The sequence below is a fragment of the Equus quagga genome, chromosome 8 (genome assembly GCF_021613505.1).
Source record: "Equus quagga isolate Etosha38 chromosome 8, UCLA_HA_Equagga_1.0, whole genome shotgun sequence".
Lineage (NCBI taxonomy): Eukaryota > Metazoa > Chordata > Mammalia > Perissodactyla > Equidae > Equus > Equus quagga.
Genome location: NC_060274.1, coordinates 66,247,840 through 66,536,197, shown reverse-complemented (window position 1 = coordinate 66,536,197; position 288,358 = coordinate 66,247,840). Strand labels below are relative to the sequence as shown.

Below are 288,358 nucleotides of genomic sequence, written 5' to 3'. Positions count from 1 at the left end.
ATAATAATAATAATATAGCAGCAATAAGGGTTTTTCTTTTTTACAATTAAACTATAAAGTATGGCTGGAATCTTCAAGAATGCATCTTCAAGGATGCATTTGCTTAATAATTCTTCCAACAAAGTTACAGGCACCATCAAGTCCAGCCACAAAGACCAATTTAAAGTTAGTCATATGTGAGACATTGAAGGCCCACAGGCTGATGTAGAAGGAGTAATTCTGCCCTCCGTCTTGGTAGAGATGGAGAATTCTGCATGTTTCTGTGCATTGACAGTGTATATGCACGTGTGCAATTTGCTTTCTCTGGCCAGGACACAAAAGGGAGCAATTCACTTAAAAGTATAAATTTCTTGATCTGGATTTTGTTCAAAATGCTGGAGCTAAAGAGTATTTTATTTGGATGTTACTTCAATCCCTTACAGCATAAAACCTCTTCAGTACAGATCTTTCACCTACTGTAACCACATTTGTGTCAAATTGAAAATATTGATAAGCACTATTTGAAAATAAGTGATGCAATAAATAAAATGTCCTCTTTTGTTTAGCTGTTAGCACAGTTTTAGGATGCGGTGCCTTCTTGACCATGTATTGGGTAGAAAATGATATTTCTGCTTTTCATATCACTCAGAAAAGAGTTGGTATTATTCAGGTTCTTTGTTTCCTCAATCACGTTATTTAACATTTATTGACATATAGCTCTTTCCTCTTTTATCTTAGGTGTATATAATTTTATCAGCTTTGTAGGAAAAGCAGATACCCTTAGGGTCTGAACTGGTATTTGAGGAGATAAGTTCACTTTTAGCTATACCTAATAACATTACAATATTGTTTAGAAAGAGATAGCAGGCTATGTCTTATAAATTTTAATATACTCTTTCTGTCATCAAATAACAACTGAATTATACTACCGATAAGCCACAGAACTTATATCAAACTGTGGATGATGGATGTCTAATTACTCTATTTTTGCCAGCTAGGAGAACAGAAAAACATTACATGATGGCCAGCGTTTCAGTGACTTTAGGAACCTATATGCATTAGCACCTCTTCACATATTGCTCAGAGAACATTCTCTCCAATGATTTCAGAGGGAGAACAAAAGGGAATGGAAAGGAGAATTGACTAAATATTTGTGAAATTGGGCAGTGGAACCTTTCTAAGCCTCAGTTTCCTCCCTGGTAAAATAAAGAAGATAATTCCTTCCTCACAGGGTGGTTGTGATATTAAATAGGATGATGTAGTTAGATGAAAGCAGTTTGTAAAGCACTATGTTGGTTATTATTATTGCATAAATATGAGCATTGAGCACATTAGGAAAGATCTCATTAAATTTGATGCTTTAGCACTCAGAGTAGCCATTAACTGGAGAGGTAAAGAGGGGACAGGATGAACACTGTTGATCCTGTCATCACAAAATCCACTCCCAGAATTTCTTGGTTTGCAGTGGGATTCACGCTCATAGTAAAGGAACTCCCCCTCTGGCAAAGGTGTCTGATGTGGCTGATGTCCAGTTTAATATCAATAAATGTGGGATTATTTACCACATCCTCTTGAGAGAGTTCAGGAAAGCTTTTCCAACTGGGAATCGAGATGGGCAGTAAACTATGATTTAAACAGCTAACGGGCGTGCATTAACTAAATACAACACAAGGAAAGCTGGCAGGATGAAATACAGATCAACTCTTCCTGTCTCTACGTACACACCCAAGTCCTAGTAACACAGTATTTCCAGCACCCCAAGTAAGGGAATTAAAGATAAGGGACCTGATGACTCCAGTGTCCTGGGGGTAGGAGATACCTGGTGGCTGAAGAGATCTGCTCTGTTTTCTGTAAGCAGAGTCTTCTGCCATCATCTTCTTATTTTGCAGCAACAGAGGGGATTTTCCTGAGCAGTGTGAGTGACAAAGAAATGAGGAAAATTATTGAGAAACTGATGGGCGTTCATCGAAGAGCAACAAATATGATTTAGAAGCCCAAAGGGAAGATGAAAGAGACAAGTCTCCCAGCATGACCACCGGTTCTGACTAACAGGGACCAGTTCACTGGCCGCAAGTACTTGAAGGGTGTAAACAGCAGGGACAGAGAGAAATTATCTAGTGTGGTCCAATGGGACAGCAGGAGGAGTGATGGAAATGAAAGCCAAAACAAGGATGATTTAGGCAGCAGAGCAAATCTCATGCCCTAATGGAGAGACCTATTATAATAGACTGTGCTGCCCCATTCCCCGGGAGGGGTGGTAGCCCCATCACTTGCGCCATTTACAATTGGAAAAGGCACTAAAAAGTAGATCAGCATATTGGAGAGGGAAAAACCACCACATGCCCTCAGAGAATCACTGGGATGACTTAATAGGTCTTTTCCATCTCAAATTACTGCAATGTGGCTTGTGTGCATGGGGACCTGAGTTGCTAGAAAAATTTTCCATCATCTGGGCTTCTTTTCTGTTACTACAGGGCCTCAGCGAAGAAAAGATAATAGGTAACGGAGAGCAGTTTCTGCATTATAAATAGAAGCCTACAGTGTACTGATGCTTTAGTATGAAGGCAGAGCTGACTAGGTTAAGTTTCACATTGTGATGTCAGTGTAAGTAAATACATACACATACTCACTGAGGCCCAAAACAACACACATATATTGATTGAGACCTAAGACAAAGGGAAAGGAGCTTTGCCACATTTGGATGGTGGCTGCATAAAAGAAAGTTCAAGTAGTTTATTCTCTAATCTAGGAAAATAAGTGTCCAAATACTTAAATTCTATCTTAAAGAAAAAGAATAAATTATTTGGCCTTTAAAAGCTATTAAGAAGCATCTACTGTGTAGGAACTTTAGGACCCACATTTTGAACGTGTTTGTACTGAATTTCTGTCAACAGCTGCAGTTGTATTAGCAAGTGATACATTCTGAAACTCTTGGTGGCCCAGAAAGTCACATATGGGCATGAGGCAGTGCCAACCTGGGGACACAACGGAAAGGAATGGGCACAACTTGGTCAGGTGGAAACCGGGGCAGGCAGAGAATGGCCGCTGTTACTGTGATTGCTAGAAGGAGCACAGCTGTGACACAGAAGCAGGGGGACAAAAATGGTAAGAGGGTGACAGGAGGGAGAGGCAGTGAGAATGCAAAAGAATCTGGGAGGGGGGGAAACCCACAGATGTCAGTTCTTCGCAGGTGGAGGATACCACGGTTCCTGATAAAAATATTGTATGTGGTTGGGCGTAAGTTAAACTTGGCGTTCTGGAACACTGAAGTTTGCTACAAACAAATTCAGGGTTTGACTTACACCCGACAGATATAGGTCAACCCTCATCCTGCTGCTCTCAGCAGCTGTAGCCAATGGGAGACAGAGCTGCCCAGCACGCCAGTTTAAGCTGCTGCTAATAGATGGAAATCAACCTAACCCCATTTCCTGCCTCTCTGCTGTCCTCACTTGTCTGTTCATGGCCAATTTAGGCACAGGCTGAGCTGCTGGCTTGCTGTAACTGCTGGGAGACGGATGGGGTAGAATCTGTTGCTGGCATCTTCCCTTGTCATCTAGGTGAAAGATCTGTTTGTAAGCCTTGAAAAGGAGGACTGTGTAAAGGACAATACTCCCTCATTAGCCTGGGGGCTACCCAAATTGATGGAGAGATTTTACTGATCTTCCACTTGAATGAAACTTTAGAGATGTTTACACAGAGGGAAATCCATGACACAGGCCTGTTTCAGGAAGGATACAGCAACGATTCAATGACTTGTCCAAGGTCACTTAGAGTGGTGATGGTAGAGGCAGAAAGAGAATTAAGGGAGTGGTCTGAGAAAAACTGGGGCAAATTATCAAATTAAATCTGAAGAAAGAAACTCATCACTGAATAAAACTGATTTAATTAACATCCTGACATTGGGTTAAATATCTGTTGGAAAACCTAGGTCAGTAACACACATTCCTTTATTTGAGGTGTTCAGACTCAACTTAAACATGAATTTGGATGTTTTCCTATGCTTCTATTTTTAAAAAGGTCCAACCTATTTTCCTTAATGAAAGTGACGTTAAATCAAGCTAAGTCTGGTCATGTGGGCTCAACTGTTTACTCACTAGGACCAGTAGGCAAGGGCCTATGGAGTTGAATTAAACGTTGAATTAGAAGAACAAGCTTTACACTAAATGTTCGGTTACAACTACGTGTTTTTCTGCAGGATTTTATACCTGATCTCTTTTTTTTTTTCTAGATTCCAGACCAGTCTGGCTAAACTAGAACTCCAGAAGCAAAGAATTCCATAATTAAAATCTTTGATTCAGATTGATTGCTATTTTCTTTTCATCACCTTAAGAGAGCAAATGAATCCCTGAAACTACTTTTCCCACTACTTAAGCTTCCAGAGGACATTCCCGACTAAAAGTTGTCCATGTTCTGAAATAACAGGTTATTTTATATTCTTTGTGTTTAAACAAATGAAATTAGGCTTGTTAAATAACATTTGAAAAATATTTAAAGGCAAATAAAAATCACTCATATCCTTACCAGCCAGTAACAACCTCATGAACATTTTTGTGTGTTTCCTTATTTGTACGCACACGTATACTTTCCAAAATTTGTTATTTTTTAAAAGTTTTTCATATATTGCCAAATTGCCCTCCAGAAAGGTTAAATCAATTTATAATCCATTTTCAATGAGTAATAAAATTTTTTAAAAAGCAACCAACCTTTAAATTTGAAAATTGAACATGATGCCTCGCTTTATTTTATGTCTTTTATGACTTTATTTTCTCGTATCTTTCTCACTCCTAAGGTTGACCATTTCTCCCTTATGGTTGTGGCCAATATTAGTGGACATTGTATTTGGCTCCTCAATACCAGTGTGGTTTCTGGAACTGACCTCCGCATCAGGAATGGGTACTGATTAACATAAACCAAGCACGGTAATCCAATCTCTCTTGCTGATGAATGGTTCAAAATCAGAACATGGCATTCCTCTGACAGCAGGTTTGAGCCAGGTGGTCCTAGATTGACTCAATAAGGCTGAAGAAAAGGACTTGTCTTTCATTGCTACAAAAGAGGTTCTATCTCCCTTCTGACGGAAATGAACAAGAGAGCATGTTGCCTGCAGTAGTTGCTGGGTACCACCTGATGATCCTAAGAGAAGCCCTCCTTGTCCTTCTGGTTACCTGAGATAACACATTTCCTTATTGTTTAGGTCAGTTTGATTTAGAGTTTCGACTTTTACAGGGACAAGTTCTCATAACTCTTTCTGTTCTATGGGATTTGGGGAGGTTTTTGTTTGTTTTTGTTGATTCCTGTTGGTTATTATTAATATACTTATTGTTGATGTGGCAGGAGCTCTACTGAGGATATAATCTTACTTGTCTTTATATTATGAATATGTCTCCAAGTTTATCACTTATCATCTACTCTTTTCTCTTGTTTAATATAGAGATTATAATTAAATTATTAAATCCGTCAGTGTGTTTCTTTGTGACTTATTCCATTGCTTTTACTTTTATTTATTCATTCATTAAAGAATGTGTGTATGTATGAACTACAAGGTGCCAGGCACTATGAGTGGCAATAAGACTATATACATGAGCCAATAAAGGCACAGTCCCTGTCCTCATGGAGTTTATGTCATAGTAGGGGATTGAAAATGGGTTAGACATTAACTAAAAAGCCACACAAATGAGTGTGAGCTGTTAATGGATAGATCCTACAAAAGGAAGGACACAATATATGAGACCTTTAATAGGAGAATTAGATCTAGTTAGAGAAGTCAGAGGAAGCTTCCCTGGGGAAGTGGTGATTGAGCTATGAATAATAAAGAGGAGTTGGGTAGCTGGTAAGAGGATTACAGGCAGTGGAAGTAGCAGATGCAAAGGTCCTGCTCAGGGGCAAGCACAGGAAATATGAAGGACTGAAAGAATGTAAGTATAGCCCACATCCTGAGAGGGGCCTGGTATGAGATAAAGGTGAAAAAGTCAGAGGGTAGGCAGTGGGGGATGCTGACCAGGCAGGGCCAAGAAGTCCTTGTTAAGGAGTTGTGCCTCCTCCTGAAGATTTATGGGAAATCATTGAAGATATCATCTTTGATAATCACATTACCTTTACCTCCCATATCCAATCCAACCAAGTCCTATTAATTTTGCTTTCTAAATATCTCTTCCATCTATCCAGTTCAAGTCAACCCTTCCTTAGCTCATTCTATCAGCACTTCTGCCTGGACTAATGGAATAGCTTCCTCAGTGATCTATTTGCATCTACCGTTGCCACACTCTAATCCGTTCCTATATGGTTATGAAAACATAGACCTGACCTTGGTGCCATTTGATGACATAGAAAACACTGAAAGAAGACCAGTTTGGTTTTTTGTTAGTTTGGTTTTTGAGAGGAGAGGGTGTGGAGTGGGCCCTTCAGGAGTTCACTTTTGGACCCATTTGAGTTTGAAATACCCTTGGGATTTCCTGGAGAAGAAGCCAAGTAGGAGGTGAATATTAGGAAGATATCTTCTGCTTGTCCATCTAGAGCCACTGTCTACCCCTCTCTATTCTTTGTGTCCAGAGAGACTGACCTGTGTGGAATGCACCAAGATTCCATGTATCCCAGCACCTGGTGTCCACGTTCTCTGGCTTCTTGTTGGGTTCAGCCAATGGGAGGTCAGGCAGAAGACTGAAGGAAGAGAGTGAAGGCTGAATATTGATTCCATATTATCTACATCCTGCATTCTCTCTTCCCCTTCCTCTCCTGCCCACTTCCCCACCTCTTCCTCTTTCCATCCCACCTGCTTCAAACCCTCCTCCTTTGCCTCCTCCTTCTCCTGCCCTTCTTTCTCCCACTTCTTCCTCTTTTCTCTCTCTCTCATCCAGGAATCATTTCCATCTCCTTGCTTCTTTAGGCCTAGGTGGTAATAGCTCCCTGAGATACTGTGCCATTATCCTCTGTTGCTTTCCCCAACCTTTTGTAAATAATCTTTTTTTTTTCATGAGGAAGATTGTCTCTGAGCTAACATCTGTGCCAATCTTCCTCTATCTTTTATATGTGGGATGCTGCCATAGCATGGCCTGATAAGCAGTATGTAGCTCCACGCCCAGGATCTGAACCCACAAACCTTGGGCCACTGAAGCAGAATGCGTGAACTTAACTACTACCCCACCAGGCTGGCCCCTGTAAATGATCTCTTAACTAAAATCTTCTTAATTACCATCTTGAGTGTGCCGTCTGTTTCTTTCAGGGACCCTGACTAATACTGATAAGTAAGAAATGGCTGGGCTAGAGTTAAATTTGAGTCACCTGAGTAGAGGTGGTAATTGGAGCCATGGGTATGAATGTGAATACCTCGGGAGAAAATGTAGACAAGGAGTGGCCCTGAGGAACTCAAACACATAATGGCCTCCAGAGGAGGATAATCCTGCAAAGGAATTGAAGAAGTGGTAGCCAAAGTGGTAGGAGAAAAATCAGGGCAATGATTGTCACGGAAGCCAAAGGAAGCAAAAGGAAGAAAAAGAGGGTTGGTAGTCAAGACTATCAATTTGTCCTGCAAAGTCAGGATTTAGTGACTTACATTATTGTGAATCTGTTACATATTTTCTGTGTTCCCTTCTTTATAATGCTTTAAATTTTTTACATGATTAATGTAAATTACACCTAGAATTTATTTTAGATAAACACATCAAATTTATTTTAGAATACCTTTTAAGGTGAAAAATTAACTACCCTTCCTTAGCCATTATTCCAACATCATTTATTAAACAGTTCATCACTTTCTCAATTACTGTTATTTCCTTCATCATACATTGTTTTTAAAAGTACAAAGAAACGTTTGAGCACTTTCTGTTAGATGTTTAAGAGCTTCCTATTTGGCTGTATCAGAGTGGTTCAGCAGTTGTCGCTTCATCATTTTAGTATCGATAAGAACAAATCTAACCTATTAATTCTTAATTTTCAGAATTCTATTATCAATAGCCCCACTTATTCTTTAAAAAACTTCATTGAGATTTTGTTTAGAATTGTTTTAATCTTGTAAATTAAATTGGGAAGAATTTAAATTGTTATTATATTTAGTCTTTTAGCCAGAAACTAGATAGATGGATAGATCTATGTTTCTGGGGGAAAAAATAAGAGAAATCAAGAAGGAAAAAAATTCATATGTAATCCTAATAGCTAATGCCCAAATCCCAACACTGTTAGCTTTTTGGTGTACTGACTAAACACTTTTTATATTCTTATGTATGTGTGCTTTTAGTTTCTGATACAAATGGGATACCATATTGTTCTGAAACTTCTTTTACCTACTATACAAGGAACATCTTCTCATATCAGTATATGCACTTCTAACTCATGATCCTTCATTGATGCTAACTATTTTGTTGTATAAATGTACCTTAATTTATTTAACCAGACTCTTATGGGGGACCTTTGCTGTTTCCAACTTTCCAGCCTGAAATCACACTATGATAAACCTCTTTTACCTCCTCAATTCCAAGGAGCCTTGAAATTTTATTTTTATGAAATATTGAACATATACAAAAGAACATACATAAAATAAATGTTTAAGGAAAAAATAAAGTATCAATACACTTGTGTACCCACTGTCCTATTTAAGACATAAGCATTTAAGCTCCTATGGGCACCTCTCCAATCCCATCCTTTCTTCCTCATCATTCTCTTTGTTTTATTTCTATTTTACCACATATACATATATGCCTGAACATATATAACATGTAATTTTGTGTGTTTTTGAACTTCATATAATTGGAGTTTTACTATATGGATCTTTCTGTGCCTTGCTTTTTCCACTCAGTAATATGTTCCTGAGATCCATCCACGTTGTTACAGCTGACTACAGTTTATACATTTTTATTGCTGTATAGTATTCAATTATATGAACATACCATAATTTTTAATCCATTGTATGTTGGTAAATATTTTGGTTATTTCCAGTCTTTGCTGTTACAAATATGCTACCATGAACATCCTTGTACCTATCTCCTAGTATGTGTGTATAAGTTTCTCTAGGTCAAACATCAGAGAGTGGAATTGCAGGGTCAAAGGGCACGCCTATTTTTAACCTAACAGATACTGCTAAATTATCTTCCAAAATGGTTGAAATAACTCCCACCAGCAGTGTATAAGAATTCAGTGGCTCCACATCTCTAATTCTTGATATTTCACATTTAAAAATTTTTGTCAGACTGAGATTGAAATAATATGCATTGTGGCTTTAATTTGCATTTCTCTGATTACAAATAAAGTTGAGCATATTTTCATATGTTAATTTACCATTTGTTCTCTCTTCAGTGATGTACCCATTCAAATGTTTTTCCCATTTAAAATAGGTTGTATTTTTTCTTATTGGCTCATAGTTTTTATGTAGTCTGGATACTAACCCTTTGTCACATGGGTAGAGCAAACCCTCTCCCAGTTTATGTCTCATCTTTTCACTCGTTATAGTATCTCTTGATGAATAGAAGTTCTTAGTTTTAATGTAGTTGACTTTAATAATATTTTCCTTTAATGTCTGTGCTTTTCTGAAAATCTAAGAATTTTCCAAAATTCTTCCATTCTTTTAATTGAAAAGGGCATTCTCTTATATTGTCTTCAAAAGGTTTTAAAGCTCTACCTAATAGTGAGTCTTTCATCACCTAGAGTTGACTTTTGGCATGTGGGATGAGGTAGAGGTTCAGATTCATTTTTCTATATGAATAACCAGTTGTCTCAGCATCATTTATTTAAAGCCAATACTTTCTCAACTGATTTTTAATATCAGCTCTGATACACTGGAGTATCAACTTGCCGAGTTCCACTATCAATGCCCACTCATCTAAACAAACACCTTGTTGGGATTTTAAATATAGTAAAATAAGTCTATGGATCAATTTGAAAAGGAGTGACAACGTTATAACATTGAATCTTCCTATTCATGAACATAGTATCTCTTCCTATTTATTTGTTTCCTTTAATTTCTCTCAATAATTTTATGATTTTCTATATACAGGTCTTACTCATATTTTGTTACATTTATTCCTAGGTATTTAATATTTTTTCTAGTATTGTAAATGACATCTGTTTTTCTATTACATGTTCTAATTGTTGCTGATATATAGAAATGCTTTTTTGTTGTTGTTGGTTTTGCTGGGAAAGATTCACCCTGAGCTAACATCTGTTGCCAATCTTCCTCTCTTTTTTTTTTGCCTCCCAAAAGTCCCAGTACATAGTTGTATATTCTAGTTGTAAGTCCTTCTGTGTGAGCCACCACCACAGCATGGCTACTGACAGACCAGTGTTGTGCTTCCATGCCCAGGAACTGAACCCAGGCCACTGAAATGAAACACGTTGAACTTTAACCACTAGGCCATCAGGGCTGGCTCTAGAAATGCAATTTAAAAATATTGGCATTGTAAGTAGCAATTTTACTAAAAAAATCTTAATTCTAATTTATGTATAGATTCTTTTGTATTTTCTATGTAAAAAATCTTATCTCCTGCAAATGATGACTCACTAGTTTCCATGTCTCTAATCATTGTAAATTGCATATAAATTTTCTACCATCTGATACTTCCAATACCTGACTAAAGATTTGTGGGCAATAGTCAGTAGCTTGTTATTTTTGTTGGGTCTCACTCATGGTGGTTTTTTTCTATGTAAAAAATCTTATCTCCTGCAAATGAAGACTCACTAGTTTCCATGTCTCTAATCATTGTAAATTGTATATAAATTTTCTACCATCTGATACTTCCAATACCTGACTAAAGTTTTTGTGGTCAATAGTCAGTAGCTTGTTATTTTTGTTGGGTCTCACTCATGGTGGTTTTCTTTTTTAATTGTTGAATTATATTTCTATGGGAATTCTTTGAAGCCTAGATTGAAGAGAGTTCATTTAAAAAGGATTTGCATTTGTTTCTGCCAGGTGCCCATGGGTACTACTGAAGGAGGGCCACTTTAAACTAAATTCTCAGCTTGAAGGTTTTCCAGACCATTCAGGTAGTGCAACTCAGGCAGCCAAACTCATACATAAGGGCCAGCTTGTACTTAGAAACTTTCAGGGAAGATTTTTCTTCCCCTTTACCCAGTGCCAAATTTTAAGTTAAGCAAATGTCCTTGTTGTCTGCTGTGGGGGCAGTTTTATTTCTAGTATACCCTTTCAAGCTTTATGTAGGATGTTGTTTTTTAGACTGCTCTTTTTGGGCTGGACCAGGACTTTGTCACCTATTATCCATGTTTTCCAAGGCTGTGAACACTGGAACTCAAGATCCCCTGATTTGTCAAAAGTCCTCAGTGAAAGACCAGCATCAGTGCCTGGGTCATCTCACTAGGGCCTTGCTTTGAATTCAATTTGGCCAAACTTTATTACCAGTTCATTGATGCATTTAACAACATATTTCTATATTTTATTCATCATTTTAAGTTGTTTTCAATGGAAAGGTTGCTAAAGGTATCTAGTTTGCCAATAATCTTCCATCTACCCCTCTTCAGCTACACCTTCTTATACCCTATATCTTTTCATTTCCAATATCTGTTTCACCTCCTAAATCTCAGTTTCAAATGTCTTCTCTATGGCCATCATCTCCTGTCTTTGAGTGCCTCTGATTTATCAGTCCTATTTTAACAATTCTTCAGTTATGTTAGGACCCCAATCCGATCACCCCCAAATGTTCACTGTCCATTTTCTCAGGTTCATCCTCATCCAGATGAAAGTCTATGCCAGGTCTTTGTGTTGCAAAATACAATATAAATAGTGCCTTCCAGAGTTATGCCATGCTATGGTACTGGTTTTGTGTTCCACCATCATAATCACTCCCTTACACACACCCTCTATGTCCTTGCTTCTTTCCTCCTCTAACATCTGATCTGGCAACAGTTATTGATTAAACCCACATCTATCTGCCTACTCTGTACCTAGTTCTGGAGGAAAACAAGCAACTATGCTGACTGGTTTCCTTCTAAATTTATGTGGCTTTGGCATGCTCAGCAATCCTACTCTTTCTCTATTCAGTTCACTCTACCACCCTTCAAAGTAACTTCTCTCTGCAAACTCCCAGCCTTCCCTGACCCCAGCCCTGTTTCTCAGTTGATGGCTTCCCTTCTTATTTCATTGGAATGAAATGGAATCTAACACTGGAGAGGCTCATCTGCCCACCAAACTTCCCGCATTTGTGATATAGTCTCAGCTTTTCTCTTGTGACTTTGGATGAACTATCCATGTTCATATCTAAGGCCATTCTGTCCACTTGTGCAGAGGATCCTGCCCCTTTTTCTCCATCAAACCATCTCCATCAATGATTCTCTGTCATTATACTTCTCTTCCTGCTCTAAGAATGGGCACATGCCATCAGATTTTTTTTTTTCCTGAACAAAACAGGAAACCTCTTCTTCTGTGAAGATGAAGCTGATATACCTTTTCATATTCCTCCAGCTAAGTAAAACTAAAACCCTTGGACATTACATGTAAGAGAAACATAAGAAGACTGAAAGGTGGAGAGGAAGGCAGACCAGCTAGTGACTTTGGGACCTGAGGAATGTCTTAGTGGTTAGTTCCCTATGTTGTTTGTTTGTTTGTTTGCCTCATATATCCCAGGCTTGGAGCTGAAGAAGCTGGCAACCCACAAACACCAACAGGCGCAGACAAAAAAAGCCCCAACAAAAGCTTGCTCTATTTAGCCAAAGAACCAGCAAAGAGCCTCCTCATCTGCCCACCAAAAGCCTAGCAAAATAGAAAACTTTTAGAATTCTCTAAACTGCTCTACTCCAGCCAAAAGCCACAGAAAAAAACTGTGGCCCCACTCCCAACCATGCCAGCAAAGCCCTAGTGTGAAGCCTAGACTTCAACCCTCTGCTAGGCTGCACCAAGGCACCCCCAACACACTTGCCAAGGTGGCGTCAGAGAAGGATAAGTAGGGAGCTGGAATTTTCATCCCCACCAGGCAGTAATGATGCACACTCCCCTCCATCCCCGCTCCACAGAACCAGTGGAGACCACATGGGGAGCCAAGACTTCTACTCCCACCTAGCAGGAACAAGGCCCCCTTCTTCTCTCTAATGGGGTGCTGTCAGAGGAGGCCTAGTGGAGCTTCAGGGCTTTCACCACCACCCAGCAGTAATGAGGCCACGTGTGGAGCAGTAATGAGGCCTCCCCTCCCAGCCAGGAAGGTATCAGTGGACACCTTGTGCTCCTACCCAGCAGTAATGAGGAGCATGGACTTTGCCTGCCTAGGTCAGGCGAAGTTATAGCCCCAATGCCTGGAATATTGCTTGGCATATTATAGGGGCTAATTGCATGATCTTGCTCAAATCATTCATCCCTTCTGTGTCTCAATTTGCTCTGTAAAATGAGAATGAAAATAATACCATCTATCTATAGGTTGTTGTGAGGATCAAATGAGTTGATACATGTAGAGCTCCTAGAATAGTGCCTGATGCATGAAGTCAGCCATTGCTGCTGCTGCTGCTGCTGTTGTCATATTCTCTCCTTACTGATTTATATGCCTGTTAAATATAACTTTAGCCATATTCCATGAGTTTTGATTTGTAGTGTTTTCATTATTCTTATTTTCTAAATATTCTGTAATTGTAATCATATTTCCCCTTATGCCCAAGAGATGTATAGAAGAGTATTTTTAAATTTCCAAGTGGGTGGGAAATTTTTGTTTAAATGTTTGTTCCTAATTTGTAGTTTTATTGTTCTGTGGTCAGAGAATATGTCTGTGCACTTTGTGCTTTAGGAGATTTATTGATGTTTTCTTTGTAGTCCAGCACATGATCTATTTTTAAAAAATAACCTCTTCAATTAAAATAATTTTTCCCCTTTCTCTCATTGTGAAGTCTTTTATGCTAGGGATACAGCCTAGAAACATACTTTCCAATACACCAAACTAGACAGTTAAATGAAATAAAAGCTTCAATCATGTTGAGTTAAAATGCTTTATTTCTGTTCAATTTGCAATAAGCACAGATTGCAAAGTTCCCCAGAGGGAAAGGAACGGGAGCGGGTACAGTCAGCCTTCAGGTGTGATTTGTTAGCTGTTCGGCTGCCTCTTTCCTCCCTCCAGTTTTCTTCTTGCAAAGAATGCTTTTAATTCTAATTGCAGCAGATTTCAATTTCCAAATGTAGCCACAGCAATGTTTCTGACCCCATATACTGTTCCAGAACCTTGCCACTTCCCATCAAGAGGTGAAGTCCATTCCCTTCCCCTTGAACTGGCGTAGAACTTTATGACTGCCTCCACAAAAAAAGAATGGGGTGGAAGTCACATTGCATGACTTCCAAGCTGGGTTATAAATGGCAATATGGCCTGTGTCTGGCTCTCTCTCGTGATGCCCACCCTTGGAAGCCAGCCACCATGTTGTGAGGTAGCTTAGGCTACATGGAGAGGCTACTTATAGGTGTTGTGGCCCACAGCCCCAATTGGGGTCCCAGCGATAGTCACCATCAATCAGCAGCCATGTGAGTGAGTCTTCAGATGACCCCAGTCCCAAGCCATCCCCACAGTGCCCTATCTGAATCTGTGACTCACAGATGCAATGAGCATCAGAAATGGTTGTTTTACAACCTGGAGTTATAGGGTAATTTGATACTCAGTTATTATAACCAGATCACTAAGGATGGAGTGACCCCAACTAATCAGAAAATTCCATATAGAAGAGGATATTATAATCAGAAAAGCAATAGTCTAGGACCTGGTAGACCTGGCTGTATGCCGGATTAGCTCACAACTGGCCTTGGGTCCTTGAACAAATCATATAACCTTTCTGAGTCATAATATTTGGACTATTTAGTCCTCTTCAAGTTCTACCATTAATTAATGTTTTGACATAGAAAATTTAGTATTATGAAAGCTCTCATATTGGATATATTCTGTCTCTCTCCTTGGGATATTGCATATCTACATTTGATCAATGATATTCTTGACTTTACAGCTAATTCTCACAGAGCAACCTTATTTTCCTCATTTCCAAACTATTGGAAATAATTTTCCAAAGTATTGACAGAATAGGATCATTTTTTGTCAACCCAGTTTTTGGATAAAATAAATTAGTAAGCTGGCTAGGCATTTGCTGCAGAACAGAGGGCTCCCCAGTCTCAGTTCACAGTAATATATTAACCACTGCTTTGATTCCCGACTTTTATACTGTTCTGTGATCTCTGCCTACTATTCTGGGTGTTCTTTGTTAGTTACCAGGTGACATGCTGCCAGAATATGCTTACCGAGATTTTACTGTCTCTGTCTAGATTCAGCAGTTTGAGAATGTTAAATATGCCTTGCAGAGCTAAATCTGCTATGGGCTAGAGAAGGCTGGTTTCTCATCAGTTGTAATTCTCTGGAAGTTGCATTGTTGAGAGAAGTCATCTATTATTCCACACGCTACATTCCAGAAGAAGCTAAAGCAAGTGTTTAATGCATGCTTTCCAACACACAATACTCCACGGTCCCTAGAGTGTGATGACTTGGGACAGCTGCCCCGAGTCAATATTCAGGGGACCCAGCCATGCTGGCAGCTTGTCAGTGACTCAAGGAGCACCAGCTGGGGCCCGTAACGTGATTGTACCACCCTCACAGAGAAACACTCTTAACTCTCCTCCCTTTCCTGGGCTCACCAGAATCACTGACTATTCCCTTTGTATCCTAACGCTTCCATACTCTCTGATATGAATTGTAAGCTCCCTGAGAAGCAGTTGTTTCCTACATCTGTTTATGACAGTTGATTTTGTTATTATAATGATGTGACTTCATTAAATATTATATAAATAGATGAAATACGAAGACAAAGGAAAGAGCTGTTTCTATGAAAACAAGTTGAAAGCTTCATAAAGTGTGAATGTTATGGCTGCAACAGATTGTGGGAAAAAATCTAGAAGGATTCTGGGCTCAGATCGCTTCCCATGTATAAGTTTTCACTCTCCTCTAAAGAGTGAAATCTCAGTTAATACGTTATAGGTGTGCTTTCTTCAAGAGCAATGCCTTGTGCTCAGAGACCTTGCCCCTATGTCAAAAGATTGGTTAATTGATATCTACTTATTTGTTTTCAATTAAACAAAATGTTTGTAGAAAACATCCTTTTGTGATTTGTTGCTTTAACCTACTTTTTAACAGACCAGCTCCTAGTTCTGCTCCTGAGGGATAAGTTGGCTTGGACTATACATAAATTCAGCTCATCTCTGCTTTCTGTTTCATCACAACAAATAAAGAATGGTTGAGACTGCCCTTCCCCGCTGCCAAACTGCTGCTTCGTGACTTTGCTTTCACACCAAGGATACTCCTTAGCTGTAGCCAGATCTGCCCAACCCATTCTCCCTCACTTCCCAGATTAATTTTAGGGGAATGTGATTCATTGCAGCCTCCATAAACCTCACTGGGGTGGTTCCGTATAAGTTCATTTATCCAGGGAATCCTCTGCCATCTACCCAAATCTAAAAAAGAGCCCCTACCCCTTGCCCCAGAGGATTCTCTAGTACAGCACTTGGTTCCTTTCCTTCCTTGCTTCAGCCAATAGTTATTGGGCACCTACCATGTGGCAGGCTCAGCACCAGGTGGTAGGTATGTAGTAGTGAATAAAATGTGTTTATTTATATTGTCAGCAACAGATATATATTATCAGCAGAAGAGCAACAGCTCAGTCTTTTTGTCCTTTTTGTTGATAAATTGGTAAACTAACTAGGGAGAATTCCATAGCACTTTTGACTTAGGAAACTTTTGGTTGGTTTATGTATTTATGTATGCATTTATATTTGTATGAATTTATTTGGGTTCCTGTGGAAATTAAATGGCCTAGGGCATGTAATACTTTAGCTTAATCCAGGGGCTGGCAAACTTTTACTACAAGGGTTTTGTGGGCCAGAAGGTCTTTGTCACAACTACTAAATTAAGCTGTCGTAGCATAAAAACAGTCATAGACAATACATAAATGAACGGGAGTGGCTGTGTTTCAATACATTTTTATTTACAAAAACAGGAAGGAGCCTTAGTCTGCTGACACCTGGAATCTATCAAAATACCTTCCTGCCTCCCCCACTAGCAATTAAACTTGCTCAAGTCTCTCCCCGAAAAAAATCAAAGAAGTCACACATCACTGCAAAAAGTTGTCTTGGAGTCACCATCTCTTATTTCCCCATCTCTCATTTACCTTCATTGCTAGACAATCCGATCTCTGCTCAACACCCACTGAAACTGCCTTTATCAAGGTCACCAACAATCTCCATGTTGCTAAATCCCTTAGAGACTCCAGTCCTTTCTTTCTTAATCTCTCCATGGCTTTCAACACAGCCAACCACTCCCTTCTCCTGGAAATACTCTCCACCCTTAGCTTCTGAAGGCTCACACAGTTGGTCTTCCTTGTACAGCAGTAGCCACTCCTCAGTCATCAAATACTCCTCTCCTCTTCACCAACTCTAAGTGTTGGAGTTGCTCAGGGCTCCATCCTGGGTTCTATTGCTTCTCTCTCTACTCTCTCCCCGGGTGACCTCATTCATTCTGTAGCTTTAAACGACAGCTTTATGTTGAAAACTCCCATATTTATTTCTTGAGCCCAAATTGTCCCCCAGTTCCTTCCTCACATATCCAATTGCCCACTTGACATTTCAGTTCTCTCAGATGTCTTAAACGTAAAGTGCTGAATAAATATAATTGAATAAATAAATGAGTTTACCTGGTTGCCCAAGCAGAAACCAGAGCCTAATCACTAACTCCTCCTTGTTGCTCACCTTATGCATCACTCAAATGTAAGCCTTCCCTTTCCTAATCATCTCCCCAATCTTCCCCTGGCTCTCTAAACCTAATTCCCTGGCTGGGACAGCTATGTCTGTTGCTAAAATATTGAAATACTTCCACACTGGTTGTAAAGAGCTGCTGGCCTAAGCCCCAGTCATGTTGGCCCCCTGTTCTGGGATCCACATGCCCATCAGCCTGGCCCAGCAGAGAGAGGCCTGCAGACCCTACTTAGTGATGAGGCTAGCATCCATCCTGATGAGTTACTATTCTTGCCAAACTGTTAAATATTTTAATAATCTCTGCCTAATACCACTGTTACTAAGATATCCTGGCACCAGGAAATTATCTCTCACCCAGATTACTGTAAAAGCCATCCAACTGAACTCCCTACCTCCTACCTCATTCATCTCCAGACTCCACACAACAGCCAGAATGACTTGTCTAAATGCAAGTTGATTGCATCTCTCCCCTGCTTAAGGCCTTTAAACGTGGATAACCATCAAGATAAAACGCCACCTCCCTAATAAGGTTCACTAGGCCCTTCATGATCTGACCTCTTCTCAATCTTCAAATCTCACCTCCTCAGAGATGTCCCCTCTGATCCCATCCAAGGTTGGTTCTTCCTGTTACTCTCTCCCAGCACCCTGTTTGTTTTCTTCATTGTATCAATCACAATTCGACATTATTACGTTGATTAGTTTTTATCTGTTTCCCCTACTAAACTATAAACTCCGTAAGGACAGATGCCACATCTAGCTTACACACTGAGAGATCCCTTGCCCCGGAATTTTTGATAAGTGAATAAATCTGGCCCCCTGAATTCCTTCTAGATTCATCTTTTGCCACTTTCTCCCTTGTAATCTATGGTTAGCTGTATGCAGTCAACAGATATTCAATAATTATTTCATAAAGAACTGTTCTCAGTTCCCTAAACATTCCATGTAAAGTACTACCCTTGCCTGGAATACTTTTGTCTGCACCCTTGTGCTCTTTCACCTGGCGAACTCCTGCTTCCCTTCCAGGTATCAACACTGTCATGACACCCTCCAGGACGCCTTGCCTGTTTATTCCTCCATGACAGAACTCTTGATAGTATAATTTAAATATCTGTTTCCTTTTCTGTTTCCCCCACTGGATGGTAAGCCCCAGGACTTAGGATGGTAGGCAAGGACTGTGTTGGTCATTTTTCATAGCTGTATCCAAAGCACCTTGCTCAGGGGCCTGGCACTCGGTAGCTAATATTTCGCAGACCAATTCAGAGTTAAGGCGGACACCCCAACATCCTGAGAGGGAGGCAGTGAGTTTATATCCAGTAGGGTGGCATGATACTATTTCCCAGTGGATTATCTTCCAAAAAAGGTGTTTTTGGGTTTTTTTCCTCAGAATAATTTCCCTTAGCAATGTGCTTCAGTGACGTGCAGCGACTTCACCTGCAACTCATTGTTTGTCTTTTTGGGCAGAAACTGGTTCATAGTGGGAAGTACAAAATGTAGATTACTGAAAAGATCTATAGTGAGACTGGGTTTTGTAATGTCCTAAGAGAACATAAGAAGATAGCAGTTTCCCTTCCTAGAAATAAATTTTTTTTTTTAATATTCATCCTGAATTCATGTAATTCAGTTAAAAAAAGAACCTCTTTCCTCTACTTGTTAATGGCGGTTTTATGGTTTCCTTCTGTGGGGCACATAAATACATTATAACATAAACAAGCCAATGGTGTAATGAATCATTGCAGTCTTATTGTGCTTATGTTTTTACTACAAATCTTGGGGAAAAAAGCTATTCACGCTCTGCATTTTTAAATTATGTTAATGTGATTAGTTGTTATGATCCTACTTACTCTTCATGATGGATGCAAGATGTTTAGGCCTCTGACAGTACTTGTAAGGGGCCTGATTAGTACTTGAGACCCAATCAAGAAGCTGTCAATGAAGTTGAAATAACACATTAAAAAGTTATGTATGACAGAGGAGTTGATCAGTGCTTATATAAGACTGCATAAACTAATAAAATAAGTGTAAATTGTATTAATGTACATTTTTATTTTTCCATGAAAATTTTAGCTGCTACCATAATCTTTGAATGTATTTTGCCAGGAGATGTCCCGGCCACTGTTTTTGCAATAGAAGTGTGAAAATGACAGAGTGAGCTGTTCTATTATTGTTAAATATGAAATTCACACACATCCACATGAGTAAACAGGTGTTTTCAAAGCTCAGACTTCAAAATAGTCCGTCCACCCATTCTTGCATTTTGATGTTGTAATCAAGCAAAATGAAAAACAGAACAGACACATTTTGGTTGATTATTATCCTGCCAAATCTGATTGTTCCTTTTATTGTCTTACACAAATACCATGCTCAGAGGGAGAAGTGGGGAGCAGGGAGAAAAATATGGATGTGTCTGAAGAGAGTGAAAGGATGGTTTTAGAATTTTAAATGAGTCCAATAAATTGAAGAATTGCTTAACAATCTCAGAAATAAAAGTCAGAAATAGATGCCGTTTAATACACTTTACATGCAGTTTTTAAAAAAATTTGTTTAAAGGAATCTTATGAAGAATCACAAATATATAAAACATAATATTTTTAGTAAACATTTCATCAGTTCAAATTTATTACATTTATTCAAATTTAATGAAAAAACAAGGCTGTTTTGACGAACACCAAAAATTAAAATTAGGGGCTTAGATGACAATTATCATCTCATGTGAGCCTCAGCAGCCAGTTTATTCTGTGATTTCTTATTGGTTGCATAGTATTGAGATTTTCTTGATTACAGAGATAGACTTTTGGAAATAGTAAAATATAGTTTTTAAACAAGTTGCCTTGTCATCTCAGGATACGATTCCATTTATAAGTAGCAAGAGAGAGCGTCACTTGTGCTGAGGCCTGTACCAAGAGAGTTAACCTGGTGAGACAAGCAAGCATGGTGTTGGTCTGCACTGTAATAGCATTTGCTATGTGACACACTTGAATGTGCCCGTTTTTAAAAATATAGTTCTGTAATAGTTAAAAATTAAGGAAAATTCAATAGAATGTTTTCTGGCCCTTTGAGTCTCCTCAGGGACACAGTAGGGTGTGGCAGAGTGAGGACACTTCTTGCTGATTCTGAGTTGCAGTCTCCTCCACTATACAAGGAGGATTTTAACAACAGATTTGCCAACCTTCCCTGCCCATCATGTCACCCTGCCACAGGTATTCCTTTCGTAGTGTTCTCTATTTCAGTTAATAGTATCACCATCTGAGGAGCTGGGGACCCTTCCATTTTTCCCTCTTCCGCACTCCTAACATTTAATAGCTCATGAATATCTATTCATGCCATCTCCAAAATATCTATGGAATCCATCCTTTCATCTCCCCTCTGTCTCTCTTGCAATGGCCTCCTGACTACTACCTGCAGACTGGAGCCTTACGCTACTCCTCACAGCCAGAGTTTCCCTTCTGAGACACACGTTAGATCAGGTCATTCCCATGTTTTAAAGCTGGAAATGCTCTCTTTCACTTACCTAGTTAAGGCCAAACTCCTCAGCACAGTGCAGGAGGCCCATCACGGTCTGACCCCACCATCATTCAACCTCATCAGCTGCCTCCCCCAACTATGCACCTTGAACCCTTCACGCTGCATGCACCTTATTCTTTGCATCTGTTTTCTTGGTGCCTGGAGAATTCTTACTCATCCTTCAAGATCCAATTCAAAAGTTATCCTCTTTCCTGTTTCTTGATTTCTCCAGGCAAAGCAAGTTGTAGCTCTTCAGCTTCCTTTGTACTACATATCCTTGTAGTATTTGCTCCATTTTTTTACTGAGATCATCTGCTTGTGTGTCTCGCTTTTCTTCAAAATACCGTGAACTCTTCATGAGCAGGGATTATCCATCTTTTTATCCCAAGCACCTACCATCATACTTGCTATGTGCCTGAAACATGGGAACCCCTCAGTGCATATTTTTGAACTTTTCCTTACAGCATTTCCTGGGAGTTTGTTCCTGATTCTTACAGTGATACACTGACAGACACCACAATGGCAACCTGGAGACAGCACACAGCTAATTGTTGGGGGTTTTCCTCCTCTTCAGTCTCTCCATGCCACTGGGTACCTAAATCCTTTATCTTCCTCCAAATGCATTAACATATGTTTCGGAATTGAATTTCAAAGCATCTCTTCCCTATGGTGTTTTCTTTCCCAAATTTATTTATCCTATCCCCTCCCAGGTTACACGATACTTCCCTGCTGTTTAGAATCTCAGAATCAGACAGAACTAATTTCTCCTCCTGGTTTTAGAAGGTCAGATTTTGGGGAAAGTGCTCACTTATCCTGCTCCAAATACCCTTGGTAGAGACTCCCTTTCATTTTGTGTCCCATTATATTTTATAATCTTTCCCAAGAGAGCTCATGTGCAAGATATCAGTGATTTGAAAACCTTGTGTCCTCTGCCCCGATATTCTTTGAACCCTGAAGATGCTGAAGTGAAGTTGGGATCTTAATTGTTTTTGTGTATTCATGTGTACATGCTACCTCTATTGGATTCTTTTCCTTACTCATTTTTATAATTCAATAAAAATCCATCCCATGATATCACTACTTCCTACAAACTCAGCTGTTTATTATTCCTGATCACTTGGATATTTTACAGATTTTATCATCTTTTTTTGCTTCATGATTTTACTTGAAGAGAATTTAATAACACTTACTAAGATGGTTATTCTTCCTCATCCACTCAACCGTTCCCACCCCTTTGCAAGGCATAACATTTCCTATTTCCAATCCTCCCCGGGTTTGGAAAAAAAATAGCTTGGCAATGGTTCACTAAGAATTGTAATTTAATCCTTTGGAATAACAGGCTTTTCATCTGTGCTCCCTGCAATGATCCGACGATCTGCCACACAATCAGTTCCTTAGAAAAGAACAACGCTACTCCAAAGAAAAGAAAGTACTGGCAACACGGCAAAGAATATGAGGCCTTTTATAAAATTTGTAAATATAAATTAACCTTGAGAGTAAATGGCATCAAAATATGAAGCATTGCTACTTTTCAAAAAAGGAATTCAGACATTTTTGGCAGCAAATGCAAATGAACCTGAGTGACTGTCTGTGTTTTTGATCTGGACTGTGTAAACACAGGCTCATAACTAGGTAGTTTTGTGTTTATATTGGTGGAGTCTTGAAAGTTATGCTTACAGATCCAGGAACAATGCAACATTCAATAAAGAGCAAACGCAACCTTAATTCTTACTTCTTATGCCCCTTGACCTGAGGAGTGTTTGTCTAAGTTGTTTGGTGTCCCTGTATTTTATGGAGCAGCTTACTGTAAAAAACTGTACAGATGCAGTCCTATATGTCTATAACGATACACTTATATTTGTTTAAATGGGATTGGTCTGTTATGAAATGTCCTTCTTTTGAGACAATTATAGGCCATCAACAATCTACGTAGTAATTTATCACCTCATTTTCAGTCATTATCACTGTTAGCCAACCATGTGTTCCACAGCCTTAACATCACAGAGAGTTCACTCGGATTAGTTAGGTGTTTTAAGATTCATTATCATCACCATTATTACTACAAGTCACACCATTTATTTAGCACCAACAATCTGCTGAAGGAAGCAAGTTGGCACAATCTAAAGTGGATCAGAAACAGGCCCTATGCATAAACGGCGCAGGGACTTAAGCTGCAGGCAAGGATGAGTGAGGGAAGATGACCGGTAGGCTCTGAGGAAAGGGTATGGGGTTATATATTTTCATACCCAGAATGCAATCTCCTGGAAGGAGAAATACTTTGCAAAAATCCTTTTATTTCTCCCAATGGCCTGATCAATAGAAAGCAAAGAGAGCTCACCAGAAGACATAGTTAAGATGAAAGAATTTGGACCAACTGCCTGTGTTTATGGCACAAAATTATTTTTTTCTGCAAAGCCCATTGGGACTAGAACATCCTCCAGTCTGTCAGAGCCTGAAGTTGGTATATGAGTTCTCTTGTCTCAGGGTCCCCAACTCTACCAGCACAGGCTACTTAGTGACATCCTGAGAAGCGATCCACCTGGCTAGCTGAAGTGAGGTTGGCAGTCTGAATTTAGCCAAGAGAATACTGCGTAATATAAATGGATGCATTTGCTTCTGATCTAATGATTACTGCAAGCAACTTAAGGCTCTACTATGCCTTATTTAGGGTGTAAATGACACCAACTATAATACTCTTTTTTTTCTTTCTATAATATGTAAACATTAAAAGTTCAGTGACCCTAAATGTGATTATAAAATTTGACTTGGAAACTAAGTTGAAACAAAAAGCAGAGAAGGATTTTTTTTATCTTCATAGTGTTGGCCTAGGCTTTGAACAAAGCTTAAGAATTTTCTAAAGGAGTCATTTGGAGAAAATGTTTGTGTTCCTTCTTTATATTTTTATTTAATGATTTTGAAAATTTGGAGTAAAACAATAATTCATATCAATAAAAGTTTATTTTATATTTACTGGGAAACAATAAGTTCAAAAGCATTTTATATTTGATGATTAGTGCAATCTGAATTATTAATGAAATTCTTAGCTTGCATGAAAATCACACATTTTTCTTTATATGAGATGTGATGTAATTTTTGACATTTTAAAAGAGCTATAGGATAAACTATTATTGGGAATCTGTTTTGCACACAGAATAAATATTTGACCTTATATATCCTTAAGACTTCTAGATACAGTAATACTGAATTAGGCTAAAGACGCTCCATATTTTAAGAAGTCCAGATTTTCTATAATGTCTAAAGGTTTATAGTCCCTTTATTTTACTCCAGTTAGCATCTGTGCACATAAGTGTAACTGTGGAAGGAAGAAAACTTTTTTCCACCTGAGTTTCAGTGTGGATTTCTCAGGGTGAGACCAGGACATTTTTATAGAAAATGGCTGCAGAAGAAAAAAATAATCTTAAGAAGACATAAAGTCCAAGAATTCTTAAGTATCTGGGAAGATTTTAAAAGTAAATATAAAAGAAATTTGGTGGGCTTTTTCAGAAAGCAAAGTGAGCCAATATATTTCATTACTTATTTAGGGTTTTAGAAAAATTTTTTCTACAAACCTCACCAGCTAAAAAAACCCTTCCCACAATGACTAGTGCCATTTGTGAGGTTGCTATGGGCAGGAAAAAGACTCGTTCAGAAGACTGGAAAAACAAATAAAGTATAAATATTGTGGTTCTTCATTATCTTTATGAAAAACTGATTTTTTCAGACCTTGGACCTGGGGGGTAATTTACACGGCCAATTATGAGAGCTCTCTCTCACAGAAAGATTGTGCACCTGCATTTGGTGAAACAGAAAGAAAAACTGTTTTGTTGAGTAATGTACCATATGCAGATTGGGGAATCAAAGGAACACAACAACTGGCATGCAAAGAAGATTTTACAGATTCTTAGGGAGCACCAGTCTGGGGGCATTCAGAACTCTACCAGGCTGGCAAAAGTGCAGTGTGAAACTTGGATAACCTTAACTGAGTATGAATGAAAATGGCTTCTGGAGAAACAGATAAATGTTATGACCCCAGTCCAGAATTCATTGGCATTGATAACTGGGTACCCAGCAAAGTAGGAAGAGCCATTATACAAATTCATTAATTAATCCTCTTTACATTCCTACCATCAACTTAAAACATGTGTCTAATCTGCACTCTCCTTAATTTATTTCAATCTTTATTGCTGGAAAAAGGTAGCCTGGCTGAATTTCATAAAGACATGTCAGTGGCACACTGTTTATGTCTCCAGGGCAGGGTGGGCACATCTTCAGTCAACATTTATATTAAATGACAGTCGTGCTTGAAGACTCAGTCCTTACTTGAGCAAAGAAGTTATTATTCATAAAAAATATGAAAGGTACTGCTAATAGGACCTTAGAGGCAGTATTGTCAATGGAAAGAGCTCAGGACCGTTTGTAGCTTCAACTTGCTCATCTGTTAAATGAGGATAAAAACACTTGCCCTGCCCATGTCACATTTGTTGTGAACATCAAAGCCATAATAGGTGAAAGCACTTTGTAACAAATAAGATGACATATATAGTGCAAGGTATTATTATTAATTAATGAATTTGCTAATATGATTCTTAATTTATAGATACCAGAGAAGTCCCCATTCTGGAAAGAGATTAATGCAATTATAATTATTTGACCCTTATATTTATTTTGATTAGTAATCACATATGTCTCTTATTTAGGCAAGAAAGCTGATGAATTTCCTTTTTGAGTCACCTTTCTGCCTATATTCAAGTCTGCTTTTTCTGTGTTTGCAAAACTCACTGAACTCAGCCAAGACATCAACAGGGAAGTCCTACTGTTGATTAAAATGGGCTATTTTGGAACTTATGTCCTAAATCTAATCACCAAAGGCAAGACAAAACAAAACAAAGTAAACCAAGGTCCCATTGCATGCAATCCCAGAACCCTGAGCTGCTCTCATTCTTGGCCCACTGACCAAAAAACTACCATTTTAGGCAAAAATTACCCAGACCACTGCTCTTGTATGTAAGCTTTATAATAACACATTCATAATATACCAGGAAGCATCACAAAAAATAGCCAAGATTTAATTGTGCTCACAGGGCACAATTTATTGCTGCAGTTTTTATTTTTCTCTTTTTAGAAAATTCACAGTTGGGCATCTGGAAATTCCTAGAAGCCCTTGGCCATGCAAGTAGGCTTTGAGTTGTAGAGGTGGATAAGCCCTGGAATGGAACTTCCTTGACTCAAATTTTACTTGCTTATCATTTGATAACAAATTTTTCTTGCCTTTTTTTCCTACAGACTTTGTCATTTCCTTTGAAGGGGGAGAAGGCCTAGTCATTGAATTTATGTTTTTCAAAGAATTGGTAGCCTTTTTAATAATAAATCTGCGTTATAATAATGACCACGTACAACACTCTCTCTCTTCACCTCTCTGGAAGTGGCCCCTAGACTTGAAGTCTGGGGAGTCCCTGGCCCCTTTTCCTTGTTGCCTTCAGATAACTAGGCTTTCTTTGTAAGCTTAAGGCAAAGCTCTAGCTGGGCCAATCTGAGGCCATTTTTGTTTTTATTTATAAAATAAGAGCCTCTGAGTGGAGGATCTCAAAGCCCCTTTAGCTCTGAAACACTCATGGCTTGTCAAGCAACACCTCTAAAGATGATCCAATTTATTCAATGCATGAGCCTGATAAACACACAGAACTTAGCACCCATTTCCAATATCTATTATGAAAACACTTCCCACCTCCTTTATTGAGTTTTCATTTATATTTCTACAACTGACAACCATCTAACAACAACAAAAAGCCACAACTAAAACAACATTTTTGCAAAAGACCATTCATTTCCATCTTATTGGAATCACTTGCCTACTCCATGGGAATAAATATGGAATATTTCACTGTGAACAACTACATTTTAAATGATAAACTTTTGCTGAGATGATCACTGGAATGCCTACTGGTATCAGAACAGCAGTACTAATTATTAGCTAACCACTTTAGATGGCTAATATCTAATCTAAGCTCTGTCATTAACTGGCCAAGTGGCCTAGAATAAACTTCAGTTTCCTTATCTGTAAAGTGGGAATTGGGCCATTGACCCAGCTCTTGAAAAGCACTTGTAATCACTCCTAGTCTCAGAGGGCAAATGACCACCTGGGACCATCTGAGACTCTTTGGGAGATGCATTTACTCTTTGGGGCCATTAAGAGAACCATTTAGTACTGTAGCAATGATTTACTAATGTTGCCCCAGTGGCCCCAAAGAGTAAATGCACTTTCCATATACCTCCTGCTTTCTCTGTGTAAATCAACTAATCTATCAGATGACGCCTTTGACAAGTCAATTTGCTTGACACAGGTGGACATTTTACTCCCAGACAGTACTTGCCTCTTCTTGGCTCATAAAAGAACCAGAGCCAAACCCCAATAGGCATCTATACAGCACTCTAAATCACTGAGTACTTTGGGATTATTTATGAAACAGAGTTGTTAACTGCCATAACCTCCCAGTGCCACTCTTGTATTCTCTGATCTTTAGAAGAACAATGCTGAATGGTGGTACTGGAGTTACTTGATAGTCTTGATTTTAAATGTTTTATTAATAATAGCTATAGGGTATGAACATCTATCCACCCACATGTCTTTCTCTCCTTCCATTTGGATTCAAAGAATGGGACTTTCAAGAAGGTGAATCCTACTATGTTCTGGGTCCCCTCCTAGCTGTTGTCTCCTCAAGTAGCAATTTGAGCAAATAATGATGCAAGTCTCTCTTGCATCATTAAACTTTGTTTTTTTTTGCTTTTCTCTTCCAAACTGTATGAAAAGTTCTACTCTTAAATAAATCATACCATCCCTGGACTTTATGCCCTCCTTTGCCTCTCTCCCTCTCTTTCCTTTCTTTCCTAGATATGCTTGTGAAAGAGAAGTCCATACTTACTGTCTTCACTTCATCACTCACTTACTCCATAACCCACTGTAGCCTTCTCTGACTGCCAGTTATCATTGATAAGAGCCTAGGTCCTCTGGGTTTTCAAGAAGCTATACAATGTCTCAGATCTATAGAAAAATTGATTGGCTTAAATACAAAAAGAGAACTAAAAAATTTTAAGTAGTACTAATTTCAAAAGGAAAAAGTTTTAATCCCCTAAATTTTTTTATGATATAAATTTAATGTGGAATTTGGTACATTTTAATGTTTGCTATAATATGGGGTGGGATCTCAAAAATCAGCATGTTCAATGTCTAGGAAAGTTTTAGATGACCCTGTTCAGAAATATCCTAATTGCCAAATCCAATGGGCCATTTTCAGTCCTTATTAAAAAATGACATTATTTGATAATGTTGACCATATCCTCCTTTATCAAATTACCTTTGTTTCTGTGATAGCGACATCTTATATTTTAACTGATCTTTTTGATCACTTCTGCTTAGTCTCCAGAATTCCATCTTGGTTGTCTTCTCACTTTATATATTTTCCTTGGCAATCACATCAAAACCCAGGTTCCTATGCTCATCTGTATTCTGAACTCCATTACCATCCTTCCTGGCACGTCAACTTCAACTGCTGTCATCTTTTGACCTTGAAAGTCTGCTTTTCCTCCCATGTTCCTATCTGAGTAAATGGTACACTATTCATTAAACTGCTCAATCCAGTAATCTGGGAGACATCTTACACCTTTCTTTCTCTCACATCTTATATCACCAGTTAATTCAATTCCTATGTTCTCATAAATCTGTCTACTTCTCTCCATATTTTAAAAACATTCTCGTTCTGTCACTCTGTGCTTAATCTCTTCAGTGGTTCCCACTAATTTGGGACAAAGCCCAAAATCTTACCATGACTCCTAAGATACTCCATGAGCTGGCCTCAGCCTGCCTCCCCAGCCTCAGTTCCAGCCACTCTTCTCTCCCCACTCCTCTCAATACAAAAGCTGTAGCCAGACTGGTTTTCTTCTTACTTTGCTCTCACAGTGGTCTCTTCCCTTTTCACAAGGTTTTCCTCATCGTGGAACATCTTTCTACCCACTCTTTCCCTAGACAGGCCTTCCTTGAATCTCCAGATCATGTCAGCCGTCCCCATACCCACCACCATTACACTCTTACTACACTCTGGGCCTCACCTTCTGTAGCTCTCCAACTCACTTTGTTCAATGCCTATTTCCCCCAATAATAAGAGTGCCTAATATTTATTGAGTATTTCCTATGTACAAGGCAGTTTTATATACATTATCTCATTTTAATCATCACAAGAACTATGAGGTAGGTTCTACTATTATTCTCGTTTTACAGATTAGGATACTGAAGCACTGAGAAATTGAAGACCACATAGCTAGTGAAGGGTAAATTAAAACTGGAACCTAGGCAGTCTGCATCCAGAGTATCCATGAGTATCCATGATTAATATTGCTTCAGTGAAGCAGTAAGCTCCACAAGGGCAGGAGACATATCTTGTACCTCCAGAGCCTAACACAGGATTGGCACATAGTAGGGCCAACTAGGAATTGCTGAAATAATTAATACAGCCCAAATTCCTAAGCTGGTATACAGGGTCCTCCATAATCTTACCCTGACCTACCTCTCCAGCCTTTTTTCCCAGCAGGCCTGTCCCCTCTTCCCCATGGTTTATCTTCTACCCATATAAGCAGTTCCCTGAACAGGGCATAGTGGTTCACACCTCTGCCTTTTGTATGTTCATTAACTCACTTGCTCATTCATCTATCCATTCACTCTCTCATCATTCATTCATTTACTGAATACCTACTCAAGGCCAGGGAGAGGGAAAAGTCCTATGATACATGATTGCTATAGGAACACAAAAGAGGGATCTCCAAATAAGACTGAGGAGACAAGAATGTCTCCTGCGAGAGGTAACACTAGAATTTGACTTTTCATTTCCCTGGAATGTGCCCATCTGTATGGTAAGCCCCTTTCATCTTTCCAGGCTCTGCTCAATTGTCTCTTCCAGTGCTTTCTCCATGGTAGAACTTGCAGAGGTCCTGTACCACGTGTCTTCAGATCATGACCTCCCCTGTCAGACAGTGAGATCCTCTTACTCTCTGTGTATCAGTCTCAACACAGGGGGTTCCTGGCACAGAGATACTCATTAAAGCACTGATGAATGAACAAACAGAATGATCGTCCTTTTGGTGAAAACACTCCAATTTATTATACAACTCTGTGCCCTTACCTGAAAACACGGAATTTGGGTTGATTTACAGAATAGACATATTTGTTCACTTAAAGAATAGACATATTTGTTCACTTAAAGAATAGACATATTTTTCTTAACATACAAATAAGAGAGATTGGGGCACCAATGACACCTGGCATCATTGTATCATTTTATTTTAGACACAGATATATAAATTACATAAAAACACTTATATAAACACACACACACTCTCACCCACATGCTTTTGTCAATTTGGTGAATCTAATGACTTAAGAAAATAAGAATTCACACCATCAGGCATGTTTTCCTGAGAGCTCTGGACACTGTGGAGAATATTACATGACAGGATGTTAGAATGTTTTCTGAAAGACAAGATGATCCTAACGATTCTCTCATCAATGAGAAAAGACTTTTTCATTATTAGAAACAGGCCCTAAAGGGTAGGCTGCTAATGTGTTTTGTACACATGTGAAAAAAATGATGCCATTTATACATTTTGGACTAACATCAAAGCACACTTCCGTCACACTGTTCTTGGGTTTGTCATATGGAGGGATCTTTGAAAATTGCAATGAGATGCAAACTTACCCCATGTCCTCTACTCTAAATACATGAAGGATGGCTTTGACTCTCTGGGGACCAAGGCTCTTATGGTTGCTGCTGAGGACGACGCGTGGCATTCTGCAATCCCGTGTCTGTTTTGAGTGTGTAACCCTGAGCTGCCTCTTTCTCATTCTTGGGGTAAGTTTTCTCACCTGCCAAATGAGTAGGTTGGACTAGAGCAGGAGGCGCAAACTTTTTCGGTAAAGGATGAGGTATCAAATATTTTAGGCTTTGGATCCCATGGTCTGTGTTACAACTACTTAACTCTGTCATTGTAGTGTGAGGGCAGCCATTTAAATGTGTAAACAAACAGGCACGCTTGCTTTCCAATAAAATTTTATTTACAAAAACAGGCAGTGGGCCAGATTTGGCCAGTGGGTCATAGTTGCAGACACCTGGACTAAATGAATTCTAGGATCCCTTTAAGCTTTCTTCTGCCATGATATTCAGTTTAAATCATCCTGTGGGAGTTCAGAATTGGGGGACAGCTGGAAAAAAAGAGGAGCACACTTTAAAGAATCATTGGCTGGATGAGATTACTATATTTGACTTATCTTTTCACTTAGAATCTTTTAACTTTGTAGCATAATGCCCCCATTATATTTAGCAATTAGAGTGCCATCACAAAGTAAAATGTAAAACCATTATTCCTTGAAAAGAGAAAAGGCTTGTGGTATGAAATGATGCATGCAAGGAGTGTGGGTGATAATTTACTCATATAATCATTTCTATTTCAGTTCTATGGCAAGTATTTCTGGAGATGGCTCACAAGGCAAGGAGATCTTTAAGATGTGCACACCATAATTAACCTTTTTATATACTCTGATAGAAATATCAGTAGTCTTTTCTCTGTTAGCAGTTTTAATTTTACTTATGGCCTATGGAATGAGTTGAATTAAAGAATGATGATTATAAGGAAAAAAACCTTTCTACCTTGGGTTTAAAACAAAACATGCATATTCTTTCTGTTATTTTTATTTCATGGTTAAGTTCTAGACAATGAACACCTCTATCTTTTTTTTCTCCCTGGCACAGGAGATTAGACAATGAACTGGCTGCTATTTCTGTAAGATACAGATCAGTGATTCTCTCTTTTGTTTTTGAGGAAGATTAGCCCTGAGCTAACATCTGCTGCCAATCCTCCTCTTTTTGCTGAGGAAGATTGGCCTTGAACTAACATCTGTGCCCATCTTCCTCTATTTTATATGTGGGACACCTGCCACAGCATGGCTTGACAAGCTGTGCCTAGGTCCGCACCCAGGATCTGAACGAGTGAACTCCGGGTCACCGGGGCAGAACATGCAAATTTAACTACTGCACCACCAGGCTGGCCCTGCCCCTGATCAGGGGTTCTTGAAGTGTGGTCTCTGAACCAGCAGCATCAGTATCAGCATCACCTGGGAACTTGTTAGAAATGCAAATCCTTCAGCCCTACCCCAGACCTACTGAATGAGAACTCTGGGAGTGGGACCTAGCACTCTGTGTTTTAACAAGCTCTCCAGGTGATTCTGATGCCTGATAAAGTTTAAAAACCACTGGTATAGAGTATTACTTTCTAGAAACACAAGTTAAGGAGAAGACCCAACCTCAGGCAAAGAGCAGAATGACTTCAGAGTTTGCACATTCAGAAGGTGCCAGAATAAAGGCAACAAGCTTCTTGCTGTATATTATAAGAATAAAAAGTGCCAAGAAAGACAAACAATAGGGAGGAAGAGAGACATAAAACCTTGGTGAGTAGGAGGAACTAGAAAACCCCAGACGTTCCATTTACAGCTGTGGTTCAGCTCATAGACATCACCACCACCTCCAGTCTCAAAGTCATTCATTCAACAACCCTCACCAGGATTGATGGATGAAGACTGTGCTAGGTGATGGGGACACGGAAATGAAGAAGATATTCTCCCTGTCTGTCAAGAGTTCAAAGTCTTGGAGTGAAAAAAGAAAAGAAATATCTCCTTTGAGAAGTTACGAGGACCTAATAGTCAAAGTCGAGGGGAGAAGCTGGATGGCAGGAGTGACAGTAGAGAGAGGATGAAGAGAACAAACATAAAAGAGGAGAAATGGGAGGATAAAGAGAGTGAGCATTAAACAATTTTATTTGTATTGAACATTTAGGAATGTGTCCTTTTAATTTCTCCAATTACTCAATGGCAAGCTCTGCTCCGATTGGAGATACAGATCCCCGACTATTCTTCACTCCCTCACTGCTCCACTGAACAGAACCATAGAACTGCAACCAATAGCCTCTTTTTCCCTTATGATGCTTACAGTTGGCAAAAAGCAAAAGCAACAGAGAGACATAAACCATTAAGCTGTGTATGGGTCAGAGACAACATATTTGTATATTAACATGACCTGACCACTTTTCTAGTTCTGTGGCATAGCATTAATCTTAGAGCCTCAGCTTAAAATCATCTTTGGGTCCACAAGGAGAGTGTTATAGATGAAACCATGTTATTAAAAACTGACATCAAATCAAACATCATAGGGCTTTTAGGGTTTTGATGATTTCTAGAAGTTACCTTGTCAGACTCAAATGTTTTAAAGAATGATTTTATCATTTTAGTGAAATATGTATGTCCAAATATTGTTTAAAAAAATTTCAAGCAATACAAAAAGGTACAAAGAAAGAAGTAATTACCCAAAGTAAAGATTACTAATATTTGGTAAACAGAATGCATAAATACAAGTAGAAGGATAGGATAATTAGAAATGGTTTCAGAAAGGGGGATCATATGGTGCATGCTATTTTTTAAAAAAAGTTTTTATTTTGGGATAATTTTAGATTTACAGAAATGTTGCAAAGATAGTACGGAGTATTCTCATATACCCCTCACCCAGCTTTCTCTACTGTTAACATCTTACATTACCGTGGTACTTTTAACACAACTATGAAAAAAACATTGGTACATTACTATTAACTAAATTCAAGACCTTTGAGATTCACCAGTTTTCCACTAAGGTGCTCTTTCTGTTCCAAGGTCCACACTGCATTTAGTTGTTAGGTATTGTATTAGGATCCTCCAGAGAAGCAGAACCAATAGGATGTATATATATATATATATATATATATATAAAGAGATGTATTTTAAGAAATTGGCTCACATGATTTTGGAGGTTAAAATGCCTCAAGATTTGCAGTCAGCAAGCTGGAGACCCAGGGGAGCTGATGTATAGGTCCACTCTGAAGGCCAGCAGGCTGGTGACCCTGGAAGAGTGGATGTTTCAGTTCAAATCCAAAGACGGGGAAAAAAAGCAATGTCCCAGCTCAAAGCAGTCAGGCAAGAGGAGTTCCTCCTTACTTAGCCTTTTTGTTCTATTCATGTCTTCAATTGATTGGGTGAGGCCCACCCACATTAGGGAGGGCAATCTGCCTTACTCAGTCTACCCATTCAAGTGTCAATTTCATCCAAAAACACCCTCACAGACACACCCAGAATAATGTTTGACCAAAAGTCTGGGCACCTTGTGGCCCAGTCAATTGACACACAAAATTAACCACACGTACTATTTTTAATTTAATATAACATCCTTGTCAGATCATTTCATAAGTGACATCCTTCACTTAAAATGCTCACAGTAAGCACACAGCTCTCTCCATGCCCCTGCATTTCTGTCTCCATTGGTTCAGCTGGATATTTCCATGAGTCAACTGTGTTTGAACCCAAACTTTTAAAATCATGTAACTTAATTAAATTTTATGAAAAATGATGTAATACCAATGCAAAAAGAATGAATTCCATAAAGACTAGGTTGAGTATGTTAGGACGACTGGATAGATGTAAGGTAATTCAAAATTTGCTTTCAAATTAGGTGTGAGCATGACTCTGGTAACATATTGAGAGGTAGAAGGGGATCTGGGAGGATTCTGCACTCAGATTCTTTCCCAAGTATCTTTCAGTTCTTGTTTCACTTTAAAGAAACTGAAATGGAAATCCTGGAGAGTGCATTATTGGTGTAATTCATGCAAAAAAGATGGCCAGGGGGAATTCCAATCAGGGGACCACTCTCAAAGAAAAGATCTTGGGCCCAAATCAAAAGATTGGCAAATGACTATAAATAGGGTTTATATTAAAACATGCAGTTGGGGAAGATGAAAAAGTTCTGGAGATGGAAAGTGGTGATAGTTGCACAACAATATGAATATATTAATGTCACAGGACTGTACACTTAAAAATGGTTAACATAAATTTTATATTATCTGTATTTTATCACAATACAAAAATAAAATATGCAAAGTAAGTATGTATATTTTTTCAGATCCTTGTTTCAACAATTATTTTTTGTTAACTTACAAATGGTTGCATTAGATAAGAGGGCTTATTCTGTATTAAATTTATTTTTATTTTAATTTAATAGAAGAAAGGGACACCAACATGAAATTGAGTGAATTTCAGGTAAATGATCCTTTTTGTGATTTTAAATCAAGACATTTTGATTCTCTAACATTGCTCTAAATTTAAGAGAAAAAAATACTAAGAAAAACTTTAAGAGGTTAGACCAATGTTTCTCAATCCAAGGCAGTGCCAAGTTCTTAGGGTGCATTTAGAAATCCATGGACATGGTTTTACAGGTCACAGTAACTGAGGTGATCCTGGCATCAGTGCCTGGGCTCCAGAGATGCCAAACATCTTATAATGCACAAGACAGTCCTCACCTCCAAGACATGGCCACCCCACATGTCAATAATTCCCCCAGTGACAAACATTGAGGTAGAGTGAATATATTTGTTAAATTTTGTTTCAATTTTGCATAGTATCTATTGACTTCCTTATGGAATTCGAGAAAACAGATACCATTTCACTTTCTTCCACCTCTCTCCTTCTAACCCCATTTTTGCTTAGTTATATTATTATTTACAATGCTTGGGTTTATAATATTTATATTCTGTCCTGAAACCATAATTCAAATAGTTGTTTACTCTTGATTCTATTTTCAATGATTTGGTGCTCACCACACCTTCTCCTTCTCCATGGCTTCTCATTTCTGCACTCTTGACTTTGATTCATCTACTTGGTTGCCTAGATTTTGTCATACGATAGTTTTTAATTAATTAATTTTTTATTCCAAGAAAAGCTCATGGATTTTGATTTCTTCTTTCATGTTTGTCTGTGCATTTATCCTAGGAGGATAATTTGATTGGGTTCAAAATTTTCAAGTCATGCTTCTTTTCTTCAGAACTCTGTAGACATTGTTTCACTGTCTTTGGTTTTGAGGGTGGTGTGGGGAAAGGCACGTTTCTTTTATTACCTTTTTAATATAATATTTGATTCATTTAAATTATTAAATATAAAATATATAAATTATAAATAAAATCAAAACTTTTAAATAATCGCTCAAAAACTAAAAGAATCACCAATACCGTTGCATCTACCTATGAGTTCCTCCCTTGTCCATTTCCCTCTTTCCCTTCTGAGGGAGCAACTGCCTAACATTTATCTTTCCTTTGCAATATTCCAAATAGTTTTATCATGTATGTGTATGTCCATAAATAATATTTTATTCAGCTTGTTTTTGAGTTATGTAAAAATGATATCATACTATGTATAATCTTTTGGAACTCTTTTTTTCACAACTTAACATTTTTAAAGATCCATCCCTGTTGTTTTGTGTTACCACAGAGCACTCATTTTTAATGGCATTATTGATATATAATTTACATACCATAAAGTTCGTCATTTAGAGTACATATTTCAACAGCTTTCAGCACATTGACAGAGTTGTGCTTCCCTTACCACTTTCTAATTCTAGAGTATTCTTATCACCCCTAAAAGAAACTTTGTACCCATTAGCAGTCACTCCCAATCCCCTCCTCCCCTGATTCTTCATATCCTAATTGTGTCACCATCACTCATCTGCAATCCCACCTCTGTTACAGATCAAGTTTCTATACATATTTGGGTCTATTCTCTGTTCCATTCTGTTTCTCTCTATTTGTCAATTTTGCTAACTTTCTGCCCAAATTACACTGGCTTAATTCTTACAGCTTTATAGAAAGTCTTCATACTCAGCACAGTTTGCCACACTCAGTTCTTTAGGAGTCTCAGTTATTCTTAGCATTTTGCTCTTTTATACAGATTTTAGAATTAGCTTGCCCATTCCATGAAGAATCCTGCTGGGATTTTAAATCTATACATCAGCAGCTGCCCCGTGGCTGAGTGGTTAAGTCCGCGCACTCTGCTTCAGCAGCCCAGGGTCTTGCTGGTACGGATCCTGGGTGCCGACATGGCACCGCCCATCAGGCCATGCTGAGGTGGCACCTACACAGCACAGTGTGAAGGACCACAACTACAATATACAGCTATGTACTCGGGGGCTTCGGGGAGAAGAAGAAAAATAAATAAAATTGGCAACAGATGTTAGCTCAGGTGCCAATCTAAAAAAATACAAAAATAATAAATCTATATGTCAATTTGAGAGAATATATATCTTTACAAAGTATTGCTATCCATAAACATGGCGCATCTTTTCATTTATTTAGGTCTTTAATGACTTCAATCAAGTTTTATTATTTTCTTTATACAAAGCTTGTATACCTTTTGTTAGATTTATTCCCAGATACCTTATGTTTTTGTTGCAGTTATAAATTGTTCCTTTTTAATATTATATTTTAAAAATGCTTATGATCATTGTTTAGAAAGGCTACTGATTTTTGTATATTGGCCTTAGAGCCAGCCACTTGCTAAACTCTCTAAATATTACTAATAAGTTTTTTCTTGATTGTTTGTGGTTTTCTATGTATATAATCATAGTATCTGCAACTAATGATGGGTTTTTTCCTTTCTAGTCTTTATGCCTTTATTTGCTTTTCCTATCTTATTGTCTGGCTAGAGCCTCCAGCTTTAACGGTGATCAAAATGTGATAGTGGGCAAACTTGTCCTATTTCTGATTTCAAATGGATGCTTTTAACTTTTCATCATCAAGAATGGTGTTTACTAAGCCTTTGGTAGATACCTTCATTCATGTAAAGAAAATTCCCTTCTACTCAAAGTTTTCTAAGACTTTTTATGTTGAATCGATGGTTAACTTTGTCCAATGCTTTTTCTGCTTTTGTTGAGATTATATGTAGGTTTTTCCTTTTAATCTATTAGGGTGGATCACAATTCTAGATTTTCTAATGTTAAACTATTCCAGCATTCCTAGGATAAACCCCACTAGGTCACGATAAAAGAAAAAACCCACTGGATTTGGTAATATTTTGTTTAGGTTCTTGAGTAATATTTGGTAATATTTTGTTATTAAGTGAGGTTGACCTATAATTTTTATTCTCAAATTGCACTTGTCTCTTTTTGGTGCCCAAGTTACGCAGGATGATTTAGGGATTATTTCTCATTTTTCTATTTGCTGCATAAATCTGTAAAAGACAGAAATTAACTGTTGAATGTTTAGTAATTTCACCTATAAAATTCCATGGGCCTAGTCTTTCCTTGTAAGAGGATTTTAAACTATTGATCCAATTGCTTTCATAGGTTTAGGACTAGTCAAGGTTTTTAATTATTAAGTCAGCCTTGGTAAGTTATATTTTTTCTAAGAATTATTTCATTTTATCTAGGTTTTCAAATTTATTGGCATAAAATTGCTCACGGTATTTTCTTTTTAACTGTGCAGTATCTATATTTACATCCCCTTTTAGTCCTTATATTATGTGTACTCTTTTTTTTCAATCTTGCCAAAGGATTTGTCTATTTTATTAGTCTTTTCAAAAAGCTGACTTTTATCTTTATTGATCTTTCTATTGTAGTTTTGTTTTCGGTTTCACGGAATTCTGCTCTCATTTTCTTTTTTTTTCCTTTTATTTTCTTTGAGTTTATTCTCTTGTTCTTTTCTAAATACTTAAGATGGGTGCTTAGATCATTTTCAGACTTCTTTCTTTTCTACTGTAAGCATTATGGGTGCCAGATTACCCTAAGAATATTAGTTTTGAAGTTATATTTTCATTATGATTTAGCTCTAAGTATTTAAAACTTCATTATGATTTTTTAATTGTAAATGAACGGTTAAGTGTCCTATTTGCAATGATATGAGGACTTTAGAAATATCTTTTTGCTATTGATTTCTATATTGATTAAATTGTCATCAGAGCATACTATCTTTCTAAGGAGTAAACTTTAGATTCAAAGTTCCCTTAGTATGAGTCATTTGATGATACGCTCTCAGTTTTCGTTTAACTAAAAATGTCTTTATGTCACTCTAAGGTTTGATAGTTAATAGCTATTTCTTCTCAACACTGAATATATTATTCCATTGCCTTCTGTTTTCTATTATTACTGTTGAGCAGTCTGCTGTCCATGAAATGATCATTTCTTTGTGATGTCTTTCCTCTCCGGCTGCTTTAAAAACTTTGTCTTTGTTCTACAGTCACTAATATGTGACATCTAGGCATTAATTTTCTTTTTATTTATCCTGCTTGGGAATATTGTGTTTTTTGAAATTGTGGATTAGTAGATTCACCATTTCCAGAAATTTCTCAGCTATTCATTCCTTGATTAGCTTTATTCTCTCCTTTTGTGGCTCTGATTTGACATATGTTAGACCTTCTCATTTTATCCTAAATATTTTAAATTAGTTCCATATTTTCCAGTCCTTTTTGTTTCTGGATTGTATTCTGGTTAATTTATTCATTTCTATTTTCAAGTTCATTAATTCGCTTTTAGATGTGGCTAACCTACTTTTTAACATGTCTTATTTTTTCTTTCAACATTTACATATTTTATATTTAGATGTTCCATTTAGTTATTTTCCAGAACTGCCTGATCATTCCTGATAGTTTTCTGTTGCTTGCTCATTCTTTTGATTGTATACTTTATTTCTTTAAGTACTTCATAAGCAGCTCTTCTGTATCTGACAGTTCTAGCATAGATGGCTTATCTCCTGGTGTACTTGCTTGTCTTTGATTGTGAACTAATATTTGCCTGGCTATAAATTGTGGGAATCTGATGTGCTATATCATAGGATGCTTTCGTATGGAGATTTGGTTTGTTTCTCCTAGGGGCTGGGAAGACTACCAGTCTGCGGCCACTTTAGTTCTCTTTGAGAGTCCTGGCTTAATGCAGAAGCTCAGGTTCAGTTCCCCTTTCTTGCTGTTGACTATTAGGTTCAGTATTCAAATTGCAATTTATAGAATCCTACTGGCATTTTCCCTCAATATAACACAGTTTCCTTCCTTTGCTCTTGCTCAGCACATTTGTCTGCTTGCTGCCAAACTCCAATATTGACTCATCTTGTTCCTTTTTATTTGGGGAGTGGGAGAGAGGAGGATTGGGCTTAGAGATTATTTTACCCACTTCCAGGGAGTCCAGCAACAAACCAAAATGTTTCATTTAGGATCTAATTGGTTTCCAGCAGAGAAGATCTTGTATGCCATTACTGCTGGAAGTGGAAGTTCTATTCTTAATCTGTGAAGTTCAATAAATAAAACACATGTGCTGACCCTTCTGTCTCAGTTTTCACAGCACAAGATGCCCTATTATGATTTACAGGGTCAAGTATCTATAATTATTTTTGTATTTTCAATTTACAAATGAAGAAACTGGGGCCCCAAAAGGCTAAATGACTTACCCAATTTGTGATAAAAAGGGGACTAGAAACTATGTTTTCTGTCCAATCCAGTAGTCTTTTCAATAAATCCTTCTAATACTCTTTAGGCCTGATTTAAAAGACATGTTAAATTACACTTCTAATTGTTTATATTATAACAAAGTCTATAATTTTATTTTTATGTCTATGCATACCCAGTCTACATACATGTCTATAATCACATATGTACATAAATAAATCCAAGCCTATATAGAAACTATTATAAAGGCAATTTAATATATAGACAGGCATGACTATGAGGAAGATACGTTGGGAGTGCTAAAGGGAACTACAGAATCCTAACCTTGACTTTCTCTAATAAGCATAGCCTTTAAGATCAAAATAATTGTACACATAAAATATTTGTTTTTACTTACGCACAACAGCGAATAATTTCTGGTAAAGATTATAATAACTTGGATTAGCTATGTTAATCTACATTATACTACGTCTCAAGCAGCCTTTTAAATAATTTCTCCATTGAGTTAACTCATCGGTTAAAATAATAAATTACGTGAATACACCAATGACGAGAAAAAGTGGGATTCCTTGTGAGTAGTGCTCATCAACAGTCCTTGGGAAATCTGTCAACATAAACAGTCATGAGCATAGCACAAAATTAATAATATAGTCCAGGGAGAACAAGGGGGAAAACTAGAGGCAATCATAAAGGAGTCATTTCAATTTAGGGAAGCCTGCTATCAGAGAACCCAAGAGGAAAGGGTTAGCAACACACTCTCGCTCGGATATACCAGCATTCCAACAAAGTTATGAATAGCTGCTAGAAGCATACTTGGGATTTCTCGAATCCTATCTGACAGTTTCTATTTTATTAGTTTTGTTTAGGAGAAGTATTTTTAAAGTTAAAATAATTGAGTTAATGTCCTAAACTTCATTTTAGACATTTTGAGGGTTGGCAGTGGACAGATGTTTCTTAAAGTTCCTTTTAGATGAGTTAGCCATGTAAATGATTATATATCCCCCCTTTTCTGTGTGTGAGGAAGACTGGCCGTGAGTTAATATCTGTTGCTAATCTTCCTCTTTTTGCTTGAGGAAGATTGTCACTGAGCTAATGTCTGTGCCAATTTTCCTCTATTTTGTGTGGGATGCCACCACAGCATGGCTTGATGAGTGGTGCTAGGTCTGTGCCTGGGATCCAAACCCGCAAGCCCCGGGTCGCCAAAGTGGAGTGTGTGAACTTAACCACTACACCTCAAGGCTGGTCCCTATATCCATTTTTAAAAGTTTTCATAGATTTTTTCCCCAGGGGCATTTTAGTATCTCTCATTTTTATTTCCACCTTAACATTGCAAGGGAAGATAATGTACTTGTCTTTTTCTCCTTTGACTTTCTCTCCTATTCAGATTTTGATTTTCCATCCCTCTTACCCCAACTTCCACTTCGGAAACCTCAGGCATGTAGCTCCACTTATCAAAAGCAGGTATTGTTCTAGTCAAATGTGACAGTAGTTTGAATATAGTTATGCTGAGGTGTTTTCTTTTGGAGGAACTGTGAACCTTTAAAAAATTTGTAGTGTTAAGATTGTTCACAGCATGGTCCACATCTGCTGTTACTCTTGAAAAACACTAGCAGATGAAGGTCTTTATGAATTTTATGGGTGAGACTCAAGGTGTGGAGCTTGGAGTGGCAGAGCCTGTATCACCCCTTAAATGGTAGGAGACACTAGGATAAGTCAGTTTGGAGGGAAGGAGACATGGAAGAAGGTGGCTTCGACACGCCAAGTCCGTAACTGGCATTCCCAGAGTCAACTTCCAATTTTTCAGTAAATGATTATTCATTTACTGGATTGCTCAGGACCTTCGTTTCTTCAACTTCTACCTTTTATATACTAACATGGAACATTCCAGAAGATGAATTTAAATTATTTATATTACACAGAATTTCAAATCTGCTCTAATGTTTAAGAATGAAATTACTGATAGATTTCATTGCCCTGAAATTTCCAACAAAGCCATCCCCTAGAGGACTGGGCTCTGTTTCTGGGTGTGAATGGGTATTCCACCACAGTTAATGCCCCTGGAGGGCTGTAAAATGAGATATCACCAACTTAAACATCCTTTGCACTCTCAGTTTCCTTGTGTTACTATTATTTTCTAATAGTAATGACAGTTTCACTTGTTAAAGAAATCAGCCAATTCTGAGTGACTAAACAATGGGAGAAGTTAGTATCTAACAACACAATAGATTGTTTCTAATTGCTTGAAGAGATGTCCTTCTGAAGTCTCTTGACACAGCATCAGAAGTTAGGGCAGCAAGAGAGGCTTGTTATACCTGGAGCCCAGTGGGAAGCAGCAGGCGACAGTTGGCATTTTCTCAAGAGAGCCAGTTTACTCATTATTTTAGTGTTTGTGCTAGTGAACACCTTCAAAGCAAAAATTAATTTCCCTTTTGGATTACTTAGGATATTATTTTTAATGTTGAACTTTTCCACATCATCCTTGGCTACACTTTTTTCCCAGAATGATTGAGTTAAAAAAAAAAAAATCATGTGGTTGTTTCTAACAGCATATAAAAATAGATTTTGAGAGATTTTGTGATTTCCCATGATTTCCTTGTAGACATTCTTAATGACGATCTTTCTTTAAAGGAAAAAAAAGTGAAATAAAAGCGTTTAGTGTTATGTATTAAAATGAAAGTTAAGTGTTTTATTGGAAGGAGGGGGTAAAGATTTCCTCAAAACATTCACAGGATGAAAACCCATCTACTTCTGTCTAAAATATTCCAAACTATTAAAACTTAAAGCTTGCTAATTAGGAATAAGCTTCAGAATATTAAGATTACTCTGGACCTGCCTGAAGTCCTGCCTGTCTATTTCACATCTGGTCTGTTAGGGAATGGCAGAGACAAAAGGCCTTTCTTAATCTATCCAGCTGCTCTCCCTCCTGCCAGAACATCTCTGGGCTGTGCCTGGAGTAGGAAAGGCAAGCCAGAGGAGTGTGAAATCAGCCACAGCTCCTTCCACTTCCTGTTTCACTACGCGCCTTTCCCATCAAGACCTCCAGTTCCGAGTGGAGGTGGAGTGAGCTGGAGGAGCTTCTGATGCCTGTCCAGGTCCCCTCTGCCAACTCAGCACATGCTCCTCTCCGGAGGAGCACGTTCCAAGCTACATACACTCAGTGTCACTGCCTCAGCACTAAACTTTTAGGTGACTTTCCAAGCAGGCAACGTTTTGGGGAATTTTGCTGTCACTTCCTTAGGAAGGGCTTATATTAGGATAGGTTTTTTATATCTTTAAGGATCTGTGTTTAAGATAAGCTTAATAAGTTATTCAACAACTCTGGTATATAAAATGCACTATAAACACGACAGGAAAGGATAAAAAAAACCCTCATATTTTGACTTTAATACTATGGAATGTTGTGCATGAGTGAGTTTTTTTTTTTTTTTGAAGGATTTAGAGGAAAAAGATTAATCTTAAAATAAGGCAGACTGAAGCCAGAGCAGATAGAAGGAAGTTGTGGGGATTTGAGAAGTGGCAGCGAAATTCCTTTCTGACTACATTTAGTGGTATCACCTTTTTTTGGACTTTTTGTATATTTTAGGTTAGATGAGAAAGTAGCAACTTAGGAAAGCAAACGGATCTTTATTCTTGGAATGGCAAATAAGCTTTTTCTTCCTTTTAAATTGAGAACAAGCAGGCAAAGATCATTATGACTAGAGAGACATGTAAGGCTTTCCAGAAACTTCCTCAAAGAGCTTCAGATGGACAAGCCCCGGAAGGCTCTATATTTAAGGTGGGATCTACTTAAGCCCAGGGAAATACTGAGTGTGGATTACAGTGACTGAGAGTGGCTAAATGTTAGTGAGGTACTTAACCGTGCCTAGATACACGTATTTTTTAGCCTGAGCTCTATATACGCCTTTTTTAATGTGTGTTTAAAATGTAGAGTGTAGGTTTTATTACGTGACTTTTAATTAAACAGAATGTTTGTTTATGTTTGTACTTATGTGCTACAATAAAGTTCTACTTTCTAAGGAGGAAATGATTGCTCTTTGGCTTGGTTGATACCATGCCTATAGGAAGTTCTAACCAGAATGATACCACCCAGGCACTGGCATCCACCAGGTAGAACTCAAACTGCATGATGTGCCAAATGATATAAGACATGAGAATAAAATAGACACTTTAAGGTACACTTATTATTGTATTCATTTAGGAGACATTTCCTGAGTGTCTCTATTCATTCTACTGGATCCCAAAGGCCAATGGCAGAGATGTGAGGATTCCTTACCATAGCCAAGAAACCAAAAGGGATGGATAAATCTAGGCAAAGAGTTTCATCCCAGGGTCTAAAGAAACCTGCCTCAAATCCCATGGAATTTCAGTTTGGGGCGGTATATTTTTCTTCTTCAGTATAAATCATCTCCAACCCCACCTTGCCTTAGAATAAAAGGGATAAGGTAGAAAGAAAAAAAAAATGAACCAGAAATTCCAGATTAAAAGAAACCCTTGAACACAATCATGCAAAAGCCAGGAAACCAAAAATTAATGTTTTCCCATAAAGGATGGAGGATGACTAGTCGGGCTATTAAATGGGAACTAGAGTGCAAAGAAAGGGCCAGAAGGAGGATTTATCGTTGTTGGGAGAGCCTTAGCCTAGTGCTTCACGGCTTTTGTGCTTTCAACTTTATAGTCAGACAATTCCATTCCTGCAGTTAAAAAAATTTTAAAAAGCTGATATCTGATAAAATTAATACCACAAAGGGATGGGAGAAGAAGTTAGGTGTATTTGAAGGAAAATGATGTTTCAGAAGAGATGAATATACATATTCGATTATGTTTTTGAGATGATGGCTAAAAGGTAGTAAGATTTCCAAGTCAAATAGTTGGACCAACAACAATTTCAAGTCAAATGCTTGGAGGATTTGTACCAGCCACCTCTAAGCAAGAAGGGGTTCTTTAAAGAATCTGGGACAGTGTCTGAGAAGACCAAAACCAATGCTTAGCTATGAACATTTTGTAAGATTATCCTCTGACTCTTCACTTGTTGGAGGTAATAACAGTTCCCTAGGCCAAAATTTAGTCTAGAATATGTATCTGTCTAGCAAATGAAGTCATTGTTAGTAGTTATGGTGATTTTAAACTAGTACAGTCAGTATGAAAGTGACTGCTATATTCCATGAGCCATTTGCTTTACAGCCAGATGAAGTCATAAATATAAAATAAAGCTATGGATTATTTTCTTGTGTCTCTTCAATGTTAATATCTCACATATATTTTAACAGCTTGGAAAAAGTGTCAAAAATATAGAGTTCAGAAAGAATTACATATCCCCTCTCTCTCAACCCCAATCTACAGCTTTAGTAACTCAAAGAAGAAATCCTAACTAAATAGTAAAGTTATTTCCAGGTAAGAGATTTAAAAAAATGGGAACAACAGTTACTTTCAAAAGTCACCTAGTTTCCATCTCTACCTGATCCATTATAAAAAGCAGGTATTCCCTGAAAACTTTATTATCCAAAATCAACAGACAACTGAATTGTGTATCCAGGAGTTTAGCTAGTTCTTCATACAGACCACCTACTTCAGATACCCAGACAACAATGGGCAACCACCTTCCTAAGGTCATCAGTCAGCATCACATTGTTAAGGTACATTTTAAATTGATATTTCGGAAAATAAAAAAACAAACAATTGTTATTTTTCAAGTGTTAACTATGAGTTAAGCACTAAGGAAAGGGTTTTAAATAAATAAGAAAGATCCTATGGCCAATGGATCAAATGTAAACTCTGTGAGGGTAGGGACTGTGCCTTCTTCTGCCTTGCATAGAATAGATATAAATGAATGAATGGATTTGATCTCCACCAACAATCTCATGAAGAGAAAAAGGTACCATCTTAGTACTTTGTTAAAGGAGGATGTTGATAAATGGATGTTGTGATTTGCCAAGAGTGGTGGACAGGGAGAAGTATCAGAGAGACAGGGTCAAGCGTTGCCTCTCTCCTAGACAGACCTTAGGCATCTTGGCTTTGTGAGTGACAAGAACCATCGTTTGGTTCAGAACATGTACAGTGAATCCCAGCCTACTCTCCTGAGCCAACCACTGAGTGAAGAGCAACCTCTTAGCTCACTTTAATTTGAGCCAGTACACTCTCATACCACTATCTGTTTTTTGTATCAGAAAAAAATTGCTTTGCTAAATATTATGTACGGACAGTATTGCTAGTAGTTGCCACATGTTGGCCACTTAGTATGCGTTAGGCTCTCTGCTAAGCAGTTGACGTGTAATACCTCCTTTAATTTTCATCTCTACACTATGAAGTAAACATTATGCCCATTTCAAAGAAGAAAATAGAGGCTCACTTAGGTTATATAACTTGTTCAAAGTCAAGGAATCAACCTAGATCTATTGAATTTTATGGCTTTTAAACATGTTTGCCTCACTATATTTACTTATTATTCTATTATGTAAGTAATCAGCAGATGATCCAAAGACATTTTAATACTGTGAGTGTATTTCTAGACACTTTTATTTCTTAAAGAAAACATTGGAGAGATGCCTCTTTGAATAATGACATGAAGAAGAGGGGGGAAATTCACTTGTTGGAAAGGCATATTCCAATGAAACTAATGTGATGATAAAAAAAGACAGCTATAAAAATTTATTATACTCATGAATAGAGAGACATGAAAGTGAATTAATTGGGATGACTAGAGACTGAAACAATAGCTAAAGGGATGCACCTAATGAAAATGCCCAGCAGGACTCCTAAAATTCACTCACCATTCACATTCTAGAGATCCCACATCATCTCACTGTAGGTAACAGCATTTCTCATCTTTTCTGAAACATACTCCTTGCTCCACCTAGTTCCTTAGGCTGCAGCAGTGTTTCTCAACCTTTTTGAAATTCTTATTCTCCCTCAAAGAGAAAAAAATTAAATACTCCCTTATACAGAAATTAAATACTGAGATAAGATCTGTTGAGTAGGGCTGAGTATTAGAGGGCCACAAACCATTTAATACCTAAGACACTTTCGCTTTCCCAAGAATCAATTTGCCCTGTTGAGAATGTTGGGTTATAGCTACTTGATCCCTGCTCCCCCATTATATAACCACTATTACTTCTTTTTTTTTTTTTTTTTAAGGAAGATTAGCCCTGAGCTAACTACTGCCACTCCTCCTCTTTTTGCTGAGGAAGCCTGGCCCTGAGCTAACATCCGTGCCCATCTTCCTTTACTTTATATGTGGGACACCTACCACAGCATGGCGTGCCAAGTGGTGCCATGTCCGCACCTGGGTTCCGAATCGGCGAACCCCAGGCCGCTGAGAAGCAGAACGTGTGAACTTAACTGCTGCACCACCGGGTCAGCCCCCGACTATTACTTCTAAGCTGTAAAGGGATATGACTAAATAACAAGTGCTCAGGAAAAGCATGTGGATAGTCAACATAGCATTTCGTGGGTGTCTCATTAACTATGTCTGTGGCAAGTTAGTTCAGTTGATCCAGAGCTCCTGTTAACAACAAGGCCGTTTGTTCGACTACATAGGCTGGTGAGAAGAACGGCTAAGAGGAGAAGCTCTAAAGCCAAGTGTCCTCGGTTCAAACCTCAGCTCCACTACTTCTCAGCAATGACACTCTTGCCACTCATCTAACCCTGTGGTTCTCAACTGGGGCAATTTTGTGCCCCTTGCTCCATTTGGCAATGTCTAGAGACATTTTTGATTGTCACAATTAGGGGGTTGGAGACTACTGGCATCTAGTGGGTTGAAGCCAGGGATGCTGTGAAATATCCTACAATGCACAAGATAGCCCCTCTCAACAAAGAATTATCCAGTCTAAATGTTAACTGCCAGATTGAAAAACTCTGATTTAAGCTTTCTGTTCCCATTTTTGTCATTGTGCCAGATAGTGTTCATTCCTTAACAGACATTTCCACTCCATCTCTTTGTTGCCTCCACTCTGGAGGCTGAGAAAGCTAAATACTCATTTTGCCAGCCTCCCTTGCCTTGCAGCTAGGGATAGCCCTGAGGCACAGTCTGCCCAGTAAGATATAGGTAGCAATTTATTAGGGGCATGAGGAAAGCTCCTGTTTTATCCTGATACAAGAAAAAGATTAGACTGATATCATCCCCTTCTTCTCTTCTTCCTGCCTTGAACACAGAAGCCATATGTAGAGTTGCAGCAGCCATCTAGTTATCATAAGGGAAAGCCAGGAGATTCAAAGAGAGGGTGGCCTAGATATTGTTGAGACCATGAACCAACGCCATTATCACCCGCCTATGCTTTTTATTATGTTAGAATATATAACTCTAAGAATATATACTTGTTTAAACATTCCTGATATATTCAAATTTCAAATTAGGTTAATAATAGGGTTTTCCCACTATTTTTTTATGATGATAAAATATATATAACATAAAATTTGCCATTTTAACCATTTTTAAGTGTATAATGCAGTGGCTTCAATTACATTCACAATGTTGTGCAACCATTACTACTATTTCCAAAATTTTTCATCACCCAAACAGAAACTCTGTACTCATTAAACAATAACCACCATCCCCCTGCCCCATCGAAGTCCCTGGTAACTTTTAATCTGCTTGCTATCTCTATGAATTTGACTATTATAGCTATTTCATACAAGTGGAATAATACAATATTTGTCCTTTTGTGTCTGGCTTATTTCACTTAGTATAATGTTTTCAAGGTTCATCTATGTTGTAGCATATATCAGAACTTCATTCCTTTTTATGGCTGAATAATATTCCATTGTATGTATATTCCTAATTTTATTTATCCATTCATCTGTTGACGGATGTTTGAGTTTCCACCTTTTGCCATAATAGGGTTTCAAAAGGTAAAATAAAATAATATACGTAAAGCACTTAGAACAGTGCTTGGTACCTAAGAAGAATTCAGCAAATGTAACCTAAAATTATTACTATCATTAGATACCATCCCACCACATTCACCCTGCGAACTGTCCTTTGTTCCAAGGAGGAATGTAGTAGTATGTGGGTGCACTGACATAAAACTATGATCAGGACCTACAATACAATTCGAAGCAAACAATGCTCTCATGGTGACCATCTGCAGGTATGATGGACAACACCCCATTTTCATTTATCCATCCATCCATCCGTTCATGCATCTGTTCAGAATTTATTAAGCACCTCTTATGGGAGAAATATTATGCTTCAAACCTAAGCTGAAGTGACACATAACTAAATTGTTGAAAATGACAAAGAAGAAAAGGAGGTGTTTAATAAACATTTCTGGTGACGATGAAATAATTCAACAATCAATCATGAGCTTCAAAAATTTCTCTAGGACTGTACTGTGTCATTTCTCCAAAGTTATCAATGAACCAGGCACCTGCCTTATGAAGTCCTCATCTTGCTAGGCACTTTTTAAACTCATTCATAAATATTGTTGACTTTCATCCTTTGCACCTAATGTTTCAGTCCCAAAGGTACAAAACAAAAGCTCCCTGTAGGGACTGTCATGGCTGGTACCAGGAAGAGTACTATTTTCTAAGTGAGAAAAACAAACTTGTACCTCCGAGAAGCAGGGATAGGCAGAGAGTAGACGTTAAAGGTCTGTCCACAGCAGGCCAACTTTTGAGCAGTGGGAGATAGATTCTTGGGAGAGGATCTGGTATGGGGTGGGTGGATATACTGAAGAACACATTAAAACAGGGAGTAGGAAAGAAGTTAGGAGGAGGAAAGGGTAACAAACCTCTGAGGACAGTGGTGATAGCAAATCTTACTTTGACATTGAAAATCTCTTAGACGAGGGTGGATGGTCAATCACTTAAGATCAACAACTGGAATAATGTTTGGAAGTCAGGTATACATGGAGCACCTTCTGTATAAATTTTATAATAAAATATATTTATATTTACAATATAAAATAGTTATCGGCTTGCCCTAATGTATCTTACAATTTATTTAGAGAGTCAAGATTCACCACAAATACCTTCAGAAAACAAGTGGAAGAAACAGTGAGAAAATCAGAATACCATAGGGGTTCTGACATGGTACCTGAGTAGGCAGTAAGAAGGTTGGCCTGACCGGGCCCCCATGGGAAGCAAGGTTCATAGTGAGAGTGGTGCCAAAAAATATAGGGCACTAAGTAGCTCCTTCTTTTCAGGCTGTCACAAGAGAAGATGGCTTCATTTCTACGTGCTGTAGATTCTCATTCTGTTTCACCGCTCCCACCCTTGCCCTTTCTTTTCATATCTTGTTGTGTTTCATATCACACATTCTAGACAAGGTGAATATATATTAATTTTTCAAAAAAAATAAACTAACTCCCAATAAATTTTCTTGGGTTCCTCCACATAACCACCACAGGCCCTCCCAGTCACCTCTTTACATGATTTTTGTTTCAATTGGCTTACTTACCGGGTATTTCATAATGATCAAACCTGTCTTTGGCAGTCAACCTGATACTGTTACTGCTACCTGCTATTTTATATCCTGGAAAGACAAGTGGTGAGAATAGAGCCCTTGTCTTTTGTTTACGTTTTGCCAAGTGCCAGGTACATTTCTGGCACTTTGTACTTAACAAGCATAACAAAGCATGCCCAGGCTGAAGGATATCACATCTGCTGTCCTCTAGCACAACAAAGGCAGCAAGCCCAGTGGTCTCCGAACTGTAGGGTAGGGAAAGATTACACTGGGAAATGAGGCTCTTATCACAACCTACAAGAAAAAAGAAATAGTGCCTGAAGTGTATCTCCAGGAACACTACAAAAGCCTGAATGGAAATAATCTACACCCAGGAGACAACTGCTTTCCTTAACATGGGTTTTATTCCTACAATCACTCTCTGAGAGGTGTACATTGCCAAGTGTAGACACTAAGAGTCACTTAAAATTACTAGGGTGGTAAACCTAAGAAGACGAGAGATAGTTTCAGCAGATAGTGTTTCAATTAGGGGCGTGGGGGGAGAAACTACTGACCTTTGATACTCATTTAACATAATGTTTTAATCAAGAATAAGAAGGTAATAAAGATTAAGAACTTTTTGAATTTAGGTCTGGAGACTATTTTTTGGTGAAAAGCTCATCTAATGAAAAATTTTATTACTTCTTGATGTTATAAGTATTTGCAAGTTGTTATTTAGACAACAGAAAAGCAGAATTTTGTTAACCAATGTAACAGGGATTTTTTCTTTTTATAGGCTAAATGAAAGTTTTAAGAGCTCGGCTACTATTGTTTTCCTCATTTGTTGAAAATGATGTTTATCTGCATCTTTGCATCTAGGGGGAAGAGTACCATGAAAATGTGAAACTAGCGGTTGTGATAATGCATGTGGTGACCACATTTGTTAGAAATTCAATTGACTGATACTGTACAAAATCATGTATAATCAATTACAGAAATTAAAAAGTTGAATTCATGCATTAAACCGGCTACCAAATGAATGAGCCAGTTAAAAAACATTTTAGAACCTGCTGCGATTGCATGAAAAATCAACATTGATAGTCTTCTTTCCTCACATAATTATTTGTTTTTCCTCAAAAATAAAATGAGCTTATCCTTCAAGAGTCCACCACTACCAAAAAGGTTAATATTTCTAAATCCTTCAGTAAGGTTAGGTTACATAAAAACAAAATGCCACAGTCCACTATAACGTCAGGCATTCAATTTTTATGGTATATATTTAAATCTATACAAATCCATGATTTAAAAAGAGCCATATAATTTAATTAGCATTAATCAATGCTGATTTAATAGAAGGCAGAAAAAACTTCCCTCTATGTGTACATTAAGGAAGACCAAAAAATAAAACCCAAGTTACAATAGGTAGATTCATAGTCACTAATACGAATACAATAAAATATTTTTATTGTATTGGTACTGATACAGCTAACCAAACAAAGGTACATTTCTACTTTCAAAAAACTTAAGCAGCTAAATTATTTTGGATACAAAATAAGTTCGGGAGCATTAAGGAAATGTCGCATATTCTAGTATGAACATCTAAAAGGTTGCCGAAAGGCTTCCAACACACACTCAAGGGCAAATTCTAATGTAGATGGGATAAGAACCACGTACATTTCCTTGAAAAAATGGTGATTCAATCATTTGCCATTCAACAAACTTTTCCTGAGCACACACTATGTATCAGGCATCGTGTTAAGCATGGAAGTATATGTTAGGATCTACTCACAGAGTTATGAAGTAAACAAGTAAACAGTTACAATACTGTGGGTCAAGAGCCTTGGAAGAGAAGAGCACAGGACAGTATAAGAACATAGAAGGACATTCAGTCTGGCTTAGGAGGAATAAGGAAAGGCTTCCCAGAGGAGGTGATAAGTGAAACCTCGTAAAAGAATTTAGCCACAGATTGGGTCCCTTGAGATTGCCGGAATGAATGCAGCTTCTGTAGTGTGCATAATACTTTTTAAAATGTCTCTTCTTCCATTTATAGTGTGTGTTTTGCAAGGACGGGTTCATTTTTTAGCCCATTTTGTGAGCTCCATGGTGCTTTTTTCTGGTGTTTTATGCAAATTGACTACTAATGACTACTGAGGACAATATGAATATATTGTTGCTGCATAAGTGTAATGTGCTGAGGTTTTGCGCTTAAAAGAGGTGTTGAGATGCTTTAGTTGTCAATGTTCACGAAAAGCCTCTTCTCTACTAGTCAAACTGCTTTAGGAAGCCCCGCCGGTGGTTTTATATCTGCAGAGCATTGAGGCTGCGCTGACTTGGGAGAGGATTGAAATTGCTTCATATTGTGGTCCTAAATTTTATGTTCACTCTACTCCCTAAAGTATACCTTAATAAATATTTTACAAACAAAAAACCCCAAACAACAAAACAAACAAGAAAAGAAAAAGAAGATGAAGGGAAGGTCAGGGCATTTCAGACAAAAAGAACAGAAGGTAAGAATGGTGAGAGAAGGTATGGCATGTTCAACAGTGCAGGGCAGTGCTCATTAGGGCAAGAACACAGAGGACGTGAGTGGGAATATCATGCGGTGAGGCTAGAGAGCCAGGGGGGACCCCTTTTGCCCTACAGTGCATCAGTTCTCCAGAAGATACCAGAGAGCTATTGAAGGATTTAACCTGTTTTTTAGCAAGTTCCTTCTGGCTCTAGTGTAGAGGATGGATGGATGGGGGTGGTGCTAAACTGGATGCAGGGAAATCAGGAGAAATGATAAAGGACTGGATTGAAGTAGGAGCAGTAGGTATGGAGAAGAGAATACATGTTTGAGAAACAAATCTTTAAGATATATAATTAACAAAAGTTTATCATCAGTTGAGTATGGAGGAGAGTAAGAAGGAAGAATGGATAGACTCCTAGATTTCCTGTGTAAGTAATCTAGGGCCTCAAATGATATGGTCAGTACTTCGAAACGTGGAGGGAAGGATGGCTGTCAGGAAGATATCAGCAAAAGAGGGCCTGCTTTCTCCTTACGTCTAATATCAGTTCATGGAGGGATGCTGATTGGACCAGGCCAGGTTGTGTGTCTGTCTCTTGGGGTGCAGGAATGATACCAAGTATGATATTTCCCATCAGAACCACATAAAGTCAAGAAGGAATTCCCCAAAGTAAAAGGGAGCAGAAGGCAGAGGGTGAGAAAGAACGTGGAATAAATAAAAGCCACAGCTACCATGGTCTGCTCTAGAAGCTGAGATTAAGTGTCAAGAGAGATGTCTGAGAGCAAATTCTGGATATGGGTATGGAACTTGAGAGAGTTCTGGGCTAAAGATAGATTTGGATGTGAACAGTGGCAGAGAGGCATGAATATGCCTGTGCAGGGAGAATACAGAAAGGGACCAGAAGAGAGCCAAAGATGGAATTCTGGGGAACACCAACATTTTAGGGATGGGGTGAGGAAAAGAAGTCCCCAATGGTCTAAGATGGAATGGTCACAGAGAAGGAAGGAAAACCAAAAAAAGCAGTGTCACAGCAATGAAGGGTGAAAAAAATTTCAGGAGAGTGGAATTAATCAATAGTGAAAATTGCCTCAAAGAAATAAATATAAGGCATTTGGCAGATTGGAGGCGGTTCTTGTATGAACCAGTTCAGTGGAGGTTCTAACCAGGGATGGGAAATCAGATTACAGAAGTTTGATGAGTGAATAGAAAGTAAGGAAGTGGAGACACAAATATAGACCACTCTCTCAAGAAGCTTGACTCTAAAGAGAAAGAAAACAAGTTTATAGCTGGAGTTGGAAGGGAAAGATCTAAAAAGATGTTTATATAACAAGGGAAGAGAATGGGTTGAGTAGGAGATGTAAGACAGAGAAACAGAAGAAAGGTGCACTACTATCCTAGAAAAATGTCCTTTACTAAAACAAAATCATTTAAAATACCCAAATGTGCTTAAAGAAAAGCATATGAAAAAGGAAAACATTTTTCAAGGACAGGTCAGATACGATTAATAAATTCTCAGACAAAAACATACGCAAACATAACCAGGAACACGAGGGAAACTTGGCAGCTAGATAAAACCTCAAATGAGTTAATCCACAGCACGAAAATATACTGTATTGTCTAGAATCAGTTCTTACTCATCCTGAGGACATACGTAGTCATTATGGGTAGGGGAAAACACAACCTGAAAAACATGGAGAACACCCAAAACAGACAAGAGGCACAATTTGTAGAGGCCTTGGTAAACTAAGTATTATTTTCAGCTGCATAAACACAGCATGACAATTTGGGGAACTTACTGGGGCCTGAGAAACTACAGATGTTTTGAAATTCTGTTCCTTTACTTTTGGGAAGTCTCATTTATAGATAATTTAATGATTTATTTCATTGGTTTACTCATTTAACAAACCCTGATTGAGGATTTATTAAGTGCTAAGCATAAGTCTGATAGAACATTAACACGAGAGCACAGATCATTAAGGAAAATGGGTTGGTAGCTATACTTTGAAAAAGCATTTTCAATTTACTTATTGTCTTTGTGATAGAAAATACAAAGTAAAACCTATCAAAAATCTTCTTGGCTGGTGGAATATATATAGAGGATACAGTGAAAAAAACATTGTAGGGCACATTAGCTTTAAAAGGTGGAGAAACATAGGCCTAAGGATTCAAGCATTTCTTCTTAGAAGAGATTCAATAAGAAGATGAAATCTGAAGATTCCTCCCTCCTCCATTAAATTCAATTCCTAATTTCAGGCTATGAAGTAGGCAAAACAAGGAGGAAGTGTGTATTTAATTACAGATATACAGACATATATTTTTAAAAATGCTATTGACTATTGGTTCTTCATAGCTCTTAGCAGCAGTGAAATCTTCATTTCTACTGCTGCCCATATCTTTATGGTTAGGAACCTCAAATATCTACCTGAAGTAGAAACTTTTAGATTTGCCTCATAAACAGGAGCTAAGTCTCCTGCAAGGGGAAGAGGAGAGCTTCATGTTATTGTGTAAGCTGGGTTAACTGATGGTTACAGCTGCTATAGTGTGAGATAGAAAACTAAATACAGTCTGTTCCAGGCTCAAAAATATATATTGATAAACGCAAATTCCTGTGCAGATCCAAAACAAGGATGAGTAGGGAGTCTACGGGGAGAGAATGAGTATTTAGGCTTCATCTTAGACCAACTGTCTGTCTGCTTGTCAGCATCTAGTTCTTTTTGGTCCTGAGAAGGCCTATTTAAACGACTAAGCTAACAATGCCACACACAGCATGTGAGTATCCAGCGTACCCTGTAGGTGTAAGAACTCGGCTTTGTTTTGCCCTTGTTCTTGAACAAAAGCTGCTTCTTTGTTAGCCTCCCAAATGTTCCTTGCCATTATGCAGAAATACATTAATTTTGAAACAAAATAAATTATGTACCTCTTGAAAAAAAAAAGAAAAACCATACACATAAACACATTCACACAATGAAACTGACATTACCCTGTTCCTTCTTCCATGTGTCTCAGAGTTATAGCCAACACCTGTGGCCACACGAGGGGCAGACTTGGCAGCTGCAGAACCCAGATGTCAGACACTGGATTGTACATCCCTGGCAGCAGTCCTAAGTGGGAGGCTGTCTCCTTAACTGACCTCTGAAATGGTCTATTGTCTGACCTCCCTCTCTGGCCTGGCTAGCAACTAACAAGCTGTCTGTGGGGCTGGTTCAGAGTTAGCCTTCTGATGCGTTGTTCTGGATGCAATTATCCTTTGCCTTACCTTTGATTGTAAGGAATTTATTTCCTTTGTAGGGGTGAAAATTGGGACTGGGCAAATTCTTGACAAAGAACTATATTCAGGTTTCTTCCAAGGACAAAAGATGCTTTTTGCTTTGATTGATTTTTAATTCCCAACTGAAACTGGATGAGATCAACTTTATGTTTTAGCACACAGTGAGTTTTGGTTAATCAGAAGTAAAAATAAGGTTTCTTGGGCACCTCCCCCCTCCAAAAGAAGACTGAGTTTCCTCATACTGCCTCTTAAAACTACTTCTTCAAGGTTGAAAATGTAACATTTCTTTCTTTAGAAACTTACGGTGCTACAACTTTGTTTTTGCTATTACTAAAAAAGTCTCATCTATTGTAGAGATGAGCACTTTGTATCATGAGTTATCTTGGTTTTTTAAAGAGGAAAATGATTACACTATAACGTGGCCTCTATACGACTTGCGGAAGAATGACACCATGTGTTAAGTGCAACCGTTATGGGAATAAGGGAGGAAAAGGCCAAGTATCTAAGAGGGCTCCATGTACAATGCAACACTCATGCCCTACAGGGAAGGTCTGCTGTACAAACTGCATGTATAGTCCCGGCAAATTAAGGAGAGATACATCTGATATTTATAGCAAGATGAATTCTAAGGAAATTATAGAATATATTATCATATCCAACATCAAATGGTATTCATCTGCACCATGTGGGATGTTCCAAATTTCCTTTATTAACTTTTATAAAAATGTAAATATGTCTCTTGGCCACCACTGATTTAGATTTGGGAAAGAAAAGATTGAATATTCATGAGTCTCAGTATAAATAAGTAAATACTAAATAAGTAAATTAAGAGAGACATATCTCTCATATGCAAGAATTTCAAATAATTTATGTGGCTACTCATCCCTCAAGGAAGTGGAGCTTAATTCCCTACCCCTTGAGTGTGGGCTATGCTTCATGATTTAATTGCAAAGAGTAGAGTATAAAAAAGGGGTCGGAGAGGGCTGGCCCCGTGGCCGAGTGGTTAAGTTTGCGCGCTCCGCTGCAGGCGGCCCAGTGTTTCGTTGGTTCGAATCCTGGGCGCGGACATGGCACTGCTCATCAGACCACGCTGAGGCAGCGTCCCACATGCCACAACTAGAAGAACCCACAACGAAGAATACACAACTATGTACCGGGGGGCGTTGGGGAGAAAAATGAAAAAGTAAAAAAAAATCTTAAAAAAAAAAAATAAATAAATAAAAAGGGGTCGGAGAAGAGTTACTTAGAGCGGATGAACCTAGAGAACACTACCTTGGCCAGGTGATAAAGGTTAGCACCAGCAGTAATGTCATCTTGATAGCATGTACCCTTGATATGAAATGATCTCATCGAAGGGCACTTCACCTTTGCAATCTTCCAAAAACCCATAACGCTAGTCAAACTATGTGAAAACATTAGATGAACTCCAACTGAGGGACACTCTACAAAATATCTGACCAGTACTCCACAAAACTGTTATGTCATCAAAAACAAGAAAAGTCTGAGAAACTGTCACAGCCAAAAGGGACCTAAGGAGACAATGGTGACCGAATGTAATGTGTTCTACTGGCTGGGATGCTGGAAGAGAAAAAGGACATTAGGGGAAAACTGTGAAATCTGAATAGAGGGAGACTTTAGTAAATAGTAATGTAACAATGTTGGCTCCTTAATTGTACCAAGTGTAGTATAGTAATGTAAGATGTTAAGAATAGGGGAAACTGGGTGAGAGGTGTCTAAGAACTCTGCACTCTTTTCATAACTTTTCTATAAATCTAAAACTTCTAAAATAAAAAATTTATTTAAATTTTTAAAAAGATGATTAACATATGGCTATACTGACTGTAACAGAGTTGCTATGCATCAATCAATACGTCTCTTTCTTTCTCTTTTCCACCTATACCTATCCAACAAACCAGAGGGCATGAAGAGTCATTTTCCTCACACATACTCTTTCACACACTTTATCTTTCAGGCAATGCAGTATGAATGGAGTCAGACATATTCTGAGAGTTTTAGATTTTCCAATAATATTTAGGTCATGCCCTTAGTAATATGACACAAATGCTCAAAAGATAATGTCCACAACCCATATTTCTCAACAGCTTTAAAAGATGTAACATCCTTCAACCAACTATCCAACACACATATATTTCATGTGAATGTTATAAATGACATGATTAATAAGACAATGTATTAATCTCTGAAAGTAACATATTCTTTGCTAGATTACTGAGGGCAGGTTCACTTATTGATCAATTGTTATCATGAGGAGTAAGGTAAGGTCTGATGTACCACTGTTTTAGAACATGGATGAGGTTATTCTTTGCTACTCCATATCTGTCCCTTAGAATAATAGAAAAAAGGTCTCTGGGAATTTTAGAAGAGATTTCTTTCATAATGTTTTCAATTTATCATTTTACTTTGAGAAAGGGGAAAAAAGCGGTGTCAATGAATGTTCTCTTAAAAAAACACTTGTGGGTTTCTAGAATTGTTAACAAGAAATGTGCTTTTGTTAACATTTAATGGTATAATTTTAAAAGTTCAGTTAATCAAAATAAAATTAACCATAATAATAAATTGGTCAGAATTGCCTCTCTAATTCTGTTTTTAGGAAAGGATACAAATGCCATTAAAGAAAACTGAGAAGGAGCCAGCCCGGTGGCATAGTGGTTAAGTTGGCACACTCTGCTTCAGCGGCCTGGGGTTGGCAGGTTCAGATCCTGGTTGCAGACCTATGCACCATTCATCAAGCCACGCTGTGGTGGCATCCCACATACAAAAAAATAGAGGAAGATTGGCACAGATGTTAGCTCAGTGACAATCTTCCTCAAGCAAAAAGAAGAAGATCAGCCCTGAGCTAACATCTGTTGCCAATCTTCTTCACACACACAAAAAGAAAGCTGAAAAAGAATACATGCAACTTCCTGAATATATTTTAGGGTTAAGATTCAGTGAAATCACTTAGACATCCTGTACCTACAGTACCTCGCAATGATAACTTAGGTTAAGGAAAGGGATTATGATGCTTGATAGAGAAAAAAGGTGTTTCTTATGGAATTCTTAACTAAGGAATTGCAGAAGAGTCAACCAACATATTTTAGGAATATTTTTCATAATGAGGTATTTAATATGGAAAAAAAGGGGTGGGAGGGATCTACAATAAGTACAGGTAGCTGTGTTTTACATTACTCTTTACAAAGTTCAGTTAATACACATTTTGTATTTCATTAGACTATTGTGTGCGTGTTTGTGTGGTTAGTAATGAGAATTATAAGAGCTCCCTTTCCCAGAACACCTATGGTGTGTCAAGTTTTATGCTGCCAGGCATTTGACATATACCATCTAAAACCCAACACAGCCCTACAGGTCACATACAATTACTATTTGACAAGCCAGGGAACTAAGGACACCAGAAGTTAGGGGACTGACTCAAAGTCTCAGTTTGTAAGTGAGGAAGCCATTACGAACTCTTTCGGGCTGCCTTAATGACTGTACACTTTCCCAGCAAAGCATACAGCTTTGTTATAATTTATAGTATAATTATTAACACTGTTAAAGTAAATGCTTATTTATTACTTACTAGGTGACTTAAAGCATTTAACCTTTCTATGCTTCACGTTTCTCTTGGGTAAAATGGAGTTGGCTGGTTGATTTCTAATGTTACTTCCGGTTTTAAAATAGCAACATTGATTTTTATACAGGATAAGAAAATTAAAACAGCCATTTTCATAATATTTTTGTTAAAAATAGGTCATTAACACTGGCCCTTACTAAATTTTGTGATGATAGGGATCTATCCAGAGATGTTCATGTGATACCCCCAAATCTCTCCAGTCCTATTAAGCCAGGATTAGTGATCTTACCATTTTTCAATTTTATTCCTCAAAACTTACCTATAAGAGGAAATTTCATACTTTTCTCTGCACTACACAAACTGTTTGCATGCAGGTATGAATAATGAAAAGAAAACCATTTTTCTGGATCTAAAAATAATCAAAATATCAGTTTATTTTAATTCACACTTATTTAAATATAATAATTTTTTGTTGACAAATTAAAACACATATGCATATTTATAACATGTTAGACATAAATATAAATGAAATGTATGAGTATTTTAGAAAAATTTAACACACAAATTGATGAAATGTTTACATTTAGCTTTAAGGTACATTAACACGGATATTGAAAAGGATGTGCTTTTACAAAAACTGCTATAAAACGTTCACATTTGCATTAGTAATAAGTCACATTTCCTAGACTGATGTTCTGTGAAAACTATGTAAAGATCTAATTGACTCATTCACCTCATATGGTGACATTGTTTGTAAGTGAAACATATTTTTGTCAATAGAAATGTTCATTTAACTTTTAAGTAATATATCATTTTTATCAAGACCACGCTACATTTATTAATACAACATGCATAACATTAAAACTTGAATAGTTCAGGTATCTTTATGCACAGTATTTAGTTTTGCTATGGTACTCTATCTTTGAAAAATATACTTAAAATTTGGCACAGAATTAATAAATTGTATTGCTCCTAATCAAAACAAGTGTGATTTAAATTTTCCATGGCATAGTCAGTACTGTATCACAATTTACCTTCCCTTTACAGTTTATTGACCAGTGGCAGTCCTTTTCTCTTTTAGTTGAAATAAATAATGGCTATTCAAGAACTAAAGGCTCTATCTAGTTGTTCTGCCCACACTTTAATTGGAAATGAGTTGATTTCAGTTTTTCTAGAAGTAAAACATTTCCATCTGCATTGTGGCCAACAACTTTCTAAATAAGGGTGTTATCAGCAATAATATTTATCATCGGGTGATTGTTTTTAGGAGGCAGAGAGGTTGAAAGGAAATGCCGATCTCTTCATAAATGGGGAACATAGCAAATGCCAAGTGAGGCAGAAGCAGGGAAAGTTCTTCGGAAAGCTGGTGAGAGAGCGCACTCTGAAGCAGCAACGAGGCAGAAAACAAAGGCAGAACACAGGACTCGCTGAAGGTGGAAAGGACTACCACGGGTTTACAGAAACCGAAATTTATCACTCAAAAGAAACAGCGTCCAGAGCAGTGATGGCATTCTTGTATCAGCAAACTACCACTGCTTTTTAGGAAAAATTTAAAATGTCCACATCAATCTCTCAATCAAGACAGGAGAAGTTAAGCTAACAGGCAAATTTTTTTCTGAATTCATTCATAAACACTGTGGAAGAAGAAAAGGAATAACATTAATTCGAGCTTCCTCCAAACTAGAGAAGAGAATTCACACTCCCTCTGAGCGTAGACTTCAGAGTTGTGGTAACTAAGAAAAATGCCACAGTTCTTTTTCACAGTTCTTCTAAGATACCTCTGAGGTGTTATATTTTGAGAGATCGGTTGACGGAATCAACTCCTTTCATAAAATCTTGATAGCCTAACTTTTATATTTATTATTTGGAGGAAAGGAAGTAGAACTTAAGTTCAGTTTTTATACAAATATACTTTATTCTAAAAAATAGAGCAATGAACATAATATTATTTTCTTTGCTTTATGATCCTTGCTTTTCTGAGGGTTTTTAAACAGCGAAATGGCAAGGAACATCAAACAAGTTAAACAGGCAAACATTTGTTTTAAAGCTGTTAAGGTGCAAACAGACTTACAATTAGGAATCACAGAGCACTGAATTTTCAAGAGTGAAATCATACCAAAACCGTGATAAGTTTTCGCTGACATCATAGGAGAGTAAGTGGTCTGGAAGGTCACTGATGGTGCCCTGCACAGCCAGCACGTGCGGGGCCAAGGTGAAGGGTACGTCGCTCAGAAGCTCAGCCATTAATGAGTTGTTTTCCAGAGTCTGGCCTGCCTTATTTTCCATCTCGGGGCCTGCTACAGTCACACTGGATGAGTTTTCTTTGCCGGTCTAAAAATACATATATATTTAAGTCATTTAGCCCTTATGGACTTTGAAGTTTAGTAATGGTAAATGTGGCATTATTATATCAAAATGATTGAGAAATGTGGAATACATTAATATTCCCAGATTAGAATGCAACTGTTTACTTTGAGAAATACCTCCACTTAAAATGAAGCCTAAACCCTACTCTTACTCAGATTGACGACCCACGGCCCCCTCAGATACAAACGGGCCTTCTTACTAGTGCCCCAGCCCAGATACTATCTACAAAGCCTGTCTCTGCTTTTCCAAATCTGACATAAGCTTTCAGGCTCTAGAGAATTCCCAGCTTCCCTGTGAAGTCTTATATCAACATAGTCCGAAGTGACCTTGCCCACTTCAGAACAATTATGGGGCAAATTGCCTAGGATATTATTTGGTATTTCTTAAATGTGTCCTTGCTAGTTGCTGTTTCGTATGCACGTCTTCTCCCCAACTAGAATCTAGGGTCCTCGAGGGCAAGCAATCCATTTGACATATCCTTGTATTCTCCACTTTGCACACTTTACTGCTTTACCCTAATATGTATTTGAGAATTTACCACTAATGTGTGCCCTAAGTAGTGAGTGAGTGCCTGACTTTCACTGGAACTAACATGTTACGTAAGTTATTCAGATAAGAAGAATTGATATATCTTGTTCAATTTCTTTAAAATTGGTACATCTTGGATACAGTAGTTTACCAAATAGACATGTACTAGGGTGTTCGTAACAGCACTCTATGCAAGCCCAAAACTGGAGACTACCTAAATATGCATCAATAGCAGACTGGATAATAAACAGAAGTATTTACAGCAATGAGAACAAATGACCTGCCACTACAAGTGGCTGAAACCTACCTCAAACCAGCGTAGGCAAAAATTTACTCCCGCCCTCGACCTGGTCTCGTGCAGAATAAAACCCGGAGTCTTTACAGAGGCCTACAAGGCCCTTCACACTCTGGCCCCCGGTACCTCTCTGCCCTTATCCCCAGCGAGTCTGTCCTGGCTCACTCCTTGCCGGTCCCACTGCCTCCATGCTGCTGCTGGGGCGCACCCAGCCTGCTTCGACCTTTGCTTTTCATTCCCTCTGCCCAGGAGGTTCTTCTCCCGGATATACACAGGGCTGCTTCCCTCACCTCCTTCCAAGTTTGGCTTTCATGTCACCTTCTACGCAAGGCCTTCCCTGACCGCCTTATTTAAACCGTATCCTGCCCCTCACCTCCTCCACTCCAGCACAGCCTGTCTCCCTCTCCTGCTTTTTTCCTTTCCACAGCCCTTAGGTTATATAATTTATTCTGATTATCACCCCTTGGAAGCTTAAGGAGTTTTTGTCTCTCATGTTCACTGCTGTATCTCAAATGCCCAGATCAGTGTCTAGTGCTCGGTAAATATTTGTCAAATGGATGAAAGCAGACATGACTTTTGCCTAATGGTTATAAATGCTGATAAATTCTTTAAGTCTAGAGGAGAATGATTTTCTGTGTAAAAAGTAACAATTTTGTAAAACTTTTTATTGAGGTGTAAAATACAGAAAAACGGTACACTGTAAGTGTACAGCTTGCTAAATTTTAACCAACTAAACACCTGTGAGCCACCATCACCCAGATCAAGAAACAGAAATGAGCAGCTTCCGCAGCCCTCCTGGTGCCTCCTTCAGTCACGATCAGCCCCCTGAGCCCTCAGTCACCATCCCGACTTCTAACAGCATAGATTAGTTTTACCTATTTTTGTATTTTAAATGAAGATAATCATACATTATGCACTCTTTTGTTTCTGGCTTCTTTCACTCAACATTATATGTATGAGATTCATCCACATTGCTGCATGTGGGATTAAAAAAATTTTTGAAGAACATATTGTCGCAGAGGAGATACATTCTGACTGTCTTACAAGAACCACTTTGGTTGCTGTGCTGACAGCAGACAGCGGGGAGAAGGGTGGCCAGGGAAGGAAGCAGGAAGACGCCTGGGAAGGAGAGGTGATGGTGAGGTGGATTTGGGTTAGGGTTATGATAGTAAAAGTGAGACAAAATGGTTGGATTTGGGGATAGACTTTAAGGATAAAACCAATAGGATTTGCTGATGGAAAGGATGGTGGGGTATGAGAGCAAGAGCAGAGTGAAGAATGAAGCCAAAGTTTTTAGACTGAGCAGTAAGTATGGAGTCTCCACCTCCAGGGATGGAAAAGAGTGTTGGGGAAGCCAGCTTGGACAGGAAGATCAAGAATTCAGTTTTGGACGTTCCAGGTGCCTAAGAGACATCCAAGTGTAGGCAGGGGGATATAATTTGAGTCTGGAGCTGGGTGAGATCTGGTGGAGAAAATCTCCTTAGAGTGTGTTTGAAAGAGGATGGGGGTAGGAGGGGCGGCCCTGTTGCCCAGTGGTTAAGTGCGCATGCTCTGCTTCGGCGGCCCAAGGTTTTGCTGGTTTGGATCCCGTGCACGGACATGGCACTGCTCATCAGGCCATGCTGAGGTGGCATCTCACAAAGCACAACTAGAAGGATCTACAACTAGAATATACAACCATGTACTGGGGGCTTTGGGAAGAAGAAGAAAAGAAAAAAAATTGGCAGGAGATGTTACCTCAGGCGCCAATCTTTAAAAAAAAAAAAAAAAAGAGGATGGGGGAAAGAAAGTGAAGACAAATGAGAACAAACAATTTTTTGTACATATTATGCTGGAAATGGGAAAAGAGATATGGGTGAGTAGCTGGAAAGAGATGTGGGGTCAAGGGAGGTTTCTCTTGATTTTTCTTTTTGTTTTTTAAGTCGGGAGAAATAATGGTAGTTTATATGCTAATGTGAAGAAGCTCTGAAGAAAGGAGAACTTCGTGGAGATTCTCTAGAGAAAGAACTGCTCTCCTCACAAAGCATCCCCCAACATCTAGAACAGAGGCCAGCAGGAAATATTTGTTTAGTGAATGACTTCAAATTAATGAAGTTTCCGAACACATCCCTGCCAAGAGCTGTCTTTAACTTCACTTGAAAATAACACACCAGAGTACTTTCTTAGGACTGCAGCTAGAACAAGTGTAACCACACCCTGTTATGACAAAGCTTATTAGAAAGGCCCATGTATGCAATGGACAGAACCTGCCTCCTGAAACCTGATTGTGACTTAAATACCGAGTGTCCCTGGTCTGACGAGAGCACTGGGATCAGTGAGTACTGATGCCACAATTCCAGCCTCGGTAAAACGCATCACTAGACACAAGTTTCCTCAAGATTACGGATGCACCAGGGCCCTGGTTACCATGGAGCAGCTTGGCAGAGTGTTTAAGAGCTCAGATTCCAGAGCCCGACTGCTTGGGTGCAAATGCAAGGTCTCCTGCTTATATAATAAGCAAATGGCCTTGGGCAAGTTATTTAACTTCTCTGTGCCTCAGTTTCCTTAGCTGTATTATGAAGTCAATAATAGTACCTATGTCATAGGATTGTTATGAGGGTTAGATGAACCAATGTTCCTAAGCAGGAAGAATAATGCTTAGCACATGTTAAAATAAGTGAATAAATAAAAACTTTAGGAATGTCACATCCCACTTGGCTTTAGATAAAGTTGAGGATCCATCGTTTGTTTTTGACATTCACTGGTGATTCAAATAATCTTACCTTCCCCTCTCCTCTGATATCTTGCCTTCTCTCTTAATCTCATGTGCAAATGTTCCCTAGCTCTGTTAGTCTCATCTCATACTTGAACTTTCTTCTCTTTCTTTCTTGTGCACAGAATGTTCTCCAGCTTCAATAGCCAAATCATCTCCTTTCTTAAACAAAAGCATTCTTGAAATCTCACCTTCTCCACAAAGAGGACCTGTAGCACTTTGCTTCCCAAATACACAACTTCTAAGGTTTAACTCTCTGGCAGCAACATTTATTCCTTTGTTCATGCTTTTATTAATCCTCTTTTCTTTCCTTCACAAATCATTCTTATCTGTCAGAGCGTAATTCCTCAAGGACAAGACTATCTAGGATAATAAAGGAATTGAGTCATGTGGTTTCTGGTTCAAGTTCTCCTGATAAAACTACCATATAATCTGAAGGGGGCTGCTTCATCCACCTGGGCCTCAGTTCTTTGTTCTGTGAAATGAGTGGTGAGGGACAAAAGATGATGATGATGAAGACAACGACTGGCATAGATTGAACACTCACTTTGTGCCAGGCTTCATCTAAACTGTTTAAGTGTTTTCACTCATTTAAGTCTGACAACAGCTCTGTGGGAGGTGTTCTATTATTAGTCCCATGTTAAAAACAAGAGGACACTGAGGCACAGAAAGATTATGGAAGTTGTCCCGGGTCACACAGCTAGTCTGTGGTAAAACTGAGAATCGAACCCAGTGCTCTTTGACGCTCTGCATTCTAAGATCCTGCCCACTTCAGACATGCTTTGGATAGATTGGCTGGCTGAATGAACAAGGGCCTTGAAAATTTAGGGGACAGTATTAGAAAAAAAATGACAGTTACTAACATAGCATATCCTGGCTTAACTTAGAAGGAAAAAAAGATTCTATCTTTTACCTGTAGGAAGAAAAGACTGAGAAAATCATTAAGGTGACAGATCTGAGACTGAAGAAGGGATGGAAAAGCAACCGTGGTTTAAGAGATATTTATCCCTGGGAATGAATCGACCCAGTAGTGTGGATAAACCATGGGGAAAATCCGATGGACAGTGAAACAAGATTGTCTGAGTTGATCATTATCGAAACAGAGCGATAGGAAGGTAATGGGCATGCGCTATAGTGGCCTTTCTACCTTTGTATATGTTTGAAAATTTTCCATAGTAAGAAGTTTCCAAAAATTAAATTAACTTTAAAAATACCATGGACAAAATGTTCCACCAAATGCCTCCTAGAAGGATCTGAATTTCAGCTGTGCTGTACGTATGACTCCAGCATCTATCTCTTAACAGTTGGCTAGAGTGCAACATTACAGTCTCCAAGGAGGCTGCCTGCCCTCTTGGCAGCAGGGTGAGTGCCATGATGCAGCTGCTGTTGGCATGCTGAGAGCTGGAAGGGGAGGAATTATAAGGCAAAACAAGAGTAAGTCACAAAGAAAATGTGAGTCAAAATTCAAGGACCCCACACCCACCAACCCCGATCAGTAAGTCTCTAGCTTGGCAGCCAGTGGCAGCAGAGGTGGGGGCTGAGCGCTGAAACAGGTGCACGAGTTCCCCTGCAAAAAAGCAGCTCCTCTCTCAGACACAAAGCCTTTCAATTTTTCATTTGCATAATAAAATGGGTCTTTAAAGGGAAGAATGAGTATGTTAACCACAATGGAGCAAAAAGAAAAGAATCAATTAACCTTATGGTTAATAGCCAGATTTTTAAAAATTACTTCAAATATTATATTCATAAAGCATATTCATTATTTTTGTGATTAATCCTGTTCACAGAAATGCTGCTATGATAATGCTCTTGAGTATAAGTTCCTTCATATAATCTAACTTTCATACTTGTTTTCACATTAGCGTTTGCCCTTACATGGTTTAAATATGAATATACCATGTCAGAATGGTTTTTTAAATCTTAGGGAGAAAATAAATTTCCCTATCTTTATCATTACAACAAACGAAGTTAACAATTATGTTGTCGTGTTTGTATAAAACTTATTTCTTGTTCATCAGTTAACCTGTTCAAAAATGGATAGGCCAAGTTTACCTTGGGTTCCTCACATTCCATTATCTTTATTTCAAATAATTCTAAGAGGTTTATAGGCATTATTCCTCCCTTTCTTGCAGAGAGGCTGTAAAGACTCATGAGGTTCAATCTGTAAAATCTTCTCAGAGCTTAGGAAAAAATACACTCCAAGAACACAAGGCACAGAACATTTTTTAGTAAAAGCTTAGAAAAATGAAGTCACTTTCCTAGAGCAACAGAAGGTTAGTGGCATCCTTGTGAACCTCTCTTGAGCGTTTGAAAGCAAGGAAATGCAGGTTTAAGAACAGATAACTATATTTTCCTAGCACAAAAGCCCCAGTAACCACCATGAAATCTATTACGGGGTGCCAACTTTGCAAACCCGCTAACAATTGGAGACTTCATCTTCTTAGCCATACCTGACTAAAGTATGAATGTTTTGTTAATATGAACATCACCTATATTTGGCATCTTTTAAAACCTGCTTTTTTCTGCAACTGGTGCCTCAGATAAGTAGAGACAAAATAGTGTCGTATAAAAGCAAAATATTGAAGCATTAAAATTTAGAAACCAGCCTTAACCAAACAGTAAGAGAACCTATTAAAAGAACATGAAACCAGGTATAAAACACCCATCTAACACATTCAATTTACATGCAAAGAAGGTAGCTATCTCACGCATATTTCTAGGGAACAGAGTTATAGTAAGGAGAGGTAATAGCAAGCTCAGGCTGTCTGTGCCTTTAAATTCTAATGTCTATAAATAAAAGACATGTTCCTTTGAACAATAGCCTGAACAGGCAACACTGTCACTTTATCTCCCCAGATAACTATCCATTCTATTCTGGCTTCAGCTGCTATCCGCTTGCATTACATCAGCATCTTGATGGGGGTGGGGTGGGGGGCAAATCCGAGCCAGAAGCATCAGCGGACAAGAGGTTAGGAGAAGGTGATCCAAGTAATGGCACCGTTAAGGCAGTACTCAACTTCTTATTTTTTTCTAAGAAGCTAGCTGTTAATAAATGTCTGGCTAGCTGATAAAAGCCCAAGGATTGGTCTCTTACACCTACGTAAGTCCTAAGCAATAGTCTCCTTTCACTCGGGAGAAATTTTATTGTGAAGGTAGAGACTGTTTCCTATTTTTCTGCATATCCCCACTACCCAGAACAATAGTACCAGAGCACAGAACAAGTGCTCATTAAATATTTTTGAACAGCACTGAATCTGGTCCCATGGTTTCTCAGATACTCTAGGCACCCCACACTTGATTTTTTAAATTGAGGGGTTAAGCCAAAGAAACAAACAAAAGCCCAGAACACTTTACCACTGATACAGATAAACAGGTGTAAGAAAGCTGAATTTACTGAAAACCTATGTGTTCCATGTGACCTGGGCTCCTGGTTCAAGGAAACTCTATATTTGAATAGAAACTAAGAAGCTACCTTAGAAAATAGATATTTTCTTTACTCCCTTTCCTTTCTGATCTCTGACATCATTTACATTTTGGCTCATGGTTTTTTTTTCGGTATTTCTTCCCTTTTCTCTTTTCCTTTTTCCCTCAGTACTTCCACCTGCTTGTGCTCCCTGCTTCTCCCATCTTTCTTTAAAAAAGAAAAAAAGTTCTCCTGACTTCCTCTTTTCAGAACTCCAGCTAAATGCATACAAGTGAAGAAGGGGAAGTGAGCCGGCTGTCACTTGCTTCTGTCATCTGTTCCATGTATTCTTGGAAAAGTGGCTTGACTAAAGCCGGAAAATCTTCTGTACTAGCCAACTAGATGAGGGGGGATGGGGAGTGGAAAGAGGAAAGAGAAGCATTTTAGGAAAGGAACCGGCAAGAAACAGTGTGTTCAATGTGGGGATCCTGTTTAATGCTGGTTTTGAAAATACAAAAGGCTGTTCCAGTGATTTTTTAAAAAGTTATTTTAAAAGTCAGTTTATAGAAATTCATGATCTTTAACCTTAAGCAGTCCAGACATCTCATATTTTCCCAGCAGGCCTTCCTCCCTCATTCTCTCTGGCACATATTTCATCCTTTCTCTTCTGTCGCCCTGCATCACCACCTTCCTCCCCACTGTCAGCAGGGGGGCTAGCCTCCTACTTAACAGAGAAATAGGAAGCATCAGGTGAGGATCTCCTCTACCTGCTGCACCCAAAAAACTTATCTGCATTTGCACCCATTTGTGCTTCCCTCCTGCCGCAATGAGCAAGTTCCCCTCCTGCTACCCGAAGTTAGTCCCTCCCCTGGTGCTCCGCATCCATCCTGTCCCGACTTTTCAAGGACACGGCTTCATCAATTTAAAGGTGTCTCCTGACTGCTAATCTTTCATATAATCAATTCACCATTTACCGAGAATTCTCCTCCATCTATATCGCCCATTGGCATCTCACCCACTGAGCTCTCACACTGTCTACTTTTTTTCAGAGCCAGGCCGACAGCACTGTTGATACTCGCTATCTGCTTCACTCTTCGCCCACTGCAATCTGCCTTCTAGCTCTGCCCCTCTACTACACTGCTTCCTCCAAGGTTACTAATAATCACTCTTTTGCTAAACTCAGATGTTTTGAAGTGCTAATCTTATATGACCTCTTTGTTGCACTTAAGACTGGTGACTCTCTGAGTTTTTATTTTTTGGCTTCTGTGTCACTTACTTTGCCTTCTATTTGTCTATTCTTTTGTCTATTTCTGAAATGATGGTGGTATTCTCCAGGGTCTCATTTCTGTTCCTTTATTTCTCTTAGTCTCAACGCACTTCCCTGGATGAGCTTCTCCACATCCATGGTGCCTACCGCCCTACTCCTCCACTCCCGAAAAGTAGATAAGAATGGAGATATGTGCATGCATCGACACACACACAATGTCGAACCCAGATTTCTTTCTAGAGCTCTTAACCCAGATGTTCAAATCCTATTACGTATTTTCTTTTGGATATTCATTAGGGATTTTAAACTCAACATGTTCTAAACCTAGCTTTATTTCCTTTCCCAACTCTACCACAAACTTAATGCTCTCCTAATATTTGCTGTATCGGTGAAGGTTGCTAAGATGGTTGCCTAATACAGAAACCTAAATTATCTTTGACCTCTCTCACCCTCTCACTTCCTCCATCTAGTAACTGACCGAGTCCTGCTGATTTTGATGTTTCTAATGTCTCCTCAAGTTTATCCATTTCTCTTCAAGTTCGCCATCACTCTCCTAATGCAGGCCGTATGCCCCTACGCAACATTCTCCCTATCACTGGTGATAGCTAAACCATATGTTCTTCCTTGCTCAAAATTCCTTGATGCCTTTGGAGAACAGAACAAACTCCTTATCGTAGCACATAAGGTATGACTGGCCTTGCTTACCCCTCCAATTTCTTTTATTACCATTCCCTCAACTCCATCCACACCAAGCTATTTGCTATTATCCAAACATGCTAGCCTCTCTAGCTCTGAGCCTTGGCTCATTCAATTACTTTTGCCTAAATTAGGATATCTTTCTCTCTTCTTCGACTCTCTTTATCTTGCCTTTAGGATGCACATCAGGACTCTTTTAGAAAGATTTCCCCAAGCAACTCCTCAAACCTGGGTCAAGTGGCTGTCTGTGTATTGCCATAATAGCCTGTGTATGCCTCTCTCACAGCATAGATCATACTGGAAAGAATTCTGTGTCACCCTCCTAAAACTATGGGCAGCTCAAAGCCAGGGACGATAGCTTTCAGCTCCATTTCCCTAGCAATCCCAGCAATGCCTGGCTGATAATAGGTGATCAACACATGTGTACCGAATGACTAAATAATTTAAATTTCTTCATAAATTTTATATTCAAATTTATTCAGAATAAGCTAGGCATTATTATGTTGATCCTAAATTTCTGCATTTTTTTTTTGTTTCCTAACAAGATTTTACCAACTGTTTTTCACATTATCACCAACATGGTGAACTATGGATGGTATTAAATACAGATAGAACTTAAAAGTAGTTTGAGACCCCAGCTACATCTATTTCCTCAAGAATGGGAGGGGTTGCTCTTGACTTGCCAAATGAACAACTTCACAAATATGTCTCCCAATGGAAGTTCAATGAGGTCCTGCTCAAATGTAGATGAAACTGGGAAATATTTTTACCATACACCCACCCTCCTGTCATGGAGAGAGAGGAAGAAGCTAACCTTATCTACTCCAAATTCCCCTTAATCAACTGTCTGTTCAGACTGCTACTACAAACTGCCATAGACTGAGTGGCTTATAAACAACAGTAATTTATTTCTCACGGTTTTGGAGGCTGGCAAGTCCAAGATCAAGGCGCCAGCAAACTCAGTGTCTGGTGAGGGGCTGCTTCCTGGTTTATAGACTGCCTTGTTTTGGCTATAACATCACATGGCAGGCCCAGGATCACTCTGGGGCCTCTTTTTAAGGGCACTAATCCCTTCCATGTGGGCTCCCCTCCATGACCTAACCACCTCCCAAAAGCCCACCTCCAAATACCCTCACAGTGGGGAGTAGGTTTCAACATATGAATTTTGGGGAGACACGTTCCCCTGAGAGCATCAACCTGCCTTTCACAGCTCTTCTCTCCCAGGAACCAGTATTTCTCCATAACTCCATATGTGGTCCAGTCTCAAGGAGCTGCAGTGTAGCCTATGCTTGGGAGCAGGGCTATGGGGGACAGCCCAGAAACAAGGTGGGAGGACTAGGTAAGCACTGGAAGGGGAGGAAAGCCTCCGAGATCAATAGGAGGGTAGGAGAGGGAATGGGTAGATAAATTCTATTTAACTTCTGTCCAGCTCTCTTAAAGAGAAAAGCCTCTTTCTTACTTCTCTGGTTTCCATAAAAAGGGATTTTTCTCTAAGTACCTTGGCCTTCTGCCCCCCCGCTATTCCTCCCCAAGAAGGTAGACTGAGTGACCTGGTTGGTCGATGACAGCCATAGGTCCATGTTTCTAGATGGAAGGAGCTAAACCATCCAAGGTCCTGAGGCCTGGGGAGAGTCTCTTTCTCCTTCTCTCTCTACTTGGACCAAGGGAGACAAACAGCCAGAGTCAGAGTGTCTGCTGTGCTGACTTAAACTTTCCCACAGGTCTAGACACAGGTGGCCTTACTGGTCTCACTGGGAGTGTGGAAGTCCTTTTACTGGTCTCACTGGGAGTGTGGAAGTCCTTTTTAGCTACTACACTAAGCTGCCTGCTCCAACCTAGGCTGTATTAGTCAAAAGCGAATCATCTTGTTTCTCTGTTTGCTGGCTCTTTGGTCTTATTGCTCCATTGGCCCAGGATGCAGGTGAGGAAAAGGGATGCCCTTTATTACAACATTAAAACCCAGCCAATTTCTACTTCCCAAAGCAATAACATTTACACCGAAAAACAGAGGCATATTAACCACACCAAAACAAACAAACAAAAACAACAAAGTCATGCAGATATTAAACGACCTGGAAATTAAAAATATAATAAACTAATGGTTTTTAAAATGTACATGCCCTACAGTACTCCATGAAACAACTTACTGGTATGATTTTAATGGTTTCGTAATTAATTTTAATCTGTGGGATCAGAAAAGTTCTAATCAAAATCTTGGAAAAATGACAACATTTGTTTAGTGCTTTACGCAGTTTTCGAAGTGATTTCACATACACTATTTCATTTGAGCCTCACAACCCCCTAAATTTGATAGGGAAACCATTGTTTCTATTCTCACCTTCTGAGGCTTAAAGTTTAGTGACTATCTAAGATCACACCACTAAGAACTGGCAGAGACTTGTACTCTGGGTCTCCTGACTTAGAATCCAGTGCTCCCCTCTGATGTAAAGGCCAACATCAAGGGAAATAATTTTAAAGCTTACTTTTCTGGTTGTATTTTTTTTAAAGGACTTAAGTTTAGCAATTTCCCTATGGACAAGTGTTGTCTGAGGTAGAAGATGAAGGTCCAAAAATGCAGACTATGCCACTATAGAAACAGGGTTTAAAGTTCCGCTTCAACTCAGCATCCTATCTCCAGGTTAGACGTGCCAAGCTCGATACAGTATGTAACAGCTCAGAAAACCACAGCATCTGATCACAGCCGTGGTTACACAACGGCTTAGGCTTTTGTGCATGAATTCTTCAAGCTTATTATGTATACCACAGGTCTGAAGAATTTGATATCCCTTATTAGTCACACTGGATTCTACTTAACTTCCCATTTATATAGCTTTATTGATGTTAAATATCTATTCAACTTATTCAGAATGCAATGCAACACAATCATATTTTTTCCAGATAATTTCAAAGGAAAACAATGAAAAGTGATCTTGCACATCTCCTCAGCACACTGAATATTAATTTCATTCAAATGAATGATTTTCATTTTGTAAAACAATAAAGTACTTCAACCGTCTGTATATACAATAAGAAAGGAAATGGAATACTTTCTATTTTTAAAGCTGGTAAGAAAATATAAATACATTATACTCATTTGTTTTTACATAATTAGATAGACATCACTTATACGATATTGATTAAATGGAAATAAATAGCATAAGATACTAGTGGGAAATACAAAAAGAAAGTAAATCTAAAAATACTAAGTTGTAGCTACATGCTGTTTTTTTTGGCATGTGCTTTGATGGAATGAACATTTGACAAATTCATAACCTAAGTATAATATATATTTTTAAGAACAAATATTTAGATATTATTATAAACAATAAAAATGTAATTATTTCATGTTAAGGTGGTTGTTTGAAGACAGAAAGCTAATCTGTTTTGCTGCTCTTAATTGATACTGAAAAGTTTATATTGTCATTGTTTCCACTATTATTATGCAAAAACATAAATATAGAATTTTCAGTATGTAGTTAGAATTGTCATCTCCAGAGGCAGAATTCAAAGACAATTATCGGTAGGACCTCATGTTCACCCTACATAAAAACATGTTTCTAATCTCAGGAAACAAATAATTCCTTAAGAAATGAGAAAATATTGGATAAGAAAAGCCTTATTTTCTTTGTAATTTGAATTTGATGTGTGGAATAGTCCACACTTAAAAATACCATACTTGGTGAATATCATACACAGATGAAAGTGAAAGGAAATGCATCACACCACACTGAGCACAGAAATTATGAAGGTGGGCCAATTAAATTCCACCCAGAGGGCCTATGAGTGATGCTGTGACCCACACTTGCTGCACCTAACCCAGAACTCCACTAGAAAAACACCATTTGGCAAACTGAAGAGGTGGGCAGAAAGCTGTGTCACTCGACCTTGGCTCTCATTTGCAAAAAGGTTGTACTTCAAAATAGAAGATGAGGTTGGAAAAGTAAATACAGCTGTGTTTTCTCCACCCCAGTGTGAGAATGAAGGGGCTGTTCGGAATGGCGAGAGGCAGAGTCTCTTCTTGGTGCGCACTCAGAGCCCAAAAAGAGAGTGCTATGATTTCATTTTATGGCTAACTCAGGATATTTTTTTATTGTGGTAAAATATACACAACATAAAATTTCTCATCCTAACCATTTTTAAGTGTATAGTTCAGTGGCATTAAGTCCATTCACAATGTTGTGCAGCTATCACCACCATCCATCTCTAGAATTTTTTCATCATCCCAATTAGAAACTCTGTACACATTAAACAACTCTATTCCTCCCTTCCCCCAGCCCCTGGTAACCTCTATCTTTATACTTTCTATCAATTTGCCTGTTCTAGGTACCTCATATCAATGCAATCATACAATGTTTGTCCTTCAGTGTCTGGCTTATTTCACTTGGCATAATGTTTTCAGGGACCATATATGTTGTATCATCTATCAGAATTTCATTCCTTTTTAAGGCTGAATAATAAAATATTCTGTTGTATGTATATAGCATATTTTGTTAATCCATTCATCTGTTGGTAGACATTTGAGTTGTTTCCACCATTTGGCTATTGTAGGACAATATTTTAAAGCTGGAGTAAAATCAACTAGATCGAAAACCTAGGAAATAATTCCAAAGGGATTGTCAGGATTCAATAAGTATAGGAATACAGGATACTTAGGTATGTGGAAGCAAGTTGGCAAAAGCTTGCAGGAAACAAACTATGGTTCCTGCTTATTTTGTGTTATCAATTTGTTTAGGTACAATAAATTTGTACACTTTTATAATCACACATTGCTTGGCTTTAAAAATCATAATTAAAGTAAGGCTTGCCAATTGAATATTTTATGAATTAAAATCTGAGTATAATTGATGGCATTTCAGTCCTGCTTGAAACAGCTCCATAATCTCTCAGACCTTCCATGCACAATGTAACGCTCCACTGTAATTCTTTTGTGTGTAATCGTAAGGGCGCAATTACCTGCTCTTGGGAGAAGTCTACCCAACAAAATAGAGAGTAAACAATGCTAAGAAATGATTAAAAATGAGAAGTCACAATCATATCCAAAAAAATCATGAGAGGAAAATTTAAAATTCACATATCTTAATAAATTTTTAAAATTTTATTTAATTAAAAAATTTAAACGTCTCAATAGAGTAACAAACTTTATGTACATGCCCTTGGAATTGCTCAAAGGAAAAGACACAGTGAGGTTTAAAAATGCTTTCAGATTAACAACAGAAGTTGACTAATGTATAATCAATTCTCAGAGTTACCCTTTTTCAAGATTTCTAAGTTTTTAGGGAGAAGGAAGGTAATCATCAGAATATATACTGTTACTTGTACATCAAGTTGAAAATTAATCTGCAAGACTTAGTAGAAAGAGCACTAAATCCAAGTTCCAATGACTCCTGCCTCTAGCTTATGATGCGACGTTAAGCAAATCATTTAACCTTTCTGTTTTCAATGAACTCCTCTGAAATATGAGATGATTGGACCTGATGATCCAGCTTTAAAGTTCTCTGATTCCAAGTAGACTCAGACTCCAATATTCTGCACTAGTAAAAATTCTTAAGGAAATAACACCAATCAATATAAATAATAACTGTAGAAAGAAAGTATCGACTGATGGGTGTATATCCTGAGAAGAAACTCATAGCTCAGAAGGTACTCCAAACGTTATGAAAAGGATTCCTATCTTGGAAGAATACTTAACTTCACACTGCTCTTGATAACAAACAAACAATTAGGAGTCAAATAAAAATACAGAAATGTGCCAATGTTCTAACAAGTTATGGCCTAAAAACCACAGATATAATTATTAAGAACTCAATGTATTTTCTCAGGTCAATGACTCCACAATAGAGATGAAATCCTACATATTTGCTACAAATATATATAGGAAAATTATTATAATAATAGTATTATGATCAGAGTAACAAATTAAATTAACCATTAAACATTAAAATTATCTTGAATATCAGTGATTGAAAAAAGCAAATTTAGTCATAGGAGCTGAACTCTGGTAAAGAACAGTACTTCGGAGCACTTTCAAGTTGTGGAGTTTCTATTATGAGAAATGTCTCTAGGAAATCTGGACAGTTGTGTTCTTCAAGATTTTTTGTTTTAATTCTATAAATGGCAAGATGACACACAGAATTTTCCTGGAGTTCGTGGCAAAATCTGGTAGAGAAAAGGGGATTAAGAAAGATGTAGGTGTATGAAAGAAAGCAATTCAGTGGAGGGGGGAATGACTGGTTGTCAGAAGTGAAAGCGCAGAATCCATCTGCTAACGGACAGAAACAGAAGGTGGGACGTGACAGCGAAGAGCTTCACAGAGTTCCTTTGTGGCCGCCAGGTGACTTCACCATGGGTTGGCCTGGTTTTCACGATGGCAGAACCAGGGAACAGCAAGGTCTCTCAAAGGGTGGGAGGAAGAAGGAACACTACACTCTCTAGGACCCAGCCGATTGCTTGGTGGTTCTTGGTGAGCTGAGCGCTAGTTTTCAAAGGTCTGATATTTCACCTTAGTTTCTAAGTAGTCCATTTTCCGAACCTAGTACGGATTTTCCTTTAGCCTTCTAGAAATAATTGCTATGGCTTCAACTGCCAAAGTGGCCTAAAAATAAACACCTGTAATTTCCGAAAGGGTTCTTAAATGTATGGAATCTATACTCAGAGTGCAACAGAATGTCTGCTTTCTCTCCCATGCCTTCTTTACACGTGAGTTGATAATGGGAATTCTCTGAAGAAACTAAATAACTTAGGGTCTACCTCAAGAGGGTGGAAATAAGGGTTTAGATAATGAGCTCTGATATATACTAATAAGTAAATTATATTAATCATTACTGATTCTAATTTTATTAAATACCTATGTTTGCTACCACAGATATCAGTTCACATTTAATGAGCACTTATTTACCAGTCACTGTTCTAACCTATGTTATCTCATTTAATTTCTCCTGTATAATATAGGTACTATTTTCATCTCTACTTATCAGATGGGGAGTACTGAAACACAGAGAATTCAGTCTAACTCTGGAATTGCACTTTTAGCCACTATTCTATGCTGCCTCTAAATCTGACACAGTCTAAAGAAACTTCACTTCATGCCTAGTAATGTGGTATAATCGTTTCTAAAGAGCAAAAGTATCTTCTTCAGAAAGGGTTGTAGAATACTTTTCTAGTGACACTACTTTCTTTTTATTTCAAAACAAAACAAGCAAACAAAAGCACATGGACTGTGGAAGACACTGATTTTGGGGGGAAAAAAGGGAAAAAACATGAGGTGTCGTATTTTGTGTCATTTTTATATCCAGCTGCACATGCTAATTCTATGTGGATCTTAGAAACCCTGAAATTACAGACTGTTCAGACTATTTTAATCCCTAAAAACACTGTTGTGATGTCTGAATAATATATTTTTTTTAAATAACCTTTTTACCTTAGCCAAATATATTCCAGTTAAACTTAAGAACTTCAAGCAACCACATACTGCCCTTTGTTCAATGAAGATGACTTTTCCTGAGACAAGCCCTCTGTGGCCAACCGTCCAGTGACAGGGACCGACTGCATTCAACTGTCCACATTCTCTAGGCTATGGCACTTGGTGAGCAAGGGCAATAAGGTGCCAGGTGACTGGAACCTGGGCTGCAACCTGTTCTCAGAAAACAGAGAGGATACTTTGCCTTTAACAGGCTCTGGGTCTACTTAACATGATTCTTGAACCAACTATGCTAAGAGATTATATCACAGGCAAGAAAAGAGAATGAGAACATTTCCGGGTCTCAATATAGTTGCAAACTTCTGGGTGGAGCCTTAAATGTAGGAAAAAAGGGGAAGTACATCATCACTATTTATGCCCAAAGGAGCAGAAATAAAAGTGGTGCTTTCATGCTCAAAGTGTACAGCTGATTTTTAAAAAGCCCGTGAGTGTATTTTATTTCCTATTTATTTAATTGCTTTGAACTAAAACCTAAACAAAAATTGATTAAAGTGATGTAGCTCAAAATAGAAACTTCATGGTGATTGCTTCAGAAGATATAAAAATTATCAGGATCATCAACTAGAAAAAGTAAAGCAAATCACAAGTTTAAAAATAATTTTAAAATTCTGCGTAGACAATCACTGAGAGGAAAACAAAAATATTTTCACTTGCACAAAAATTTACCCAATTGATGCTATTCCTTCAGTTTTCTATTTTGCAACTCAAAAAGCTAATTTGTTTTTGAAAAGATATTTGTACAGACAATATGCTTTTTTGTAGCATGAGCTTTGTACTGTCCCCTAGTATAGTTTACATGAGTTTAAGGAAAATCAATTAACGTAATACAACACATCAATAAATAAAAAATAAAAGCCACATTATCATCTCAATAGTCTCAGAAAAAAAACACTTGAAAAAATTCAATACTCTTTCATGATGAAAATACTCTTAACAAATTAGGAATTGAAGGGAACTTCCTCAACCTGATAAAGGATATCTACAGAAAAACCAAGGTAACATTGGTGAAAGACTAGACACTTTCCCTCTAAGACTGGGAACAAGATAAGGATGTCCACTTTTGCTCCATTTATTCAACATGTTACTAGAGGTTCTAGCCAGGGCAATGAGGTGATCAATCAATCAATAATAAATCAAAAAAAAAATAAATAAAAAATAGCATCGATTGGCAACAAAGAAGTAAAGCTATCTCTATGTGAGGATGACATGATCATGTATATAGAAAAATCTAAGAAATACATCAAAATACTATTAGAACTAATAAGTTCAGCAAGCTGCAGGATACAAGATCTATTGTATTTCTACACACTTGCAATAAATAACCCAAAAATGAAACTAAGAAAATAAGTCCACTTACAATAGCATCAAAAAGAATAAAATATTTAGGAATAAATTTAACAAAAAAGTATAAAACTTATACTCTGAAAATCTAAGTAAATGGAAAAAATCCCATGTTCATGAATCAGAAGATGGTATTATTAAGATGGCAACACTTTGCAAATTCTTCTATAGAATCAATGCAATCCCTATCAGAATCCCAGGTGATTTCTTTGTAGAAATTGACAAGCTGCTCCTAAAATTCATATGGAATTGCCAGGCACTCAGAATTGTCAAAACAATCTTGAAAAAGATGAACAACATTGGAGGACTCACACGTTCTGATTTCAAAACTTACTACAAAGCAACAGTAATCAAGACACTGTGGTACTGGCATAAGGGTAGACATATTATTCAATGGAATACAACTGAAAGTCCAGAAATAAACCTATGTGTCTAGGATCAACTGATTTTTGACAAGAGTGCCAAGACCATTCAATGAGGAAAGAACAGTCTTTTCAACAAATGGTTCCGGGACAACTTGATAGTCACATACCAAAGGAAACTAGATCCTTATATCACATCATATAATGAACTCGAAATGTACCAAAGTCCTATAAGAGCTAAACCATAAAACTCTGAGAAGAAAACACAGGGGTAAATCTGTATGGCCTCAAATTTGGCAGTGGATTCTTAGATATGACACCAAAGCATAAGCAACAATGACAAAAAATAGATTAGACCTCATCAAAATTACAAATTTGTATGCTGCAAAGGACACTATAAAGAAAGTGAAAAGGCAGTCTGCAAAATGGGAGAAAATATTTGCAAATCATATAGCTGATAAGGGACTTGCATCTAGAATATATAAAAAACTATTATAACTCAATAATAAAAAGACAACTCATTTAAAGAATAGTCAAAGGATTTAAATAGACATTCCTCCAAAGCAGGCATGCAAATGGACAATAAGCACATAGAAAGATGCTTGACATCATCACTCATGAAGGAAATGCAAGTCAAAACCATGAGATACCCACAAGGAGCTACTTCACACCCATTAGGATGGCTATAATAAAAAAGTCAGAAAATAACAACTGCTGGCTAGGAGGCAGAGAAATTGGAACCGTCACACACTGCTGCTGGGAATGTAAAATGGTGCAGCCCCTTTGGAAAACAGCCTGGCAGTTTCTCAAATGGTTAAACCGAGTTATTGTAAGACTCAGCAATTCTACTGCTAGGTATGTACTCAAAAGAATTAAAAACAAGCTTTCAAAAAAAGTACTTGAATATAAATTTTTATAGCAGCATTATTCACAATAACCACAAGGTAGAAACAACCCACATGTCCATCAACTGATGAATGGGTAAACAGAATGTGGTATATTCACACAATGGAATATTATTTAGCAAGTAGAGGAATAAAAAGGAATGAAGTACTGATACATGCTTCAACGTGGATGGCCCTTGAAAACATTACACTAAGTGAAAGAAGCCAGTCACAAAAGACTATATCATATGATTCTACTTATATGAAATATTCAGCATAGGCAAATCTATTGAGACAAAAAGTAGGTTCGTGGTGAAAATTTCACCTTTACTTTTAACAGAAAAAAGCTACATCTTCAAATAAAAAGAATACATATTGGTCGTAGTTAGTGTTTATTATTTTCTAAAACACTTAATCAGACTCATAAAAGAAACATTTTCATTCTTTTGCCGACATATTTTTGAATATCATAAATCCATATTCATTTTTAAATTTCATTTAACCTAAAATATTTACATAAACTTGAAAGAAATATTGTAGAGTCTACTACATATAATGTACCTAAAAAGCACTAACACACCTTTGTAAGGCCCCTCCTACCCTGTAATTATTAGTGGCCCAATTCCTTCTCTTCATTTTACTGTCAGCTTCATTCTAGTAATAAGTATCCTCAGATTCATGAACTAATTGAAGGAAAAAAATCAAGCTCTTCCATCTCATTGAGATGCCCTTCCAAAAAGATTTACTTTTCACATCTAATAATTTAAAAAATTTTAATATATTTATGTTGTTTTGATTGATTATATACTACTAATAATTAAAATAATAATGCTGAAGAAATTTTCTAACATTTGGCCTTATCGTCATAGTAAATATATTTTTTTAAAAAAATTAATTTATATCAATATTTTTTGTTGCCAAGAAATATGGTATGGTGATCCATAAAAGACTTTCCAGATAAAGGATAAAATTCTTTGAGGGAAGTGGATGGAAATCTGCGTTCAGGTAGAAAAAGAAATGATGTAAAATTTCTGATTGTTAGCTTGTTCATGTATTTTTTTAATGATGTCATGTATCAAATTGCTATGGGATCTCAATTTCATTGGATATATTTGAAAGAATGATATAATAGTTTTATGTTTAAATATCAATATTTATAATACATGGGAAATTCAGTCTTTTGCAACTATTAAAGTTATAATAGAAAATTTTTATGACATCTTAAAAATGTGTATGGGGGTACATTGTTGTTAAGACTCCTTTAAAGAATAACTGCTCTAGGGCTGGCCCCATGGCCAAGTGGTTAAGTTCGCACGCTCTGCTTTGGCGGCCCAAGGTTTTGCCAATTCAGATCCTAGGGACATGGCACCGCTCATCAAGCCATGCTGAGGCAGTGTCCCACATAGCACAAGTGGAAGGACCTGCAACTAGAATATACAACTATGTACTGGGGGGCGTTGGGGAGAAGAAGACAGCAAAAAAAAAGAGAAGAAGAAGATTGGCAACAGATGTTAGCTCAGGTGCCAATCTTTAAAAAAAAAAAAAACTGTTATAGAGTATATATACAGAATTATCTTCACCTTTGCTAGATATTGCCAGATTGCTCTCTAGAGTAGTTGTATAGACTTATTACTGGGTGTGAGGGTTTTCTTTTGCCCACACCACAACTAAAGGCTTTTTCATCTTTCCCAGTCCGAATGTGAAAAAGGTATCATATTTCAATTTGCCTTTGCTCCCCACTTCTATCTAACACTCCTTGCTTCACTCTAAGCACATCCTCCTAACTCTTTAAGTCTTATCTTCAATACCACTTCCTCAGAGAGGCCTGCTCTGTCCATCCCATCTTAAAGTAGATTCCCCATCCACTTGTTCTCTATCTCACTCCATAGGTTATCTCCTTCACTCTACTTATCATGGCCTGACATAGTTTTATCTGTCTGCCTATTTTTATTTTAGATTAGTTTTTGGTCTGTGTCTCCTCCTAAAATGTAAGTTCCATGAGGCAGAGTTCCTGTCCAGTCAATTCTATGAGTATTCTATGAGCAGTACGTAGTGGAACACCTGGCACACAGTAGACACTCAACAAGTGCAACTGCATGAATGAATGTTGCAGTGTTGAGCAATGAAGTTACTCAACAGTGTTGAGCTGTTATCCTTTACCCTTCCTTCAGAAGACCCCTCATAATCCACTGAGACCATAGTCCCTGGTTGGTGGCCTTCCTCTTGGCCACATTCCTTAATTTTATTCTGGATGAACTTATATGTGCACACCCCCACAAATGCTTTTGCAGTGAATTGTGTTGAAATGTAGAAAAGATAATATAAACACACTGGTTGAGGGCTCCCAAACTATGCGATCTTGGAAAAGTTACCTTATGTTACCTTAGTTACTTAATCTTCATATGCCTCAGTTTCCTCACCTGTAAAGTGGGAGTAAGTAAACCTACTTAGAACATCATTGTGATGACTGAAGGAGATAACACTGGTAAAGCTCCTTAATACACTTCCTGGAACACGGTAAGTACTCAGTAAACCTTAGTTATTATTCCTTGACAACTATCATGAAATTTGAAAAAGTCAGTTAAGTCTACCACATGCAGTATTAGCCTAAATTTCAGCATAAGGGAAATACTTTATTCTAAGAAATCCAAGTAACATAAAAAATATAATCATAACTTAAATAACAGGCAGGCTAACATCATTGTAAGAATTTGGCATACAGTTTTTCAAAGAACAAGAGAAATTATTTTATTATCCTTGCAAATTGAGAAAGTAGTTTAAATAAAGCTGGCAGTAAAACATAACAGAATTGCCAGAGTATATATAGCTTTTTAAAAAAATCTCCTTCAGAAATACTGATAATTGACCTAATAATTCTAAAAGCAGGCTTGACTTTCTAGTTGTCTTTTCCATTAAGCGTGATGACTAAATAAGAAAAGAGCCAATTACAATTTTTATAATGATTTCCTGGTTTCCAAACCCAAGTGGTATGGATCAAGGCAGCATTCCAGTCAAGATTTCATAACTTCTTTTTCTTCCTTTAACAATGCTCAGAGAAATAACTTCTTCTAACAAACATTTCAGTAACAGTAAGCTTTATTCAGCATATCCTCTGTTGTCATTTCTGAGACCACCAGAAGTGTCATTTGACCCTATCTTCCTTGGTGGAAGTACCACATTTGGTAGTGAGCATAATTTTAACCAAACTGTGAACATTTTGGACACCAGACCAACTGTTGGTGTAGGAACTGGAGACTTCCTGCAGTGAAACCACACATTTGTGTAATTTCAACCCAATTACCAAATTCACTGGAATGCATTAAAGTTGCTAAAATGTGTTCTCTTTTTGAAAACTGTAATTGTATGTCATTTTACTTTGAGACAGCAAACTGAAACACTGATTGCCCATAAAGTGTATTTTGATACATTTAGTGGCATAACAGATTCTATTAAATTCAGTTAAAGTTACTGTAGATAAATAACTGACACAGAAACTAGTCAAGCTGAAAGAGGCTTCAATAATTTAGTCAATTAATAATAAGTGTTAAAAATTATAATTAAAAAAATGATATGCCAGATAGTATATCATGGGTTCAAAAACTTTTAAGAATTCCTCTCCTCATTTAGTAATAAGTTAAAAAATTCCTCATTGGCTTAATTCATATTGGCTCAAACATATCAAAAGATGACTGTCAACTAAAAACATTTTAAGAATTTTCTAACTACATGTAAACAAACCAAATCACTTTAAGAAATTTGGCCAAACGGGTATAAATAATGACCTTCATTTCTGCAGTTAAAAAATATGCATTGTATGGGGCTGGCCCCGTGGCCGAGTGGTTAAGTTCGCGCCCTCTGCTGCAGGCGGCCCAGTGTTTCGTTGGTTCGAATCCTGGGCGCGGACATGGCACTGCTCATCAAACCACGCTGAGGCAGCGTCCCACATGCCACAACTAGAAGGACCTACAATGAAGAATATACAACTATGTACCGGGGGGCTTTGGGGAGGAAAAAGGAAAAAAAATAAAATCTTTAAAAAAAAAAATATGCATTGTAATTATAAGAATGGCTAAGGCAGTATGATACAGAGGAAAGAAATGAATTAGGAACCAGAAGGTCAACTGCATTCATCTATTCAAAAAAATATTTGAGTTCCTATAGGAACTCAATGTCTGCCATAATGCTTGGCACCAGACAGAGTGGGGAATAAATAGTCATGGTGCTGCTTTGGTGGAGATCATAGTACAGAGGGGAAATTGGGCAAAGCACAAGGAATCCAACTGTGGGGAGTGTTATAAGGAAGGAACAGCAGGCAATGAGAAGAAACGGGATGGGTGGTGGGCATGAAGGGGAGCGAGATAATGAATTTTGACTGTGCATGTGATCAAATATATATTTTTTAAGTGAAAAACCTCTAAAGTAAACTTATGTGACTCAATTGCCATAGTTAAGGTTAAAATATTTGAAATCTGGAAATAATTATTAATTGCAAATTATTTGTTTCAATACTCTAACTCTCAATACATGTCAAGTTTTAAAATTCAATTCAGTGTTATAATAGCATCTGGTATAGTTACCAAACCATAACTAAAGATTATCAAAATTTCACCATGATTTTGAAAAGCCAATTGGGAAAAAAACAACCACCTACTATTTGGATGGGCTGGGGTTTTTTTGAGAATAGACCATTAAAATAGACAAGTAATGACCACTGAGATAGGAGAGAAATTGGCATGTCTAGTGCCTTTTTTCTTATTGAGATATAATTGACATATTGGTTCAAAGTATATAACGTAATGATTCAATATTTGAATATTGTGAAATGATCACCACAATGTCTAGTTATCATCCATCACCACACATATTTGCAGAAAACTTTATTTTTCTTGTGATAAGAACTTTTAAGATTTATTCTCTTAGCAACTTTCTAATATACAATCAAGTATTATTAACTATAGTCACCAAGCTGTACATTACATCACATGGACTTATTTATTTTATAATGGAAAGTTTGTAACTTTCGACCACCTTCACCTATTTCTCCCACCACCCACCCCAGCCTCTGGCAACCCCAATCTGTTCTCTGTATCTGTGAGTTCAGTTTGTTTTTTTTTTTCGTAGATTCCACATATAAGTGAGATCATACAGTATTTATCTTTCTCTGTCTGACTTATTGCACTTAGCATAATGTCCTCAAGGTTCATCCATGTTGTCACAAATGGCAAGGTTTCCTTCTTTTTTTATGGGTGAATTATCTATATAACATTTTCTTTAACCATTCATCCATCAATAGACACTTAAATTGTTTCCATGTCTTAACTATTATAAATAATGCTGCAATGAACATGGGGGTGCATATATCTTTTCAAGCTAGTGTTTCATTTTCTTCAGATAAATACTGGAAAGTGGAATTGCTAGATCTCATGGTAGTTCTACATTTAATTTTGTGAGGAACCTCCATACTGTTTTCCACAGTGGCTGCCCCAATTTACATTTCCATCAACAGTGCAAAAGGGTTCCCTTTTCTCCACATTTTCACTAACACTTAACTCTTTTCCTTTTGCTAATAGCCATTCTAACAGGTGTGAGGTGATATCTCATTGTGGTTTTGATTTGCATTTCCCTGATGATTAGTGATGCTGAGCACCTTTTCATGGTCTCTGTTGGCCATCTGTATGTTTTCTTTGGAAAAATGTCTATTCAAATCTTCTGCCCATTTTTAAATCAGATTGTTTGTTTTCTGCTATTGAGTTGCATGAGTTCTTTATATATTTTAGATATTAACCCTTTATCAGATATATGGTTTGCAAATATTTTCTCCCATTCAATAGGTTGCCTTTTCATTTTGTTAATGGTTTCCTTTGCTGGGCAGCAGCTTTTTAGTTTGATGTAGTCCCACTTGTTTATTTTTGCTTTTGTGTCTGTGCTTTTGGTGCCAAATCTAAAAAACTGCCAAGACCAATGTCAAGGAGCTTACAGCCTATGTTTTCTCCTAGGAGTTTCATGGTTTCAGGTCTTACGTTCAAGTTTTTAACCCATTTTGAGTTGATTTTTGTGTATAGTATAAGACAAGTGTCCAGTTTCTTTCTTTTGCACATAACTGTCTATTTTTCCCAACACTATTTATTGAAGAGACTGTCCTTTCCCCATTTGTATATTTTTGGCTCCTTTGTCATAAATTAATTGACCATATATGCATGGGTTTATTTCCGAGCTCTCTATTCTGTTCCATTGGTTTATGTGTATTTTTATAGCAATAACGCTATTTTGATTATTTATTATAGTTTTGTAATATTGTTTGAAATCAGGGGATGTGATGCCTCCGGCTTTGTTCTTCTTTCTCAGGATTGCTTTGGCTATTCAGGGTCTTTTGTGGTTCCATATGAATTTTAGGATTGTTTTTTCTATTTCTGTGAAAAATGCCATTGGAATTTTGATAGAGACTGCATTGAATCTATAGATTTCTTTGGGTACTATCGACATTTTAACAATGTTAATGCTTCTAGAGATTGCTTTGGGTATTGTGGACATTTTAACAACATTAGTGCTTCCAATCCATAAGCACAGACTATCTTTCTATTTATTTGTGTCTTCTTCACTGTCTTCATCAATGTCTTATAGTTTTCAGTGTACAGGTCTTTCACTTACTTGGTTAAATTTATTTCTGGTATTTTATTCTTTTTGACGCAATTGGAAAAAAACAAGTACCATTTGGATGAGCTTTTTAACATAGTCTCATCTGTTCATGTTTTATTTCATAAATGTGATATTTTATGGATATTATATTTGTAATGAGAATATCTCCAGCTATGTGTTGTAAAGATTGTGATATCTCTCAGATAATAATTATGAATTTTTATATATTTATAGAAAAAATAAGATGTCTTTATAACCAGATTTGACCAAGAACTCTTACTTCAGTGGTGGAGGATTTCTGGGAAGCCAGGGAGGAGCTAAAAATATTTTAAAAATAAGAACAAACACTTGCTCGTTTATCTTTTACTTGGATTTAGATAAATTTGATCCTATGGGATTCTATGGAATATTATGCCATATATATATGCTTTACATACATGTCATCCAAATCTGTACAACCACCCTACAGGTAAGTGGTAGCATGTATGTCCTAATGTATGGACGAAGAAAGTGAGGCACAGAGACATTAAATAACTGGTCCAAGGTCACAGTCTGTACACTGTAGAACACCATACTATATTGCTCTTAAAAACTGAACTCAGGATGACTTTTCTACACATGAGCAATTTGTTAGCTCAAATAAAGGCTGTTCGCACAATACTAACACAGAGAGTATTAAAGCTTAGCAAGAGAAAATAACTAGTTGCCTAGCAGTTTACCAAGGAAATATACAGCCTGGAGGTCTCACTCTTACCAGCATTATTCCCCAGTTAGATGCTAACATGATAGTGTTAACCCTAGAGCAAACCCATAAGGACTTGAAATTTATGACGTATCTGTATTATAAGAGTGCAATGAGATTGAAAACTCTAGTATGGTATTTACTGGATCTATTTAAAAAGTATTTCCACTGCCTTATATGTTCTGTTTGCAAGGTCATAAGGAAAACTACCTCCATTTTAAGAAAAGCTAATAACTGAAATTTCAAATTTATAAAACAAAGTAAAAGGAAGTTTTACTTGCACTATAGGAAGAGTCTTTGCTCTAACTAAAGGGTTCTGTGAAGAATTCTGAAGGACAGACATTTCCTCTTACAATTAAAGTATTAGAGTCACAAAAAGCTGGTATCACTGAGAAGGGCAATAGTCTTAAGATTTGCGTGGAACTTCTAGTCTCAAGCTTTACTACTATGCTAAGATGCTTGTGACTTAAAGCAGGGTCCTTCATTTCTCTGAATTCTATTTGGTTTTGGATTAGAGGATCTTTAACCCCATAGATCAGCCCTGTTAAACAGAAATTAACGAGAGCCACATATATAATTTAAATTTTTCTGCTAGCCACAGTAAAAAAGGAAATGGAAACAGCTGAAATTATTTTTAACAATACAGTATATTTAAATATACATATATATATATATTTTTTTTATTATTTTTTTTTTTTGAGGAAGATCAACCCTGAGCTAACATCTGCTGCCAATCCTCCTCTTTTCACTGAGGAAGACCGGCCCTGAGCTAACATCCATGCCCATTTTCTTCTACTTTATATGTGGGACGCCTGCCACAGCATGGCTTGCCAAGCGCTGCCATATCCACACCCGGGATCCCAACCGGCGAACACCAGGCTGCCGAAGGAACATGTGCACTTAACTGCTGCATCACCGGGCTGGCTCCTTAACAATATATTTTATCTAATATATTTTAAACATATTTTATTAAATATAAATATAAATAAATATTTATTTAAATATATTTAAAATGTCAGTTCAACAAACAATATAAAAAAATTATTAATGAGATATTTTAAATTCCTTTTTTCAGACTATGCCTTGGAAATCCACTGTATATTTTATACCTACAGCACATTTCAACTCAGACTGGCCACATTTCGAGTGCTCAGTAGCCACGTGTAGACAGTGGCTACCGTATGGGACAGTGCAGTTCTAGAAGTCTATTCTCCAACAATTTATGTAGAATGTTTCAGGAGCATTCCATTATTAAAAGTGAGGCACACTAGCAGAAATTAGGCTTAATAAAAGTAGCTGTCCACACAGTGTGGTTTATTTAATGGCAACACTATGAAGGTCCCCAACTACAGAGGCCTGAAAATCCACCTTTGATGGACATTCCTGTGTAGTAAACAAAAACCACCCATGTTTTTCACCGTTTTAAAATATAAATCATAGAAAGATAACAGATTGACAAATTAAGCTCTTAGTGCAAACTGAAATCTTTTTAGAAGCATATGGAATTGCTTCTAAATTAAAAGTAAAAAAGAAGTAAATTAAAGGGTCCTTAACACTTGATGTGAATGTGTTTGAATTTATATATTAGTTGGATCACTAGCATCTTACATGACTTTGGGGGAGTAGGGATCAGAAACCTGGGAAGGGTAGATACCTAAGAAAAAATTTACCTACTTACAATTCAGCCTTGCATTCTTATGATTTAACTTTAATGAGAACTTACAGTCTGAACTAAAATGGAAAAAAAGATAAAAGGAAAAAAAATCCACATAATCACATGCTAGGTGAAGTCACACCCAAAGAAGGGCTGTCATTTTGACGGGAATGTCAATTAATGACAGCTGTGAGAGAGTGATGTTGGAGAAGGAATTAACACCAGAAGTCAGTCTTGCAAGAGGCTCTTGGCTCCTCTAAGAAGAGGTATTAACAAAACATTAAAAATAACTAACAGAGAAGCATAGGTAGGCAAGCTATATTAAAACAACCAGGTCCTAAATGAGAGTTGAAATTCAAACCTTGAACTGCACCTTGAGAGGAGACATGGTAGATTATGGCATGGAGCTTGTTGAAGGCAAAAATCTGGACTGTGTGTAATTTGTGCCCTCTTGTCAACCAGTTCCCACTCTGAGATTCAGACGAAGGTTCTGGGTGATCCTATCTGCAGGTGACCACATAATGGACACCTGGGAAGGCCGTGCCAGCCTCTTATTAAGAGGAAGGAAGAGAGGGAACGAGATTGGTCACCAAAGCACCTTCAGCCACGCATTTTCATTCAGTCGGGTGGAGGAAGGCTATGAATTTAGGATAAGTATTCATGTCTTACATGAAAGCGTTCATTCCTTCCCACTGGCAAGCTGGAAAGGACCACTTTGTCATAAACCAAGAATTAGTCATCTCATTCAGTTTACTCTTATAAGCAAACCTCAATTTTAAACTTGCAAAATTTTGTGTGTGTGTGTGTGTGTGTGTGTGTGTGTGTGTTAGGGGGAAACCCCCTGTTGGTTTTTGAGGTTTGGGGGAGGCGGGGTTTTGGGGGGTTACAGAATTGACATTACTGGGTCCGGGGAATGTTAGCTGTTCAAATAATGTCAATTCAGGAAATTGTGGAAGTGAGATTGTAACCCAGGTCAGTCTGGCTCCAAAGCCAGAACTTTTTTCCTAGGTGGAAAGGATTTTATCTGAGAATCACAAGGTGGCAAGGAACCCTCATTGCAGAAAATACAGCCACTTTTTATGAAGTCCTCCTTTCTTTAGGCTCTTAAGGTATCTGCAGCCTACTAGGCCCATATTTATGAACAGGTTTGAATTCAATCCAAATATAACGCTCAATAGAATGTTACATAATATTAAATACCACAAGTATAGCAGTTTACTTGATCCCTTCATTTATTTTCTATGTGTAAGAATAAGAACAGTATTCTTCATTGCCAATCCATGCAGAGATGGGTTAAAAGAAACAGAGATTTACATACAGCTCTAGAAGAAAAGTACTCTAAGTTCAGAAGATCTTTGATTTTAAAATAAGGTTTACCATTCCTCACAGAAGAATCTGCTGCTCTTTAGCAATCATTTGAGTTCTAGAACTACCCAATGAGCAATTAATTGGGCCAAGAAAGAGGTTCATTTTGGTAGTGAATCTCAAGAATAGACAGGTGGGCCCTGACAGGGACACCTGCATGCCAAAGCAACTGACCTTCTACACACTTTGCAGCCAAGTGCTCAACTTTAAAAGTCGGGGCTTAAAATGGCATCTTGTGTTTTTCTTTCTTAAAGTGGCAAGGAGACTTTATTTAGTGTCTGCAAAGTGGATTCATTAAACAGATTTTTAAATGTGTGCATCCAGACTGCTGTCTGAAGAGCTGACTGTATGGGATGGGCCATCTTAAACAGAACCATATTTAAGAAATGGTGAGATTCTTCACCCAACAGATGATGGCCCACGGCATCCCCTTTCATGGTCACAGGACAGACTGTATTGGGTTTTCGTAACTTCCTTTATCCCCCACAGACTGAGAGCTCTGGGAGGGCGTGGACCATGTCTATTTTGTTCATAATTGTATTCTCTCTCCATCCTTCAGAACCATGCCTGGCATAGAACAGGTGCTTAGGAAGTATTTGCTGAAAGGGGAAAAAAGAATTTTCTCAGGAGAGGCTAAAAGAAACAATAGACCTCCAGTGACCAAGATTTCTGAAGAATATGTATTGAGTAAGAGATGTACTCTTTATTTTTTCCCTAGGATAGTAACAGTTTTCCTCAGATAATGAACTTTCTTCTCAGTGGAATATTCACACAATAGCCATCCAAAAAATAAAAAGGCAACTTGATTTGCCTTGCTATATTTTTTTTTTTAATTTTTTTTTTTTTCCTTTTTCTCCCCAAAGCCCCCCGGTACATAGTTGTGTATTCTTCGTTGTGGGTTCTTCTAGTTGTGGCATGTGGGACGCTGCCTCAGCGCGGTCTGACGAGCAGTGCCATGTCCGCGCCCAGGATTCGAACCAACGAAACACTGGGCCGCCTGCAGCGGAGCACGCGAACTTAACCACTTGGCCACGGGGCCAGCCCCAAGCCTTGCTATATTTTACTCAACAGCATCATGGAAATGCCCACAGGTTATCAGAAAATATAGCACTATTTTTCTTTTAGACCTCAATAAATCATTCTAAGTTTTTGATGGATGACAATAAAAAGTTTTAAATGTCCTAAGTTCTTATGCTCATATTGGTGATGGCAAATCAGGTTTTAAACCTGTCTAGGTCTTGGTTATGCTTATCAAAATAAGTTAAAGGTCACCTTTTAGATCGGAAATATAGCAATGACAACACAAGAAAACGAATGACAATGACAACAAAGAGCATTACATGTAGCAGTTTCTAATTTACAAAGTATTTCCACATCCATAACCTCATTCGTTTTTAATAACACCCCCGTGAAGAAGGCAGAGAGAGAGTTACCCTCATTTTACAGAGGCAGGTCTGGAGCTCACAGAGCGAAGTCACTCAGGGTTACACAATTAGGAAATGAATAGTTGGGGATTGCGTGTGTGAAATGGGGAGAGAAGCACAGCTGAAGGAATTTAAAAGATGACTGGTTTATAAAACATAACCTTTCGTTTACTTTATTGTCCTTGCTTACCTAACACACCCAACAGAGAGACTGCACAGAGATTACGTTCTTTACCGTAAGGTGTCATTATCTAGCCTTGTCATCATTATTTTTGTTTTATACAGGGCCATGGAGAAAAGTGTGCCTTCCTGTATAAGATGGTAGGTTTTTAAATTAGCTCTTTTATTCATTTGTAATACAAGCTGACAAGAACTATTATAGAGGACAGAGAGGATTGGGAATAAAACATAAGAGGTTACGTTTCTTTATAGCAAACTAAAATCTGGTGGATATAAAGGGAGAAATGTATTTCATTCTCTTAAGACTAGAATAGAATCTGGAATGTTCCAAATGGTAATATTTCCCAATTCTTTCTTTGATAGTATCTTTTCTAAGATGTTTGTCTGCCAGCCTTCCCAGTGATCCAGAGAATCTACATGAAAACATGCTTTTGTATGCAATAACACAAAAATAAGATTATGTTACATTGTCAGTTTCTACCTCGTAGAATTCCTTGCATTCTTTAGTGAGACCACATCTTGAAGAGTCACTAAACTACCTAGAAATACACATTAGCTTTAAACAGTACTGTTACCCTGATTAATAACACTCTTCCTTTGTGGGGGAGGGAGCAAGAGTAAAAGAGGCTCACAAAGTAACTTGAAAACATAAAATATTAGAGTCTTATATGTTTAATGTCTGTCTCCTTTCTCCATTCCCACTCTGGTGACAGGAACGCTGAAACACTACTAACAGCCTTTTAGGTTCTTATTAATGGGGAAATGCTCATCAGTTGTCTTAGCCTTTAGGTTTGTTGAGAGAAAATAAGGTCTATTAGGAGACTGTTTGGCTCCCAAGGGCAAGGAGTTGCATCCAACTCTTGCAGGCTTCTGATGCCTACAGACTGCAAAATCAGGCCATGATAGGATGGAGCGCCTCCTTGCTTTAGTATTACTCTGGAAGGTTAGTTAAGAATACTCACAATTTTGGTGACCCGGGTTTGTGGGTTCAGATCCCGGGCAAGGACCTATACCACTCACCAAGCCCTGTCATGGTGGTGACCCATGTACAAAATAGAGGAAGACTAGTGCAGATGTCAGCTCAGGGCTAATCTTCCTCACCAAAAAAAAAAAAAAAAGAAAGAAAGAAAAGAAAAATACTGCCAATGTCTAGGGGTTTTCTCCCCCAAACTCTATTAGGAACCCTCCCTGATGATCATCTACAATTGGTGGTTTTTAACCTTTGGTAAGGACATGTTGAAAATTTAATAAAAGATCTGACTCTTCCCAGGATAATGCTGCTGCTGTTGCCACTATTAGTAATAATAATGATGATAATACAAAACTAGTAGCAGTTATTGTTTATTGAGTGCACATACTATATGCAATGACTTGAGCTAAGTGCCCTTCAAGGAGACACTGATCCTGATTCATCCCTCCTTCCTCTCATACTCCCCCAGTTCACCATGCTTTCCTCCACCCTGTCTCCTATGATCATTCTTGGCAATGCCAACATTCATGTAGATTATGGTTCTCAACCCTGAATGCACATTATAATCATATGGGGAGCTCTTAAAAAATAGCAATTCCCCAGAAACCACACACAGAGATCCCGATTTAATTAGTCTGGAGTAGGGCCTGGGCATCAATATTCTTTGAAACCTCCTCAGATTTTGTGCAGCCAGAGTTGAAAACCATGAATATACACTCCATCCTTTCAGTTCCACGCCCTCCAAAATCTTCTTTGTTCAACCCACAACAGCCATGTGCTTCCCTGGTCATCTTAGACCTTAGGTTAATAATAAAACTACTAACCCCAGAGCTCTACTTCCTGCTTTGCGCATGTTGACTACCATCTCCTAACAATCTACTTCACCCCCTAGAAGCTGCACTCTGGCAGTTCAGTGACCCCACAAAGAGGGCCAATCCACTTTTTGTTGTCCAGGTCACCATCATGTCTTTTCCTTCTTTGTCCAACTTTGATTCTGTATTTCATCACTGTAATTATTTCACTGCATACACCTTTAATTCCATTGCCTTCTTGTTTCTACCTGGTTTTCATCTATCTGGTAAAATCCCAACCCCAGTTAAACCCAATTTTATACCAACTGCAAACCCGAATGCACTTGAGCAGCCGGACGTGAGTTGGAGGAAAGCACAGAATCATGTTGACTAGTTTCATTTTAAATTTATGGCTAAAAATCTCTAGAGATCATCTTCACTTCCTTTCAACAAATCTACCAACCTACCTGCAACTGTGCCATATACTCTTCCCCACCCCTCATTAAGTTGGATGAACTCTCTCTGGGGTCAAACCATTTGTACGCCGCAACACTTCTCAAGAACTTTGTCCTTGAAACTACTCCTTCGTTCTCATTATAACTTTTCATCTATTTACTACATCACTCCTATTAGTATCCAACATGATGTAACATCTCCTATTTAAAAAAAAAGCTTTTTATTCCTATCTCCCTCGTCCTAATGCTTCATTGCTCTGTTCTCCTGTATAGTAAAATGCCGCAAAAAAGTGTCCATCCTTGCTGTATATTTTATTTCATTTCTTAAACAATGAGGAGATAATATATTAAAATATGTGTAAGACATAAAGAATATAACATAACAAGCACCACTCAAGTATTTCACCACTCAGTTTTGGAAGAGAACATCACTAGGAACTCTCAAGTTTACTTTGTGTCCTCCCACAACATATTCCTTTCCCTCCCTCACTAGGAAGTAAATGCTATCCTTTTTGTTTGCAAAACATCCATCTCCCCATTTCCACCACCTCTTGGCAACCACCAATCTACTCTTTGTTTTTATGAGTTCAGTTTTTTTAGATTCCACATGTAAGTGAGATCATACAGTATTTGTCTTTCTCTGTCTGACTTATTTCACTTAGTGTAATAGCCTCAAGGTTCATCCATGTTGTTGCATATGGCAGCATTTCCTTCTTTTTTTATCGCTGAATAATATTTTATTCTGTGTGTGTATGTGTGTGTATACATATATATATGTCACATTTTCTTTATCCATTCCTCCATTCCTCTGTCAGTAGACAATGGGTTTTTTCCATATCTTAGCCATTGTAAATAATGCTGCAATGAACATGGAGGTGCAGATATCTCTTCAGATACTGATTTCATTTCCTTTAGATAAATACCCAGAAGTGGGATTGCTGGATCACAAGGCAGTTCTTTTTTAAAATTTTTGAGGAACCTCCATACTGTTTTCCATAGTGGCTGCACCAATTTACATTCCCACCACAGTGTACAAAGGTTCCCTTTTCCCCACATTCTCACCAACACTTGTTATCTCTTGTCTTTTTGATAACAGCCATTCTACAGGTATGATGTGATATGTCATTGTGGGTTTTTTCTCTCTTTTTTTTGCTGAGGAAGATTAGCCCTGAGCTAACATCTGTGCCAGTCTTCCTCTACTTTATATGTGGGTTGCTGCCACAGCATGACTGATGAGTGGTGTAGGCCTGTGCCCGGGATCTGAACCCACAAACTCAGGCCACTGGAGCGCAACAAACTTTAACCACTATGCTACAGGGCCAGCCCCTCTCATTGTGGGTTTGATTTGCATTTCCCTGATGAATAGTGATGCTAAGCACCTTTTCACGTACCTGTTGGCCATTTGTATGTCTTCTTTGGAAAAATGTCTTTTCAGGTCCTCTGTCCATATTTTAATTGGATTATTTGTTTTTTTTGCTATTGAGTTGTATGAGTTCCTTATATATTTTGGAATATTAACCCCTTATGAGATATATGGCTTGCAAATATCTTCTCCCACTCTCTAGGATACTTTTTCATTTGGATGATGGTTTCTTTTGCTGTGCAGAAGCTTTTTAGTTTGACGTAGTCCTACTTGTTTATTTTTGTTTCTGTTGCTTGTGCTTTTGGTGTCAAATCCAAAAAACCAAGACCAAAGTGAAGGAACTTACTGCCTATGTTTTCTTCTAGGAGTTTCATGGTTTCAGGTCTTACACATTTAAGTCTTTAATCTATTTTGACTTAATTTTTGTAAGCAGTATAATATAAGGGGCCTATTTCATTCTTTGCATGTGAATATCCAGTTTTCTCAACACCATTTATTGAAGAGACTGTGCTTTTCCCATTGACTATTCTTGGTTCCTTTGTCAAATATTAGTTGACCATATATGTGTGGGTTTATTTCTGAATTCTCAATTCTGTTCCATTGGTCCATAATCTATTTTTATGCCAATTCCATACTGTTTTGATTATCATTGCTTCATAATATAGTTTGAAATAAGGAAGTGTGATGCCTCCAGCTTTGTTCTTTTTCAAGATTGTTTTGGCTTTTCAGGGTCTTTTGTAGTTCCATACATATTTTAGGATTGTTTTTTCTATTTCCGTGAAAAATGCCATTGAAATTTTGATAGGGATTATGTTGAATCTATAGGTTGCCTTGGGTAGGATGGACATTTTAACAATTTATTAAGTCTTCCAGTCTATGAACAGGATATCTTTCCATTAATTTCTGTCTTCTTCCATTTCTTTCATCAATGTCCTAGAATCTTCAGTGTACAGATCTTCCACCTCCTCGTTTAAATGTATTCCTAAATATGCTATTGTTGGATGCCACTGTAAATGGGATTTTTTTAAATTTCTTTTTCAGATAGTTTGTTGTTAGTGTATAGAAATGCAACTGATTTTTCTATGTTGACTTTGTATTGAGCAACTTTACTGAATTTGTAAATTAGTTCTAAAATGTTTTTTGTTGGATTCTTTAGGGTCTTCCTTATAATGATATTCTGAATATGCATATATCTTTGCTTTGCTTTTCTTTATAATTGTGTCACAAATATTTATAGCTCTAAACAATATATTATATAGCTTTGCATGTTTTGAACTTCATATAATTATATTTATTTTTCTGTGGCTTGCTTTATTCTCCTAACACTATGTTAAGATTCCATACTGCTATGTGAAGCAGTTTTAAATCCAATTTCACTTTCTTAGAGTATCCCATTTATGAATAAGCACTATTTATTCATTCATTGTGTGCATGATGGATATTTGTATTGTCTCCAGTTCCGACTATCATGAATAGTGCTACTGTGATCACTCTTATGCATGTCCACTGGTCATAAAAGTCCTTCTAGGCTATACAACTAGCAGTGGAATTGCTGGGTCATAAAGGAATCACATGTTCAATTTATGAAGAGATGCCAAATTATTGTTAAAAGTGGCTGTACTAATTTTATTACTTGATTGGATAATGTTGATTGATTATAAGATAATCTTTAAAATTGTATTGATATTTGCTCTATGGTACAGTATATGACTTATTTTCATAAATGTTCCAGGTGTACTTGAGAAGAATATCCACTGTATATAGTCTGTGGTCAACATCAACTTCTTAATTCTGTTGCTCAAATCATTTACACCCTTCCTGATTATTACTGTCTATTTCAACAGTCAGCACACTACAGCCCATGGGCCAAAGCTGGCCCATAGCCTCTGCCATACAGCCCAGTGAACTAGAAATGATGCAAAAAGAAATATGCAACAGAGAGCATATGTGCCCTGTAAAGTCTAAAATATTTACTATATGGCCCTTTTTAAGAAAAAGTTTGGTGAACTCTGGGCTATTTGATAAGTGAATGACTAAGAGAAGTATATTTGAACCTCCAACTCTGATGATAGATTTTTCTTTTTATCCTTGGGTTTCTGTCTGTTTTTTACTTTATATAATTTTCATCTATGTTATTAGGGGCATACAACTTTAGAACTGTCATATTTTCTGGTGAAATGAACCTTTTACCATGATCTAGTGACCCTCTATCTCCAGTAACACCTTTTGCCTTAAAATCTAGTCTAATGATATTTGTAGTTATGTCATCCTTTTTTTTTTAAACCTTTCTCTACCCTTAGTATTTTTCATGTAAATCACAATACTGTATTTAGATTTCTTTTAAGCTAGCTTATCTTTCCAATCAATTTAATAAACTTTGCTCTTCTTTTTTCTTTTTGGTGAGGAAGATTGGCCCTGAGCTAATATCTGTTGCCAATCTTCCTCTATTTTGTGTATATGGGATGCCACCACAGCATGGCTTGATGAGCCGTGTGTAGGTCTGTGCCTGGGATCTGAACGCACGAACTCCAGGCTGCCAAAGTAGAGCATACAAACTTAACCACTATACCACCAGGCTGGCCCCTAAGCTTTGCTTTTTAACAAATGGATTTTGTTAATTTACTCATATTATAGTGACTGACATATCTGCATTTATTCTACCATCTTATGTGTGCTCTTTGTTTTTCTTTTACTTTCTTTTGGGTTGACTGAATATTTTTATTCCTTTTTAAGTCTCCACGAATTTAGAATTTATACTATTTCTTCTCATATGAACCACTTTCATCATTCCTTCTTGCAGCTCAGGTCTTCTATCTGGAATCATTTTCCTTCTGCCTGAAATACATCATTTTGAATTTCCTTTAGAGAGAGTCTCTTGGTTTTGCATACCTGAAAAGAACTTGCAGGTTTTGCATATCTAAAAATAACTTTATTTGCCCTTATTCTTGAAATTTTTGCTGTATATGGAATTCTGCATTGACACATATTTTCTTACCACTTTGAAGATACTATGTCACTGCCTTCTGGCTCCACTGTTGTTATTGACAAGTCAGCTGTAACTCTGTTATGATTTTGAGGCAATCTTTTGAAATATTTCATTGTTTTTTGGTGGTGTGTAGATTTGCTATTATAAGTCTAATGTGGATTTCTTTCTGTTTATTCTTTTTGGAATTTTTTGGGCTTCCTAAATCTGAAGATTGATATCTTTCACTAGTTTTGGAGTGTTATTAGCTTCTATCTTTTCAAATATTGTCTCTGCCCCATTCTCTGATTTTGACCCCTCTGCTCTGGGATTCCATTAAGATGCATGTCAGACCTCCTCATTTTATTACATTATAATATTAGCTATTATATTATTAGATGTTGTTTTATTATAATATATAATAGCACCCTGCATGCTATTATTTGCATTTCTATATCTCTCTGTGTTACATTCTGAGTAACTCCTTTGATCTGTCTTCTAGCCCATAAAATCTCTCTTCATCTATGTCTAATATATTAAATGCCAACCAGTGCATTAAGTGACTATTTTTAATTCCTAATGTTCCAATTTGTTTTTTGCCAAATATGCTTGATCTTTTTTAAAAAGTCTCATGATCCCTAGCATATTTTCAAGTCTGTCTTTTAGTCTTTAAATATAGTAAACATAACTATTTTGTCTTAGATGAGATATACTAAAAACTGAGTCTCTTGCATATCTGATTCTGCTATGTTTTTGTTAACTCTCACTCACACAGCCTTATTTCCTTACATATTTTTGTGAAGTTTGACTGAAGAATCAATATTCCTTGGAATTCTATCTGTAAGAATCTTTCAGGCCTGGTTAAAAGGGACTCCTCCACAGGGGAGTTATGTTCGCTTCTGCCAGAACCTAGGGATACAAACGACCCAGGAAAATTTAAGCTAAGTTCTTGACTTCTGGTTTTCTTGAACCTTTCAAAGGTATCATCAAGTAACTGAAAAATGTAATGGCAAATTTAAAAAGACAGACAATATGACAAATAGAGAACAGAAGGAAGAGAACTGAGATCTAAACGACTCCTAAAGGATACTCTGAAGAAGAAATCAGTCTTGAGACCCACACCTTGCTCTATATGGTAAATTTTTAAATTTCAAAGACAAAGAAAATAAACTATAGAATTACACAGAAAAGAAAATTACCTACCCAGAAGATAATGGAGTGATATGTATAGCTTTGAGCAAACCAAAGATGGTGACATAAGAATTTTATAGCTGGTAAAATTACTGTTTGTGTGTAAAGACAACAGAAAACCAGTTTTAAATATGCAAGAACTTAAAACTATATTCAAGTTATTTTTAAAGTAATTATGTAGAGATGTTTAACATCAAAATTAAGAAATTCAGGAAGATAAAATTATTGTACAATGATTGATGGTAAGCAGTTAAATATAGAGGTAAATCAGTGTAACAGTTGTGGATAGGAAACCAGATTAAGAAGAGTTATTCAATACAATTAATAAAATCCAATCCTTAAGATTATATTAATAAAGACTGTAAGTAAGAAGGAGTATGTAAGATTATATTTTACATGTTATGAAGCTGAAAACAAAAAATATAATTCTTAGATTTGACAGGTTGGTGAAATTTAGATTATAGAATGTTTTTAGAGACTATAAAAATAATCACTTATGTAAATAAAAAATATCTTCCATATCATTGAAGAAAAAACAAACAAAACAAGATATTATCCATAGGAATGAAAAGAATAAAAACTAAAAGGAAGCAAAAAACCCCAGAAAACCCTAAAATAACTAATATAAGATCACATTTATCAGCTATTTCAATAAATGTGTTTTAAATCTCTTTATTGAAGGACAAATAATTTCCTTTGTTACTTAAAAGGTGACTTTTATATTATGCCACCTGTCATGGTAGCACACAATTCTATTTTATTTCCTTTCTACCACTTACCACTATTAGAATGGTCTTGTTTCTTGCCCAATTCTCTGCACTAGAATATAAACTCCATAAGAAAGAATTCTGGCTGTCTTGTTCATGCCTATATTTCTAGGACCTCAATAAAGAAGAGTTGTATCAATCAGTGAGAGTAGGAATGAGTGAATGACTAGAAGTCACGAAGAAAGATTAAAAATAAAAAGGCAAACAAAAAGAAAGCAGAAGTTAAAATAAAAATGTCATATAAAAAGTGATAGCAAAATACTTCAAAAAATATATAGAAGATGTTTTTGATGTTGATAAAAGACAAAACCCATAATGAAATTTAGAAGTCATAAATCTTGTTACATCAAACAACAGGATCAACATATGTAAAGCAAAACGAAAACACAGAAATACAGACAGAAAATGATAGAATTACAATGATGGTCAGTGACTAATACACTGCTAATAGTCTTCAACAGCTTAGGTCAATAAAACATAAATAAGAACATAGAATATTTGAATAATTTACCCCCTTGAATGTGTGTGTGTGTATTTTATATGCATATAAACAACTTTGTACCCAACAAAGTATTTTCTAAGTAGCCATATATTGTTTAATCAGAAAATAATCATTAATAAAAAATACTACATTCCACTGGTAAAAAACTTTTGACAAGCCTTCTTCCCCAAAAGCTGTTTAAAAAATAATTCATGGAATTGAAATAAAAATTTGGAGTAGATACAAATTTATCTAGATGGAAAAAAAATTTTAAGTCTAAGCATCTGGAAACCATTAGCAAGACTGGTCTAACATTTTTGCAAATGTCACATTTATCTAATACCTTCTAAGGAGTACAGTCTCAAACAGGCAAATAAATTGCAGGAAGATTTCATAAGCCTGAATGAGTGGACAGAAAATTGGAATAATGCTTTCTGAAGGCACTAGGGCAGTTCAGTTCCACAACCACATGACAAATAACAATAATTTTTCTGCATAAAAACTATGTTAAATTTGATTTCAGAATGCTATGTATAACTCTATATGCCTTGAGAAATGAAAGGCAAAGAATGAAGGTAACATTTATTGAGCAAATATGTGTTGTTCTGATGTATAATTAAATCTAATAATCAATACCTAAAAGAATGGCTGTTTTCATTGACTCAACAAATAGTTCCTAAGAACCTACACTATGTCAGGCATTGTTATAAGCACTGGGAAGACGTATAATAAAATTAGGTGAAATGTATTGTATAGTAGTAGGTGGTGATAGGTACTATAAAGAAAAATAAAGCAGAAAGGAGGGATGGAGGGTATTGGAGTAGACAATTACAATTTTAAATAAAATTAGTCAGGAAAGGCTTTCCTGAGAAGATGATAATTGAACAAACACTTGTAGGAGATGAGGGAAGGGTATACCAGGGCAGAACAGCCAATGGGAAAGCTCTGAGGCAGGAGTATAAACAGTCAGGAGGCAGTGAGGTTGAAGCAGTGTGAACAATGGAAATGGTAGTAGAATGGGCTACTGCGAGACCAGACTGTGTAGGGTCCTGAGGTTATGGTCAAAGACTTTGGCTTGTACTTGAAAACTGATCTGCCTTACGTTTGAAAAGAATCACTACGTCCTTTGAGTAGTTGAGAGTAGCCTGCTGAGCAGCAAGGATGGAAGAAGGGAGTTAAGAAGCTTGTACAGTAATCCAGGTAGAAGATAATGGTTGCTTGGACCTAGGCGGCAGTGAAGGGGGCAAGGAGTGATGGATTCTGAATGTATCTGGAGGTATAGCCAAGAGAATTTGCTGGTGGATCAAATGTAGGTAAGAGATAAGAGGAGTGGGCATAACTCCAAAGATTCAGCCTGAGCAACTGTAAAGATAAAGTTTCATTCTTTCCATTTTACGGAAAGGTAACTAGATGTTGTTCTAAAGCTCACAGTTTTTCCACAATGCCTCATTACTTGAGGAAAAAGGTAACTAAAATCATGTGCATAGAGCTTCTACCATACAGATTACAGACTTTTCATGTTACAAATGAAGGTTGAGAAGACATTTTCTTTTAATAATTGGTAATATCTCCCTGAATTATGAGGTTTATTGTTACAATGATCTGGTGAAGCTTGAAAATGTAAAAAGGCTGGAAAGAGGATAGGAAATTTATGGATGACAGATTCCTATCAGGTTATCTACGGATGGCAGGGATCCTGGGGTAGATCTTCACATTCCTGAGGCTGATGCCATGATAAATTACCCAGAGAACCTCCTCGGAAACCAACATTGGACAGAATGAGATGGAGAACAGACTTTCCAAAGATTAGATATGAGAATCTCGTTTGCTCTGGCTTCTTCATTTCAAGTGTTTCAAATAGAAATTTGAAAAAGTAACTACCAATGTTCAAGCTGCTTTTCAGGGACTAAAGATGTTTTTTAAGCGTATATACAGAGCTGTGTTTTGGACATTTAGCATATAGATATAGCTTTCCAATTAGTTTCTCATAGTATAAACCTTAATAGGCTCCAAGAAATGTATTTGTTTAATTTCTTCAAGCTTTCTTTTATATTGTCTCATTTGCCATGTTAATAGGATGCCCCAGCAATACAAGTCCATTTTGTTGTTGTTGTTGAGATAAAATATATTCTCTTTTCCATTATTCTTATTGGAAACATTACATTGGACATCTAGAATTAATTTTCTTCTATCCTGCTATCTTTGTCTATTTGTATAAACATGCTATGGTGGGGTAATTCCCAAGAGTTGGCTCTCTTAAATCTGACCCCTCCTGACGTCCCTATTTCAATGAAAGGTACTCCCTCTTTCTTCCCAGTCATCTTGACCCTGCTCCTTCCTGTCCTTCATGTCTATGGCAGGACCGTTGCCAATATCAAGAAATACTAACTCTGCAGTATGCCTCATGTGTATAGTACCTCTCTTTTTCACTCCCAATGCTAAGAGTCCAGAGATGACTCTGGTGTTAATTTTGGCAACATCTCTGAAGGCATCTCCTCTCCCCTGGTCCCTCCCTGCTGCACTTCATCTGGCATGCAGGGGCCTGCTTAATTTTAAATCACCGCTCTGGTCATATCACTCCATCAAAACCATATAGTGGCTTCATGTTGACAGCAGAATTAAGTATAAATTTTTCCTTTTTTTTTTTTTTTCTGCTTTATCTCCCCAAACCTCCCCTGTACATAGTTGTATATCTTAGTTGCAGGTCCTTCTAGTTGTGGGATGTGGGATGCCGCCTCAAGGTGGCCTGATGAGCAGTGCCATGTCCGCGCTCAGGATCCGAACCCCAGGCCGCCGCAGCGGAGTGCATGAACTTAACCATTCGGCCAAGGACCTGGCCCCTTAAGTATAAATTTTTCTACCTACCTTTCAGGGCCCTCCCCAATGCGGCCCCACACTGCCTTTCCATTCTTATCTCCTACCACTTCCTTTACAAGGTTGCTACAACTCTAGCAAAACCAATCACTCTTCCCTCAACCCGCCTCTGTTTCAGCAGCTCGGTGCCTCTGCTCACACAAAAACATTCCTTCTTGTCTTTCAAACTTCCCCTCTTGTCTATCACAAGTTGACCTATCCTTCAAGTCCTATCTCAAATGCAGCTTCGAAGAGGCTCTTGCTGATGCCCCTGATCAGCGTGACCACCAGCTCCACTGCACTCCCACCTGTTGGCCCAGCACTTTGTTTATACAGTGCTTACTGCACTCTGCAGACCCGAGCACCCTTCTTATCTTCAACACTTTAGTCTAAGCTCCTAGAGGATGAAAAGAGTGCTTTGCTCATCTCTGAATCTCCCAGGGTGGTAGGATGGTGCCTGACACAAAGGTGAGTTCAAGGATTATCAGTGACGAGAAGCGTTAAAGAGTAGACATCTTAAAAGAGGCTGTTTTTAAACGTACTATTAAAAGTGAACATTCCCCTTTCACTTAATGACAGGATATCAGTGGAGACAAACGGATATAACAGTATCTTTCTGGTCCTCTTCAGTATTCTTTCTACTCTTCTGTGTAAACAGAATTTACATTATAGTGATTAAAAGTCCCTGTAAAATGGTGTCATGAGGCCACATCTGGGAAGAGGGTCAGTCTTTACCAATCTGTTCTTGACTCACTATATAGCGCGTAAGGAGAATATGAGATGGTGTGTTTGTTTGGATTAGAGACAGAAAGGAAATGGAGTTTTCAAGGGAGAAAAAAATTACAAAAGAACAACCTGTTTCACAAAATGTAGTCTGTGGAAAAATCTTTCAGCTGAATGTCAAGATTAAGAAAAATCAATAAAACCTTTGAAACCAGAACTATGCGAAAGGCTTTTTGGGCTTGATGGCAAAATACAAAGCTATGGCTTCAAGAAAGTAAAATCTTTCTCCAATAACCACAAAAGCAATTCTTCAATATTCAGGAGCCTCCATGGCCCCAAAATATGCTTAGAACAAATTGCTTATTACACAGATAGGGATAGTCAAGATTCAAAGGGCCAGCACTTTCAAAAGGAGTTTTACCAAGACTGTAATTAGTTGTTCTGGCAAAAACTGCATACACGTCTAATTGCATACACAATTGGCTAATTGTATCTTCAAAATGAAGGGTAAAGGGTTAATTGTATCCACATCTGGCCACAAAGAAAGAGATTGTCCTTTGAAAATATGACACTACACTTACATGAAAATTTGCATTAAACAACCATTCCTATTACTACTAATAATTCTAACAATACCACATGCTTACAAATTAATACCTTTCATCATGACCCTGAAAACACTTTACAAACATTAATTAATCTCAGAATACTCCTATGAGGTATGAAAGGTGATTATCCCAACGGTGTCAATGAGGATATACAGGAAAGTTAGGTAGTTGTCAAAAAGCCACATAGGGAATCAGTGTTGCCAGCCCCTGGCTGGGAACACTGGCCCAGTCCCCGGGGAGGTTCAATGGGGAGTCTGGTTCACAATCAGCAAAAATGTGCCTAAAATCAATGTAAACCTAAGTAATCAAATTTCAGAATAGTGAAAACTGGCCTGTGATTTAAAAACTCCTTTGACTTCTTTTATTCAAGGGAACATTAAAACATCAAGAATGGAGCTAATAAGTGAAACTGTTCTGTTCCTTGGTTTGATTTTGTGATCAAATATTTCAGATAATCAAAAAAAAGTACAGAGAATCCTATGATGCATCCCCAATGGATGGTACTTTTAAAAATAATGTAAGAGGAATACATTTCTGCAAGAGATGGATACTTAGAATATTCTGGCTATAGCAGCCTTAAGATGAGGACATGCTGGACATAAAGACATGGGGTGAGGGACTAAAATGGAGCAAAATTAACGTTACCTTAATTCTAACTGTGGTGAATTTATGTCAAATTACTAGTCAGGAGCATCCAGTTTACACTAGTCGAGAATATCTAACATAATATAAATAAACTTCCTTACAAATGCAGAAGTATATCATTAGTATTTGAGTAACCTTAAAATCTTCTCTAAGAATGAGAGATATAAGGGCTTATTTTTAACAACAACAAAATATACATTTTAGGACTGATTTATTTTTTTATTTTTATTTCTTTTGCTTAAGGAAGATTCACCCTGAGCTAACATCTGTGTTAATGTTCCTCTATTTTGTATGTGGGTTGCTGCCACAGTATGGTTGTCAACAGTGGTACAGGTCCGCACCTGGGAATCGAATCTGGGCCACCAAAGTGGAGTGTGTCAAACAACCACTGGGATACAGGGCCGGCCCCTGATTTATGAATTTATTTTTAAAGTTTTTATTTATTTATTTTTCCTTCTTCTCCCCAAAGCCCCCCAATACATAGTTGTGTATTTTAGTTGTGGGTCCTTCTAGTTGTGGCATGTGGGATGCCACCTCAGCATGGCTTGATGAGCAGTGCCACGTCCGTGCCTAGGATCGAAACCAGCAAAACCCCAGGCCGCTGAAGCAGAGCATGTGAACTTAACCACTCAGCCACGGAGCCGGCCCCTGATTTATTTTTGTATAATTAAAAAAATATATTCTTAAAACCACACCAGAAAATGTTTGGGTGATTTGCTTATTTATCAAAACTGATGATAAATTCTCTATGCAGATACTTATAAAGACGTGGAGATATAAGCATGCTCCAATTCAATTGGATTCACTTATCTGATGAAGACGGTGCTGGAAGATACAAAGATGAGCAAGACACAGTTCCTGCTTTCACAGATATATGGTTTATGCATTTATTTATATTCACTCAAGCCCAACTATACCGCTTCCTACAAAGGTTTTGAGGCAACATCCAATAGAACAATAAAGAAAATATTGAAATAAAAAGTCAGCGACAAGGAAAATAGAAACAAAACATGCTGAAGGTAAGAATCAGTAGGACTGTGTTTCTACACTTCAGAGTTGTCTCAGAGTTACTGGGCACTCTGAGCAGAAAAGAAAGACACGTGTGTTTAGAAAGAAAGAAAAGTGGAAAAGAAAGAGAGAGACATCATATAACTAAATTTTTAAAAATGCCTACTAGAGGTAAAAATCAATATACTGTGGGAGTGCCAAAAACAGAGAACTGACTTCGGATAGGGGAACCTGGGAAAACAGTCTTTTTCTGGGCTGGGCTTGCAGGTCAGGGCTGAGCTCCATGGCGGCTGCTGCAGAAAGGGCATTCCACACTCAGTACATGAAGGAAGAGGAGAGCTGTGCAAGCACGAGGCACGTTTGGGAAGTGGAAGTAGATTCTAGCACAGAGGGCGAGGAGGAATGCTGTCCTGGAGGAGGAAGCCTCGAGCTGCAGGCCCACTGCCGACGCCATGCTAAGCTCTGTATGTTCGTTAAGTAACAGGTAACACTAGATTTTGATGGGGGGAGGGGCAGGCAGAAATACAACTTTTTCTTTTCTTTCTTCTTTTTTCCTTTTCTCATTAAGTACAAAACTCCGACAGTGTACAAGGAATAGACCAAAAGGGCAAAAGTCAGGAGGAAGAAAGATCTGTCTGGAGGCTCTGTAGTAAATCAAATGAGGGATGACTGGGTCTGATCTCTGGTCCTGGCACAGGAGAGGTAAAGAAGAGGACACACAAGAGACTCTCTGACAGCACTTGGTGAATAATTAAACGTGAAGAAAGGATGAGCCACATGTGACTCGAGTCCCTAAATCCTACCTGACCCAGCACATCCGCAAGGCTGACACTGCATGTTTTTTCAAATGTGTTATTAGGACCAGTATCAATAAAATTAACATACCCCTTTGTATCATAAATTTTTTTCATCAATGAAAAGTATACAAAATTGTTTTTTAAAATTATATCAGAATATGAAATGTATCTTTCTTTAAAATGAAAATGAAATGTGCTATTTCAGCCAGACCCATGATCTCAGACCTACAGCACCGGATATATGTCTAGCTCAGGTTTCAGAACTTCCTTTTCTCTCTTTATTTAAATTTATAAAAAGTAAAATGAACTTGAATTTTTTTTCAGAGATTCAGATGACTTGTACTCACTGTCTTTGTAGTCCCCTCCTGCATTGCCAGGGATAATGCAAAACTATGATCAAAGTAGATGCTTAAAAATTTCTTGCTGAATGAATAAATTTAAAAATTAAAGTCAAATAAAATTAACTGTTCCTCCAAGCTGTAGACAGTTATTGTTGTTAGTATTAGACCCTGTTAAATGCAGGCGTGTACGTGATTGCAGTTCATTAAATGACAATTTAAAAATTTCATCAGGAAAAATCGATTTCCTAAATAATTTACCATTATCACCAAATTTGTTGTTACGGAAAACTGCTAGCTGTCAGATCCAAAGCCAAGTCCTCATTAGTGCTGGTGCTAAGAACTGCTATAAGGAGAAAGAACAAGAGAAATGTCTGAGAGATCCCGCCACGTACTTACCTTTCCTTAGAAAGTGACATGACTATATGGTCAATATTATATAATTAGAAATTTCATCCCTTATAATAGTGTTCCATCTTTGTGTTTCGAAGGAAACTGATTTTTATCTACTCTACTTTAAAGATAAGATTATTGTCAGTGACCTTCTAATCACATATAAAATAGAGGTCAGACTTTTAGATTTGACATTCAAAGCCCCAGATGATCTGTGCCAACTGACTTCTAGTGATCATTCCCTCTAATCTCCTGGTCAGTGATTCCTGAGGAGTGAGGGTTCAGACCACTAGCTGTGCAAGTGCTGAGGAGGAGGAGCACTGAGAGGCTGCGGTTCAGGAGGGTTTCATGAGCAAGAAGGAAGGCAGGGTGGGGGGCAAGACATGTCAGGAGCTATCTTCTTTCTTTTCCGAATCAAAGCCTTCAGTGGCAGCCCCTCAACTCCTGCACGTGCAAGCATGTGTGCATATACACGGAGGTCAGCAGGGATGGGGCTCCTGGGGATTCACCCACCTGCAGTGAACTCAGAAGTAGGGGCCCTGGGAAGCCGGAGGCAGAGCTGTGGCATGCGATTCTGATTCAGTGACTTGGCAGTTAAGTGTTTGGATGAGTTCAACACATCTGAATTAAAGTTTGAGCCACATAAAAAAGTGACCTAGGCAAGTCATTTGATTTTCCTGTGTCAGTTTTCTCAACTGTAAAATGGAGAGAACTAAATGATATAATATATGTACACAATATACACACTGCACTCAGCACAGTACCTAAGCATAGTAGAAGAGCAATAAATAATAACTTGATTCTTATCACTGAATGCCAGATCCAGAACACCAGAGCTCTGGGAATCAGTATTCTAACCTCACTCGTCCATTTTACCAACCAGCATCTATCAAAAACCCCTTTGCTTCCTAAAACACGCAGTTGTAAACTCAACTAAAGAATTCAGTGAAAATATGTTGAACTGGATAAAAAGTTTTTGCATCTTCCCAAACAAGATGGCAGAGGTGAATGGCAAAGGAAGTCTTTTGTTCCACCACTCTTTGAACGTTATCCAATAATCTGACACATTCAAAAAAAGAGAATGACTCTGAAAATGGCCTTACGATGGTTTCTTGAAACAAACGTTTGCTCAAAAAAAGTCATCTAAACCATTTTGGTTAAAAATTGATTCTACAAACAACCTATGAGAGAAGGTGTTAAATATATTTATATATTTTCAACTTTACATACATGTGAATTGGAATTTTTGCTGCTGGTTAACATTAATGCTAAGAACCAGAATTATCTTATTAGATGTAGAATCTCATCTTTGTCTTCAACAGCATGCCACTGAGCCAAATATCCCTTTACTACTCTGACTGATCACAGAATGTTCCATCTTCCCTTCTAAAGAACTTAATTTGATTTAAGTTTACTAATTCTACTTCATTATGTATTTCAAAATTTTAATATTACCATTTTCTAAGTTACCTTTTAGTTGGCAAGTAAAGTTAGTTTTACATTTATGATATTGGCATGAAATTTTCTCTTCAAATAAATGTATTAAGTTAAAACCTGGGTCAATTTTTAAAATATAAATTAAAAAATCTTAAAATACTAAAAATACTTAAATAATATAAGTATATTAAATATATCACTATAAATTTCCTAAAGCCACAGGTGTTCAAGTCAAAGGTAGGGGGACAGCCTCCTTGTCTGCCTGTCCAAATCTATTTATCGCCCACCTTTGCAGAGGGTCTTCCATGGCCACTGTAATCACAGCAATCACTCTCTCAATTCTGAACTTCTCCTAGAGAATTTAGTCTATACTATATGATTTAGTTTTTACTAGATGATCAATACATAATCATATGCTGTAATGTACTCTTACTTAAATTTTTATGTGTCTGTGTCCTGGACTATTAGACTGATAAAACACGTGAGAGCAAAAAGAATTCATTCATATCCTTGGCACTGAGCATAGCACTAAGCATTTGGCAAACAGTAGGCATGCTATACGTATTTTCCAAACAGTCTTATATTTCATTAAAATAATTACATCTTAAAGGAAATTCTATTATAATAAGAACTAAAATAAACTGATTTTTAGTTATAAATATTTTTTATTTGAATGATCTCATAAAGACAAAAGATAACAGATTATTTGCGCTAATTCGAATTGTTCTAAGACCACTAGTTGCGTATCAGTGGGCTCTTTCCCTTCTGCCTTAGTTATAGATGTATCATAGCAATGTGCTCAGCTAACAACATTTCCCAGTCATCTTTGTTGGTAGGGGTAGCTAATGAGATTTAAGTGAAAGCTGTTGGATGGGCTTTTGGCTTTTGGGAAAGCTATTTAAAGGAGGCTTCCTTTTGCCTCAATCCCTTCCTTCTCTGGTTGGAGATGCAGTGGCCATCTTGTAATCAAGATGCTACCTAGTGTATGGAAGCCACAGATTAAAGGTAGTGGAGCAGAAAGATAGAAGTCTAGGGTATTGACGGTGTCATGGAGCCATTACATTGGCCCTCAACTGCTGAACTCAGGACATTTTTAGATGGAGAATTACTTTATTAATTCCATGATTGGGTATGCCCTGAGGGGACAGAACATAAAACAGTTAAGTTTTCCTGTATGTAGACTAGTCAAGAAAGGAGCAATGTCAGGCTACCATAATAAGACTCTCTTCCTCTCTCTCCCGCCTCGTGCATCCCACTCCCATCCTCTGACTCCTTCCCACCCCAAAGAGATGGATGGGCAGCCTTGGGGGTAGAAGGTACAAAAAATGAAAGGAAAGATACAGAACCTGAAGGGAAAGGATGCCTAAGGCAAACTTAGGTTTCTTTTTTACATAAGGCTGCCCATGACCACCCTGCTCTGTGGGAGTACTCTATTTACTCTGCAAGAAATTCCCTAGTTAACTAGTAAACAGCATTGGTAGAGGAGCTATTCAGTTGACAATTAAGAGTCACATTTCTATTGACCAACTGTTGTGAAAGAAAGGACAAAACTGTGGTAGCAAGCAGCTAAAGCACAGGATCAGTTCAATGGGATTGGATTTACCTAAAGTTTTACCCCGTGGACAGTGGATCCCTTCAGACACTCAAACACTTCTCAAGTGCTTGTTATTTTCTAGGGTCTGTGCTAGAAACTAGAGATTTGGAAATGATGATGACGATAATGTTTTGTCCTGAAAAAACTTGCAAACTTCGACAGAAGACAGACATGTAAATAAACCATTACAATACACTGTGATGTACGTGATACCACAGGTGTATATGAAAGCTGAAGGAGGAGAGCAGAATTCACTCTAAGGACAGTGAAGGGGGTCAGCAAAAGCCTCACAGAGCAAATGATGCCTATACAGGATTTTCAAAGATGAATAGGATTGTGCCAGGGAGACAAAAGAGGATATGCATTCCAGTCAGAGGGAGCAAAGCACAAAAAGCTGGAGATATGAAGAAGCACGGTATGCATGGGGCACTACAAATACTTGTTATTGCTGTAGCATCAAGTGCTGAGAAAGCAGTAAAAGAAAGGGAATTAAGCAGAGCCCAGGTCAGGAAGGCATTGAATGCCATGCTACCAGCGTGGACTTTATCTGCTAAGTTATCGCTGAAGGTGAGCCAGTGGTATGTAAGCTGTATGTTTTAGAAAAATCGCTGTTGGCTGTCACTTTGGAAGGGAGTGAGGCTGGAGGAAGGAATATCACCTAGGAAACCTTAGTAATAAAGCCGATGACAAGGGATGAGGACGTGCATTTCAGCGGTTCTTCCCTGGTTCTGCTGTGTGGTGGGTGAGGTGGAGGAGGAGGGGGCGGGAAGGGAAGTTAAATCCTTCATCTGGACTGCAGTGTTCATTTTGGAAGGGTCACTTCTCACCCACCCGCCATGCACATTTATAAAGCACATAGGAAATGCACGTTCTCTCTGAATTCACTCTTTTAAGGTTTTTTATCTGTAATTATACTGCTAGAGATTGCATATTAAGTGAACCAAAAACAGAGACAGGTGTGAAGGAGAATCCGAATTCTGCCGTAGGTGTCCTCTTAGCTTTCAGACTCAGTATTTTCACTATAAAGTTATAAAAGGGAGCATTCACTTACAAAAGGGAGCATTTTTTTCTCTTTTAAAATAAGAAGTGGGCAAGATGAGAAGACAGTGTGCCCTTCCTATCTCCCCGCTCCCCCCAAAAGTAGATAAATGAGAAAATTTGCTTGACACACTTCAGGCTTCAAAGAATTATACCCGTATCATGCTACTATCCCTAAGTCCTGGATGGAGACAGGATGATCAGGAAACAGCATTGTGCAGAAGGGCCAAGCATAGAATTTACCAGACTCAGGAGTTCTGTGAGTAAATGAGAGCTGAGCTATGGTTATAGTTGCCAGATTACAAATACAGATAATTTTTTTAGTCTAAGTATGACCCAAATATTTCATGAGACAAACTTATACTAAAAAATTATCTGTTATCTGAAACTCAAATTTAACAGGGCATCCAGTATTTTTATTTTCTAAATCTGGCAGTCCCAGTTATGGTGGTACCTTAAGGGGAAAAAAGTTGGCTCAATTAATGACCTATTTTATCTGATTTGTGGCATTTTGGTTTCTTTTATGCAATATGAAATGTTTTAGCTACATGAGGGAATTATGAAGCACAACAATATAAAAATATAAACATAAATGACAAGTAACTTACAAAAACTTTCCCAACAATATTGGGAATCTCCTCTTTTAAAATTTAAAAACTGTGTTGTTTAATACAGCGGGGGAGGGAGTGTTCACTCCTAACTAATGAAACAGAACACTAACACTTTTTAAAGAAAGAATAAATAATGTTCATTGATACATTATAAATACTCAACTTAAAAGACAAGTATTTCTAAGGAGCAAAGAGCCCACAAGAATATAGAGGCATAAGAATTTTTCTGAAGAGATAATACTTAGAAAAAAATTTTTTTAACAAAGCATACTTTTGTGATAAATGACAGAAAAGACACCCCCCCTCCCCAAAGAAGGTTTTCATGTTCACGAGGTCTTATTAATATGTCCTCAATTGACTGCCAGAAAATAGGGTGACACGGCCATCTTTGGAACCCAGGGCGAGGTGGGAAGCCTGACTGTCTAAAACTGGGATTCTTGCAGCATTGACACTAAAGCATTGTGGCTATATTTTATGCACTTTCAGCTCACTTTTATTATTTCCAGACCTCTTTCCTCATTAAGATACAGATATAAACTGGGCGCTACTTATAGGGTAGATACCAAACAGTCTGCTGGTGAGAGACAGACCTCCACCTTACATGCATATCAGCTGGAGGAAAAAGAGCCCTTATTCATCAAATTTAAAAAGGACTCTCTCATTTCATGCTAATGGTATGGGTCCTTTGCATGCATGATACACAAAAGACTGCCTAAGATGAAAGGTGTTAAAAAGAAAACTACCAGTCCCAGACCTTTTTTTTTGGAACAAGATTAACTTATTACTTTTTTAGAGACAGTAAATGACTAATTCAAGTATTACATTTATCTTCACAGAATGACCTTTACGGGTTTTATTATTATCAAGGTTTATCCAACTTCCTCTTTCTGCCTAACATAACGTGACTTCATTCTACTCATCTTAGTGCTCCAAAACCCTTTAGGTTGGTGTCAAACAGTTCATAAATTTAAAAATTTAAAATAAAGTAGACACAGATTTTATATTTTTTCACAAAGGAAATGGTTAAACCTCACTGAAAAAAAGAGGCTGATTACTAATAACTGTTTGTTCCCCAGCTCCTACAACATGTAGGTTCTGCTTTGGTTAGTTTCTTATAAAAGCACAATAACAAAAACTCTTTTTTGGTTTGGATATTATTAGTAGTAGTAATATATAATAATATATTAAGTGACAATATTATTCCAGGGTTGTAAATAAGATGATAAGCCATGATAATTTATGACATGCCATAATTTATGGTATATGGTAATATATGATTGGGTCTTTGAAAACCTATTTTAATTTAGATTTATGTTACTATTAATATCAACCGATTATTAACAACCATGTAAAGGCCATCAGGGGAAGAGGTGGAAAAGGGAGAAACCGTAGGTGCAGCTCATTCACTTGGGCTGCGCGACAACAAAGTGACATTTATTCCGTCTACAACTATCTATCAATTGCTATCAGTAACCTGAATCAGGGTTGGCAATGCCAAAGAACAGCTTCGACCTGCAGCCCTTAAAGTGAGCAAAAGGATAACTGGGCTTCCCGGACTTCCTAAAGGACCAACTGTTCAAGAGGCTGAGAGAAGAGTCAAATATGCTGTTGTTAACTAACATTCACTATTCATACGAAGGATTTTTAACCTATTAGATGGGCATCATCTGCTAAGACTATAAGGTGAACCACCTATAGTTTTCAAGTTTTCTAGTAGTCATAGTAAGAAAGTTAAAAGAAACAGGGAAATTAATTTTAATACCCTTTTTTTTAACCCAATATATCCGGAATATTATCATGGTAACACATCATCATAAAATATTACTAAGATAGTTTACAATCTTTTTTTTATACCAAGTCTTTGAAACTCGGTGTGTCTTTTACAGTTACAGCACATCTGAATTCACACTAGTCACATTTCAAGTGCTCAGTTGCTACATGTGGCAAGTAGCGACCGCAGTGTAGTTAAAATTTCACAAACTGAAAAAAAAAGCCTTGTGCTTAATTACTACCCAATGTTTTCCTGCAAGTCAAATCTCAAACCACTAGTGAGGTTATTTGTTCTCTGTGTTAAGGAAGGCAGTAAAAACACAAAAAAGCTATACGACCCAAAACAGGAATTGAATCCTAAGAAGGTCATGCTTAATTTTCATTAATAACAAGTAATTATATATTAAACTACTTGCTTTCCCTGTCTACATTTTTGATCCTGCCACAAATTTCAGAAGTTTTAGTTTTTCTCTGAGGGCCTAATTATCAGCCACATCTCCACATTCAGTGAAATATTCAGATCTTTACCCTTTGCTATTTGAACAAAATAGGGTTCCAAACTAGTAAATGATGTAACTCCTAAATCCAGACTGGTTTATGACTAATTGGTAAGAAGTGTGGAGGTTCCTCATGAAAAGAGTTCCAAAAATTCAAGAAAAGAATAACTAAAAACAAATGAGTACCCAAATACACTAAATTCCAGGCTAACAAGCTCTTTGCCCTTATGAAAATACAAAAGACAGCTTAGGCCCTGCATGCTAAGCTGACACCCAACAAGCCATTTTAAAGAGCGGAGGCAGGGATGGTCATTAGTTGAAAAATAAGTGACAGAGAGGTGCCAGTATTTAATCCTCAAATCTGAATATTCAAAATTTAAAAGATATAATATTTTTTTAAGAAATGAATGTCAGTTCATTTTTTGCTTCTCTCTCATTTATTGTTAGAATAGTTTAATTTCAAGTTTGGGTTTTGACTTGACTGGTAATATATTAGAAACCAAATAGTTAATGGAATTATAAATTTTATAATCAACACCTAAAAGGATCTTGAAATACAATTTTCCTCTTAATCACTTATGAGATTAAAGAATATATTTAAAAGTCTGAAAAACTAAACATTCTCAAATTATTATGCTTTTATCCATAATTTATCTATAATTTAACCTATAAATTCTTCTATCGTTTTCAGATCTCATATTCTCCAATAGCACCCCCTTTCTGCATTAGTAACTCTGTTAACACTTAACTTGATTGAGGAAAGCAGTGGTATGGTTAACTGATTCATTTAGTTAATTGATGGTTAGCTTCGTGATGCCCTAAAATTTGCTTGTGCGACAATTACCCCTGAAAGACACAGTCATCGCCTCCAGTCCTGGAGTTCAGTTATAGTCAACCGTCTTACATGATCTTGCAATAATGAGCTTTTAGAAGTACAGTGAAATTTTTTTAACCACAAATCTTCAACAGAGCAATAACTCAGAAATTTTCAGACATGGAGCACAATGTTCAAGAGAGTCTTGCCCAAAACAGGTATTTGAGAAATATTTATTGAAATAAATGAAATGGTCCAATAGTTCAAAAATGCACTTGGATAAGAAACCAGGGAATTATCATCTATTAACCAGGTTTTAGTTAGGCAATAACAAAAAGGTAAAGTTACTCATTGGATCTTTTGGTAACTAAATAACCTTATATAAGAATCTGAATCCATTTCTCTTTCAGAACAACACTACAACTATTTAAGTTGAAGGCCCAGAACACTGGTTTTAGTTCTCAATGTCAACAGGCATGAGGTAGAAGTTTAAAAAAACAAGTAAGTAACACCCATAGAGATTTATCCCATAAAAATGGCCCACCTTTTCCTGATCTGATTCAGTGGCCCTTTTGCACAAGTGTGATTTCTGCAGTGTGATTCTGTCTTTCCAGGTATGGTGTACAAGTGCTGAAATTCTTTTATTGACTTTGGACTTGCAAGTTCACCATGGTCCTGCCTGCCCAGCACTGGTTAACTGAAATGCCACTGCCATTGCTTCCTTCTTTCCTTCCTTCAACAACTATTTATTTGATATTTATTATTCATAAGCATTATTTCTGTAAACTGGGGTTTCAGCAATAAACAAGATAGAGAAGATGCTAGCTTTCAAGAATCTTACATACTTCCAGTAATTACCTGTAACTTGTCAGTTACAGCCTAATATGAGCAACTGTTGAATGTAAACATTATTTGATATATTAAAAATTGGGAATTAAAATCTTGAGAAATAGCAATAACATTCACGGTTTGAAGAAAATCCTCAGATGCTTATCATTTACTTATTTTGTCAACTTCTTAATTTTTGCACAACAAAGTCTAATCAGTTTTTGCTAAAGGGGGCCAAACACATACAAAAAGATACTTAGGAATCAACTGCTTAAAAATAAGAGAGAAAACATTTTGAATAATTTCAAAAATACCACTTAAAATGTCTTCAGTTAGGAATGGATACCAAAACAGTCAATATAAAAGAAAAAACATCCAAAACACAACTGAGTTTTGAGGAAAGGCATAACACATGACAGAGCTAAGGGCCTCTTTAGGATCTGGGAATTAGGATCATCGTTGAGCAGTGATTAAAAATAACCTGAAAAACTAAGAGGAACTGTGTAAGAATCTGGTGAGAATAATTAAATTCAGAGAGAACACGTAGTTTTACAAATATACTCCCATTAACCGAGCACTGAAAAAGTAAGGAACTTGTCCAAAGTTACAGTATTTTAGGGCTAGAGTAACGAACTGCACGACAAGTTATTCTGTCTTTGGTCTAATCTAAATGCTCATTTCTGCAAACATCAAACATTAAACATTCATTGAGGGGCTGATACATGCCATGCACAGTGCTAGGCACAGGGAACACAATGCTGAATCAACCAGGATTCCCACTTCATGATACTCCTGGTTATGACACAAGGAGCTACAACAGAGGCATGTACAGGTGCTGTGAGAGCAGAAGAGAGGACTTTACTCTGCCAAAGGAACACAAAGATGTCATCAAAGAAAAAAGATATCTCAGCGGAGGTTTGAAGGATGAATAGGAATTTTTCAAGTGAACACAAGGGGTGAGAGAGAAAGAAAGCTCTCCAGGAAAAGTAGAGAATTGCGTCTACAAACTCCAGGAGAAAGGAACGTGCCCACAGCATGGTAAGAAACTGTATGGTGACACAGAACACACCTGGAGGTTTAAACAGGGGGCAGAGCCAGACCTTGAAGGGCCATGTGCATCACACAAAAGTTACCGGATTTTCTCCTGTAAGCAGCTGAAGAGGCCCTGATGCCATCAAGGAAGGCAACCTCATGGTCAGATCTGTGGGCGAATGGACTGAATGAAAGTAAAAGTGGGGATCAGGAGGCCATTTCAGAAACTCTTTGCAATAGTCCATGTGAGAGATAATAGGCTTGAACTACTGCAGTTGCAGTGGGGAGGGAAAGAAAAGGACAGATAAGTGAGGTAGGTAGATGAAGTAGAAATAAAGTGACTTAGTGATCAACCGAATTGAGAGAGGAGGAAGAAGAGGAAGTCAAGGATAATTCCCCGGCTTCTGGCTGGAGAAGATACCCATCTCCATGCCAAGTGATTCTATCAGCTTTCCATTTTGGATTTTGGTTCCCTGAGATTGGTCACTGCTGCTTGCTCCTTTTGTCCTAAAGAATGTCCCTAGGTGCTACTGACTCTAGAGGCTGAAATAGGCAGTCACCACCACCTCTGAGTGATGGTGATGAGGCAGAGGCACCAGCTGTGCCTCTCCCAGCCTCATCTGTACAACCTTCAGCAACCAATGGCAGTAATCCTTTATATACTGCTCAGTTTCATTCTGTACACAAATAATTGAGTCAACATACAGTTATTATGGACCCCAGTAGTATAAGGCACTCTGGAAAGTAAAAGCAAAGTGCAAGAGCAGGTTTCTGCTGAGTTATGCAGGAAAGCAATACAGGGCAAAGCTAAGGTTTCGTGGTCAGTCAGGTGCAAGTCCAAAATTCTGGCTCCATTACCAATACTGGTTGTGTGACCTTGGGGAACCGATATTCTTCTGCTTTGGTTTCTTCCTCTATAAAATATATAGTCTACCTCATCTGTGAAAATTAATGAGATAATATATATAAAGTTCCTACCAGCACCATGCCTAGCTTACCGTTGATTCAAAAGATAATATAAAGTACATGTCCTTTGTTATTTTCCATCCCCCTTTGACTACTCAAAGACTTCCTCCCTCCAAATAGAATCCAGTTATCACCAATAGGTGTTTCTCTCTGCTTCTCCACCCCTACTCATGTCTACTGTTGGAAAAATGAAGCTTCTAAAAGCAAAATAAGTTGATCTCTATAAGAGAGACTTCTTGCAGTCTATCCAATATTCATCTTCCCTTTCCTCCCCATTATTGAGCTCTGATTTTGCTGGGAGAGCGGAGTACCAAGCTACAAACCTTTCCCAGGCTCCTTTCCCACTAGGGGTGGCCGTGTGACACAATATGGCCAGTAAAACTCTTGTCAGATATTTTTTGGAAGGTTTCTGGACACAAGTACTTTTATTCTCCCTTCCCTGTCTTTCCAACTTCTTGGAAAGTGAATATGATGGCTGGAGCTGCAATAGCTATCTTGCTACTATGAGGAAAAGATCAAGACTCATAAGACAATGGCCTTGACATACTTGAGCTCCTGAAAAAATGCTTCCACCACCTTCCACCAGACTTCTAATCATATTGGAAAAATAAAGTTCTAAATTTATGCCACTGCCTTTCAGGTCTCTGTAAGTCTCAGCTAGGCACAATTTCAAATTGATTTAACCCCTTCAACCTTACTTTGGCATGATTTTCAAGGCATTACCCATAATTTCCTTCCAATTTAAAAAGAAACTAACACTTATCAAGTGTCCAGTTTATGTCAGACACTGTGTATATAGACATAATATTATATGTTGACTCACTGAATTCTTACTGTAACTCTGCAAGGTAAGTATTGCCATTCCCATTTTACAGCAAAGGGACATGAAGATCTAAGATTCTAAGTACTTTATAAAAGGTACCATTGGGGTACATGGTGAAGCTAAAATCCGAGCTCCATGTCTCTCAGATGATAAAGTTCATGTTCTGGCAGCTATCCATGCTACTGCAGGGGTTCTGTGAATTCTCTACTCTAAGGAACCATTACTCCCAGGGCAATGTCTTTCTAAATTAGGTAGTCACTTTGCCTTGGTCTTCCATACTGATATCTAAAATCCAACTGGTAAACCAACTAAAAAGTATATCTAGAGCATGAAAAAAAGTGTGTGTAGAGTGTGGTTGTTGAGTTTGCACGCTCCCCTCCAGCAGCCCGGGGGTCATGGGTTCGGATCCCAGGCGGGGACCTACATACCGCTCTCCAAGTCATGTGGTGGCAGCATTCCACATACAAAGCAGAGGAAGACTGGCACAAATGTTAGCACAGGGCCAATCTTCCTCACCCGCCCCCCCAAAAAAGCGTATGTAGGAGACCATAAAAGACCATGAAGTGGTTGATGTGGCAAGTAGTGAGAGTTACAGGTCCCTGAGGTACACCCTGCCTAAAGCAACTGGACAAAGTTGATGATCCAGAAAGGAGGCGCCTTTCACCTGTGTCCTCCAGTCAACAAGGACCCCGAAGAAATCACATTAGACTGGAGATTATCCGTGAGCCTGAGGCATGGGAAAGAGAGGCTAAGTAAGGTGCCCAGCGTCACACACATTCTCACAGTAAAAAAAAAACCTCATGTATAATTTTATCACATATGATTTTTGTAAAAGAAAATTAAAATTGGGAGTTATGTATACCATTTATAACCTATTAAACTAAAAGGCACATTTTAAATATAAACTTATTTTATACAAGTATTACATAAATATATTTATATACATATGTGCACATTTTAATGCTTTCTTCTACACAATCTGAAACAGCTAATAAGATTCACAATAAATTTAAAAATCATGTCCAGAAAAAATATAAAATAGGAGCATGAGATAGGAAAATAAGGTATGCAGATACAAATCCTACAAGGTCCTAAATAATTAGTAAAACTGAGATGTAAATTTAGGTCCTAGCCTCCTCCTGCCAAAGGAAAATGGAAGAAGTGATTAGATACAAAATTCACAATGGCCGTGAGACAAAGAGAATATTACCACCTCAAGAAAAACAAAGTATTTTCTGTTAGTATAAAAGCAGTAAGAAATCAGAAGACCTAAGTGGGACTTCACACAGGGGAAAGTATGTAGCGTAGTAGACAATGTCTTAGTAATTCCCCCATAATAAATGTCATAGTGTATTCCACACAACAGTTTCTCAGAGTTATTCAATCAAGCTGAAAACAGCTCAGGGAAGGCAATCTGTACAGGACTAAGGCGATGAGATAGAAATATACAGCTCTCTGATGGGCTGGTTTGATCTAGTAACAAATTCCAGAACATCTAGAGGAACAAATAGACAGCATGTTCTTCAAATTATTCTCTAACCAAAGCCAACTTAAGAAGTAGGATTATGCAACAGTTTACTGACTCTTTTCAATTCAGAAGTTCTGAGAAACTTTTCATGGGCTTTTTATTATTATTAAATGTTATTTCAGTCCACTGTCGCCGGGTTCTTAGGTAGAGTATATACTGGTTTTTTCTCTTTCTCCGAGTGCATAAAAAGGCAGAGAAGATGTAGGTTGCTATTACTTAAAAAAAAATTACGGCATTTAGCTTTTACATTAGAAGGTTCTAGTACATACACTTTCTATTATACAACTGACGTGAGAGAAAATTTATGAATTCACACCCATCATTTTTTTCAAGTAATTTTATTGGGATCATAATGGTTTATAACATTGTGTAATTGCAGGTGTACACTATTGTTTATAATATTTTTTTAACGAAAAGGCAACATGTCAAAGGCATGTTCCTAAGAATATGACTTCTCAAAAGTGGACATTAAACAGTCTTTGAATGGGTGGAAATTAATGTCAATTACTGAACAGAGTAGGAAGAATCCAGAAGTTGATTAAAAAGAAAAACAAAAAGACACACAGTAAGGAATGAGGCCTGCTAGGTCTGGAAAGAAATGGAAAATCTACGTAAATTTAGCTGAGCTTAACTAAGGTGTAATTTTTCTCTATGTAGTCACATTGGTGCACTCTCATAAGCATATCCACAAAAAGGATCCTCAGTAAGGTACAAACTGGAATATTCAGAAAATGCCAATTAGACCAAATGCATACCTGCATGCTACTTTTCCACTGCAGAAAGAGTCAGATGAAATTTATCCTGCAAAAAGGAATCTCTGGTTGTGTGAAGACAACATAAATATGGTTGTGCTTTAATTTAAACTGTCTATATAGTCACAAGAAGTTACAACTGTAACGTGAACCAAAAGAGGAAAAAATAAGGACCATTTGCTACTAATTAAAAAACAGGGGATTAGAAAAAAGATGGCTGTGGGAAATAGAGAACAGTTGTTCTCCCAACATGGACCTCTCACCCTGCTGATTTTGTGGTTTTGAAAACTCCAAAAGTGAAAACTGGAAAAATGACAACAAAATGACTACCAAAATATAAGAGACTATCCTATCTGGTTTTTAAAATAATAATTCCTAAGTTGGAGAGAGAAAACTAGATTCACTAAGCAAAAAGCCAGGATTTCCACATTTTGGTTCCTCCTCCTAAACAAATAATAAACACACATATTGGATCTAATGTAGCTCCACGCAATGCAGTAACGTGGTTCCAGCTCCTTGATTCTAATTGCAATCAATTGTAGTGAATCAACAAATGAGATGGGTGGTCAAAGTTATAGAACTTCAACAAACCAAGATTGCTAAAGTTAAATAAACAACATCATCGTCACTTTAAGCTACCTACCTTCACCAAGCAGAGTTACAAAAGCAGCAGGTTAGCGGGTTTCTGGCAAGGAATAATTGGTGCTGAGCAACAGACTGTGTACATGAGCAGAAACATTGCGTAAAACTCACATTACTGGCTTACCCACACCATATGTGCATTTTGGATGGGAACAGGGGCAGCTCTCATACACCTCACATAGTTTGGCCTCACTGGCTAGGATGAATGAACATTATGTTTCAGTGTGCTAGTTAACCCCAATGGAAGCCAGAAAATACCAGAATTATGACCTTTCAATTATAATTTTTTCCAGCAAAAGTGAAATTAGGACAAAGATGTAGTGGTAAAAAAAATACAAATTTGAAGTTACGCAAAAGATCTTTACAAATGCTGATACACATGCCTCAAGTTAATTCATCTTGCTAACGTTTTGAGCAATTAACCACCTATGCTAATCTGACTGTCAAATATAAAAGTCAAAAGTTTATAGATTTAAAGAAATAATAAAGTCAGTGTTTTAACTGTTCTTTACCAGTGGCCAAATTTATCATTTCCCAAGACAGACTCTGTAAGCAAGAGCAAGGATCTTAGAAGTCTGACAATTTATCTGCAAGGACTGTTGGACTATTCCTTCCTAACAAGCATGAAGCCTTGATTAATCAATGCCTAAAATCTTCATTATGCAGCAGATCGCCACCCCCGCCCCCGCCCCCATCAAAGTAGCAGTATAAAAGCTGGCATTTGGTGGCAAAATCCCAATTCACTTTCCAAAGACATAAAGAGCCAGAACTTCTGGGGAGGAAAAGATCTCAGACGCTGAATCTAATCCACCTACTTCACTGGCTAAGAATTGAAGCTGAAGAGAAGCTTAGCAACTTCTCCTAGATCACACACTTGGTGAGCAGAGGAGTCCAGGAAAAATGTACTTTCTACTATATTATATAGCCCAGTAATTCAAATGAAAATAAAGACCGGAGAAACGTACTCTACAAAATCTTCCCAAAAGGTATCTCGCATAGGAGGATAAACACATCGAAGAACTAAATTTACTGTTTAAATGACATAAAGAGGGCAATAATCCAGCTGTGCTTGACTTCCCAGTAAATCAGAAATTTGAGAGTTTAATATTAGGAGAAACAAAAAACAAAGATCCTCGCACTCATCTGATGAAATTGTATTCTCATAAACTAATTATTATAAAGGGAGAAATTAATATCTTCAAACTAAGAGTCTCTGCAGCATAGGTATAAAGTAAAAAGCAAGATTTTTAAACAAATTTAGACATGTTCAAACCAGTAGCCCACAACATTTTGGGGGGAGAAAAACATGAGTTTATAACTGATACAATGACACTGACAGTCAGGTTGATCAATGAGAGAAGTTTGGACCATATGATTTCTAATGAGATGTTCAGAATAACCTCCAAGTCACCTCACTCTTCTCCCTGCTGGAAAGGCCCCTGGGTGAGAGGACAGATGTTTTGACAAATCATGATCAGATGTAGTGCTCTGTGATCAACTAATTAAGGGATCTTAAACCTAAATGAGCCAAGGCAGGAAAGTACCAACATATATCCTAAAGATCATCCTCAATAGATTGCTCCACTGTTTTTATTGCCATACAAAATAATTCTTCTTAGTCAAAAACTGCCCTTGAGTGAAAATATGTTGTTTCCTCACCACCAACCTTACTATCATTTAAAATATAAGATATACTCATTATAGACAAATTGGAAAATCAGAACACTGGAAAGAATGATTTAATCCATCTATCTATCATCCCAAAGGCAACTACTCAATGTTTTCATGTATTACATCATCTTTTTCTGCACAGTTTTTACACAGCAGCAACATACTGTATATACAACCTTATACCTCATATTTTCAACTGAAATTATGAAACTAAGAGCCAACATTTTATTGAAAACTAATCATAAATTTCATTTATGAAAACTGAAAGATATTCCATTGAGTGGATTGCCATCCTTTTGCACATACAACTTCTTGTGGATTTGAAAGATTATTTCCTTAGAAGAGAATCCTAAAAGTGGAATTACTATCAAAGTATATTAACGTCTTCATGGTTCTTGATACCTCCTGCCAAAATGCTTCCCCAAAATGGTTGTACCAATTTAAACTGCCTTCTATATCAATACCCATTATTCCTGTATTTGGACTATGAATATCTTATGAGAATGAACAGTTTCATAATCATCTTTATAACCTCAATACTTTAAATTTATAAACTTATATACCATGTTATACTAAAAAATTCTTAAAACTGAAATCCTGGCATCCAGTACATGAATGTTTGCTGTTCTTGAAACTATTCTTGAGAATCACTCTCTCCAGTTACCTTTTTCCTATACCATGCAACCCCAATTCTTTTCTATACAGAATTCAGTTTTTAATGGGATAACTTTATTTCCCTTTTTAAGGAGTGGTAACCAAAGTCTATATCATATAGAATTCACAAAGCTCAAGAATATTTTCATTCATTGTAATGACGATCTGAAATAAAAGCAATAAGGAAATTAGTCCCTACAGTATCTGAAACCTCCTTTAGCTCTGCTAAAGGACCTAAGGGAAGTATGAAAACACATTAGAAGAAAAGTGAACATGTTTCACTAATATGTGCCTTCCATACTTTTTTCCAAAAATCACCTTTTGTTCCCTAAGTTACGGAACTATGAATTCCACATGTAACTCAGCTATTTACAAATACACAAAAAGTTACAAATACTGTATACTAGGTTGAAAAGTATAATTGAAATGAAATGACTTGAATAAATAATTAAACCCCCCAAATACTTAATTTACTTTCCAGGGATTCTAATATTATACACTTAATTTTAGAAAACATTTTGTTATTGTCGCCACTACCTTAGTTACTGTTTTTGTAATTGCTGTCTATAAATTTCCTAGTAGAAACTGGCTGTAAGATTGTTTTAGGTCTTCATTAAGAAATTTATATTAAATATGCAATAAGCTACTTTGGTTAACAGACGGTGGGGGGGATATTAGTGTCACAGTTTATTATTAAAAATAATTTTTGTGTCTTCTGTCAGTATAACCACAGTAGTATCTCAATACCACCAGCTGATAATAATCTTTATAAATCCTAGTTTGCAGCTATACCATCTGTTAGTTATTATTTTATATGTGTCTCCATATGCATATGTGAATTAGTTGTCACTCAAGACAACACACAAATGGAGCTGTGGTTTTGTAGGGAGTATTTTACTGGCTTGTGTTTGTATTTTGTTATCTTTAGGCCAGTGAACTAACTAAATAAACATTCCTCAATTTGGAGACCAAAAATAAATGGAAATTAAAAAATAATTTTTGTAGAACAACATAGGAAAGTTAACTTCAACAAACACTTAATCTAAAAGCAACAGTCATCAAAATTGCATTAAAAAATGAAATTTGCATATTTAGAGGTCTCAAAATATACCTACAAAAACAAAAAGAATAAGTCCACTATTAGCTACTATTTGTAGCTAAGATAGTTCCAGTTTTCACAATAGAAAACACTTTCCATGACCGAAGATTAGAAAAGAATGACTAATTACTTTCTTACTTGTAATGTTTATTCCCTGAAGAGATGAGTCATAATGGCAAAAACTCAAAACTGGCCCCCCATGAATCTGTGGGTTTATCCCCCTGAGCTGTAACAGGCTCCCAGACTAGCAGAAGGCAATAAGTAGCTGCAAAGTCATTACAACTCACTACCAAAAATCTACCCAGAAAGGCAACAAGAAAAAAAGAAGGGACAGAAGGAGGTGGATAATCCTCCAATTGGATAATTAGTTCCAACTTATAACATTTTCCTCAAGCGCTAGAGTCTAATGACTTTAATTTTAATAAGCCCAAACATGGGTTTATAGGAGCTCACACCCTACACACCAAAAACATGATGAATTCTGTTAAAAGTTACCAATGGCTCTTAAAACACACACTAAAGCACAATTTGAGAGAAACCATTTGATGACTAGATAGTTCAATCTTTCCTTAAGTTATCCTATTTTAGGTGATGACACTTTGGGATCATATACAGGGAATGCTAAAGTAGAAACAGTAGAAAATGATTAAAATCATCATTGAGAGAAACTAAATATTTAGGGACGGGGAGTGAAGAAGAGACAAACCTACTGAGAACTTAGGATTTTCTGGAATGAATGCTATATTATTTTCAGTTTCAAGTAAAAAGTCCCACTAATTACTTAATGCAACTAAATATGCTGCTTTTCATAGAGTCTTTTGTGTAAAAGTATTAAAATATCTCATAATCCAACTCCGTAAAAATTAACTTATTTGATGCCCAAACCAGATCTTTTTTCAAATTATATTTCGTCAAGAGGTTAGAAATTCCATGATGTTGGTGAGAGAGCCGTGCTTGGAGAAGGAACACAGCTCTGAAGTACACTTGGGCTGTAAAGTGTAAGGGAAAATATCACAGACGACTTAACAAAATATTTTAACTGCCATTAAAACTCGTGTAGACAGGCCCAGTTACATTCATGTTTTAACCCTTCATTATCTGTCATTGAGATTTACGTGTAGAAAGTAGTTTCACACCATGATTTGCTTCTGTTTTTCTAAAATGTTCTTAATGAAGGATTTCATTTTATAGGAATTTATCTTAATCATATAAAAATTAATTGTATAAATAGAAAAAATCTTTCATGGTTCAAAGCTCACTTAATGCCTTTCTTCACTCTCCCTAATGATATTTCTTCCTCCATCGAAATCTGTTACCTTTGTAGTTACGGGGTTTAAGGAACTTATTTATTCCACTTTATATTTTAGAGACTTGTGATGTTTTCTATTTTTCCAAGAATAGATTGAGAATTTCTGCTTCTATAATCACGGAGTCTTACATATCTTTATATCCTCTCCAGCCTATGTCCAACAATTCCTTGAAAATAGTAAGCAATCTATATGTTTGTCTGAAGTTGCCAAAAACCCTATTTTGGTATGCTAACCACTTTCTCCAAAGGGTCCTTAGAAAAGTGAGCTATATTTTGGCAACTAAGAGTGTTATTTTTAAGCTTATTGAACCCATACTAATTTTCCAAATATGTTCTCATAATAAATAATATTTCAACATTTCTTGTATAGTCATTAAAAATTAAAATATTGAGAATCTTTCCTGCTAGGTACAATAGTTACAGCTTCTTAATCAGATGTATATCTTTTAAACAACTAACTGAAAACATTACATTTTTCCTTGCTAATGTAGTAAGAGTGCCAAAAATAATGTAAATTAACAAATTTTTGAATGGGTAACTCATAAAAAATATAAGAAAAACTTTTTTTTTCACAGTGAGAAAAAAATAACTGTGTTTATAATGTAAGGTGGAAAACAGATTTAATGAAGAGATTTACTCATAAGACAGCATTTGCAGAAGACCACTTATTTATTCATTTATCCATCCAGGAACCAGTGACAAGGCATCAATATCACTCCGCATGTGTCACAATATGTTAGTGGCTGAGGCTACAAAGCTAATTAAGGAACTCACACTATACTGAAGTCATACGACAACACAAGTAGTAAGAGGACACTGGCGTTCTCTCTGGCTGGGAGAGCTGGGAAAAGTGTTCACACAGCAGGTGACATTTGAACAAGATTTTCGTTTTAAGCTTTATTCTGCAGGTTTCAAGGCATTTTGGGGGGCCTGCAATAACAAAACCTGCTGTTCCTTTTCAGAAAGGGATCTGGGAAGGAGACTGCTCATCTACTAACAGTCTAGTGAACAGAAGAGGACATAGTTGGAGTATAAGGAACCAGATTTGGAAGATATTTGTGGGGTAGAATCAATAGGATTTGATGACAGATTTGATAAAGGGGTGTGAGAGGAATGAGTCAAAAAAATGACATTTTTAGGCCTTTAAATTGGCAGACAGATGATGGCATAAAATGGAATCTAGATGATCAGTTAACAGGTATTTACTGAGCACCTTCTCTGTACCAGACACTTTTCTAGGCACAGAAAGTCTGTTTTCCTTCTAGTCAGAGGAGGCAGACAGTAAACAAATGAATAATCTGAGACAGTGATAAACTTGATGGAGAAATAAAACAGGGCTTTGTGATAGTGACTCGGGGGGGAAGAGATACTTTAGCTGAGATAGTCATGAAAAGTGACACTTGAATGAAGACCTGAATGATAAGGAGGCAGCCAAGAGAGAAGAAGGGATAGGAAATGCAAAGGCTGAGATGGTGAAGAGCTTAACATGATCGAGGCACAGAAAGGCGGCGGTAAGATGGGGATGGGGTTTGAGGGTATGGAGAGAAATGAGACTGGAGAACACATGGGGCTCCTTGTAGCCCACTGTAAGGAGCTTAGCGTTTATTCTAGCTACAGTGGGTGGCCAGCAGATTTGCAGTCAAGGAGGGATGTGATCTGATTTATATTTCTCTCTGCTGTGTGGAGAATGGACTGAAGGGGGAAGAATGGAGGCGGACAGTCCTGATGAAAGTGGTGGCTTAGATTCGGGTTCTAACAGTGCTGATGGTGAGAAGGGGTCAGATTCCCGGAGGTGGGGTGACAGGACTTACTGACGGACTGCATGTGGAGTGCGAGGGAAAGAGAAGAGCCAGGGGTACCTCAGGGGTTTTGAAGAGAGATGGTAAAAACTTGAGCAGACAGAAGCTTCTGGGTGGTGGGGCCAGGAATTAATAGTTCTTCTTTGGTCAAGCAAAGGCTGAACTGTCTAGAAATTTGTAAGGGGAATGGCATGTAGGCAGTTGGATCTAGTCTAGAGCTCAGGAGAGAGGTCTAGGTGCAGATGCTCTTTGGGAGTCATCGGCCTCTTCACAGAATTTCAAACCCTGAGACGGGATAAGACTCATCTTGACTGACCAAGGTAGAGTACGGATGAGGGGAGGCGGAGGACACGCAGCAATGTTTCTGTTTTTGCATTCATAAAGGAAAGGAATAAAAAAATTTATTTTAGACACTTAAGGTCAGGGTAAATGATTATTTGGCAAATAATTCTGCGGTCTGAAAGTATCTTAGTATTATCCTCTTGTACTGTGACTTAACTGTGTGGTCTCATATGTAGTCTCCCTGTTTCTTTCTTTTTTTTCTTTTTTTTTTTGAGGAAGATTAGCCCTGAGCTAACTGCTGCCAATCCCCCTCTTTTTGCTGAGGAAGACTGGCCCTGAGCTAACATCCATGCCCATCTTCCTCTACTTTATATATGGGATGCCTGCCACAGCATGGCTTGTCATGAGGTGCCATGTTCGCACTTGGGATCTGAACCGGCGAACCTCAGGCCACGAAGCAGCGGAACGTGCACACTTAACCGCTGTGCCACTGGGCTGGCCCCTACTCTCCCTGTTTCTTTTCTGCTACATCAGTAAGCTCTCTAAGAGAAAACACTGTCTTGCCAGTGCCCAGCAACTATTCAGACAGAAGCCGCTTTTATCTGTTGTAGCAGGAGTATATAAATCCAGTCATAATTATTAAGAATTGATGGTATAATGGAGAGACTAGAAAGTAGCATAATAATGACCTAGTTTCAAATCTCAGAGGATCTGTTTTCAAAAGCTTCTTTCTTTAAGAATGATTGTTCAGAGTTGATTCATAGAATTCTTTCTATCAATGAATCAACTCTGAAGAATAATCGAGTTTCATAGACATTTCCAATGAATGACATAGTGAGGCCATTAAACTCAAGTTATCATGGATGATTTCTAAACCATCCTGGTGGTTCTTTCCCAAACCTTAAATACATCAACCTTTATTTTCTATCAAAGATGTTACCTATGGTCAGCACTCACTAAATGTTTGAATAAATAAAAGAGATCAAGCTGCTTCAATGTATAGGCTGGACATATTTCTTTGTCCTTGTAGCTGCTTTTCTTCCCTACTATATACTCAGCTCCTGCACAGTACCTTGAATACAGCCAGTGCTTAAGAAATATTTGTTGCATGCATGAATAAAAAACGAACGCACAGTTTTATGAGAAAGATGACTCGTTTTTTCCTCTACATCAATTTACTTACTGTGTCACTTCTTTTAGTAAGTTTTTTTCTTGAGTATAAAATATTTGTTCAAAAATCTGAACATAAAAAATAAAAATCTCTCTTCTTTAAATATTACTTTCTACTTATAATTCATGATTGTATCCTCCAATTCTTTAACAAACCTCTTTGACTGCCTACACTGTGCTAGGCTTTGTGGATACCGTGATGAATCAGGTTCTGACCTCACTCTGCTTGTATGCGGCAATATCCTCACGGGCTACAAGCAGAATATAAGTAGAGGTGTGTCACCATGTAGAAAGTTTCGAAATTCATGGATAGCCCGTCTACCGTAACAATGAACCCTAAGTCTTAAGAATGATTATTCAGTGATTGAGTAACGTTAGTATGTTTCTACATAGTATAAAAAAGTATCCTAACAACATTTTCAAGTACCTCAAGGAGCAAATAGTTTTCTCACATGGAAGAGAACAAATACCCTAGTCTCTTTTGAATGATATCAAGGAGTGCACTTTGGTGCTGGAAATGGTAATGTAATATAGTTCTGAAGAGATTATTTTCAAACCTTTCTCTATAGGTTCATATATTATCTATTTATTCAAATGTATTAGAAAATAATCACTCAAAAATAGTTCAAATGTTTTAACTCAAGTGCTCTATGCCTCTTCTTTCAACAGGGTGTTTCCACTTCCAGCACAAGGAAAAGCTTAGCACTTGAGAACTCATTCCTGGGACTGCCAGCCCCTGACTTTCAGCAGATCACCTGTTTCTTGGTATCGAGGCACCTGTCTGCACGGCAATAGAGTAGAAGTTACTGTCTATCCTCAGAGAAATACATACGCATAGTGCTGTTCAGTTTCACCTCAAAGGACTCAGTGAGTTTCACTTACCTCCAAAAGTTGGCTGCCTTCTCCTTCTCCTTCTGAACTTTTACCTCTTGCTGCGACTCTTTGCTCATTTGCTGTATCTTCTATGAAGCAAAAGCAAAAACCAAAAACAAAACAACTTTATCATTGAGGCCAAACTGTCTTCTATTTATTTGAAATATCTTTGGATATTATATTTTTCAAATTATGAAAGCAACTATTATTTCCTTTGTTACTAAGTAAATAAGTGAGTTTTTAGGAACAGTAATTTTACAGAGGTTTCATAAATCATCCATAAATACATAAACATACAACCTAAACCAGAAATGTCTCCTGCTTTCTATAGGTTTACTCTGGAAAAATCAAGCAAATTCACATTTTGTAAATCAAGTCATATTTCAAATAAGCTAGGAAAGCTGACAACTTAAAGAAAATAAGGCAAATTATTTTCAAATTAAAAGTCTTTATAATATGAATAACTGTCTTCCAAATTAGTTTTTTATAAGGTTTACTCTTTATAAATTTTTATTTGTGTCCCTGTGGATTTGCCTCAGAGCAGATATATATGTTTGTATGTAATAATTAACCAAATGTCAGACAATCTTTACAGCAGGAAAGAAAAATGAACAAATTCATAAATTAGCCTTCAGTTAATACTTTGATTCCTAAGGCTGGAGCGTGGGTGGGTCATACAACTAAATGAAGCTGGTGACTAGGCTGGCTCCAATGACACAGGGCAAACACAAATATAGTTAGGTAAGTATAAGCATAATTTAACTTATTAATGGCCTATTTTAAATATATTAATTATCACTAATGATCTATGATTAACACATGGTAAGTAAAGAAACAATTAGCCTACTTCTTTAAAGCATGATGAGAGGCTAATTCAGTAATTTGTAAACTGCTCTTCCCATAAAATTAACCCAGCTCAGGAATGTCCACAACAGTGAAGATTACAAAATTTGTCGGTGATAACTTGGCTGACACTAAAGATTAGGAATTTTGGCTAAACTTAACTTTTCCATATGAAACGCAAAAGTTTACTTTACCAATGGCTATACTCAAGAAAGAGCCTCATGAAAATTTTAAAGGACTAAATAAAATTCTGTTAAATTCTAAAATCATGAAGCAAGAATTAAATTGGTCATTGATTTACTTAAGATAGTAGTTATTTTACTTAAGATAAACTAACTCCCTTAAATGTTTAAAATCCATGTACGTCAATGCACATTCCAGCCTATAAGCTTTGTTTTCAGCTGTGTGCAACCTTATTATTGTTGGGTGGGCCCCAACATGTAAGAGGTGTTCCATAAATACTAGCTGAATAAATTAGTGAACTTCTCTTTAGAGTTTCCAGACTGTAAAACTGTGACAAAATAATACTAAATGGTATGTAATAAAAACTTCATTTCAGCAAACAGTTAGTGTCTTTCTTCTAAAATTTATTTGTGAAACTTAAAAGGCTAATTTATTAAATACCACTATGTTACTAGTGACTCATAATTTTAAAAACAGTTAATGATTCTAAAAAATCATATTTAAACAAAAGCACTAGCAACTTTTGGGTTATGTCTATAGGATAATAAAATTAATACTTGTTAAATGAAAACTTAAATCAATCTAATTTTTAATATATTAAAATACAACATTAAGGATGTCAAAAACTACTTTGATTGATTTTTTAAGTGATTGTTTCAAGTGACCACTATTGGCATATCAGGATGAGCCTTATTTTCAGAAATCCCTCTTCACTGATAGTTAGGGATAAGATAATCAACCCCCAATTTACAGGTAGCAGAACCAATGCACAAGGAGTTTAGTTTGCTTGGTTATAGGCATGAGAACACGGCAGCACGAGCGGCCAAGGTAATGCACGTCTCTGTACAACGAGGTCAAGGTGTGTTTAATAACTCACATGAATGATATGTTCATAAGAAAATATGCATCACCCAATACGAAAGGTCATTTACTCAGGAAACATTCTTTGCCTTTTCAAATGATTATTGCTCCAACCCACAGCCACACAAACACGGTATTTGGCTAAAATCATTCGGCACAAAGTCTGTGTGTCCTTTGCCATTTTCTGATTTCAAGATGTGTATCTATACAAAACTTTCTCCATTTCTCTCTACTGTTTGAATAACCAGAAAGGTTATCAGCCAATGTTCTTGACATCACACAACACATCTGCCTGGAAGCGACTATGGAATCACTATTTACTCAAATGCCATTTCTGGCGATGACTCAGACAGGACAATAAGTGATTACAAGGAAATATGCCATCTGCAAGATTATTCTCTATAAACAAAGGCACAAAATGAAAACTACACAAACAACAAACAGAAAAGAACAGGTCACAAAGAAATATAGTTTTTGAAGTTTTTTCCCTCCCACTTGAAAACAATTGTATAATGGTAAAAATTCAGTTATTTTCTCCATTTTTTTATAACACACATGAAAGTTGGATACTGTAACAATAAATGAAGATGCATATGACAAATGTGAAATAAGGTACTTTGGTTTTCAAACACCAGTTAAGTCTGGATTCTAAAATTTCATTTGAAAGTCAGCTGTTTAAAAAGAACAAAAGCAACCAACATTTTCACAGTACTTTACATCCATAAAACCTTTTTTATGACAGCACATTTGACTCTCACTATGGTGTAATAAGACATCCTCCCCATCTCCCAACCCTCCAGTTTACAGGCAAGTGAACCCTAAGGGGCAGAGGCAGTCAGTGACCAGCCCGAGGTCTCCCAGGTAGAAGGCAGTCACAGTGGGAGCAGATCCGGGTCTCCTGGCATCCCAGGATTCCGTGGAAGGTCTTAATGATGGGGGCTGAGATGGGAGGAATCAAGTTGCAGAACAGGGTGTGAACTGAAGAGCCTGGGGCTCTGAAAGGGAGCTTTGAAGGCAGAATCTTGTGCTGGTCCAACCCTCTGGGCCCCTAGACATTTCTCTGCTCCTTTTTTCTTCCATAGGCCCCATGGATTATCTGTTCTCTTCCCTTTCCACTGAGGATGCCAAATACTTCTGACCAGAGCAAGCCTCTGTCCTTCCTTCCGGGCCTTCAAAGCAAACACACAATCCCCTTAATACTTTTCCAGAAGTTTGTAAGGCTAGAAACAATTCTACAAGAAGCAAAATCCCTCCTATACTACAACCATGCAACATGCACTTTTCTTGGTTTAAAGTGTTTTTATTTAGAGGGAGTTAATGAAAAGGCTATATATACATAGTAATGAAACTCTTTCAGAACTTAAAGGACTGAAGTGAAATTTATACATTAGATTAGGGTTTGGCAAATTTTTTCTGTAAAGGGCTAGATAGTAAAATTTTAGGCTTTGTGGGCCATATTGTCCCTGTTGCAACTTCTCAACTCTGCCATCGTAGCCGAGAGCAGCTACAGACAATATAGAAACCAACGAGTGTGGCTGTGTTCAATAAAACTTCATTTGCAAAACAGGTGTCAGGCTGTAGTTTTTCTCTCTCTGTTTGATAAAATATATGTACCCCACCGTTTCTAGGGTAAAAAGCTGAATTACATTTGAGTTACATAAGGAGATAAGAAAGGGACAGTCATTGGAGTATCATCAAGATCCCATTCTACTGGGTGAACTGGGTGGAGGGAGGGGAGAAATGGTAAAGATTGGGCTCTTGGTGAAGATAGGGCTCAAGTCAGCCAGAGGAGACTTATTGCGGGGGGCGGTGAGGGAGCACCCCCACTCCTTAGGCCTCCTTCAGTGCAGAGGAAGCTCTACTAACGTTCACCCCAGGCCTCCCCCCACTCTCCAGTCCATGGGTTGGTAACGTGGGAGTACTTGGCTGCACAGGGTTCTGTCCCTCTCTCTCCCCTTTCTCTTGAGAATGGGAGGACCACAGAGAGACGTGGCTCTATCTGCTCTGACCCTACACAGGGACCTCCTTCCACTTGAGGAAGCCTGTCCCAGCCCAGCATATCCCGTAACTGGATGGAGCTCAATCTAATCCTGGGGTTCCGATTAGGAAAACATTTGCTCCTTGATAGAAGCCACATTCTTCAACACCAGCTTTATAGGCAATAAAAATGAGAACTGGTCTCTATCTGTGTTTTCCTCCCTCTAAATTGACCAGATCTTATCTGGGGAAGAAGGGTGTTATTACTGCACTGCCCTAGAGCCCAACAGGGCTGAGAATGGGCTGGGGTGGACAGGGTTGGAGCCTGACTGCATAGGAAAAGTTGTGAGTACAGAAAACTGCTTTCTTTCTTTTCTTTAATTAGAGAGGAATTATCTAGAACTCCATATCTAAGAATGCAGTCTACAAAACACTAGTTTCAAGTGGTTCACAGGGAAAAAAATATTTCTGTGGTCAAAAGTATGGGAAAAACCTGCAGAATGTGTTCCCTTCCAGTTGATTTCCAATGTACTTTAATGTGTTAAAGGCTCTGAGAAATTCCTCAGTAAAGGAACTTTAAATTTTTTTTCACAATGTATTTGACTAGGGAGCCATTTTATTCACCTGATACCTATTAAACATCTTCCAGAGGTCTATGAACACAATATGAGGAATGCTGATATAACATTTCTAAAGTTGAAATTGATTATGAAATATATTATTTTTACCTGACTCTTGAGAAGACCCTCAACGTTGCCAAATTTGTTATTTAGCTTTTGAACATTCCTTTTACACAATGCTAACCCATGCTTATTTTCCTTTAGTTGATTCTTTTCACAACTCCCTGTTAATTCATTCAATTGCATTTGAGGCAGACCAGCAGTATGTGACTATATTCTATGACATAACTTTGATTCCAGAATAGCTGATAATCTACAGAGGAGAAAAGGATAGCCAGGCACCTTGAAGACACAGGAGAAACCCCCAGTCCTCAGAAATCTCTCCACCAATTAGAGATTCATTAGGGTTAATGAGCTCCTCTTTTAAATGCAAATACCATCTGGGAGTGCTTGCTTATTAGTCATTCACCAAGTGAAGTAGTGGAAAGAACAGTGGAATGGCCACTCCATTAACTCCTTTTCATTCTTCAGTCACACACTCATTATACAAGGCAGCCTGGTACTGTGGCAAGAGAATGCCTTTGGCATCTGACAGAACTCGACCCAAATCCTTTACCAAATCCATGACCTTGTGCAAGTTAAACTTCTCAGAGCCTCAATTTCCTCATCTGGAAAATGGGAATATGATACATAACAAGCTGTTATAAAGATTAAATGAGAACATGGTAAATGCTAATTACAGAGAAGGGAGAAGGGTTTGGGCAAGATAAATGTTTTGTCATAAGTCTTAGCGTCAACTGCTATTCTGCCCTTGTCAGGTAGCTGTTGCCGTTATCTTCAGCCTAGGAGAGGTGATAGGAGAGGGCAGCACACGTAATCTCATTTAGTGCTCAAGGCAGTGTTGTGAGGTAGGCTTTACTGTATCCATTTAAGAATGGCAGGCCTGGTGTTGGAATCCAAGTCCACTGACAATGCCAAATCATTACATAATGTGCTGCTTCCCATTATTTATCAAAACTTGAGTGAACTTATCCAACTCAGTGTAATACACTTTACATTTAAGTCTCCTTCAGTTTAGTTTTCCCTTCCACTTTTTCCATTACTGTCAACTTACTCCCCATTTTCCACTAGAATGAAGAGAAGAGGAACAGAGAGAAAGCAAAAGTACTAATAGCTGAAGACAGGCTCTGCCCAGGAGCCTGTTGCTGTCGGCTCAAGATTGTGATGACAATTCTTATAACCCCACAAGAAAATGAGCCAAGAATAAGAATAGCTGAGCTGTAGAGGGAGGAAGGCAGTTAGCAAACAAATGCAGGAAAAGGTTCAAGTTGACCAGGAATTAAAGAAAAGCAAATTAAAATAGCACCAAGAACATACTAAATTCAGGTGTAAAATTATTACACCCAAAATTCACTAAGGATGGAGTACAACTAACACACTGGCATCATTCCTAATGAAACTGTGATTTGACTGTATGTATGTGTGTGTGCGGGGGGGGGGCAACAAGAAAAATAATTCTACACACACTCACTAAGGGCTTATAAAACGAATTATAAATGGTTGTAAAATACGAAGAAAGTTTTAAATTAAGGGTTCAATTGAACAGCCAATCTACTTTAAATTAGTGTGACTCTTAATTTTAATACATATTTATACACAATTTGTAGGCATCACGTTAGATTTTAACCTTATGACTGCTGTTAAAATCACACAGTTAAAACCGTGCTTACTACCTGAAAAGCTTTGAGTCATACTGAATACTTACAGGCATTTACTCGGGGAAGTAAGAACACCAGCAAATCTGACTGAGGTCAGACCCACTGATCAGTCCTGGCCTGCTCTTAATTAACTTCCCTTGGGACTCCACAGATGTCTTAGGTCTGAGTCTTGTTACTTTGTAGTTATGGGTAATAATTTTTCTGGAAAATCTTAAGGCAATCCAAAAACATCAATTAAGTACTTAACACTATGTTAAACAGTTAAACCTAGACTTTCTTAATTTTAGGCCAAAAGATTAGAAACCCAAAAGGCCAAATTAATTTTGCACACGCACATTTGTGCGATATTGTATCATGCTGTACAAACTGGCCTTTGAAGGTTTTTTGTTAATCTTCCCTAAATCAGAGTAAATTTATATACTGCAAGGGTAAATTGAGGTGACCATTCCTGACCCTGGATCTCAAGATACGGCTAAAAGAAAGTTCCATAAAGGGCTGCTCTGAGCAGTCCACTGACAACAGGTTCTACAGGCTCTGCTAAAAACAAACAGACTGACACAAAAAGGATTTTCAGTGTGTATAGCCTGAAGCCTAAATTTGTAAACAGAAAAAAATATAGCCACACTCTACCAGGTTATCTAGTCTCCTGAAACAAAGATTCAAATGTGCTGCCCGTTGTGGGTGAAGATGATGGAATGGATCCATCACCAGTAATGCAAACCTAGGTTGGAGATGCATTGCCAAGTCACTCACACTGAGGGCTGTTCAGTCTCTTTTCCAACCAATAGAATAAACGTGTGAAATTACTGATTGGTGTTAGGAGTTCCGCTCAGCCAGTTTTCAACATAGAAAAATAAGTGGGCCCATGAGACCAAATGGGTGTTTCATCCTGTAGCATCGATTGGTCCCATCAGATATTATGTACGTAAGCTTCTCAATCTCTTGAAATTGAGTTCTTAGATTGATAAAAGAATTGTAGTGTAACAGAAAACTGCAAAGCAAGTTTCTAGCAGAAATAATAAATGCAGTATATGAAATATAATCAGTTTCAAGTTAAGTTTCATTCATTCAAGAAATATTTGTTAAACACCTACCACATGCCATATGTCATGCTGGGCACCATGTGAACACAGCAATACCATCCCTGCCCTCACAGTGTTTACATCCTAGAGGGGATTTCAACCAAGAAATGAAAATCACAAAATCTGGTTGTAGAAATGAGCCAAAATTAAAAATCATGGGAGTACCAAATCAGTTAAGGAACAGAAATTTGTATAGAGCACACTGGAAAAGGTGGCCAGCTATAACAAAAACAAGCTTCCTTATTAGGCTCCTTTCACTTAAAAAAAGAAAAAAATATATATCATTAGTCAGTATCATTACTTTTAATGAAAGTCAAATATCAAATATGCTGTTACATCACACAAAAGTTTGAAGAGAATATTTCTGAAAATACACCAAAGTTATTTGAAGAAAAGCTGATATTAAAAAAAAATAAATCACTTACAAATCACAGGTCACAATTAGAAGCAAAGCCACACATAGTGGATATGGTAAGGTGGCAGGATGTGATAACTAGATGAAGACAGAATTTGATTTCAAAATGCAAAAGAAGCTGGTTGATTTTATTGAAGATGTCATATTTGTCATTCAGTTATACAATAGAAATGTGTGAAATGACTGTTCTCACATAGTATATTGGGTCACAATATACTATGTCATATTTAAAATGTTCGTGTAAGAAAAGAAATTTGGTCCCTTTAAGAACTCAGGTAAACCTAAACACCACAAGGCCTGAGGGAGGAAGTCCTGGCCCTTTCGCTGGCCAGCTGACTGCAAGCAGGCGGACAGCAACAGTGAATCACCAGTTCACATCCTGAGCAAGAAGGACCCTGAACGGGCCCAGATCAAAGTTTAAGGTTGCAAACTCAGGACTGCCCATCCTTTGCAATATTTATGGAACTTTCATTTGGGCTACAATACACAGACGGAGTGGAAGAGAAAGCGAGTCATGGGCTAGCCTGGGATGAATGTGCCCCCATGGAAAGTTGGGGCTGAAAGAAGCAGAGAGCAGGGCCTTCATATGCATAAACAGAGGTCAATTCTGAGATCTCTCCTTGCCGGTGGGGCAGCGCATATCACATTTCCATGTGTGTAGGAATTACCTGGAGTGCAAATTCCTGAGTCTCACAAGAGATTCAGACTTGTGAAGTCTGGTGAAGGGCCTAAAACTCTAAATTTTTAGTAAGCATTCCAGGAGATTCTAATGCAGGTGGTTCATGGACAACACTTCAAGAAACACTGAAGCAGACTGAGAGAACCTACATGGCTGACAGATTATATCTGCCTCATTTCTGGAATGATTATCCTCTCCTTCCTTCTCTCCTTCCCTCCAACATAGTTTAAATATTTAGAGAGTACATATATCTGTGCTAAGGTTGAGGCCCAATAAGGTAAGTTCCCAAAAGAATCAAAAGCAGGGTCTTAAAGAAATATTTGTACATCTATGTTCACAGCATTATTCACAAGAGCCAAAAGGTGGAATCGACCCAAGTGTCCATCAAGAGATGAAGGGATAAACAAAATGTGATATTTATACATATATATTTATATATAATAGAATATTATTCAGCCTTAAAAGATAGAAATTCTGACATAGGCTGTAACATGGATGAACCTCGAAGACAATACCAAGTAAAATAAGTCAGGCACGAAAAGACAAATACTGTATGATTCCATTTATATGAGGCACCTAGAATAGTCAAATTCATAGAGACAGAAAGTAGAATGATGGTTGCCAGGGGCTGGGGGTGTCGTAGAAAGTTGTTGTCTAAGGGGTACAGACTTTAAGTTGTGCAAGGTGAAAAGAATTCTGGAGATTGGTTTAAAACACTGTGAGTGTACTTAACACTACTGAAATATACGCATAAAAATGGTTAAAATGGTAAAACATGTATTTTACTGTACAATTAAATATATAAACTTTAAACAGTAGATGTGTTACCCTCTATTTAGAACAATAAAATGGTGGAACTTAAAGATAAGACTACTACTAGTCAATACTACATTTTACAATTTATTTTAGTTTTGTTCTGTGTTTACATACAGATGTTATAATTAGTCTTTATTCCATATTCACAGTTATTTTAATAAATTTATATATATATATTTAAAGAAAAAAGGAAAAATCAAGTGAAGGAAAATGTTTCTTTCTCTCCACTAAGAACTGGTTAGGGCTCAATAAAGGGCCTGGCTACAAGAAACAGTTTGACCAGCTGCCCAGTTACAATGCATTGCAGTAAAAAAATAATAAACAATATAAGGAGAGCACACTTCAGCCACTCTGCACTAGTACAATAATGTTGTTTCTGCTGATGTGTATCTGAAAGCTTACTTGTACTTACATTACCAGGTAAACAACATGTGTTACTGATACTGAATACTGATATGATATACTTTAAAAAGTTCTCAACTGCTGGTTATAAAAATTGAAATTTTTGTATAACTTGAATCAAGAAATACAAAACATGAAGTACTGGATAAACAGAGAAAGCACTGTTACAGATTATGCAAAACCTCAGAGCTAATATGTGGATCCTTTAATGATCTAAAGCAAAATATCTAAACTTCCTCTAAATAAGAGATATTTTTCAATCCCCTTGAAGCCTTAAAGTCTCTAGGATGGAGGAGAGGTTGCTGACAATACAATCCAGGAGTTTGGGGGAGGGGTTCCTTATCAACAGATAACTTCTTAGGTCCCTACTACTGGCTTGTGCTTCTTTGCCACAGAAATTCCACCAAATCTGAGGAGTTAAGGGAAGGAAAGAAGAGGAGAGTAACAGGATAGGAGGCAGTGGACAAATCAGATTTTGAGAACCTGCTTCTGGCAGATCCTAATCTAACAACGGGGGAACAATAAGCTCAGGAGCTCCAAAATAGGCTGAGAGCACAAAATCAGAAGAGTGTAAAAGCAAAAGCCCATTGAGAAGGAAGCAGCACCCTGGTGAGATGAGCAGGCGGCATAGCTAAAAAGTATGAGAATTTGCTTGAAGACAGGGTGAAAAGCGATGATGGAAAGAGCAAGGACCACTCTTTGCCTGAAACATTCCTGAACCCAGACGTCAACCTGCTAACATGTATTCAGTGTTCCCATCTCAGCTTCAACCTCACTCCCTCAGGCTCCCCAAGCGGAACCCACGCCCTCTTTACATGCTCCCATATGTTCTCACTCTTCTCCAAAGCACCGCACACATTTACAATCATTTAATTAGATGCACTCACTCGTTTAATAGCTGTTGTTCCCACTAGACTGTCAGTTCCACTAGGACAATAACATGCTTATTTTATTTGCCACAACATTCCCAGCAACTCGTTCAGTGTCTGGTACCAAGTATACACGTGGTAGGCCCTTATGAAATGGCTGTTTTCTGACTGATGCATTACAGCAACTAGGAGGGCATTAAGAGGAGAGTGGCAGATAGTCTAAGATAAATAAAAGTTTCTTATGAAACTATGGGATAAATAAAGGAAGCTGAAGAGGATGAACTATGATTGGTAAAAGGAAATAAGTTTATCAATAGCATTTAGAACCGGGTGAAAGGTAGAGAGGCTGAAAAAAAGCCGTAAGGAGAGATCAATAATCACAGCTCTAACGTAGTTTGGACAGGATTTCTGCAACGAGGAAGGACAAGGTAGACCAGCTGTCAGATGCTTGGAAACACTGCCCAGCAGTTTGTTACAGGTAGAAGAAAAAGGACAAAGAGTCAATAGTGACTTTGAAACCGGAGAAGAGAATTTACCAGATTCTACATAGTTACAGTGAGTTTGAGATAACTGCATGAAATAGAAGAGGTGGCTGCGATTCCAAAGGAACTCTGATAAAGTATTTTTTCTTACCTTATTGTATTTAATGCTGTATTTTTAAGTTTACTACTGATATGAACTCGAAAAATTTTAAAATATCTTCTTTAAAAAACATAGTACTACATCAGAAATTATTCTAATATATTTGTGACATTTTTAAAGTGCCTCTAAAAATAGTTGTAATGCTAAAAAAAATCTGCAGTTCTTTCAGTTTGCAAAGAAGGAATCACTAATTTCAGCACTGGTTAAACAGTAAAACCATTTGCCATTTTAAAGTTATGAAAATCATCTATCATTTACGTAATTTAAACTTACATTTCTATTTTATTACCAGCAAATTCCACAGTATTGCTCAGTTTCATAAATTCCATATTCCTGAAATTAGGATTCATTTACTAAATCCCTACTATATATTTATATCTTCATAAAATCAGTGATTTCAAATAAATTCGGTAGTCTTCTAGGGGATGGTTCAGTGAAATCAGAATTCATCCGGAATGTGCCTAACTGCAACACATAAAAAAAAAGTTCCAATCTCCGATAACTTTATTCTAAAGTTTAAAGGACTGGGCTGGAAAAGACTAACAGATTAACCCACCAGCTCTGTTACACGAAGCTGTCTAAGAGTAGTTGTTTCATTCAAGTCAACCTGTCTCAATTCCTTCTCTTCTCACCACTCGCCTCTTTAACCGACTCCAGACTTAATGAAGCAAACCTCCTTCCTGGGGCTATCAGATTCTCTCTCCTCACCCTGTAAGAAAGCATTTCAACCCTAGAAAGAGCAAGGCCCCTGGAAACCGGAGCACAGCGGCAACAGGGAGAGCCTCTCAATCGAAGCGAAGAGCAAAAAGTAGCTCTTCCCACACGGCTTCCTGAGGGGGAAATACCGAATGCTGACTTCTCTGTACAGTGCCAACTGATCTGTAGGCCATGCACCGACCACCCATCTCATATCAAAAGAAGTCAGGAAGAAAAGCATAAAGAAGAATAGGGTTTCTCATCAAGCCTGATTCTAAGATTACAGCAAACAGTGTGTTTAATAAGAAGCTTCTTAGATCAGGAGACAGTACACAGAAGTAGTGGGATAAAGAGTTGGAGAACCTAAGTTGCTTTCGGCCCCATAATTCTCAAAACAGAAAATGGACCCATATTCAAATATCAGTAGAAAACAAAAGCATTCTACTATGGTCTGAATGTGAACCCTCAAAATTTATATGTTGAAATCCTAACCCCCAAAGATGATGGTATTAGGAGCTGGGGCCTTTGGGATGTACTGAAGTCATGAGGGTGGAGCCTTTATGAATGGGATTAGTGCCTTATAAAAGAGACCCCACAGAGATCTGTAGCCCCTTTCACCATTGAGGACATGATAAGGCACCGGCTCTGAATCAGGAAGAAGGCCTCGCCAGAAAGTAATCATGCTGGTGCCATGATCTTGGACTTACTAGCCTCCAGAACTGAGGGAAAGAAATTTCTGTTGTTTATAAGCTACCCAGTCTTTGGTGTTTTGTTATAGTAGCCCGAATGAACTAAGACACATTCCAAAATTAAAATAAATAAATTATTTGAGGTTTATCCATCATTTCTGATTATCCAAGTATCTGTTTTTCTATAAGATTGGTGAACTAGTCTTTTTATTTCCCAGTTTCTACGGGAAGAATATTTTTTTAAAAAGTCAGTCTGCCTGCTTGTCTATCTATATCTTTCTTCCTCCTTCTCTTCCTTCCTGAATAATTGAGTCCCAGCGAGGTAGGCAGTAGAGGATGCTGGATCCTGAGTGAGGAAAGGAGGATGTGGGGAAGGCTGCGGCAGCAATGGACTGGTTCAGGCTACTGCAGTACAAGCAGGGTAAAGACGGGCCTAGATCATCTCACTGTGCCATAAAGCACCAAAAGAATGAAAAAGACATTTTGAATGAGTTCCCACTGACCAAAACTGGGACATTTTAAGCATCAAAATAAATGATTGTAACACAGTATAATCCATTTAAAAATCCATAAACAATAATTTAAAAAACTCATGCATCCATACAGATATAAATAAAATAATGAATAAATAAGAGGTGGAGGAAGCTTTTCCTTGCAGTGGGATGCCAACTGATAAATGGAGAAGGAATGAAGGAATTAGAAAATCACCAGTTGGCAACTATTACAGTAATAATTAATTCAGCCAAGAAACAAAGATAAATGCTAAAACTAGTGAGTGGGAGGTTGATAAGGAACCAGTCTCAAAAGCACTGCCGTCCAAATACTGATTATAAAGAGAGAATGAGTAACTTTACAGTAGAGAAATCTGGCGGATACCACCTTAAATAAGAGATCATGGTTAACAACTCGAGTGATTTAACAAATGGGAATTGTGCACCACACAATAGGATGCAGTGAGAAGAACATATCGCTTCTGTGATATTTGTAACAAAAACACATCACCTGAATCCCATTTCAAGGACACGTCAGACAAACCCAAACTGAGGGATATTTTATAAAATAACCGGCCTGTAATCTTCAAAAGTATCTAGATACTGAAAGTCAAGGAAAGACCGAGGAACTATTCCAGATTGAAGGAGATCAAAGAGACATGACAACTAAAGGCAACATGGATTCCAAACTGGATCCTTTTGCTATACAGTGCATTATTTGGACAAAACATAAACGGAGGTCTGTGGCTTTGATGGTTAATTTCCTGATTTTGATGACTGATGTAGGAGATGTCCCTGCTTTTAGGAAATACCCATAAAGTATTTGGAAGTAATGACACATCATATTGCAAATTTACTTTCAAATGGTAAAGCAAAAAGCTCTTTTCACTGTTTTGTAACTTTTTTGTTAAGTTCGAAATTATTTCAAAATAAACAGAAAATAAGAGGAATAGTTAGGATGGTTAGAATACATGTATATGACAGAAAGATAGAGACAGAGACAGAAATAGAGACAGAGCTCTCGATGGCTCCATTAACCCACTAACCAAAATGGAAGTAATCCTTTACCTTTTCGCCTTTTTACTATTTTCACTCGTAAATGACTATATATGAAAGTAGTATGCACAGTCACCCAAGGATGTTTCACATGCAACAAGAACTCTAACACAGTTCAGATTAGGAGACCTTTCTAAGAAGGAGGGGCAGAAGCTAACTTAAAAATACATTTCAGATGATACGATAATGTGTAACAAGGCTGGTCTTGTTTATTTTCTTATATAGCACTTTTCCTCAAAAGATATTAAGCAAACTTTTCTTCTACTTTTCAAGGAAATCATGACAACTTCCTGAAAGGAGACAATCTCTTTACAACAACTTTACGAACAAGGAATAATTCTGCTTACTTAACAGGTGAAGAAAATAATGAAAGAGAGATTTTACAGTTCCTAGCACCACAAAATGCCTAAGTGGTGGAGCCAGTATTCAAACTAAACTCTGTCTGGGTTTAAGATCCACGTTTTTCCCAATATAATTATAAAAGGAGACAGTTTACTGTGAATTCTCTCCATGAACAATATCCACCTTCAGAATGGCATACTGTCATGGGAAAACTGAATCCATTTATCGTCTTACATTTCTTCTTTATTTTGCCTCCTTTTTGTAATGTATTGAAGTAGAAGAGACAGAGCACAATGTCTATTTCTGGTTTCGTTTCACTTAACCAGAAGAACACTGACCATTTTATAACACTGTGCAAGACCAACTGAACACCACATGGAACTGGGTGCTGTTGAAGAGCTTTTGTCGATGGTGCTTAAGTATGCCGTTGGTGTAATTATTTCTGGCTCTGATATTTGAGTTCTATTTTCTCTTAAGCACTCGGAACCAGTTTTATATCTCTCTAATAAAGGATATCACTTTACCTCTACAATTTCCAACAGTTGATTTTTAAAGTAAAACTCTTGGTAGTTAAGACACGGAAGCAACATTTGAGCTTATCTTGGCTACTGTTCCCCATCCCTGCTTCCAAACCCATTTCATAAGCGAGATCTGGAACACGATGTCCTTATTGTCCATTCTAATTCTCACCTCCCAACCCCAAAGCTTAACGAACACCCACAGAAAAACACCCTACAGCATCTGCCTTTTTAAAAATATAATTTCTATTCTACAAAAGAAAGGATTCTTAAGTTCTTATACTCCAATTGTACTGTCATTAAAGAGACAGTGAATTCTTTTTCTTTTGACAAAGAAAATATGTATTTTAATAACACCAGTCTTGACTTACAGACCACTTAGAGTATGCTACAACTATCTGTAATTGAGCTGACCTAGTTTCATTTTACAAATTAGACAAGATGGTACAACCAACCTATTTCTTACAAGGATTAAATGAGATCCTAGATAGTCTCTTTCTAAAAATCAGCAAAATTACCATCTCAAAAAAGGATAGTTTATTTCTAGATCAGACTTGCCCAGTGACTATGTATGTCTACACAACAGATTATGCACCAGACATTCTGCTGTTGTTGCTGATGTAGGCACAGAAGGTAAATAACGTGGATTAACTAGGATTAAAGTATTATTTTCTGATTACATTTGTGGTTCAAGATTCTAGGTACTTAAAACTATTCTCAAGATTAAATAAAAAACCTAAAATTTAAAGTGAATAAAAAGAAAATAAAATAAATATAAAAGTCTAAAAAATTAAACTATTTAACTTATAAAAAATTTATTTTTATTATGTATGCAATAGCATACATCTACATGACCTGGACGTATTTTCTTGCCTCTGAGAAGGAAGGTGATATGTAAGACAATATGTGACGCAAGTACCTCACAGGCACACATATTAAAAGTTTCACATAAGCAAATGTTATAAGAAGACTCAGAATCATGAGAAATAGTCAGAAGAACAGAAAAGTATATGAGAATACAGGAGGAAAACTCTGAAAACAAAACTGAGATTTTCATTTTTCCCTTATTTACTCTGAAGTTTATTTTTCATTAATATTAAAAAAATTTCTTCCCAAACTACTATATTCCTAAAAAGAAACAGAGAATCAAAATAGAGCACAGATAAGAAAAGGGAAGTTTAAAAATGAGAGAATGGAAAAAAACAAATTTAGAGTAACACAAATAGTAAATGATGTGGTTTCCATTGTATGAGTAATTTGCATAATGCAATGATAGATTATTTTCACATCTTAAAATTTCTTCCTTAATTTTATGTTTAATTTTATGACTTGCTTCTTCATTCAAAATACAAGGCTAGAGAAAATGGTTTGGATTTGACAAAGAGAACACCTCAATGCGTGAAAATGATCAGAATTCTACAATTCTATTTTTAAAAGTTTTTCAGGTTTCTCTTTTTCTACTTTGTTATTCCAGATATAAATTTCCCTCTTTCTGAATTTAGAAATTAAATGGTTACAAACCCCAAAGCAGTAACAGTCCTAAACCCAAACAAAAAACTGTTAGCATTAATAAGAGCTCAGTAAAGAGGATGAAAACAAAATTAATATATAAAACTCAACAGCTTTCAAATAACTAGTTATAAAATACAATGGAAAGAAATTATCCAATTCCCAATAGCTACAAAATATAAAATATTTGGAAATGAAAATTTTTTTAAAACCAAGTCTTATATGAATAAACCTATAAAACTTTCCTGAGGGACATTTAATAAAAATACTTAAATAGATGAAGAATCATTCCTGGATGGATTATATGTGCATAAATACGTCAATTCTTCCCACATAAATGTATAGAAATACCAGTAAGGCAATTCCAATAAGATCTCCACTTTTCTTTCCTGAATTTGGCAACGTATTTTAAAGTTGTACTAATAAAAATTTAAAATGCAAGAACAATCAGCTAATTTTTTAAAAAGAATGGGGGGGGAGGACATTGTGCCCTATACACTACTAAATCTTCAAAAATCTAAATTAATTAAAACACTAATGAACTGGAAGGAAGACAGATCAATCACACAGAAAACTCAGAAAAGGATCCTAGGATATGAAAGAATTCAGTACATTCTGTTCATGTCACCAAAATTTTACTGAATACCTATGTGTCAAGTACTGTTAGTAGGAAAGTAAACTGACGTAATCTTCCTAGAAAGCAATTTGGCAATATGTATCAAGAACTTTGAAAGAGTTTATAGCCTTTTAGCCAGTAAATACACTTCTAGAATTTATCCTAAGGAGTGGTCAGAAATTCATTTAGGTATTCATACAAAGATGTTCATAAGAAGGTTATTTCTAACAGTCACAAACTGGCAAAAATAATAGGAGAATTAATAAATTAACTATGGTATATCCATACAATGGAATCATATATAGCAATTAACATGTTTAAAAACTTAATATATATTCACACAATAGATTATATAACAATGAGAATAATGAACTACAATTGTACACAACAATATGGATAAATCTCACCAACATAATTTTAGTGAAAGAGCAAGACACAAAATGTACACACTATATGATTCCATTTCCATACATTTCATACATATAAAACAATCTATGCTGTTAGAGGTCAGGATACCTTTGCGGAGTTGGGTAAAGTGGCCGAAAGGGGTGAGTTGGGGGAAAAAAATCCAGGATTCTATAATTTCTATTTCTTGATCTGGATGCAAATGACATTTTATGAAAAGTTGAACTTATTGATATTGAACTTATCATTTGTACATGTTTCTGTATGTATGCTATTCATCAACAAAGTTTTTCAAAATCAATGACATAAACAAATGTCCATAATATTAAAGTAGAAAAAAATTCAGGACACATAACTGTGCAAAACATATAGTCTCAGTGGGGCCAGCCCCATGGCCGAGTGTTAAAGTTCCGCACCCTCCGCTTTGGCAGCCCGGGTTTGCGGGTTCAGATCCCGGGCACAGACCTACTCCACTCATCAGCCATGCTGTGGAGACATCCCACACACAAAGTAGAAGAAGACTGGGACAGATGTTAGCTCAGAGCTAAACTTCCTTCAGGAAAAAAGAAGAGGAAGATTGGGCACGGATGTTAGCTCTGGGTGAATCTTCCTCACTGAAAAAAAACAATAAAAAAAATATAGTCTCAGTTTGTGAATAAAGAAATAGCATTAAAAAATTGCTAGAAGGAAAACAGGTAATTGGGGGTGTGAACTGGGGGGGTTGGGAGGATTAGAGGAACTGGTGGGAGACAGGAAAAGACCCCTAACAGTATAGGAGTCATTTGATATGAAAGCTTGGTTTGAAGAAGAGATGGTTGTGGCTAGAGGGTGTGTGGAGTAAAGGTGGATGGTTTTAAGACAGGAGGAGCTTGTAAAAAGACATATGTGTACAGTGATGGGTGGCAACTAGATTTTTGGTGGTGAACACGATGTAGTCTACACAGAAGTCAAAATATAATGATGTACACCTGAAATTTATACAATGTTATAAACCAAGGTGACCTCAATTAGAAATTAATTAAATTTCAAAAAGACAGGAAAAGCTTGAGCTTGTTTTAAGTTCTGATGGAAAAGAGTCAGTAGAGAGGGAAAGGTACAGGAAATATACAGAAAAAGAGCAATAATGTCCCTTGGCAGACCACTAAATGTATACAAAAGAAGCAAACCCAGAGAAGGGCAGGAAGGTTTTGACGACCATATATACATAAAGCAGTTCTTTTTCCTGGAGCTTCACAAATTAAAGTGTCAAGAAATGTGTCAATTTTCCTCTCCGTTTATATCCATTTGTACTCTTTCACGAGGCCTTCAGATTATCATATTATCTGGATCAGGTAATTGTTGTAAAGAGTTTTAGCCACAAGATAACCTATCTCTCACTTCAGAATACTTCAGGCCAAAATAAAGACCAGGTCCAGTGAAGCCCAGGTCAAGTATAACGACAGCAGGTCTGGTGGGAAGTGGCATTTCTACCACACGCTAGCTGTGTGACTTGAGGCAAGTTATTTAACTCGCTGTGTCTGAGTGGCCTCATGTGAGAAATGATGCAGATAATAAGAGGTTGGAAGACTTAAATGAGATCATCCACATAAAATGCTTAGCCAACAGTGGCACAGAGGACACCCTCAATAATTATAAATTGCTATCGCTTTCTTTTTCTGCTGGGGGCAGAGTTTCTAAGATGTCTTCAGATCTAGAAACAGCAAAACAAAAACCAAGAACATAACGGCTAATGAAGAAGCAGCCCCTAATCGACAATAAATAATCTCAGGAAAGAATATGCTTTCTCTCAACTTTTTATTTTGAAAAATTTCACATTTATATAAAATCTGTAGTACAGTGAACATCCTAGATTATTAACCTTCACCTATATTCACCAATTGTTAAGTTTTGCCATATTTATTTTCTCTCTCTCTAACACACAAACACGCAACAGGACCAGTGTTAGAGAAACCAACATGCCAAGTGGCTGGCTCACTGTATAGAAGAGATTACTCCATCTATTTGCCATGTGTACAAAAAGTCAGCCTTTTTCAGAGAATACATTGCATAAGACACACAATGTTGTGACATTAAAGCTGCAATAACTGTGAGGACCAATGGAGGATAACACTGATAGCAGATAAAAAGATATTTTTTGCAAAGCCCCCTCGGGAAAGATAAAAGATCTCAGAGCTCTATTCTTAGGTCTGTTAACAAGGAGAAAGCAAAGGCTTTCATTACCAGGTGAGGGAAGCCTGACAGAGCTGGATCAGGGTTAGAGTTAGACATGTTACTAAATGAGTTACTGGCAAAGGACTTTTGAGAAATATCCGTGTGTGCAAAGGTATTTCCCCCTTAGCTATACTGAACAGAACATTTGAATGAAGGTTCTCCACTCCCTTTTTTTGGCATCAAAGCTATCATGCATATCTGGTAGTAGATCAGAACATCAAAAGGATACAAAACATGTTGTCTCAAATAATCACACATCTGAAAATGTATTCTACAGATTTTAGGTTGAACCACACAGAATTTTTCCAAGGTTAAAAAGTCAATATTGTCAGGCCAGCCCCAGTGGCCTAGTGGTTAAGTTTGGCGTGTTCTGCTTCAGCAGCCTGGGTTCAGTTCCCAAGCATGGACCTGTATCACCCATCTGTCAGTGGCCACGCTGTGGCGGCAGCTCACATACAAAAACAAAAATGGAAGATTGGAAGCAAATATAAGCTCAGGGAGAATCTTCCTCAGCTCAAAAAAAAAAGCTCAATATTGGCAATTTCATATATTCACATATATTTGTTCAAGTGGGAAACGACATATGTATAAGAATATTCACTGCAGTATTGTTTAGAAAAGTGGAAGTCTGCAAATAACCGAATTGTCAATAGATAGGGGACCAATAAATAAAGTACAGCATGACCATATAATGAAATACTATGCAACTGTCAAAAGAAAAAAATAGAGAGCTCTCTCTATGTAACCCCTGGGAAATTTAAGATACACTGTTAAGTGAAAAATATATGGTGCAAAATATTCAGTATACTAAACTACTTTTTGTTTAAAAGCAGAAAGAAGGGTAAAAAGATACATTTGCATTTGCTTATGTACACATAAAGAAAGTCTGGAGGAATTTTAAGAAATTAATAGTAGTTGATTAATTTGAGGGGAATATGACCTATGTGGATGGAAGACAGATGCTGGAGGAAGACTTTTCAGTGTATCTCTACTTATGTAGGTTTGAACCATTTATATATATTACCTAGTCAGAAAACTTTAAGTACGAACCTCAGAAAAAAAAATTAAGGTGTTGAATGTTTAGAAGGGAAAATGATTCTTGCTGTCTTCTTTCTGCAATAGTGCAACGTTAAGTTGTAATCATCTCCATGAAAGCACAGTTTCTAGTGTTTGCATGGTAACCATTATTATTGATTTAAGATATAAAAAATTGATGAATTTTTGGCATGCTATCTTTGTTTCACATTAGAGAATACAATAATATCTAAAAGGCTTTTTAAAAAAAATTTATTTTGCGATCAAGATTCATTAGTTATATATTATATAGTTGCAAAAAACAGTACTGAAAATTCCCGTGTGTCATTCACCTAGTTTTCCCCCACGGTTCCCATCCCTAACCATGGCAATCACTAATCTGTTCTCCATCTCTGAAACTTTGTCATTTGAGAATATTATATAAACGGAATCATACAGTGTGTAATCTTTTGAGATTGCCTTTTAATAATTTTTTTGCAACCTCAATCCCCGTATTTCATTTTCTCATATGCTTTCTTTTAAACTCAGGGTTACTGAGGGATAATTTACATGCAGTAATTGTCATCCTTTTCACTGTGCAGTTCTATGAATTTTTTTATAGTTTTACTGTGGCATAATTAATGTATAACAAACTGCCTATTTTCAAGTGTCACATTCAATCAGTTTTGACATATGTATACACTTGTGAAAGAATCATCACAATAACATAATGCATATATCCATCACCCGGAAAAGTTTCCTCACGCTCTTTTGTAATCCATTTTTCCTACACCACACTCCCATCCCCAAGCAACCACTTTGCTTTCTATCACCACAGGTTTGTACTTTCTAGATTTTTATATAAAGGGAATCAGACAGCATGTTCTTTCATTTCTCCAAGGCCACAAAGATTTTCTCCTATGTTTTCATTTATCAGTTTTATAGATTTAGATTTTTTATTTAGGTCAATTACCCAATTTGAAGTAACTTTTGTACATATGTGGGCCTTGTACAGAATCCTGGGGAACACCTGCTATTAGGGACCGAAGCAAAGAGAAAAGCAGTCAGTGATAGGGCTGGAGGAGAACAAGCAACGTCCTGACCCACAGAAGCCAAAGAGGGGGAGGGCTGCAATTAAAGGAGTGTTCAGGCCATCAAAGTATCCATGGAACCTTGCACAGAGACCACTGGAAGCAAACACAGAGTAATGGTCACCCAATTTCACAATGAGATCACTGGTGGCCTTCAAGACACAAGTTCAATACAATGAATACAATGACAGAAGCCAGACTGAAATGGATCAGAAGAAAGCATGGATGATGAAGAAGGAAAGCACTCAAATCACTCTTTTGAAAATTTCAGCAATTTCAGAAAATGACAGAAACACATATGACACTGAACTCAAAGAGTGTTTCTTGACTATGCAGAAGGACCAGGTAAACAGAGATTAAAAGAACAAGAGAAAGATATGAGATATTGATAAGCTAGGTTTGAGATGAGGCAGGATGAGAATGTGTCAAGAACACTGCTTACCTTTTGCAAGGAGGAGACAGAAAGTGAGAAGGAAACGGATAAAGACAGATATTTTGAGATGGTGGCCAGGGAAGCTCAAAGGCACTGCTCAACCTTCCTGGCAAAGTAGACGAGGAGTTTATCTACTGGGACTAAGAAAGGAGGGCTGCGCTGGACTGTGGCTTGAGAAGGGGGAAAGGGTTTGGAATTGGTGTTTGTGGGGGAAGTGGTGGGTTAGGAATCAAAAACAGATAAATAATGGGTTATCAAGGAGATCTGAGAGCACTCAGAGAAAGAATCGATGTTTGTGAAATTTAATATTTGCTTCATTCCCTTTCTTTGGCTGCCAAGAGTTCCAAAAAGAAAAGACAAACAGGTTGAGGGGTCCCATAACTACACTAAAGGACCTTACTACCTCACGTCCCTTTCTTTCTCTTTTCTAAGACTCACAACCTGTTTGGTATATAAAACAGGTATTGCACTTCGACTTTACACATGAAGAAACAGAAGGTGAGAGACTGACTTTCCCAAAATGCTCAGCTAGCTGGGACTCGACTCCAGATTTTTTGGTGTTAATTCCAGTAATTAGAATTTCCAGTAATCTCCTCAGTGCATCACGTAGCTCTCTTATCTTCAATGCTCTTCACTGCCATTCTTGACTATAACCTGGCCTCAGGCAGGTTCTTAGTTGCTCTTCTCCCTTTCCAATCCACCCCACACTCTCCTCCACTCACCTTCCTAAACTCCACCCCTGCTCTGTAGAGGCAGGAGTCTGCAGGAGAGTTTGGTGCACATGAGGGCTCAGTTTGCAAACAGGAAAACCAACTATCAAGCTGCAGCCGTGGTTTGCCATTTAGAATGAACTCAGGTGTGATTCTCAGTGTTTTCTGAGGGCCTCTGGTGAGGAAAGAGACAAGGTAAAAGGAGAGAACAGCCACCAGAGAGTGAGGGCAATGACAATTGCGGTTCTTCCGGAAAAGACCCAATGGAGAGTCCTCTTTCTATAACAACTCCCAAGGTAAGGGCTGCAAGACTGAAACAGAGCTTTAGGGCTCAACTCCCTCCCCAACCCCTCCCTTCATCCAGCTTTCCAAATTGCCCTAACTGAAATAAAGCCCAAGAGCCTCCCCTGGAAAATCACCAATATAAGATAAACTTAGAGCAAACCGAAATCTGGCAGCTTTATGTTGCCTAGGGTGAATATTTTGCTTTTGAGTGTGTTGGGCAATCAGTATAAAAACTTACAATGGATGAGGGTCTAGTACAAATCCTGGTTATTTGTGAGCACAATAGTTTTTTTAAAAAATTCAGCTCCCTCTGACCTTGTAACAGTTATTTTGCTACTGTAGACTGTGATGCAAATTAAGGCATTTCTATTCTTATTTCAAAGTCTGCTGCATAAAATAAGTGTATGCTTTTCAAAGCCAATTGACAGCCTAATGTTCCACATTTAACTACAACAAATCAACACTTTGCCAGATTATTTCATTATTATTTCACTAATTCATTTAAAAATCTATCAAGAAAAATGCAATTTTCACCTCTCATACTTTCTGGTCTTGAAAAACAGTTAATTCTCCTAATGTTGCAGCTTGCATACAAAGCAAGTCTAAAAAGCAGCCTCAAATATTTTTTCTACAAAAGTAGATCACTATTTTCACGCACTAACGTTAACATAAATGTAAGTGCACAATTCCTTACTTTAAACATTATTTTGAAAGCAGATCTCTCACAAGCTAAATTATCTTAAAACCCACACTTTTCAGTTTGCATTTGTTACAAAAACAAACAACTATTCTGCAGTAGAGCATCTTATATTTCCTAGAGCTAAAGATATTGTGAAACAGCAAAACCTTGTAGACCAGAATTATAGTGATATTTCTGCTTTTAAGGATTAAAGACAAAAATGAATAAATTTAAGGTTAAAACCTTCTTTTAAAAAAAAGGCTTCTTCTGTTATATTTAATCCACTTTCACACAGTTTTTCTTAATTACACTACAGCTGTCTGGTAAGGCACAACTGACCACTTCCATCATGAAAACAAACTGTACCCCACCATCCAAAGTTCTTGAGTAAAAAGCAAACGTTTTTGTGAGCCCAGCGAAAACGGGTGCAGCTGCTCCATTTCACCAGGCAGGCACCTCCACTCCATTCAGCTCTGAAGAATGGCAATGACTGTAAATTGTTCTTCCTGATCGGTTCCACAATAAAAACAAACCACACTACTTTCAATTTTTCAAAGCCAATTTTTTAAAGCCTCCAGTACACTGGAAACAAGAGTTGTGTTCTTCTGATTCACGGCCTTTGATTTCTACATAAACGTCCCTGTATGCATGTAAAAACAGGTCCCTGCAGGATACTCACATCGACTGTATATATTAACTTACCAGATGTACCAGAAGATACAAATGCCATCAGCCTACCTTTTAAAGCAAGATGCTATTTAAGAGCTTAAACGGCCTGTGACTAAAGGATGACTGTCAAGAACATACCGTATGTGGAGAGACATTAGGTAGTTCATGAGAAAGCTGCAGTGTGTTCACAAAAAGTACAACAAATGGTTTTGAACTCGTGTTTTAATGCTCTCAGGAAAAATTCATACTGTGGAATTAAGGTCAAGTCACACATCTGCATTTTTAACTAAAACACTCGGGAGCTGATAATAGTTAAAATTATTGACAGAATTTTGTTAAGAAATTTCTAAACAACTTTCACAACATTCAGATATTATCTACGATTTAAACTTGAGGTCTCCAAAGTATATTCTCAATCAAACAAACACTTATGTTTGCGCACACCTCCCTTATATTTATATAAATACATAATTTACTTATTTACAAACACGGAGCACTGTCCTAATATCTAATACACATTCAAAAACATACAAAAAATAGGTGTTTGTTAAGGATGGGATAGAAATAATTTATAAATATGAGTTTCAAGGCTTTCTTGGGACACCTCCAATGGGCCCTGCTGCACAGCTCCTGGGGCACTGCCCACCTCCTCCCCACCTCACATACAGATCCTAAGCAGCCATGGCTAATATTAGGCCAAGCTAAGTCGTTAGTGGCTTTGGGTGAATTCTTGGATTGCTGTAAATTTCTACCCCTGCCCCAAAGAAGATTTTTTTGTGGAAACATAAGGATATAATTTAGTTTAGAAGAGCTTTTAATTCTGACTCATGACTGGAGCATTGCAATGCAACTTAAATGTGATCAAACATGATGGAGATAAAAACAAGAAAATGTTCAACAAAAACAACAAGTGTTGGAGAGGTTGTGGAGAAAGGGAACCCTCACCCATTGCTGGTGGGAATGCAAACTGGTGCAACCACTCTGGAAAACAGTATGGAGATTTCTCAAAAAATTAAAAATAGAAGTATCATATGATGCAGCTATCCCACTACTGGATATTTATCCAAAGAACTTGAAATCAACAATACAAAGAAAATTGTGCACCCCTATGTTCACTGCAGCATTAGTCACAATAGCCAAGATGTGGAAGCAACCCAAGTGCCCACTGACTGATGACTGGATAAAGAAGATGTGGTATATATACACAATGGAATACTACTCAGCCATAAAAAAGACAAAATCATCCCATTCCCAACCACATGGATGGACCTTGAGGGCATTATGCTAAGCAAAATAAGCCAGACAAAGACAAACACCATATGATTTCACTCACATGTGGAACATAAACAAACTTAAGGACAAAGAGAACAAATTAGTGGTTACCAGGGGAAGGGGTGTGGAGGGTGGGCACAAGGGGTGAAGGGGCACACTTATATGGTGTATGACAAATAATAATGTACAACTGAAAGTTCACAATGTTATAAGCTATCATGACCACGATAAAAAAAGAAAAAAAAGAAAATGTTCAGATTTGTGAACCTCCACTTTGGTGGCAAAACTGTTGGCAGGAAGCTACCAATGATTCTTCTCCAACACAAGACAGCAATCAATATCACCTCCACTGACAAACAGGTTTCTATTGAAACCAACATCCCGTGGCTGCTGCAGTGACTGCACCCCCAACCACGCTGGACACCAGCCTTCCCATGAGTCTCCTATCAACACTTCACTTTTCCAGACTATCTGATTTACAAACCCATTCTTTCCAGAACCCTAGCTATAGGTGATTTCAGGCAAAGGAAGTTCTCACCAAGTTATGACTCTGTTTTAATTGAGCCCTGTCAAGAGCAATGTATTAGATTGGGTCTACCTGGTTTTGCCAGCTTTTGCTAGAAGCTGCAATACAATTTCATTGTTTTCAAGGAGCTCAAAAAAATCTAACAAGAATTATACACACACACACACACCTCTTATTTGCCTTCTTTCTCTCTGGCCATTTGTTCTCAGTCTCCTTTACAGGTTCCTCTTATTCTACCTTCTCTGTTACTTCCCAAGGTTATTCTCTTTCCACTCCATCTCTAGAGGATCTTATCCAAGACTGTAATAAGATATAGTAACATGTCTTTGACTACCAAAGCTATTTCTAAAGAACACACATTTTTCTTGAGCTACAGACCATACTTCCAACTCCTTACTCAATTACTCCAACTGGATGCCCCAAGAGCAGTTCACCTCAGCAGTAGGGAACTCATTATCTTCTCCATAAAACTTCCCTCAAATCTCATATCCATTCCATTTCAAAGTCTGGTCAATTCTACCTCCTCGATGCCTCTCAACCTTGTTTGCTTCTCTCCAAGGCTACCACTTTAATTCAACATCCTCCTTACTAATCTTTTCCCTTGCATTTCTGTCCTCCTTGATTTCCTCCTCCACATCACAGCCAGAGTAATCTTTTTAAACACTCAGACCATCTTCCTTGCTTCCATAAGGAGAAATAGAGGACATCTTTAGAGAAAAATCAAAGAATGGAGTTTTAAGGCTAGGAGAGACCTGAGAATTTTATAAGCTGAAAGGAAATAGTAATAAGAAAGAAATAAGAAAGTAGAAGATAAATAGAGCAAAGTCCAAGACCAAAAGCCAAATTCAAGAGCCTTGGGGGAGGGGTCAGTTCTGAAAAAGATGAAGACACTTTCCCCTTTGAGGCAGAAAGAAAGACCACAGTGATGGCTGGAGATGGAGGTAAGTCTGGATGTCGAGGGAGGCCAGCTGAGGGAGCCTATGCCAGCTATTACCTATTTCCTTGGTAAACTGATGAGATAGATCATTACTTTAAAATGAGGGGGTCATGAGAGCTGAGCTCCTGCGAAAAGTTGTTTCAGTTTGGAATAGTCACTATGGATAATGAAAAAAGCAGCTGATTAGGAATAGGTTTGAAAAAACCAAAAAGAGAGAGGAAAGTCATCCTAATGTTGAGCTAAGGCTGGAAATCATAAATTGTACTGGAATCAATCAGCAGAGTAAGAAGAATGCTGTTGGGCAAAGGTGGTGGGCAGAAGAAGGGAGAAGAGAGTGACTATGGTGCTGATGGGTTTTAAATCACCAAGTGCCTTCAACACCCACCTTCATCCATTTAGCTCAGTTTGCCCCAGGCCAATGCCACTTCATTCCTCTTCCTCTCCTGGAGCCTATGTTCCAACCATAATGAACACGCTGTACCATTTCCAGAACATGCCATATTGTCCAAACTCCGTCATAGGATATGCTACTTCCTCTATATAAATGTGCCTCCCTCTACCCCTCTCCACTTCCCTCCACCCCTCTCCACTTCCTTCCACTCTTTATGCAAACAAAAAAGAACACTCCAAAATAAACTTGATTAGTCAAGGTCAGCAGACCACCAAGCCCATTAGCTAGGTACACGGTAGGCACCCTACAAGCATCTGATTCAGGAAGGGATCATGTGATATGTAGGGAAAATCCATCCTGTGCGTGAGGCAGGTTTTGCAAGGCATGTGAAGAGAAGGGAATAATGGGAATCTTCAAGTATTCCACCCTCAGTGGGTAATAAACTTGTATATTATTCCTGAGGTCCTTGTTTCCATAACTGATTCAATCTAAAGCTTAAAATTTGATACTTAACGTTATCTATGTCTTAAAAAGTGTAGACATTGGAAGACACTGGTTTTTTGAGATTTTTGCGGAAGTTAATGCCACGTAAGTCTCCCAAATTGACAAAAGCAGATTTATGTAGTTCTCACTGAGGGTCCTACCTCTAGAACTATTTCCCTTACTATGTTACCCTGGAAGACAAATGAGTATCTGGGATGCACTTTGAATGGTATGCCCAAACGTGCAAATTACAGACACGCAAAAAAGCTAAACTCCTGGACAGATGAATGAAAGAGGACATCCGGTCTTGGTGTTTCTGCTCCTCCTTTCTTGATTCAGAGTTCAAAATTTCACAACACACTGGTCCTTTAGTCACTACTCATTCTTGCCCCTCCTTTTAATCATCTCTATCCACTACCACAGGGATGTGATGGTATTAATCAGTCACTTATTAATTCAGTAAACATTTACTGACTAGGAAATACGTTAGAGACATGGGGGAAGATACAAAGCTGATTAAAATGAGAAGCTTACAGACTGGGGAAGGAGAAAACGTACAAAACTCTTAAACACAATATAGTAAGTGCTATAATACAGGTATGCATTCCTTCAACAAAGAGCAAATACCTAATATACACCTGGCATTGTTTGAGGTGCTGAGGATTTAGCAGTGAAAGAAACCAGAAAAAAAAAACTTATCCTCAAGGAGTTTAATTAGCAAATGAGCACAGAAAATGAAGCAGACGCACTGAAGGCAGCCACTCCTCCAGGTGAAGCTGCCATGTGCTGGCCCTGGAGGAGGAGCAGAAACACGGGCAGGAGAGGAGCGTGGTCCAGGAAGCAGACAGCACAGATATGTGAGCGAACAGAGCGTGGTGTCAGAACGGCAGAAATCCTTGCTCCAGACAGAAACCCAAAGCGGGAGAGCAACCCGAAATACTGCATCGAGAAAGAGGAGACCCCTCTGCAAACGAGAGGCTGGCAAAACAGCGTTCCTTCTCTCCATGGGAAATGAAGGCTGCTTTTCTGTGTCCATTGCTGGGTTTTTTTGGTAAAGATTTTATTTTTCCTTTTCCTCCCCCAACCCCCTCGGTACATAGCTGTATATTTTTAGTTGTGGGTCCTTCTATTTGTGGCATGTGGGATGCCACCTCAGCATGGCTTGATGAGCAGTGCCATGTCCGTGCCCAGGATTCGAACCGGCAAAACCCTGGGCCGCTGGAGCGGAGCACACAAACTTAACCATTCGACCACAGGCCCTGTGTCCATTGTTTTTCAGAGGTACAGAAAAATAAAATTTTGTATGCAACGAATTTGACTAAATTTTCATTTTTAATTTGATAAATCTGCTGGGGTACTAGGTATAAAGAAACAAATACATTAATTAATAAGCAAATAAGCAAGCAATTAAGAACCAAAACAAATGAACTTCCAGGTTACTATCTGCTGGACTTACAATGAAAAGAAAAAGCCTTTCTAAGATAGGATAGTTATGACTAAGGAAAAAAATCATACAAAAAAGCCAGTATGTTCACTTTCATATTCAGAGTTCAATGTGTGTGCTATACAAATTAATACTTATATATCTGAGAGGAAACAAATGACTAGAACACAGAAAAGCAAGAAGGGTAATAAGAAGCATATATTGAAGCGGGAGAGGCCGTGGAGCGGAGAGGCTGAGGGCCAGACCACCTGGGCTCTCATCTGGCCTCGCCTCTTGCTGGCTTTCTATCCCTCGGCAAGTGACTTAGTCGGAGCTTCTTCACATGCAACTCAGCGCTAAAATAATAGTAGCTACCTCGAAGAACTATTTTGAGGATTGGACTAGCAAATACATGTACACCTCTTAAAATGTTACTTGGCCCCTAAGTGTAAACTGTTACTATGTTGTACATGTTGGGGGGGTAATTGTTATCACCACCTGGAGCTGAGTATTTTACTGCAGAATCCATATTAGCTGCAGCTGATCTCCTGGAAAATTATTTATCTTCTTATTAAACTGTGTGAAAATGTTGCCTTATTAATGAAATAATTCCAGAAACTAATACTCTGGAGTTGAAACCTAAAGTAAATGTGCTTAGCAATGCAAACTGTTGAATGCTGCTTTTGGTTAACAGCTTAATTTCTTGGAATGTTCACTAGGCACAATAAATAGTCACAGCCATCTTTGAAGTAACACATTCCTGCCGTCTTTTTAAGGTGAAGGATTTTAAAAGATAGAACTTGAAACAGTTGCCTAGATTTCATCAGACCCGAGGTTCTATGAAAGCAGAAGAGGCAAGAATGCTTATAGAAAAATTGACAAACCACTAGCCAGACTTACAAAGAAAAAAAGGGAGAAAGCTCAAATAAACAAAATCAGAAATGAGCGAGGAGAAATAACAACAGACTCTGCAGAAATACAACGGATTATAAGAGAATACTACAAAAACTATATGCCAACAGAATGGACAACCTAGAGGAAATGGATAAATTCTTGGACTCCTACAATCTCCCAAAGCTCACTCAAGAAGAGGCAGACAATTTGAACAGACCAATCACAAGGAAAGAGATTGAAACAGCAATCAAAAACATCCCAAAGAGTAAAAACCCAGGACCAGATGGCTTTCCTGGGGAATTCTACCAAACTTTCAGAGAGGATTTAATACCTATCCTTTTCAAGCTATTCCAAAAAATTAGGGAAGATGGAACACTTCCTAACACATTCTATGAGGCCAACATCACGCTGATACCAAAACCTGACAAGGACACCACGAAAAAAGAGAACTACAGGCCAATATCACTGAGGAACATAGATGCAAAAATTCTAAACAAAATTTTGGCAACCAGAATTCAGCAATTCATCAAAAGGATCATACATCATGATCAGGTGGGATTCATACCAGGGACACAGGGATGGTTCAGCATCCGCAAATCAATCAACCTGATACACCACATCAACAAACTGAGGAATAAAAACCACATGATCATCTCAATAGATGCAGAGAAGGCATTTGACAAGATCCAACAGCCATTTATGATAAAAACTCTGAACAAAATGGGCATAGAAGGAAACTACCTCAACATAATAAAGGCCATATATGACAAACCCATAGCCAACATCATACTCAATGGGCAAAAACTGAACGCCATCCCCCTGAAAACAGGAACGAGTCAAGGATGCCCTCTATCACTACTCTTATTTAACATAGTACTGGAGGTCCTGGCCAGAGCAATCAGGCAAGAAAAAGGAATAAAAGGAATCCAAATAGGGAGGGAAGAAGTGAAACTCTTGCTATTTGCAGATGACATGATCTTATATATAGAAAACCCCAAAGAATCCATTGGAAAACTGTTAGAAGTAATCAACAACTACAGCAAAGTTGCAGGGTATAAAATCAATTTGCATAAATCAGTAGCATTTCTATACTCCAGTAATGAACCAACAGAAAAAGAACTCAAGAACACATTATCATTCACAATCGCAACAAAAAGAATAAAATACCTTGGGGTAAATTTAACTAAGGAAGTGAAGGACCTATATAATGAAAATTACAAGGCCTTTCTAAGAGAACTGGATGACGACATAAGGAGATGGAAAGACATTCCATGTACATGGACTGGAAGAATAAACATAGTTAAAATGTCCGTTCTACCTAAAGCAATCTACAGATTCAACGCTATCCCAATCAGAATCCCAAGGACATTCTTTACAGAATTAGAACAAAGAATCCTAAAATTCATATGGGGCAACAAAAGACCCCGAATTTCTAAAGCAATCCTGAGAAAAAAGAACAAAACGGGAGGCATCACAATCCCTGACTTCAAAACATGCTACAACGCTACAGTAATCCAAACAGCATGGTACTGGTACAAAAACAGGTGCACAGATCAATGGAACAGAATTGAAAGCCCAGAAATAAAACCACACATCTATGGATAGCTTATCTTTGACAAAGGAGCTGAGGGCATACAATGGAGAAAAGAAAGTCTTTTCAACAAATGGTGCTGGGAAAACTGGAAAGCCACATGTAAAAGAATGAAAATTGACCATTCTTTTTCACCATTCACCAAAATAAACTCAAAATGGATCAAAGACCTAAAGGTGAGACCTGAAACCATAAGGCTTCTGGAAGAAAACGTAGGCAGTACACTCTTTGACATCAGTATTAAAAGGATCTTTTCGGATACCATGCCTTCTCAGAGAAGGGAAACAATAGAAAGAATAAACAAATGGGACTTCATCAGACTAAAGAGCTTCTTCAAGGCAAATGAAAACAGGATTGAAACAAAAAAAACAACCCACTAACTGGGAAAAAATATTTGCAAGTCATATATCTGATAAAGGCTTAATATCCATAATATAGAAAGAACTCTCACAACTCAACAACAAAACGTCAAACAACCCAATCAAAAAATGGGCTGCAGACATGAACAGACATTTCTCCAAAGAAGATATACTGATGGTCAATAGGCACATGAAAAGATGCTCATCATCGCTAATCATCAGGGAAATGCAAATCAAAACTACACTAAGATATCACCTTACACCCATTAGAATGACAAAAATATCTAAAACTAATAGCAACAAATGTTGGAGAGGTTGTGGAGAAAAAGGAACCCTCATACACTGCTGGTGGGAATGCAAACTGGCGTAGCCACTATGGAAAACAGTATGGAGATTCCTCAAAAAATTAAAAATAGAACTACCATATGATCCAGCCATCCCACTACTGGGTATTTATCCAAAGAGCCTGAAGTCAGCAATCCCAAAAGTCCTATGCACCCCAATGTTTATTGCAGCACTGTTTACAATAGCCAAGACGTGGAAGCAACCTAAGTGCCCATCAACAGACGAATGGATAAAGAAGATGTGGTACATATATACAATGGAATACTACTCAGCTGCAAAACAGAACAAAATCATTCCATTTGCAATAACATGGATGGACCTTGAGGGAATTATGTTAAGTGAAATAAGCCAGCAAGAGAAGGATAATCTGTGTATGACTCCACTCATATGAGGAATTTAAAATTATGGACTAAGAACAGTTTAGTGGAGACCAGGGGAAAGGTGGGGTAGGGGGTGGGCACAAAGGGTGAAGTGGTGCACCTACAACACGACTGACAAACATTAATGTACAACTGAAATTTCACAAGATTGTAACCTATCATTAACTCAATTAAAAAAAAAAAAAAGAATGCTATAGAACCCAGAGAATATAAATTTCACAAGACTATAATATTCCATGAGGGCAGGGACTTCTGTTGTGTTCACCAATGTATCACAAACATCTAGACCTGTGCGGGACCATGGCAGTCATAACATTTTTGAATAAATGAACAATATGGTTTAAAATGAATCATCCAAATCTTAAATAAATGATCAATTACACATCTGTAGGAACTTAACATACATATTTAAATGATGAAAAAAGGAATACTAGGTAAGTGTCAAAACAATCACACCTTCGAGCTTTAAATGAAGTGCTGAGTTTATCCTCAACACTAACCAGCTCACAACATTAAAAAGGGAAAAAATTAAGCACCTCGGAGTTCTTAACAGATTGTCTAAAGAGGGTTGTATGTTCAACCAAAGCAGCACCTGCACCATTTAGAAGAATAAATTCAACAAGAAGCGGTTATGAATCTATAAATTATAAGGCTTTGGGGGTTCTTTTATTACGTGAGTAACAGCAAGTGTTTTCTGGACTTGCAGCTGGTGCACTATTTCTAAAATGCAGGAGGACCTATTTTATTCATGACAGAGTTTGAAACCTGAGGCAGTATCAGTATATTAATCAGATGAACTTTAATGTTAAACAGTAAAAGTTTTACTTCCTAATATAAATTGTTGGACTGCAGATATAAGTAACAAACAGTATGTCACTGAGCTTGCCCATGATAAGCAATAACTCGTAGTAAAAAAAATTTTTAAAAATTCATTGAATTTAACTACATATGTACCGTGGAAGAAAACAGACAAGTAAATTTTGCTGCTTAATGGCAAGGTTGCTCTATTATAATCTCATGTCCCGACACGAGCACAATTTTATTTAAATGAGAAAATTGCTACATTTGGGTTCTAAACTGCCATATTAGGATTCAATATAAGTGTCTATCTCAAACAAATGACCAAAAGGCTAACTCTGGAATTATTATTCCATTATTAAAATAACTTGTGACTGCGAACTGTTCTACCACTTACTATCTACACAGAAATATAAACACCATATATATACACACACACAAAATATACACACACACACTACTTTCTTGGCTAAGAATTTAGTAAGTATTCAGAAAATAAGCCCAAAGATGCTAAATAGAGGAAAGATAATTATTTCTAAAATTGGGGTATGCCATTTCTAAAACTTCCAATAGATACGTGTGCTTATGAAATGAGCCTGTAAGAATCCCAGGTCTCCCACTACCTACCAGCCCTCTTCTCTCTTCCCTTTAAAAGTCAAACTCACTATTCCCCAACTGACTCTATGATAAACTCACGTTAGCCTTCTTTCGTTCTACAAGTACCCTGTGCTCTGCAGGACCTTTCCCCAGTGTCACCCCAACTTCCATCCTCCTACGGTTCCTGCTCACTCATCTATTAGGTTAAGTGCCCAAGAGTATACAGCACCTCTGGACTTCCCATTTTAGTAACTATTTAATGATCTGTCACTATTTAATAAAAGCCATGTGGCAAATAAGGAGAATAGATTAGTGGTGACCAGAGGAGAAGGGAGTGGGGGGAGGGCGAAAGGGGTAAAGGGGTACATATTATCCTGACAGATAAAAACTAGACCATTGGTGGTGAGCATGATACATAACAACGTATACCTGAAATTACACGATGTTATAAACCATTATGACCTCTATAAAATAATTAAATTAAAAAGAAAATAGCTGTGTGGGCAGTGATCTTATTTGTCTTGCTTACCATACTGTACTCCCAGGCCCCAGCATAGTGCCTAGCATAGGATTGGAGCTCAATAAATATTTATCGAACATATGAATGATTTTTAAGTCAATCAATTAAAACTATTGCCCATAACAAGAATGTGAGCTTTTTTCTTTTTCGGGTGAGGAAGACTGGCCCTGAGCTAACTAACACCTGTTGCCAATCTTCCTCTTTTTGCTTGAGGGAGAGTGGCCCTGAGCTAACATCCATGCCAATCTTCCTCTATTTTGTGCATGGGACGCCTCCACAGCATGGCTTGATGGGCACTGTATAGGTCCGTGCCCAGGATCTGAACCTGCAAACCCTGGGCTGCTGAAGTGGAGCACACGAACTTTACTACACCACTAGGCCAGTCCAAGAACGTGAGTTTTTTAAGGCCAAAGACCATGCCTTAGTCATAAACCTCAGTGCAGGCCTAGCTCAGTCTCTGACAGAGAGAGAACTCAAGAAATGACTGATGGTTCAGTAACTCAGTGAATAAACAATTGTCAATTTTAAAAGGCAACTTTTAGGGCTTTAATATTAAGCTACAAAATTATTCAGTTTGATTAATATGATTAATTTCCTTTTCATAAGATTTTAAATAAGAAACTTCGTAGCAAAAAAGCAATTTAATCTAAATGAGAAGTTTTTGTAAGTCATCAATAGTTTCTGAGACAATAGTAGGATTTTATTAAATACCATTATTATGAAGCATTGGAGTATCACGCTACAAACAAAAGGAATATTTTGAGAGAGAGATCTCAAGACCAGAGCAAGAATTTGGCTACTGGAGGAAAAGGGACAGATACATAAAGAGTAAAGTGGTGAGAGATGGGATATGAGTGAGGGTTAGAGGGAGTTCCGGCTTTTCGATCAGTAAGATGCTGACCTCACTGGCATAAGTGGAAAGCTATGTATTTGTTGGATTTGGGAAGGGACAACTAGAAACTGGGCTTCAATAATTTAAGTGTGAGAAGCCAAGACAACATCTGATTTGATGTGTTCTTTAAAAAAGTTACCACTAGTTAGAAATTAGGGCAAAGAGGTGTCATTAGAAGTAGGCAGTGACACCTGAAGTACAAATATGATCAGTGCTGAGACAGGATGGCAGGTATATACAGAGAAAGAAGTGCTTTCAAAGGAAACAGAAAGCCAATTGCAGAGGTAAGAAGTAAACCAGCCAAAAAAATTCTAGAAGCCAAGATCAAAAAGGGTGCTAAAAGAAAGGGTGGCGTACCCTGGCAAAGACAGTGGAATGGTCCTAGAGTATAAACAGTGAACCACAGATTGTAAACAATGAGGCAGAGTAATCTGACTAGTATAGACAACAGTAGAAATATGACCTCATTGTTGAAACACTCGGTTTCCATCAGTTCTGGCATCGTTACCTAACAGGATTCTTAGGAACTCCAAACTTATCTCACGTGATCCAGCTCCCATCACTGCCTTAACATGCTCTTCTGCAATCTGTACAGTTGGCCTGGATGCTGAGAACTGCCTGTGAAGATATTAACACTACTCCCAACAATTCTGTCTTCCAGCAAGTTGCTTATATCCATCGTATAACTTCACATTGTTTTATTACTGAACCAAAGAGAAGACATTTTGTTTTTAAGATCTTTTTTATTAGGTCAATTCTTCCCTATTCTAAGCACTGCAACTTCTGTTTTCCAAATTATTTAAAATATTGAAAGCTACAGGTTTGGAAATTCTTGGTTTGGAATACGACAAACGTGTTCTCAATACTGCCAATTTGTAAGAGATTTCTGCTTCCTTTCTTTACTGTAATGAGTTTGCAAGATGACTCCCCAAATGGCAATAGCTCTTTGTGCCTGCCATATCCCATTGCAACCTCATGCCTATTTTGCTGTCTGATACCACCTTGGCCCCCTTTCAGCATTACTAAGCATTTTCTCCCACTGAATATCTATTTCAGATTATTTGCTCTTAGATATATTAGCTTGCGTTTTCTTGAGGCAGCATCTCACTTACTATTTCCTGTGATACTTCTAAACCTTTTTAGGTATCTTTGTGATACTTCTCTTATTTCGCTATTTGAGATACTTTCCAATTTACTATCAACTGTAAAATTGGTTGACACATTCATTTCTGATTTTAGATTTTTAATGAAAATGCAAAGGAAAACTAGTTAATATGTCTTCATGAAGAAGCTGCATTTCATCTTAGTAGGAAGAACGAATTTCTTAAGTAAAAGTTGCAAATCATCATGTTAAGTCAGTAAAGCTGAACTGTTTACTTACTACACAAATCATGCATTCTTAATTTTGTGACTAGCTTTAAACAAAAGTCAAAATGATTTTTCAGTAGCATTTATTTTTATATAATGAGTATACTTTGTTCAATTTCACTCCATTTTTTGAGATTAAGTTAATGTATAGGTAATAATTACTTAAAAAGAAGTAAAAGTTACATTTTTGTTTAAATTTCAAATCTTAAATATATTTAAATTTTAAAAATTCAAATGTCTTTGGTTCTCCAATAACTGTAAAAATGCCATTGGTTTTATTAAATAAAATGTACCTTAATTGAACAGCAATGATCTATTCAATATTTCAACTTCTACCTCATTATACTTATGAGGATTATATATTTTTTCCTGCCATGTTATTTACAATATTTTTCCTCTGCTAAAACATATTTTAAAATATAATTTGGCTAGGGGAATTTCAGGATATTTATTTCTAAAATACTGGCCTTACATAAACATCAAACTCCTGTTTCATATCCTTGTTTATTTAATATCAGTCTAGTTTTCTTTACTTTCTTTTGATAGTGCCAGCTTAAAAGCATTTCAAAAATCCAATCTGCTAAAATTAATGTTATTCAATGCATTTTTAGTTAAACTCTGTTAAATTTTAATTGTCATAGTATGGTTTTAACTCAAGAATCTTTGAAGAAAACACATTCTAATCCAACCCAGGAAAGTTAGAGTTAAACATGTGCAATTTAGCAAAGAAATATGGCAAGTCCATGTATATGGCTCAGTCTTAGAGTGATGTTTACACAGGGAATCCTGGCTCTGTCTGCACTATATTATGACCCTTGTCATCGCCTGCCCTGGAGCAGTTACATATGTGTCTACTTCTCCCATTAAGCCAGTCTCTCCTGAGGGGCAGGAGCAATCTGAAACCTTTGTATCTTCCATGAGGCCTCCCACAGCACTTTGCACAAAGCGGCCACACAATGTTTGCAAAGCTGTATCCGAAGAGCAAAGTTCTTGAGTTTGCCTTGATACACAAGTCTCATGAAAAACGAAAGAAAAAGTAACTACATGAAGGGTGGTGGTGGTGGTGGTAGGGAAGTGGTGGTGGTAAGAATGTTAGCAAGTATCCTCGAATGAAATTATTTAAATGTGATCTTACTGAACCCATCACTAAGGTACTTGAACAAGAGTGGAGATTTTAAAAAAAAAGTAACTTTCCATTCTTCCCAAATTAGGAGCTGGAGAAGCTTCATTATTTTGTTTGAAAGTATTTTCTGAATTAGACACACCCGATGACACAGCCAATGTAAATCATTTGTTTTCCTGGTGTTGCCACTGCTGAACAATGATGAACAGATCAACAGTACAGGAATTCCCCAATAAAGAGTGACCCATTGTGTAGAAAATAGATCCTAAAACAAGGAACTGTATTTAGGATAGGTTTCTACTTTCTGAATTCTGGCACACCCTTAGTCCCCACCGCCTCTGAGTCAGTCTCCTGGTAAACTTCAAACTGGTCTTTCAAAGGCAACATAATTCAATTCAACAAATATTTATTGTGCACCTACTGTATGCAAAGGCACCAGAATGAAAACCTGAGAAAAAAGGCCTGCCAAGGCAGGTGAGAAGTTGTTATCATCAGGAAGAAGGAAAAGATACAGGAGAGAGGGGTGTATGGAACCAAAAAGAGAAGAGGGATGGGTCAACATTCTCAGATGTCACAAAGAGTGGAAAGCCGAGACTCTAGAAGAAAAGATAACAAAATTCTGAGTAAATGCAAAGTACCAGGGTCCATGAATAAAAATAAACTTCTTGAATTTTCCAGGTTTAGAACAATTTTGTTTTGTGAACCTACCCCCTAAGAACGGGTTCCATTTCTATTAATGTTATTACCAACTTACCTACCATCCAGACTGGAAATTTGCTTTTCCCTCAGATAACAAATGCAATCAGTTACCAAGTCCTGTCACTCACTCCCACATAATTATGGTCATAGGCATGGTAGTACAGGTTGTGTACTGCACAAGAGTGCCACATCTGGAGGGAGGAGCATTCACATCAAAGTTGTGTAAATTTATTTTAACAATATTCCAGCAGATGGCAGTCAGGTGTCTTATTCTCATAAAATAAATACATTACAACAATTTTCTAACAGATGGAAGTAAAATGTCTTGAAGATGTGGCATCCTTTTTTAACTCCCAGAATGCACTGAGTGGGTTAGTGGCAGCCTTGCCCAAAATTTCCCATCTATTTTCTAGTCTTCATTCTGACTGCAGCCACCACAAATCAGACACACACAAAATGTTGCAATAGCTTCCAAACTGACCCCCTAATTTCTCCACATTTGAATCCATCCCACAAATATCTGAAAAATTTCCTAAACAGTTCCACTGGTGTAACTTCTCTTTCCAAAAAGTCTGCAGTGGCTGTATGTCAGTTTCCTCAACCATCCATTCAAGGCCCTTCACACCACGTCTTTAACCTTCCTTTCTCGCCTGGCATTTCACTACTCCCCAAGAGGTGCCCTACTCCCAGCCACATCTGATTATGCTTTGCCTTCATATAGCCTGTCCTTCTCTACCTTGCTGTCTTTGTTCATGTCATTTCCTCTGCCTGGAATTCCCTCCAAACTCAGTCTTCCCACTAGAAGTTCTAACTGTATTCAGTAGAGTATTTGGGGGAGAGGTTTTGGATGACTGAATACTGTCTTCAGCAAGCATCCAAAAAAACAAAGCATTCTCTTCTTTGGCTCTGGTTGGCCTTCCTCTTGTCTACTGGTGCATAACTAACTACTCCAAACTTAGGACTTAAAACAATGACTATTTTTATTATATCTCACAAACTTGTGGGCCAGAAATTTGGGCAGAGCTGAATTTCCTTCTGTGTAGTGATGTTAGAGGGGGCTCTCACACTGGTATTCACCTAACAGACGGATGAGTCTGGAGGGTCCCCATTCCTCCTTATTACAGACTTTAAGGTCTTCATTCTTTAAGGCCCAGCTTAAATTTCCCTGCTTCTGAGAATTCTTTCCAGGTCTTTCACTCAGGTTTAATCTCTCATGGGTTCAGATTCCCTAGTACTTTTTCTTCATGACGGTACTTTTCCTAGTCATAATCTTACATTATGTTTTCAATTATGTAAGAAGCAAAGGAGACAGAAAGACAAAGGGAGCAAGAGAAGGCTGTGAAGAGGAAAGAAAACGCTCAGTATGACTGAAACGCTTGTGCAATTAAGTAGAGGGACTGAGTTCTGTGTCCAGGCTGATGCTAGGTGAAGCTGATTCAGCACATATAGACAACATACTTTAAATATGTATATAATTATGTTTATTCAAAGTTATTAGCATTTGTGATTACTATGGATTACAGGAATGATAAACAAAATTGAGCAAAAAAAGCTTAGTGTCTTGTGTCATTATGCTTAATGATCATTTCTAATATTGCATATTTTTTTGTCCTCAAAAATGTTCAGAATGGAACTTTCCCTTGCAAAAGTCAAATCCATATCCCACAGAATGTACTGAAGAAATACACTAATGGGACTGTGAAATTATACTAATAACAAAATTCAATAATTCATACTATCAAGTTCAAATAATCACAGAAATACAATTTTGAGCTAGAAGATACAGTTCAATCTTATGATGAAAAAACTGAGGCCCACAGCATGTGGCTAAACTAAAAAGAATTCATTTCCTATAGAAAAACAAACAAAACAAAAACCAAAGCTATAAAGATCTGTGAAGTAAAACATGTACAGAAATGTTGGTGACAGCATTGTCTATAATAGTGAAAGAGATGGACTATAAATGTCCACTACCAGGAGAACGGATAAATTGTGGTATCTTCAACTGAAAAACTACTATACAACAGTTAAGATGAATGACCCAGAGCCACAAATATCAACACAGATGAATCTGACAAATGCAATATTGAATAAAGAAAGCAAATTGAAGCAGAATACAAAGAAAATGACAGCACTTATATAAAATTTTAAAACAAGCAAAACAATACCTTATATACCTTGGAATTATACACCATATGTGGTAAAAGTATGAGAAGATGTCACAGGAAGGAGAGGCTACTTCTCTGGGGGCCGAGGGGCACACAGCTTCCACGGTATCCATCCATAATGTTTTATTTCTAAAGTTAGTGGTAGGCATGTGGATGTTTGTTGTATTATAACTTTTGTAAAGCTTAATTATTGTACAGTAAGATTTTAAAATTAAAAAAAAATCCCTAAAAACAGCTCTTACACTTTTGTCCTTTGAGATACTCACTATAAAAATTTACCATAAACACAGAGAAATAAAGATTAGGCAGTCTATGTGCTGAATGGCTCAAGACCACCGGGGCAGGCTATGTGAGAGAAAGGGGGCAAAGACGTCTCTGGTTCTCAAAATAAAATAACAAAAACAAAAAACCCAACTAAGCAAATGCATTTTCTAAAATTTTAAATAAATTACACTCCAGATACTTGCCTCAACTTTTGCATGTTGATTTTAAGAGTGCCCCCCGACCCCACTCCCAAAGCCCCCACTCTAGGCGGATCACAAGGAGACAAGATCAAACACAATACAGATCCTGCTGCAACCCCTAGAATGGTGGCAAAGCAGAACCAAGAGCATAACTAAGATTTAGTGAGCACATACTATGTACAGGCTTTGACACCTTCAAGCTTTATCTGCATTCTCTCTTTAACCCACATAGAACCCCTATGAGGAGGGGATTTCTATTATGCTCATTTCAGACAGGCTAAGGGACTTGCCAAGGCCACACAGCTAGCAAGTGGTGGAGCCAGGAGTCTAGCCAGAGCCTGACACGTAATCAGTGCTATTCTGCCTTTCTTTCTATCCACAATTATAATTACCAAATCTCTATAAATTAACTCATCTTCAAAAAAGTTACTTCATTTACATCTGGCTCCAAAACATGTTTAATTACTTTAAAGCAGCTTTGCTTTGGTAATTTAAGTATTTCCCCTTCTGCAGCATAGCACAAAGAACTTTATAGATCATACTCTTACAAAACCACCTGTGCTATATCCACATGGTTGTCAAGGTTTAAAAATGAATACAAATAATAACAGAAGCAATTCCAAGGGGAATTTTTCTTTTGTGGGAGAGGATTAGGTGGAAACATTCTTAAAAATGAAAAAGGAGCACCATCTGGAATAATTTTATTTTCTCACATCTTGGATACCTCATAGTGTGCAACAATGTCAAAAATAAAGGATCAAGGAGTCCTGAAGTTGAAAAGTCTCAAGATCTCACAATCTGAGACGACACCTTGAATATGTAATATGATTGATCATTGCTTATAAACAGATACCTTCTCTGGATTTTTCTCCTTTTCCTAACCACTATCACATTCACATCATTCATCTCTTAGTAAAAGCAATAACTCATCTCTCAAAGAAAGGCAAAATCCTATTCATTTAAAACAAAAAATTTTAATGCATATTAGTTTGCCACAAAACAGCACACCACACAGATGTTCTATCAAACTGGTCATTTCCTCTGGGAGCACGTACCTTCGCTGTGCAGTATCCAGGAATCTCGGGAAGATTCTCAGCACCATGTAGGCCAGTGGTCCTTGACCCTGGCTGCACAGGAGAATGACCCAGAAACTTTAAAGAAGTTCTGACCAGACTGTAACTCTAAATATGATTGGTAAAACAGTAGTGTCTAGAAGATAACATAAGGGAATATTTTCTTGATCTTGGCGTAGGCAAAGATTACTTGCACAGGACCCAGAAAGTGCTAACCAAAAGAGAAAAGAACTGATAAATTCAACACTAATATTAAAAACTTGTTTATCAAAAGACACCCTAGGAGAGTGAGAAGGCATCCCACAGTGTGGGAGACAATAGTGACCAGCGCATACATCAAAGAACAGTGTAACAGGCTTGGGGCTGCTGTAGCCAACCTGCCACTAATCAAGTCAGTCTAAGGACCAGGCCTACACATGGAGGAGGAAGTGCAAAGACAGGATCCCTGGCCATCTTTAGAACCTTAAATCACAGCATGTCTAAAAGTCAGCCTAACTCACGGACTGTTTGGTTCTATGAGCCAATAAATGCCCCTTTTCATTTAAGCCAGGATAAATTGGATTTTCTGTCACTTTCTTCATAAACAGTCTCAAACGACACTCAATTCAGAACTGCTCACACTTTAATTCTCAATTTCTCTGAACACATTGACAAGATCGCTTTTGGTCAATCCACTGGGCATAAAGTCATCACGTGTCCTCATTCCTGATTTTATTAAAACCTTAGTCTAAAAAGTTCTGGTAACTCCAAACTGGGGTTGTCACTTGCCTAGTCTCACACATAACAGGCTATCTTTTCATGTCTCAATAATCGTCTTCACCCTTTGGGGTCCTACTTCACACTGTCCTCAGTTTCAGAGTTTACTGCTTCTCTGCCATCACTTCATAGTCCTTTCTGTTTAATTCTTCCCCAATTTTTTAGCCCCCAGCTCCTAGGACACAATGTTCCAACAAACACTACTTATTGAAAGCAACATGGTTCCCTGTTTATCCATTTGTTCATCCAACACATTTATTCAGTGATAAATGTGTGCCAGTCCACATATTTGTAACTAGCATCATACCGTGTGCCACAATCCCTTTAGCTGTCAATAATCATAAATCCTCCAAAATTCTACATTCTTAAATTTTAAGCTTAAATAGATCCCCGGAGTCTGCCTTACACAAGTGGCTCTGGACCACTAATGTTACATACACATTGAGCCAAAATGTTTTCACTTTTCATTGCTTAATCTTTAAAATTGTTTCGTACTTTGTACCACTCCAATTAGAGAAAAATTCTTAAATTTTTCTGCAAAACTCTTTCTTTACTTTTAATGTGCTTGGAAACCATTTTGGAGTTTCCTTGCCAACACAAAAGACTTTTCCTTAAGCCTGGCATAGGCTGGACTGCAGCGAGAGGCATGGAGAGGAGGCAGACAGATTTTTCTCCTCTTTGCACCCTGATTAAAAAAAAGTATCGCCAGATGTGAAAGGGAAAATTTAGACTCTAAATTCTGAAATTTAATCTAGCAATAAAGAAGCACCACATTCTTAAGACACAGTGCGCTTCAACTATCTGCCATAACACCATTTCCTCCTTTAAATGTGCTCTTGATTACAGAGGGCCTGCAACATTTTTCACTTGGGTGAACAAGGTTTATTTTACTTCAGTGAGTGCTATTGGTGAGGAAAAATAGGATTTCTTTGCTTTAAAAGGAGCTGGTGGTAATCAGATAAGTGAGAAACTAAATAAGACTTTAAATTTTATACATGGAGAGGCTTTGCTGTACTGGTAATATTTCTGACAGAGTTTTTAAAAAAAGTGAAGTACCTGTGTTTAATCCCCACATTAAAGATTAACAGATGCACATGCTACCCACAACTGAGCAGGAAGGCAGGGACAGAACAGATCACGTCAGGCCTTAGAGGCACACTAAAGACGTGGGATTTTATTTTGAGATAGATTTGAAGCCACTGGAGGGTTTTGAACACACGAGTGAGTGACACGATCTTACATATACTTAAAAATAATCACTCCAGCATCGGTGTGAAAAGAACCCTGTACAAATAGAATATTATTCTGCTAATAAATGAATGAGATAAATCTGTAAGTTGCTGTGGAAAGATGTGCAAAACATATAGTTAAAAGCTAAGATGCAGAACAGTATATGCTGAGTATGATCCCCTTTGTGGAAAAAAAGCACACACACACACACACACACACACACACACACCCCAATGCCATGCTTTAGATTTCACAAAATTTATAGCCGAAGAAGTAAATACATATACCCAAGTTGTTCTAAACACAGCAAAAATTTTCCAATTAATGAATCAAGTATTAGTTTTAAATTTAAATTCATTAAACAAAATTTAAATGAAGTTAAAAATTCAGCAGCTTAGCCACATTTCAAGTGCTCCACAGTCACACATGGCTAGTGTCTACCTTACTGGACAAAGCATATCTAAACAACTGTAGAAAACACACAGGAGAGGTTAAGCCTGTTTTCTTCTGGGGCTTCAAAATAAGGCTTGGAGAGGTATGTTCTACTCTTCACATTATGCCTTCTGGAATAGGTATGCCACATAATAAACATATTTTTTCACATTAAAAACTATTAACTACAGGCAGGCTATGCAGGGTTGGAAGCCTATACAACTTTTAGAGCCCTTTTAAAGAATACAAAATTATGAATAAAAATTAGATAAGAAAGTGAAAATTCATTTAGAACAAGAAAGATATCCAAAAGTTACAAATTTTAAACAGCTCAAAACACCACAAACATCTCAAAATCCAGAAAAATGCCATCCTATTTTTATTAATTAATCATCTGGCAAACCTCTGCAATACTTTTTTGCCTTAAAATTTTTGACTATGAGCATTTTGACAAATGACAATTTTATAAGATAATTTTCCATACATAAAATTGAAGAATAATTTGGTGTTTCTTCTAATTATGGTACAGAAACATAATTGTTTAAAAATATATGCTTTGGAAAGCTTCCAACTTCACAACTCATTGCAGGTCAATTTTTAGGATGATTGTGAAATTTGGGGAACTTCCATAAAGTTTCTTTCATGCATGAGCTGCAGAAATTCAGGGCATTTCAAAGTTTCTTACGTGGTGACTACTCCTAAATACTCTGAATTGAAGACACTCATTAACTTAAAGCTCATTGTTGTCACGTATTAGGAAGTTTTATGTTATCTTTCTCCTTGTTAGTATTCTGTGGTCAAACCAGCAAGAAATATAACTCTTTTCCCAGTGTATTCACATGACATACTCCTCTTCATTAACTAGATTTTCAAACAAGACATTGAGCCTATTTATTATTTCTATTTGAAATTTCTCTCTTCTTCTCAACAAATTACTGCTTTTGGGATAATCTGAATTTAACTTTTTATAATATACTTTTTGACAGTAGAATAACTTCTATTCATTTCATCTTTATTGCTTTAGTTTTATGTTCTACTATCCGAATTTTTCCAGCTCTTTAATAAATAAAGGTAATGGTGAAAAAAGAAGTAACTTTTCATATCTGTCTAAGTTAGGATCTGTAATTTCTCAGTGGTCTCACTGAAACATTCCCAAACGTCTTCCACACTTCAGTTAAAGCTGTGTATTCCCAGCTCAACCTCGCTCTGCCGGATCTGAAGATGTCTGCAATCTCTCCAACCAATCCAACGCGGGAGGGGGTGTGACGGAAGGAGGCTCATGGGCAGCAGTCTTAACTAATTGTGATTTAAAGATCTTAAAATTCATCAAATTTTACAAAACCACATGGCCATGTGAACACAGAGCTAGAGGTCCTCCCAAGGCCTTGGAGGGGGCCTGTCTGAGGAAGGGACCCAGAAACCTAAATTCCAGTAAAGTAGCTCCTGGTAAACTTGCCTCTGATTACAGGTAATCAGGACAGTTAGAAGATCTAGCTGGAGCCAAGGGTCCTTAACTCCACCCCAGAGGAGCTGGGTGTTTCTCCCACCTGTCCCTCCACCCGCGCAGAGAAAACTCAGTTCCAGGCTGAAGATAATTCTAGGGAGTCATTGCAAACTCTAACTTCCTTTCCCACATTGCACAGCCAGAATCGCTTAATCTTAGTTTTTGCCAAAATTGAGATTCACACACGTTGAAATCTTGACTCTTTTTCAGAAACTTCTTCAGTTTCATTTTCACCAATCCATTGTTTTGATTGACACATCCAGCCTCTCTCTCTCTAAAGCTCTGGAAACACCAGCCCTATTTTAACATAACTCTAAAAGTCTCATTTGCCCCATACATCCAGAAAAAATATTTCTCATTTATAACATAAAGACTAAAGCCATGATAAAAGTAATTGAGGTGGGAAATCTTCTTCACAGAGCTCAGTACTTCATTAGTGGAAGTGATGTAACTAGTGGTCCAACATAAGAAACAATAATGATGACGTTATGTTCACACTGCTCAGCTACACAGACAAAGGGAAGCCTGCACAACATCAAACAGATCTATAAAGGAGGAGTCGCAACTGGCTTTTAACACAATGAAAGCTGTTTTCAATTTCTCTTTACAATTAATCTTTTATTTTTAGCATAGAGAATTCCAACGTCTTATTGGGGGTGATTACTTCTTACTAAATATTTTATTGACACTATTTATTATCTCCATTTACCTTTTCACACTTATAAGTCCAGCAATAGGTTTCAATTATTGCTTTCACCAAATTCTGCAAAATCTGAAAAATACAGACAGTTAAGAGCACAAACTCTGAAGCCAAACTGACAGGGTTCAAATCCCAGCTCAGCTACTTTCTCCCTGTGATTTTGAGCAGGACACTTAATTTCTCTGTGCCTCAGTTATCTGTAAAATGGGGATAACATAATACCAACCCCATAGACATGCCATGAGCATTAAATGAATTCATGTTCATAAATACTGAGTGCAGTGCCTGACACACACTAGGGCTATACACATGTCTGTTAAACATAAGGAAAATATATATCCATGTGTTAATATGAAATGAGGAGTGATCAGAGAAGCTAAAATCAAGATATTCATACTAATTTGAGCCAAGTTTTACTGTCTTCTGTCATCTTGTAAATTCCAAACTACCAAAGGCAGTTCATTCAAATTTAAATGCACAAACACATTTCTGAGCCAAGAAAACGATTTGTACATTATCAATAGCTTATCCATTTCTGATCACAAGGCAGTCAAACAGTGACAAGCAGCTGGGTCTAGTGGAGTCTGACGTATGTGAAATGGGAAGCTTTAGGCACGTCATTTAATTTCTTGGAACCTCAGTTTCCATATTTGGGCAAATGGGAATAATACTATTTGAACTTCTGAAGATATCTGCTAAAATTACATTATAAAAAACATACATAAAGAGCTATTTTGTGGCCGGACATCTAGCAGATTGCTCAATAAATATTAGTTATTATTATAGTTGCAACTGACCATTTCATTCTATTCTGCTAATATTCCTTTCTATATATTATACTACATTTTAAAGATCGCTGCCCCTCACCATTCTAGCAGTATAATTAAGAAAATCTAACTTCCCTATTCACTTCTGTTAAGACTGTCAAATATAATCAACGTCTGACCTTGTCCTGGGCTGAGATTGAATAACATTGGTGAAAGAGATCCTTCATGGATATCTACAAATGCAAATGTGACACATAAGGTCCTTTCATTAGTACTTAATGCTAAGAAAGTTTTTACAGAGCTTAGAGGAACTATCATAGAAAAGAATAATTATATAGATGTTTTCTGCATAATAACAGCTTCAGTTTACACTACCTTTTGTGAGAACTTTCAAAAATCTTAATATATACTACTTCATGAATCTTCTGATTATATCTGCATATTAGATCACAGCAAATATCAATGCCCAGTTTTAGTTTAGTAAAATATGTGACTAAAAGATTTATGACCTGCCCTCCTACACATGCCAAGAAGGGAATTCACATAATTTTTCATTATTTCTGGAGGAAGCCTTTGCTACCAGTACTGAAAATACTATAAAATTAAATATTAGAGGCTCCAGTTGCTAAATATTCTATAAGCTATGAAAAAAAAATACTTACCCACTCCCATTCCTGGAAAATGCATTAACTAATGTCCCTCAAATATTTTTCCTCGGATTAGGTAGAAACAGTTCAAACCCAAATAAGACAGACAGCTTTAACCCGGAACGTTGGCTGTTAGAGTATGCGCTGCTGGAAAGTAATTAAAACACCTTGTATCCTCACTTAAGGGAGATTATAAAAACCCAGAAAAGAGACCTTCAAGGAAAAAATGTCAAAACTGTTTAAATTAATTTAGCCATTAAATGTCACCACATTTATTGTGGAATTGTTATAGCATTCATTTAAACTTCAAAAAAGTAACTGATAAATATTTGCCTTGGAATCCCACACAATTTTTCTTCAAATCTATTATAAAATACCAACACTAAGTATGGAAACGCTATAGGCGAGAAAATTTTAAAAGCACTAGCAAGGGAAATTTTTGAAAAAAAGAAGAAAACAACAACAAGTAGCAAATACAGAAATCAATACAATCACATTAATCTAGTTGAAGAGGACCCCAAGGTAGAAGGGGACACATAGTGATAAAAGGAGGGTGAGAAGTTTGGTGATTCCTGGACTCACTGATGACCAAGCCTGGTTCCAGGCTGATAGAGCTAAATCCCAAAGGATTACTGTGACAAATATTACATTCTTTTCCTAAAATTTTTGCTTCTAAAAACAGTAGAAAAAAATTTTAAATTTATATATTAAAATGTACTTCTATTCCCAAAAGAGCAACATGATATATAGCATTTAAACAAGTACGAAAAAGTAAGAGATGTTGCATAAAATTTGGTAAATGTGCAAATCAGCATTAAGATTCTACTTGTAACGTACCACCACAGCGCCATGTTGGTGACTTTGCTGTTAACGTAAATCCAAGGCAAAGCTAAGTTCTACCTCACCTGCTCCCCTCAGAAAAACTTAGAGCAGCTCTAACAAGAAGACTGATTACTTCATATTCCAATTCTGGAATAGGCCATCTAGTTCTGTAGCAGCAGCAATTTCAAAATGTCATTGCTAGTTCTATAATATTTCTATCAATCTTTATTTTATGAATAGGTACTAAACTATAATATGTTCTAATCCACAGAATAGAGTTTGGTTTAAGGAATTACCATGTCATATAACTTTATGACATAAATGCATAATAAAACATAAATAATAAATAAAATATTTAATTTTATATATAAAACAATGCATATGACAAAACATATAATGCCTAACTAGATGATTATACTTCGTTCTCCTATTTTTGGGCCCAGAAACAGCATATTCTCTAATAATTTAATGGTTTAGATTTAATTTCTATACTTTCTTCCAAGAAGACAGGCAAACTTTCCTTTTTCTGTGAGGAAAACTACTTGTTAAACTGACAATAATGAAGGCTGAGTTTTCAGCGATATAGAGAAACAGGATAACCCAGCAAGCAACAAGGAAGATTTCCCCTTTCCTGAAACCTTGACCCAGTGGGCTTGGCGCTAGAGATGAAAGGCAGAGAGCTCCTCTCTGCTCTGAGTTAGTACTCTGGCAGCCTTTCTGGCAGTTTCAATTGGTTAAAGGTCTCTTATTTCTTGGCAAAAATATACTTCATAATTGCGAAATAGCACAAGAGCCTAAGATTTGAAGTTTTCTGAGTGGCACTGTAGAACAGTGGAAAGAAATCACCCTCTGCTCTACTCGCTGGTGACCTTTACCAAGTCACTGGATATCTCTGAGCCTCGGTTTTCCTCATCCATAAACCAAGATAAAAGCATTTGCCCTGACCTGTTCTAGGAATTTCTGAAAGGATCAAGTAAAGTAACATGAATGAAATGCTCTATAAGACAGAAAGTGTTCAACACACAGACAGTAGTTGTAAAAATAATAGTGAATATTAATTAAATAAAACATATTAAACTATAATTGGGCTTTCTAGGACTAGGTCTCTGGTTTTAAGAATTCTAAGAACTATAAAGGAAAAAAGGTGAGTGACTTTTCTAAAAGGTAACAACTTCAAAAAAAAAATAGCAATACTTCTGGGCCAAACAAGGCCACAGCGATCCCTTACCCTGGGATAGACATCAAAACATCACCACATATCATGTCTAGTCTCCCGTGGCAACTCCAAAACAATAGTGGGATTTACCAACCCCTTCCACCTCTATTACTTAGGAAAAAAGTCCTAACGGCTAATGAAGGTATCGCATTACTATTTCTCACCATGTACTTGAAGGCCACTTTGCCTACTTCACAATTAACATAATTTCTAATTAGATATAGAAGTATCTAAAATAAATGCGGCAATAACTTTTAGTAACAGTTTACACACACACTCCATTTTTTAAAATCAATATAAACATTAAAAAAAATTCCTTTAAATCTATAGGACCTTAACTCCTGAAGATAGCAATAAAAAGGGGGATTGTTTGTGTAAATTGTTCCAAAATAATGTGACATTTCCAAGTTTGTGTTTGAAGTTCTTTAAACAAGGTGGCCTTTTTAGTGAGTTGAGATAAAGGTTTAAAACATTTTAGGGACCGAGCATTGGACTGGCATTCTGCCACTTTCTACACCAGATAACTTTGGTTGCTGCTGTTTGTCTCGTATGTTTTTTATTCTCCCTCTAGGGAAGTCGAAGCCTTTTCACTTGCAGGCAAATTTTACTGCAGCTCTGGTAACTACTTTACAAGGTGATAAGCATTCACAAGAGGCTTTTATTAGGCCGGTAGCTGAAGCAAAAACTACGTGCACATATTTAGACAACATGTGTGAAGTGGAAAACTTTAAACATATGAGAGTTGCAAGTTAGCCTACTAAAACTTCATATCCCATGAAAACTCTGGGGGGAGAAGGAAGGAACATGCTAAGTAGCCTAAAATATAACTGAATTTGTATATTTTCTTTGCCTTCAAGTCAACCTAATGGCTTGTTTAATTAACTATACCATCGCCTGCATCTGCTAACCCATTGCTCTCTGATTTTGCCCATGTTTCCCTCCATCACTTTTCCAAATGATCTTGCAAAGTTAGAACAGAAATGCTTGCTTTTATTACGTTTCTTCCATTCATTTCTATGAGGAGTGTCCCAAAGAAGTAAACAGTCTGAACTCTATGGTTCATGCAGGCATTGAGGACAACTAAGCAATCAAACATGACACTACTTAGTTAAGACCCAATTAAGGTTCAAAAGTACTACACTAATTGGAGAAAGAAAAGATCACCAGTTATCAGAAAGTCACCAGTCATGAGTGCCTTAAGGTAGGCCTTGGATGCCAGATAAGACTTGGGTAAGTGGAGAGAAGAAACAGCCTGGGAAATGACAAAAAAAATGTCCCAAAATGATAAGCTTCCAGGGCCCAGAGAGATGGGGCAACGAGCTCTGATGAGGGGTAGTGGAAAATGTGGGGAAACAGACCACTTGTTGGAAATCACTGCACTAGACTAGTTTTTACACACCATGAAATAAAATGTACTCAGTAATATTCAAGTCTCCTTCAACAACTCGCAAGTTTATATCATAAATATAATAAAGCATACTCTCCTTGGTTTATAAAGACACAGTGCTTTTCCTGACAATATAACTTTTTCTGACTGTCACTAGACTGCATGCTTACTGAGAATGAGTTCCATCTCACACCCCGAGAAGTTGGTCCCCGGATCCAGCACATTGGCAAGTACCAAAATAAATTCTTCCTGAAAGCTACAGCACAGAGCGCAGGGTTGGGAAATGGACTTTGTTGGCACAGAGAAATGGAAGTATAATCTTTCTCAATTTGTCAGTGATATGCACATCCCATTAGGAGTTAAAGGTTTCCCAAAATAAAGTCACAATGTAGTTAGAAATCAGAGAGAAGAAACAATAGAATCTCAAAAACAAAGACATGAAAGACAACCTACAGAATGGGAAAAAATATTTGTAAATCATACATTTGATAAGAGACTTGTGTCTAGGATACATAAGGAACTTTTACAACTCAATAGGAAAAAGACAAACAGCCGATTTAAGAATGAGCAAAATATCTGAATAGACATTTGTTCAACGAAAATATAAAAACGGCCAATAAGCACATGAGAAAATGCTCAACATCATTAGCCATAAGGTAAATGCAAATCAAAACCATAATGAGATACGATTTCATACCCACTAGGATGACTACAATCAAAAAGACAGTAACAATTAGTGTTGGCCAGGATGTGGAGAAACTGGAACTCACATACATTGCTAGTGGGATTGTAAAATGGGCCAGTCCCTTTGCAAAACAGTCTGGTGAGTCCTCAAATGGTTAAACAAAAAGTTACCATATGATGAGCAATTCCACTCCTGGGTATAACTTTAATGTAGTAGTGGAGGTTTTTAGCAGACATTTGGGCTTATGGTATACATTTGGGGATTATTAGAATTCAGATGGGATTTACATCTTTGTGAATGAATGTGATCACCTAGAGAGGGAATGTTGAGAAAGAGAGCCCAGGACCTAGCACTGAGGAAGCCCAGAGTTTAGAGCTTGTGTCAAGTAGGAGAAGCTCACACAAGAGATTGAGAAAGAACAGCCAGAGTCAAGAGGAAAACAGTGAGGCGAATGGGTGCTATAAAGCTAAGAGAAAAGTGGTTCAGTAAGAATTAGACCCATCCTTGTGTATTTTGAGTGTAAGCTTGTATTATTTTTATAATTACATGTACACAAATATTTTTTCCTAGAAGAAGCCTTTATATGTATTGGTATCCAAAAAACAAACCACACTATAACTAAAAATGAAGTTAACCAGTGAGATGACTTTCAGTGAACTCTCTTTTAGAGTAATTTTTCTTAACATACAACTATAAAAGACATGTTCAAACACATGTACGGAATACATTCAGAGTGGGAAATATACAACACGCAGGATCCAAGTAGAAATGAGTTTTATAAAACCTGCATCCTCTTTGCCATATATTATCATTAAGTTGCCTCTGCTGGTTGAATTAATAGAACTTTAATAAATATAAATGTTGAGGTTGAATTTAATTTAGTTTTAACTACTTATTTGTTTGTTCTGGTGTGCCAGAACTTGGAAAAGTAGGGATTGCTATGCATAAGTATTATTTCTCCTTCCTAGCTGGGTTAGATTACCAATATGAACCAATCCAACTTCAGGAATGTCTGGTATTCCCTGAGGCCTTTTACAGTTGCAATAGCTGATGCTGCTGAATTATCTTGGTAAACGGTAGAATGTGCAGTATTGGAAGGAAGAATGGTGTATGTATGTGTATGTGTGTATTAAATGCCTGGCTCTTCCACTAGGCTGTAAAATTCATGACGACAAGGACCATGTTTGTCTTGGTCGCCGCTGTGTAGCCAACACCTTGTATAGCACCTGGCACATAATGGGTGCTTTATAAATATTTGCAGAATTAAGTAATTTGTGAAAAGTCCCATTCTCCACCAACATCCCATTCTCAGCCTGAAAGCAACCACTGTAACAGTTTCCTTTTTATCTTTCCCGATATGAAAACATATGTTTAAAAGAAGAGTTCAAATGTGAACACATTTTAATAACTTTCCCTAGCATAAATTAGCATTTGAATTAAATCTAAATAGTTTTAGAAAGATAATTAAATAGAAGTAGGGCCTGAATAATAATTAAAATATAGTAAAAACTGTTGAGAATTTGACTACAAAAGGTAAATGCTACAGAAAAACAGGCCGTTACCATGTAAACTTTCAACATATCAATACACACGTGCTGGGCATCTGTTACCTATCAGGCCCTACAATAGAGGTGGCACATATCAATAATGGTTTAACAATGGCATTTTATCACTATGGTAAGTTTTAAAAGGCAGTTGGTAAGAAAGATTTCTTCAATCAAACTGTAATTATAAAATAGTTAATTTTATTACATCAAAAAATTAAAACATTTTATTTGAGTAGAAAAATAACTTTACTTTGTCATTTTACAAAGGAGTTGAATTTTTAACTTGATTTAAAGCGTTCTACTTAATAGTCCCATTTTCAGAGGAAGAAAAAATGCAGGTTTTGATCAGTCCTTATCATCTTAATTGCAGTTAACTGAAAAGTTCAAAATCGCTTTTCAGCAAACCAATAGTTTCATAGTCAAGTTAATCTTGGCTCAATAAGCACACAGAACCTCGACTGTCATTCTAATTGTGTTTTAATTCACTGCATTAAAAAATCTGTTAAAAAAAACAAACCTACTACTTTATTTTTTCCCTGCACTTAAAAGGAATTTAAAGTTCTCCTAGTAAGTTCAACACCTGGGGAAACTTCATTAAGTGCTATTCCCTGAAATTACTGCTTCATCGTGCAAAATAGAGGCTTTATAACCTGAAGAAGTTAATGTAATGTGTACTACAGCTCAGGGACTCACAGTGGCACTGGGAATCGCTGCCATGCTATTAGCTTAATTAATGTTTCCATCAAATGAATGGAGTGCAAAAAAAAAAAAAAAATTCATGCCTAAGAGTCAGGGTTTAACAAGGTTTTAGAGAAACAATGAATTCCTGATTTCAATATTAGCTGAAGACTTTAAACTTATTTCTGCTCTCAAACTGTCTTTAATCCTGGTAGCTACATGTCAAGACATAGATGGATCTGGACAAAGTCCAAGAAAAAACTACAATGATTGAGGAATCTATCGATTGCTATATATGATAAACTATAAAAAGGGTTATGACTCTTGAGGATGGAAAAGCTAACGCAAAAGGCAGATTCTAACAATGTATGGTACTATGACTCTCATGAAGGTGTGTCCTACTTGAACTTGTTCACCAACTTTCAAAATTTGAGACTTTGAGATTTCTACAACAAAGGCTATACCAACTTAAAATTTGAAATAATTTCTGACAAGTAAAATATTATTTTAAGCTGTGGATAGAAAACATCAATCTCATAGAAGTGGCATAAAGCTAAATTTATAATAGTTTGAAGGAGGATTTACATGATTTTTACGGATTTTATGGACTTAAAAGTAATCTTGCAAACATATTTGGGTGGGGATAGAGAATAGCTAACTTTCTAAGGCTATTAAAGGATAGTTATAAATTCTCACAAAAGATCCTTTGAGGTGGACACAAAAAAATATAGGTTTGGATCAAATATTGGAATTCTTTTGCTTCATATTAAAATTTGCTACTGACTAGTTTTCAAATGAAAGCTTTAGCCTGCTGCTCAGAATTTCAAATCTACCTCATGCCTTGAAAGTAGCAGCAATTCCAGGGTTTCAAGCATTTTTAACAATTATGTTCCTATTTAAGGGGAAAATTTGGGGTCCACCGTAGTAGTAATTATATGCTTAATAATAGTCTTGAGTTATTTAAGCTGCCTTCTTATTTCTCCCGCTGACACAGGAACTACAAAGCTTACTCAGATTTCTCTTCAGGCAAGTCCTGCTTAACTTTCCTGTGCTCCCCTTTGTATAGACAAATACCAAGAATCTGAACATCTGCAAAGGTTTCTCTAACCAATCACGGCAAGCTGGATCATTTCTCCTATCCTTCATGAATTCATCATCATTCCAATCCTATAAATTTCTCTGAAGATCATGAAATCCATTGATTAGTATAAACTCAGTTTTCATTTTTTAATACATACTTCAAGAAATAGGGCTTTTGACTCTAATACAAACATCTACCTTTTCTAAAGTTATTGCTTGACTTGTTATGTCCTAAGAAACACGGATCAGCTTCCTTGAGAAAAAGAGATCTTGAAGAATTTACGTTTTGAAAATATTTCTGACCATTTTTAGGCAGCAAAGGGGCTGAGGTTAAACCATACTGCACAAGAGTAAATAATCGATTACTTCAAAGAAACACTTGTTGGGTACTGATGCTTGCCACAAAGAACTGTTTTATGTTTTTGAGTGCTACATGAAAAGAACAGGTGTTAGGAATAGGAGAAAATGCCAAATCTCACCTTACTGACAATATGATGAATCTCACAGGGACCAGGCAAAGCAACGATAGTGAGGTATACGGTGAGTGCATGGTTAGACCTCAAATGCCTGCTGGTACAGCAGTTCACTGCTAAGTATTTATATGGTCTCATCTGAGGTCTGTCAAATTAAAAATTTGATATTTGAACAAACTATGCTAATTTCCTACTTTAAAAATACATTAACTTAAGCTACTTAAGGTATACTTACATAATAATTAAGCAACATCTGAAATACCTTATGTTGAAAGTTCCTAACTCATTCAGATACTGTGCCTGAATAATGGTGCTGAGAAGTAAAAATAATTTCTTACCCTTAGTTAGCGTCAAATACTACCCTGAAGCATTCAACTCAAAAAGATATGATTTAAATTGTATGACTTGATGAATACAGCAATGATTTATTTTTTGGCACCATGGGCACAGGGAGAACTAGCTTCTGTTTTGTTTGTTTCATTTTCAAGTTCAATGAGTCAGATCCCATACTGGAAAAAGCTCAAAAGCATACTAAATTCTTCCAATGCCTACTCTGGGCCTTGGTCATAAGTGAAACATCTCTAAGAAACTGGATTAATTCTTTCCATAACTAACTACTATTTAATATTCTATAGATCTCTTTATCAATTCAAAATAATTACAATACTATATGTATCAAAATGATATTTTTCTATTAGCTTCGCTTTAGAATCCATTTTCTGAATTGATAACATGAAAAACTGGGTTATGTTACTGCTTTGTTTTAAGGTGACTAATAAGACAAAGTTTTATTAACACTGGATTTTCCATTACATAATATTGGCTCATGTTTATTGAAGACTTAGTTTATTATACTTAGATATACTTAGTATATACTTAGTTTATTGAAGACCATGCAAGTGCTGGGCTAAGCCTTTGACTTATTTAATTATCTCATTTAATCCTGACAATTATCTGGTAAATTTGGCATTATTATTCTATTTTACAGATGGGGAAATTGAGGCATAAAGATAGTAAGTGACTTGCCCAAAGACCAACAGCTAATTAATGTTATGTGAATGAGCTCTGAACTCTGGTCTAACGAGCTCCAGAGGCCAAGCCCCTGGCCACTAGGATATACTGTCTCTCAGTGGGATCTCCCACTGCAATTCACCACAGACAACCTGCAGGAAATGATCTGGTCCAATTAGCCAAGAGGATTACTCAGGCTAGCTCCCTACCACATGAAGTACCATGCAGTAAGGAAAACCTAGATTGAACCCCAAGATGAGTTCTGTAAGTCAAATCTATATATGCTTATTGAGAACATGCAAAACAGATGAAAGGCAAAGCGAAGGAAACAGACCTCATTTCAAGAAAAAGCCAACAGTTCTTCGGGCAAGAAAAAGCCAATACTTAGTATTAGTTAAAAAGAAGCAAATGTACCAACCTTATATTATGGTGTTTTTACATGTTATCACAAAATTTGGCTACTACAAAATTATACTACCTGCCCACATCCCACACACTTTCTTAAGTTACTATGTATAAAAAGACAATATGGGGGCCGGCCCGGGGCCGAGTGGTTAAGTTCAGTACTCCATTTCGGTGGCCCAGGGTTTCACCAGTTCGGATCCTGGGTATGGACATGGCACCGCTCTTCAGGCCATGCTGAGGAAGCATCCCACATAGCACAACCAGAGGCACTCACAACTAGAATATACAACTGTGTACTGGGGGGGGGGCCGGGGGAGGGGGGTGGTTTGGGGAGAAGAAGAAGAAAAAAAGAAGATTGGCAACAGATGTTAGCTCAGGTGCCAATCTTTGGGAAAAAAAGACAATATCCTAAGCTTCAAGGGGACCAATTTAACAAAAACTTATAGGTAAACAGAGCAAAAACAATTATTTTCCGAGAGATGAAAATAGAAGTGTAATTAAAACTTTAAAAATCTTAATGTATACAAATAGTAAAACCATTGGTGTGCCATCAAAAAAGTAAGTAAATCTGTCATAGGTGAAATAAATCAAATAATACTGAGTATTTCCCACTGATTTTGTTTTTTACTTATCCTGTGGTGGCAGTTCGTTTTCTCCAGGCTTTTGATCCCCCAACATGACTAAACATCATTTGCTCTGAAGATGAAATAATGCACAAAACAAAAGCCAAATTTAAGAACTGGTGGTGGGCTTGGGCAGAAACCTCAGCTTTCTGCTGGAGAGAAGGAGAAAGTGCTGTTGAGTGAGCCTCCATTCTGTGCCCAACGCTGGGCTGTGTATTTTACATAAGTTATCAGACCTAAACATCCCTGCAGCCCTACTGAGACCATGTCATCATCCTCCTTTCCCGGCTGAGGAAACTGAAGCCCAGAGAGGTTAATTAACTCACCGAAGTCCCAGCTGGCAAACAGCAGCGCTATTCAGATCCAGATTCAGATCCAGACACCTGGTTCACTAGACAATGGGGTTTTCCCCTACATTAACATTTTAAAAGTATATATTGTTTGTAAGCTTAACTCTTTTTTTCTCCGAAAGACAGCAGGATTCTCAAAATGTAGCTTTAGAGAACCTGGTGGCCAGGAGAGAGGCCCAAGCCGAGGAAAGGAACTCCCGGCTATCACGGCAGAAGCAGCAGCGGGGTCTGTGGGGAAAGCAGAGGTGACCTCCTGCCACCCCAGTGGTTTTGGGGTTGTTTCCTACCACGGGGGGACAGAAAGTGACAAGCTCTTCAGGCAGCCACTGGAAGCCAGGCTCCAGCCATCCGAAATGCACTGGGAGAGGATGACATCTGCCTTCTGAATTATGGAAAAGCTCAGAGGCACAGTGACTCCCATCTCAACACCATGAGAAACGAGTCTGTCACTTCCTATTTCACCCTGTCACTCTACATGAAGACATTAAGAAATAATTTTAGGATTCAAAGAGGGAGAGCTCTTTCTTAAAGCAAAGAATAAGATTTTTTGAAGAAGCATTTCTATGAACTTGATTAGATGAAGAAAAACGTGTTCTGTGAAATGAAAACAAGTAACTAGGGCTATCATGCACATCAGAAGGCCTGCATCCATAAGGTATTTTGAAGAGCACATTGGAACAAAATGAATAAAGACAACTAAATCTGAAAGTATGGAGTGAACAGATGCAATCAAAATACACACAACTTCATCTAAGGACAGAGGGAGAAACTCAACAGGCGAAGAGGCATTTAAATTCCACCTTCATCAAACTGGGAGGTGGAAAAATGGAGCTGTGACCTCAGGATCCATGGTTTAGCACAAGAGCTGGAACTCAGGAGGAAGGAATGTAGCGATTTCAAAATTGGGCTACAAAAATCCAAAGGGATAAGTCTCAGGAAGAGGAATGCACTAGCAGACATCTGCAAAACCCAAGCTTCTCAAGTCATAATATGCAACCTGCATAATGGGAACTGAGGAGAGAAATGACTAATTTATATCTGTGTCTGAAGTGCAGCCTGAACTACTAAGAACACTGAAAATCCCAACTGCAATCAGGAAAGCCCAAGGGAAAGCACTGAAGTCACTGGGAAGGACAGCACAAAACCCATGTGATGCATCTCACTGCAACATTCTTTTTTTAGGAAGATTAGCCCTGAGCTAACATCCGCTGCCAATCCTCCTCTTTTTGCTGAGGAAATAGGCCCTGAGCTAACATCTGTGCCCATCTTCCTCTATTTTCTATGTGGGACACCTGCCACAGCATGGCTTGACAAGCGGTGCATAGGTCCACACCCAGGATCCAAAGCAGCAAACCCCAGGCCTCCGAAGTGGAGTGCATGAACTCGACCGCTGCACCACTGGGCTGGCCCCTCACTGCAACATTCAAAAGACAACCCTCTCTCTCACCAAATGGCAAAGCTTTTTGTAATAAATACCAATGCTTCCCCTTTAGCAGGAGATACAAAGATTTTACCAGAGAAAGCAATTCTCCTATCATGGACGGCAAATGAGAGATCCATTCCTAATGATGGCATGAACTTTCAGGAACACAACCACTACGGCAAAAATTCTATGGGAGATAATTTATGGGTGTTCCTAAATCCTCCCAAATTGAGTGAGGCAACCTTTGCGGAGACTAAGAGTAAAACTTTAGGATCAACATAATCAAAACTGCCTTTAAAAGGAATTAATTCTGGAGAGATGCCTATCTGGAGATGAAGATGCGGGATCTTCCCGAGTGGTTCTCCACGAAATGTGTGTGACAAACTAAAAATGGACTTGGATGAAAAGTCTGCATAAGTTGTCACCATGCATACACACACACACACACACACACACACACACACACACACACACAGAGTACCTTAAAAAACTATCTTTAAATTATTTTATCTTTCCTTCCAATCTGATAGCATGATGGGTCATTTCTAGCTATAATATCTGTGTCCTCAAGAGTGTTATGCTATCGATTACCCAATGTCAACTTTTCTCTTTGACCTTGCAACAATATTCATTTAAGGCATAATCACTCTTCATGGACAAATCATTGTCTGTTAAACAGTAATTTATTTGATGTGTTCCTGGAAATTTTTTTACACCATTGGTTTTATGAAACCCAAGTGTTTCATGATAGAAACTACTAAAATAACACCACCCTATTCACAATATATTCATTAAGCACACTTTTCGGAGTATAAGTAAAACATTTTATAGTCTTAAATTTACCATATAACACAATTCAAACTGAATTAAAATGCTTTTTGGTGTCAGAGTCTGAGGTATCAGATACTCCTGAGCATCGGGGGAGGCTACAAAACATTTTTAGCTAACGCATTTGGGATTAAAAACATTGCTTTCCTAATGAAAAAAATATAGCTGGCATATCATTGTGCTTCAAAAACCAAAAGATATATTATAAGGTGGTAACACAAATTGATGGAAATATGATAGGTAACTATTTCAGTTTAAGGGGGAGAATGCAGAATGAAAGAGATCATAAAAGCCTGTTAGGCTGGCCATTTGGTTTCAACATGGTGTGTTGAAGGGGTTCATTTTAACCGTATTCCTCATGATCTTGAGTATTTATGACGAAAATTCAAAAGTATATACTTTTCCATATAATGGAGAATAATAAATCCCTCAAATTTACTTAGGTGAAGGCCAAATAAGGAGAGAGATTTATATCTGGAAAGTAAAAGCACCAAAATATAGCTTAATTAAAGAGAGAAGATAATTTCAAAAGCATAAGCTTCTTACATTCATGAACTTCTCACGGGTTCAAATCTAAAGGCCTTAGTTAAAATAAAAAATCTCAACAATAATAAATACAAGGCAGCTATAATCCCAGGGTACAGGAACCAGAGCATTTCTGGGAACTGAGAGAAGATTCGCATCCACACTAGGGTACATACAACGGTTTAATTTAACCTAACATTCCCCACATCACACTACAGCAGACTCAGCTCTGAGACACCATGAGCTAACAAGCGTCTCCCCAGGATAACAGAACTAGGGACAATGTCTCAAAAGGAATGCTCTAATTTAAGCCTAGAGTTTACAATAACTTAATAATAACTTTGATAATAATATCATGGATCACAAGTTTTCGTAAAACATGGGGAAGAATAACCCTATACTTCAGAATTAAAGCACACACTGCTAATTCTTAACTATAACAAAAAAGATGAAAAAGACAATTACAATCCTCTGAAAATGCAAGGAAATTAAAAGTTCAGAATTATCTAAAAGAATCAGAAATTACAATCACACTTTCTTCTCTAAAGAGAAATATTCACATTATATACGATAGGAATCTACAATTTTATCAATAAGTGGGAAATCTGTCTAGGCATGCAGTATCTGTATTCAAGACAGATATAAGCCACTAATAGAAATGGAATATGTTAAGTATATAAAATACATAAGTATAAACAACTCAAATGTTTTTATAAACCTTTAAAGAAAGGTTCAGCAACAGAGCTGAAAATAAATAAGGTATTTTAGCAGAATATCTAACTTCAATTGACATGACTAGCTAGTAGTAAAAACTTCCCCGGGATTAATTCTGTACCACGTCTGACAACATACCAGCCTGTGCAGGCCTAATTAACACATATTACTATGTTTTCTGCGTACCATCCATTGCATGTGGTCATATTAATTTCAAAACATGAGCAATGTCTATTCTAACAAATGGACCACAATTCTAATTTAGGAATATGAAGTTTACATTGGTTTGCTTTGTTTTCTAGGAAAACAACTGTCATGGCTGGGTGAAAGATATTTGCACTAAACCAACGAATAAAGTCAACAAAGGAAATACATCAGTGAAGCATCCAAAATATCCGCCTTCAGTGCACACTTAGGGCCTAATACTATCTTCAGAACTATGCAGCAAGACCACTGACGTGTCTCTCAGTTTAACTTGGCATTCAGCTGACTACCCAGAGATTCTGGAGTTTCCTGCCAGATAAAGGAGAAACATACCAACCGGGTATGGTGTGCTACTTGCTGCTGTTTTAAAAAACAATGCCTGATTGCAACACTCTTTGTCCACAAAAATGCCTGACGTTTCTGGCTTAAGAACTTTTGGGTCTAATAAATAACTCCAATCCTTATGACAGAGGTTTCTTTCATTGATGGATTTATTAAATAAATAAGTAGTTCATCAGTTTACAGAATGTGTTATTTCACACAATTTACTATGAAAGAACTAGCAGGTGGTACTATTAAGAACCATCAGTAGTAGAAATTGTTTCATAGATGACCAACTTAATCTACGTTTGGAACACTGCCATCCTTTATAAGGTTTTTCCATATAACACATTCAAAGTTTTACTGCCCATCTACTCAGGGTGTTTATGAAATCCTTGTGCAACTTTAAACTTGACCTATCCCACTGAACTATATTTTATGGGACTGTGTTAAAACTGCTGTGTATTCATCCAGACCACATTCTTTAAAGGAACTTCAAGCCAGGATCATGAATGCAATTTATGAAATCACTCGGCAGCAGCTGGAGAATGTTTTCAATGAGGTGGAAAATCAGACTGAATGTTGGATCACCAAAAAATGGTGGTTATGTTGAAGTCTATAAATTTAAACTGCAATGTTAAAGTCTTATTCACACTGATTTGTCATTTTTAATTTTTTTCTGTCACAAATACAACAAAGATTAAGGTTTAAAGTTAATATGGAATTTTTAAAAACACCCAAAATGGCTATGATGTTATACATTTCTATTAGAAACTTTATTATTTTTCCCATGTTAGAAGACTAATAGCAACTCATTAGAAAACACTTTACAGCATCCAAAAAGGCTTACATAAATTTTAGAGATCACTGATTCTCCAATTGACTTAGACCATATTTTTAAAATTTTACTATTTATAAAGATGCATATTTGTAAGTAAAGCCTTTCCTAATGGGTTGTGAAAGGAGAAAAATCAGTATGAGAGAGAAATTGGTTCACGTGTTAAAACAGAATATGGCTAGATGCAATGTAGTATCCTGGATTCGATCCAGGAATAGAAAAAGGACGTTAGCGAAAAAACTGGTAAAATCCAGATAAAGTCAGTGGTTTAGTTAATAGTATTGTACTAATGTTAATTTCTTAATTCTGACCAATCTACCATGGCTGTGAAGATGTAGATGAAGGAAATAAAAAACGCTCTATAATATCTTTGCAACTTTTCTGTACATCTAAAATTATTCCAAAATAAAAAGTGTATTAGTTTGTTTAAATATGGTGAGACTACTGGTAGCTTCTGTATTTACTTTCTTCTTTACCTTTCCTGTACTCGCTGATTGTGACAAATTTTATTTTTCAAAAGTTGACCACAAGATCTCGCATCACACATGCTCTTAGCAACATTTCCTCATTAAGAGCTGGAATTTACTTCTCTATACCCTTGAATCTGGGAACACCCTGAGGCTACCTTGACCAATGCAACATGGTTGAAGTGATGCTATACCAGTTCTGGGCGTAGCTCTTAATGGCCTGGCAGCTTCTACTTCCTTCCTCTCTGAACACTGACTTCTAGAACCCAGTCACCATTTTATGAGAAATCCAAGCAGTATGGAGAGGCTACATGTAGGTACTTTTTTCACAGCCTTAGCTTGAGCCACATCAGTTGGTGGTCCATGTGAGCAAGCCACTCTGGACATCAAGCCCAGTTGAGCTTTGTAATGACAACCACCCCAGCCAACACCTGATTACAACCACAGGATAGGGCTCAACCAAGAACCGCCAGCTAAGCCCACTCAACCCACAGAACTAGGAGAGACAATAACAAATTGTTGTTCTGGGCCACAAAGTTTAGGGTAGTTTGTTACACAGCAAAAGATAACTAGAATAACTACGTAATCAAAAAAAGGTAAACTACTGTCCAGATGAATTCATGGATGAGTTGGAAATGGTCTGGAAAACAGAAGATCTGAAAAAAAAAAAAATTCTATTTTCACTTTACTATTCTGCCTACTTCTTTCTCTTCACAGATTCTATTGATTACAGCAGTGAAGAACAATAAGCAATTTTCAGGAAAAAAATACTCAACTAGAACTTCATGGGACAATCAACTTTTCTATATTTACCAAGAGTCAAACCTATTAGTTCACTAATGCTCGGCCAATGAATATTTCCTTAAAAGGGCCATGAATTACTGATTGCATTTGCTTACTAAATAACAAGAGTATTTTAGTGAATCTCAATGGTTAGAGCAAGTAATCCAAGCAGAAGCTATAAGAATATTTATCTAAAATTGATGATACAACCCAAAATAATAATAGCTATAATATTTATCTCAGATATTCCTCACAGTCCTACGAGGAACATCTTCTTACTTTCTCCATTTTACAGATAAGGAAAATGAAGCTTAGCAATGTTAACAACCTGCCCAAGGTCACAGAACAGGGAGGGTAGGAGCTAAGCTTCAAATCCAGTTAGTGTCCCACAGCCCAAAGCCTTCCACTCCACTTCTCCTGATTATGATATTTTTGTACTTAAGGCTTCTTTCACACATTTTAATAGACCATAAAAAAAACATTCTCAATCACTAATCAAATAGCATATTTCAAACTTGGACTAACTTTACATTCCGGAGAAGAGATTTATATTCTTTAAAACAAACACCTCTTTCTGAAAAGTCTCTTTTATTGGGGGCAGTACTATAAGCCACCCAGTTTACGGTAATTTTGTTATAGCACCTGAGTGGACTAACACAGGTAGCTTATAAATAAACAGCCAATTCAGCAAAGAGTCTTTTGGATTATTTAATTAATTACTATGAGCATATTAAATACTTACAAGTCTTTGACATAAAATGTAAAATGACCCAATCCTCTTGATTTCACCTCTAAAAATATCTCTAGAAGCTCTTTTTTCTCCTTTCATCATCACTGCTACTACACTAGTCTAGAACTTGATCATTTCTTACCTAGACCATTGCAAATGGCTCCCTAATGTCCCTCATGCCTCAAACTTGTTTCCTCTACAGAGCAGTTCTCATGCTGTAAAACCCCATACCACTGACCATACTCTGTCCTTAAAACATATATTTGATCATTTTACTTCCACTTAGAAGGAAAAAAAATTTCAAAATATTTGAAAATTGAAGTTCAACAATCTTTGTATACTATGCAAAGCCCCTATTCCCACTGCTGCCCCTCTCTGGTCCCAACCATCTTTCAGGTATCACTTCTCACTATATTTCATCAAATATAATTTGCTTTGAAAATCATCATCTTTCAATATTCTGCTTGATATTGCTTAAACTCAGGTTGGATTATTTTCCCCCCCAAAGTTTCATTTTAAAGAGAAAAATGCATGCTTATCAATACATACCTACTTTTTAAGCCTAAACACTCAGACCAGCTGGCTCAGATCAGGAGTGGGGGAGAAGACAGACTGACACCCAGTGCACCTTTGAGGATGAGGATGTAGGCAATATTTGTTCTCTAAAAAAGGAATGAACTAGGCAGGTATGGATGGAATTAAAAGTAAGTAGGTCTAAAGGTAGAAAAAGGAAGAGAAGTTGGATGAGACAAGATCATCTGTTTAAAGTTAGGGCTAGCAGAAAGCTCAAGAAGTGAACACGCCCGTCAGCCTCTGTGGGCACATTAGCACAGTGGTTCTCAACCTGTGTTGTCCAGTAGAATCACTGCGGAGTGTCTAAAGGTCCCTGCGAAGTGTACTCCAGGCCAATTACATCAGAATCTCTAGGGTGAAACTAAGGCTCTGGTATGTTTTTTTTACACCCCCAGGTGATTCCAATGTGCAGTCAAGGTTGATATCCACTCTGTTAAGACAGAGCTGCTGAGAAAGGACTGAAGAAGAGAGTTGACAGCTCAGATAACTAGAAAGCAACAACTCACTATAATGCCCACAAGCACAGTTATGATTTTCTCCAGGAATGCTTAGCAGCCTGGAAGCAGGGGCAGATAAAGGGAAAGGTTGGGTTTGTCCAGAGTTGAAAACTGGCAGGGACCAAAATAATTGAGACCTCATCTCACAACACTGCAATGACTGTCCACAGGCTCCAGACTGGATACAAGAAGCAGTCAGGAAGTGGCAGGAGACTGAGCAAATAACAGCTATCAATTAGTTAGATGAACAAGCAGGAATAATGGCATGAAAGAGGGACAACTTGACATCAAAGAATAGGATTTCTGGGTTTAAGATTTAAGATTTCAGAGGAGGCACCATTCTGAGTGACTATATAACCAAGAGCAAGGCCACAGCAGAGAACTGCTAGAGTGGAAAACATAAAAGTCATTGGCAAAGAAAGTCTTTGGGGAACAAGGAATTGAGGTTAGGGTGTTAGCTGGGGCATCAGCATGCATGTTGGAGTTAGCCAGGCTGACTATGAGAGCTGGAAAGGGGAAAAGCCAAGTCAAAGGGCACTATGAAGTCTGGAGCACAATGTAGAGCGAGTAGAGGATGGCAGGTGGTATGAAGCTTGGAAGATGGCATCCTTATTAATAAGGTAGAAGAGAAATAGACTGAAGTGGCAGGATGGCTGCAGAAGAATGACAACCCTGATCACAGCAGCCAAGTCCCAAGTGTGTGAAAGAATGAGCAGCATCCGTCTGAAAGGGCTGAATTCTCTCAAAGGAAGAAAATGGAGGAGCATCTTTTCAAACCCATATTTGTTAATGTCACCTCCACTCACAGCTTAATGTTCAACAGCTTCCACTGCTCTTAAGATAAAGACATCACCAGGGCCCACAAAGTCTAGCATGATCTGGAGCTGCCTAACTCCCCAGCCTGATCAAGTTCCACACTCCCTCCTGGCTCTCTGTACGTCAGTCTAAGGGCCTTTTTGCAACTCACCAAAAGTGCTATATGTCCTCCCATCAAAAGGTCATTATGACTTGCTGTTCCCTCAGTCTGGAATCCTCTCACCTCCCTCCCCTCTCCATTCAGTCAACTCTTAAACATGTTTCCACTCTCAGCTCAAATGTTACTTAGGAAAGACTTCCTTAAACGTCCACACCTGGGGATCTGCTCTCATAGCACTTACCAGTTTGTAGTTTTATACTTATCTAGGTGATCATATAATTAATGTCTGTTCCTCCAACCAGACTATCAGTTCCATGAGGGCACAGACTGTAGCTATCATATGCATCAATTATTTCCAATGCCTAACAAACTGACTGGCATATGGTAGGCCCACTATAAATACTGTTGAATGAATGAATGAATGTGTAAATGAATAGATACCCAAATGAACACAGTGAAAAGGCAATGGATGGAATCTTGATACTATTCTTACAGCAGCCAGAGATACATTTCTCAAGTGCTTCCTATATGCCAGATATGGCTACTCATTTAATGCATGCATCAACCTGTAAGATATGTTTTTTCATCCCAATTCTATGAGGAAATTGATACTCAGAGAGATTAAATGACTCGCCTATTGTCCCCCACCAGAGAAATACAAGAGCCAGGATTTTCCCAGATAGTGGTACTCTCTCTCTTTGTAAAGCTAGCCATAGGGATACGTACAGTTAAGCCAAATTATTGTTCAAAAAAGCAACTCTAGATGTGCACACATATCTGAACATGTATCAGTTTGACCAGCTGCAAGCTGGTGCTCTTCATGATGACATTTTACAATAGAATGGAGGTCCCAAGGGTGGAAACTAGGTGAATGAAGAAGAATAAGGTTGGATGGGTAGCTCAATAAAATCACTGAGAGGACAGGTAGCCAAAATCCTCACGGGCAGTCACAAAAGATCAGAGAGAGGAGAAGGAGGCAGCACAAATTATTCAATGACTCCGCAGACATCTTCCTTGAGATGGAAAGGAGTTTTCATTCCAGTGGGAGATCAGGGGAGGTGAACTAGTTTCTGCTGATGACAAAGTCTCTTCTATATTCTACAGGATAAAACTCTAAGCACAGGGGCCCGCCCGGTGGTGCAGCAGTTAAGTTCATATGTTCCACTTAGGTGGCCCGGGGTTCACCAGTTAGCATCCCAGGTGCAGACCTACGTACTGCTTGTCAAGCCATGCTGTGGCAAGTGTCACACATATAAAGTGGAGGAAGATGTGCACAGATGTTAGCTCAGGGCCAGTTTTCCTCAGCAAAAAGAGGAGGATTGGTGACAGATGTTAGCTCAGGGCTAATCTTCCTCAAAAAACAAAAAAAACTCTGAACACAAAACATAACCATTTAGCACTTATTCAAATATATGAGCTCCTTTTAAGGGAAAACTGGGTTCTAATGGCAGGAACCCCTACAGCTCGTACTCATGCAGAGGTAGAGTGGTTTTCATTTGGTAACAGTACTAGACCAGCTCCTTGACACTGCAAACACAATTCCATCTTGCCCACAATGGCAGGTCCAAAGCACACGAACCTCTATACACAAATAGAATATGTGAGAAGAGAAACTTTAATGTTTTTCTTCTACCAAGTTTTCATCAAAAATCCAAATAAGAGACATTTACATGCTGTATTAGTTTCCTAGGGCTGCCATAAAAAAGTACCACAAACTTAGTGGACTAAAATATTAGAAATTTATTCTCTCACAATTCTGGAGGCTAGAAGTCTGAAATCAGGTATCAACAAGGCAAGGCACTCTCCGAAGTCCCTAGGGCCGGCCCCTTCCTTGCCTCTTCCTAGCTTCTGGGGGTTGCAGGCAATCCATAGTGTTCTCTGGCTTGTAGCTGCATCACTCTCTGCCTCCATCAGCACGTGGCCTTTTCCTCTGTGTGTCTGTGTCCAAATTTCCCTCTTCTTACAAGGACGCCAGTCATTGAATGAAGGCTTGCTCTAACGAGTATGACCTCATGTTAGCTTGATTACATCTGCAAAAACTATTTCCCAACAAGGTTACATTCACAGGTACTAGAGGTTAGGTCTTTAAACGTATCTTTCTGGGGACATAAGTCAACCCACAACACATGCTAACCCCTCATTCCTCCAGGTAGTCTAAATGCTCCTTTTATATAAATTCAGATTACTAAAAGGCAGCAGACCTGCACTCAATTAACTGCACTGAAGGCTTTCGGTTCTTCAGTAAAATGCACTTTATTCGTACTAAAGTTTAAATTAAAATGTATGAAAAAATATATTGGCTTCTTCTTCAAAAGCACAATTGAAGGCGATGATCACTATGTTGTTCCAAAAAGGCTTTTTATAATTACCAAGAGAAAAGTTTATTTCTCCTGATAACAGTGAAAATTTTTCTTTTGTTTGCAAAATAGGAAGCTTAGTAGTCTATAATATAGTAGTATATTTACACTTAGCAGTTTATACTATAATACTAAGGTAGTCTGGGTCAGTGTTTCTCAAATTTCTGTGTGCATCAAAAACATTGGATGGGAGGGATGGGGAGGGAGACGATTGAAACCAAAGGTGCCTGGGACCCAGCCCACATCTACAGACTCAGAATGGATGAGGATGGGGCCCAGGCACACGCACTTCTGACAAGCATTCAACGCGATTCTGATGTACACCAAGTTTGAGTACCACCAGGTGAGGAATTTTTACACCCTCTTTCCTCCTTTCTTCTCAGGGGTGTGCAGTTTTCAAGTTCTATTTTTTTTTTTTTTAAGATTTTATTTTTTCCTTTTTCTCCCCAAAGCCCCCCGGTACACAGCTGTGCATTCCTCGCTGTGGGCTCCCATAGCTGTGGCATGCGGGACGCTGCCCCAGCGTGGCCCGACGAGCAGTGCCATGTCCGCGCCCAGGACTCGAACCGACGAAACACTGGGCCGCCTGCAGCGGAGCGCGCGAACGTAACCACTCGGCCACGGGGCCAGCCCCTTCAAGTTCTATTTTTAATGGTCTTGTGGAGTTCATGTCCTTTATTGCAAGCTATATCATATTTTTTTATATTTAAATTTAAGATTAACACGCAATTTCTAAGCATTCTACTTCTGAACTACTCATTCGAAATCATACTTATGACTATATTTTAGGTCCTGTTGCACTCTTTTCTGAAGATGACATACATCTCAAACAGATGGCTTTATTCATCCTCACCATGTCCCTCTGTGGTACACCAGAAGAAGAAACTCTTATTCCCTTTAAAGATGCAAAACAAAGGCTCAAGTCCAAGTCAAACTGAGTATTTATTAAACACCTTTAATGTTCACCTCATCAGGACAGGTTATATAGCTAGGGAAGCACATCTCTGAATATGGGAAGGTTACTGTACCACTGAAACACTTCCCAGCCCACCGACTCACCATCTCCTGTTTGTACAGAATTAAACAGTCTGGACAGTTTAATTATTTTAATTGATCAGTATAAGTAGTCATGAACAATTCTAAATAAGAGCTCCAAGTTCAAGTACTTTTTTCTTTCCAAATTATTTTTCTCATCTTTATTTCACATGTACAAATTAATTAAACCTCTCAAATTTAAGATTATAAGGTACTATAAAGTATTATAGTCACTAAGGCGAAAAAAAAATACTAGTTTCCATGGGCTTCTATAGTCAAAACTATCTGAAAAAAATATATACTTGGTTTGAAGCCTTTTGTGAAATCCCTAGCGAGACTCAACTGGTGACTGTGGTTAGAATATATTCACAAGTATAATCAGATTGCATCGTCGCCATCACCTGCTCAGAGGCAAGTTGAAGAAACATGTGCTCACGAGGCTGAAGCTGGCTTATTGTACTACACTCTCATGTGGGCTTGCCAGAGAGATGAGTCACCATTTTGCAGCTGGCTTCAAATTCAGTTGCTGCGATACAAGTGCAGATGCAATGGCTTACCCTAATTATATTGCTCCAGTTTAATCTTTCCATTTGTAGCATACTACACACTGGATCAAATTCAAGACTCTGAAAATTGGTTTTAAACAGAAGAGACTTCGAAATCACACATTTGTGACCCTCCCCCACAGCTTGTTAATCATATTTCATCACTTTATCTTTTGGATCTTCTGAATCCATCCCAAAGGTGCTTTTAAAAAGCTCTCTAAGCCATCACCAAATCTTAAATCTTGTTCACAAAACAGCAGGATAAACTCTTCTTATAAAACATTTTTTAATAAAATAAAAGTTATGTCCTCTCCAAAGATACATTTTTATATTTTAAAAAATTTCTACTTTCTCCCTGCTTGGAATTAAATATACCAGTAAATTATAAGGAAATTAATCTTAATCAGTGGTTTCTAAACTTGACTGATAATCAAAATCACCCTTGAGACTGTAAAAAAAAAAACCATAGATTTTCCCTGCTTCATCTTAGACCTAGTGAGTCATAATTTAAAGGGGTTTCTTTTAAAATTAATCTATAAGTTAAATAAAGCTTATGTATTACTGCTTCTGAGAGTCAGAAAGAAAGACAAAAAGAGGTTTCTGCCTATCTTGGGCAGATCTTTTTACTGCCTGTTATTGTCCATATTGAACAAATGCCTTGTGTCAAGAATGATGTTTATATAAAGAGATGAGGGAAATCAGAAGAACTTTTAAAACAAAGAAATAAAATGCTAGCATCATCAGATCCACAAAACCTAATCAGACAAGAGGTTCCAAGAGGGCATTTTTGGATGTAAACAATAAGGAAGAGGAGTAAAACATGTATTTCCCAAGAGTTTTAATATTTTAGGCTTCTATTTCAATTTGTTGGATCTATCTAGTTTTTTCTTCAAAATAACTTTTCTCCAAAATAACTTAAAAACATGATTTTAAAGGTATACATTTATAAATTTAGATTATGCCTTTCTACTCTCTTGTTTCTTAATAATTCATTGATTCCACACAAGTGCTGGGAATACGGTGGTAAACAACAACAGACTACCTGTGCCCTCACCACACACAGAGTATCATGTATGATATTATAAGAAAGTTAAAATAGTTCTATGATTAAAATAAAGTGTATTAGAAGAAATTCACATCAATATATTTCAAAATACCTTTGGGATAAAAATAACATATTCAAGTTACAGTTAACACATTATTTGGAAAAATCACTCAAGTTCTCCAATATTTTCTCCTTCCCAAATGAATGATGCCAGTTTTACTTTATCTGATCTAAAATTTATACTTTATTATACAAAAACATGAAGTTAATAAACGTTCTGCTACAAGAGGTTATTCAACACACTGCTCAAATAATGAAATACTGTGTAAATTCTAAAAACTGGATTTCCCTAAAGTCTAAAAGCTACACAACTATGATAAATAGAATCTACAGCACTTTCATTTACCCTGCTTAGTATTCTAAAATAACCACTAAACATCCAGTTTAATTAATAGGGAACTTTCCTGAACAGTCTTTCATATGACAGAATATGTTGATCTGACAATTATATATGGCCAGTTATAAACTACAGTATACATAGCAGTGGTAAGATTTAAATAAAATCTTGAGGTCAAAATTTTAAACTCACTCTCCTATCTAGACCATGGTTCCTGACTCATACAATTGCAAATTAATTTCTTTGTTTAACATTTATTTTATATGTTCAAAATACAAGTTGTTTTACAAACACTCCCATTATTGCTGATGCCCTAGGGTGGAAAAATAGATGCATTAAACACAGTAGAGGCCATCTTATCCAATGTGATTGGAACCATTTCTTCATTTAATAAAAATCCAGTTCAACAGGATCACTAAATAAATGGATATTTTTAATTCATGTATTAAAAAATGCATATTTTAATTCAAAACAAATAAATTATATCCACTTAATAAGGTGAATAATTTGAAGTTATTTAGAAGAAATAACCAGTATCTCCTGGCATTGTTCCTTCCCATATTGTATTACTGAATGCTGACTCAGGCTGTTAGTCAAGACAATACAAAACTATCTCTAGGGCAGCTGTAACTAGGACATGAGTAGTTTTTGGCTCTGGATGCTCTTACCTCCTCCTCTTCACACTATTTAGATCCATCCTTTTCTGTCATAACCTGTATGCTTTCTGCATCATCCATAATTTCATTAAAAACTAAAAAACTGACTATTAGTTTACCATATATTAGTCTCTTACTAATTGGCAAAAGTCTTCAATTTGTCTGAGATAATTAAAAACACACACAACAACAACAAACTATGTTCTTCAGTATCTCCTTGTAATTCAGGATATTCTTAAGCCCTTTTTCCACCAAAATTAAGTAAATGCTTCAAAGGAAATTTTGCTCTATGCTATCACTATACTACTATTTTTTACATGTTTGATGTTATCAATTTTATGACTGCTAGTTCTGTCTTACACTTTTTTCCAAAATTAAAACCCAAAACTTTTTTTCACATCTCCTCTTGAAACACTCCAAATCTTCTGACTTGAAGGTTAGAGGAAAGACATTACATTCAATGGCAAAACTATGGTTTTTAGGTTCCTTTCGTGAAGGTCCTCAGGACAGGGGTGGGAAGAAACCTAATGCACAGGGAGCACAGTTGTCGCAGATAAGTTTATCTTCAAACGTTTCTATGCTCAAAGTACACAATAATAGCAGGGAAAGTCCATAAATAGTTTACACTCCATTTGGTAAAAAACCAAAAAATGTATGGTATATATTTTCCTAAAATTCTTGTGAATTCGTTTATAACAGAAAGCTGCAGTCTGTTAGTTCTAGCTGCACTCCTGCCTAGGGCAACTGTAATTCCCTCTGAATTTTTCTACTCTATTGCCACATGCTCTGCTTTTCTTTTGTTTTTTTGAAGTTTCCTCTTTGAGTTTTGTTGGGGTTTTTTTGTTTTGTTTTGTTTTGTTTTTGGTGAGGAAGATTGTCCCTGAGCTAACATCTATTGCCCATCTTCCTCTTTTTTTTTTCCCCCAAAGCCATAGTACATAGTTGTATATCCTCGTTGCAAGTCCTTCTACTTCTAGGTGGGATGATACCACAGCATGGCTTGATGAGCGTTGCTAGGTCCATGCCCAGGATCCAAACCAGGGAACCTGGGGCTGACAAAGTGGAGCACGTGAACTTAACCACTTGGCCACAGGGCCGGTCCCTGCTTTGCTTTTGTATGTCATCATTTTGGAGAACTGTTTCAACTACACAGTATAACCTGCAATAAAATTGTCATTATCATTAAAAAGACAAATCATTTGCAAATTTTTGAAAAGGTTGATCAGAAGACAATTTCTCCATACTAGTGTCCAATACCCCAACATCTAACATCTCCCCAACTTTCAACCCTTCTGTTGCTTTAACATTCACACACAGGGAAGATTTGGGGTCAAGGCCTTTATTTGTAGTAGAGCCGCCTGATTGGGTTCCAAGCCTTTCTTAGTATGCCCAACAGATAACTCACTGTACACAATCTCTAATTGTTTCCAAGCTGATGGGAACGTAAAGGCATTTGCAAATCGGTCTGATGCAGATTCCTAGATTCTTTCATAAGTTATCTCAGCCACACCTAAACTGACAGCTTTTTTTTATTTTAGCAATTAAACTGTATAGATTATTTCCAAAGCATTTAACTATGTTTTGTAGAAATAATTACTCCTTCTTTATACTCACACATTTTTTAAATTAATTGTGCAATTACAGTAACAAGCACACATGTTTAGGAGGAGAGAGTGTGACATTTGGACAAGACACCACTCCTCTGGAGGAGTAGAAGCCTATCTGCTCACCAGAGAAGGGCCTATACCCTGCCAATATTCAGGGCTTTACAGCAAAGTTGGAGAATATCAGTCAATCTGCAAACTCACTTAAGTGGAGGTCAGTTAAGTCTTCCTTTGTATGCTTTTCTTTGAGAAAAAATGGTACACCCTCTTTTACAGAGTAACGGATAAAAGAGGCACTGAAAAGGAAGCAAGGGAATTTGCAGGAAATTAAAGAAAAATACATTTTGATTTTCCAAATCTTTGTGAAGGACCAATCCTGTATAGGTTCCTCCCGCTATCTGAAAGTAGATCGTTCCTATGAAAACTTTCCTAAGCCAAAACATCATGAAGGGAAGAAGCAATTAAAGCATTAATTTATACGGAAAAATTTTTGAGAGTTCCCAGACCCAAAATATAACCTATCAAAATAAATCAAGATAAAACACAGATGCTCAGAACCACAGTTCAAAGCTATGGTGGCTTGATGCTGAGGCGCTTGAGTGTTCTTCCAGGAAAGGAGCTCGATGGCACCCCTCGCACTGCTCTGGCCGTGCGCTGCCTCTAGAACAGCTCACTGCAAAACAAACGCTGGCTTTTCGCCTCTTTTCATAAAAGCGAAAATCCTCTTTGGATTTCTTACAGTTAGCAAAAACAGGTACTAATCAGTTATTTCATAAAAACAAAATTGCATAAAGCGAACTTTCGGATAGCGGGGGAAACCTGTACTTTCAATTCTTCTTTTTTCCAAGATATATTTGTAGCATCCTCTTTTTGAATTTAAATTTCTTTGTATTGGTGTATATACAATTAAACAATAAAAGTCAATCAAAATTTTAAAATACAAATTTTTAGTAAAAGAAAACATTTTTCAAATAAGATATATAATAAATGCAATTTTTCAATCTTAATACAGATAATATTGTATTTTCATTAATAATGAAATCTGACAATCAGAACTCTACCAGTCAAACTAAAATAGCTAATGCTGACCATCCACAAAGCTATAAGCAGCATAGGAAAACCTGAAAATGCTAACATAAAGAGGCAAAAATTTCTCCTTTCTAATTTCATTAGATTACTGTTCTTTAACAACAACAACAAAAAGCTTCATCTACTGTATTCTTTCAATGAATCAACAATGAAGATGGAAAGAATTTCGCAATCAAAGTTAAGAAGTCCTGAATGGAATTTCTAGCAGCATTTACAGAACAGACATGTTTAACTTGAGGCTTTAATGATTCCAGAAGGACTCAAGTAGCCAGCCCACAACAGTGCAGGGCTGTTTCAAAGCCAGAATAAAATCAGATAAGTCATTGTGCTCTGAAATCTTTAAAGCAGTGGGAAATATCAGGCATTCTTATGAATTAATACATATTAATTAATTACTTTTAATGATGTAAAACTTTTTCATTAAAGTTCTCAAAATTAGTATCTCCAAGATTTTCTGAAATTTTTAACAATTAATGATAACTTTCTGAAAGTTATTCTAAGCAGTATTTTAGTAAATGTGGGTGTAGTAGAAATATTCAGTTTTGCAAGATCCTCCATGAAAAAGGGAGTTTTAACCAACTTAGAAAATACTAATACTATAAACCCAAGTTAGATATTTTCAAGACAATGTAATATATTAAAGACTAAAAAGTTCTTGTGCAACATCTTTAACCATTCGAAGCCAAGCATTTCCCAAATTTAACCTAAACATGGTTCTCCTTTTTTACCTATTTTTAACTATTAATTAACTATATTTTAACTAAAAACTAGTAAATGTTAATGTTTCCAATTTAACTCAAATATTACCAAGTCTTCTCTTATTGTCTTAATATGAATGATTTTAGATCAATTTTATATCTTTTTACCTACTACTGCTTGTCCTCTACATTATATACAACATGCTTTCACCACTAATTCTAGGTGAAACCGTATTAAGCTACATGGTGAATAACCAGCAATGGAGTCATCTAAAAGCCAATTAAATAAATACAAGAAAATAATAATCACGTGCATGAAAGAAATAAAAATCAAACAGGTCAAAATTAATAGAATTCATAACAATAAAACAATAGTTTTCTTATAAAAACAATTATATATGAGATCTGTCACAAACATGTCAACAGAACGTTATGAAATTGAGACAAAACAATACAGAATTACACAGTCCTTGTTTTAAAAACTAATAATAATTCCAGTCTTGAGATGGAAGACAAGAAACAGGCTACAGCCAAGGGCTTACAAATCTTGAGCTGTTGAAAACTGCTTTTGTAATAGCAGATTTTTCTCCAAGCCATCTACACTTAAAAGTACTAAGAAGGTTGGGCCTGCCTGGTGGCACAGAGGTTAAGTTCACAGGATCCACTTCAGCCACCCAGGGTTTGCCAGTTGGGATCCGAGGGGTGGGCCTAGCACCACTTACCAGGCGGTGCTGTGGCAAGTGTCCCACATATAAAGTAGAGGAAGATGGGCATGGATGTTAGCTCAGGGCCAATCTTCCTCAAAAAAAAAAAACAAAGTACTAAGAAGGTAAATGGAATATAAAAATCCACCAAAATAGAATTTATCCTCAAAAAACTTAAAAATTATTCCTTCTCCCCAAAATATTCTATAAATGTCATGTACTAGGCTGTGAACCAAGTCTCAGCACATTTAAAGATTACCATTACAGCTCATTCTCTGACCACAGTGCATTAAATTAAAAATCTTCACTGAAAAGATAATCAAAACAAAACATCTCATATATTTGGAAACCTTAAAATATTTTTAAATAACTCAGTAAAGAAGTACAGAAATTGAAAAACACGTAAAACTATAAACTAATGGAAAAATACAAATTAAAAATTGGAAGCTGCTAATTAGCATTTAGAGAGAAATATGGACTATTTTAATGAAAATAATACTCAAAAGCTAAAATTGATGAGCTAAAAGTCAGCAACCAACCTCAGAAGTTAGAATAAGACTAACAAAATACATTCCAAAGAAAAAAGAAACTTAAGGTAGAAGCAAAAAACAACGAAATAAGAAATAAAAATGTAAGAGAGAGGAACAATAAATCCTAAAGTTGACCTTTGAAAAGACTAAGCAAAAAAAATAGCAAAGGAACAAGCAAATAATATTGGGGGGAAAATGGAACATAACAAAAATCCCAGAAATTAAAAAGGAAAGAAGATATTATGAAAAAGACATTACAGTGATAAATTTTGAAATTTTTAAAAAATGAGCAATCTCCCACAAAACTATAACTTACCACATTGACTCAATAAGCTAATCAATAATTATTAATAAATTCATTCCGTAGACAAAAAGCTACCCACTAAAGAAATACCAGGCCCAGATAATTTTACAAGTGAATTCCATTAAATTTTATAAAACTTTTTCTAATTGTTTAAAAATACGGAATACTTCCCATTTCATTTAATGAGTCTAATATAATCCTGAACATAACTTTCCACAGAAAGCACAGGAAAGGAAAATTACAAATCTCACTCATAAAAATATATGCAAAAATCTCAAGCCAAATGTAAGCTCAATGAATCCAATAGTTTATTTTTAAAGCATCAAAAATAAAATGCACTTTGAATTTACTTCAGGAACACAAGCATTCCTGTTTAAGCATTAAGAAAGCTATTAATGAACCACACTAATAGATTAAAGGCAAAAAATTACTTGATCAAGAGATCTAAAAAAAGGCATTTATTGCCCATTTATATATTTAAAAAGCCTAAAAAATTAGGAATAACTCCCAGATAAACAGTATATACTGTATTTACCAGTTAAACATTGCAAACATTATAAGCATTCTCTTCACAATCAAAAATGGGGAAAAAAAAGATTGCTTTGACACGTCTATTTTGATAACATACTGGAGATCCTAAATAATGCAATAAGACAGAAAAAAATGAAATCAAAGCCATAAGGATTGAAAAGAAAACAACAAAACCCATGATTCACAGTCGTTACGATTATCTACTTAAAAAATCCAAAAGAATCTAAAGGCAGATTATCAGAAATAAAAAACTTTAAGATGGTTGCTATAAAAATCAACTATATTTTTCTACTAGCAATAAAGAGAAAATGCAATCTTTAAAAAAGGAAACGTTTTCAGAATGACAATGTAGTGAACACCCGTGTACCCACTACTCAATTTAAAAAGCAGAACTTATGGTCAACCTTGAAGTCCCCCATCTCACGCTCCCTTATTCCCACCTCAGAGGTAAAGTCCACTCTCTAAATTGTGTTTCTCATTCTCTTTTTTTACAGCATTTTTTTATATCTCTGGTTTAGTTTTATGTTTTATACATTTTTGGTCATTAGTGCTGTTGACTGGACTCCCATTGTTAGTGACCCTGTGCACAGCAGAGAGGAACCTTGCGCAATTTTTGTGCCATCCTCTCATATTACGGCACTATATCAGACAATGCTCTGCTGCCATTCATAGCATTTTCATGGGCATTCTTTTCAGAGTGGGTGGCCAGGTCCTTCTTCCTAGTCTGTCTTAGTCTGGAAGCTCTGCTGAAAACTGTCCACCATAGGTGACCCTGCTGGTATGTGAGATACTGGTGGCACAGCTTTCAGCATCACAGGAACGTGCAGCTGCCACAGTATGACAACCAACAGACGGGTGGTGTGAACTTCCCTAACTAGGAAACGAACACAGGCCAAGGCCGTACAACTGTCAAATCTTAACCACTAGACCACCAAGGTTGGCTTATATGTTTTAGAACCATATATAAATGGAATCACAATCACAGTGGATACACAATATTCTTCAGCAATTGCCTTTCTCCTTCATTCTCATCGTATACTTGGGATTCATCCACATTGCTGCATGTACCTTTAGTTCTTTCATTTTTATTCGGCATTCCATTGTATGAATATACCACAGTTTACGTATCTGTTCTGACGATGAACATTTGGAGTGTTTTTTATGTTTTGTTTTATCATTAAAAGCAACGCTGTTATCGGACATTTGTAGGCAAAAAAAAAAAAGAAGAAGAACAGACCTAATTCTAACACTTTATACAAAAATTACTCAAAATGGACCACCCAGTTTATGGTATTTTTTATAGTAGCCCAAAGAGACTAAGATAGCATAAGCAAAAGCTAAAAATAATATCTGGTAAGGTCTGTCACTTTAATGACCTTATCCCCAGCTGATCACAAAACAACATTACAAAATGTAATATAGAGATATATCAAAGAGACCCTTGTTTAGGACAAATGATTTCTGATAAACCCTACTTGTCCCGAAAGCCTCACTTTGTCCTTGCAGGCTCAGTGCCTGACTTTTCTTTCAATTCCAAGTCTCCCAGTGGTTAACCTAATCTCCAGAGTTTCTTCCACTTTGTTTTACAGCATTCTGCCCTCCTCAGTGGGCACTCCTTGAAATGAACACCAACATCTGACCTCTCCAGCTTATCCTCAGGACTCATCTTCACAAAAGATGGTAAGATGACAAAGGGTGAGTCTTCCTGACTCTCGTTGGTGAGGATCCACCATTGAACAAGTTTCTAATATTCACATCTACAAAAATTAAGCTAGAATCTCACTTAAATCTATATTGGAAGTAACTTTGTGCATTATATAATTATTCACACACATATAACTGATAAATTTGAAAATATGGATAGAAAAACAAAGAAATGGAAGTTCATTTCAGACAAAGAGGAAATAAAACCCCTTAACCATTACAAGACCTTTGTAAAATGTGTAAGAAATTATTAAGCAAGGCAGCAAAAGACTTGGTATTGAATAGTTAATTAGCATTTCTTTTTTTAAGATTTTATTTCTTTCCTTTTTCTCCCCAAAGCCCCCCAGTACATAGTTGTGTATTTTTAGATGTGGGTCCTTCTGGTTGTGCTATATGGGACGCCGCCTCAGCTTGGCTTGAAGAGCAGTGCCATGTCCGCCCCCAGGATCCGAACTGGCAAAACCCTGGGCTGCCAAAGCAGAGCAGCGCGAACCTAACCACTTAACTACTCGGCCATGAGGCCGGGCTCCCCTTAATTAGCATTTTTGATGGTTAGGATTTTCTATCTCCCCTCCCTTCACCTCCTCTCCCCTCTCCCTCCCTCCTACACACAAACACACACACGCACACATTTTGCTGGTCAAGAAACTCTTAAAAGAGATCTATACAACATTGCCCATATTTGTATATCCACAATATACACATGTGTATATGGTATCTTGTACTATCTTTCCATTAATCATTGGCAAAAAAAAGTCCTAATACTTACGCCCATTGTATCTGTTGACACACTTTTTCTCCAGTAACCATAGTTGCTCATTTCAACCAAATCAGCTTAGTACGTACAGGCTATAAAATATAATTTTAAGATCTCCAAAACAAAGTAGTTAGAAAAGTATACTATTATTTTATTAGTAGAATATGCTTCTATGTTTGAATTCTATCCTACAAAGGACAAATACATTGACTCATTTTAAAAGGTTTTCTTTAAACATTTCAAGTTGCAAAGCACTGCTGCTTTTGTAAAAGATACTATTAATTACTTAACAGACTGTTAAACCTGGTCCCATTATATGCAAAGTAGTAAATGCTGTCTGATAAATATGGGTGATTAAATTAGGGTCACTGTCATTGGGGTGACTGTTTAATACAGAAACAATTCATAACATATATACCTCTACGAAACCAAAGCTGAGCAATCAATAATTTTGTCTTCTTTCGTCTACAAGCAGCTTATTCAACATTAACTAGTAAACCAAGGGTGAAAGGGAGGGTTGTAAATCACAAAGAAAAGATTCATTTTATTCTTAATTCCCACTTGATTCTATGTAAAATGTTAAGTTACAGACAGTTAAGGAGAAGCTGTTGTTTTTGAATATGTAATTGCTATTTAGATGATAATGGCATGGATGTTGCAGTAGAACCATGATCCAAATTTGAATAAGGTCTTAATGAAGGAGGCCAAGAGAAGAATGAGGACTGAAATACAACAGTGTCAGCAACAGACCTTAATGAAGCAAATTACTTTCAGTACCTTTGTAATTCAGGAGACGCTGCACAAAAAAAGTGACAACTAAAGGATCAGAAGCAGGACCTTTGCAAACTAAACATGCTTCAAACATGACATCACTGTCTGGGCAACAAGACATTGTGGAAAGCAGCCTCAATGTTTGGGTTTTACAGCTCGCATCACAAAATAACTACATTAAAAGATCTGGCTAAGCAAACCAGTTTCCTTAGAAAGCATCTTTATACTTCAAGTTAATGACATTTCTGAACAGAAAAGGAATTTAAATGTCCAAAGATATCTTGGCTGATTTTTAAAAAGCACTAGATGTTAACACTAAGAATCATTTTAAGCCAAAATTAAGATGGATTCTGGATCATATAAAACTAAAGAAGTTTTTTTTTTTTAAGGTCTAAAATATTATCTATTCTTTTTTTGTTTGTTAGATTTATGAAGCATATAATGCATACTACTTCATAAGTGATGGAACCACTTTAAATATTCATATTTTAAAATCAATTTCACTTTTGCAAAATCACACAGAGGCAATTTGAGAGCATATGGCATTCCCACTGCCAAATGGAACATACGTTTAACATGTTTAAATGATTTACTGAAGGCAACATTGATGATGGTGCTAGAAACGGAACACAAGGCTTCTTGGCTTCCAAGGAAGCCATTCAAGGCAAGTAAAAAGTGCTGTAGTTAGAAACTTAATTTTATACCCATAAGGATATTTTCTCAAGTCTTCTAAGCTATCATAATTTGATGATAAAATTCATTCCACATTAATATTGTAGGCAACTCAACGAGCTTACTACCATGATGGATACAATAGTACTCACAAAGGGCCGCAAAAACTGATTTTTCCCTATTTATCCCAAACTATGAGGATTTATCCCAAATTATGTTGAGGAATACAAACAAATTCCTCAAATATGTGCACAAATAGTAATCTTACTATCCAAAGAATGCTAGGGCAATCGTTACGTATTTATAATGAGAAAACAACTTCTCCATACTAATTAATAAGTGCCCTGACACAGTCATGCCACTGTTTCTAGGGACTGACTGAAAATATTTTGACTTCAAAGATAAGAAGGTGACGAAAACATAAGCCTGGCATTAAGAAAGACTCACTGTCATCTCCTTGGGCCACTGTTAGGCTCTCACGCACCACTAAAATGTTTGTACCGAACTGGATTATTTATAAAATCTAAGTTAAGTGAAAATGGTCTATCCAAAAATAACAGAAACAACCAATCGGATGTAGAACATACTGGTTAAGAGCAGAGACTCAGACAATTTAGTTTAAAATCCCGGTTCTGGGACTTATTAACTGTGCAATCTTGGGCAAGTTATTCGACTTCCCTCACAACTAGTTTCCCCATCAGTGGGTTGGGGATGATAGTACTAAATTCTTAGAGCTGCTATGAGCATTAACAAGTTACTATTAGTTATCACCACTGTTATTTTTATTACCTACTAGTGTGTGTCTTTGGATAGGATACTTAAGCTTTGTGTACCTCATTTTGCCTAACTCTAAAAAATAACAATGCCTAATGTTTTTAGGCATAATTTAAATGAAGCTTTGGAAAGTGCTTAAAAAGACCAAAACTATTACGTATATTGTTGGCACTGTTATATTGTTAGTTTTCATTTTTACTAGAATCACTGAGCCTCCTGCAGTTCCTCTGTTCTGCTGCTACTTCCTGAACTTGTCCCTCTCTCTTCCCTTTTGTTCTGATTCAACATGGATTTCATGTATTTTCACTAATCACTATTCTTTTTCTTCCCCAAATCACCCACCACAAACAAACACTAGTGAGCATGATCTATTTTCTTTTGAACACCCAGACTCCACGACAGCTTTGAATGGTGACTTTCATAGCTTACTGTAGGGAACAGAGATTTCATCTGTTTTTCGCCACACAAAAATAGCAACAAAGAGTTCAAATAATAGATTACAGATCACATACACTTTTCTGTTTTTAAATATATTCAATAGTTTCAGCCTGAATTACAATCATTGCTTTATAATGGAAATATTCAAATGTATATCAAAATAATGGATAGTACTTAGAGTCAGATGATTATATAAAATATGTATTAAGCATTTTGTGTTAACACATTGGGGGTAGGTTGCACAGAGCGTGTGACCCAGTCCAATTATATTTACTCAGTCCTACATAGTTATTTTATTCTGCTTACATCACAACTTCAGCGAGTACCTTCTTAGAACATTTAAAAGTACTTTTCATTCATTTCATTCACTGATTACTTCAAAGCACTCTAATAATGTAAGTGGTTATTATGATTAAAAACTGCAAAGATTCAATTTTTAATAAGCAGTTATTTTTTCAAAACACAATCTTAATAATGACAAAACTAAATTGTGGTGCATCTGTTGAACAGACCATTACAATCATCTTGGAACTTCATGTGCTCATTTCCTGTTCTATGCAGTTCAGTAAGAGCTAATCTAAGTTGAGATCTCTTCTCATCGTTACACAAAACATTTTTAAAAGCATGGATAGTTTACAACATGTGGGGAATAGGAGCTCCCTTAACTTTAAGATCATAACAATGTCAGAAAGAACATCAGCAGTCCTGTCTTTCGGATGCCAAGCAGCATCGTGGGTCCTGTGGTGTCATTCTTCTTCTGTACCTGCACACTGAATTAGTCCAGAATTTCTATCCATCCAGAGAATAAATACTGTTTAGGATCTGCCCTATCTTCCCTGCCTATTTTACTTCTACTCAAATAAAACACATCATCATTTTTTTCAATTGATGACCCTTTTGTGATTAAAAATTGTAAGTTTAGGGCCAGCCTCCGTGGCCTAGTGGTTAATTTCGGCATGTTCTGCTTCAGTGGCCCAGGTTACATTCCTGGGCATGGACCCACGCCACTCATCTGTTAGTGGCCATGCTGTGGCGGTGGCCCACATAAAAAGAAAAAAAGGAGGAAGATTGGCAACACATGTTAGCTCAGGGTGTATCTTCCTCACCAAAAAGAACAAAACAAAACTGTAAGTTTTTGATTTATATCAGTATAGTAATATAAATCAAGTAAGTCAAAACTGAGTAATTTTAAATATATTTATTTATTTGAAATCATGTTTTACATGTTAACATAAATAGCACATTTTTATGAAAAATAGCAATGTTAAGAAACACAAAAAAAGGGGCTGGCCTCGTGGCCAAGTGGTTGGGTTTGCATCCTCTGCTTCGGCTGTCCAGGGTATCACTGGTTCGGATCCTGGGTGCAGATCTAGAACTGCTGATGAAGCCATGCTGAGGTGGCATCCCACATGCCACAACTAGAAGGACGCAAAACTAAAATATACAACTACGTACTGGGGGGCTTTGGGAAAAGAAGGAAAAATAAAATTAAAAAAAGAAACAAAAATGTACTGAAAAGAGAGGCATTATCTTATATTTTTGCAAATCTCCTTTAACATTTGGCTTAAGAGTGGACAGCTGGGTTCTCCTTTCTGCTTCTGCATTCAGGCTGTTGAGATAAGTCATTTGGTTGAAGTGTATGAAAGAAAACCCAGGGTCACACAGATAGGTAGTTGGAAAAGGGAAGACTACGGAGCCCTGGAAAGTATCTCTTTGAGAACAGCTACTCTAAGGTACATCTGTGTTTCATAATCGAAACATCTTACTGGTCAAAGAAGAAAAAAGTGAAAAAAGTTTTCAGGGACTCAACCTCAGCCTGTGAACTGGTTAGGACTAATTATTGGCCTCGTCTGTGTTTAGGCACCTGTATTCTGAGGTGGTGTAAAACCTAAGCCAGGACTTCTGGGATTCAGCATAGGTTAGACAAGATGTTTTTTAAGTTCATAGGATATTTCTTGCCGTGTGTGTGGTTACAGCCATACAGTAGACAAAGTTTACTTTTCTTTTTATTTAATAAATAAAAAATCAGAGTACTAACAAAATGGTACTTCACATTAAAATTCTGTAGGTAAAATAAATTGGAGTGATAATTTACACTTTACTCTAAATTTTGATAAAACATCAGTTTAATCAGTAACTTTCAACAAGAATATACAAATTCAATAATTCAAGGAACTGACGTGATTCTTATTGTAGAAGCCTCATTTTAAGCACATTCTCAAAATCTTAGCAAAAAAGAGTCAAAAACATCGAGCGGATTTAATCGCCATTTTAATAGGCAACAGCAATGATTTTTGGCAAATAAACTACAGCTGTCTTCAATTAGATGACGAGTCGAGTCATTCAGTGAAAGTTTGGCAAGCAAGAATTTTAAAAGCAGGCAGTAAATTCAGCGTAGGGCTACTAGAAGACTGGCTGATGGCATTCTCCTGAAATCGTGCTGTGGCTGGTCTTACTGTTTCAAAGTACACATAATAAATTTATATTACCACGGGAATGAAGGATGATGTAAGTAAAAATCAAGTGCTTTTCCCCTGCAGCTCAGACAATGAAGTCGTACAGGTGGGCAGAGCAAGTGTTCATCAACACACAAACTAACTGGTTTGTCTCTTAGCATTTTTTACAAAAAAGAAAACGGGGTACTCATGGTCAGATAAGGTGGATAGGCCAGCAGCTTGATTTAGGATCAAATTTTGCTCATGAGAACACATTTCAGAGATTATGGAAGTCAGTGGAAAAATAAGATTCAATTGAAAGAAAATCACTTAAAATAATTTATTTAAAAGTTTTTGTTTAATACACTAAGAAACATTTGCCTTTCACGTTCATCCTTGAGGGCTGTTCATTTGGAAATGAAAAAATAAAAGTTGAATAGCATCAAGAAAAATACAGGGAATAAGATTTTAAATGAGAATAGCTGTTTCAGGTATTAGAGAAAAAGAATACCAGAGTTTTATATAAAAGCCACTTGAGCGGCCGGCCCCGTGGCCGAGTGGTTAACTTCGCGTGCTCTGCTTCGGCAGCCCAGGGTTTCACTGGTTCGGATCCTGGGTGCAGATATGGCACCACTCGTCAGCCACGTTGAGGCAGCATCCTACATGCCACAACTAGAAGGACCCACAACTAAAAATATACAACTATCTACTGGGGGGATTTGGGGAGAAAAACCAAAAAAAAAGAAAAGCCACTTGAGTGTGAGTGAAACCCAGGCTTCCTGCCTCCCAGACCAGCATTCTCTCTATCTTACTTCATAAATAGAATATCACATTTAAAAAATAAGATGTAATAAAATATATAACATTAAAAATGTACTACACTGTTTCTGTCTGTCTTTGAAAGTCAGTCTGGGAAGCATAAGAACTCCAGGCCCTTAAGAAGAATATCAACTACATTACCAACTTATGAAAGAGCTAGTTGATAGAGCTTTAGAGTTTTAAAATGTGAAATAGCCTACTATTACTATACTGATATTATCGGATGCCATATTTTTGAGGCCAAATTAAGAATAATTCATCCTACAAAATATAGCTTTCAAGCACAAAAACAATGGAAGAGGGAGATGATTAGACATCTACACAGCAATCACTTCCTACCTTGAGATCCCTTACATAACTATAGGTGAATATATTTCCATGTACCTTTTCTGCTTGAATTTCAATATGAATTTCAGTTCTACTTTTTAAAAATCATGACCTCCTCTTGTAGGGAAATGTGATAAAATGTAATAAGAGAAGTCAGAAATAGAAAAGGGAAGTATAGCTGATAAAAAAAGAAATAGCAGAAATGGTTCCAGTAAAATCTTAGAAAAGATAAAGGGAGACTGCAGAAAGTAAACACACCCAGGTATCCTCAGAGAGCAAGGAATCACAGGATGCGAGTTAAAGTATCTGATGAAATAACCACAGGAAGACCCACAACGGCAAAATCCTGGAAATAATGAAGGGGAGCTGATAGGCGGAGAGGGAGGTAAACACCTATCCTGGTTCTATTAATCATCCTAACCAGCCTCCTAATCACACTTCTCTAAGACCACGACCAGGCAGGACCTGTAAGGCAGGACACGAAGGTCAACTCTGAACAAGAAAAGCAGAAAGACACAGAATATTTAAATAGAGGGGGAGGCTCAGAAAAATGCTTCTTTATATTTTATCTTCAACAAAGCAACACAAATTTACAAGCATGGGAGAGGGAGATCTCGGAAAGTCTCTAGCAAACAAGGGATGGTGAATGGAATCAAGCAGTACAGTGTCCAGTATCGCTAATTTAAGATGTGTAAAATGGTATGTAGATTGTCTCTAGCTTGCGTCACTGTTTTCCTTTAGCAAATGCAAAAACTGTCACAGATACGCCTCCAACTTAAGGCTCCCAACCTTTGTTTCCCCTTAAGGTTTTAAGTTATCAGTCACAACTTCATCTTTACTAGAATTTTCAAGGCCCCAAGCCCCAGAGTTTGGGAGGAAACTATATGGTTCCTTCCTTTAAAGCTATATGTATATATTAAAAAGGTAAGATAGGTTCCCTTCTACCTCACACACTTTTCTCTATGAAATACAGAATATGCTTATTTATGCCTAATATCTAAGTGAAATATTAACCAAATCTCTGCAGAGATCCAAGTGTCAATTATACTTACATGATTTTTTCTTACTACAAATTTTTGGGTTTTGGCATCCCCCTCAAGGAATTAGTTACTTACTTGAGTGAGCATCTCTAAATATTTGAATGGCATATAAGTGGGTAAAACATCACTACACTTCATGAGAAGAAAATGCTTTACTACTTTTTACTTTCACTTTACTTCAGAACTTTCCCTACCTTTAAATATAGTTTTCTGGATATACTCTGACTGCAAGTAAACAAAGACCTATTTCCATTTATGCAAATAGTATTATTTATAACACAAAGCTCAGTTTAGAGGTTTTACCATGCAAATTCATCCACCATGTCTCACACAACTCAAATATTTACTGTGCACCAAATATTTGTAAAGCATTACACGAGCACTAAGATCACAGAGCCTCACAAGTTGTGGCTCCCCAGCAATCATGGAATGGAAAAATATATCTGTCCTCACTCAATGGGCACACTGGGGCTAAATGTGAAAAGCCTGGAGGAAGGAAGTAGTCTTTCTGGTTCTAAACTTAGAACTAAATCTATTTGCAAGATGACCTTACAGATTGGAACGTCACATCCATAGACCACCCTAGGGACTCACAGAGTTTCTAAACTGAAACTTTCCAGGGCTCCTGTTTAGTTAAGTCTGGTGCCAGTATTTTTAAACAGTTTAATGATTTTCCTATTTTAATGTGAGTAAAAATAAAACAAATCTGTACTTCTAATTCAAAAATTCTCATAAACTTCTAAGGACTAAGGAAAATCAGGCCCAAGTTAATGAATGGTTAAAGCATAAACATATTTAACTGTTAAATCATCAGTTGGAAAAAGAATCTGAGACTTAAAACTCATCCTATTACCTTAAAAAAAATTACTCTAAGAAGGAAAAACGGATGTCAGCATCATGGTGGAGTGAGCTGTTCCCTTAGTCTCTCCCCACTAAGTTACAACCAAACAGACATCTGTTAGCCAACTGAGGATTCCCTACAAAGCACAATAGGTGTGTGAGAGATCCATGCAGCCATACATCTGAAGGTGGGTGTACTGGATCCCCGGGAAGCAGGGAAGGAGGTAAGCAGATCCCCTACCCCTCCCAAGCACCAGTGATCTAGGCCACAGGTCCACAAACAGAAGCTGGCATGTGACATTAAGAGGAGGTGGGGGAACAGGTCTGCAAGCAAATGCTTTCACTTTCAGAGTTGCAGCCTGGCCCATGGGAAAGCTCCACATCGAGTGGCACAGTTCAGCCACTGTGTGGGGCCCCCACCAAGCACAGCAGCCCAGGCAAACCACCCATGAGTAGAGAGAGGGCCCACATGCGTGCAAGTGAAAGAAAGCACCCTTCCCTGCCGCCAAGCACACCAGCTTGGTTGGTCCTTGGACAAGGCAGCAGATCCACACCAGAGTGCCTGCGCATGTGTGTGTGACCTGCCAAGTGACTGTGGCCATCAACAAACACAGATGAGTCCTATCAGCATAATATCCAGCAGACGCGGCAGGTTCAGAAAACAAAGCTCCGCCTACCCCAGTGGTGGCAGGTGGAATCTGCGACTTGATACTACCACTATGCACTGGCAAAGGATCACAACATCAAACACCATGAAGAACTACATTAGCACTCCAGAGCATAAGGAAAATGACAAAGTCCAGAAACCAATCCTGAAGTCACAGAAATTTACAATCTAAATGAGAGAATGCAAAGTAGTTGTCATAAAGAAACTAAATGAGTTACAAGAAAACTCAGAAAGACAGTTTAATGAACTCAGGAATAAAATTAGTGAGCAGAAGGAATTCTTCATAAAAGAGATTGAAACTCTAAGGAAAAAACCAAACAGAAATTCTGGAGATGAAGAACACAATTAACGAGATAAAAAATAATCTAGAAACCTTAAAAAACAGAGCTGAGTATATGGAGGACAGAATTAGTAATTTAGAGGACAGAAGTACAGAAATGTTTCAGGTGGAGAGGGAGAGAACTAAGACTTGAAAAACATGAAGTCCTTAGGAAATGAAACATAAGGATTATAGGTATTCAAGAGGGAGAAGCGAGGGAGAAAGGAGCAGAGAACTTGTTCAAGGAAATAATAGCTGAGAACTTCCCAAACCTGGGGAAAAGACTGCACTTACAAGTATATGAAGCCAACATAAATCCCAATTACATCAATATAAAAAGACCTTCTACAAGGCATATAATATTAAACTGGCAAAAGTCAAAACAAATAAAAAATACTAAGGGCAGCAAAGCAGAGGAGAATAGTCTAAAAAGGAACACCTATCAGGCTTCCAGCGAATTTCTCAGCAGAAACCTTACAGTCTAGGAGAGACTGGAATGATATACTCAAATACTGAAAGACAAAAACTTACAGCCAAGAATACTCTATCCAGCAAAACAATCCTTCAGATAAGATGGAGGAATAAAAGCTTTCCCAGATAAACAAAAGCAGAGGGAGTTTATCGCCACTAGACCTCCCTTACAAGAAATGATCAAGGATGCCCTCATATTTGAAACAAAGAGTCAAAGGTTTACAAAGCTTGGAGAAAAGAAATAAATAGGCAGACAAAATCAGAAAATTGCAGCTCTCTATCAGAACAGGTTAGCAAACGCTTAACTATAACATAAAAGTTAAAGGAAAGAAAAGCATCAAAAATAACTAAAAACACTTCATTCTAATCACAAACTCACAAAACAGAATAATTTGTGACAACAATAAGTTAGATGAGGAAGAGGGAAGGGACAGAACCCGCTTAGGCTAATGGAGATAAGAGACTATCAGAAAATGGACTATCTCATCTTCAAGATCATTTACACAAACTTCGTGGTAACCACTAGACAAAAAATCAGAGCAGAGACACAAATCATAAATAAAGAGAAAACTGAGAAAACCACCAAACTGAAGTGGCAGCCAGAAATACAAGGGAAGAGAAACAAGGAAAATATAGAACAACAGGAAAACGAGATAAAATGGCAATATTAAGCCCTCATGTATCGATAATCACTCTAAATGTAAATGGATTGAACTCTCTAGTCAAAAGACACAGAGTGGCTGGATGGATTAAAAAACAAGACCCAACAATATGCTGCCTCCAAGAAACACACCTCAATTCTAAAGACAAACACAGGCTCAGAGTGAAGGGATGGAAGACAATACTCCAAGCTAATGGCAAACAAAAGAAAGCAGGTGTTGCCATACTTTTATCAGACAAAGCAGACTTCAAGATAAAAAAGACAACGAGAGACAAAGAGGGGCAGTATATAATGATAAAAGGGACATTCCACCAAACAGACATAATACTTACGAACATAAATGCACCTAACACAGGAGCACCAAAGTATATAAAGCAATTGTTAACAGACCTAAAGGGAGAAACTAACAGCAACACAGTAACAGTAGGCACCCTCAACACCCCCACTTACATCAATGGACAGATCATCCAGACAGAAAACCAACAAGGAAATAGGGGAATTAAATGAAAAACTAGACAAGATGGGCTTAATAGATATATATGGAACATTCCATCCAAAACAGCATAATACACATTCTTCTCAAGTGCACATGGAACATTCTCAAAGAGAGACCATATGCTGGGAAACAAAGAAAGCCTCAATAAATTTAAGAAGATTGAAATCATATGAGGTATCTTTTCCAACCACAACATTATGAAATGAGAAATCAACTACAAGAAAAAAGCTGGGAAAGTCACAAATACGTAGAGACTAAACAACATGCTACTGAATAACCACTGGATCAATGAAGAAATCAAAGGAGAAATAAAAAATACCTGGAGACAAATGAAAATGAAAATATATCAGAGTTGGTAAACTCTTAGGAGATGAACCAAAAGTGGTTACAGGAGGGAAATTCATAGCAATACAGGCCTGCTTCAACAAATAAGGAAAAAATCAAATAATTAATCTTAAACTTCACCTAACAGAAATAGAAAAAGAGGAACAAACAAAGCCCAACGTCAGCAGAAGAAGGGAAATAATAAAAATTAGAGCAGAAGTAAATGAAATGGAGACTAAAAAAACACCAGAATGGATCAATGAAACTAAGAGCTGGTTCTTTGAGAAGATAAACAAAATTGACAAACTCTTAGCCAGACTCACTAAGAAAAATGAAAAAGACAGAATGTTTCCTAACTCATTCTATGAGATCAACATCAACCTGATACCAAAATCAGACAAGGACAACTCAAAAAAGGAAAATTACAGGCCAATATCACTGATGAACACAGACACAAAAATTTTCAACAAAATATTGGCAAAAAGAATACAGCAATACATCAAAAGGATCATACGCTATGATCAAGTGGGATTTACACCAGGGATATAGGGACAGTTCAACATCTGCAAATCAATCAATGTGATACACCACATTAACAAAATGAGGAATAAAAAATTACATGATCATCTCAATAGATGCAGAGAAAGCATTTGACAAGATCCAACATCGATTTATGATTAAAACTCTCAATAAAATGGGTATAGAAGGAAAACACCTCAACATAATAAAGGCCATAAATGACAAACCCATAGCCTACATCATACATCAACAGTGAAAAACTGAAAGCCATTCTCTGAGAAGAGGAACAAGACAAGGGTGCCCACTCTCGCCACTCCCGTTCAACATAATACTGGAGGTTTTGGCAAGAGCAATTAGGCAAGAAAAAGAAAGAAAAGAAATCCAAATTGGAACAGAAGAAGTGAAACTCTGGCTGTTTGTGGATGACATGATCCCATATAGAAAACCCTAAAGAATCCACCAGAAATCTATTAGAAATAATCAACAACTACAGTAAAGTTGCAGGGTACAAAATCACTTACAAAAATAAGTTGCCTTTCTATACACTAATAACAAACTAGCAGAAAGAGAACTCAAGAAAACGATCACATTTACAATCACAACAAAAAGAATAAAATACCTAGGGACTGGCCCCGTGGCTGAGTGGTTAAGTTCACGTGCTCTGCTTTGGCGGCCCAGCGTTTTGCTGGTTCAGATCCTGGGCGTGGACATGGTGCTGCTCGTCAGGCCACGTTGAGGCGGCATCCCACATACCACAACTAGAAGGACCCACAACTAAAATATACAACTATATACTGGGGGGATACGGGGAGGAAAAAAAAAAGCAGAAAGAAAAAAAACCAAAGAATAAAATATCTAGGAATAAATTTAACCAAGGAGATAAAAGACCTAAGACCTATACACTGAAAACTGTAAGACATTATTGAAACAAATTGAAGAAGACACAAAAAAATGGAAAGATATTCTATACACATGAATTGGAAGAATAAACATAGTTAAAATGTCCATATTACTGACAGCAATAGATTCAATGCAATCCCAATCAGAATCCCAGGGACATTCTTCACAGAAATAGAACAAAGAATCCTAAAATTTATATGGAAGAACAAAAGACCCTGAATAGCTAAAACAATCCTGAGAAAAAAGAACAAGGCTGGAGGCATCACAATCCCTGACTTCAAAATATACTACAAAGCTATGGTAATCAAAACAGCATGGTATTGACACAAAAACAGACACACAGATCAATAGAACAGAATTGAAAGCCCCTAAATAAAATCACACATCTACAAACAGCTAATCTTCAACAAACGATTAAGAACATACAATGGAGAAAGGAAATTCTCTTCAATAAATGGTGCTGGGAAAACTGGACAGCCACGTGCAAAAGAATGCAAGTAGACCATTATCTTTCACCATACACAAAAATTAACTCAAAAATGGATTAAAGTCTTAAATGTAAGACCTGAAGCCATAAAACTCCTAGAAGAAAATACAGGCAGTACACTCTTTGACATTGGTCTTAGCAGCATCTTTTCAAATACCACGTCTACTCAGGCATGGGAAAAAATAAACAAATGGGACTACATCTAACTAAAGAGCTTTTGCAAAGCACAGGAAACTAAAACAAAATGAAAAGACAACCTACCAACTGGGAGAAAATAGCTGCAAATCATATATTGACAAAGAGTTAATTTCCAAAACATATAAAGAATTCATACAACTCAACAACAAAAAATAAACAACCTGATCAAAAAATGGGCAAAGGATATGAACAGACATTTTTTCCAAGAAGATATACAGATGGCCAACAGGTACATGAAAAGATGTTCAACAGCACTAATTATTAGGGAAATACAAATCAAAACTACAATGAGGTATCACCTTACGCTTGTTAGAACGCCTATAACTACCAAGACATAAAATAACAAGTGTTGGAGAGGATGTGGAGAAAAGGAAACCCTCATACACTGCCGGTGGGAATGAAAACTGGTGCAGCCACTGTGGAAAACAATATGGAGATTCCTCAAAACATTAACAATAGAAATACCATATGATCCAGCTATGCCACTACTGGGTATTTCTCCAAAGAATATGAAATCAACAATTCAAAGAGACTTATGCACCCCTATGTTCAGTGAAGCATTATTCACAATAGAGCCAAGACATGGAAACAACTCAAGTGCCCATCGACTGATGAGTGGATAAAGGAGATGTGGTATGTATACACAATGGAATACTACTCAGCCATAAAAAAAGATGAAATCATCCCATTCACAACAACATGGATGGACCTTATAGGTATTACGTTAAGCGAAATAAGCCAGACGGAGAAAGACAAACATTGTATGATTTCACCCATATGTGGAAGATAGATAAACACGTGGATAAAGAGAAGAGATTAGTGGTTACCAGAGGGGAAAGGAGTTGGGAGGTGGGAAAAAGGGATAAAGGGGCACATATATATGGTGATGGAGAAAATTAGACTATTGGTGGTGAGCATGATGCAGTCTATACAGAAACTGATAATAATGTAAATCTGAAATTACATAATGTTACAAACCATTATGACTTCAACAAAATAATTGAAAAAAGAAAAAGAGAAGCCAGCCCCATGGTGTTGTGGTTAAGTTTGGTGCACTCCACTTACGTATCCCGGGTTCAGATCTCAGGCATGGACCTACACCACTTGTCAGCCATGCCGTGGCAGTGACCCACAGATAAAGTGGTGAAAGACTGGGACACATGTTAGCTCAGGGCTAATCTCCCTCAAGCAAAAAAAGAAAAAAAAAAGGAAGATTGGCAACAGATGTTAGCTCAAGGCTAAAGAAAAAGAGAAACACAAAACTATTCTAAGAAAGGTCTGATGTTCCCGCAACACCCCTCAGAGTTAGGAGAACGGAAATCCACAGAACTCATCATTTATATGCCACAGGAAAAATCAGGGTCTACATTTTGATTCCAAATCACTTTGAGATGAGTTCATTTTAACACAAGATTTTCATTCACCTTACCATTAAGTAGCCACAAAGGAAGATAGGCAGGTAATACTAAGAGGGCTGGAGAAGGAAGGGCAAAGGAGGTCATCACAAAGAACTTGAGAAGCCAAGCTACAGTACCTCCAGGAATAATAAATAAATCTCTTCAGAAATAGATATCTCTTTATTCTTAGTGCTTACCAGCATGGTGTCTAACCCATGGGCACTCAGTAAGTCTCTGAGTAGGGCCTCAATAAATATTTATGGGATAAATGATTAACTTACTGGAAATCCATAAGTGGTTTACAAGGATCCCATGAATCTCCTGAAATTACAGGTGAAACACTGGGCCCATGAGTACATGGGCATTTTCATCAGATTCTCATACAGTCCATATTCAAAATAGGATGTGACTTATTTTGAGTAATGGATGAATTATTTATCTTTCAGGCAGTCCCCTATTAATATTGCTTGTTACTGAGATTTTGATAAGAATTCGACAATAAAAAGATCCAGATAACGCACTTTCTGGCTAGAATTTGAAGCGCAGAAATTTTCTATCTCTAATAAAAAGCAGAATTACACACTCTGACAGTCAAATGAGCAGAGGGTCAGCCTGAAAAGGAATCCACTCCAAGCAATACCCCAAAGAAACACCCATATCACAGCCCTTATGAAGTGGGCTGAAGGAATACCAAAATTTCCCTCCAAAATACTCTGGACTCATTAAACAGTAATTTAAGCAACTGAAGAACTCTGATTTATATTTCTTAAACTGGAAGATGAGTACCCCAGGAGTACACACGGCACGTGAGAACATACACGATGACAAAGGAAAGACACAGCAAATCTCCTAGCATCGAAGGTACTGTCTGATATTACATAATTTAAAGCATTTTATATTAAAATAATCACAGCTATATTATGTACTCAGTACAAAACTCACTTAAGTGTAGCTCTGGGGGTGGGGGGAAGGTGCAGATTCTTTGAAACCAGGTGTCCACCCCAAGGCTTTAGGGGGTGCATATTCACTCTCCTTCATCACTGGGGTTCTTTGGAAGGAAAGTTTGAGCAGAACTGCCACAGGGAGAGACCACAATAATTTTTCAACTTAGATTTTACATTAACCATTGTTTAAAGTCTCTAAAAGGTACCCATAAGGTATCTGTTTTAAGCAAATAACTTTAAGGAAACCCTTCAAGATGAAATGGGTAAGTTATCTGCTTCATGGGTCTTTAGAGATATGGACATTAAGTATTGCAACTTGTCTGGCAAACTTGATAGTTCTGATGTATTAAGCAGTTCTTTTGGACAATAATTAGACAGCGTAAGTACTAGACAGTGAGACATCTGTCCAAAAAATTACACAATCAGCATTGTTGTAAAAGATGTTAATCTCTGCCTTCAGTCCAGCAAAGGGTCAGGCGCACAGTTCAGTGAGAAGTAGTATGTGCTCATCAAGATTTTAATGGGTAAAAAAATAAGAATTTTTTAAAATAAAAAGAGCAAAATGATCTGATTTACCCTCACTGAAAATTATCTGATCTACCACAAGACCATTTCTACTGACTGCTTGGAACATGTACTAAGAATGAATTTCTATAGAACTTGGAAGAAGGAGAGGGTGTTTACTGAGCTCGCTAAGCTTAGGTCATAGCTGGTTCCACTTCACATAGTTAAATGCCCAGGAAAAATCAATAAATCTGTGACCAGTCTTATGTTGTTCTTAACAGATTTCAGATGGAATGTCTGAAAAGGGCAGTCTTTAAAAAAAAAATGGTAGTGTCTGCTTCGGAGTCTGGTCTGACAGGGCCTAACCCATGGAGTTATTACGGGTAAACCAGTTGGCAAGGATCAGTGCCCACTATTCAAAGTCGACTTTGAGCAGTTCTAGAAGCAGAAAATCTTTACAGAGTGCTTTATTTAGTTTGAGCTTGTGAGTCATTTGTTCTGTATGAGGGAGAGTTACTGGCAACAAATGAGCAAGAGCCTTGAGATCGATAAATTTCAGGCAGTTGACATCGGTTAATAGCTGGGGAAAAATACGCTTCCTCGTGATCAAATGGGATCTGAATTTCCACAATTCCACTTACCAAATTCATACCACAAGTTATTCTCTTCCCAGAGCAGGCTTCACAGCCAACGCCAGAGGCTAAACTCAGGTCTTCTAAAAAAGTATTTTTTTTCTAGAAAATTAAAATCGTACACTAAGATAATCTAATAAGATTCCATGTAGTTTTTCCAAATTATCTTTATGATGATACCTAATTATTTTTATAACCTACCTAATTATTCTTATCAATTTTGGCTCTAAAAGAGTGAGTCTCATATGAGCTCAACCAGAAAACAATCATACTGGTAATCGTTTTACCAGAAACACATAGAGATACAGCAGCGTTTTAAAGAGTCTCATATACATATCCATCTCACTCTTTCACACCCTTGCCTTACTAAATCCAACTATAAGTGCATAAAATGTAATGTGAATAATGCTTCTCAATTTATAATCAACACTTATGATCATGTGAGAAGACAGATGTGGAAAAATAAAGAACCTAAAGGTGATACTTCACTGATAATTCCCAACACACAGAGATATAAAAGATGCTGGGTCTACTTAGAATGAGAGCTGAAGGTTCTTGCTGAGGTGCACATGCTCAGAAGCAAGGTTTCTTTATTCAGGGCCATGGTGCAAGGGGTCAGATTCTGTCAGTAGAGATTCCACTGCCAGAAATTCAATGTGTTATAGCCGCTAATGCCAAAGAGCGTGAAAAGCCTGAGTGTTCTTGCTCTGAGACTAAACATTTAGGAAGTTCTATGCTTAAAAGCAATAAGGGAAGAGAATGTTTGAGAAGCATATAACAAAAATTAAACAGACAAAATCAGAATAGAAATCAATTTATTAGGTCTGGAAAAAGATGGAGAGACAAAGTCAGCAGATTTTTATCTTTCCACATCCTTTCTTATCTAATAGAACATAACCATTCCTTGTTATAAATCAAATCCTAAAGTTGGCTGGGATTGAAAATTCTGTCTGAGATAAACCGTGGTGGGGAAAATGCTGATGGCAGGTCAACCAACCACCGTCCGCGTACCTGGCGGGGAGGAGGGTGCTTTCTCCACCTGGAAATACGCTTAACTCCCTTTTCAGAATTTTCAAATATGACTCAGAGAAACTTCCGACTACTTAATAGTGCTCCTCGATAGGTCTGAAGAAAAACCAAAGGTTTCTGGTTTTTAAAATTAAAGTTTCTGATATATTTGCTACAAGTGCCTAAGGACTCAATTGAAATAAAAACTCAGTTGCCTTCGGCCAACAAGTCATTAACAGACATTCCAGATCAACTGACAATAATGACAACAACAACAAAGAAGAGATCGCATTCTTCAGAGAAAGACCTTATTTCTAATAACTGTCATGTAAAAATAACATGTGGTTTTAACTTTATTAACTAAATCAATAGAAAAACCCACTGCTGAGGAAAAATTATGTATACTCACAGCATGATTAGAATTTAAAAGTTTAAAATTCCAGAGAAACATTGTGGCAAAATAATTTAAGGAGAGGAATATAAAACTCCACACACATATTAATAAAATTGCTGAGAAGTACACTACAATAAAACAAACAGGATACAAGTTTGTGCAATCCATTAAAAATAATACAGTTTACACAAACAGTATTCAAAGCACGGTGGAATTTCACCTTAAAATTGACCTTAGTGTTTAAAGGATGCCTCCTGACACGACGGAAGTTCTGGTTCCGTGAAGGTATTTAGGGAAGAAGAGGATTGTTAACATCCAGGAAAACATGAGAGAGAAACTCAAATAAAGAGCTGGTTAACTTCTTTCCCCAAGACAGTTTTTCCTCTTAGAAATGCTATAAATTGTTATTGCAAAATGAATTAAAAGTTTACGATGAGACTTTCCTATATTATATTCTGGCCTTACATCTACCAAAATAATATTTATAATATTAATATAAATATTTAAAGAGAAACAGTATTTATATTTACTCAATAAATGTTTGGTGAACTGAACTATACATCGGAAACAGGAAGCACAATGCAATTTCAGTAGTGGGAGTAAAATGCACCTCTGCTTTTGGGAGAACTACAGTTTTCATGAGAAAATCAAGGATTCGGGGAAATCTCTCTTTGGGGCTCCTTTTGACTTTGGGGTTCTGCAAGTACTATATGTTCTCTAAGTAAATATAACTAATCCAATTTGGTAAATATAAATAATTAAAGGGAGAAAAAATTAAAACACCTGCAATCATAAGATCCATAGGTAAATAAATGCTTTTCCTTCCAGAGATTTTTTTAGGCACGTGAAATATATATAATAAAAAGGTTCATGCCAAACATACCATCTTATAAACTGCACTTGCTTATGTTTTGATGATAAATTATTAAAAGCGGAATTTCTAAGGCAAAGGATCTACTTCTTTAAAGCTTGTGATACCTATTGCCAATTTGTCTTCCAGAAAGATTGTGCAACTATAAATTCCCACCAGCTGGAGGCAGGCCAGTGCACACAGCACTCAATCCATTTGCATGTTTTTGCTAGGCTCTCACCCAGTGAAACCCTTCTCTGTTGGGATGTCTTTTTCCTCCTACTGCTACTACCTGGTCTTCAGCGGTACATTAAAGAAATGAAAATTTCCAACATCACCGCTACCAGCACCAGTTTCATCTCTATTCCTGCCCACATTGTTTTACTGGTGGGAACTATACCTCTCCGTTTGCCCTCCATCACCACCAGTCCCTCCTTTACTTGCTGAGCAGCTTTCCAGAATGAAGAAAGATGGCGACTGGTGTGAGGGAAGTAGAGGAATAGGGAACAAAGTACTCTGCTTCCTTCACAGAATAGAACCCAGGAGTAGACAGGGATAACTGCCAAGATCTATGTGTTTTGTTTTTGTTTTTGTTTTTGTTTTGAGGAAGATTAGCCTCGAGCTAACTGCTGCCAATCCTCCTCTTTTTGCTGAGGAAGCCTGGCCATGAGCTAACATCTATGCCCATCCTCCTCTACTTTATATGTGGGGTACCTACCACAGCATGGCGTGCCAAGCAGTGCCATGTGCCCACCCAGGATCTGAACCAACGAACCCCAGGCCACCGAAGCGGAACATGCGCACTTAACCACTGTGCCACTGGGCCAGCACCCCAAGATCTATATTTTGTTTTGTTTTGTTTTAAAGATTTTATTTTTTTCCTTTTTCTCCCCAAAGCCCCCCGGCACATAGTTGTATATTCTTCGTTGTGGGTCCTTCTAGTTGTGGCATGTGGGACGCTGCCTCAGCATGGTTTGATGAGCAGTGCCACGTCCGCGCCCAGGATTCGAACCAACGAAACACTGGGCCGCCTGCAGCGGAGCGCGCGAACTTAACCACTCGGCCACGGGGCCAGCTCCCCAAGATCTATGTTTTTCAGATGTAGGTCTCAACATACTGCACCATGGGCAGAAGGTTAGCTAGTTTTTTCTCAGTCTAATCGCACCCCAGATTCTGGCATTCAGCTGTCCGTCCCCTTAAGTTTCGGTATGGATATAAAACTTTCCCTCTTTTTTTCATGAGCATTTTAATAAAAGATTAGCAGAGCTAAATTGGGGCTACTAGCCAGATAAAATTTTAACTAAAAAAATCTTCATGTTGACTTTTGTTTGGACTGATTTCTTGCCCTCCTGAAAAAGAATTCAATGAATCAGAAGACACTTTGGCACTATCAATTTATTCTAACAGAGACTAAAATAAATTGAGGGATCTGTCAGTCACTTTAAATACACAGAACAAAAAAGGTATCACTGAAATATTAAGCTATTAAAAACAAACCAAAACTTCAGAGATAAAAATCCAATTTACTCCGTCGTTCAGCAGATGAGGAATCTGTGCCTCAGTAAAGCGATCCGAACTGCGTGAGAAGAGAAGGAACACAAGCAGCAAGCCCCATCCTCTCCTTTGAAATGTAATCTCCTCACACAGGGAATGTCATGAATTGCTTGGAAGTCAAAATGCTCTTTGCAGAACATTATGAAATATTGATATTTTAAATTCTATCATACAAACTATAATTTTAGACAAAACTTTGTTTAGTTATTCTAAGTTTAAATTGCTATTAATGTTCAATTTATTTCATTGCACAGGTTATAAAATAGAATATAAAACCATGCCTATGACTACAAATGTTCAAAGAACAAAGCAGCCATAGAAATCATTATGATGGTCTATTTGCAAGTTATTCCTTTAATAACAATTTGCGCCTTATTCACACCTGTGATCTGCCTAATTACCTGCTTATAAAATTAATGTTAGCTCTCTCTAGAATTTAAGGAAAATCTCAGAACAAAAAAACCTGAGATTCCATCAGGTTATTTTTTCCTACAAACTGTGAAAAGCCAACCATTATTCAATTTTGGCAGTACAACTCCTCTGCCCAGTTCCAGGAAGGTGCACATGGAACACAACTTGAGAAATACAGGTTCGTACCACACTAAGCATCACATCCTTGAGGGTCCTGTCCCCTCGGAGTCCTGAAAGGAGCTGAAAGAGACTGCACTCCTTCAGAGAATGGAACGTGTTGAAGTACATCTGAACTGAGAATATTAAAATACATCTGGATGCATGGGTATATTTTCATAACAGGTAGAAATCATAATTGAATTTCTGTGGTGGTAAATTTAACCCAACTTTAGCAATAAAAAGATGCCCACAAGGTAGAAAGGCATTTCTATCTCACCGGGAAGGGAGTGCTTTCACTGCAACAGGTCCATACCAGAATTTGGTATTTTATATAAGGTAACTTCTATACTCTATTCACCTTCCCTTCTCTCCTTAGCAAACAAAAGAATTTACAAATTTTAAAGTATTCTCAATATACAACTTTCAACCAGAAATATTTACATATTAGGCTTTTCAGAATTATCCCTAAGATCTCCCTCCAGCCTTAAAAATTATATGCTGCATCACTCCCACCCTTTAATGGCAGAATGTTATAAATCATAGCTCAATTTGTAATAAAAAGTGTAGACAATTAAAAATAAGATTAAAGAAATTTTTATCACTGCCTTTAAACTCTTTAAAATTTGACATATTGAGCATGATTGACATGCAATTCAAGTAAAAACATAATATACACTTGGCTTTAAACTTTAAAAAGTGACTTTAGAACCATACATTTGGGATGATAAAAGCAAACATATATATTTTAATTTTTCTCCCCAATTTCCATGTTTAAAAAAAAGGATTATGATATCATTTATTGCCTTCAGCATTTTTGAAAATGGTACATTTCTAAATATGTAACATAAAGATATGTGAGTCACACAGATGGAGGTGCTTTAAGCCTACGTTAAGACTATGTCAAGTTTAAGACTATATTATCATTAGCAGGATTGCTGACTTAATAAAAGAGCTGGTCCAGATTAGTACAGAAATCTTCTGCCTAACATCAATAATCCATTTCTGAAAATCGGATGTGGAGAAAAACGCATCAGGGAGCCTACTTCAGATTACCTTAGATGCGAAAAATTACTGTGTGTTACACATCAATCTAAACCTACTAACCAATTTCTGAAAATATAACTAAGACACAGTAAAAATGCCTACGTATAAGTAGCAAACTATTATGTTGGTATGTTAAACTTGTTTCCTGATCACCAAAACAATTAATATGGTTGTTGACCACCAGTTGCTTCGTAGCAGTAACATGGCCTCCCTTGGCATCAGCAATATCCAAGATGCACATCCTTTTCGATGCCAATAGGCATACCTTTCAGAATGTTTACATGGGACTCTGACAATCTATTCATTTCATTTGAAAGGTAACTCGAGACTATTTCCACACATTGTTTTGTTAAAAATTGAGTTTGGGAGGACATAAACATAAACTTTTCCTATATAGACATCAACTGAAGAACTTTATTGATGTATATATACACATACACACACATATATTCCACGAAGTCTGGACATTAGAAACTAAAAGGGGCTCTACCAAGAAAAGATTAACCAGGAAGATGTACCCTTATAAGAATACCTGTCAAACGTCAGTCCAGACATTTTCAGCTGAAAGTAACAGAAGCCTATCTAAAAGTGGCTTAAACTTTAACCCGGGAATTTATCATCTCACCTAACAAGAAGTTCAGAGGTTGACAGTTCCAAGGCTAGTAAATACATCAGTTCAACAATGTCATTGTGGTCCAGGCTGCTTCCTCATTTTATTCTGTCATCTTCAATATGTGACTCTGTCTTGGGCTACCTCCTCTCAGCAAAGATGGCAACAGTGGATGCGTCTCATGAGGCATTTCATCCAGATGAAATAGCTGCCAGGGGAAGAGGTGACTGTCTCTTTAGTACCTGCCTATGAGGCCCTCAGCTGACCTTCCTTCGTGTCCAATTACTCAAAACTGTGACAGGTGCCCATTTTGAAACTAATCGCTGGCAAGGTGGATTGGGCTACCCTGACTGGCTTAGACAAACCAGCACTGACCTAGCAGGGCTGGAAATAAAGCCAGTCTCTCCTGAAACACGTGGTCATGCAGAGGATGGCGAATACTTTGAAGTGTGGAGGAAGGTGGAATGAATTTGGGGTAGGCAGACCTGCTCTGAAAGCTTAATTCAGTGTGCACTAATAAAATAACTAAAATAAGCATAATTTAAGTCCAGATGATAAGCAACGTAAGTTAAACAAAGACGTATTTTCACTGGAAAAACACCTTATGGGAAGACATTACCAAGTTTTCTAACCAAATATTAAGTAATCTAGAAGTCATTCCAAAACCTGTTAACAATATATGAATCGAGGATCTACTTTATGGAAGTCATTGTGCTTTTATGTAAGATACACAGGAGATGAGATGTCCGTAAGGAGGTTACAATCCAAGTGGCAAGACATACCAAAATAAAGTTTAAGCAACATTACAAAACAATGATATAGGAGCTGCTACAAGATACTATGGGATTAAGCAGCAACTAAATGATAGGAGAAAATGTACACCATGAGATCAAAGAAAGAGTTATCCAGAGTCTGTAGAGACCAGAGACAGAATTTCATCTGGAATCTGAAGACTGAAGAGGATACAAAGAGAAACAGGCCAGGCACTCTGCACAAGGAAAGGCTGGGCTGTGGGCCCGGGAGCAGAAAAACATCCTGGATTACAACAGCGAGAGATCTGTGCAAAGGCAAAACAAGAGCAAACTGTCAGTGCATATCACTAATTACTCGTTTAATACGACAAGTACAAAAGCTCTCCAATCACAGTTTTGGATCTGTACATCCCTATTATCATGTGCCTATTTTTTGGTTTTTTAATGAAAAAACTAATTGCAGCATCATGTCCTGAATGCATCACTGAAAAAGTGTGCAAGTATACTCATACCAGGTTAACACAACAAGACAGAGAAACAACCCACAAACTAATGAATTTATGGAATCACCATGGTGCATGTCATTCTATCAAAAACCTTAAGTGTTTGATATTACTGTGTAATGCTATTTAAACTTTTATTTCGTGTGTCTTGCCACGTAGATTGTAACCTTACAGACACATCTACTGCGTATCTTACACAACAGAAGTAATTATTCTCTATTTCTTTTCCGGCTGCTCAAAAGTCACTCTATTTTCTGAAGCCAAACCAGTAAAAGTGATCAATGAGATGTAACCCACCTCTGACAATGACTATGCTACCTCTGACACTAAAATAAAAATATCCTAAGATACCACATTCCCAGTAGCTAGTAAACATTGGTATATATAGCAACATGTAGAAAAGTAGTTCTTTAACCTTTTTAGAGTCACAGACCTTTGAGAATCTAATGAAATGCAGAAACTCTTCTCCCCATAAAAATGCAAATACAGGGGCTGGCCCCATGGCCAAGTTTAAGTTCGCGCTCTCCGCTGCAGGCGGCCCAGTGTTTCGTTGGTTCGAATCCTGGGCACGGACATGGCACTGCTCATCACACCACGCTGAGGCAGCGTCCCACATGCCACAACTAGAAGGATCCACAATGAAGAATATACAACTATGTACCGGAGGGGCTTTGGGGAAAAAAAGGAAAAAAATCTTTAAAAAAAAAATGCAAATACAAAATTTTGCCTATAATTTCAGGAGACAGAGACCACTCCAACCAGCCCCAAACTCATCATGGCTAAAACTCCTCACATACTGATAGCAACAGAGACGATGGCTGGTTATCAGTTATCAACTCCTTCAAGCAATCCATCAACAAACTATTTTAAGGGTTACAGTTTTCCTTTGGTGCTGCCAAGCATATTTTCGGCTTAGTGCATCAGGAAATAATAGATGCCAGAAATAAAAATAAGTCATTCCATAAGTTTAGAGCTGAGCTTTTTGACTTAAGATACTGCAAAATTTCAGAACAATGACTCCTTTAAGTCATTGGTACTATGAGGTAAGGCTTTAGTATAGTATACTTAATACTTATCTGACTAGTGTGTGTGTGTGTATATACACACACATAGAGAGAGAGAGAGAGAGAGACTGAGCCATAAAAGTATATATCACTTTTGAAGGAAACACCAGTTGTAGGAAATGAATCAGTTTCAAATTTAACTGATAACTAGAGCATGATGGCAATTCTCAATTCTTTAGTAATGTTCCACCAGTTAATGCAAACTTTAAACACTTCAGCTTTTAGTGGATAAGAACGGAGTTTCTGGTGGACTCACTGCACAAGCACATGGTGACCTTCCAGTCTGAGACTGGGGAAGGGTGCTTACTATTCCCTGCCCACAACATATGTCATCAATGAGCACAACGTTCTTTCCAGCTACGCCTAGATACTGGAATCATTCCCCTAAGCATTTCACTGAACTGACCAGAATTAGAAAGTGAGTTAAAACTTCTTTGTACTCACTTTTGTCAGTGAAGAAGTCTGTGTATAGTTTCCTCTTATTCATCTTATTTAGCACTGTAATGAGGAAACCATGATGCTATTAACATTTTATATGTAAGGAAAATGAGGCTGAAATGGTAAGTAGCTTCCTTGATCGCACAGCAAGGAAATGATGGAACTCAGAATCCAAGTCTTATGACTTTCAGTTCAGTACCTGTATTAGTTCCGGTTTGGTTCATCTGCAAAATGACAAATAAAATAGTGGCTTACACAGAATAGAAGTTTATTCCTGTCTCTCATAAAGGAAGTCCACAGGAAAGCATTACAGGGCTGATGTGGCAGCGCCACAGTCTTCAAGGACCCAGGCTCTTCTCAGCTTATTCTTCAGTTAGCCTCACAATGTACTCCAGTCCTCATGGGCCAAGATGGCGGCTAGTACTCTACCAAATCATCATATCCACATCCTAGGGTGAGAGAAGGTGGAGGTGGGGAGGGGGAGGAGGAGAGGGAAGGTACACACCAACTACGTTTTCAAAAGATTTCCTAGAACCTGCAACACAACATTTCTTCTTATATCACACTGGCCAGAAACTTCACAATTCCATACCAAACTGCAAAATGGCCACATGGCAAGATAAAAACGCTATTAACTACAAAAGAAAGGGAAACAGATATTGAAGGACAACTAGTAGTTTCTATCCCTATATCGTCTTGGAAAAAGTTAAACTTAAGGTGTTTGATAGAAAGACTTGCAGCATGATGGTTCCATACAGTTGGTTAGTTTGTTGTTTCTCTGTCACATCCCGTCAATCTGGTACGAGTATACTTGCACACTTTTTAAGTGATGCATTCACAAGATGATGCTACAATCAGTTTTTTCATTAAAAAATATTTCTCAATCTTGATGAAACTGTAACAACTATCTCTGTTTTAAAAATTAATAAATTTCCAATAAAAAAAAACAAAACATTACTTCATTGCTTTAAAATGGTCAGATATCTGATAGCTCATCACTGCCAATGGGATAAAATTCTAACCTCTCAGGACAGCACACAAGGTCCATGACAAACCACCTTTCTAGACTTGTTTCTCATCAGTGGCCCTGATACACCTTCTCCAGTGAGCCAGGAAGAACTTTTTACTGGCCCTGAATTTGTCCCAGACTTTTCTGAATGCACATACTTTACACAGTCTGTCTCACGCCTTGGAAAGGTTTTATTCCTTCACCACACTTTCTAAAATAACTATCCCAACAATTCTCAAATATCAACATGCATAAAAATCACCTGCATTGTTTTTTACAAAATGCTGATTCTTAAGCTATAGCTCCAAAGATTCTGTTTCACTAGTTACGGGTCAGACCCAGGAATCTGCAGCACTTTTAACAAGGAGCAGAGTGCCTGGGACAGAAAAGGTGCTCGAGAATGTTCCCTTAATGATTATAACAGTAAGAAGAGATTATATCACACTAATTTAAGATGTTTCTTCTGGCTTAGTTTATTAGATAATGCTGTCCCAAGGTAACACCATAATTCTATCATGATATAATGAAGGAAAAAGACACACTTTTCAGAAATTCACATTTGTGAAGATTAACCTGTAACCTCAATAAGAACTCTTCCCTTCATAACACGCTTTGGTCGCACTCAATGGAAAAAACAGATGCTGAATATGATAACCACTTAAATATAAAAAAATGTTGTAGTATTATTAAAATTACCAGGAAGACAATATTTAGGTCTTCAAACCCCATCTGAAAGACTAGTACAAAGTACAATTCTCATACTGTACATTTTACTTAGATTCTCATCCTCATTATTTATTTCCTCAACAGAAGGAAATAAAAGTAAACTTTAATTTAAAATATAAAAGCTACTCATGACAATTTTTCAGTTAAATAGTCGCAAATGTGGAAAATACAGCATTATGAAAGTCTCTAAGGAAATACTAGAGGAAATTCATTTATGGAATATGGGGTGCATATTTAAATTATTTTCCCCTACTGATATTGTACTGAGTAAGTGCCCCCTAGGAAACAGTACCAAAGTAAACCAGTCAACTACCCCCAAATTGCTATACTAAAAATATGACTGCCTGAAGGTTTCAGCTCAAAGAAAAAGAACCTCAGAGTGCTCTGAAGAGTTTACAGGTGTTAATCTGTCAAATAGATTACTGTGGCTAAAGACAAAAAGAGTCACAGGCCACTTGGAATTTACATTTGCATAATTAACAAAATGCTTCTCAGTTGCTCCTCTGACTTAAAAAGAACATTTAAGGTTTCAAGTATATTACTTTAAGAAACGGCTTTCATTTCTTAGAATTTTGAAGCTTTCTGCTCTTTACCTATTTAATGTTTGAAAGGAAGTGTGTTTAACCTAGAAATTTTGTGGTTTTATTTGCTTTTCGTTTATTTGTGTACGGCTCAACTACTGTGGAAGAGAAACTGTAAGTCTGTATTTTTATGAGGTCTTTTTCAAAGTGTCTTAACACATTATTTGATGGTGTACAATTACTAAATTATAGAGTGAACTGCAGTGGCTCTCAGGTCCGCATGCACACTACAACTATCTGGGGAACTCTGAAAAAATCCCAGTGTCTGGGCCAAACCCCAGGCCCATCTAACCAGAATGTAGGGATGAGACCCCAGCACCAGTATATTTTCAAAGCGCCCCTGAATGCACAGGAAGGTTAGAACCCCAGAGTTAGGGAAACAGATCCCTAATTTACATCTGAGTCAGCTGGGTCCACTGAGCCCCAGTAAGAATGAATGACTTTCTCACAATTAATTGTATGAAACAGGGCTCAGTTCTGCTTCTCAGTACAGTTGACCCCTCTCCCTGTCCCATGGCCATTCACTCGGCACATTCAAGGAGATAAGGCAGGTGGTACACCCTCTGAGGGACAGCCTTGCCGGAACGTTTTCACCTCAGAAGTGACACCAGATTAACAGGGGAACCAGAATTAGGAACCAACGAATGTGAAAATTCTGTTAATTCTACCTATTAGACACACAGCTCCACATTTCTTAACAGAAAAATACACAACCGTGTAATGAAGTTAGTTGAAAAATCTTGGCATACTTGCTTTAGATTCAAAAGGATAAGAGTAAAAACACAAAAATTGCCAAGTAAATTAATTGTAATTTGAATTTTCATGGCTATCACAATACACAGGCAAAAAGATATTAACAGGGCGAGTGGCTTTTTTAATCCATAAACACTATTCTTTTTCAAGATTTGGTGAACTTTTGTTGTAAGAACAGGGATAAAAATAGGAAGCACATGCTGAAAATCTGTTTAGTTTTTGTCATTGCTGTTTTAATTAAAGCCTTCAGTCCCACACAGAATCAAAGTGACTTACTGTCCCTCATTCCTTGGAATGTAAATTTTTATTGTACACAGCTAAATTTCCAATTTTAAATAAAGGAAAGAACACAGAGATGCAGAGATTACTTAGAAAGTTCCATAAAAAAATGTGATAGTTTAACTTTAATGTGTATACATGGTTTGAATGATTCCCAGGATGAGGAATCCAGTGGGAGACAATCTTAAAAATAACCCACTATTTTTCAAAATCCGATTTATCATATAAACTGGAAAACAGAAGGTAAGACTAAATTACATATTTCAATATCAATATTTAAAAGATGAAATCCAAGCTGCTGTGAATTACTAAACTCTGATTCTAAATTCAATCAGTTTACAAAATCATTAGCTTAATGGAAACTGGTTCTCATGCCCTACTTTAAGACGCACCTGCATACTCTGAAAAACATGGTGAATTTCAGTTGTACTGTAACCCAATTCCTTTCATCTCTATAACAGTGCTTGCCCAACTTAATTCCCCCTGCTCCACAGTTAAACTCAATTTCTGGTCAAGAATGTTAGTGAACACAACAATAATAATCTAAATTATTCCTTTTCATTTTATATTCTGTGGGGTTTCTTATTGCTGTTATTTTTCCTTCTTTTTGCTAGAACATAACAAGCTAATTTATGCCTTTGTCTTAGCTTTGGAAGGAATTATATGCCAACATCGAGGCAACAGATACCCCTTTTCCTAATTTAAAATAACTACGAGGTTGCACACTACAGTAGTAAATTTGTAATCAACTTAAAGATAATGTCTTAAAAGTACAATTAAACATGTCATAACAGAAGAAAACCCTGGTAATTTCAAATAGTACTATGCTTGCTGGGGTTTTAAACATTACTATAAGATTAAGAAAAATCGCCACCCAGTGATGCAAATGAAAACTGCAATTTGTTTTTGTGTAAAATGAGTACCCTGGAGGATTACTTCAACTTCATTACTGAATGAACGAATAGCTATTACCTTCTTAGGCGAATAGGAACTGGTTACAAGGGAAAGGATGTTTTACTACTAGGCTTTTTTTTTTTCCCTTATTCTTATTCAGCACACTTGACATTTTACAAAGGCTAAACACTTTGGAAACCTTAACAGAGAAAAAGCTTTCCATCCAAAAGTGAGCTAATTGTATACAAACAGGCCAGATATTCCTATTATCAACAAAAGTGCCTAGGCTCTGCCTGACCCTGAATTTCAAGTCATGGGGTGTTGACTTCAGCAACTCAGCAATGCCATCTAATAATTGTGACCTAAAATCTACTTGTGTTAAGCAAGAAGGCTTGCCTACGGGAAAATGTATTCTCAACTGGGAAAAAATAGATAATTTATACCTTTAACAACATAATTTGCTCTGACATTTTTAGAAGGAGGTCATAAAAGCCACATAAGATAATAACCTAACAAATTCTGTGGAATTCACGCTAAGAAGTTGTTGCTATAAATATAATCATGTTTCTAAGTCTTTACTTATTGTGTCATTTAAAAGTTAATAAACAAACACACAAAACCAATTATACACATTTTTATTCCTGTAATGTATCTATTAAGGACAAAGAAAGTTATATGGATCCATTATAACCAAAATACATGTGTGTAACTATGGGGCCATGTTAATAAAAGCATTTCATATCCACCATTTGACCTATCTGACATTTTCCAAAATATTTTACACAGTATGCTGAGACTAAAGTAAGTATCATATATGTCAGTATGGAACTATAAGATGAAAAGAGCAACTCAGCAGAACAAACCAGTTTTTAAAAAAAGAGGTTACCATCCTATACATAAAGACAATTAACTACATTCCTAATAACCTGCCCTGACTTCTATCAGGCAATTCAGTTAAGTCCTTAACTGTTGAATAATTTTTACTAACTAAACAAGGAATACCATCTTCCAATCTCGGTTTCATTAAGGAGATTATAGTTTTATGCAATATCGTTAAGTATTTAAAATATTAAATAGTGAAAAGTTTGGGGTAGCCAAAATTAAAGCCAAACTTTATGAACAATAATCCAATAACCAACCCTCTCTTATTTAACAAAAAACCCCAACATTTTCTCTTTTAAACAGTAAAGAATCCAATGTGAATTTTTTTAAAAGAGCTGAAAATGTCACTAATGTCTTAAAATCAAAAATAATAGTATGACATCAAAAAAAAAAAAAAAGATGGATAGTTCAGTGGTTAAGAGGATAGACTCTGAAGTCCGGCTGCCTGGGCTAATTCCACATCTGCTATATGTTAGCCGGAGGAACTTGGAAAACTTAAGTCCTCACTGTATATGGAGGTAGAATACCACCACCTCACTCACAGGGTTGTGCTAAGCATTTTACACACATCAACTCATTTAATCCTCTGAATAACCCTATGGGATTGGTACTTCTATCATGCTCACTTTCTAGATAAGCTAAATGACACCTGGGAGGCTACCTAACTTGTCCAAAATGGTGAAGGGTGGCAGACAGATCACCCCAAAATATGCCACTTTGGCATAAGGGTAATTTTGAATGAAAAGCACTTGAAAAGCAGAAGTGCGAGAAGGACACTCTGACCTCCCCTTTTCTTCCTGAAAGCAGGAGATAAAACCCTCACGTCGAAGATGCCAGGAGGAAAGAAACACTCTTATCACCAGACATGGAGAGTTGAGACCAACAGAGCTCTATACAAACAGACCTAATTATAATAACTTTTATCTTCCTCTAGTCTCCCCACATAGTTTAGTTACTTTTCCACAATTGCCTCTTTGTTCAACCTAGTATATGACCACTTAGATTTTGCCACTTCTTTGGGTCTTCATTTTCCTGTGGGGACTCCCACATACATGTAAAAATCTGTATGCTTTTCTCCTTAATCTGTCCTCTGTCTACTTAATTCTCAGGCCCAGCCAGAGACCCTAAAAGGCGAGAGGTCAAGTTTTGCCTCCCCTATAATTGAAATTCTAGTAAGCTGTGGAGCCTCGATACAAACCCAAGGGGTCTGGCTGGATTCAGCATTCTTATCTGCACTTCACTGTAGTGCCTCTGAGGTGCTCCTGAGAAAGAACGGAGATGGTGTGATGACAGAGAAAGAAGACAGAGGAAGTGGGAGCCAAGACGTGATGCTGACTGACCTCATCCAAACTTCAGGACAGCAACTAAGGCCACAGAACAGCAGACATGCAAGGATTTTTCATGGAAAATGATGAAGCAGTGGAGCTTTGCACCTGGGGGGGATGGGCTAAACAGAGACAAGCATCAGCAGACACGGCAGCTGACGGACGAGCAGGCCTCAGCCGATGTTTCAGGCACGTTTCTTGCTTGGATCATCTGAACAAGGATAAGCGACAGCTGCACTTCAAATTAAACGCTATCCTGGAACTACGACGGAAGTGATTCCTCACCACGACTGCTCAACTGCTAGATATATGGTGCAGGGGACAAGACCACTCCTGCTCAGTCCTAGATGGTCCTGGGAAAACTCCCTCAAAACACAGCATGTCAGGAAAATGCATCATTAGAGCTTAAATGTATCAGATGGAGCAGCTGGTACATGAGCACAAATCGGAGTAATGAAGTGCCGGAAATTCCCTCACGAATTAGCAAATTTGGAGGTTTCTGTGTCTTCTAATGCTCAGGTAAAGACCACTTCTTTTTTTTTTTTAAGGATTGGCACCTGGGCTAACAACTGTTGCTAATCTTTTTTTTTTTTTCTGCTTTATCTCCCCAAACCCTGCCCTGTACACAGTTGTATATCCCAGTTGCAGGTCCTTCTAGTTGTGGGATGTGGGACACCGCCTCAACGTGGCCTGATGAGCAGTGCCATGTCCACGCCCAGGATCCGAACCCTGGGCCGCCACAGCGGAGCATGCGAACTTAACCACTCGGCCACGGAGCCGGCCCCCTAAAGACCACTTCTTACATTCAAGTCTTTCCTAGAAGAGGAAAGGTCCACAGCAGATCAGCTGTGCCTGCTGCTACCCTGGAAAGCGGCCCCTCCTGGGCTGACTATAAGACAGGCAGTGAAACATCCACAGGCTACAAGCTACCAGACACTGGAGGAGGTTGTGGAAAGAGGAGCACCACTGGCTGTTTCAGCTGTAGTTAAAACTTGCCTCTGAAATGCTGCAAAGTGGCAGGCCACAGAGCTCCAAAGGTGAAGATGATATACACAGTCTTTGAGGTCCAGCATTAGAAGTTGTATGTGCTCTCAAAGATGTCGGCGCACTAAACTCACATCCTTTAAATGGCTATTTGATAACAAAAAGAATAATCGTCATTTCTAATCATGAAACAACAAAAAAGAGCAGAGTCCTCTGCATATGTGTTAAGACTACAAAGGTGTTCCAAAATGAGGAATAGAGAAGAGTTTGGAAAACTAGGCTTTGTGGAAGCAAATTTCTGAGAGAAGAATTTATTTTGAAACTCCTAAAGAAGCAGAAACTTCACAGGAGACCAGACACACTCCTGAAGTCTTTCTGTTAGTGAGGCTCATTCAGGAGCTAAGAGGGAAGCAACACTGGCAGCTTTCAAGGAACAGAACTTGGGGCTGACACAGCCAGTTCTGACTTGGAAGTCAAGGCACAAATTCCTGATGTGCTAAGAAGGGCCAGGTAAGCAGTTGTGTCCATGGCACCCCACTTTATCCCAGTCAGAGGGTCCTCAGAAAAACCACCGGCCCTGGTCAGACTATGCCCCCCATTTTGCCGCAGGTACAGGGGATCTGGTCATAGAGAAAACAACTCCGACCACCCTAATTACTGCTTCTGTCCCCAGCCCTTAGGAAGCAGATTCAGAAAAATACACATGCCTACCAGAAGTTGAATGGAAAAGATAGGATATTCTATGGTAACATTTAGCCACGAGAAAAATTCTATTCTGGTCTCCCAGAGACAAAGGCCAAGAAATGGAAGAGGACAAGGGGTTAAAACCCTTGTGTTCTTTCTGCGAGAGACCAGATCCTAAAGAGAAGGGCTGAAGAAGCAGAGACGCGCACACCATACTTCTGAATGTGTGGGGTCAGAGGCATCTTGTGAGTCCTGGCTCTGATAGGGCCTAAACTAAAAATTAGGACCACCCTTAAAGCCAAGGAGCCATTCTCCACTTCTCAAGACATACAGAGCATTTGCTGATGCTAGAGGCCCCCAGTCTGACTGGGCCAAGATAAAGACAGTAAGAGGCAGAAAACCAGAATCTGGTGAAGGAGACACCTGAGAAACATCCCAGGGAGCAAAGACCCTATGAATTCATGCAAATCCTGTCAAAGGAGCCCGAATTTGGCAGGAGGAAGCTCAGAGTGGAAGAGGATACACGCTACCAGGGGACATTGGGTTTTGGCCTCTTCACCACCCTCTGGGGAGAGAACTTCTGGGAAGAACTATACAAAGACTGCAAATCTCTTCCTCAGGGGAAAGACACAATGACATGAAGGAAATGTTATTTTTTTCAGAATTCCCCTTGGGAAGAGCATAGTATTTGGTTGAAAGAAATATTTTTTAAAGCCACTAAAATCTTAATAATTAGCAGGTATTAAATTTATAACAGAAAATAAACTAGTCTTAAACATTTAGGAGACCCTATTTAACATATTCAGATTTAAGTGTAGTACACTCAGCAAATATTTATTGGACAGCTTATTTAATTTCAGATGCTAATTTTAGAAGCAAGGCTTAGTGCTATTTATAAAACAAAACTTGAATTTATCAAGGATTCTTCAATACTTTTGGTTTTTCACAATTAAAAAGGTTGACTAGTGTATCAGATAGGAAAAACAGGATGATTTTACAAACGGAATTTGAACAACACAGCCAAACTGATATATAAGAAGCATCTGACTCGATGACAATATTCTAAGTGACTGATGACCTTTATTTTTATGGATTTCATATGCATAAATTAATTCTGGAATTAGTAGGAAATAATCTAAAATCAATCATAATTTGCAAGTAACCTTTTAAAGGAAAAATAATTCATCTAATTATGATTTTGTTTCTTAAAAGACTCACCTAGAAGGATAAATCCATCTATCTCTGTCTCAGGCACCGGTGACTTTTTGGATTCCGGAGGCTTTCTGAAGAAGTGAAACATTGCGGCTGCTGCAGCTCCTGCTATCTGAAATAGAAGCACTATATAATGTCACATTCAGATGAAACTGTACAACTCGTGCCCTTTTTAGTAAAAAAAGCCACACATAGAGACATTACAATAATTACTTTTAGTAATTCTATTCTCAGACTTAAAAGCACGAGCCCTCTCTAGGTGTCAGAAGACAAAGCCAAAAACTAAGGTGCATGGACGTCCAGTTAAAATCATGTGTCTTGAATCATGCAACCTCTCTCAATTTCTGAACACGCAGGAAATAACCCAAGATATCACTACCTGTAAAAGTAACATCAACAGGTCACACCAGAATCTGGAAGGATCTCACTAACCATAAATCGGACACTGGATTGAGGAAAGGAAAAAAAACCAGTTCAGGTTTCTAGTCATGCCATAACTAGCTTAAGCCTCATAAAACTGAGGCCACCTGAAAAAAGAAAAGGCGTGTGAAACATACTCTACTGTTGGTGACCTGATTCAGACACTCAAGGGCTGTACCCACTGTAAAATGGCAGCCCACTTTAAGTTCCCATCAGTGTAGATCTTTGTGTTGGTAAGATTATTGTGTGCTGCCCCCAACACACATACACACACCCCTCTCTCCTCCTCCTCCTCTCCCATCTTTGTACATTCAGGCAGGGCAACAACTCCTAGAAAACAACTGGGAAGGCAGTTGAAAGGAATTGGAAGGAGACTCACATCCTGAGGTCAATTCTATAAACAAAGCAATGTAAGAGACAGCAAAGAAAGAAAAACTCCTGGTGGCAGCAAGTGCTCCACATTTTAGTTTTCATGTATTCCACTCATACCAGAAAATCAAGCAGAGAGAGGAAGATTTAATCTGAGTGAAAGCCTTCTAGAAACTGAGAACTGTACCGGGATTTCCGTAGGTCAACCTGCCCTGAGCTGTAGATCCGAGAAGGGTATTAACCTCTACATAAGTGGATGGTAAAGGAAGCGTAGTTGTTGATAGAAAACATTTCTGGCAAATTTCACTTTTTAAAGCGAAACAAACAATGGAGAAGAAAAACACAAGCCATGTGAAAAAGAAAAGATTCCAGGAAAGCAAAAGAACAGCCTCTGAAATCCTCAAAGAGCTTACTGGATATGGTGATGGAGCCAAAAGAAAAGTCTGGAAATAGTTTGCACCCTGAATAGCGTACAAGGAGACACGGCCTCTACAAAACCGGTGAAAAGAAAGATTAGATGAAAAAGCAAAAGGAAAAGATAAGGAGACAAGGAATGAGATGAAAAAAAAACTGAGATACAGAGAAATCCATGCAAGAAAGAAATGATATTAGAAAATAATGGGTTGATTTGCAAGCAAGAATGTAAGAAAACAGAGTTCAAGTTCAAAGACCTAAAAGATTGGAAGGAGGCAACCACTTCTCAACCTCAGACAGTTAAAAATAAAACAGAGAAGGCCTCTGAAGGAACAGTGGCTGATTAAAATTCACCCTCGGGCAAGGATCAAATCAAAGGAAAAGCCATCACACCTGATATTAAAACCTCAGTGTGGATTAATGTGGCACTCAGTACATTCTTTCACTTGGGATAAAATGGTTCAGGAAAAAGAGACGAAGACAGTAGGTCTCCAAATGAAGCCTGGTAGAGAAGACACCCTCAAACAAATAAAGAGGAAGGGAGCACACGTAGGGGTGAAAAAAGATGAGAAACAGAGCAAATCTAAAAGTTATATCTAGCAAAAACCGTACGTCTGGCTATTGATACATGAAGCTGACTGGAATCGGGTAAGAAGTCAACAAAATTTTTGAGAGTTGTAGTACCAAAAAACTACCAGTCTGGATTAAAAGAGGACTATGACTGCTGGATATTTAAGACAACCCTGCAAATAGGAAGCTGCCCAGGAAAACTGCTCGGCCCCCAAGGAAGGCCTATTCTCCAGTGCCCACTTCAGTGGTAGCCAAGGAAGTTACTGGAAAAGGAAGAAACTCCAAGAGAGTAGAGCCAATGGACATGGAGAAGAACAGACTGGGAGTCCTCTCCTAGGAAGCAGAATCTGAGCACAATTAAGGAACATTCTGCAACCCAAGGTGGGAGTTCGCCAAAATGCCTGCTCCCTGGAATTTCAGAATTGCTACAACTCTGTGACTGCTGTATATCTCCCATTCCTCACCTTTCTGAATGGGAGTGGTTTTGGCAGTTATGTTTCCCAGTTGCACCAGGGTGCGAGGGGACAGGGCGGATTACTGATCTTTTTAGTTCAGGAAGTCTCCAAACCAAGAGGTGCCACATCTGGACCTGATGAAGAGACTCTTGTACATTACAGAGAGGCACTGAACTGTGAGTGTGACGCTGACTGAATGGGGGAATTCGGATTGCTGCCCTTGGGAAGGGATGAGTTATTCTGCCTATGGCAGGGAGAGAGAGCGAGTATATGGTGACCACAAATGAGAACCACGGAATCATGACGGCTGTTCACTGGCGCTCTGCCTTACGGAGACATAACAGGATGCAGTTTTCCACCCTCCTCGGAAGTAGGTATGGCCGTGTGACTTGCTTAGTTCACTGTGTCACATGCCATTAGAGTGCTGTAACCAGGAGCTTTATGGACACTGAGCAAGAGAGGCCCTTTAAAAAGTGGTTCTTGTTTTAACACATAAAGACAAGCCTTTTAATAGCAGTACTCAAATTTCCAATACCTTTTCATGACTGGCCACGAAACAGAAATGGAGCAAACATGGAAGTCACAAAAGTGGTTCTGATAAGTCATTCTCAAGCCCCCAAAGTTCAGAAATGTCATTACAAAAGCCAGACCAAACTCAGGTGCAGTGAGAGAATCTCTTTTTAATTCAAGTATTTTGTACAGAATCTATAACTTAAGTAATTAAGCAAAGTATTTAAGTTTCTCATAGCCTAAAATGTAGAATTTAAACTACATACAGGCTGTATCAGTGTGCTGATAGTATGGCTCACTGGCAATGCATAATATTATAGTCTGTCACTTCAGAACATTATAAAATTGCTAACATATTAGAGAAGGAGGGATAACTTAGGTTGAAAGAGTCAAGAAACTTCCAGGCACAGAAGAAACAGGTCAGAAATAAGAGAAAGGGAGCAGAGATGGTATAAAAGAACTCAGAATGACAGTAAAAAATAGTTTACTACAAATACCCATCCAAAACAGCTCTAAACTTGTTACAAAAGTACCAGTCACCCTCACACCTATCACTCCACCTTAACTCCTTCCTCAAGATGTTTTTCTGGGGGAACAAGATTCCAATTTTACACTACAAGTCTTGGGATTCCCTTGTATAACCAATACTAACTGCTGACATTAATAATTCATTCCACTTAATCATTCATTAAAGTCGGTCTAAACATCTACCTTTAGAGTAATCACTCCAAGCACAAAAAGACTATGTCCTGAGACTCTAAAATCTATCATCAAATTATCTTTATGCCGTGATTTTTTTTTTCAAATCACTGAAAAGCACATAGAGTGGTGTAAAAACTTCTCTCGATAGGGCTGGCAAATACCATTCTAAGATCTCCCCTCTTTGAGTGACTCCCACAGTTGGAAAGCTGCATGGTTGGTCATCACCCCAGCAGCCAGATTTGGTTACCCAGATTTGGTTACCCTAGTACTGGGAAGGAGACGGGGAGTAACCAAACCCCACTAACATTTGCTGAGCTCCTGCAGTGGGTCAGGCACTATACCAAAATGCCGTATATACTCTATCTCTTAGAAACTTACAGTCACCCCACTAGGTACGCGTGATTATTCACAATGTGTAAGTGAAAGAACTGAAGTAAAGTAGGTTAAGTACTGGTCCAAGTTTATGTGGCTAGTAAACAGCAGACCTAGAATTTTAAACTAAGTCCTCTTGGCACCAAAACGGAATGCTTTTCATCAACAAAGCACCAGAGACAAGGAGCCCTTAACACTTACGACATTTGTGTTGGACTTTAATATACTATTTCTCAATACTAGTCAAATACATTTGACTAATTCCACTTCTGTCTTTGTCAATCCCTACTTTTCCAAGCCTTGCTCAGTGCTATGTTCTAAAGACATTTACTAATCCCATAACATCTATGTTCAAGACCTTCACTTACTTTAGATTTATATTTCATAAACACTTACTACATGTTTAGGCCACATACTGACCAAGCACTGCAAAGGCAGCTCTCAGTTTACATTTAGGGGGAACAAACTGCAATCTCAGCCTACCCGATTTCTGAAGCAACGCTTAGCAAAACTAAGAGTAATTTAAGAGCCCCATCCCATAGAGGAGGCCTGCTGCCCTAAGCCTAGCATACAGGAAGGCCCAAGCACTCATCCTTCTGATGCACACGGCCTTGACAGTTGGCTGAATCTTCTGTTTAGAGTTCTCAAGCATGTTCCAGTCTCATTTCCTTATTTACAATTTTCAGTATTTTAAAAATTATCTACAATGAGGAAATTTTACATTTATAAATAGGAAAAATACAAAAATTTATTCTTAAAAATCCATTAGCTAGCAATAACACTCCTGCCTGGCTGAGCTGGAACCCAACCCAGAATGCCTCTGAATTCTCAGACAGAGGAATCCTGGAGCTGCCTCGATATACATGGGGGATGAAGAATTCACCTGCCCATGCCACAGGCTAGGAGAAAATTCTTGCAAATCACGGGTATCTAGAAAATATAAAGAACTCTTGAAACTCAATAATGAGAAAACAACTCAATAAAAACTGGGTAAGAGATATGAAGAGACATTTCACCAAAGAAGATGTGCAGATGGCAAACAATCACATGAAAAGATGTTCCAAATCATTAGTCAACAGGCAAATGTAAATTAAAATCTCAATGAGATACCACTACATAACTACTAAAATGTTTAAAATTTAAAAGGTTTGCCACGCCAAGTGTTGGCAAAGATGTGGAGTAACTGGAACTCTTGCACACTGTGGTCGGTGTGTAATATAGTACAACCACTCTGGATAACAGTTTGGCAGTTTCTTTAAAACATAAACATATTCGTACCATACGACCCAGACCTTCTTCTAGGTATTTACCTAAGAAAAATGAAAGCATATGTCTGTACTTGTACACAAACGTCATACAGCTTTTTCGGTAATAACCCCAAACCAGAAACAACCCAAATGTCTAACAGATAAATGCATAAATTGTGGCATACGTATAATACTATTCAGCAATAAAAAGGAATGAATTCCTAAAATACGCTACAACATGCATGAATCTCAAAAAAATTAAGCTGAGTGAAAGAAGCCAGACAAAAACGAGTTCATACTGTATTATTCCATTTATATGAACTTCTAGAAGATGCAAACTAATGTACAGTGACAGAAAGCAGATCAGTGGTTGCCTGGGGATGGGGAGGTGCAGGGAGGCAGGAGAGAAGCAGGATCAGAAGGAAACTTTTGGGGATGATGGATATGTTCGTTATCTTGATTGTGGTGATGGTTTCAGGGGTATAAATATGTCAAAACTCATCAAATTGTACACTTTCAACATGTGCAATTTATTGTATATTAATAAAACCTCAATAAAGCTATCTTAAAAATTCATTAGCACGATGTTTTAGATGTCATATAAATGCTGTAGTTCACAATTATTCAGAAAATTGTCTCAAATCTCTTAAGCCACTTTGTGTGGGTTATAGATACAGTCTTTGTATAAAAAACAAAATGCTTCTTTTCTCTATGCTTTCGCGCAAAACTGAAAAATAAAAGGACAGTGTCTTGACTTTTAATGGTATACACAGACTGCATATATAAAGGACTAGCCTGACTGCCAGGCAGGGCAAATCCTATTGCTCTGAAGAGGGGGAGGGTAGGGCAAGTAATATATTTATTTTTTTGTATTACTCTAAGGCTCACCTTTTAAGCAATATTATCCATAACAAAAGGATTAAGGCAACCTGGTTTTCTCAATTTGATTATCCTCTTTAAATTTCACAGACTACTAGATAACGTAAATATATCAGACTGAAATTCTATGTGTGATTGATAAACAGAAGCCAGTTAACTGTAAGAGTAATACACACACATATTTTTTCCTTCAGATTTGTGCCAAAAACCAATAAATATGTAAATTTCATACTACTGAAAAATTGAAATCCTGAACGTTTAATCTTCCTCCTCTTATTCTGTATGGTGGGTTGTGAATTGCATGGTTACGCAAAAATAATACAAATTTAGATAACAAGTTTACTAATTTCTTCTGAGAGATACCAAAAAAGACAATGGTCCATGCTTGTGGTAGTTTTAATCTTGAGAGACAAGATTACATTACCAAAAATAGCATTAAACAGGATACAATATTCCAGAAGGACCAAGGAGAATCAGAACAGCCCACATGAACTTCACAAATAGGTGACCTTGAGTTTAATTTCATCCGATGGTTAGGGGACAAATATAAACAAAGAAGAGAAGGAAGGCCTCTCCTGTAAGAAGGGTCACTGTGAACAAAGAGCACAGCATCTTTAGAGGACGGCAAAGGACTAACCTCACTAGAGGCACGCAGATAAGCAACAGAAACTAAAACTGCAAAAGAAAGTTAGAGACAAATTATTAGAAGGGCTGAAAAGTCAGGAAAATGTTAGAATACCTAGAGTGGCACACCAGGATTTGTTTACTATTATTGTATAGACTAGGATCTTGAGGAAAGTAGTGTTTCAGAAAGACTGGATTTCAAATAATATGCTGGAGAAGTTGATTGAGAGTATGTAGTCAAGACGTTACAAAGTTGTAGCAAAAGACATTAGATCAAGATGAGAGAAGCTTGAATGAAAAAGAAGGGATGTACAGAAATATGGAACAGGACCTAGTGACTCTCAAGTCTACAAAATACTGATGGAAAGGCATTAATAAAGGTTGACTGAAGTTTCAAGCCTGAAGGACTGAAGAAAGAGACATTATGAGTAAGATAACGACAGTAGGAAAGGGAAGTTTAAGAGGAGAAAAAAATAAAGAATTCCATTTCAGACAAGTTAGATGTGGGGAAACAGTGTCTGGTCCAAACGGAAATACGTAAAATGTAGTTGGAAAAATAAGACCTAGTGCTCCAGCGAAAGGAGTAAGTTGGAATTTGGGAGTTGTTAGCATATAAATGGTAGCTGAAATCACAAACATCAGTGGTATTTCAAAGAAAAAATATTGAGATCATGATCTCTAAGATCTCAAATTATACTATGGAAATACATCCCCTTAATTATCACCAAAATTATGTGTATACTCTCACTTCTTTGAAATTTTCAAAAACATCATACTTGGCTGTCATACCAGGACTAAAATATTAATGCAACTATATTATTTTACGTTTCAAAATTGCAGAAACAACCGAGCTCTTCAGTATAATCCAGAGGTGGTAAGTTCGAATGCCAGGCAGATAACTACGAGTGGAACCAGCCTAGCATGGGACAGAAGGAGTGAAGGAGAGCACAGACCTGTCTAAAGAAGGCACGTCTAGGGAAGGAAGGAGGGAGATGCCCAGCGAGTCAGAGGAGGAGCCCTTCGCCAAAACAAGGCTTGTGAGGTCTTGATGCAGGAACCAGTCAAAGAGCTTTCAAAGGTTTTGAGCTGGGAAAGCTGGGAATCAGATTTGTACTAGCTGTCATGGCCGAGGTAGGTAAAAAAACACCACCACACACGAAAAAAACAGGACAAGCTGAAGCTATGGTTAGGGCATCACCGCCCCTGAAGACGACCTCAGGGCACCTGGGAACCTCTGCGGAATGCAGCTTGAAGGTCTCAAGTTGCCTCGTCTGAACTTCCCTCCCCTTTACTACCTGCGTGGGGACTACGGGACTTGGACTCAGAACTGCTGCTCTTATTGTCACCCGGGCCACTTGAAGAGAGAACCTTTTAGCTAAAATCATTTATTTTTCCTCAAACTATTTTTTAATATATGATTTTAGCTAATATGATTTACTCATAATTTTTTGTTTTAATCTTTTTTATATATTCTTTACGGTATGTCTTTCTATTGTAGTTGTTTTATACTATTTTATCCTTTCTAGTAGTTTTTCTAATTTATTTGCTTTTTCAAATGAAACTAGCAGGCTTTCTAATTATAAAAATATTTTCTATTTTGTGTGCACAAGAAGGGGATAAGTTTGTATATTCTTAGAAAAAAGGATGAAAAAATATACACCAAACCTAATAGTTGTTGCTACCAGGATGCAGGATCAGTTTATATTCACTTTACAGTTCTTTTGTAGTATCTCCTTTTTTTCTAAATACTATGCACTATTTTACAATAAAAAATAAAGATTTTTAAAAATTAAAAAATATATAGAGAAGATACCTTTGGCAGCTCCAACCACTGTTCCATGAAGGAATGTGGACCCTGTGTCACCAAGTCTGATTTCTCAAAACTATTATAAAAAAAACCTAGTTTTTGGATGACGGCAACAAATTCAAAATTTTAAAAAATACTCTGCAGATTGAATTAAAAAAAAATACTCTGCAGATTGAATAAATCCTCTACAAACGAGACTTGGCCTTCAGGAGGCAAAATTTTAGACCCAGGATAGGAAAGTGTTTAATAGCCTAAATCTAATCCATATAAGAAAACATTGTGGGGGATGGCCCGGTGGCATAGTGGTGAAGTCTGCACACTCCACTTCAGTGGCCCAGGGTTTGCAGGTCTGGATCCTGGGCACGGACCCACACGCTGCTCAAGTGATGCTATGCTGTGGCAGCATCCCACATATAAAATAGAGGAAGACTGGCATAGATGTTAGCTCAGGGACAATCTTCCTCAAGCAAAAAGAGGAAGACTGGCAACAGATGTTAGCTCAGGGCCAATCTTCCTCACCAAAAAAAGAAAAACAAAAAAGTTGTGAAAGACTTTGGAATTTAGCGGATATTCTGGCTAGCTCATCCATCCAGGTTATCTCCACCTTTGTTTGTCTTTGACTAAGTAATGTTATAGCTCTGCAGGAGACAACTTGTATAAAACTGACAGTCATGCAAATAATTCCTGTCCACAGAAATATACCTGGTAGAATGCATTAATTACTGCCCTGGGGATAGTGACCAGTTTTGCGCCATTTATAAATTCAACATTCCTTTATGAGACTAAAAATGTGTGTTGATACTCTGAGTTCTCTTGTGAACCAGTCGTAATATCTTAAAGTTCCCTCTTTAATTAATGAGTTCAGTAAAGTCTTTGACAGATTTTATACTTGTGTCAGAGAAATGATTTTATCCTCTTTTAAAATTTATCCATTAACTTTAGATTACCAATTAGGATTACCCAAAGATTCTTCCCGTTTTTCCATCCCACCTGGGTTTTTTATTTTTGAAGGTTTGTGATATTGGTAATGGGGGAAAGATATAGATATCCAAGAGGATAAGTGAGAGAAGAGCAAGGGAAGATATTTAAACTGATATCACTCCACCGAACAGCTGGAAAGCCAATTAATTAAAACATTAACATAAATTTTATCTCCACTCTGCAATTTATGCTCCGACCTCTCATCCAAAGAAAGGGAAAAGGAAGCAAAAAGATTATCAGAGAACATCATACATACTAAGTAATGTTTTATCAACTCTCGTCTTTGGGTGCGTGTGCTAGGTCATGATATGAAATGTATTTCTTACTTTGGGTTGAAGGCAAAAAAGTTTCAAAGCCACTGATCATACTTTGGTGCTCACAAACCCCTTAAAAGAATTTTGAAAAATGATGCACTCCTTGCATTTTTTAAGTTGACATCTAAAACTTTTCAGTGAAAATTAGAACGGATGTAGTTTCTAGCATATTATATTTATAGGTTGAAATAAAACCATTCTATCATTCCTTTAAATTTACCCAACAGAATGTAAACACCAGAACATTTTAATATCCATCATCAACCATTTATAAAATACATAAACAAGTTCTTTTCTAACAGCAGGACATTTTACACTGTTCTTTTTTCCTCCTTGAACTCATATTTCCATTCCATTTCCACTGGTCTGGAGTAGCTCGGAGCTGCCCTCAGACTACAGGAGAGCGGCTTTCACAACACACCCAGAGGAATACAAAGTGCTGGGGCAACTTCATTTTTAAGAGAGTCCGTCCTCTACTTTTTTTAAGAGAGTCTGTCCACCTAGCTGGAAAGTGACATCATGCACATGCATAACAGCCATTAAAAATTGAAGTTATATGATTTAGCAAAACTCATTTCGCTAATATGACCACTCAGTCGCTTTTAGCAAACTGAGAAATTAAATACGTATTATTTTTAGCCAAAACAGAACATCTAAAATACTTAGAAAGTCAGAAGATGTCAAGTTACAAATTGATATTATAAAGCATCAGGTAAGGGAGGATCCTAGGAGAGTGCACGGGGTCCAGAGAACTTCACAGTGTAGATTTCAACAGGCGTCAAGCTGGGGTGTTTTTTCTTGATTTGATAGTTTCTCCTTGATCCTTATAGTTTAAATCCTTTTCCTATTTTACTTTATATTAAATTAAAGGCAGGAAAAGCTTTTCAGAAATGCGACATGTAGGATTCAAACATGAAACACTTAAACACAATACAGGAAATCCTAGGTTAAAAGGGTACAGGGCGGGGGCGGTTCTGGTCTGTCACTACAACTTGGTAACTTTGTTTTAAGATTGGCACCTCAGCTAACATATGTTGCCAGTCTTTCTTTTTTCTTCTTCTTCTGCCCGAAGCCCCCCAGTACACAGTTGTGTATCCTAGTTGTGAGCGCCTCTGGTTGTGCTATGTGGGACGCCATCTCAGCGTGGCCTGATGAGCGGTGCTATGTCTGTGGCCAGGATCCGAACTGGCGAAACCCTGGGCAGCCAAAGCAGAGCACACAAACTTAACCACTCAGCCCCTGGGCCAGCCCTATAACTTGATGACCTTTAACAGCTGGCGTTATTTGCCACACAGAGGCTTCATCTGATAAGCTCAACGGCCAGCTACTCAGCATTAGCATGTAAGATACCTACCGCCAGGAACAGCTTGCTATTATGCGTTGTTACCATAATAACGAAATCCTATCATCATGGAAGTATTACATAATCTAGAATTACTAATTTTCTGGAATTTTCTCTAGCAGAATTGCTTTTCAGGGATATGATAAAGTCATCTTGAAAAGTCACAAGTCGGCCCAAGAAAATTCTAGAACAGAACCTTCATTCTTCTCGGATCCTGTTTCCATCATGAACACAGACAGTCTCACTAAAGTAAAACAAACCTCACACAGTTTTACTCTCCTCTGTTACTTTGTAAATAAATATGACTCCCAAAGTCCACATTAGAATCATCAGGGAAGTTTTGTGTAGTTTTGTAGTTGTTGTTGGATTTGGGGATTTTTTGTTTGTTTTCCTTTTAATTAACTACCCTATTATTTTCAGAATCAAGAATGGTGGCCCGGCAGTGATAACAACTCACGGCTTTTTGCCTCTAGTTCTCTGTGTTCTACTCATAAAATGAAAAACAGAGCAACATAATAAAGTCTCCCCTAATTCTACTAATTTAAGGGGGGAATCTCCCATTACATTGGACCAGGGTTTCTCAATCTCTTCACTCTTAGCATTTGGGGCCAGACAGTTCTCTGTTGTACCCTACTCCTCTGTGGATGGGCGTGATCACCCGGTATGTGACGCACTCCAGTCAGAAGACATCTTAATTTCAAGAGGTTTTATTAAAAAAAAAAAAAAAACACAAAAAAAAACACTTCTCTTTTTTTAATGCAGTACACATGAAAACCATAGTGGGTTTTTTTTCCTAAAGATGGATGCTAAATAGTAGGGAGATAAAGAAATTTAGAAGATAAAGTTGCTGCCTTGTGAGAGCTTATAAACAAACCGGACTTATGATTTATATCATCTGGGTCTCATTCATTGACCAAGAAGGTAATTTAGAGGCTTTAATGTTATCCCAAGTCTTCTAAATTAATGATACAATGATATGCTTTACATTTTAGAAAAGTTACAAACACAATCTTACACAACTGCCACAAAAAAAAAATATTTTGGTTTTGGCTTAAATAACACTGCTGTCTAGCAATACAACACAAACTTCTACCCTCTGCATTCAGTGTTGCACCTCTTAAATGAGAAAAAATCCTGAAAAAGACTCCAGACAACTCTAACAAAAAGCATCTCTTCACATAAAACAAATATCTGAGGTGAGTAAACACATTTAAATAATGTCCTAAGGGAGAAGGAAGTCATCCGATGTGAGGTGACACCTCTTTACAACTCTCTATAGCACAGGGAAACCTAGAATGAACAAAGAAAACAATAAAACATTATTCAGAGTGTGTCTTTAAGTTACTCTATTTGTTCACTTAAATACATTTCACACACAACAGGAACCATCACATTCAACTTCCAAAAGGATTCACTTCCAAAACTGTCCACTAAAAGTCTGCATTATTTGACTTTCAATACAACCTAACTGCACCATCAAGTATTTACTTCCTCCCCAAATAAAAACAAATTCCTAAAATTCAATCATTTGTTCACTTTTTAATTCACTCAACCAACATGTTTTGAAGGCCAAATACCAGCCAAGCATGGTGCTAGGCCCTAGAGAAACAACACCAGACAAGGCCCATTCTTCGAATTCAAGAACTACCCAGTCCACCTGCTGCCTCTTGGTCTCCTCCACCACCTCTCATAATGCCTATGGGCACAAAGCACGGTCCTGAGTCCTGCGTAAAACCAGCACCATCACGCACGTGGTTAACAGTTGCTAACAGCAGGTCAGGAAGGACTGCTATCCGTCTAAGACTATCTTCAGACTCCTGAGTAAACAGGAAAGCTGGCTGTTTGACCTCCTTCCATTTTTTTTTTTTTAATGATTTTATTTTTCCTTTTTCTCCCCAAAGCCCTCTGTTACATAGCTGTATATTTTTAGTCGTGGGTCCTTCTAGTTGTGGCATGTGGGATGCCGCCTCAGCATGGCTTGATGAGTGGTGCCATGTCGGTGCCCAAGATCCAAACTGGCAAAACCCTGGGCCGCTGAAGCAGAGCACTCGAACTTAACCACTCGGCCATGGGGCCAGCCCCATTATCTCCTCCCAATTTTTCATCAAAATGCACATAAAGAAACACAAGACAGAGCCAGCCCCAGTGGCCTAGTGGTTAAGTTCGGTACACTCCACTTCAGTGGCCTGGGTTCAGTTTCTGGGCACGGACCTACACCACTCATCAGTGGTCATGCTGTGGCAGCAGCTCACATACAAAAAGAAGAAGATTGGCAACAGATGTTAGCTCAAGGCAAATCTCCAGCAAAAAAAAAAAAAACACAAGATAAAAACTGGCAATAGCTCTGTCAACCATATGCCAAGGTCTGAGTCAAATTCCCATGAACTCAAGATCAGTGGGGATTGACCAAGAAGTACAACTCACCAAGAGTTGATTCCTGTACTCTCTGCCATATGCTACATCTTCTGAAATCCTGTCCAGGGAATGAATGAATAAGTGAATAAACAAGCTAACCTAAACAGGAGAGTAAACCACAAAGATGGGAAAAGCATTTCATCCATTCCCATTGCCTGAACTTAATTCTAAAATACAGGAGCTGTACCTACCAGAAAAACAATAGGCTGCCAGACATCCGCCTGCATGGAAACTCTCTAAAGTCTGGCAGAACTCGATGCCCTCCCCTATCCCTACTCCTCCCAGACAAGATCTTTCACCTCCATTCAGAGACTATAGCTTTTGGCCTGAGCAAGCCACAGGAGAGAGGAAGGAGGGCAATAGTTTGTAACTGTCCAAGGAAGACCTTGTAACACAGGGTCCCAGACAGAAAAGCTCCACGAGCAGAGCACAGGAAGGAAGTCTACTTTCATGTTTAAAGAACTACAAACTGCTCCTAATTCTCTAATTCATAGAGAGACCTCAACAATCCAAGTCACAGCTGACTCAGTCTCAGCCGGGCAGACCCACACATGATGAGTGGCGGTCAGCCACTGGGAACTGGACAAGCCAAGGAACATGTGCATCTGTCTGTCTTCCAGGACCAGACACGGAAACAAGAAGCTGCCTGCAACAGAAAGTTCAGGAAAGAAGACTAAGGTAACATCATCCACCCAGTATCTCCTTCAATAAGCCATCGCCAAAAGGTGAGCAACATAAGGAAGGGAAAATGTGGACCCAAAGACTAAGAGGAAGAATAGCTCTCTGATGATAATTTTCCATAAGAAACTGTTGAAAAGTATAGAAAACATCTTGGTAACCCTCAAACGGTTGTAAGAGAACACGATTTCTTACATCCGGGCTGCTGAGCAGAGCTGGGCAAAACATACCATCACCCAAATGAATTCAGGATCTCCATTCTCAGACAAGCCCACACACTTCCTTCCTTCTGGGGAAACACCCTGGGGTTTTCTTCCCCCGCCACTACCTCAACTCATGATCACTAAGATGTCCAATGGATACTTAAGGGCAATCTGGTCATGCTAGGAAGAGTTACATAAGTTTGCAATTTATTATTTAAGTACTTAGTGTATCAAGGCACTGTGCTCAGTAATTTACATACCCAATCTAACAACCCTGTGAAGCTTTATTATCTCCCATGTTAACAAAGAAATTGTAGCTCTGAAAGAATGAATAATTTGTGCAAAAGTCACTTAAGTGAAAGTATCAGGATTTAACCCAGGTCTGTCTGCTCCAAAGTCTACGTTCTTCACTCTGTGCTACATTGCCTCAATGTCCAAGCCTAAGTCATCTTCCCATCTAAATGCATCTTCCCCACATGCATTTCTCCTCTATTCTCTATCTCAGAAAAAAGCATGATGCTCCAAACAGCCGCTAGAGACAGAACCATAAATGTTACCTTGATTTCACCCTCTTCCTTCACCCCCTGCCCACCAACCTCTAAGTCCTGCAACCTCGTGATATCTTACGAACCTTTTAGCGTCTCTCTATTCCTACTGCCACTGCTTGAGTTCACCTCACCAGCATCTCCAGCATGAATTATTGCAACACCCTTGGGTATCCTTCCAACACAGCGGACTCCCAGTAGCCACGTTTGTTCTCAGTCCTCCCCAAGTCCTCTTCCACACCACAGCTGGTTGGAAGATGTATGGTCAAGTGACTAGAGCTGGCAAATTACACTCTCCCAAAAGCTGGTCACAAAGCCTGGGATACCCATGTAGGTCTATGTAAACAATGAAGCAACAAACGCCTGGCTGAAAAGAAGGTGGTCTCAAAAAGAGATAGAAGACAGCTTGTCTTCTGAAAGCTTTCCCGTTCACAGCTTCAATCCTTGTGAGGTCAGGAACCCTTAGGCTAAGTCAAGCTAGCCAGCTGGCCTGCCCTGGTGGTCTAGTGGTTAAGACTAGGCGCTCTCACTACTGTGGCACCGGTTCATTTCCTGGTCAGGGAACCACACTACCCGTCTGTCAGTTGGCATACTGTGGTGGCTGCATGTTACGGTGATGCTGAAAGCTATGCCATCAGTATTTCAAACACCAGCAGGGCGGACAGGTTTCAGTGAAGCTTCCAGACTCAGACTAGAAGTTCACCAGCAATATTCACCAGCAAACCAAATAGGAGAAATCCACATCAGGATACATTACACAGTAAAACTGCAGAACCCAGATAAACTGAGGATCAAGCAGAAAGATACTAAAACTTACAAAAGAATCACAATTTAAAAGGAAAGTAGGGGCCAGCCCAGTGGCGCAGTGGTTAAGTTCACACGTTCTGCTTCGGTGGCCCAGGGTTCACCAGTTTGGATCCTGGGTGGGGACATGGCACCACTTGGCAAGCCATGCTGTGGCAGGCGTCCCACATATAAAATAGAGGAAGATGGGCACAGATGTTAGCTCAGGGCCAGTCTTCCTCAAAAAAAAAAAAAAGGGAAAAGGACAGTAAATATTAAAAGAGTAAAACAATATCAGCACAGTCTTGAGAGAAATTAACTGTCCATTTAGAATTCTATATCACAGAAAGACAGTAAACCTATCTTTTGAGAACAAGGATAAAAAAAACATATTCAGAAAAAAAAAAAACTGATGGAATTCACTACCAAAGATTCTCACTAAAAGAACTTCCAAAGAAGGTACCCCCAAAAGAAGGGAAATAATACCAGAAAAGAGGTTGAGATGTAAAAATAAATAGTTAAGCACAGAAAATGATAAATATGCTTCAAGCAAATCTTAACTGCATACAGCAGTAATAATGCCTAATTTGTGGGGTTACAAGAAATCAAGATAGAACAAGAACTCTAGACAACAGCATACAAATTGGGAAAGGGTAAATGGAGTTATAGGGTCTTATCTTGACACAGAGTAAAATAACTTTAGACTTTAAGTTTAACACGCATGCTAATGGTTGACCACAAAAATTTTTTAAAGAAAACATGTAACATTCACACTAATACAGAGGAACAAAATGGAACTGAGGAAAACACTAATAAAAAGTCAATTAAAAACAAGGCAACAGAGGAGAAAAAAATAAACAACAAAAAAAGCAGAACACACAGGAAGCACAAAATGACTCTAGAAAGGAACCCAAAAATACCAGTAACCACGATCAATGTAAACGGACCAAAGATAGAAAAACGAAACCTCCAGCTATCTGCACTATTTACAAGAGACACACCTAAACCATATGGACACCGAGAAGTTGAAAGTTATCAGGCCAACAGACACAAACATCATAAGGACCACACAGTATAAATATCAAATAAGGTTTACTGGAGAAAACGTAACAAGCAGAGAAGTGGCAAAGTGCCCATGATCCCCCATACTTTAGTGTTCCCACAGAGAGGAACCCAGCCCCCACACACTTGGGCAATAATGTGATCGTAGAATATCCTGGTTAAAGAAGTGCCTTGTGAAGAAGGGAGCTGCTGGGGCCCCAGGCTGGTATCACCCTGTCTTCCCTCGAGCTGAGACGTGCCAAGTCAGCTCTCTGATAAGCCACCAAAGAGAGGAGGAAATGACCATCCAAGCCCACGGGTCTTGCTCCGCTAGGTGAAGTGAAGGATGGAAAAACATAAATTCTAACCAAAAGAAAGCTGATAGATCTAAATTTGTCTACAGACAAAACAAACTTTAAGGCAAAAAGCACTACTTCATTTCACCCTTTTGCTTCATAATCTTCATCTTCTATGTACCAAATGACAAAATCTCCAAAAATATATAGCACAAGTCATCAGAAGTTCAAGGAGAAACTGCCAATGCTACTATCTATAGAATATTTAATGCAATTATCTCAACAATTGAGACATTAATCAGACAAAAGAAAACAGAAAGAGTTGAATGCTGAAATTAACAAGCTTGATCCAACAACTGGAAAATACAAGCACACATGAAACATTTACAAAAATTGTCCATGTACTTGATAAGCCTTAAAGGAAGTCTCATATACTTTCAAAGAATAAGTATCAGAACATACCATCTGACGATAATGCCATTACATGAGAAATTAACAACAGGAAATAATTGTAATAAATAAAACCTATACATTTGGAAACAAAAGCAACCCATGAGTCAAAGAAGAAATATGCTGGAAACTAGAAAATATTTAGAACTTAATGATGATGAACATCTACTTAGGAAAACTCACGGGATACGCCTAAAGCAGTAGGTACAGGTAACTATACCAGACCCAGAATGTTTTACAGGTGAGTTCTACCAAACAGTCAATGAATAGATAATTCCAACTTTACACAGAATCCTAGAGAATAGAAGAAACACTCCACAACTCCTTTCCTGAGACTAGTATAACCCTAATAATACTATACAAGACTATACAAGAAAGAAAAATCACAGGCCAATCTCACTTAGGAACAAGGATGCAAAAATCCCAAACATAACAATAGCAAATCAAATCCAGGAATATATAATAAAACATAATATACATAACCAACTTGTGTTCCTTCCAGGAATGAGAGTATGGTTGAACAATGGAAAATATATTCATTTCAATCATCTCAATTAAGGCAAAAAAATGCATTTGATCAAATTCTATAACGACAATTAAAATTCTTATCGAACTAGGAAGAGAAAGGAAAGTCCTTAACCTAATATGTAGAACTTCAAGTAGTAAAGGACCTCCAGGAAGGCTCCTTAAAGGGAGCTAAGTCCCACAAAGGGACACCCTCTTGCCTGCCCACATTTCTGCTGCCTGGAACAGGGACTAGATGGCTGATGCCCAGCACCTGTACTGGCCTATGAAGTGACAAGTCTAGAACCAGATACTGAGCATAAAACAAGTGAAAGATGGAAGGAATCTGGGTTCCTGAAGTCTTAGGGGCACTCCCACATGCTGAGTTTGCATGCCTCTGGACTTCACTGACATGTGAAACTATGCCTTTGTGTATTTAAGACACTACTTACACGGTCAAACCCCATCTTAACTCAAAGACCATCTATATTCAAAATGGCAATAGGAGCTCTAACCTGGACAAAAGACAAGAAAAATAAATAAAATACTTAAGAATTGTTGAGACACAAAACTGTAGTTATTCACATATCATCAGAAAATCCAAGAGAATCTTATTGAAGATCATTAGAATTAAGAGTTTAGCAGGACAGCCAAAGGAAAGTCAAATATTTCTATATATAGGCAACGGTCAGTTAAAATCATTAAAAAGATTTTTAATACCATTTATAATAGCAAAAACAACAAGGTAACTAGGAATAAATCTAACCTATAAGTGAAGACTTTTATGTAGAAAATTATGAAACTTTTTGGAAAGAGTCTAAGAGGGCCACGATAACTCAAGAATAGTAAGAGTTATCATTAATATGCTACTTCTTCTGAAATCAATGCAAGGTTTCAATGCAACTGTGATCACATCCCAACACAGTTTCTCATGAAACCTGACAAGCTCAATTTTATATGGAGCAGCAGAGAGCTGAGAACACAACGAAGACATTTCTTGAAGAACACAGCAGGGTAGAAGGACTCGCCCCCAGACATGAAAAGTTATCAGAAAGCCACAGTACTGATGAGAGTGGATACCGGCACGGGGACAGAAAACTAGACCACTGGAACAGAACTGAGAGCCCAGCAACAGACCTATACACGTACGCAAGCTTAAGGTGACACTGAAGGTCAGTGGCAAGAAGGTGACATAGTCAATAAATGCCTGGACAACTGAAATGAAAACAAGACAAAGACATTGGATCTGACAACATATATTACAAATTCAATTCTAAATGATGGAATATTAAACATGAAAGACAAAAATACTGAAACATTTTTAAGGATCCTTAAATGAGATTTTTTAAATTGACTTTTTCAACTATATTAAACTTAAGGGAAAAAGCGTTTTAACTTTATTAAAAGTAGGAGCTCTTTAGAAAGAAAGAAACAAAGGAAGGGCAGGTCCAAAACTGAGAAATGTAGCCTTACTATCCACACAAATGTAAAACGTTCTCAAAAATCAATAAGAAAAAGCAGCAAAAGACAAAAAATGGTAAACACAAATGGCCATTAAATATTTGAAAAGCTGTTCAACCTTATTAGTAATAAGGGAAAGCAAATTAAGACCACAATAAGAAATCATTTCATATCCATCAGATTAGGAGGAAAAAACTTCAAGAGTTACCAAAAACGTAGATCAACTGGAACTCTCTTACATTCCTGATAAGAGGATAAACTGATACCACTACTTGGGGAAAATATTTGGTTTTACCAGTAAAACTGAAGATACACACCCTATATTCCAGCAGTTCTACCGACAGACCTTTGCACAGCTGTACCAAGAAAGAGGCACAAGCATATTCACCGCAGCCCTGCATGCAACAGAAAGGAACTAAAAACAACAGAAAGGTCAGTCAACAACAGAGCAAAACAGCAGGGTGAAAAGAATGAACTCCACTCACACGTGTCAACACAGATTAATCTCAAAAACAAGCAAATGAAACAAGTCAGAAGGTATATATGGTATGGTTCCATTTACATAAAGGTCAAATTGGCAAAATTAAACAACGTGCCATTGAGGAATGCCTATCTGTGAGATATAACTATACAGACAAGCTCAGGGAGCTTAACACAAATTTCAAGATAGTGTCTGTTTCTGGCTGGTCGGGAGGAGGACTTAAGGCAGTGCAAACTACTAACTGGTAAATTTCCATTTCTTAACCTGAATGAGAGGCCCACAAGGGTTCATCTATTTTCTCTGGAAACTATACATACCACCTATACACACACTCTGTGCATTATATATTACATAATAAATTTTAAGTCTCTAAAAAAATATCCAAAAAGCTGTTTTAAAATCTTCCTGCTCATCTTCCTGTTAAAAAAAATGCCATTGGTATGTAAAAGTGGCCTTTTAACTGTAATAAACAATGCTATTAGCTTCTGGTACTTTAGGGACTGCTTTTTAAGAAAAATTGCTATTTGGGGCCGGCCTGGTGGCGCAGCAGCTAAATGCACACTATCCGATTCTCGGTGGCCCGGAGTCTGCAGTTCAGATCCCAGGTGCGGACATGGCACCGCTTGGCAAAAGCCATGCTGTGGTAGGCATCCCACATATAAAGTAGAGGAAGATGGGCATGGATGTTAGCTCAGGGCCAGTCTTCCTCAGCAAAAAGAGGAGGATTGGCAGTAGTTAGCTCAGGACTAATCTTCCTCAAAAAAAAAAAAAGAAAGAAAAGAAAAATTGCTATTCAAGATATTCATGTGTGCTCTACCCTACATAATAACCATCAACTTGTCTTCCAAAGCAACGCTAATGCGCAAAAGACGTTAAGGCTTTATGCAGAAATATAAAATAGGCTTTTATTGCACTAATACAACCACTTTTGTATACACCAACTGATATGCATCCTGCATCTGTTAACGAAATCCTTCAAATCTGTTTAAGAGACAGCAAAATTAAAACACAAATATATTAAGCGCTATGTAAACGCTGAGGAAGGCTAAGTATCATTTAATTATGATACATTAGATTTCCATCGTAAATTGCCGCGTGAAGTCTCAAAAAGGATCTTCTGTGCTTAAGACAACAGCGGGACTAAACTGGAAACTCCAGCTAGGTACCAGAATTTGAACGGCGACAACGCGGTGGCCTCAGGCAAAAATCACAGACTCAGTTGCCAAAAAATAATATCCCAATAAAAAGTTTTTTCCAATTTCCGCAACACCGTTGGCAGGTATTTTTATGAGCACTCATTCTGGAATATCCCTGGTAGATAAAGCCCCGAAAATCAAAAGCCATATGACCCAGCGACAGATTCGAGAATCCCCCCAAATCTCGTTGAAACAGGTTATCTTCTTCTTCACCTCCAGATCTCCCTTCCAGAGTCCTGGGGTGTGGAGAGCAATGGGGAAAAGATTGCTGCGGAGTTAAGAAGAGTCGTGAATCACGTGGACAAAAGTTAGTCAGCTGGGACCTTGCAAAACATTGTCATCTAACCCCTCATTTTGCGGATGGGGAAATTACGCCTCAAGGAGAAGCGCGCCTGCTTATCATCGAACAGCTGTTTAAATTCAACTCCTCTCTTAGCCCAGCGGTCTTTCCCCCTACATACCCCCCCAATACTTCAGTTCGCTGTTAACACGGAGGAGTTAAGAAAATCCGCTTCTCCGCAGTATGGCCAGATTGTCAGGGCTAGAAAAGGTCGTAGAGGTAATCGAGTCAACTCCTCTTCCCACAGATGGGGAAACTGAGGATGGAAGGTGACGCAGCTTGGGCGGCAAATCACCGAACCTCTGCCACCGAGCAGTAGGAGCCTGACAAAGGTGATGAAGATCACCGGCCACCCCAGTACTCGTCTCCAGGAGGACAACTGTCTAAAAACTCCCGATCCCTAGCTTTCATTCAGCGAGAATCCCGCCCCTCCCACGCAGAACCGGGAAGAGGGGAGGCGGGGAAACGCGAACAGCCGGTGCGCAGCACTGAGAATGCCGCGGCGGGACCGGCGCCAACTCCCGCCTCTCTTCCGCATCCGCCGGTGGGGACAAGGGGAGACAGCAAGGCTGCGGCGCCTCGCGCGAGAAGAGATACCTGAGGCTCGAGACGCTGTCCCCCGCCGCACCCGCACCGGAGCCCGACACCCTGCTTCCGGGGTCAAGTCGCCGCTTGGAGGCCGGAGATCACTAGAGGGAGCCCCGCCCCATCCAAGCCCGGCCTCCACTGCCCACTTTGCGGAGGACCCGGGCAACTTCCGGGACGCCGCGTGTCACTAAGCAGCCGATCCCCACTTCCGGACGCATCCCCTCCTTCGCCGTCCCTTTTGGGAAGCCTGCGATGTCGATCGAGATTTCCGCGCGTTTGATTGGCGGAGCGAGAGCGCTGGTCTCTGCCGATTGGTGCCGGGAAATCCGCCCCATAGACGCCCGCGGGGCGCACAGTTTCCCTCGTGCTCTTGTTTCCCGCCAGCCGCGCGTGTTGCGGCGCAATCATGGCGGACGTGATGGAGTTGCCCAAGTCGCGCATCAACGCCAGTTTGCTAGCTCAGTTCATCGATCGGCCCGTCTGCTTCGTAGGGAGACTGGAAAAGGTGCGCGCGCTCGCCGCCCTCGGCTCCCCGGTCCGTAGCCGGTGGGAGGGACCCGTGACCGCTGGGCGGCCTCGGGGGGGGTAATGGAGGTTGAAGGAGGACAGAAAGCCTTAGACCATCACTGCCCTCCCGATTGCTTTATTTTGCACAAGGGGACTTTTTGCACGGTTTATAGCCATTGCAGCCCCATTTTGGCGCCTCTGTTGTGGCGCGAAATCGCTATGTTTTCGAATGCGCTTCGTTCTAAATCCTAGCGCGCCACCCCCCGCCCCCTGTTGTTTGTGTTTACATAAAGGAAGTTATAGCCGTGACTCCCACAGTTACCTTCTGATTTCTCAGTTTAGCCAGACTTGATAGTGTAATTTTCTTCCTTCCTTATCTTATGCAATTTTCTCTCTCAAACCTCGTTTTCTCTGAAGTCACTTCTCCATAAAACCTTCCTTGATTGTCCCTTCCAGATCTTATAGCAGTCTGTCATCTTACACCAGTGTTCCGAGTGCAGTCCCTTCATTCTGCTGGTGAGGAACAGGCCCAAAGTCTCGGAATCAGTGAACCAAGAAGGCTGAGGGGGGAAAAATTATATAAAGGCTTATTTAGCAGTTCATTTCAGCCACACATCCTCTTCATGAAATAGGTGTTATTCCAGCTTCACAGGGAAACTAGGTAGGAGTGCTGTATGCTTAAAATGTTCAACGCCACAGCAGGTAGCAAAGCTGGGATTCGAGCCGGAGCTGACTGCTCTCTTCGCAGCTGTCACACAGGAGTAGACCGAGATCATCTGACAACCAGTTCTTTCTTTGCTTCATCATGCCTAATTTTTAAAACATACCCTAGTGCCATATGTACAATTTAAATCATGAGTGCCAACAGATTTCACTTTTACGTAGTATGGACGTCCTTTAATTTGTTCTTAGCACAGGGGTGCCAGATTTAGCAAATAAAAATACAGGACATATTTGTACTAAAAAAGTATTGTTGTTTATCTGACATTCAAATTTAACTAGGTGTCGTTTGACCAGATATGGTAACACAATTTATTTGAGGCAAATAAACCGTTCAAAAACAGTTGCTTTGTACACACGGACTAAGTTTGAGACAATCTGCTCATCTTTTGTCAAACTTTTAATATTTTTATCTTAATGAAATTTTAAAGGTTTTGTTTATGTGGGATTTTTTTAAACTTTTTATTGAGATTATGATGGTTTACAACCTTGTGAAATTTCAGTTGTACATTGTTGTTTGTCAGTCATATTGTAGGTTTACCACTTCACCCTTTGTGCCCACCCCCTCCACCCCCCTTTCCCCTGGTAACCACTAATCTGTTCTCTTTGTCTGCATATTTAACTTCCACAAATGAGTGGAGTCATAACAGAGACTGTCTTTCTCTATCTGGCTTATTTCACTTAACATAATACCCTCAAGTCCATCCATGTTGTTGTGAATGGGACGATTTTATGGCTGAGTAGTATTCCATTGTGTATATATACCACATCTTCTTTATCCAGTCATCAGTTGATGGGCACTTAGGTTGCTTCCATGTCTTGGCTATTGTGAATAATGCTGCAATGGACATAGGGGTGCATGGGACTTTTGGGATTGCTGATTTCAAGTTCTTTGGGTAGATACCCAGTAGTGGGATGGCTGGGTCATATCGTATTTCTATTTTTAATTTTTTGAGAAATCTCCATATTGTTTTCCATAGTACCTGCGCCAGTTTGCATTCCCACCAGCATTGTGTGAGGGTTCCTTTTTCTCCACAACCTCTCCAACATTTGTTACTTTTTGTTTTGGTTATTTTTGCCATTCTAACGGGTGTAAGGTGATATCTTAGTGTAGTTTTGATTTGCATTTCCCTGATGATTAGTGATGATGAGCATCTTTTCATGTGCCTATTAGCCATCCATATATCTTCTTCGGAGAAATGTCTGTTCATGTCCCCAGCCCATTTTTTGATTGGGTTGTTTGATTTTTTGTTGTTGAGTTGTGTGAGTTTTTTACATAGTATGGAGATTAACCCTTTGTCGGATACATGACTTGCAAATATTTTTTCCCAGTTAGTGGGTTGTTTTTTTTGTTTCAATTCTGTCTTCCTTTGCCTTGAAGAAGCTCTTCAGTCTGATGAAGTCCCATTTGTTTATTCTTTCTATTGTTTCCCCTGTCTGAGAAGACTTGGTGTCCAAAAGATCTTTTGATACTGATGTCAAAGAATGTACTGCCTATATTTTCTTCCAGAAGCCTTATGGTTTCAGGTCTTACCTTTAGGTCTTTGATCCATTTTGAGTTTATTTTTGTGAATGGTGAAAAGAATGGTCAATTTTCATTTTTTAATCATGTGTTTCTTTTTTAGATTCATCCCACTGGAAAAATGTTTATTCTTTCAGATGGAGAAGGAAAAAATGTAACCATTGAGTTGATGGAGCCTGTATGTTTAAGTATTAATTCTATGTATATTTAGTTAATTCTTCATCTTGGTTTGGTTTGTTGTTGATGCTTCTGATTCTTGGAGTGGATGTATAAAGGACCAGCTTATAGAACTTCCCTGGCTCTAAAATTAAACTATTTTCCTTTGTATTTCCCTTCGTGTTTTTAACCATTGATTCTTGGGCTCTGTGATTTTTAATACATCCCTTAAATGCAGGGTGGCAATCCTCATTCCTTATGAAAGACCATAAAATCACACAAGAAAAATCTTCCATTTAAATCACTTTTTCCTTCTTGAAGAGTTTTACCTTTTTAAAATTCTATTTTCGGATACATATATTTTCAGTTGTCACTTATTTGTTTTTACATTATGTTTATCATACTTAAAAACATTTTCTTTGGTCTTTTACGAAGACAAATCCGTGTGCTATATATATGTGTTAAAGTATACAGAACACACTATGCAAGATAGAGATTTCAGTGTGTCCTTTTAAACAAATTACTCCTTATAGAAATACTGGGCACTCTCAATATCTTTAAGTGATTGGTCTTCAACTTAAATGTTTAACTGTGGCATTGGACCTGAAACTACTGCTAAAGGTAACAGTACTTGGGACATGCTGACAGTAAGGACTCAAACATTTTTTAACAAGTTACAATTCAGATTTTACATTGGTAAATCTTTTAACTATTTTCTTACGTAAAATGAAAGATTAGTGAACTGTATAACAATTTTCCAAGTTAGTTATCATCTGAAGATGTCATAACACCGGGTTGATATTTTGTTCTTTGTGTTAGCTTGATGAAGAAATCTCTGGAATCGTGGAAGTAGTTGGAAAAGTAACAGCCAAGGCAACCATTATGTGTGCATCTTATATCCAGTTTAAAGAAGATAACCATCCTTTTGGTAAATAAAGCAGTCTAGTATTTAGTAGTTTCGTGTAATTAGAAGGAAAACAATTTTATTCTTAATTTGATATATGTTACTCTTGAGTCTCAGTCCTGCTACATTTTCAGTTCTCTAGAAATTTCTGATCCCAGAGGAAATGGGAGGATGTTTTGGCCTGCTTCTAAGTAGTGCTTGTGTATGTAGGGAACTCAAAAATTAACATTTGTGGAAAGGGAAATTTTAAAAATAGGGCAAACAAAAATAATGTTAATAGTTTTGTTGTTTTGCTTTGATATATGAATTGAAGGCGTCAAATAATGCATAACACTTAAACACAACCAGGCAAGAACCGTGCCTGTATAATGGATGTCAAAGTGGATGGCCTCCTGTACCCATGTCTTATTTTTTGGAGCCACAGTTAAATAAATATGATGACCATATCTCGTTTTAGAAGTTGGATTGTGAAAATAAGTTGACCTCTAAAAGGGAGAGAAAAGAGAAATGGGTAGAAATCTTTCAGATGATAATTGACATTATAGCTTTCCACTATAGATTAAACGTTTGCTAAAATGTTTCTTTCAGATCTTGGACTTTACAATGAAGCTGTGAAAATTATCCATGAGTTCCCTCGGTTTTTTCCTTTGGGAGTTGTGCAATATAATTGATCTTGATGAATTTTTTATGCTTACAAAGGAGGTACATTGAAGACCGTTAAAGGAGCCTGCTGGTATTTGAGGGAGAGATTCCTGTGATTTTTAATATTTTGTTTGTTCTTTTTTTAAATGTGTTTGCCTAGCTTTATTAGATACTCCAGTATGCCATTTTTAATGGGACTGGTGTATTAACAGTTGTCTCCTAAGTCTTCATAAAGAATCACTTCTCCAGTGTATGGTCACGTCAGATGTAAGAACAAAGCAGTTGTCTGAGTTGTGTTTTCTGTTTTATTAATAAAAGTTTAAATGGTACATACTCTTGGTCATTCCATTCTTATTCTTTTGGTCATATATTCAACACAAACTTGGAATTTCACAGCTGTAAGGTTAGGACTTAGACCTACCACAATGAACCCTGGGCCAACTGTGTTAAGAATTCACTTAACACAGTTCATGCTATCTCATGAACTATACCATGTTAATTACTTCCTTGACACTCAATTTAAAAATGGTTGATTTTGACTTATTAAAAGAGCAAACAGAATCCTGTATCTTCTGTAATTTGTGAATACCTATATTAGGGTTTTCCAGACAATCAGAACCAATAGGATATGAATAGATATATGTAAGAGATTTGTTACATGAATTTTATGTGGTTATGGAGGCCGAGACGTCCCACAATCTGCCATCTGCAAGCTGGAGAACCAGGAAAGCTAGTAGGCTAAGACAGTTCAAGTCAAAGGCCTGAGAATCAAGGGTGCGGATGGTATATCTTGCAATGTGGGGTCAAAGACCTGAGATCTGGGAGGTCACTGGTGGAAGTCCCAGAGTCCGAAGGCCTAAGAACCAGGAGCTCCAATGTCTGAGGACAGAAGATGGACACCCCAGCTCAAGAAGAGAGCAAATTCACCCTGCGCCTTTTTGTTTGGGCTCTCAATGGATTGGATAATGCCCACCCTCATTGGTGAGGGCTGTCTTCTTTACTCAGTCTTCTGATTCAGATGCTAATCCCTTCCCACACACCCTCACAGACACACCCAGGAATAATGTTGTACCAGCTATCTGGGCAGCCCTTGGCCCAGTCAAATTGACACATAAAATTAACCATCACAGTACCACTCAGAATTTTAAAACTGAGCATTACTAGTGCCAAATAAGGGGTACCTGAGCATTAAAGCAGTTGATGGAATCATTTGATTTTTTTTCTTCCTTTCAACTAATTCTAAGTCCATTTAGATTGTAAATTATACTAAAAATATTTATTTTAAATTGCTATCATCTTTAATTTCAACTTTTACCCCCAAATACTCTACAAATTACTTAGGAACATTGCCACAGCCACTTAGGGTAAAGCATTTTATTATAGGAAGTGAAGACAATTATAGTTGAAATTTAGGTTTATGAGGGCCAGTCTCAATAACAGTTGTCTTGAATGCCAGAGAAAGGGTCAGTCTTCAACTGAGTTAACCTCTGAAAACTCACTGCTAGTAAATGTTAAAAGTGCCCTACCTCAAACCTCTGAACTACTATATTTAGTAAATTGGACCGAAAGAATAGGGTATCTTGCTTTCCGTCAAACAAATCCTTTATACTAATGATTTATGGTGCCATATCTCTAGCCTCAACCTCACTTCTGAGCTGCTTGACATCTGCACCAGGATGTCCCACCAGCTCTGTAGCTTGAATGAGTGTAGTCTGAATGAGTGCAGCCCCCCAGCTATTTGTTCCCTGATTTTTGGGTAATAGTTTTAAGATATGTCACATATATAATTCACCTATTTCACATGTACAATTCAGTGGCTTTTAGTGTACGCAGTTATACAACCATCACCACAATCAATTTTAGAACATTTTCATCACCCCAAAAAGAAGCTCTGTACCATTTACCTGTCATGGACCAATCCCTCCACCACTGCCACCTGCCCACCAACCCTAAGAAACCACTAATGTACTTTCTGTCTCTTTAGATTTGTTTATTCTGGATATTTCATATAAATGGAATCTTACGGTCTTTTGTGACTGACTTTCACTTAGCATAATATTTTCAAGGTTCATCCAAGTTGTAGCATATGTCAGTGTTTCATCCCTTTTTATGGCCAAATAATATTCCATATGGATATATCACATTTTGTTTATCCATTCATCAGCTGGTGGTTTCCACCATTTGGCCCTAAAGAATAATGCTATTCTGAACCTTCATATAGAAGTTTTTGTGTGTACATGTGTTTTTATTTCTCTTGGGTATATACCTAGGAGTGGAATTGCTGCATCAAATAGTAAATATATTCAACCTTTTGAGGAACTGCCAAACTGTTTTTTAAAGGAGCTATACCATTTTGTATTTTCAGCAGCTATATTTGAGGATTCTAACTTCTCCGTATCCTCAGCAACACTTATTATCTGACTTTTTGATTACAGCCATCCTAACTGGTATGAAGTGACATTTGTGGTTTTGATTTGCCCTGTTTCTTTTAAAGCTAACATAAGCCACTCCCTTGCCCAGAAAAGCTTGAATACCTTAATCCTTTTCACTGCCATTGCCACTGTAAGTTTAGCCACTGTCATGTCTTACTTGAACTATTGCAGCAGCCCTAACTACATAACTGGCCTTGCTGTTTTCAGCTTCTTCCTATCACCCAGCCAATAGAGTTGCACTAAACATGAGTTGTAGGGGCCGGCCCTGCAGCATAGTGGTTAAGTTTGGACACTCCGCTTTGGCAGCCCAGGGTTTGCCAGTTTGGAGCCCCGGCGCAGACTTAACGCCCCACTTGTCAAGCCATGCTGTGGCTGGCATCCCACATACAAAGTAGAGGAAGATGGGCACAGACGTTAGCTCAGGGCTAATCTTCCTCAAAAAAAAAAATCAGTTGTAGTCATCATACTATAAAGTTTAAAAACCAAAGGAGTATAGAAAGGGGAAAACTTCCTGAGAAGCTTAGAGTGGAGAGACCTGGCCAATACTACCTGAACCAAGGAATGGAGGTTGACATCACCAGTGATGACCTGTGGATATCGTATGCCCTCTAATGTGACGTGATGAGAAGACACTTCTCATCTCTGTGGTATTTTTTCAAACCCTTAACGCCAGTCTGATCATGAGAAAACATCAGACAAACCCAAATTGAGGGACATTCTACAAACTGTCTAATCAGTACCCCTCAAAACTGTCAAGATCATGAAAAAAAAGGGAAGGAAACAGCAGAGAAGACTAAGGACACATGACAACTAAATGTGATGTGGGATCCTGGATTGGCTACTGCAACAGAAAAAGGACATTAATGGAAAAACTGGTGAAATGTGAATAAAGTCTGGAGTTTAGTTAATAGTAATGTACTAGTGCTGGTTTCTTAGTTTTGACAAATGTACCATGGTAATGTAAGACAATGTAAAGGGAAACAAACTCAGTGAGGGGTTATACAAGAACTCTCTGCACTACCTTCCTGACTTTTCTGTAAATCTAAAATGACTCCACAATAAAAAAATGTATTTAAAACAATCAACAACCTCCAGAGGCTGTGCACTGACTAGATCAGGTCTGTATTTCTAATTAGTAGTGGAGGGCCTTCACAATCTGACCACGTCACACCTCAGTCCCAAATCCTCCTCTCCCCTTGAAGCTTGCCTCCAGCGCCAGTCTGCCGTTCCCAGACACACTGGACCCTTTGAGATCTGGGTGCCGTTGAACTTGCTGTTGGCTCTGATTGAAATCTGTTTCTGTGCCCAAAGGAAAACATTCTCTAAGCTTTCCCTAACCTAGACAAACAGTTACTTTATGTTATAGTCCTTTCTTTATTCATCTCATCAGACTTAACTTGCAGGCAAACTTTTTTTCTCTGTTTAAAAAAAGTGATTTTTATAACACTACAAAAATCAGAAAGTAAAGTTTCTAGTGTCTCCTGAGAGACACTGCTGTGGATTGGTGGATAGCTTTCCAGAACTTTCTCCACATAAACTATTTGTCTATAGGACCTCAGTATACTCTTCTGCAATATGCATTTCTCCTTTAATGTGTCTTAGAAGTTGACATATAGAGCTATCTCATCCTTTTTAACAGTTTCAAAATATCCATTGTACCAAATGTTCCCTAATTTATTTAACCCAGGCCTCTAATTAGTCTTCCCCACTAAGGAGAGGTCCTAATAGATGAAGAACCTGTAGCTAAAAAACCTGTCTTACTAGTATTTCCCAATGCCTAACATAGTCTATAAATAAATTAGTCCTATCCAGCCTGGTTTGAGAAGCCACAAGGCTGAGCGGAGAGGTAATGAAGACCTGAACCATAACAGGTGAAATGGTAAAGAACAGGAGGCAAGGAGTTCAGAATATGTTATAGTGGAATCCGTAGGACTCGGTGATGATGTTAGGAGCTAAACAGAATAAGAACAAAGGATGAGGTCAGTGGGTGAGGAGGCAGTAAGCTTGCCAATCCAAACTTAAGTAGTTGATAGGCCCTTTTGTGAAGATGTCCAGAAGGTTTTGGAAACGTAGGACCAGACAGAGATTTGAGAGACAACCTGCCTAAAATATTTAAAGTAGAGTTTAAGACATCTACCAATCACTTATCTGCAATTTCAAAATCTCAAATTGTTTGAAACCCAAAAGCCTTTTCTTCAATTTGGGGCAAAACTCGTTTGGCAATGAAAGCTGATTAGAATTGTAGTGAGACTACTTACAGTCTCTACCCCACTTACTGTAAATGTTCATATGGTTCACTGCGGAAATACCGACATGTTTGATTAGAGGCTGCTCTCCCTCTGGGGAGGGTGTTGTGTAACATATGGTAGATACACTCTATTGCTTTTCTAACATCCAAAAATTCTGAATTCTGAAGCACAACTGGCCCCAAGAGTTTCAAGCAAGGGATTGTGTTCCTCAATCAAGGGACAGCCTAGAGAGTGAGAAAACCACAGAACCAATAACAGAACCTGGGGGGAACTGCACACGTACAGAACAGCAGCGGGAGAGTGACTGAGTCAGGAAAAGAATCCCAAAGGTGCCTGATGCCTAGTAAGCACTCAACAAATATTTATTCACTGAAAGCATATCATGAAAGACAAGGAAGGAGAGTTTCAAAGAGCAGTCAGTAATGTGGAAAGCTCAAGAACAACTGAAGATAAGGATTGAGGATAAAAGAGTGACACTACTAACATATATCACACATTTCTAAAAAAGTTTAGGCTACAAAAATAAAACGGGAAATATAGGAAAAGGAGATGACAACTACAAAAACATTCAACTTAATAGGAAATATAATTAGGCATTAAGTTTAGCTCCAGGTATTCCTGGGGAGCTAGGAAAAGGAAGGAACAATAGGCTATTGAATTTTAATAGTCTTAAATGTATTAGCACAATCAAACTTTTCCCTAATATTAAATTCTTTTTTTCTTTTGAGGAAGATTAGCCCTGAGCTAACATCTCCCAATCCTCCTCTTTTTTCATGAGGAAGACTGCCCCTGAGCTAACATCCATGCCCATCTTCCTCTGCTTTATATGTGGGACACCTACCACAGCATGGCGTTTGCTAAGCCGTGCCATGTCCACACCCGGGATCCGAACCTGTGAACCCCGGGCCACTGAGAATCGGAACATGCAAACTTAACTGCTGCGACACCGGTCCGGCCCCCCTAATATTAAATTCTAAAAGCAATATCACACAGAATCTAACGTGAAGGATGATGAGTCACAAAATCGTTGTCTTTAGTAGTAATTTTATAGATGTGCTTCGAATACTCATTTTTATTTTCATGTGATAACTACAAAATTAAAACAACTCTGAAAGCATCTCTTCATAAGGGGACTTAAATGCTTTGAGTGATAAAATAGTATTATCACTAAATTTATAAAATCTTGAGGTTGTCTTTTAAGGAATTAATTTAATATGCATTAAGTCACTCAACAAACATTTTGCGTCAAGTCCTGGGCTAATTACTAGAGATATATAGAAATAAGGTCCCTGTCCTCTGAAATTTCAATCTATGGCAGTTTAGCATAATCTCGAAAGATGTCTTAACTCAGAGCTAGCTAATATTTAACTGGTGGAAAGTTTCGAAGAAATCCACTATGATTATGAACAATCAAATTTTGTAGGTTCTATTTAGTGAAACTCCAATTTAGTTTCCTCCCTTATTTAATTCACATGGAATTTGATTATGATCTGTTGCTGAAAGAAAATTAATAATCTGGGTACTACAGGTTATCTTTCCTAAAAAGATGATGCTAAATCTAGAGTACTAATAAAGCAAACGTTTCAAGTTACTTTCTAATTGTGATGTTGGTTTGAGGTAAGCCATTTATGTTCTTTATGACCCCATTTGACCTACAGCATGAGATTTTGAGATGGCTAATTAAGACCAGAAGTGTAGGACTATGAACAATTTATAGTGTAATACATTCATCTTGATTGCAAGGATTAAATTTGTCATTAGCAAGCCCTTGTTTCTTCTTTATACACTACAGAATGTCAGAAAGTATTTTGTATTTCCTCATCTTTTTTAAAGACTTGGACTGAAATGTAGTGGCTTTCGTATATTAAAAATGTTTTTTTAACATGATTATTTCTGTAGGTGGGCAGATAAAGAATAACAATCTCTATGGCATCTATATAAAGTGGTATTCAAGATGAAAAATTCAGAAAACTTTGAGACAGTTCTCAAAAAACAGTGAGTGCCTTAAGTTGGAAGAAAGAAAATATATAAGCAGCATAATAGTTTTAGGCAATGCCACAGATGACAACGTGACTAAATTAGCCCCCTTTCTAAGCAACTATTCATTTTTCACAGGAGTTTGAAATATTACTCAGGAACGCAAGTCAATTATTTTGGTTGTAAGAATCTCTCACCAGAAAATTATATGTTAAGGTAATAAAGTTTATTTAATAATAACAGGCTTAAATGAATAGTTTCTTTGAAACATATTGGTACCTCGTCATCCTAAATCTTGAAAGATAACCAGGAGGGAGGAATTCTTGAAAAATTACTAATTAAAAAGCTAGATAATTCAATATTATTTTACCTTGGATATTCATTTAGGAAATAAATATTTAGATCTTAGCTTGTATTTTCATTAATTCAACTCCACTTAACACACAATGATTACTTAAAGCTAAATTACATCAAATAAATTTAACATAACCTATAGATAATCACAAATAGTGTCATGTTTCACTTAAACATTTTAATATTTTTCTTTAGCTTTTGAAAAGCTTTAAACATTATGAAAACACTGAGCCTGATGAGAAAATACAATTCTCTTTTAAGAGCTGCATCCATTCTTTTTAAGTGATCAGGGTCCCATTTAGTCAATTATTTCTTCCATATGGCTCCGAAATGTTATGCCTTAGTTGGTCATGGATTTGACCTTTTATGAGAGGCAGACAGTGGACCAGGGGTTGCCTCATTTTGGAATCTCCTCAAAAATTACTGAATGTTTTCCAGATGAATACACTGTAGACCAAGGGAGGAGTTAGGAATTAGAAATCATGGCCTCCAAACCAGGGAATTTGTCGACTTCATTTTCTTTTGTAACCCTGTGACCTGAAGGAATTGACCCACTGGGCAATTTCCTCCACTCTCAGCAGTGTGATTAAGTCATGAAAACAAGTCAGGAGGAGATATGATATGTATTTATTTCTACCCAACTTGTTTCCAAAAAAGGAATTTAAGACAGCTGCAAAGGCTTCTATCCTTCCCCTGTTTTCTCACCATAAATTCATATAAAGTGACTTTCCCAAATGTAAACTTGAGATAGCAGTGGACATAGAATGGGACAGTCAATTGATTACTGTCATTTGTCACAGGAACACTCATCTGCTAAAACTGGCATTAATATCCTGCTTTATCCCCTCTTAAGGAAAATTTTAAAATAACATTTCAAAATGAATAAAATATGTTGCATGTTGCTTTTCTTCCTTTATCTTCTATCTTACAACCTAAACCTATTTGAGATACAACTTTAAGGACATATTTTAAGCAATACAGGGAAAATACATTATCAGTAAATATGAACTCAAAACTATACCTATGATAACTTATTTTAAACCAAAATAATGCTTCCCTGTTTAATCTACGATTCAAGTTGATTTTTTTCAGCACTTATTTAAAGGAAAAATAGCCCCCCCCCCCAAAAAAAAACCCCCAAGAAACATTTATAAATTTCATGTACAATTGTTGGTAAAAGACACTAGATATACATCTATGATTCCCGATCAAAGGACTGGAAAGGATTATAAGGTACCATATGCCTCTAGGTAGGACTCCCGAAACAGTCTGGAATACATGACATTTGGCTTTTATAATTTGTAAAATCGGACCTAGAGATAAGTTATCTGATAAATTATCTCATTAGGAATGAGGTTAGGAAACTGCAGAGATTTGGGGGAATAAAATAACGCATGAAGACAGCCATTTGCAACAGCAGAACACTTTGAGGGATTTATCTAAAGTACATTTCAGAAATGAATTATTTGGACTGATGCATTTGAACTTTTAAAATTTTTATGAGTTAAAATCATTAAGTCAATGACATTTAGAAACAGTCATGCTGCCTTCTGTGTTCTCAACAGATTCTAAATTCAGCTACATGTGTCTTGTGATCACAAGATCTGGTTACAAATAGCAATAATTGTTGCAAAGCAAATTACATGGTGGCAGTGGAAAACATTCCCCCTTCCAGCAGAGGGGAGAGCGGGTCATCTCACTCATATTGCCTGCAGGTAATATAATGAAGATTACAGACTCTAAAATGAAAAAGGAATGGATGCTAAAAGAGAAAAACGATTTCAGGAAAAACAAAAAGGCAGATTGCTTTTTTTAGGGAAAATAATCGAAAGCACTGATGAGAAACTTTAGATACAAATATTTAAGTGTTTAAGTGAGCTACGGAAACTGTTGTTACTAAGAAATGAATTTATTCATTTCCATAATATTCATAAAAATGCAGGCATGCAAACAAGAGTTTTATTCATATCAGGCTTGGATATATTATATCGCAATATATTATGGAATATATATAATATATTACATACTATATTTATAGTATATATGTTATAGAATACATATGCTAAAATATGCACTACAATATTGTATAACAAATGTACAACATTTATACAATATTCTACCCAATGTATTACATTTATACATTGTATGTATAACTGTAACAGTATATTACAATTATATACAATATACTACAACCTGGAAATGGGTAATTTCTATTTAGATGAATTCAGTACATAGACAAAAGTATTACTACTGTTAGTTTTAACCAATACATTTTAGTAAGAAGCGGCCGGAGCACAAATTTGGCCTGCTTCGGGATGCATTTTCATGTAAGTAGTCCCTGGGAGGTTGCCACACACATTGGAGATGACTGCAAAAGAGATTATAAGAGGTAGGCCAAGGAACCATTTTATTCCATCTATGGCAGTTTACTCCTTTAACTGAGTGTTTCTCAATCTTTTTAAACCTCCCTTTGATAAATATTCAAATTTCATGGCTGAAGCTTCCCAGTGAGGATTCTGAAATGCCTTCTTTCCTCCCAGCACCCTGCAACCCACCAAAAGTCACTGACATTGAGGAGACCTCGAGTGCACTATTGGACTTTATCAGCATTCCTTGCTGTCTGCCTCTCCAACACACTGCTACCTCCATGAGAGTGGGGATATAGCGGGGGACACTCAAGGATGGGGGTGAGGGTGAAACAAACCATGTGAATAAATTTCCTGTTCAAAAATTAAATGAAAAAGTCTTCACGAGAAATTTGTTCCTGAATAGTTAGCCCTCAGGTAACAAGGTTTATTTTTCAATAGGATTCATTCTAACTAAATCAGTCAAGTTAGGTCACTTTGGCCTGTCAGTGTATGAAACCAGACATTCTGCTTTCCCTAAACACATGATTTTCCCTCTAACGGAAACCAGTGAGAAACAAGATGAATACTAAGAACCCACACTAGGTGGCAACAAGATGATAAGAGTACGGTATGCTAAGCAATGTTATGAAAAAATTCTCTGAACCAAGACCACTGAGACTCCGGCCGTGCTCTTAGTCCTCCTCACCCAAACTGCAGTCAATGTCTCTCGAACCCAACTGACTCGGGTGGAGAATGTCAAACACTGAGAGAGAAACAAAAGAAACAGATATTTAAACCTGAAAAAAAAAGACTCTAAGTACATTGTATTTCTTATTTCGAGCTATGCAAATGACACAAATTACAGCTCCCAAATTACTTAACAGTAATGACAGTAGATACCATTTTTTAAGACTCCTCATGAGCTATGTTTGCCTTTTATTTTATTTAACATGTCAAACCCACCCCTCGCCTCCTTTCTCAGGTGAGAAAATCAAAGCTGGGAGGTATTACCTAATCTAGCTTCTAGATGATGGCCAAACCCATATCTATTTGACTTCAAAATGTGATCTCTACTGTTCTATACTGTCTGCTCTGACAAAGGTTTAAACAGCTGTTTTAATGTGGTCAATGCTGGAATCTTCCCAATTGAAGCAAGATAAAAGGGAAGGGAAGGTTTCCCATTTTTTCTTCGGGGTGGGAGACATAAGTGGCTGATCAATGTAGAGGAAGACAATATTACTTTTAAAGATTATTAAAACCCTGACGATGGAGAATAGGATCAAAGGGAATTTTGAAATTTTAGCAGAAAAGATGGATAAGAAGAGAATTACATCTAATTCTTGGCTTTTCAGCATTGGTATTTTTTTCTCAAAAATAAAGACTGTTAAGATCAAGCATGAAAATGAACAGGCAGCGTCCTGTAATTAGACACAAAGAGTGGAAAGTTAAATAAAATCTGTGCTTAACCTCACTCAGAATTGAATATATAAAAGTTAAAATATTTTTAAGATTTTCACCTACCAGACAGACATAATTAGAAATTTTATAATGCCTTGTATTGAAGATGTTGAGGAAACAGTCACTTTCCTATATCATTCAATTTATAAGAAAATAGTTGGTTCAACCTTTGGATAGCTATTTGGCAATATCTATCAACATGTAAAATACATGTTTAAGTTTTGGCTCAACAATTCCACCTCTACAATGTGTCTGACAGATATGATTACTCACAAGTACCCAAAGATGTATGTGCAGGACGCTCATGGCAGCATTGTTGGTAAAAACAACAAATGGAAATACCCTAAGTTTCTATCAATGGGAGATATATCCATGTAGTCACATACCATTCAGTGAAAAAAAAAAAAAGACGTATATGGGCTAACAAGGAAAACTCCACAAGATATATTTTTAGGTTAAAAAAAAGCCATTTGAAGGAATATTTATATAGTGTGATCTTATGCATGCAATGATAGAGGCACAGACAGACACAGACGGATGCAGTCTACATACAGAACATTTCTGCATGTGTATACAAACTTTAAAGCAGTTTCCCCTGGGAAGTGAGAGTCAGAGCTTCGGGAGGTGGAGCAAAGTGCATGGGGATAAGGGAGCAAAGGGCTAAGAGACATTTACCTCCACTTTATGCTTTCCGTAACGTTTTTTTTTTTTTACCATGAGCCTGAATTTTTAAAATTAAAACAGTAGCTTTAAAAAAATTAAAATTTCATATAATATACTTTGTCCTAACAAGAAACATTCATCTAGTCCAGTTCATCTATGAAACAGAAAAGCACTAGACTTCAATCAAGAGACCTGAGATCTAATCCCAGCTTTATTACACAGTGAGAGCACCTCCCTGTGATCCTGTAGCCTCCCTTCAGTTCTAACAATTTATGATTTTAAATATTGTACGAGTCACTTTCCAGATCAGTAACTCAGTTAAAAATGGCAAACAGGTGAATTTTGACTAGGTGGTAGTTGCTGCCTTGAATACTATGCTGAAAAGGGTTCTGAAGGTAAGTGATTCATAAGCAACTCGTGTCAAGGGTAAAGGGTGTGACTAAAAAGATTTATTTGTCACTGGAGAATTATGACATATAAAGGAAGTTTGTTATTGATCTACTTGTAGAAATCTTGTTCCCCTGTGTTTTTTCATATCACTGCAAAGTGTTTCCTCTTACTATAATGATTTACTGCCCATTTTCCAAAATACAAGTCTCAGTTATCTACATTAATCAATATTGGTTAAAAATGTCCTCTCCTTCGCAGTCCTCAAGGT

General features: G+C 37.6%; 2 protein-coding genes and 1 long non-coding RNA gene across 4 annotated transcripts; 2 read left to right on the top strand and 1 right to left on the bottom strand.

Moving 5' to 3' along the window:
- Nucleotides 1-60,675: 60,675 nt before the first annotated feature.
- Nucleotides 60,676-271,988, bottom strand: UMAD1 (UBAP1-MVB12-associated (UMA) domain containing 1). 2 transcript variants are annotated; one of them, XM_046669425.1, is made up of 5 exons: nucleotides 271,778-271,988; nucleotides 250,161-250,226; nucleotides 249,788-249,893; nucleotides 133,128-133,207; nucleotides 60,676-62,542 (listed from the first exon to the last, which is right to left on the bottom strand). In XM_046669425.1, the coding sequence occupies exons 2-5, from the start codon at nucleotides 250,173-250,175 to the stop codon at nucleotides 62,285-62,287; spliced, it is 459 nt and encodes a 152-aa protein (XP_046525381.1). In that variant the 5' UTR covers nucleotides 250,176-250,226; nucleotides 271,778-271,988; the 3' UTR covers nucleotides 60,676-62,284. The 2 variants fall into 2 exon arrangements, with proteins under 2 accessions (XP_046525381.1, XP_046525383.1); XM_046669427.1 differs by lacking the exon at nucleotides 250,161-250,226.
- LOC124243646 (uncharacterized) lies at nucleotides 108,157-133,038 on the top strand. The gene is made up of 3 exons (XR_006889732.1): nucleotides 108,157-108,412; nucleotides 118,101-118,191; nucleotides 132,915-133,038. It is a non-coding gene; the product is annotated as an uncharacterized LOC124243646 (long non-coding RNA).
- Nucleotides 271,989-272,117: 129 nt separating the features above from the next.
- On the top strand, nucleotides 272,118-276,548 carry RPA3 (replication protein A3). Its single transcript, XM_046669428.1, has 4 exons — nucleotides 272,118-272,273; nucleotides 274,621-274,695; nucleotides 275,493-275,601; nucleotides 276,166-276,548. Exons 1-4 carry the CDS (start codon nucleotides 272,175-272,177, stop codon nucleotides 276,246-276,248), a joined length of 366 nt encoding a protein of 121 aa, XP_046525384.1. The 5' UTR covers nucleotides 272,118-272,174; the 3' UTR covers nucleotides 276,249-276,548.
- The last annotated feature ends 11,810 nt before the right edge of the window (nucleotides 276,549-288,358 follow it).

Excerpts from the sequence above, each read along its gene's own strand:
- UMAD1 (XM_046669425.1), bottom strand. Across the intron at positions 133,208-249,787 it reads AGATGGATTTATCCTTCTAG|AAGATACAGCAAATGAGCAA; the intron begins GTGAGTCTTTTA and ends TTTGCTTCATAG. Across the intron at positions 62,543-133,127 it reads AAGGCAGCCAACTTTTGGAG|ACCGGCAAAGAAAACTCATC; the intron begins GTAAGTGAAACT and ends ATGTATTTTTAG.
- RPA3 (XM_046669428.1), top strand. The coding sequence starts at position 272,175 with ATGGCGGACGTGATGGAGTTGCCCAAGTCGCGCATCAACGCCAGTTTG. Across the intron at positions 272,274-274,620 it reads TCGTAGGGAGACTGGAAAAG|ATTCATCCCACTGGAAAAAT; the intron begins GTGCGCGCGCTC and ends TTTCTTTTTTAG. Across the intron at positions 274,696-275,492 it reads CCATTGAGTTGATGGAGCCT|CTTGATGAAGAAATCTCTGG; the intron begins GTATGTTTAAGT and ends TCTTTGTGTTAG.